This window comes from Podarcis bocagei (assembly GCF_964188305.1).
Source record: "Podarcis bocagei genome assembly, chromosome: 7".
NCBI lineage: Eukaryota > Metazoa > Chordata > Lepidosauria > Squamata > Lacertidae > Podarcis > Podarcis bocagei.
In genome coordinates, this window is record NC_138132.1 from 34923736 (window position 1) to 35169588 (window position 245853).

The following is a 245853-nucleotide window of genomic DNA, read 5'->3' on the forward strand; positions in this document are numbered from 1 at the left end:
AGGCATGAACTTTGAATTCTCCAGAACAGTCCTGGGGTTCACTAACACCACAGTCAAGGACACCTCCTTCAGCTGGGTCAGAGAAGCTGTTTGTTTAGCAGCAGGGTGGGTAGAACATCTGATAGCAACCCCAATCTATCTGGCCCAACAACAGGTGCAGGCCATCTAAGCCTGCTCCAATGGGGAGAAGTTCTCTGGTGAATGCAGTGATAGCTTATGAACCACAGTGACTCTCCTCCTGCCTAGACCCACTAAAACCAAATGGTTATATGAAGACTCAGACTGCTCAGTAGGTGCTGAAAACTGATGGAGTGAGGGGAGATACCCAGAAAACAGGGTGGGTGTCGGCATGTGAATTGGAATGCAGTGTATTGGAAAAGGGCCTGGCTTGCTGCCTGGAACCTTAAATAAAAGCACTTCAGTGTTTTGTTGCAGGTCCCACTTGTAGATTCTGTTCTCAATGTAGTTTTGGCTGTGGAAATGCGGGTAGTTAAGAGGCAAAACATGAATGGATTAAAGGAGTCTTGAGAATTAATTATTGGCTTCTGTACCTTCAAGACTGAAAGACTGGCTGACTGACCGAACCCAAAGGGTGCTCATCAATGGTTCCTCTTCATCCTGGAGAAGAGTGACTAGTGGGGTGCCACAGGGTTCTGTCTTGGGCCCGGTCTTATTCAACATCTTTATCAACGACTTGGATGATGGACTCAAGGGCATCCTGATCAAATTTGCAGATGACACCAAACTGGGAGGGGTGGCTAACACCCCAGAGGACAGGATCACACTTCAAAACGACCTTGACAGATTAGAAAACTGGGCCAAAACAAACAAGATGAATTTTAACAGGGAGAAATGTAAAGTATTGCACTTGGGCAAAAAAAATGAGAGGCACAAATACAAGATGGGTGACACCTGGATTGAGAGCAGTACATGTGAAAAGGATCTAGGAGTCTTGGTTGACCACAAACTTGACATGAGCCAACAGTGTGACGCGGCAGCTAAAAAAGCCAATGCAATTCTGGGCCTCATCAATAGGAGTATAGCATCTAGATCAAGGGAAGTAATAGTGCCACTGTATTCTGCTCTGGTCAGACCTCACCTGGAGTACTGTGTCCAGTTCTGGGCACCACAATTCAAGAAGGACACTGACAAACTGGAACGTGTCCAGAGGAGGGCAACCAAAATGGTCAAAGGCCTGGAAACGATGCCTTATGAGGAACGGCTAAGGGAGCTGGGCATGTTTAGCCTGGAGAAGAGGAGGTTAAGGGGTGATATGATAGCCATGTTCAAATATATAAAAGGATGTCACATAGAGGAGGGAGAAAGGTTGTTTTCTGCTGCTCCAGAGAAGCGGACACGGAGCAATGGATCCAAACTACAAGAAAGAAGATTCCACCTAAACATTAGGAAGAACTTCCTGACAGTAAGAGCTGTTCGACAGTGGAATTTGCTGCCAAGGAGTGTGGTGGAGTCTCCTACTTTGGAGGTCTTTAAGCAGAGGCTTGACAACCATATGTCAGGAGTGCTCTGATGGTGTTTCCTGCTTGGCAGGGGGTTGGACTCGATGGCCCTTGTGGTCTCTTCCAACTCTATGATTCTATGAAAGGTTTGTCATTAACACTGTGTCATTGAACTTGATGTTATCAGCTGTCCTCTTGCTCTCCTTGTGAAAGATGATTCTTGTAGGACAGCAGTTGTCTTCCTGATAATGATGGGGTGGAATGGCTAGAGGGGGCTTAATTCCCCAGTGGGGACTCAGTTTAGAAGAGCTGGGATAGTCAAAGCCTCTTTTCCCACCTGCTAGGAGATTATCAAACTGACAAAAAGGAAGTATAGATTCCCCAGCAGCTGCATACAAATTGTACAGCGCAGGGCCTCCCCCCAGAAGCAGCCCTGTCCTCCATGTAAGAACTATAGCTTTCTGGAATCACATCCACTAAAAAAAAATGAATGTTACATTTAGAATAACTTGTGCAAGTTAAGTACATTGCAAAAAAAACCCTAGACATGTTTTATTCTGGTTGCATGTTCTGCAGAATTTGATTGAGCTGGGGAAGTTGAAATTACCTGAATTTTGACAGTGCAGAATGAAGGGAAGAATGCTCTGTAGTCATGCATATTTCTGTATCTCCTGATGAAACATAATTGTTTTTGTTGAGGACTTGCATGAATTGAGGGTAATCCATTTGATAACAGGTGTGCTAGTTAATATATTTAAATCTGCCTCTCTGTTGGTACTGGGCATTTTTGTATACTAGAAATATAGAGCAGTCCTACAGACATACATGGATCTCCTTTTCTGTCTTTTGAATCTGCATATTGGCATGTAGATTTATGATGGTCACCTTTTCTAACTGTGCTACACTTGGGTAAAATGGTTTCTCCAGCTCCCAGAGGTTGTGAATCATGTGGACTATTCCAGATTTCTCATGCTGCAAGATCTGAGAAATAGTCATGCAACCTGAATTATTTGGGAATTAAAAGCCATAAGAGTAACAAGGGTGATATTTCTGACCCTTACAAAATATGCAGACTACAGTGTTAGACAACCTCCTTGTGTCATTTTTGTGTGCATGGTGGGTAGCTTCTGGGACAAGGAACTGTTTTTTACCTCTCCTCTGACTTCTTTTTTGTGCTCAGGTAGAAATTGTTTGCCAATTGGTCTTCTGTTTCCAAAGTACTAACTATAAGCCCATTAAGGGAGATGGGGAGAAAACTAACTTTATAATGACAGGCTTCTCATGGTTAGAGCTCTTAGAATGTTACACAAGCAAGTCAGTAAATGTCTTGTTCTCACCAAGGAAGAGAACAATATGTTAGATTGTAGATGTTAACTACAGTACATTGAATAAAGTACCTTAATTTTTGCTGAGCTATAGGTAGTAAATCTGAGAAAGCTAGGCTAATTGTGGCTGAGTAGATTTGTACAGAGACAGTTGTCTTTGTGGCTTTACTTCACATAGTCCAGTTTTGTCAATACAAGTCCCAAACAAAACACTGTCCTCCCATTTCCTTTTTTGCTTAGTTATGCTGTTATTGCCTATGGATGTGCAAGCTGCCCCAAACTGACGTGTGAGAGAGAAGGCTGCCAGACTGAATTTTGCTATCACTGCAAGCAGATATGGCACCCAAACCAAACTTGCGACATGGCCCGCCAACAAAGAGCACAAACTCTGCGGGTACGGACAAAGCACACCTCAGGCCTCAGTTATGGACAAGAATCTGGACCAGGTATGTACCAGTGAGCTACTTGCCAGTTACTGCAGTTGTGTGTGAAGATCTCGGAAAGAGATTGACTTGATTAAATGTGACTTTTACCTTTGCATGGTAGCTAAATTTCAGCAATGTAAAAGGCAAAGGTTTATACACATACACATACACTCCTCTATCTTTTTTTTTTTTTTAAATGCATTTTTATTGAAGTTATACACAAAAAACAGATATATATGAAAATACAGAGAAAAAATTACAAAGAAAAAAAAGAGAAAAAAAAACAAAAACCACACATCCGAAAAAAGAAAGACACACAATCTGAACTTCCCTCCATCCTTTTGATAAGTATCAAATATCTCCTTCCATTACGTATTTGATTTTCAATCTATAGTCTTAAATTCACTCGCTGGTCGTATTGTTCTAACCCCGTCAATTCACTTTAAGCATTTATTCCAATATATTTCCAAAATTTACTCCAATTTTTCAGAAATTTCTGTTCATCCTGATCTCTTATTTTACCTGTTAGTTTGTCAAGCTCAGCATAGTTTACCATTCTAATCTGCCAGTCCTTTATGTTGGGGATGGTTTCCACTTTCCAATATTGTGCCAACATAATTCTCGCTGCTGTGGTGGCGTAGAGGAATATCGTCCTATCTTCCTTTTTAATTTCTTTATCCATCATTCCCAACAGGAAGGCTTCAGGCCTCTTGGGAAAGGTATACTTAAATATTTTTTTAAGTTCATTATAAATTAATTCCCAAAAGCCTTTCACCTTTTTACATGTCCACCATAAATGATATAGGTCACCCTCCACCTCGCCACATTTCCAGCATCTCTTATCCTTTAATCTATACATTTTGGCCAATTTCACAGGGGTATGGTACCATCTATATAGCATCTTCCAGATATTTTCTCTCAATGCCATACATGCTGTGAACTTTATATTACAATTCCAAACTTCTATCCACCTTTCAAAATCAATGTTATAACCAAAGTCAATTGCCCATTTAATCATTGCCTCCTTCACCTCCTCATCTTTTGTGTACCACTCTAGTAATATATCATAAATTCTGGACAGGGTTTTATTTTTGCCTTCTATTACTTCTATACTAAATTTTGATTTTTTATCATCAAAACCCGCCTTCCTCTTATCCTCTTTTAACAAATCATTCACCTGGTGGTATTGCAGCCAACCAGTGAATAAATTTTTTATTTCTTCATAAGGTCTGAGTTTGGGCCCTTGGTCAGTTTTTCTTAACATTTCTTCATAGGTGGCGTTTATCTCCTCCATATTTATTTTCTTAATCGTTAAGGCCTCTATTGGTGAAATCCACCATGGGGTCTTTCTTTCGAGGAGGTTTTTGTTCCTTTCCCATGCTTGATATAATGGTCCCCTAAAAATATGATCTAAGAAACTCTTGTGAACTTTCACTTTCCCATACCAAAGGTACGAATGCCATCCGTACCAATTATTAAAGCCTTCCAGGTCCAGTAGCTCTCTATTCTCCAGTTTTATCCAATCTTTTACCCAATATATACAAGCCGCTTCATAGTATAAACTTAGGTCCGGGAGAGAAAAACCCCCTCTTTCTTTTTTGTCTATCAAAATTTTCATTTTTATCCGTGGCCTTTTCCCCTGCCAAATATACTTTGCCAAGGCTCTCTGCCACTCTTTACATTGTTTTAGGCCTTTAAGTATGGGGATGGTTTGGAATAAAAATAACATTCTAGGCAGAATGTTCATTTTAACAACAGCTATCCTCCCCAAAAAGGAGAGTTTCATCCTCCCCCAAATTTCCATGTCTTTCTTTATACTCCTCCAGGTGGCATCGTAATTATCCTTGTATAAATTTATGTTCTTAGCTGTAACCCAGATCCCAAGATATTTCACTTTCTTAGCTACCGCAATTTTGGTCTTTCTTTCTAGATCTATCACTTCTTCCTTTGTTAAATTTTTAACTAACATTTTGGTTTTGTTTTTATTTACCTTAAGTCCTGCCACGGCTCCAAATTCGTCAATTTTTTGTAAAGCTTCTTTTACGCTGTTTTTTGGGTCTTCTAAGGTTAGTACAATGTCATCTGCGAAGGCCTTGATTTTGTATTCCCTCTTTCCTACCCTGACTCCTGTGACTTCTGTTGCCCCCCTCAGTCTCTCGTTTAGTATTTCTAATACTGTTATAAACAATAGAGGGGACAGGGGGCAGCCTTGTCTAGTTCCTTTATATATACTAAAATATTCTGTTGTGGTGTTGTTTATTACCAATTTTGCCTTCTGTTCCTTATATATAGCTTCTATGCCTTTTCTAAATTTCTCTCCCATTCCCATCATTTCCAAACTTTTCTTCAAGAAATCCCACGAGATGTTATCAAACGCTTTCTCAGCATCTATGAATACCAAGGCCGCTTGTCTATCTATACTCATATCCAAATATTCAATAATGTCTATCAAGTTCCTTACATTGTCCCTTAGTTGTCTCCCTGGGAGGAAGCCCGTTTGATCTTTATGTATTCTGTTGTTCAAAACCTTTTTTAGTCTTTCTGCCATTATATCTGCAAATAGCTTGTAATCATTATTTAGTAGTGAAATTGGCCTATAGTTTTTCACTTCCAAAGTATCTGCCTCTTTTTTGGGAATCAAAGTAATATATGCTTCCTTCCAGGTATTCGGGATCCTTCCTTCCTTTAATATATTATTCATCACTTCGCCTAACACTGGGGATATTTGGTTACTTAGTGTTTTATAATATTTGGCTGAGAGCCCATCTGGGCCTGGCACTTTCCCGTTTTTCATCTTTTTAATCGCCTTCTTTATCTCTTCTTGGGTAATTTCCTGGTCTAATATCTCTTTTTCTTCTTTTGGGATTTGTTTTAAATGATGTTCTTGCAAAAACTGCTCTATTTCTTGTTTTGTTTCCTTTCCTCTTTTATATAAGTCCTTATAATATTTTTGAAATATCTTCCTTATTTCTTTTGGCTCTTCCACAATCCTTTCTCCTTCCCTTATCTTACTAATCGTATTTTGTTTTCTTCTTTCTCTTATTTGCCACGCCAAATATTTGCCTATCTTGTTTGCGGATTCAAATGTCCTCTGGTTCATCATTTTAATTTTCCATTCTACCTCTTGATCAATTATTGTAGAAAGTTTAGCTTGTAATATCTTTATATTCTGTTTTGCGATCTCCTCACTGGGGTTGATGGTTAATTTTTTTTCATTTTCCATAATCTGTGTTAGGATCTGTTCCTTCTTTAACTCTTTTTCTTTTCTTACTTGGCTGTTTTTCTGTATTAAAAAGCCCCTCATAACTGCCTTTCCTGCGTCCCACACCGTCTCTATAGCAGTTTCCCCGTTTAGATTCCATTTAAAGTAATCTTCTATTGTCTCTATTGCCTTATTTACAATCTTCTGATCATTAAATAGAAATTCATTCATTCTCCATCTAGTTGTTTTAATATCCTTGCCTTTCAGCTCACTGTAAACCGCATTATGATCGGATATAATTCTTGGGAGAATTTCTGATTTAATTAAATTCTGGGTTAATTCCTTCGAGATCCAAATGCTATCTATTCGCCCCCAGCTCTGATTTGGGTTTGAGAAAAAAGTGTATTGTTTTGTAGTGGGGTTTTTGAGTCTCCATGCATCAATTAATCCCAGATTATTTACCATATCAAAAAAAGATCGCGGTAATTTACCTTCCTTCTTTTCTTGTTTTTTTGTTAGCTTATCTAAATTTGGAGACACCACCCCATTAAAGTCACCCATTAAAATCATTTTTTGATCCATCCATTCCATCAATTTATCTCTTAATTCAGAATAGAAAGCAGATTTTTTATCGTTTGGAGCATATATTCCAACAACAATTATTTTTTCTCCCTGAAACACCATCTGAACAATGATTACTCTCCCTTGATCATCTTTATATAATAGTTGTGGCTCATATTTTTCCTTAATATATAGTACCACCCCTCTTTTCTTCACTCTATCTGATGTCACAAAGTCTGCTCCCAGTCTCTTATTACATAATAGTCTCTTATGCTTATTTATTATATGCGTCTCTTGGAGGCATATTAAGTCATAATTCTTTTTCAATAATACATGTGTAATCTGGTTCCTTTTGTTTTTATTGTTCAGTCCATTCACATTCCAGTTTAGTATGACGTTAAAAATACATACACTCCTCTATCTAGGCAAGCAGGAAGCATTAATAAAGTTCAAGGACACATTCTGGACAGGGAAAACTACTTGAGGAGAATAAGGGATGTGGCCTGAGAAGAATCTCAAGGTTGGATAGAGAGGCCTTGAGGGATGCTTTTAGCACCGAGGTCTAAGATTCCACACCTCTGTTTTAAAGTACCCACTTGCTTCAAATGAGATATAAAACTTTTACCTCAGACATAACATAACTATTGAACATAACTAGTTCAAATCAAATGTCATTCTTCAAATTGCATGCTGGCAACAGCTGTGTGTTTTGGTGGAGTTGGGAACATAGAAAGCTGCTTTCTGCTAGGTCAAACTGTTTCTCCATCTAGCCCAGTGTTGTTTAATCTGACTGGCAGTGGCTCTCCAAGGTCTCAGGCAGAGGTCTTTCCCCATCACTTGATATAACTAGAGATGCCGGGGACTGAATTTGGGACCTCCTGAATTTAAAGGACTTGCAGTAATAATGAGCTATGATCCTATGCAGCCTTGTTAAAAATATCAGGGATGAATTATTTGTCAGGCCCAGAATACTCTTACCCTTTTAGACTAAGAATGAGCTTCTCAGGCAATAACCTTACCAAGTGACTTTCAGACATTCATTCTCAGTCCGCCCCCCTGCCTATATGACAGGATTGTGGTAAGGATAAAATGGGGGTGGGAGGGAGGAGCATATTCTCCCTTGAACTCCATGAAGGAAAGGTGAGATTTAAATTTGGTAAATAAGTAAGTCAGGCCATGGTCCTAAGCACAGTCAATTGAATTAGAAACAATGAGGTATTTGAATCTTGACCTGCCACGTGATTTAAACACTTTTTTCATTCAAAGGAGGATGGGCTGGAAGAGTAAGACTGGTGGTTCTTTTATCTTCTTTCTTACAATGGAAGCTCTCAAAGATTTTCAATTCCTTCTTGGGATTTATTTAGGTGCACAAAATTTGACTGGATTCTCCTTTTCAATTCCATAGCAGATGACATCAAGCCATGCCCACGTTGCAGTGCCTACATCATCAAGATGAATGATGGCAGCTGTAATCACATGACTTGTGCGGTATGTGGCTGTGAATTCTGCTGGCTTTGTATGAAGGAAATCTCTGATTTGCATTACCTCAGGTAAGTTGGAGGGTAAAATGCCCTCAAACTGCTCTACCTTGCTAGAGCTATGCTGCTGTGGTCCAAAACCTTTACTACTCAAAAGATACTGTGCTGTGGGAGTATCAAAACAGATAAAATATTGATTTGTGTTCTCATACTTAGAAATGTAGAATAATGGACTTAAAATTGGTTGGAGATGGCCTTAGAACCCTTCTCAATTTCATGGGCAGCAGCACTTGCTTCTCTAAGAGCATTCTGTCATCTTTGCTCCTTGGCATTATGTTAAAACACACCTGAATGCTCCAGGCCAGCAAACTGCTAAAATATTTGGCTTTTATAGAGGTGGTTACACTTGCTGATGATCAATTAAGCAAGAGCATTTGATTAACAGCCCCTGTCTGCTATTTATCCTCTTAATTCCTATGGAAACAGTAAGGGTGCACTTAGTTTTTCACACACGATTTCTCCATCTTGGTTTTATATCTGTTAAACAAATCATGACATGGTGTAATATGTCATATATTGTTGTTTATCTGAGGTTGTTTTTACCTAATTTTAAGACCTGTTAAGGAACAAATGATTGCTATTACGTCCTGATATGTAAAACCACAGAATTCAAAGGAGGTGCACTTTCTTTTACCCTTGACTATACATGGATCAGCTGCAGGGGTGGGGGGCTGTGTACTGTGTACATACATGTGTGTGCGTATTATGTGTCTGTGAGAAAGTGTGCCCTGCCCGCCCCCCACTGCTGGCATGTGGCCCTTGGAGGGTTGGCAGCGAGGGAATGCATGCCTCAGAGCAGCATTCGAAACTCCCATTGTTCTAGGCACGTTTTGTGACAGGGAATTTCATCAGCGAGAGCAGTTCTGATCCTAAGATTTCAGATTAAAACTGCACAGTGGGAGGAAAGGAGGACTTTTTTCTGCCTCCCCATTTCCAGCCACTCTCTGAAGACTGGAAAAGAAACCCTCTTAAAGAATATTAGGGGGGTGGGCAGGGGAAGAATGGCTTTGTTTTTTGCAGTCTTCAGATGAGGACTAGACCATGTGAAAAATAAACATAAGACTTTAGCTGCAGTTCATTCATTTTCATTTTTGTATTCTTGTTATTAAAAAAGCGCACCTAGATATTCTGTTGTTGTGTGCATAACCTAGATTTAAGGTGCCATTTAGCTCCTAGCTTTCATATCTCAGTTTCTAACGCTGCCGCAGAGTCCAAACAGTTCCCCATCTGTGCTGTAGACACACCTTTAGCTACTTGGACAGGAAGAGGAGGGGAGAGGTTTGGTAGAATCTTTGTGGGCAGGTGTCTGCCTTCCCCCATTTTTGAATCTTGTTCCTCTGAAGACCAAATATAAAATCTCTTGCAGCCCTTCTGGTTGCACATTCTGGGGCAAGAAGCCATGGAGTCGTAAAAAGAAGATTCTCTGGCAGCTCGGAACATTGATTGGTGCCCCAGTGGGTATTTCCCTCATTGCTGGCATTGCCATTCCAGCCATGGTCATTGGAATCCCGGTTTATGTTGGGAGAAAGGTAAGAATAATAACTGTATATGCTGAATTAAATCCAACTACAAGGCTGATGGTTTTTTTGCAGGGGAGAGGGGAGGTGCAGAAGTGGTGGTGGTTCCCCTGATAGTTAAGAGGGACCATACAATATATTACACCATGCCTTTGAATATTAATCATTGGTAATGGCAGTGGAGGAGGGCTTTTGTACACATAGCTGTTTGTGGACTTCCCATTGGCATCTGGTTGGCTACTGAGAAACAAGATGCTGGACTAGAAGGGCCTATAGTCAGATCCAGGAGGCTACTCTTAGGTTGGAGGTGGAGAGATTTCAGTGATAATTGAAGTTTGCGTTGTGGGACCTGGGGTGGGTAATATTCCTTAGAACACGTGTGTGGTCAGCCCAACTGCATATTACCTGCGGCTTTGCATGCCTAGTAAGTTTCATTGAAGTTGCTGCTGATTTTGAGGCATTGATTCTTGTTGATGGTCCCTGCTCTGATTTCTGCCAGCCTGTCCAGTTATGGACAGAGTGAGACTTCCACCTCTAGAGAGCCCTTCAGCCTCTTTTCTTTTTTCTGGAGAATCAGTCTCTGCTATAAACTATTAAGAGCTGCAATAGGTAACATCTTCCTAGAATACCATTCTTCTTTGTGTTGCATTGCCTGTTTTATCCTTGATTCTTCTTATATCAGATTCATAGCAGGTATGAGGGGAAAAAAACCTCTAAGCACAAGAGGAACCTGGCCATCACTGGTGGAGTAACCTTATCTGTGATTGCATCGCCTGTCATTGCTGCTGTCAGTGTAGGTAAGTAGATGAGTTCTGTGTTAGAAAGCACAGCCTGACAGTGGCGTTAAGAATTTCCAAACCCCAACACGCCTTAGATGGGTTATAATTTAATTACATGGAACACATATATTTCAGTTCAGGATGCAATGCAGTGCCCTTGCAGAGCATCTGCAGAACTTGGGATGGCTGGTGGTGGTCAATGTTCATGCTTTGCAGAGTGGTGGTGAATTCCTTTCTGCTCAATAATCTTCTGGTATTGTGGAAGTGGTACAGCCAAGGACTTCCTTTGAGAGAGCTCAGGAAAACAAAACTATCTTTCTCCTTCCTGTCCCTCTATAGTTATGGAGTTTTCTATCATTTATATTAATGTTGCCATGCACCACCTCTGTTTTCTATAGCAGGGGCAGTCAACATGGTGCCCTCCAGCTCTTGTAGTACCACAGCATCTTTTACAATAAGCCATGCTGAATGAGGTTGAACATTGTCACTCCCTTCTTTGCTTGAAATAATAACTCAATAAAAAGTTGTGTGTCTTTCCTTGAAAATGAGCCTTGGTCAATACCTTCCCTAACATTACTTAAATAGGCAGCTGTGTCCAAGCAACAGGGCATGCTTTCAAAAAGAAGCAGCTCTGCTTCCTTTATCCATGCCCAGTAGATTTATATGGTTTCTTTTGCTAATACCCTTGATATGGTTTCCATTCATAGATCTAGAGGATGTTTGCTTTTACATTAATATCAACTGCAACTCTATAGATCTCTTGTTGTGATTCGCAATACCTGCTGCTGGTATTATGTGCTATCTCTACAGTGCTAAGAGTCTTTTCACTGTGCCCAGAACAACAAGTACAGATGCTTCCATTTCTAATCTGACATAGGTGAGAAGAATATCAGAACTCTTCACTATACTTCACAGTCCCTTGATCTCACAGTTTAGTAGATACATCCCAACCAAATAACCTCCAAGGAACTAAACTTGATATTTTTGAATGAACAAAACCCTTCCACTTGGAGGTCTTCTTATGCAAAATGGATATACTTTTGTATATTTACTACTTCTTAAAGTTTAGACCCTGTGTCATGTTTAATGTTTGATATTTTCCCTCTGGACCCATGTTCCTCCACCTCAGTCCTGCCATAGATCAGCATTTTCTCACTCTTTAACAATTATGTTTTTAGAATAATTTTATTTATCCCTGTTCTCTTGCTAAGCTTTGCCTTTCACGAGGACAAGGTGATTTGTCAACCAGACCTCACCTTTAATCGAAATCTATTTCCTGTTTTCACCTTAGTTGAGATATAAAGTCATTCATCTCCCCACCTCCCCCACAATGACAGGAAGTTCGCTTTGCACACACTGGGTGTCAGGTTCATAATTGTCTTCTATCTTCATAGAACCAAGGATTTTTGCTAGAATAAAATGTTTGTTGTGACTTAGTCAAAGGCAAACTGGTTTCAAAGCTCTCTTGTTTGGTTGTTTCAACTTTCATGCTTTGCTAGTTGGCTAAACAGCCTATAATCACAAATATCAATTGAGAAATGGCTACTTTCTCAGGATATCCTGGGTGTGTTTATTATACTACAAAGCTCCCACTATGCTCGCTTAATCCTTGATGTGAAAGTTTGTGCTGGTACTGCAGTTGAAAGAGACATTCTCCTGAGGTTTTCAATCACTCAGTTATGGAACAGCGCACAAACTGCAAGAAAGAAAGGCAAGCTACTTACATGTTACTGATGTTCTTCTAGTAGCCATCTGTGTAATCTATGCAAACTACTCTTCTCTCCAGTTGATAGTGTTCTTAGTCTCTGACTAAGCACTTTCATGGTGGTAAGAAGATAACTGAGCAAGATGTCACTCATCCTGTCCTTGAAGAATGTGCAGAGAGGACATGTACCTGTATTTGCAGGATTCTGGTTTCCTACTAACTTTTATTCTTTTTTCCAGGTATTGGAGTCCCTATTATGTTGGCATATGTCTATGGTGTTGTGCCAATTTCTTTGTGTCGTGGTGGTGGTTGTGGAGTTAGCACAGCCAATGGGAAAGGAGTCAAAATCGAGTTTGATGAAGATGATGGGCCAATTACAGGTAAAGAAGTAACTGTGTTTTTACATCTTGATGGGGAAAAACAACTAGGACTGTGCTTAACAGCTGTATCCAGCGGCAAGTGGAAGGGTTAGATAATTGATGGGGTGAACTTGTAAGGTCAGTTTGATTTTCTTTCTCTTTCTTGCTAACATTACAAACACATTACTTTGTACATATTCTTCACTTGCTGCTCCAAACTGATAGGGACAAAAATATTTAAAACTACCAAATTCATTCAGCTTCATTGTTTTGCTTCCAGGTATGCTAGTTTACATAGAACAACTGACTAATGTAGGAATGCTACTTTGTCAAGTCACCTTTTGTGTTATGTTCCTTCTTATATTTTTCATTGTCTCTAGTGGCGGATGCTTGGAGGGCTCTGAAGAATCCCAGCATTGGGGAAAGCAGCATTGAAGGCCTTACCAGTGTGCTGAGCACCAGTGGGAGCCCTACTGATGGGCTCAGCGTCATGCAGGGCAACTACAGTGAGACAGCCAGCTTTGCTGCGCTCTCGGGGGGCACCCTGAGCGGTGGAGTCCTCTTGGGTGGGAAAGGAAAGTACAGCAGGTAAGTAAAAGTTCATTTAGGCTACAGCACCTTTGTGTAATATCATGGATTTGAGACTCAGTCATAAGTAAACCTAGTTTGCTTGTATTGCACAACCCCATGCTAGGTGTTCCCATGCAAGAATGTCCCCTGTTCTTACTTTATGGTTCTATTAGATTGGAAATAAAAATGAATTGGGTTAAGTCTTTTCTGTTCTTTTGTCATGTATTGTCTTGCATACTTTAACATCCCATTGGCACAATGACAAGAAAGCTTGCCTCCTGAATCATAAGGTTATAAGGTCTGTTCCTCTGATCCAGTGTCTGAAATAGGCAGCTGTGTAATCAAAACTCTATCCAGCACCAAATGTACAGCCCAGAATTTGACTGTAGAATGTATGGGAACGTGCTACACAGGAACTGTTAGTCATGACCACAGACATGACCTAATCCTGTTCTAGAGAAAAACAGGCAAAGCAAAATTCAGCAAAATAAGTTGTTGCTTAAAACTGAGTCACTTTATGCTTAATTCTTGTGAATTAAATAACTCCTTTGTGCAGTCAAACATCAAGTGAGGTGGGAGAGCTACATTAGTATAAAGAGCCTAATAAATTCCTGTCCCTTGCCCAGGCTGGAAGTGCAGGCTGATGTCCAGAAAGAGATTTTCCCGAAGGACTCGGTCAGCCTTGGAGCCATCAGTGACAATGCCAGCACGCGAGCTATGGCAGGCTCCATCATTAGTTCTTACAACCCCCAAGACAGGTATGTTAATGCAGTTAGTTTGTGTTTGTAATGGGGTCAGCGGTCTCTGAAGAAAGCCCATCATTTTTGTTCTGATCTTGTTAAAAGATGTTGGCAGGAAGTCACCATAACTTGTTTTCTATGGAAAACCTCATTTAGTGAGAAGAGCCTTTTCTTGTATGGCAGATTTGGATGGAAAGTTGGATGAGTGTGGCGTGGTGTGGACCTTGTTGACTATCATTCTCTGCAGATCATTCAGAAGTATTTAGCTGCAGGGGCTGATTAATGTGTAGTGAAAAATTAACCGGAAGCTAAGACATAAGAATACACATACTGGATACTTCATTATTCTGCGACTAAAAGAGTAAATTTTCAGGTACAGTGGACCCTCAGGATATGTACTTAATTCATTCCGGGGGTCCGTATGTACCCCAAAAAGTCTGCAACATGAGGCGCCACTTCTGCACAACACGCGGCGCGATAGAGCGCTTCTGTGCATGCGCACACGGCGAAACCTGGAAGTATATACTTCCAGGTTTGCCATGTTCGCAACCCGAACGTTACGTTGCCCGAAGGTAATGTAACCCGAGGGTCCACTGTACCACTTTGTTTCAGCTAACATATTTCTATGGGCTCTCAGTGTACTCCAGCTGTTTCCTGCTCTTATAGGCTTGCAGCACCTAGTGGGAAGCAACAACTTTTGCATAAAGTTATGTGGAATGTTTTCAGGATTTTTTAGTTCTGTGTGTGACCTAGAATCAGGGAAGGCTGCTGAAACTCAGGATGACAGTTCAAATCACTTGCAGGAGTTAGCCATCTCATTACTTTGAATTGGTTGTACCGCTGTTTCAGGCTGCAAGAGTGAGGTTCAGAGGAGGACTAGATGAGCCTTTGGCTTGATCCAGCAGGGTTTATTCTTATGGTTGCACTTTGTCAGTGTTTAAAAAACATCTGTCTGTCTATGTGTCTAAGTGTATGTTTTTGTGCACACATATGGACCCACATTGGAGCAGTGACTTAATGATGCTAACATTTTGGGGTTTTTCTAGCCACAGGCTCAGGTAGCGCACACACATCAGGGATACATAGCAATACGTTGTGGGGCCTTGTTCATGTATTATACTGTTTATTTTGTAGTAGGTTTTTAAAAACTATATTAGAAATGTTAGCTTGCCAGAACTCCAGAATTGCAATAAATATTTCTGAAATAAAAGTTGTCTCCTAGAACTCACATGGGCTCCTCCTTCCACAGAGAGTGTAATAATATGGAGATCCAGGTGGACATAGAGACCAAGCCGAGCCATTACCAGCTTGTTAGTGGGAGCAGCACAGAGGATTCTCTCCATGTTCACACTCAGATGGCAGAGAATGAGGAGGAGGAAGCAGAAGAAGAGCAGGAGCAGATGTGCAACCACCAAAGCTGTGAGCAAAAAGACTGCATTGCTAGCAAAACCTGGGACATCACTCTAGCACAGCCTGAAAGCATCCGAAGTGACTTGGAGAGCTCAGACAGTCAGTCGGACGATGTGCCTGACATTACCTCTGATGAATGTGATTCCCCCTATCCCCAGACTGCTGCCTGCCTGCATCCCCCAAACGCCAGAGGTGCTGAGAGCCCAAGTGCCCATATTGGCCAGTGTGCCCAAGCAGAAGGGCACAGGCCAGAGGAGAGAGTCTCTACGTTGGAGTGCATTGAGGCCCGAGTATGAGGCCACTCTCTCCTAAGAAGAAGCACACGGATTGTTACTGCCTCTACTATGGTGAGGGCCACCCAGGAGTGGGGGTGATTATGTCATTGTTGGCTTTTGTTTCTGATTCCCCAGACTGCTGCCCTAACCTGACTCTGGGGAAATGGCATTTCTTACACAATAATAAACCCTTGATCTCTCTTTTTTTTAATTTATTGGTTCAAGCGCTTGGTGATGCTCTGTGAGTTGTGTAAGAGTGTACATAAAAGTGTGCGTGTACATCGTATGTCTGCCAAACATACGCCTAAAGAACGCCTTTAATAAAGATTCCTGTTGCCATTCATAGTGGATCCTGTCCTCCCTTTTCATAGGACTAGTAAGTTGTTCTGAATTTTCCTTGTTGCGCTCCTGCCTTGGTGAAGCTTGTTCCTTGCCCTAAAATATAAGTGATGTACCTCTAACTCAGTCTGATTAGTGCTGTTGTGTAGAAGCCTGGGTGTGGCACACATACTTCCAACAAGAGTAAGGTGAAAGTTTGGATTTGCTGCCCTCCAGAGGCTGCTTAGGTCCCTGCAGTTGCAAATTTGCTTTGCATCATGACAGAGCACTCAGTGATACTGTGGTGTTGAATGCTCTGAGACTATTGAAGTGATAAGTACACTTGACAACAATACACTTCATTTAGGAGGCATAGCCTGATGGAAATGAGTCCAGAGGAAAGCTTGATGCAGCTTGCAACTGGAGTGTGGCAAGTGACGAGGGATGAAGTGGAACAAATGTATGTCATGCAGCAATAGCCCCATTGGGTACCCCTACATTGTATAACAGGAATAAGTGTAAAAGGCAGCGAAAGATAGCAGAAGTATAAAGAGGCTCTTCAGGAAAATTTATTTATTTATTTATTTGACTCTTCCACATCCTGTTGGTCCTTGTATAAGCAGCTTTGCTTTTCTGTGCGCGCATGCGCATCCACCCACACACCCTTAACCCTTCATGCAGAGGTGTTTAGAGTGAATGCCTCTCATAGGGCAAAGTGGAGATCCAAATATGTAGGAATACTATGTGGTACAGTCCCCTCAAGCCTTTGTGGGTTTGTTTTGCATATTTGAAAGCTCCCCAGTGTCAAACATTTCCTGCATGTAGAAAATGGAAACTTTCTCCTGATAACACTAGCTTTTCATGTTTGGGAGGGAGGTTATATGTATTAAAAATGTGACAACTACTTTCATTCTGAAGTGGTATAGGTCCTGAGGATCCAGTACCATGTACTTGCTCTGACTTAACTGTTCAGCAGTTCACTGTTCAGTAACCAAAACAGAGTTTCCCATTCTCTTTGCCTGAGCAGTTTCTGGTATCTGGTATACAAAGTGTTGTGTACCAGGACAAGACACCTGCATCCGGCCTGAAGCCTGCATCCCCCTTGCACTACACTTCAAGGGCTAGTTGTGAATGCTGCCTCCACAATACAAAATTCATGACTGAAGCACTTTACAGCCAAATTTTCCTACACTTCTATTCTTGTAGCCTTATGCAAGATGCCCAACTGTTAAACTGCTGTTTGAATTTCTAAATATTTCAGCATTTTTCCTCCTTAATGAGCTCTGGAGCAGAGCAGTTAAAACAAGTGCAATCAAGGAGAGGAAATAGCTGTCATTACTGCTCCATTCTAAAATTAGAGAAGGAGCAGCAGCACAGAGCAGCACCAGTTTGGTAGTCCTGTGCAGAAATGGATGGGGTGCTATCTGAGTTGAACCTAATAATGAATGACTGTCACGATACTGGTGATGTGAATAATTGACTCTGTGTGTCCCTGGCATACCAGTGATGGTGGCATGTAGAAGATAATACAGAAGTTACAATGAAAGTTCTCAAAAAACCCACACACAGCTGGAATATTGATAGCAGCCCTATGCGTGGTGAGAGAATAAGGCACAGGATCTGTACTGCTAGACCAGTCCCTATCTATCTCCCACAGTGGTGACCAAATCTTTCTAGGAAGTTCACAAGCAGGGCATGACAGAGAATGATTCTACGTTAATGCATTTTTATCCTGCTCTTCACCCCCAAAAAGCTCCCAGATCACTTAACAAATGCTAGTTCCTCCCCCCAGGCTTGCAATCTCAATACATGACTCAAAAGGAAAACAGACTGGGCAGGAGGATGGAAAAAAGTAAACTCGGGTGCTATTTATTCCTTAACTGATCAGCTAAAATGAAAATATTTCAAGAGAAGAGGAGCCAAAAGTTGCTTGTCTTCCAGTAATGCTGGTTGAGAGGCTCCACAGTCCCATCTCACTTCTACAGCCTAGTGGAATGGTTGCTGTAGATAACAGCTGAAGGAGGAGCCTGACGGAGCTAATCTTCAAGCAGTGTGGACAGAGAGGCCCTGCAATCCTATCTCCCCCCCCCCCTTCCCTGCTGCTGAATGACTATATGTGCTGGTTAGTGAGTAGCCACTGAACATGGTATTAACATTATAACTATGGATGTGGGAAATTTGGAGACTCCCTGAGTGTAATGTCAAAATACCCTTGACCTTCAGCAGCTCCCACCAAAAAATCCTATTGAAGCATTCTGATTACCTTGTGTTTAAGAAGGAATCACCCTCTAGCTCAGACTGGTTATGATACCGGGATGTGCATGTGGTGATGGTGTGCTTTCATTTTCCTTGCAATGCAGCTTCAATTGCTGTCCTCTGAAACTAGGCCTCTGTGAGTACCTGAAATTTCTCTGCTTGTGATTTGGATTGCCTGGAGATCTGAGGGAGGCCTTGGGGAATGGATGACACTTGGAACTTGGCATTTTGGTCCTTCCCAGCTCTATTAGTCTGTTCTGTCTCTTTCTGTTGTGTGATATGAAAAATTGGCAACCTCTTGAGGTTTCTGTTACAGCTTAATAGCTGAAGGCACTTAGCTGGTGGGCGTTGATAGTATAGCTGATTATCCCAGAATCTGCAGTGCAAGCCAAACTCTCCTATTGGTGAATGAGATGGAAAAGCTAAAAGCCACGCAGCAAAGGAAGAAAGCAAGGGACATAGTTCAGTAGCAGAGCACCTGCTTGCATGCAGAAGATCCCAGGTTCAACCCATTGCATTTTCAGGTGGTGTAGGGAAATGTCCCTTGTTTGAAACCTGGAGAGCCGGTCACTGCTGACAACACTGAATTAGCTGGGCCTATATTCTGATTCCAGATAAGGCAGCTTCCTTTGTGTTCCTAAGTGGTTTGCTCTCTCTTCACTCACCTCAGTTTGAAATTGGGTAAAAGAGACATACAGACTGGGCGGACAAGTTCAGGTTCTAACAACAACAACAACAACAACAACAACAACAACAACAACAACAACAACAACAACAACAACAACAACAACAACATTTATTATTTATGCCCCGCCCACCTGGCTGGGTTTCCCCAGCCACTCTTGGCTGCTCCAAACAGAATATTAAAAACACAACAAAACATCAAACATTAAAATCTTCCCTACACAGAGCTGCCTTCAGATGTCTTCTAAAAGTCAGATAGTTGTTTATTTCCTTGACATCTGATGGGAAGGCGTTCCACAGGGCGAGTGTCACTACCAAGAAGGCCCTCTGCCTGGTATACTGGGCTGAGGCCGTTTAGGGCTTTAAAGGTCAGCACCAACACTTTGGATTGTGCTCGGAAACGTACTGGGAGCTGACAAAGAGAAGTCTTCAACCAAGCCTTTGGCTGATAAACATACTATATCCGTTTAAATGGGGATTTGGGGGGGGAGGTATTGGGTTGTTTTTGTTTTTATTATGTATTTTGTGTTTTTATCTTGTATTTTTATGCTGTGAAGTGCCCTGAGATCTCCAGATGGAGGGTGATATAAAATTAGATAGATAGCCAGTCAGCCAGCTTTAGGAAATTACCAGAGCACACTTGCTGTTGGTGGTATGGCTCACGTTGCCTTAGAAGAGCACCAGATGTTTGTGCGCCTGCGCGCCTGCTTGCTCCTTGCCCTTCCTGTATCTCTTGGTAAACATATTAACTTTTAACAGATATTATTTTCAAATGTTTTACAACAAACAAAGGGAAAGAGCAGTAAATACGCAGTTTCCTCTGAGCACAGTTGCATATATACAGTATGTGAAATTGGGGGGGGGGGGCAATCAGAACATGCAGAAAACGAAATGCGCAAGGTGCTACAATAACTCAATTGCATGAATCCTCTCAAAGAAATTCTGACTCTAAAGCACTTCTGGAAGTTGGAAAGTGGGCACTATGGTCTGGCTTTCCAGAGCGTGTGAGGAATGGGACCAAGTGGCTTCTGTGAGAGCAGTGCTGGCTGCATAGTCTACCATAAGAACTACAAATTGCTGTGTGTGTATTTTTGTCTGGCAAATGGTGGTGGCACTACAGCAAAGTGAATCCAAGAAGCCAACGGCCCTAAGAATAGACATGCAGAAAGATTGTTGTGCACCTGACTCGGCTGCCTTCGAATTTGTGACATCCGGAATTGCAAGTTTGGGCACCTTGAAATGCAGGGCTGATCAAAAGATATTCAAGTTACTGCTCTGGAATGACACTCCTGATTCTATTTTGGAATGCACATGAGCCACATTTTCTGTCTCAAATGTTTTGCAGCTGAGAGGAAGAGAAATAAATACCAAAACTCTTGCAGTGAAAAGCATGCAGAGGGGGCAGGGTGGGAAGTTTAGATCAGACAAGCCACTGGAGTCTGAGCATGTCAAGTCAAGCTGACATACCTGGGGAGCAAGTCAGGAAGGCTGGAGCAAGGAACTCCAGAGTGGGTGGGGTTTGGGAGGTGAATCACATTTCCTGCGGGAAGGAGAAGGTGGAGTTTGGCCCTTTGTTCTAGAGCCTGGAGAGCTGGTCAAACAGGAAGAGCTGATTTCAAATTGCAGTTGTAGGGCTGGAGGAGGAGGAGGAGGGTTGATGCTGAGAGGCAGGCGGCACCAGAAGAAGCGCGAAATAGGTGGATGGTCAAGAAGTGCCAAGGCAGCTGCAGCTGCAACAAGGCCAGCTCCCAGGTGCTCTGCAGAGACAACGAGAACAGAGGACTTTAACTCATGTATTTTGATGGCCTGATCCCAAACTGCAAAGATGTGTCGGCTGGGTGAGTTGGCTCCTCTCCAAAGTCAAAGGCAAGCGGGGCAGGGCAGACTCTTGGTACTTCCCTTCCTAGAAAGGTGTCAGTACCTTCAGGCTTCCTTGCAACAGTGCCAAGTGTCCCACGATGCAACCAAACACAGCTTAAGAGGTTTGGCTCAGCGTCTTCAATGGCAGCCAACCTGGTCACCCTCTGGCTAGTGGATTACAGCTCCTATTAGTGTCAGTCAGCAAGGCTGTGCTGGTCCTGGGACTGATGGGAGTTGCAGCCCAAAACATCTGGAGGGCACAAAGTTGGTGAAGGCTGTTCTGTGGCATCCAAAAGGATCCTGGGTTTCAGTAGTATATGAGGTCAAGGCACAGTGTTTGAGAAAGTGATTTGCCTAAGGCTGGCTAGTAGAATAAAAATGGAACTCCTATTTTCTTCTTAAGCTCTTGGTGGTTTTTGTTCTTTAAAAACAGCTTTAGTTAGAACCATCAACACACATGAGACTTTACAAATTTTCATAATTCCCCCCCTGCCCAAAAGGCAGGCACCTGTGCCTAAGGTTCTTAAGTGAAATGTTGACAAGTGAAGAAAACAGGGAGGAAGACTGTGCGCCCTGGGAAATCACCTGTCTACAAAGATGATTTCCAGAACAGATTCTTGAGAAGTACCTGCCCACACCGGTTACAACATTGACCTGCAAGAGCAAAAACGGGAGTCTAAACCACTAGCACGCTGAATGTCCTTTAAAATTTTACCTTCTCCTTCCTCCCCCCACCCAAAAACCCTACTTGCAGCCTGTAGACTTTGGGATGTTCTAGCAGGAAGATGACCTTGATTGCTGTTTGCTGTTTAACGAGTGGTTAATCTTTAAAGACACAGACTTGTTTTCCAAAGGAAATGCCACCTTGCTGGGACTTCCTTATGGAGCCTGAGTCAACATGCCTGAATGTTCTTCATAAACCCTTGATCCAATGGTGTGAAATTTTCCCTCTGAAAAGGTGTCTGTCTCCCCACTTCCTCTCTCTGTCTCTGTCTCTCTGCCTTGATCTGTGGAAGGTGGCTCTGCATCTTTCTGTTCTGCAACACAGTTGTGGTAAAGAGGATCTTGCCCCACGAACAGCCACTGAGGTTCCTTCACTTCCTTTCTAGAAGGGAAGTTGTGCCTTTTGTCAGGCTGTGGCAGGGGACTCCCAGCTGCCACCTGACAGCCCGACCCAGTGGTTTTTCAACCTTAGATTCCCAGATATTGTTCAGTGCCAACTCATATCATCCCATTGGCTTTGGGGGCTGGGGCTGATGGGAGTCCAACAGTGTCTTGGCACCCAAGATTGAACAACATTGGCCTAGCTCAGTGTTTCCCAACCTTTTTTGGGCAAAGGCACACTTGTTTGATGAAAAAAATCTCGAGGCACACCACCATTACAGCCCCGTGACGTCAGCGCGCAGCGTCACGCCGGGAGGGACGCACGAAAGTGTAAGTTTCAATTTTTTTCCCTCCCCCTTGCCGGGGAACCTCCAAGCTTTGGGGGTGGGAGGAGGCAGCAAAGCGAGGCAGGAAGGAGAGCGCGGCTTGGCTGGGTGAGCTTTGGCAGGGGCAGGGAATGAGAGCCGCGAAGCGGGCGCTGCGGACGGAGGCGCTGCCCGCCGAGCTCGCAGGCAGCCAGGCAGGCAGACGGCGAGAGCCCTGCGCTGGGTGGCCTCTCCTCGCCGCCGCCGCCCCGCCTCTCGCCGCCCGACTCGCCCGCCTCCCTCCAGGCAACATCTCGCGGCACACCAGGCAACATCTCGCGGCACACTAGTGTGCCGCGGAACAGTGGTTGGGAAACACTGGCCTAGCTTACAGTTACGCCTCTGAGAGACCTTCCCTGTGCCCTAGTCCAAAGAGCAATAAAGTATGCACACAGTGCAAATACTGTATAGGTGCAGATAAGCACCACAGGGGAATATTGAGAATGATTCCAAACTTGTTCCTGCATCTGAGTTAGGTTAACTTGCCTTCCTAACTATTGACTCTTGTAACTGTTAACCTATTGTGTTGCTCCTTCCCTCCCCATATCCAGCATTTTTCAGTAAATGAAATGTCTATCATTCTGTATATTGGGCACTACACCAGCAATCTGGCAAGATTAATGTTAATGGGCAAAGATGCAGTGGGGCTGGAAATAGAAAAGGTGTAATTTTTCGGTACAATTTATATATCTTTGCATGTGGTAGTACATTGTGTATCTTGATTTATAGTCTCATTTCTGTCCTGTCCTTCTCCAAACATATAATGAAAGTACAAAGTCACCATAAGAAAGCAAATAGTGTGATAAATCAGCAAAAAGTGGGTCCCCTAAAACCTGTTCTATGGCCTTACAGGAATTTTTAAAAAACTGTTTTGCCAGAAGCTTCCATCTGCCTGGCTGAGGCTTCTGGGAGTTAGCATGGTGTCACCATAGAGTCGGTCCAAGATGTAGCCATTCAATAGCCTCCTGCATCAGACCTTTGGTCCATGTAACCCAGGGCTAGGGAATCTGCAGCCCTACATAAGTTGTTGGACTACAACTCCCATCATCCCTGGCCATGCTGATAGGAGTTGGAGTCTAATATTATCTGCAGGACCCCAGGCTCTCCAACAGGAATAATAGATTTATAGAATTGGAAGGGATTTTGAGACTCATCTAGTTCAACCCCATGCAATGCAGGAATGTTTTGCCCAATATGGGGCTTGAACCCACAACCCTGAGATTAAGAGTTTAAGGCTTTACCGACTGAGCTATAAGAACATAACACAGGAATCTGTCTTGTACTGACTCAGGCTCTTGGTCCATCTTTCTCAGTACTGGCTGCATTGACTGGCAGCAGCTGTTGGGACTGTTGGTCAGAGCAAGCAAGATCCTCCTTCCCTGGAATACTTTAAAAGGAGATGGTTTACCCTCCAATTGTTTTCATCTTGATTTTCAGGAGATATTGTATATGTCTGTGGTAACTCCAGCTGAAACACAGCACAGGCATTGTAAATCAGGAGCCTACTAAATCTGCAATGTTTTAGCTCTTTATTTAAAGTATTTATTTATATTCCATCACTTAGGGCTTTGACCTCCCAAGGTGATGTTCAATCAAAGGAGATACAATTAAAATACTTTGCAGAGGGGTTAGAAACATAAGAATCAGAATCACTGGCATTAAAATGTTGTCAAACAAAGGCAGAAGGGAACAAAATGGCCCTCATAGCTTGTTTTGAATGTGAGTGTTGAAAGGGCCTTTCGTAGTTTCTGTAGGAAGGTGGGGCCACAAGCATGGGGCCACCACCAGGAAAGCCCTATAGCCCTTGCGTCTGCCACACTAGTAAAAGTATTTTTTACTCATTTTCCTACCACACTCAGCATGTGCCTTATCCCTACCCCCAAAACAACCCCTCTCTGCCAGTGCCTTTCTTCCCTTGATCTTTTATATGTGTTTCTTCCTCCGATAACAGCTTTCCCCTCTTACCTCTTTTCTTTCTATTTCCACTCTCTCTATTTCTATCTATTTCCTCCTCGCCACTATATTGCTGCCCAGCAACTGTGTTTCTCAGATGAGGCACCACTCAGAGTGCCATTTGCCCCAGAGTTGCATTTAGCCTGTACTAGAAACAGGCCTTTTAGTGTCTGAGTTCCAGCTCTCTGGAATAAACGACCAGCTGAAATCCGGCAGGCACCTGGAGTGTTGATGTTTAGGCACCTACTGAATATCTTGTTATTTAGGAAGGCTTTCCCCCAACCATTTATGGATTATCATTTTTATATTGGATAAAATTTTTTTGCTGGTTTTGGAAGTTGTTGAATTGATTTTATTGTTTCCAAAGCTTGTGTTTTATTCTGCTTTTGTCCTGGACCCCACTTTGTTTGGCTTTAAGCTGTGAAGTGCTCTGAAAATTTGTATGAGAATAGCATTTTCAATCTTAGGCTTTTCTCTCGCTTTCTAGTTTCCTTCAGCACCTCTGACCCTTTCCAAGGAAGGAGACCTTCCTTTCTTCTTCCCCTTTGAACTTCTCTGTCTCCCAGGGACCGCCTTTACACAGCAGGAGAGGCTGGCTTTGGTCCAGCTCAAAGGCTCTGGCAGGGCAAGTGAGGAGGTCCTGAACAGGCTGGGGTGCTGCAGTCCACCTGAAAGTGGCCCAAGGCCCACAGTTTGAGGAATCCTGAGCCCCGTGCATTGAACTTGTGGTGTGTGGCTTGCCTCGTCACCGTTAAGAAAAATCTGCTTGCCTGCACATCTAGTTCCCACCAAAGGCAGATCAGAATCTGGATTGCCCACCAGTCCATGGCACTGGGTTGGTGGGCTGTACCACTCTCGTACAAGAGCAGGAGCTCATCATGACACCTCCTGCAGTCACACACACACACACACACACACACACACACCAAGGAGTGCAGGCAGCAGCTGTGCTGATCCATGGATTTAGCTATTTTATGCTCTATAGCAAGTCTGCAATGCTGTGTGTGGTTTCCTGGGAGTAAACTCCCTTAAACACAGGGGTGCTAGCTTCTGACTGGTAGGCTCAACTTGTAAAACACCTTGAACTTTAGCAAAAGACCTTCAGCGGCTTAAATGGAGCATTTAGCATTTAACTGGAAATGCAAACAACTCATCCTGGGCATGAAGTTGTAACCCCGTCAAAGAAAAGGGAAGCAGTACCCAGCCTCTACTTGGTTAGTTTCCTCATTCTCTTGACTTCCACTATGCTAAGCTCTCACAAACCTCTTTGTTTTCTTGTGAAGGTTGGTGATGTTTCCATGTTTAATATATTGATTTGTTTTTAAAAAATTCATGGCCATTTTAAAACAATTTTGTAATTTTAAAACTTGATTGTAGGTTGCCTAGAGAACTACCCTGTTTTAGGTGACTAACAAATCAAATATTGACACTAGGGAAGTGCCGTTCCTGTGCTCCTCTAGATGCCTGCTGAAAACTCCCGTTTCAGAGGACATATCCAGACCACATGGTTTTGTCACATCTGTTCTTAAATTTTTAGATTTTTTTTAGTATTGTTTTAGTTGTTTTAAGCAGTTTGTGCTTAAAAGGCAAGAACATAAGAACAGCCTGCTGGATCAGGCCAATGGCCCATCTAGTCCAGCATCCTGTTCTCACAGGGGCCGACCAGATCCTCAATAGGAAGTCCACAAGCAGAACCTGAGAGCAACAGCAACACTCCTCTCCTGTGCTTTCCAGCAGCTGATATTCAGAGGCATAACGCTGCTGACTGTAGAGGCAGAGCACAGCCATGGAGACCCCTCTCCTCCATGAATTAACTAATCTTCTTTTAAAGCCATCCAAGTTTGTGGCCATCCCTGCCTCCTGTGGGAGCAAGTTCCATGGTTTAATTATGAGCTGCATGAAGTACAGCTGTCTTTTATCTGTCCTGAATCTTCCAACATTCAGCTTCAATTAAATGTTTTTATTTATTTTTAAAAGTATTTTTTTATTACTGAAGTGTTTGCCACCCTGAGCTCCTTTGGAAGGACAGGGTTTAATAAAATAAGTTGATAATAAATCTTGAAAGCCTCATTATCTGCTTGCCAGAGCAAGGAAAAACTGTCAATTGCTCTGGCCCTCTGGCAGATGACAACATTGCAGAGAAAGGAGAGGAAGAAAGCAATGGGCTTTAGCGACATCCAGTTTCACATATATTTCACCTTATTTGGAGGTCTAAGCTGGCAGTGACCGAGCAGGAACAAGCTCTTGGGATCACTTCAGGAAAACTTGGTGAAAATGTTGTAGCACATGGAAGCCTGGGGGTGGGGTGTGTGGAAGGGAAATTCCATTCTAGGGATTCTTAGGAAAGGATCAACATAAAACTGCCACGTTACATCAACTCACGTGATGTTTTTATACAAATCTGTGGCACAGCCACACTTGGTGTCTTCCATGTATATAGTTCTGTGACCTTTCAAAAGGGATACTGGAGAATTGGGGAAGGGGCAGAAAAGGACAACAAAGGCAGCTATCAAGCAGCTGAAATAAATTTCCCTCCCTATGTGGGAAGATTATGATGTTTGGGACCTGAACTTTCTAAACTAAAGTTTAGAGCAGGGGTCGGCAAACTAAGGCCTGGGGGCCGGATGCTTTCTCTAGGCGGGGAGGAAGCCCATTACGTGCCACCGCTGCCAACCCTTCAGCGAATGAGGCAGGCAGCAAACCAAGAAGGTGGCTGGGTTGTGTGAGTGTGTGTGGTGGAGGAGGAGGACTACTTGTCCCCCTCTCAGTGTGCATAGCAATTTGGTTTTTTAAAAGATAAATAGATGATAGATAGATAGATAGATGATAGATAGATAGATAGATAGATAGATAGATAGATAGATAGATAGATGATAGATAATCCAGCCCTCCACAAGCTCTGAGGGACAGTGGACCGGCCCCCTGCATAAAAAATTTGCTGACCCCTGGTTTGGAGAAAGGGTAAGTACTGGCGTGGGGAGGGAGACATGATGCCTGGCATGGAAAGGGGGAGGTTTTTAAAATTTCTAACTAGCTTGTTTTTATTGTGCTCCCAATGGGAGGAAGGGCAGGGCAATAAGGATGAAATAAATAATAATTTTCCTCTGGCTTTGTTTTACTTTGCAACATTCCATGCTCTGCGTCTAGGTGAGACAGTGGCTTGTGAGCCAGACTCAGTCCTGGAAGAAAGACCTCGCCTTCCTCTCTTTCAGGTCACCTTGACTCCAGCAGCGCCCAGAAGCTCTTGATGAAAACAGGACTCATCCTGATAGTCATTGGCCACCTAAACTTCATCACCAGCGCTCTGGTCCATGGGACGGTGCTGCGGCACATTGCCAACCCGCATGACACCATTTCCCTGCAGTACGCCATCTCCAACATTGTGACCGTGATCTCTGCCATCTTGGTACGCCTTTCCTTGCAGGGTCTTGGCTGGAGGAGGGAAGACTGACGTGCCTTCTCAGGGCCAGCTCTGCAAAGGCAGAGAGGGTGCCCTTGAAGTTCTAGGAAATGAACTAAATGTGCTCCAGTTTGGGGTATGGTTGGCAGAGAGCAATTAAAAGTTGTAGTAGTAGTATCTTGCAGTGTAGTCCGCCAATGGTGTAGCTGAATCAACCCCTTTTCTCACTTCCATACAAATAAATGGTTGCTGTTCACTCTTATGGTGGGGGAAATTATGTGCTTTTAAGGTAGGGAACCTGTGTTCTGTTTGAGGTTGGGGGCTTCTGGTCTACTGTGGGAATGGCTAGAGCCAAAATTGGGGGAGCACTCCTTTTTGCCCTCTTCTTTAGTCCCCCACGTGCAAATAGATGGTGCAAAGTTCTCAAATGTGCTTTATTCGCACATATGGCCCCTTGAATGCACCATTTGGATTTTGGGGATTTGGCTTCCCACACGTACAGCCCAGCTTGTAACCTTGTAAAACTCTTTGCGGTGTGTTATTTCCTGTCGTCTGTCACCCCTTTGCAGACAATATCCTGCGGAATAGCAGCAATTGTGCTCTCCAGATATGTATCCCGGAAATCACTGGTAAGAAACCCCTCTCTTGGAGCAGAGGCATCTCCCTTAAGAGGCGGGTCATGTTTCTGAGTGGAGGAGCCCTTCAAGGCTCTTAGTTACACCCAGCTGTTTATCCAAGCCTTGACCTTCAGGCAGGAGACCCTCTTTTTCATGAGACCCACCCCCAGCTAAGTACTCTCCTATCTTAAGTTACTGTCAGCTCAGCTGCCTGCCCCACCCAGGAGATGAGATGATGGCGTGGAAAGTTTGATAGCTTCAGAAGTTGTAAAATATCCTCACTGGCTGCAGCTCAAGAATCGGGGGAGTAAAGAGCCCCACCCAAGAACGATTGGTTTCCACATTGCTACCTTGCAATCTATTTGACTTCTTCTTGGGCTGCTCCAGGAGCGGGGGGACGGGGGATGGGACCCGCTTTCTGGGATGGTGGCTGTGCCAATTTCGGTGTGGGGATGCTTGGCTTGGGAAGGGGATGGGCATAGAAGCCAGGCTGCAGGTTTTGAGGTGTGCCACGTTTAATGCCTGGCATTTCAATTTGGCTTTGAGAGAGTGGTGATTAAGCTGTCCACAAATCTTTAGAAATATATAAATGAATGAAGGGATACCAGAGCCCAAACACAACAGTGAAAGAAACACTTTGCATGTTCCTGGGAGTTTGTGGGTGTCCAAGAAACCTGAGCTCTATGCTCAGCTCCCAGATGATGCACCCCGACCTTAGAGCGTCCTTTCCCATGGTCACTTTGGGTGGGATTTGGACCCCTTGCTCTCTGCTGCAGCAAGGCATGTGTGCCTGGCCTATTTGACCAGCAGACCCACCACTGTGTTCTCTCCATTGCAGAGATGGGCGGTTTTCTCCCTCAGCATCAGCAGTGCCCTCCTCTCGTTGTTCTGCTCAGTGGGGCTGGCCGTCGCCATCGTTTACACATTCATCAATAACGGGCGATCCCTCCTGGCTCGTTGCACCTTTGCCAACGTGGATATCATCCAGATTGCACACGAGTGCCCTTTTGACCCCACCCGGGTCTATGTAAGTCTACCAAGTGGGCTCCTGCCATGAAGGAGCTCTTGGAAGAAGCAATAGGAGAGGTGCTAAGATGGAGGGGGCGGGATTATAAAAGGCTTCTAGTGTAACGTTAGGGTTCTAGCATGGTTTAGTTCTTAACCTCTGGGGACCCTTTAATGCTGTTCCTTTTTCCTGCTGAGGATCCTCTGCAGTTTGCAGCAGTCTCTAGAGTCCATGCACACTCATTCAGCTAATGCAAGACCTTAGCTGGGTCATCTCTGGCGTTTCCTTGTGGGATTGTGATATACTCTGGCTCTGGATTGCATGGGTTGATTGCAAATGCTGCATTAGGTGATCCAGAGGTCCTGCCTTCATGGTTCTATGAGGCATTGGCTTTTGACTCCAAAAATGTGAAGCCTCCCCCCCATGCCCTCTTTCCTCCCTCCCCACAGAGCTCTGCTTTGGTCCTTTGGAGCATCTCCTTCCTCCTGGATGCCATAGAGATCATCTTCAGCATCCGATGCTTCCTGATCACCCTTGCGCTCCTGAATCTGAGGCTGTGTCACAGGCGGACACGCAAGAAGAAGGTACAAATCTCCTTGCACCACCCTCCTGATTCAGGTTCTTGTCTCCTTTGATCATGTACTTTGCAGAAGGGTTTGCTTTGTGATTCCCCCACTCAACCACCACTCCCAAATTCTGATAGCTCCTTGCACCTCCAGATGTTGCTGGATTGTTGGCTAAGGTGGGCTGATGACAGTCCAGTAGCATCTGGAGGGCCAGAGGTGCCCCACCTGTGTAATAAAACAAATAAATTAGAGGCAGGATCTAAGATCTGAGACTGAGGGAGGCAGGTGAAGATCATGTTGGGGACTGCTCTAGCCGGACTGTCCCCTTCCCCACCCAACTTTATATGTAATATCATTTGTTTTAACCCTTTTAACCTCACAGGGTGCCTTGGCAGAAAGGCAGTATAATAAATGCAATGAATAAGCAAATAAATGTGTCAGGGAACATCTGTGGCCCTCCAGGGTTTGCTGGGCCCCACCAATTCTAACCCTAACCCACTAGCCTCGTTGGCTGCTGGGAGTCTACCGGCCCCTCTGGTTATGTCAGTTGCCTGCTTCCATTCTTCACATTTGCCTTTGCCAGCTTGGAAGCCTTCCAGATGTTTCGGACTACAGTTCCCCATCAGCCCCAGTGATGGTGGCTGTGCTGCCTAAAGCTGATAAGCTGAGATTCAGAACATATAGAGGGCGCCGAGTTAACAGTGGCAGCTTCAGATGGTAGGCAAATGGTCTGCAGAGCCTTTACTCTGCAAACTGAAAGCAATTCCGCAGGGCAGCCGAGGCTCTTAATGCTGGCCTTCTCCTCTGATGCAGCTGGGACCCTGAAACTTCTGGATCCAATTACGCCTGTCAGAATCTTGTCAAATATTCAAATTCAAGCCCTCTGGGGCCTTTGAACCACCTCTGAATAATTTGGCCAGTGTCAAATAATTAGCAATTTGCAACTCATTGGGTAAATTTGCATCTTGTTAATTCTGGCCGTACCTAATTTGCAATATACCTGCCAATAACAGAACCTTTCTATCATTTGTGCATCAGTGTGTCTGTGTGCCAGCTCCATATACACCACCCGGACAGTGACACTGTGACCTGATTTGGCACATAAGAAGAGCCTGGCTGCTGGATCTGGCCAAAGAGGGCCCATCCTGCCTCTTCTGGGGAGCCCACAAAGCAGTGCCTGACTGCTGTGATTCCCAGCAACTGATTTAGCACAACTGCATCTTATGCACATTTAAATTGCATTATTTCAAGCACACATGGTTGAAGGTCAGCTGGCTGAAGTCCCACAAGTGAAATGCAGGAATGGCAGTGTTTTTAAGCTTTCCGTCTTGCTGCCAGGGGGCGGGGGCGGCACAAGACCCTCTTGGTGGGCCTTTTTGGGGACGCTCTTGCAGTGCTGTCCCAAGTTCCTGCAAGATCTTGCAGAAGTATCCCTATCATTCTGGAGCTGGTGTCCTGAGTGAGTCTTGCCCTGCAATCAAGGCAAAGGGCTTAAAAGCTCTTTTTGCATGGGGAAACAGTGGCAGAAAAGGAAGCACCTTCAACTGACCCCAGAAGAGCTGTTTGAATACGAGATAGTGGCAAATCACAGACATCTGTGGTGACCTAGCTGCCATATTTACTCTGATGAATGCCAATGGGATCTGTTCCAAACGCTCATTAAAGTTTTAATCAAAGGAATGTGGTCCAATCATCTAGATGTCTGTTATCTACAGACTGCACCCCCGACCCATGAACAACTGGTTAACTGTCAAGACAAGTGAGCTTCCTGATCTGATGAACTCCTCCTGCCCCCTTGCCCAGTTTGCCATGTGATGACTGTTCCCTCATGTGACAAGCTTGAGTATTTACCCCCTCGGTGAGCAATTGTTTTCTGTGAGATTTCCCTTGTGTGGTTAAAAAACAGCAACACGTTAATTCTGAGAAACAGAAATGACCTTGAAGTGGCTTTGCTGCATTTGGACTATTGTTAATTCCGGCCTTTTTGATTTATAGGTCTCCCTGCAGATTGTCATGCCTGAGACCAGAGAAAGCTGCGAGGGCCACAATCTCCTGAGGTTGGACCGCATGGAGACGGCGCGGCTCTAGAGGCCAGTTGTTGCCGCTGCCCAGATTGCGGCTGCTCTTGCAGTGTCATCTGGTGGCTTCCTCTGCTTCGTGGTCCAGCCTCGCTCCAGTCTGCATGGACGTGGCCCCTCGTGCTCCTCTCCGCAGTGGGCGGTGCCCAAAGCTTAGCAACTGGGATCCAGAAGCGGGAGAACAGTGGCCTCCCTCGAGGCCCAAACCTTTTACTGCTCTGATTAGCACTCTGGTGCTTTGTGCTGAGAAATCGACCCCAAGCGCTCCTCTCCTCCAGAAGGAAGGGAGCTGCCGGGCCCACGTGGCTCCCGTGAGCATCTGAAATGACTCTGCGGGCCATTGCACTGAGACAAAAAAAACCCTTTTATTTTTGAAGCTATTAAAAACAAACAAAGCCTGTGGTTCCCTTCCCCCTCCCGCTTCCTGCATGCACTCCTGTGATGGATGGATGAAGGACGGATGCTTCCACTTCTGCAATGGGGTGGAGCTGGGTTCTTCTCCAGAGCGGAGGGGTGGCAATACTCTCAGCCATTTCTGAGGTAGAAAGGGGGACTGGAGCTCTGTCGTGAGCAAACAACCCGCTTTGAAGGAGGGTGGTGGGTGGCATGGCATTGATCAACGAATGCTTCCTTGGACTAATTGGGGGGACAAATTTTGACTGGAGGGACTGAAATTCTTGGAAGCTATTTTGCATTAATTTAGAAGGCAGTGGAAACGGATCTATGGAAGACGGCCTTTTCCTTCTAAGAAGGCATTTGGTAGCATTTGTTTGTGAAATTGTAAATTAAACTGACACTGCCTTCAGTATGTTAGAAGGGCCATCTGCATTGAAGATTTGGGAAATTTAAATTTAATGCATTAATTTAACCATTGATGAGTTAAGAGGCAGCTAATTAATCGGCTAAACAAGTTGTACATCAGTCTCTGCCAACCTTGTGCCCTCTATGTTTTGGATTATAACTTCCATCAGCCTCAGCATCATATGGTTGCATGAAGCTGGAGCTGATGGGAGTTGTAGTCCAAAACATCTGGAGTGCACCAGGTTGGCAGAGGCCATGGCAAACGGTGCCAAACCTCACCACCTTCTGCCCCACTGGCCATTTCCTCTTGCCTCACAGCGCCTTCTGCTTCTTCTCCAGCCTTGGGGTCAATTGCAAAGGGCACTATCTCTCAGGGCTGCTCTGAATGCCAACCCCCAATTTTAGCTTCCTACTATTCATCCACACAGAACGGCATAAAACATTCCATCACATCTTGGATAGTAGAGCTGGACAGCAAGCTTGTGATGACGCCCTCCATTTCAGAAACAGTTGTGTGGGCTGTACCATTCACTGTATTTGACTGGGATGCCTTCACATTTCCTCACCCAGTTAATCCTGCTTGCCACGCATCCCAACCTACTGCTAAAGTTCTAAGCCCATGTCCACTGAGCCCCCTCCCTACCAATTGCAAATACTCACTGAAATAGCAGGGCAGGGAAGAATGGACTTCAGTGCACACGTGGCAGGTGGAGTCTAAAACTGTTGTCTGGGCATGCTCTATGCTTCTAGAGATGGGTGGGTTAACAAAAAGGCATTCCAGAGCCGGAAGACCATTGGGTTGAGTGGTCTGGGGGGAGCAGACTGATTCATTAGTGGGTAGGCTGGGATTCATCTGGGCAAACCATACCTGCTGCCTCTCCCCATGGTGTCTCCTGCAGCCACACCCTGAGAACCCCAGCCTTCATTTAACGTGGACTTTCAGCTCTTGGTAATTGTTACTCCCTGCTTGCCCTCCCCAAGAGCAGAAATAAAAGCCCAACTCCATAGAAGCAGAAATGTGGGTGGGTGTTCACTAGGCACATGTATGCAAAGGAACATATTTTGATTGCCTGGTTCCAGGTTTCCCATTTATTTATTTGCAAAGCACACACCCATGGGTTGTGTGGCCAAGCCCTATGTGGTTCTTGGCTGGGAAGGGAGGCAGCCAGATCTGGCCAGCCTGCACAGGTAGTAGCCCAGCTGCCTGCTTCTGATCTCTCACCCACAATGCAGCAGCAGGGACTGCCTCGCTGAAGCTCAGTGTGGGGCCTGGCGCCCCCACATGGTGAAACATGCAACATGGACAACGTGTCTGTTTATTGAAGCCTCAGTACTCTCTTATTAGTGCTAGCTGAATCTGAGCCATCCATGTGTATCAAATTGTATAGTTGGAAGGGAATCTTGAGGTCCATCTAGTCCAACCCCCTGCAACACAGGAATATGCAGCTGTCCCAAACAGGGATTGAACCTGCAACCTTGGCATTATCAGCACCAGACTCTTAACCAACTGAGCATATGGATACCCTGGGTCAAATCTCACACCCATTCGGTGGTCTTAGCTGAGTCATTGCTCTCTCACAGCCTTCAATCTGTAATACAGATTGTCCTACTTTACAAGGATGGTGGTGAAGGATTAACTGGTTGTGCTCAAGAGGAAATTGAGGACGTTTTTATCTGCCCAGGCCATTGGATGGGGGTAGGCACTGGAGTTGTATGACTGGGGTTTATTATTATTATTTTTGTACACTGGATATTGTTGTGTTTTTATGTTGATAACTGACTGCCTTGGACATCTTTCAGAGAGGGAGATGGGATATAAATAAAACTGATAAATAAACTGATAAATAAACTACAGACATGTGAAAGTGCTGAAGGGATGTGAATGCTTAACCTTGGCTGTTGAGGGGTTGGCTTCTGTAGCTGTTCCTCTATGGACAGCCTTGAGACCCGAGGAGTCCCTTGCAGATTTTCAGGGTCCGATGGAGGGGCTCTCCCCTACTGCACCAGGTGCTCTAAGGTGTGCCCCCTGAGACAACAAATGTGGGAAGGCTTAAGGAAGGGGGCTTGGGCTATTCCTTTCAGTGGCGCTTGAAACAGAGGTCAAGGATGACGCTCTGTCCTTCCTGAAACAAACACGCAAGGAAGGTGTGGGTTACGAATGAACCACCTAAATAAATTGTCCTACATGCTGTCAATGTGTGATTCCTTCTCAGGTTCTTTCTATGTTGATCTGCGGGCCCCTGAAGGCCATCGAGGCCCAGCACCTTTCAGTGAGACAGGATTGTTTGCGTTCAAGCACCCTTGAAAAGTGTGAGACTGCTCCATGTGAATCAGACAACAACCAGGGTTTGCATGTAGTGTAGGCGAAAAATACTAGCTCTATACTGGAAAGAGATGCTCCTAAATGATGCGAACGTGTATATTTGTGCTTATATTACATTGGCCTGTGCCAACCTGGTGCCTGCCGGATGTATTGGGTGACAACGCCCAACAGCTCCAGCCAACAGGTGCTGGCTGGGGCTGATGGGAATTGTAGTCCGATACATCTGGTGGGAACCAGGTGCGCAACGGCTGTTCTATACGTAATATATTCTCCTAGCCAGGGTCGAGAAGCCAACAGCTACACAGAGTACTGAGCAAATGACCACTGCTAGTCCTGCTCATTGTCCCATCGTATCTTTTAACATCTCCCCCCCCCCACCATCTCCTCCTTCCTTCTGAGATTTCATTCAGTTTCCCAAGAGTCTCCCTTGGCAGCCCCAAATCCTAGAGGGCTTGCTTTACAGAAAGAGACAGTGCAAGGTTCTCAGGAGGCTGAACTGGACCCCAGGCAGCATATTCTGCTCCTGTAATTAAAGACGTACAAACACACACACACACATGCAGTCACAGTTATAGTGCATCACAAGCAGCAGTCAGGTGTGGAAAACAGTTTGCAAAACCCAAATGCCAACACCTCAGGAAATGAGCTGGCCTGTGTGCTCCACCTTCTTGCTGCCACTGTCCTGACCATGCAGGAGCCCCCACCCCCACATCAGTGTCACATTCACACACAACTACAGTGTTCAGGGGAGGGGGAGAGAGGAAACCTGTGAGTCAGAAGACAGAAATACGTCGGCAGTGCCGTTTGCCTCCTTGGGGACATGTCCGTTACCCCAAGGGGAGAACTGGGAAGCTGGTCACCTCCTTGGGGGAGGGGAGAGACCGTGAGCCAAGTGAGGTGGTGGTGGTGGTGCCGCCTCCGCTTCCGAAAGCCGCCTTGTCCTGCCGCTGCTGCTGCTGCTGCTGCTGCTGCACAGGGAAGACAGGGCGGGGAGCGCTCAGAACTGGGAGGCGCTGCTGGGGTCACACTGCAGCAGCCTCACAATGGAAGGATCACTCTTTGCGCCCTTGATGAACTCTTCCAGGGACAGTTTGCCTGGGGAGGAAAGACAGGGGAGAGCAAAATGAACACGCCGTCCAGAAGGGAGCCTAGAACGTCACAGGCTCAGGACTGGTTGCGGCAGACCAGGGATCAGGGCCCATACCTGACACACACCTGTGCGTGGCATGGGACTCCCAGAAGCCCCACCTTTTATGGGATTCCCTGAGATCAAAGATTTGCCATGTCCAATTTGTCCAACCCAGTGCGTAGTTAACAACCTTTCTCTTCAGGCTACCTTTTCATCTTTCAGCATCACAAGGAGCACATGGAGGTTTCCTGTCACCTCTCCCCTTGTTTTACTGTTTATTACCCTACCTCTTCCCCATGGCAAGACTCCAAGGTCAGCCAGTGACCACACCTGAGCACCTGCTTAGCTTCCCTTAGGCTGCTGCATTATATGTATATGTAGGGTCCAGAGCTATCCATCTATCCATCCATCTCACAGCTGCACTCGCATCGGTTGATGGGAGTTGTTGTCCAAACCATCTAGACTGGTTGTTCCCAAGTGGCAACCACCTTGCAGTTGAGTTAGCAGGAAGAGATCTTCCTTCTCCAGGGCTTCAGACCAGGGGGAATTCCCCAATCCTACACAGAGATGCGTTTGGGGATTGAACCTAGGACCTTCTGCATGCAAAGCAGATGCTAAAACCTGTCCTTGCAGCAGGAAGGCGTCTTGGCTTTCCTTCCCTGCCTCCCACCACTTTTGACCTCCAGCTTTGCCAAATCACTGTGTGGGTCATCCTCCTGTCACTCTCCCCGCCCCCCCGCCCCAACTGATATATTTAATCAGCATGCCTGCCTTTCCATCTAAGAGCTCTGGATTTAAGGATGATGGTTGCCTCTTAATCTTTCTCTCCTTTCATTTACCATCATTATTGGTATCCATCTGTCGGAAGATTTTCTCCGTCCGCTTCTCAGGAGTTGACTCATCTTCAGGCATCTTCATCACAGACGAGACCATTTTGTAGATGGCCTGCGAAGAAGGAGCGGGGAACCAGTTGAGACACAAATTCCGAGCTGCAGCCCTGCGGGGACGGTCAGCTTAAGCAAGGAGTTCTCCCTCTTGAGCTCTATTTTGCCTTTCAGGCAGATCAATAAAGAGGAGAATGCCATGCAGAATGGAGAAAGAGGCTCCTATTAAAAGTGCATAGTCACAACCAGCCCCGAAGCCTCTGAAATTGTTGCCGGGGTGGGGGTGGGGAGAGATATTTCCAGGGGGAAAGACTGCTGAGCATTCCCAACACCTCTGAATTCATATTTTAAGACAGGGCAGGCCAACTTTGTTCTCTCCAACGCCCATCATCTCCGACCATTGGACTTGCTAGCTGGGGATGACAAGAGCTGTAGTCCAAAATTTCTGCAGGGCGTCACATTGGCTGCCCCTATGATAAGGTCTGCCAGAAACTACAAAAACATTCCCAACCTTCCCAATGCAACACTAACACACACAGGCAGGTCCATCTCGGATCTTCAGGTTGTGCAAAGATTCCTGCCACGGGTCAGAAGAAAGCGTGTGAAATGCAGCAGCCTCCTTGCGTGCCAGGCTAGCAGCACAGCGCAGATGGCAGGGGTTGATGGGGAGGGGCCCTCCAGAGCAGCCCGTGACCTCCCCAGCATTGTCTGGGCAAGCTGGGCAATGCTGGTAACTCAAGAGCTGCCAGCACCATCTGCTCAGCTCTGGGTTTTCTGGTTTTGCTCTGGAGCTTCCCACATCTAATGCATGTCTAATCCTCTCCCCACCCTAGTATCTCTTGCCCTAAGCCAGCTTTCCCCAACCTTGTGCCCGCCAGATGCTTAACAACTCCCATCAGCCCCAGCCAGACCAAGGGCAGGGCAGGCTTCTCTAAGGAGTGGTGGAGGCCCCCTGGGTAAAGTCAACGAGAAATGCCACTATGTTTGTGCAATCTCCAAGTGCTCGGAGGCCAAAAGGAAGAAAGGAGAGCAGACTTGATTAAATAAAACAGCAGCATTTACAAAATAATGTTCTTTTCTTTTCTTTTTTTACCCAGGCCTGCTGTTTCCCAGGAGGCTGTGTGCATTGCGTGGTTGGAGAAATTGGTAATTAATATTCTAAACATTGAGGACAGGTTTCAACGGGGAGCAAAACAAACTGTAAGGACAGATGGGGAAGTGTCTCTGTCTCTCTGTCAGTCTTCCCACCCCACCACTTCTGCATGGTTGCCCTGCATGGGGCAAGATCAGAGTCCAGGAGGGCAAACCCAGGCTAACAGCAGCAGCAGCAACAACCCTTAATGCAGACATGCAATACTCTCCTGCTACCAGGAGAGGGCAATATAAAGCTAGGCAGGAAATTCAGTAAGAACACAGGCATTGCACCAGCATCCTGCAGCAGCTGGAAACAGAAGTGTCCTGGAGCTTCCAAGGAGAACCTGGAGGCGACGTCCACTTTCCCCTGCTGTCTCCTATACTACCTCTGCAGACAGCTGTTAACAGAAAGGCTATCCTCTGTGAATTTGCCAAACCCTTAGTCAGTCTAAGCGACTGACCAAACACCACTATCTTGGGGCTGTGAGTTCCATAAGCTGGCTGTGTGTTGTGTGAAGTCAAGTGACTTGCTTTTGGAACTCAGTGACCCTGAATTCTAGTATGAAGTGGTGGGGAGGAAATGTTCCCATCCTGGCACCCTCTGGATGTTGTGTGGGATTTCCAGTTCCCATCATCCCCAGACAGCGAGGTCAACGCCCAGGGATGTTGGGAGCTGGAGTGCAGCAACACCTGGAGGGAGGCAGACTCCCCAGGCCAGCTGCCACTGAGATCAAGGTGACTGGTCTGTGTTGCATTTCCATAACCTCGTAAGATGCTTCCTGGGAAGCCCCTGCTGAGTTCTTTTGTCTAAGGAAGCAACCTCAGGAAAAGTAGGGCACAAGCCCTCCTCCTAGGACACCATGTTTCATTGCCCTGTGTGAGTACCTAGCCAATTCCACAAAAGCCCCTCCGGATAGACAGATCAGGGTCCAGGGCCAACCATGAAATGGCCATGATACTTCAAACCAAACCAAAATAAGTGTGGATTTCTGATCACTGATTATTTTGTGGCACTCATCATCATCATCATTGCAAGCCCTTGTCATTCCCATTTTACAGATAGTGAACATAGGATGACCCTTCCAGTGAATTCTCACATCTTGGATAAAGTTACAGATAGGTAGTCGTGTTGGTCTGCCATAGTCAAAATAAGAAAATTCCTTCCAGTAGCACCTTAAAGACCAACTAAGTTAGTTCTTGGTATGAGCTTTCGTGTGCATGCACACGAAATGTATCTGAAGAAGTGTGCATGCACACGAAAGCTCATACCAAGAACTAACTTAGTTGGTCTTTAAGGTGCTACTGGAAGGAATTTTTTTATTTTGATATTGGATAAAGGTTTGAAATCCAGGATTCCAACACCTGGCTGAACCAACTCCCTCACTGATGCCTCTGAGTTCATGGCTGCCATTTGCTACAAGGTCAGCCTCCCCAACCTGGTGCTCTTGAACTGCTCTGGACTGCAACTCCTACCAGCCCCGGACGGTGGGATCCTTCACAGATCTGGATTTTCAACCTGAAAGGGGATGTTGTTATTCTTTCTACTTCTCAAGAGGAATGGGTAGATGGGACCCTCGACTGATCTTGGAACACACCCAGCTTTAATTCACCTGCACAAAAAAGAAGCCACCCTCCCAGGTGCTCCAATTTCTCTCTGCCAAGGACACTTTAGAGCTCCAATTTATAAATATCCAAGACCCAGTTAAAAGATTCACGGCTGCCTCCAAGCAATCTGGACTAGTTCTTGCTTTCTGTGGGGAACCCACCTGTTCTCTCCCAAAAAGCAGGTGCTTTAACCCGGATGGGATCAAAAGCAACCATAATGCATGTCAGCGTGGAATAAAAAGGGATCCCCAAAGGCAAGTTCATTTACAAAGGGTTTCTGCTCCCTCCCCCACTCTGGCTGCGCAGAGGAATGTTCAGAGTCAATTGTGGTTTGAAAAGACACAGAACCAAAACAACAGCTGCAGCAGGCTGAAATCAAACCTGGTTCTCTTCTGGGTGTAAGACAGCATTCTTCAACGTGGTGCCCAGATGTTTTGAACCACAGCTCCCATCAGCCAGTGAGTTGCAGCCCAAAACATCTGGGAGGCATCAGTTTGTGAAGCACACTAGAGTTAGACCCACCGAACCTGCAGGCTCCACCGCCTGTTTTTACCAGGGCACAGCCCAGGAAGCTGCTGAAGACCAGGGCTGCTCTTTGGAGAGAGATCTAGGCTATGAACACATTCATGGCTTAAAATGGAGTGAGGTTGCTTTCCCCCAATGCATACAAGCCGCATTTGCACATTGCTGTACACACCAGAGAAGGGACAGGAGCATATTTGCTTGATGCACATGACCCAATTTGTTTCCTCAAACCTGCAATCCCACCTGAACTCCTTTCTGACAAAGCTGCTGTCTGCGCATGCACAACAACTGTCTGAACAATGCACACCTCACCATAAACCATGGTTTGTGTTTTCAAATCAGATGAAAGCTGGCTTGAGGAAAAACATATCGAACAGGGATATTTCTCAAAAGACTACAGGATTGTGGCTAACGTCACACATGCTCTGCTTCTAACCCCTTTGGTGGGAGTGCACTGGAGCCAGAGTAAACGGTTGTGTGTACATAGCCCTTGGTTTGCACTAATGTATCACATGTGTATACTAATGTCCCTGATGCTGTTTACTTTAAAAAAGGAAGAAGAAGAAGAAGAGAAAAGAAAAGGGAGGAGACAAAGTGGAGAATTGTGGGGGGTGAATGGCACTTTTCTGTTCCACTATTTCCCTGCTCCAACCTGCCTCGTCTGTCAGGGGTTCGGGGTGTCTGTGCTCCCAGAATGTAGATGTCCTAAACACACAAAAAGCCTCCACTGCAACAGCCTTGGTGAAGGTGTTGTGAAATTCAGCCTCTTTCCTACTGAAGACCTTTCCAGCTGAGTTCCAGTTAGGGTATTCCTGAGATGTCAGAGGTAGCTTCATAGGGTCCCAAGAGGCCTCCAGATTTTAACCACCAAGGGATGGAGAAATGTGATGCTTCAGCACTTCTGATCCCTCTCTGCTCCTTCTCTGCAAACGCATCCCGTTTACCGAATAACATCTAGTTCTTATCTAGATGATGAGGTAAAAGCCAAGATGAAGCCAAAAGGCACAGAGGGGAATGGGGCAAAAGCGGGACAGGATCCAAGCCTCACGCCTGTGCCCACTGGCAAGTCCTAGTTTCCTCAGTCTCAGCTCCATCTCCTGAAAAACGGGAAGAGGAATAATAGGAATAGTGATGATGAAGGTGATGCTCTGACATCTCTTGGGGAGGAGCTGTGAAGACCTGCAAGACAATTCCCGCAAAGCCCTCTGAAAAATTGCTACCAAAAGAGTGCTACCAAAAGAGTGCTACCAAAATTATTAGGGATGGACTTTTCTACAGCTGTGCCCTGGGGCTCCTTTGAGAGGTCTGTAGCTTTGCATCTTGCAATATGGACCTAATTTCCCATCCAAATCACTGATGGGGGTGGGGGCGGCTTCTTTTGACTTGCTGACACTGGTCGGGATTAAAGCCTCCATGTCTCATTTCATCTTGTTGTGGCACAGAAATGGAACAGCTGTTCCACCCCTCCTGCCCTCCTCCCGTCTAGTGGGCAGTGAAGGGTGGGGTGAGGAGTTGCCAGAGTGCCCTGGCACAGAGGGATCCATGAGGGGCGAGCCAGTCGCACCCTTCACCCCAGCTAATCTGCTCCCTTTGCCGATTAAATTTCCATGAAAAGCAGCTCTCCCATCTCCTCTGTCGGGCGTATCCTCCTTTAAATCTGCAGCAGTGCTTAGAGAGTGACAGAGAGAGGGGGAGAGAAAGAGAATAAGGCACAGAGAGAGTGTGTGGAACAGAAGAAGGGAAGCAGACAGACATGAAGGAAAGGCCTGTCTACAAAACCGGAGAAAACCCCTGGGCTTCACTGACAGGTCATCCACCCACCCACACCTCCAAGGAATTACTCTGGGCCACTGCAAATACTGTTGATAAACACAGCCTAAATACATATCTTAAAGCTTTGTGCGTTAATCAACTGAAGCATAGATTAAATCATCACTACTAACGGCACACACTCAAGATTAATTACCCCTTAAGACTGGATTTGCCCATTCCTTCAATTAGGACTGCTAGCTTTGATCAACTTAATCAGCACATTAACCAACTATGGCTTTGGTTGATTAAGCAGTGAGGGCCAGTTTTAATCAGGGGGAAATTCTGAAACTGTTGAGTTTTAGGGTCCAGTTATCCAGAACTATTTTGGTCCTCCTGCATTACATATCTTAGGGGTTGAAAAACGCAATGTCAACACTTCCCTTCAAGCAGTGAGTGGTAGGTGGGAAGAGAAAGGCGGCTTGAAATAAACCCAACCAAAATGGGAACTACATCAAATGCTGCAGTGAATTCTCAGCTCCTGTTCAAGCCTCCAGCCAACCCTAAAAACGAGCATTTCGTTGCTATATATTGGGGGAGATAATGTTTCTGGAGAGTGGGGAGAATGCATCTGTTTTCCTTTCTTCTCACTTGACACCTCCCAATGTAGTGCAGGGGAAAGTTTTTTTCTTTCCTCCACCTCATGACATGCATCTTCAAGCCCTTATTTCTGCCTCTAGTATACTATAAGCAATTAGGACTTCCATTGCCTATCTGAGACCCTGAGACAACAATTCCCAGACAAAATTCATCACTGAAAGAGCTCCCATGAGCCAGAGTTCCCAGCATGGAGGAGTCTCCCTGTCATTTCTCTGCATGATTTGCTGCTTTGGTCTCACCTCCTTCCCAGAAGCCTGATTTAAGACTGAGGATCTGCACCGGGTGGATCATTCACTCATTCCTGGTGTCGAGACACCAGAATTGCCTTTGACACCTCTGCATGGACCACCCATGGACAGCCTGCTCTGACTGGGTTTCTGCTCTGACTAGATGACCTCAGGGTCCCTTCCTATGATTCTAGGAACTCCCTGCAGCCCCAGACAGCAGGAAACTGTGGTCCAAAACAGCTGGAGGGAAGAGTGTTGTCAGATGCTCTGATACACCCAGGGATGGCTTTAAAGGTGGATGAGCTGGAGCACTTGCCCTCAGTGATAAGCTTGGTCTGCTTGGTGCTCATAAGCACTTTTCACTTTCCCCCAAAGTTCTGTGGGGTGTCTAAGTACAACATGAATCTGTTCGTGTTACAATTTCTTTCTCAACTTCCAATTTCACATCCCTTTTTAAAAATAAGATTTTTTTAAAGCTTTTTCAGAATAAACTAATCTAATCTAATCTAATCTATTCTAAATAAAAACAAAGAGAGAAAGAGAAAAGAAAACACTAGAGGGGGAAAAAATAGAATAGAATAGAAATAAAAACAACTTCCGGTTTTCCGCCTGTCAGTCACATAAAAGAAATTATTCAAAATATTCACTCTAGAATGACACCCAACTAATCCACTTTCTATTAGGCAACATTTCCTCAATCTTTCGACCTTCATGTCCTTTTTTATAGATTAAAAACCAGCAAAGCGTGACAATGCTCCTAGGACAACATTACCAAGCACCGTAAGTTCTACAAATACTGCAGTAAGCTGCATAAATAACAACTTCAAAAGCTGTCAGAGGTAAAGAGATCAATGTTGAAATCGGATAGGTTTTTCTTAAGCGATAACCTTCAAGACAGAAATACAAAAACCTCACCCAGAACTGAAGGAAGCAGGAAACAATGGAGGGAGCTCAGGGTATTTTTCATGGACATGGCTGGGAAAGTTTTTGGGGAGCTGGAGAGCCTGTGTGGAGAAGGAGAAGGAGGAGGAGGAGGAGGAGGAGGAGAAGGAGAAGGAGGGCCAAAGGTTACCTGCACAATCTCCAGCATCTCCTCCCGGCTGATGTAGCCGTTCCCATCCAGGTCGTACATGCTAAAAGCCCACATCAGCTTCTGCTCCAGTTTCCCCCGCGAAGTGACACTCAGGGCGATGATGAACTCTCGGAAGTCAATGGTGCCATCACCGTTGGTGTCGAAGGTGCGGAAGACGTGCTCAGCAAACTTGGAGGCATCACCGTAAGGGAAGAAGTTAGCATAGATCTTCTTGAACTCCTCCACATTGAGGATGCCGGTGGGACAGTCCTTGAGGAAGCCTTTGTACCACTCCTGGAGCTCCAGGTCAGAGAACTCCGTGTTTTCCCGGAGGTCTTGGAGCATCTCCGGGCGCAGCTTGCTGTTCTGCTTCCCCATGGTCGGACTGGAGGTTTAAAACTGAAATGCAGGAAGCAAGAGGGAGTTTGGAATGGAACGAATGCCCATGGTATGCCAACATTCATTTATACCCTGCCAGGGACACAGGTGGCACTGTGGGTTAAACCAGTGTTTCCCAACCACTGTTCCGCGGCACACTAGTTGGGAAACACTGGTTTAACCCACAGTGCCACCTATGAGATGTTGCCTGGTGTGCCGCGAGATGTTGCCTGGAGGGAGGCGGGCGAGTCGGGCGGCGAGAGGCGGGGCGGCGGCGGCGAGGAGAGGCCGCCCAGCGCGGGGCTCCCGCCGTCTGCCTGCCTGGCTGCCTGTGAGCTCGGCGGGCAGCGCCTCCGTCCGCAGCGCGGCGGGCAGCGCCTCCGTCCGCAGCGCCCGCCTCGCGGCTCTCATTCCCTGCCCCTGCCAAAGCTCACCCAGCCAAGCCGCGCTCTCCTTCCTGCCTCGCTTTGCTGCCTCCTCCCCCCCCCACCCCCAAAGCTTGGAGGTTCCCCGGCAAGGGGGAGGGAAAAAAATTGAAACTTACACTTTCGTGCGTCCCACCCTGCGTGACGCTGCGCGCTGACGTCACGGGGCTGTAATGGTGGTGTGCCTCGAGATTTTTTTCATCAAACAAGTGTGCCTTTGCCCAAAAAAGGTTGGGAAACACTGGGTTAAACCACAGAGCCTGGGACTTGCCGATCAGAAGGGCGGCGGTTAGAATCCCCGCGACGGGGTGAGCTCCCGTTCCTCAGTCCCTGCTCCTGTCAACCTAGCAGTTCAAAAGCACTTCAAAGTGCAAGTAGATAAATAGGTACCGCTCTGGCAGGAAGGTAAACGGCATTTCCTTGCATTGCTCTGGTTCACCAGAAGCGGCTTATTCATGCTGGCCACATGACCCGGAAGCTGTACGCCGGTTTCCTCAGCCAATAAAGCGAGATGAGTGCCGCAACCCCAGAGTCAGTCACGACTGGACCTAATGGTCAGGGGACCCTTTACCCTTTACCTTTTAGGGCTTGCTCAAAAAAGAGCCCTGCATGAGCAGACAGTTTGCACCTAGGGCTGGGCAAATGCATCAATTTTAGTTTCTTTCAGTTTTTCATTTCCACATCAACTTGTGACTTTTTTTTTATTCTTTAAAGTCAGTCCCATAAAAATTGACCAGCATTTTAGCGCAAATTTCTCGTAATATATACACATATTTGTATGCCATTTTGCCGAACCTACAAATTTTTTGCTAAGCAATTCTCCTTAACACAATGAATTTTATATGTGCAGCTTATGCACACTATATATATATATATTACATGGTTGGAGATCTGCAGTGCAAAATTCAGAGACAGACCTGTGAATTTTGAAGGAAAGCTGTCTCAGTTCACGTTTTAGAAAGAGCAAATTAGGTGCATTCTATTTTAATTGTGAACTGAATCAACTTTCTCTCCCATTTCTACATTTTGTCAATTCCTCAGGAAAGTACACAATAGTTTTAATTTTTATTTGGACTTCCATACACAAACTAACATCTGATTATTTTATTTTTTATTTTTTTAAATGAAAGCTCAGATATTCAGGAATCCACATTCTGTGCTCATTTATCAGATTTTCTGATAAATCCAGCTTACACAGAACACAAGCAACTCTGAAAGCTGAAAGAATTAATTGCCAAGAGGCGTATTATTAAGCATGGTATTAATAATGCATTGATATTGTTTTTGACTTTCTCTGCATTTGTTGAAGTCAATAACCTGCCCAGAGGACTTGAGGGGTGGGTGACCTAACAATGCTACAAAATAAATGAATAAATATTCTAGGTCATCAGAGCTTTCTTTTTCTTCTTCTTCTTATTTTTAAAAAGCAGCCCCACCTATGACAGATTACAGAACTACAACCTAGAGGTGACCAAAGCAGAGATAACTGGTGTGTCATGCTTCTCCATAGAGGGCCGAGGCAGCTGCACCAACCAAATTTGGGGAAAGGGGCTTTGCTGCCACTTAGACAACAGTCTTGGGTGCCCTGCTCGGCATATAAAAGGATGTCACATAGAGGAGGGAGAAAGGTTGTTTTCTGCTGCTCCAGAGAAGCGGACACGGAGCAATGGATCCAAACTACAAGAAAGAAGATTCCACCTAAACATTAGGAAGAACTTCCTGACAGTAAGAGCTGTTCGACAGTGGAATTTGCTGCCAAGGAGTGTGGTGGAGTCTCCTTCTTTGGAGGTCTTTAAGCAGAGGCTTGACAACCATATGTCAGGAGTGCTCTGATGGTGTTTCCTGCTTGGCAGGGGGTTGGACTCGATGGCCCTTGTGGTCTATTCCAACTCTATGATTCTATGCATAGTTCATAGCTTCTCTGAGTTATTCAAGCCCCTTCACCACGGCAAGGCAGTGATCACTGCAGATGGTGACAGCAGCCACAAAATTAAAAGACGCCTGCTTCTTGGGAGAAAAGCAATGACGAACCTAGACAGCATCTTAAAAATCAGAGACATCACCTTGCCAACAAAGGTCCGTATAGTTAAAGCTATGGTTTTCCCAGTAGGATGTGGACAGGCTGCTTGGACGCGTGAAACCAACCACCTGTCTCCTTGATCCTTGCCCATCCTGGCTAATAAAAGCAAGCCGGGAAGGGCTGGGCGATGGGCTCTGCGGGGTGGTGAATGCTTCCCTCTGTGAGGGAACATTCCCAGATCCGCTGAAAGAGGCGGTCATTAAACCGCTTCTTAAAAAACCATCTTTAGACCCGGCCAGTATGGCCAACTATCGCCCAGTCTCAAATCTTCCATTCTTGGGCAAGGTGATTGAGCGTGTGGTTGCTGAACAACTCCAGGCACGCCTGGAGGATGCGGACCATTTGGATCCCTTCCAATCAGGGTTCAGGCCTCATCATGGGACTGAAACTGCCTTGGTCGCACTGGTTGATGATCTCCGGCGAGCTAGGGACAAAGGTGAGAGTTGTTTCCTAGTTCTGCTGGATCTCTCAGCGGCCTTTGATACAATCGACCATAACATCCTTCTGGACCGTCTAGAGGGGTTGGGAGCTGGGGGCACTGTTATACAGTGGTTTCGCTCCTTCCTCCTAGGCCGTGTTCAGAAAGTGGTGGTGGGGGATGAGTGTTCAGACCCTTGGGCCCTCACTTGTGGGGTGCCTCAGGGTTCCGTCCTCTCCCCCATGCTTTTTAACATCTATATGAAGCCGCTGGGAGAGATCATCAGGGGGTTTGGACTGGGTGTCCATCAATATGCAGATGATACCCAGCTCTACCTTTCTTTCAAATCAGAACCAGTGAAGGCGGTGAAGGTCCTGTGTGAGTGCCTGGAGGCGGTTGGAGGATGGATGGCGGCTAATGGATTGAAGTTGAATCCTGACAAGACAGAAGTACTGTTTTTGGGGGACAGGGGGCGGGCTGGTGTGGAGGACTCCCTGGTCCTGAATAGGGTAACTGTGCCCCTGAAGGACCAGGTGCGCAGCCTGGGAGTCATTTTGGACTCACAGCTGTCCATGGAGGCGCAGATCAATTCTGTATCCAGGGCAGCTGTCTACCAACTCCACCTGGTACGCAGGCTGAGACCCTACCTGCCCGCGGACTGTCTGGCCAGAGTGGTGCATGCTCTAGTTATCTCCCGCTTGGACTACTGCAATGCGCTCTACGTGGGGCTACCTTTGAAGGTGACTCGGAAACTACAGCTAATCCAGAATGCGGCAGCTAGACTGGTGACTGGGGGCGGCCGCCGAGACCACATAACACCGGTCTTGAAAGACCTACATTGGCTCCCAGTACGTTTCCGAGCACAATTCAAAGTGCTGGTGTTGACCTTTAAAGCCCTAAACGGCTTCGGCCCAGTATACCTGAAGGAGCGTCTCCACCCCCATCGTTCTGCCCGGACACTGAGGTCCAGCGCCGAGGGCCTTCTGGCAGTTCCCTCATTACGAGAAGCGAAGCTACAGGGAACCAGGCAGAGGGCCTTTTCGGTGGTGGCGCCCGCCTTATGGAATGCCCTCCCATTGGATGTCAAGGGGATGGACAACTACCTGACATTCAGAAGACATCTTAAGGCGGCCCTATTCAGGGAAGCTTTTAATGTATGATATTTTAGTGTTTTTTGGTTTCTGTGGAAGCCGCCCAGAGTGGCTGGGGAAACCCAGCCAGATGGGCGGGGTACAAATAATAAATTATTATTATTATATTATATAGTGGTATATGGAAGTGAGAGCTGGACCATAAAGACAGCTGATCGCAGAAGAATTGATGCTTTTGAGTTATGGTGCTGGAGGAGACTCTTGAGAGTCCCATGGACTGCAAGAAGATCAAACCTATCCATTCTGAAGGAAATCAGCCCTGAGTGCTCACTGGAAGGACAGATCATGAAGCTGAGGCTCCAATACTTCGGACACCTCATGAGAAGAGAAGACTCCCTGGAAAAGATCCTGATGTTGGGAAAGATTAAGGGCACAAGGAGAAGGGGACGACAGAGGACGAGATGGTTGGATAGTGTTCTCGAAGCACGACAGGAGTGCCTGGCGTACTCTGGTCCATGGGGTCAGGAAGAGTCGGACACGACTAAATGACTAAACAACAACAGACACCAGTCAACTAAGTTCCAAGCTGTGGATGTAGCAATGCCAGGTGCTACTGTCAAGGGAGGCCTTGCCTATCAAGATACATGCCCCCTCCTAAGTTATAAGCAGCAGCAAAGGGGAGTGGCTCACCGTTTTGGGAATCTGCTCTGGGACAAATAGCATTGTGCCTGCTCCCTCCTCCATTCACAGACACACACTACAAGGCTACCTCTGTAACGTGAACAGGAACTGAAGTGATTTAAAAATGTCAGTATGGGGGGGAATCAGTTCTGGGTGGCACCAGCAGGGAAAGGAAGTTAAGATTTGACTAGTTTCCATTTTGTGTACTGTTGGGAAGCAACACGTGGCTCAGTAAAGTTTATGCCTTCTAATCCAGTCTTTGTGGCTCATTTGCAGTCTTCACAGCCTCACCTACCTCACGGGGTTGTAGTGAGGATGAAATTGGGAGTGGGGGGGACCATGTATTATGCCACCTTGAGCTTCTTGGAGGAAAGGTGGGGTATAAATTCAATACATACATAAATCATCGTCTTGCAAATACTAAAACCTCCTTCTGACCCCAATGTGTACACAAAGTACTTTACAGATGTCATCAACAAGGACTTGCAACAGCCACAAAATGGTTGCTAGATCACATTCTGCCTCGCTGGTTGCATTCCCACATGAAGGGATACCACATCTAACACCAGTGTTGCAGGAATGCTCCTGGGTCAAATTTAAGGTTATAAATTCCTAAACAACTTGGGACCAGGCTCTCTGCAGGACCACCTTGCTTCCTCCCTACTTGCCCATTCCCAGTAATCATCCAGGGAGACCCCCTTTGTGGTGCCACATGTGCCAGAGGTCTATTGCACAGTGGCTCAGACCAGGTACCTACCTGCCAGATGAAACTCATGGTCCATGGAAGTTTATCTGGTTTTACTCATCTTGTTTTTATTCTTGTATACAGTATCCCTGTGGTGTTTCACAGTTTATTGCTAAAGTTAATGGTTTCCTGCGCACACAAACACTGCTCCGGTTATGCCCTTCCCCACCAGCCAGTGGGAGCAACAAGTCACCATCCCACACTTTCCACCATTCTGTCTGAAAGGGGGGACTGCAGTTTGTTTTGCTCCTAACAAGCCATGACACAAACCCACAAGGCTTGTTCCCAGAGGTGGTTTGTTTGAGCTAATTTGCAGTTTGGATGCAACATTACGAGAGGGATCTGTGGTTTGCTGCTCATGCCAGGAGTGACACAGGAGCAACCTCTGTGTTCAGGGGAATCATAGAATTGTAGAGTTGGAATGTACCCCGAGGTCATCTAGTCCAACCCCCTGCAAATCAGGTATCTCAACTAAAGCATCCATGACAGATGGCCGTACAACCTCTGCTTTAAAAACTCCAATGAAGGAGAGTGCATAACCTTCTGTGGGAGTCTGTTCCACTGTCAAATGGCTCTTACTGTCGGAAAGTTCCTCCTAATGTTTAGTCAGAATCTCCTTTCTTGTAACTTGAATCCATTGGTTCGTGTCCTACCCTCTGGAGCAGGAGAAAACAGACCTGCTCCGTCTTCCATGTGACAGCCCTTTAGATATTTGGTAGCTATATAATGGCTATCATTGCTCCTCTCAGTCTCCTCTTTTCCAGGCTAAATATACCCAGCTCCATCCACCGTTCCTCATAAGGCTTGGTTTCCACAAACTGTGGTCCACCAAGGTTTTTGAACACAGCCATTGTGTGGAAAGGCCCATAGAGACCTCATGAAAGGTCCGCATATTACTAGCAGTAAGAGGGGGCAGGGGAGTGTGTGAAGGGGAAAGGGTTTTCCAACTGTGCCTCTAGAACAGCCTTCATCAAGATATCCCAGTCTTCATCAACCAGGTGCCCTCCAGATATCCCAGACTACAACTCCCATCAGCCCCAGCCTGTAGTCCGCAATATCTGGAAGGCACCAGGTTGACGAAGAGTGATCTAGTAATTGCTCACAAATTAATAGATTCTGGCTTGCTACATATCTGGACGCTATTCAAAGAGGGCACCATGAATCCCATTACCAAAGCAGCAATCCCGAATTAAAAGGCCTCCACATTCCTGATCCATGTCTCTGGACCTCCCATTTCAATGCTGTTCCTTCTCCCAGCCTCCCCCCTCACCTTGCCTTTAATTTTGTCTTTCCACCCCAAAAGCTTGCAGTCTCTGTCAATGAGCTGAATTTGAGCCACAGCTCAACCTTAGAATAAATGTGAAGAAGAAATAATGAAGACAACATCTCTGATCATGTGCAAAGTGCACAATGCATACAAAGCTTAATCTAAAAGATGCAACACACACACACACACACACACACGGCTTAGAGGTCAGCTTTGCAAGAAGCTTCCACACAGCACTGATCCCCTGGTGTCTTTCTTTGCAGAAATTAAACCTTGCTCTTTCATTACATTTGTACACTGCTTGGAACAAAAGAGGCTGCAACTCAGTACAAATAAGCAGCAACTGGCTCTCTGCAAAAACATAGCCTGTTCTCTCACCTACTGGCTTATCAGCCGAGGGTGATAAGAAAGAAAGAAAAAGCTATACAAGAGCACATTTTATTTCCACCCCTGCTCAAACCGGATCTCTGATTTGAAGCTATCAGATGAGCCTGCCTTTTGGGGAAGGGAAAAAGAAAGCTCTCAAGACTGGATTCATTTCCCCTCCATCTATTTCTTACAGCAGCCGCAGCTGCACAATTTTTCATACAAGCTCAGCTGCACAAGGAGAATGACAGCACAGATGCAATTAGGCTGGGTCTGTGTTCCGGCCCAGAAGGAAAAGGGCGCCATTTGGATGGTCAGGGACCAGCACATTGCCCAGCAGCTTCCTTCTAAAAGCGAAAATATATTTAGACCAGAGAGGAGGGGACACCTCCAGGACACAAAACAGTTTCCAAACTAAGAAGCACTCCAGAATGGAGAAAGCCCCATTTTGATAATGGATGGGATGTTACAACAGCTGCAGGGAGCCTGCAAACTCACCGTGGAGAATGGGGATGATTCATTTATTTGTTAGGGCAAGGCTGAAAACCCAGCTAAATTAACTTTCTCCAAAGAACTCCCCCTGCCCAATTTGTCCTCACAACTATCCTATGAGGGAGGTTATGCCAGAAGAGTGTTCGCCAACCCCACACGCTCCACCTGTGTTGGACTACAACTCCTGTTAGCCCCACTCAGCAAGGCTGCCATAGTTCAAAACAGCTGGAGGGCACCAGGTTGGTGAAGGATGCCCTTGAGCAACTGCTAGAGCTGCCTTCATCATTGGGCTGCCTATGGTTACTGGAAAACCCAGAGCCAGCAGCCAACTTGGCTTGCTCTGTATGCCTGCCCTTGTTCTCTCCCACCTTCAGATAATTTTTCCAGCCCAGAACTCCAAACAACCTAGGCCCCATTAGATGTCCCAAGATGGCCCTAGAATGTTGCCCTAGGGCATTGTGGGAAATATAAAAGGTGCTTGGACCCAGCTGCCTCGTGCTGCTACTGCCTACCAGAAGCAACTTCAAACTCCCCTCCATAGCAGAGGGGACACCCCAAGAGGGACTTAGCTCAGTGCCCCCTTAAACCTAGAACTGGCCTGCCTCACAGAAATATTTCTAGGCCTCTTCTACTGATGTTTGCTTTAAATTCTTTTGGCTTTAACTTCTTTTAACTCCGTTTGTTCTTGGAACTGTATTGTGGCATCTGAATATAGACTGCATTTTTAATCAAGGCATATATTGGCTTATATCTTGATCAGGTAAATGGGCTTAGACTTTCAAAAGTTTCATGCCAGGCACAAGACCAGCTGCTTAGAGAACCTTGACAGTGTTTTCCTCCTAGACAAGGAGACGCCATCAAATGTTCTCCTGATATATTAGCTGTCAAACATTTGTTTAGAAACCTTCAAATGAAGGAGATCTTTCAATGTTTATGTGAACCCAAGGTCTCTGACATCTGTTCAAGATAAAATTTTAAAATTATTAACCATCTGTTTTGGAGGGCAAGGAAGGCAAGAGGTGAGCTGGTAATTAAGATTCCTTGTTGAGACACATGTAAGATATATTACTACTTATTTGTCATTTATAGATGTAACAATATATAGCTCTTTGTGTTCCATATAAGGACAGGAGGATATGAGTGTATCTTAAAATTGGTTATAGCAATCAGCCAATAGGAAATTCAAGCAGGCTGATTGAACAGGAGGAGCAAAGGGGGGTGGATTAAGGAAATATAAGGGCTGGCCATAATGGCAGGAGGCAGGGGCCAGAGCTTGGTAACCATATACCACTGTGCCTCTCATTTATTTGTCTGACAAATAAATTATTATTTTAATTTCTCTGTTGCTGCGTTGAATATTTCATTCCAGCTAAGCGTTAACCACAAGCAGGGTGCTACATTTTATGGTGCCTGCGACTCGGATCAGTGGTCTGCTGGAACGCAGCTCCTTCGCCTCACTGGACGGGGTACAAGAGAGAGGACAACTGATTGCCTACCCAAGCGCGCACTGGAAAAATTTTTTCCAGGGGAACGCAGCAGTCTCGTCTGTCTGATACCCTGCCCACCGACGGCGACGGACCGGGGGGGACCAGAGAAATAAACAGGGAACCAGCTAAGGGTAAGTGCACTAAGGGGTTTTGGCCCTCCAATTAATTGGGAGGAAGAGAAGTCCTGATCAAACTTCTGCGTCTCAGTAAAGGGGAACTGAGTACGCTAGGTGGCTGGGTATATCAGATGGTGATCTGGTGGGGGGAAAGGGAAGAATGGGAGGTAGTGTGTGGTGAAGTATCTGGCGCATTGCATGTGTGAGAAAGTACAATGTGTAGCTGACCTAAGTGTGGAGTGAGTACTACTTCGTTTCCCAGTAAGGTGTGTGTGTGAGTGACTGAGTGGATACTTCACAGGGCCATACAATGGGAGTTGGGGGTTCAAAGGGGGGAAGTACACCTTTTGAATGTATGTTAAATAATTTTAAGAAAGCCTTCTCAGGGGCATATGGAGTCAAACTGACGCCAGAGCGCCTGAGAACGTTATGTGAATTAGAGTGGCCGAATCAAAATATTGAATGGCCATCTCAAGGAACCTTTGATATAAATTTAGTAAGCAAACTTTCGTCTAACATCGCCAAAGAGACTGGAGGGTGCCCAGAACAATTTTCACATATAGATTCCTGGCTGAGCACATTAAATAAAAATCCTCCATGGATAAGGGAATGCAAAGTCCAACGATGCAAATTATTGGCTGTAAAAGCCAAAGCTAGGAAAGGAATCTTGCCAAATAAATCCAAACACTCCACCAGTTGTAACCCCAAGGCAAGAAAGTGGAATGAATAATGGGGGTGGAGTCACAGAACTTGATTCCTTGATAGATTATGATAAATATCTTCAGGAGGCATTGAAGTTCTATAATGAAGCCCAAGCAGAAGTGGTTATTCCACCTGTGAGTCCCAGTAGAACTCCATCTACAGTCTCCTTTAGTGGAACAACTAATTGCCCACCCCAAACCCCTGTACATCCAAGTCCTAGAGAATTATTACAGAAGTTACAGGGAGACCTTGATCGGTCAGCAAGCAATACAGCCACCTCAGGCTATGATGGACTTGGTGACTTCAATAATAAATACTCATAGTCCTACTTGGACAGATTGCCGCCAGCTCCTGAATACTCTGTTCACCACTGAGGAAAGGAGAGACATAATTGAAAAGGCACAGATATATTTGCGTGAGCAGGCCAGAGTGGGAAATATTTACAACTTTCCCTTGGAAGATCCTAATTGGGATCCAAACAATGCAATTCACCTGGCCAGGCTTACCACCTATCGCCAGACGCTTGTGCAAGGTATCTGCAGGGCATGCCAGAAGCCCACTAATATGTCTAAAGTCTCAGGAGGGTAGACGTGTTACCCATAACACTGTTTCGTGTTCGGTGCACACCCACAAAAAGACTTAAGTTGTCACCTTTTGAGCTCCTGTATGGGAGGCCGCCCTCCTTTGTTCAGGATAGTCCAACTGACCTCAAACAAATAAGAGACCATGTGACACAGGGACAAGTGCAGTCTCTCTCCCGTGTTTTTGTCTCTCTCCCGTGTTTGTTTGTTTGTTTTTTATCTTAACAGGTGGGCCCTCGAGCGCACGCAGTGCAGCATTGCCGTGCCGATTCATCAGCTTCAGGCTGGCATAGCATATGGGTGAAAGAGTGGAAACGTGATCCACTTGCACCTAAGTGGCGTGGACCTTACACCGTCTTGCTCTCTACTCCAACAGCGGTGAAGGTAGCTGAGGTGACCCCCCTGGATTCATCACTCCCGTTTGAAGAAGTCCGAAGGCAGTTGGACGTGCAAAGGTGACCCCTCTAATCCTCTTAAACTGACTCTCTCCAAAAACCCCTGTATCTAGCCCTACGGGGAACGGGCTAGGTCACGGGCAACATTAGACGACCGGCCTGCTGCAGCCACACCCTGGAAGCTGGCTGACCTGCGCACGCCTGAAGCTTGAGGAGCGTCTGAACCAGAGACTGTGAGCGGGAAGATTCTCTTATACAATTGATTGACTGCCCCCTTGTGGAACAATTATCAGAGATATTACACATTGGGGATCCTTGGGATATATGTTTTGGTCTTGGTGGTTCCCCATTTCTGTCACTGGGGGAATTATATAGGGACTAATATTTATATGCTATCACAATACGGTAATCTTTTGTGGAAGGAATGCATATGCTAGACATCAACATGATTTTATTATTAATCCTGATCCCTTGGGAAGGGGAGGGTCCTTGAATCTGACCAAATTTGCTAAATATGGATTCCGCTATGACCACAATATGTGGGTAGGTTTAGCTGAAATGGTAGGCAATGTTGCAAATAGGACCAATTGCCTTGTTTGCTCTCTTGGGCCAGATGATTCAGAGGGAGGTATGCCCTTATTACCGATACCATTAAATGCTATTGGTATGGTAAGCGAAATGCCACACCAAACAGAAGTACAGAATTTCCCCGGATGGACAAGGGGAATTCTGTGTGCAGCTGATTCTACCATGATAGGCTCTTCTCATTGCCACTATACTTGGGATTATATTAAGAATAGTCATACCTGGGCAAACGGTACTACCTATCGAACTCGGAATACCTTGCCCTGTGCAACCCCTTTTATTCATGCATGGAAAGTGGTATGGAACATAACTGTGACAGAGAAAGGCAATCTAACATACTGCACTGTGAACTATATACCCCTTGTGATATTTCGCCTTATGCACTCCACATGCCAAAACCCTCAGACCCATGGTTGTGGTGGATATGTGGAGAATGGGCATACAAGAAACTCCCTTCCAAATGGAGTGGGACTTGTTTCCTGGGATGGGTATTACCACCAATGTGGATTTTGCCCACTAATTTGGCCAAGCGAACACGAAGAAACGCTGATATTTCTCATATAGCAGGAGGAAGTACCCAAAGTTGGAGCGGTACTGATGATTGGCCACCAGAGTGCATTATAGCCTATTATGATCCTGCCTCCTGGAATCCTGGTGAGCTCATACAAGGGGCACAGGATCCTATTTATAATCTAAACAGAATAATTCGATTGCAAGCAGTAGTGGAACTTGTAACCAATGTAACGGCCCAGAGTTTGAGACTTATTGCATAACAGCTGGATGAAAGTAGAGCCCCATTTTGCAGCTGAAAATGGGAATGGATTATGTACTTGCCAAGCAGAGAGGCCTATGTGGAGTCTTGAACTTGACAGGGAATGCCTGTTGCTTTAACATTTCAGATAATGGTGAGGCAATCCGTGTGTTGGCCACAAAGATGGAGAATATAGCACATGTCCCAGTACAAACATGGGAAGGATGGGATATGGGATGGTTACCTAATGTCACAGGACTCAAAGGGATATTATTGTCTTGCTTGTTTTTCTTGACAGTAGTAGTGATGGTTTTATGTATGATGCCATGTATCATTTCATGTTTTAGAAGTACAATTAGCAAGATGATTTCGAATGAAACTCTACCTCATATCATGGCCCTATACACAGCTTTAACTCAGGAATATGATGCAGATCAAGCTATCAAGGACGCTTGGTCCTTGAGCTTGAAAGGGGGGAATGTGGCATCTGAATATAGACTGCATTTTTAATCAAGGCATATATTGGCTTATATCTTGATCAGGTAAATGGGCTTAGACTTTCAAAAGTTTCATGCCAGGCACAAGACCAGCTGCTTAGAGAACCTTGACAGTGTTTTCCTCCTAGACAAGGAGACGCCATCAAATGTTCTCCTGATATATTAGCTGTCAAACATTTGTTTAGAAACCTTCAAATGAAGGAGATCTTTCAATGTTTATGTGAACCCAAGGTCTCTGACATCTGTTCAAGATAAAATTTTAAAATTATTAACCATCTGTTTTGGAGGGCAAGGAAGGCAAGAGGTGAGCTGGTAATTAAGATTCCTTGTTGAGACACATGTAAGATATATTACTACTTATTTGTCATTTATAGATGTAACAATATATAGCTCTTTGTGTTCCATATAAGGACAGGAGGATATGAGTGTATCTTAAAATTGGTTATAGCAATCAGCCAATAGGAAATTCAAGCAGGCTGATTGAACAGGAGGAGCAAAGGGGGGTGGATTAAGGAAATATAAGGGCTGGCCATAATGGCAGGAGGCAGGGGCCAGAGCTTGGTAACCATATACCACTGTGCCTCTCATTTATTTGTCTGACAAATAAATTATTATTTTAATTTCTCTGTTGCTGCGTTGAATATTTCATTCCAGCTAAGCGTTAACCACAAGCAGGGTGCTACAGTATGGTTCCATATTTTTATATTGCTGTAAACCGCTACGACATTATATATATATATATATATATATATATATATATATATATATATATATATGATAAGGCGGTATATAATTCTTTTTAATAGATAAATCAATTCCCTGAATACTTAAAAAACAAAAGTCAAGTCTCTAGCCCATTTACTTGCGGGAATATAAGGAAACAGCAGAGGCCATGTTCTAATCCGCACAGTTCTATGGTTAAGAAATCCATTTTCCAGTATTCTAGTCAACGAGCGCAAAGCACAGGGCACTCCTTCCAAATTCCTTATAAAATTTCATGTCAATGAATCAGGCTATCTGTCTATAGTTCCCAGCGATTCTGCACCACCACCATGAAATTTCTGGCCAAGGGCTGCTGCTCCTCATCCATGCTAAGAGTGACCCTTTTGTAAACACAGGACCCTACGCCTTTGACACTCCTTTGTATTCACATGGTGGGCAGGGGAGAAAAAGGGAGGATTTCGCACAGAGTCTTTATTTCTTCTCAGTCTGACAGTTTCAACCTTCTAGCATTCCTAAGAATACACCAGGAGCTCTGAAAGGCCTTAGAAACATTCAAATCCCATTGGAATGGATAAGATAGAATGTATGACTGAGCTTAGATGCAGGAGTTACATTTTCTCTCTCTTCATTTTTAAGCCGACCACCACTTTGGGCTTCTCCTTTTTCTTCCACTGGTTTCCATAGGCAGGAAAAAATTACAGCATGCCCCACCCTGGCTTCTGTGTGTGGGTGGACATTTCCTTGTGGTTTTTTCCCCCTCTTTTAATTTTCTTGTCATATGGCTGTGGCTGACTTGATGCATTTTTAAACTGCTCTTAATGGCAGTGATACTTCCCTTCAGATGGAAAGGTTTCACTTAAGGGGACCTTGAAGTGGAAAGCTGTGTTTGTTTGTGGGCAGGGTGAGAAACCAGAATCCCTTATCTAACCGGGAGTGGAATCCACTTGATTCTCAAGCAGAGGGGCAAGAACAGAAGAGGCACTCATAACAAGGCAGACAGTTGGCTTTGCTTGGAAGGGACCCTGTTCATACCTTATTTATTTTACTGCATTTATTTTCCTCCAAGGAGCTCCAGGTGGTGTATATGGTTCCCCGTCTCCCCATTTAATCCCCACAACAACTCTGTGAGGTAGGCTAAGAGGCAGTGACTGGCCCAAGGTCACCCAGCGAGCTTCCTGGCTGAGCAGGGATTTGAACCCTGGTCTCCCAGGTCCTAGTCCGAAACTCTAACCATTATGCCACACTGGCTCTACCCTGCTGCCTCTGTTCCTTCTTTGTCGGTCTCCCCAACTGTCATCACAAGTGAATGGAGTCGGAGGAAGAAGGGGCTGCCTTCGCTTCCTTCCATTGCCGAGCGACCAGTGTGGTGAACTGGCTGGTGTCAGACAAACACTGGGGAGGGTCCATGTTCAAATCCCCACCATGTGACTTAGCCTGACCAAGCCCCCAGGATTCTTGTGCAAGAACAAACATTTTGGGGCGGGAGGGATCTGTGCACCCTGCCCTCAGCACACTTGGAAAAAGGGAAGGATAACTAACTAACCGTTATAACTAAATACATGCAGTGGATATAGAGGCACATTCTTCCCCTCTGTTCTGTTGAAGAGAGCCCCTGCTGGATCAGATTAAAGGCCCATTCAGTGCAGCATCCTAGTGGCCACCTAGATGCCTCTGGGAAGCCTACCATAAGCAAGGCGTGAGCGCAACTGCAACATCCTCCCAGCAACCAGTCTTCAGAGGCACACTGTCTCTGATCCTGGATGTGGTACACAACCATCACAACTAGTAACCATAGGCAGCCTGATGCTCCATTACAGTCATACCTCATGTTACGTTTGCTTCATGTTATGTATTTTCAGGTTGCATCCCGCGGCAACCCAGAAGTACCGGAAAGGGTTACTTCCGGGTTTCGCTGCTCGTGCATGAGCAGCAGCAGAAGAAGAGTATGGATTTGATATCCCGCTTTATCACTACCCGAAGGAGTCTCAAAGCTGCTAACGTTCTCCTTTCCCTTCCTCCCCCACAACAAACACTCTGTGGGGTGAGTGAGGCTGAGAGACTTCAGAGAAGTGTGACTGGCCCAAGGTCACCCAGCAGCTGCATGTGGAGGAGCGGAGACGCGAACCTGGTTCCCCAGATTACAAATCTACCGCTCTTAACCACTACACCACACTGGCGCTTCAGGTTGCGGGCTTTTCATGTTGCGAACGGGCTTCCGAAATGGATCCTGTTCACAACCAGAGGTACCACTGTATTTTGAACAATCCCATTTAAACAGTCTAAGCTGACCAAATATTGTGGGAACAAACCTCACCATTTCCCCGTGTGTTGTGTCAAGAAGTATTTCCTTTTAACTGCTCAGATTTGCTTCCATTGGATGATAACCCAGAGTTCACCATCGTGAAAGAGGGAGAAAAGCTTGGAGCAGAAGGCTACCAACGGCTACTAGCCGCAAGGGCTAAGCTCTGCCTTGACAGCTGGAGGCACTAATGATTCTGAATACCAGTTGCTGGAAGCCACCAGGGAGGGGAGCCTCTTGTGCTCTTGTTCTGCTTGTGGGTATCCCAAAAGTATCCAGCTGCCCACTGTGAGAACAGGATGCTGGACTGATCCAGAAGACTCTTCTTAGGTTCCTATGTTCTTAACATGTTCCCAACCACTTTTTCCACGCTATGTATCACTTTACAAAGTCCCCCATTTCCATGTCCCCCATTTCCTACTCTCAAAAGCCCCCAAACCAGCAACGCTGAAAACTTTCATCAAAGGAGAATTGTCTCAGACGCCTTGATCATTTTGGTTGTCATTCCCTAGATCTACAATGGAGGGACCAAAACTGAGAACAGTATTTCAAGTATGGCCACAGCATAGATAAGGGCAACTTTCCCCTGAGAGTTTGCCTTTTTGTAGAAGCTACACACCAGATTGTCATGTTCATTGAGTTTTTCAGCAGGACCCCAAGATCCTGGATGTGTTGGCTGAGACTGAGGGAATTGTAGTCCAAAACATTTGAAGGGCTCCAGGTGAACGAAAGCTGCTCTAAAATCTCACCTGGCGTCCTTTCCCAGGCCTGAGAGCCTTGTAACCAGAGATGCCAGGAAATGACATTCTAAGCTGCTGTCTAGTGATTGGTCGGCTCACCCAAAGAGCTGCAATCAGTAACAGCATCTTCAGGAAGGATGGAGGTGTGGCTTCTCTTGCCATAGTGGCTGATCAACTTGAAGTCACACCCAAAGCTGACCACCCATTTCAGCACTGTGTGCAGAAGACCCATGCGTGTACACACAGGAAGTCCACGCATAGGGTTCAAGGGCAGCCCACCTTGTCAGATTTAAAAGTGGCACAACAGATCCTCAGGAGAAGATGCTTACTGCCCAAACCTGGGGCAGGGGGTGGGGGGATGACACCTCGCCAGATTCCAGTCTCCTGCACACAGCAGCAGGAAAGTAAAAAGGGAGAGCTTCACACAAGAGACTTATTAGCTTACTATCACAAGATGCCTCCTTAAAACACACCAACAGAAGAATAGCTGCAAATGTACAAGTCCACTGAGCCTGCCTGCCTGACAGGGATTCTTGAGGGTCTCAGGCACAGATGGGTCTTCCTGCTGGCTGAGATCCTGCCAGGGCCTGAATCAAGACCCTTCCATGTGCATTCTGCCACTGAGCAAAGGCAGCCCCTCCCAAAGGCGTGGCTCTCCTTGGACAAATGCATACATGGAATGGGTCCACAGAGCAGCAACTATGAGCCTTGACAGCTAAATGGAACTTCTGTGTTCAGAGGTGCTCTATTTCTGAATGTGAAATGCTGGGAGAGGCAAGAGTGGGTGGCTGCCGCCTTCACACTCTGTTAGTGTGCTCCTGGAGACATTCAACTGGCCACTGATGGAGATAGGAGCTTGGGCTAGATGGGCCTTGGTCTGATCCAGCAGGGTTTTTCTGTTGTTCTTACAAGACTCAACAACCTGAAATGCTTTTCCTTTCCCTGGCCTTGCACAGGGGTTGGCCTGCATTTTTCATTCCTGGTTGCTCGCACTCCAAAACAATGAGGTACTCTGTGCACTGGAGGGGTCATTTAAATGCAAACCAATATCCATAATAAAAAAAATTCCTTCCAGTAGCACCTTAAAGACCAACTAAGTTAGTTCTTGGTATGAGCTTTCGTGTGCATGCACACTTCTTCAGATACATTTCGTGTGCATGCACACGAAAGCTCATACCAAGAACTAACTTAGTTAGTCTTTAAGGTGCTACTGGAAGGATTTTTTTTATTTTGACTATGGCAGACCAACACGGCTACCTATCTGTAACAATATCCAGAAGTTTGTCTTTGGACGTGTGCATGCTTTGCCTGCAGGAGAAAGCTCACATCCTCTCTCCCATTCACATCCCAAGCTTAAATATATATATTCAAAGCAGAAATACAGACTTGGAAATGCTGAGCATATCCAGGAGCAGGGATGTGTGGGGCTTTGCTTGCATAAAACAGGGATCTGATTTATGAAGCCAAAGTCTTTCTGGAGACCATGATCAGTGAAGGACTCCTGGATCTTTCACAGGGGTGTGTGGGGCTAGGGGATTTTTTTTTTTTTTGCAGGGGCAGCCTTTCAGGATTAGGGTGTGGAAGACAGGATCTGCCAAGATCCCGCCTTCTCCTTGTAACCGTTGGAAGGAGCAGCGAAGCCTGCTCCTCCTTTATGCCTGGCCTCCCTCAGGGTTTTGCCAGGGGAGGAGGGTTTCTTTCATCACATGTGGAGGGGGCCATCCTTTAGACAAGGCTCCCCCACACCCGGAGCCCCACCCTGGAAGAACGCGGCTTGAGCAATGTTTGTGTTGGAAGCTTTAGCAGAAGTGGGTCAGCTCCCTTTTGAGCAGAAATTTATTTTCAGCAAAGCAAAAGAGAATATCATGGAGAGACAGAAGGGGAGAGAGAGATGGTTCATTCATATTTTACTAACCCCTTCCAGCAGACTATCCCTGGAATTATAGTCTCAATAATCTGGACTTTAAAAAGGATAATCAAGAAAGATTTTCGTGATTCTGAATGGATGGAGCAATGAATTCCTAACGTAGCAAGAATCCAAACTACTACTACTACTACTACTACTACTGCTACTATTACAACCACCACCACCATCACCACCACTACTGTTGTTGTTGTTTTCTGTCTGTAATGATGCCACTCTCAGCTCTTTACGGCTAATCTTAAGGAATTTTGACCTTTCTGCTCTAGAACCCAGTGCTGGATGGATGGCACCACCTAGTGGGCAGACAACTCAGAACACACCACCTCTGCTGCTTCATAAAGAATTGAATCCACTTTCATGGAAATGCCCGCCTAATGATGGACAACACTCGTTCCATTTTCTATGTGCTGACAACTCAGACATTATGTAAATTGCACTTATCAGGAGGCTACCAGGTTCCAGAAGCCATCACCGCTCTATTCTAAGACTTTCTGGGGATCATAATGAAACTGAGTTGCCATTATTTTAAATTACTCTTCCTCAATCTGACACCTTCTAGACGTTTAGGACTACAAATCCCATCATCCCCAGCCAGTTGATTGGTGCTAGATGAAGAAAACCTATCTTACCAGTAGGGCCTTTTCAGGTGTGGCCTCCTGACTCTGGAATGTTCTCCCCGGGGAAAGACACCTTTATTTCATAAACCTTTAGTTTATTCAGCTTAGGTTGATCAGTTTTTTACCTCTCTAAGTGCTGCAATTTTATCTGCTCCTCAGATGCCTTGTTCCATAGGCAAACCACCCCCAAGCTTTATTGTACAATTGTGATTTGTAATCTTCTCTCAGTAAGCTGTGCTGGAAACCTGTCAGTTGGGATTGGTATTGAACAGGAAGAAGAAGAGGAGTTTGGATTTGATATCCCACTTTATCACTACCCGAAGGAGTCTCAAAGCGGCTAACATTCTCTTCTCCCTTCCTCCCCCACAACAAACACTCTGTGAAGTGAGTGGGGCTGAGAGACTTCAAAGAAGTGTGACTGGCCCAAGGTCACCCAGCAGCTGCATGTGGAGGAGCGGGGAAGCAAACCCAGTTCCCCAGATTACGAGTCTATCACTCTTAACCACTACACCACACTGGCTCTCGGAGAGGAAGGAAGGTCTTCTTTCTACAACTTCCCTCGCACTTCCATATTTGAATGAGGCACAACAAATCCTGAGAATCTCAGCTTTCATTTTTGTTAAAAGTTTCTAGATCTCTTGGTCACACAGCGAAAGTTGCAATAGGCAGCGTTAATAAATACAAGTTGAATGACTGGTCATATTTCTGAGACCCCGGGAACCCAAACACATTACACTACATTTCTCCACCTTTATCCTTGATAACACCCCATTAAGGATTTTGGGTGATGTTCCATTTGGTAACTGTCAAGGATCTGCTTCCCTCAGCTCTATAGTACACACCACATTTAATGACAATCCAATACTCACCCAAAGAAGATGAGATGCAGGAAGGAGGTTGAGGCACTGAAAAAGAAATAATTCAATCAAGAGTTTAACAGCAATTGGCAGCAAACTGCCCACTCAGTCCAAGACTCCAGATCGTGAGCCATACATTCCCCATCATCTCAGATACTAAACACTTTCCACTGGTCATGTGAATATGCCCAGTACCGGCCCCAGAGAGGAGCCGGTAGGAAAAAGAAAAGATTCTAGACAATTCCTTTTGGGATACTCGTTCAGGTCTGTACGGGGTGTGTGCTTGGCTGCTCACTAGAGGAGATTCAATGAACTGGCAGTCCTTGATCATTTGGTCATCCTTACTGCGAGCAGTCATAGTCCCACAATCCCCACAACCCATTTGAGGACCCTGTAGAAGGGTTGCGAGGGGAAGTGGAGAAAAGAAATGAGCAAGAGAGGTGAGCAGAGGAAATGTGCAATGTGGTTCACCACCACTCCCATTCCCTTTGCTCAGAATGGACACACACACACCTCTCAAAAAACCCTAATACAGAAGGAAAGACTGGTTGGAGCGGAGCCATGGTCTAGCTAATCTAGTGTTTTGTTGCAAGATCAGACAAATGTCTATGCACCCAGATCAGAGCATGGAGGCTACAGCCCTCTCCTGCAGGATCTAGGGAAACACTCTTCCCCAAAGCCCAAAACTGTCCTGGGTCTGTTTCAATGCAACATTTGGCGTTCGCAGGAGGAGTTCCTGACGCAATCCCTTGAGCACATCCACAAAGGAAAATGTCATCCAAATTGCTTATTCACATCCTCTTAACTTTCCAATGGTTAAACCGACAAGCAGGATCCAGTAGGATTCCAGGAAAATTATGGGGGAAATTGCATAAATAACCCATCTCATCACCTCATTCATGTGTGTGTGTGTGTGTGTGTGTGTGTGTGTGTGTACATATGTGTATATATATATAGAGAGAGAGAAAGCTTTTTTTCTGGGGGGACACAGGGGTACGCATACCCCTAAACATTTTGTGAATCTTTGTACTTTTGTCCATTTACTGTATTTATTTTCCCCAACTTGAACTATAAAATGGTGATTTTCTTGACTCAAAATGAGAGTACCCCTAAACATTTTTTTTTAGAAAAAAGCACTGCGCATATACTGTACACACGCACGCGCACGCACACAGATGACTTCACTTCTGGAGACCCACTCCTCCCACCAACTGCATGGATATGCTTCAAATTCTTCCCTTCGCTACCAAATGTTACTTTGACACCAGCCCTTTGGGTCCACAATCCAGAGCTGTTCAACACATTACACAGAATGAGGTGACAGAATTTTGGTAAGCTATTGGTGTAGAAAGCAAGCTCATCAAGCAGAAAAGGTTAGCATACCCATCTCTTTGATGTGCTGCTTTTCTCCAGGCAGGGAGGTGTTTTAGTTTAGTTTTTTAGCATGGAGCATTTAAAAACACACTTTTTTTTTTTAAAAAAAGGGTCATCTCCCAAGCAGCCTGGTAGCACATTTCAGAATTCTAGCACTGGAATGAACCACTTCCCTCTGCTTGATGTGTAAATCAAGTTGCAATTATCAACATGGGCAGGTATTTTCAGTGGTTTCTGCTTTGCTCAAACCATCCAGAGCAGGTGGGCAGGGGGGCGGATCTCCTTCTTCAGTTTTTTAGGTAATTGAGCACCTGCGATTCTTTCAGCCTTCATCCAGTGCATTTAAAGTCATTACAGTCACCTTACTTTCTCCTTGATTTAATAAAAACTGCAATTGTGCATTGCTAGCATAAGCACCCTTAAGCTTAAGTACAAAAAAAAAACCCAGCTAGATCCCTGCACCAAACAATCACTGCCATCTACAATGAAAAATTCCACAAAAAGAGCATTTCCCAAGAGAGGGCTGCAGATTACCAAGAAGAGCAGTTAACAGTATCCATGCATAGGTGGAGAGGGGCCTTTCAATCCTTAAGCATCTCCATCTCTACATCCATCCAGAAAAATGTCCCCCACCCGCAGCCAGCTACTGCGAAAAACCAAAACATCTAGAAAAATGGAACACACACGACTACTTCTCCCTCATAAAACATATACCCATAGATATTGGGATGAGAGAGAGAGACTTCTGGGAGCCTTTAACTATTTCCCCATCCACCACCATTCTGCACAGAATCCTAAACACTTGTGAGGGGAGCTTTGATGTTGCTTCAGTTTGAGAGAGAATTTGCACCAGCAGCTTATAAAACACGAGCACATCAACAACTGCTTTGCTACATCAGATCAATATCTCATCCAGTACAGCATTCTGTTCTACCAGTAGCCAACCAGATGCCTCTTCTGGGAAGCCCACGAGCAGGGCCTCAGCACAATAGGAACTCTCTCTACTTGTGATTCCAGGGAACAGCCATTGGGACTAGTAGCCACCAACAGCATTATCCTCCTCCTTATCTGATTTCCTTTTAAAGCCATCTAAGTTGGTAGACATCATGACATCTTGTGGCAGTGAGTTCCGTAGTTCAACTATTTCCTGAACAAAGGAGTACTTCATTTTGCCTGTTTCCTCTCCACTCAGTTTCACCGAATGATCCTGAGTTCTAGAATTGCGATAAAGACGAAGAAATCCTCCTCCTTGCCCCCATTTTCTCCACATTATGCACCATCTTATATTCCTCTACAACAGCTCTCTCCAACCTGATAACCTCCAGATGCTCTGGACTACAACTGCTATCAGTCCTGGGCAGCAAATTCAGGAAGGTGGCTCTATCACACACACCCTCATTCACTTTTTTCCTAACTGAAAATCCCCAAACGTAACCTTTCCTTGCTGGGAAGTAGTTCTTGCCTTGATCGCGGTCCCTTTCCAGCTCTCCAATATCCCCTTTGAGATTTGGCAACCAACACTGCTCACAGTATTGTAACTGTGGCTGCACCATAGATTTGCAAAAGCTCATTATGATATTGTACTTCTATTTTTCGATCTCTTCCCTAATCACACGTAGCATGGAATTTGCCTTTTTCACAGTCAACACCTGGCTCTAGGGCATAAAAGTGATTGTTTGTTTCCCTACTCTTTGTTCCTGGCACCAGATCTTCACAGGTAGACTGCCTCTGGATGTGGGGGGGGGCGCATTTCAATCTGTGGCTAAGTCAGCAACATGGGTCTGGAGGCATGTGATACAGGAAGCTGCTGAAGCCAAACAGGTGTGGGTCTGTTTAGTGCCTGGAGGGACCCCTTGGAAATCTTGCACATGCCATTTTGAGGTCCATTGTGGAAGAAAGGTGGGATAGAAAGGCTTGGGGGAGTTTGTTTTAAAAGGCCATCAAAGTTAGAAGCCGTCAACACATCATCTTGTGCCAGTGAAAGCTATTAGTTAATCATACACTGTAAGCAATTGGTAAGGCTTAGGTTAGAAACTGAACACTGTAAGCAAGGGGGCTTAGGTTAGAAACTGAACTAACTCCTTCCAGTTTGGGGGATGCTCAAGACAATGCTACACTGCAATATATCAAGGTCGCACTCGGATTCAGGAAAGGAGAGTTGGTGCTCCTGGGGGCTGGACTAGATGACCCTAGGGGTCCCTTCCAAATCTACAATTCAATGAAGAAATAAAGGGAGATGAGAGATAAAGGTATGTGTAGCCCACTGGATGGGGAGGCTGGAAGAGCAACGTCTGGTGCTGGGTGCCTGCTGCGTAACACATCTGGATGGAGAAATCCATGCCCTCTCCCTTCCCAGGGGGCTGTGGGGCACTCCAAATGGGATGCCTTCACTCTGCCCCATTCCTGCTCCCCTGCCCCATATTTGCATGGGGAAATACTCAACGCGTGCCTCTAATCAACCTGGGGAGGGAACAATGAATTCCTCCCCGTTTTCCACATGCATTCTACCCAGCCCTTCTCCTCTTCAACACCCCCTCGCAAAAAAATAAAATAATGAAAAACCCACCTCCCATGAATTGCCACTGAGGAGCAACATATGAGTTCCACCGTGGGAGAGCCTAGCCCTTCTCCGCTCGGGGGAGTGGGGGGCCCCTCTTGCGCTTCCTACGGGATGGGGGACGCCCTTCTCCCAGTGCAGTTCCCCTCCTGTGCAGGAAGCAGCCCCCCGCCCCGCCCCCGGCCGCAGTTGCAAGCAACTGTTACGAAGACCGCTGATCCGTGTTGGGAAGAAAGGCGTGTCAGGACAGAGCTCCTTCTCCCTTTTCCCACGAAGAGCGTTACGATCCTAGATGGGGAGAATCTCCCCGCCAAAGGGCTTCCCTCGTTCGCTGCAAGGAGCCTGCATCGGAGGGAGGGGACCCGACGCGCCCGGCTCCTTTCGCCCCCACGTGCAACGCAACGCAATGCAATCCGCCGCCCGGTGCAATCTCTCCTAGACGGCCGCTCTCTGCCCCCCGGCGGGGGCGGAATGGCAACTTCCTTCCCGGGCTCGTTTGGCTGCAACTTCGCCCGCCTCCCCGAGCGACCTACCTGGGCGACGAAGCGGGCACTGGCGGCTCCCTGGCTGGCTGGCTCCGGCTGAGGCAGCTCCTAAGCGAGCGGCGGTAACAGCAGCAGCAGCAGCGCCAGGCTTCCTCCTCCTCCTCCTCCCAGCTGCTCCATCCAGAGCAGCCGCGGCGCTGGCGACGAGGAGGCGCTGCCGGCCCGCTGCCGGGGCTTAGCGGGGCGGGGGGGGGTCCTCGGGGCTCTAGCAAATGCAAACGTGGGAAAAGAGAAAGGGGAGGCCCCTCAGGCTCCACCCGTCGGGCTCCCCCCGGGCCCCACACCCGCAGAGCTCTGCCTGCCGAGCCACGCGCTGCTTGGCCCCCTCCTCTCGCCCACCCCCCGCCCGGCTTCAAATGCAGCCGGCCCCCGCGGCGCCCACCCCCGGAGCAACCCTCCTCTCTCCCCTTTCTCGGGGCCAGGATGGTACAGTCCGACTGGGCGCAAGAGGCGCCCAGCCTACAGGACTCTGCAGAGAATTACCACCACCCCACCCCCCCGCAGCGGAGAGGGGAGCTTTGATTCACATGGGGGGGTTGATTGACGTGGGGAGCGATTTGCGTGTTTCGATTTCCTCATTTGCAAAGGAGAGAAAATGGGGGGACGAAGAGGGAGAGATGGGGGGGGGAGCATCCATTGTAACATCCCTGGCAGCAAACGCACATCTGTTTTAGATCGGTTTCAGATCGCCACCCCAGGGACCCTTCCTTGGAAGTAGCTGGCCCCACCGAAGAGATATGCTGAAGTCTGGACAGAAAGTCCAAATGTCCCCACCCACGCCACGCCATGATGGGGCAAGTGCCTTTGGGAACCTCTGTGACTTCCTTGAAGAGCAGCGACCTGGCCAGAGGGCAACAGGGGAGGCTTGGAAGACGCAACTTCCCTGCCTTCTTGCAGACCATGAGGCAAGGGTAGTGTTAGGGCAGCCCTAGAGAAAATAGCCCTCTGTGTGTTGGAGAGCAGGAGCTTAAAAACGTGAGTGAGAAGCAGTCTCCTGTGCTCTGCAGCTTGTTGAAATCGGGGGTCTGCACTAGACCTGTTGGGGGGCTTCAAAGTGCCTGCACTGGCTATCACTTCTCTGCTTCAAATTTCCTGTGTTGGCTGTTGCTTCACTTTACCTGATGTAACTTCTTGCTCTGCAGATGTGGATAGAAAACCAAACAAAGGCACCATAAATATCCATCAAAGGAAGTGGTGGTGGGGGGCAGTGGGAGGTTGAAGGACATTGAATGGACTTGTGTTGGATCCTAGACTTTTGGGCCCTGCCAGCCACAGCTGCTACTGAGCAAAAAGGGGACACTCATTAGACACACCAAGCTTCTGTTTTGTATGCAAAAAGTCCCAGGTTCAACCCCCAGTGTCTCCATGTAGGTCTGGGAGAGACCTTGTCGGAAACCCTGGGAAACTGCTGCCAGTCAGTGTTGACAATACTGGACCAGTGGTCTCATCCTGAATAAGGCAGCTTCCTGTGTTCCTAAAGCTCCAATGACGCTTGTACAACCCTCTGCATTACCCCTTTTCCAGGACCACCTCCAGAGAGTAGCAGGTTTTGATAATCTATGGATTTGTTAGTTCTAAGGCTCACCAAAACTACTTGCATCTAGCAGCCTTTGAACACCCCCCCCAAATGAGGAGCATCTAATGGGGGGACACAAAAAAGAAGCTGTCTGAGATGAAGCTGAAGAGTATTGCACTTTTGATGATACGAGCTAATGGGTGCCTATGGCGAGTTCCCTGAGCTTCTTTCCCCCACCTCCAACTTTCAGGCTACCAACGTGCCACAAATGCTTCATAGTGGCAGGCAAGCAAAACATGGTGTGGACCAGTGGCATTTGCAGACTTTTGGCCAGGTTGCATCCACCTATTCTGCCCAGTCTCTCATCATGTAGCATTTGGGGGTCCCAGCAGGGGTCTGTTCACTTTGAGCCACTGTGTGTGCCAGGCACTTTCTGAATCAGGTAAATCCCCCCCCCCCCCGTTTCCCTAAACTCCTGCACCATCTCAATCAAAGGCCAGGCAGGGCTGTTTGGGAGTGACGAAAGGAGCAGATGGCCTGGACAGATGGGAGGAAGAGGCATCCTTGCTCTAAATTACACAAATAAACATTGATAGAGTGATTAAAATTACAGCCCCATTTCCAGTTCTGGGTGGAACCATAAAACCTTTAGGAAGATGTTGCTGGGTAGGGCTGGGGAGTCATCTCTCTAACAAGATTCCCAGAGAACGCTAAGCAACAAAGAAAAAACAACAGCACACTGTTTGTCGTACTCCACTGATCTCTCGCGGTGTGTTTTGCCACACGGGCATCCTGGCTAGGAGCAGTGGGGGACTAGGCTGCATTTGCATCTGATTAAGTGGACTCTAATCCATGAAAGCTTAATCCACAATAAATGTTAGTCTTTAAGGTGCTACGGACTCAAAGGGCAGCCCCTCTGGAATTTGCGTGACAGCAATGCCGCTGCTTAGCAAAGCAGAGAAAGCTTTAGGTTGGGTGCATCCTTTACCCCTTGCAGAGTTATGATTCCCAGCAACCCTTAGGGATCACAGGGACCAGAACTATTTGAGGGAGGAAATGTGTTTCTAATGTGCTTTAAAGATATAGTGTGTACATAGTCTTAAAGAGCTCAAAGCACATTTCCTGTTTTTTCAGCAATCCTTAGAACAACAACTCTTAAGGTGAGCCAAGGTAGGTTATTACCTCCATATTCCTAATGGAGGAACAGAGTCTGAGAGTTAGTAGCTTGGTGAATTAATGCTGGAAGAAGGACTTGAAGCAAGGACTTCCTAGTCCGGGCCAAACTAATATGCAGATTTTTTAAAAAAGGAAATTGCATCACATGGATGGGGGTGATGTTATTCAGTATTGGAATTGCAGCTGGCAGGAGCAGGACATTTTACTCCTTCCTTCCCCTGCTGTGATCATGAGAAAAGTATCTCCCCTGAAGTTGGTATTTGTATTTGGAATGTGGGGCAGAAATAAAATGTCTCAGGCCAGCCTTGAGCTCAAGCAGCAAGGGCAGAGTAAATCCCCATGTTAATATCAGGGACCCAGGATGCAACAGGCTCCAGAGCAGAGAACCACCTTGCTTCTGTCAAGCATCTAAGCCAGCCAGACCATGATCAAGGACTGCTGTGTTTTGAAACCCTGGCTTCTATTTAAATTCCTAGCTTGTGAACACAAGAGGTTCAGAAAGGTTTGATGACATCAACCTGCTTAATCAACCTAAATTGCTCTCATCAATAGGTGTCACCTGCTTCGGGAATTAACCCACAACAATACATACACTGCAGTTGCATAGATACACAATTGCTTCCAAGAGATGGGGTGTCTTGTTCATCCTAGTCTGTGCCCTAATAAACTGCTGCTAGTCCTGCTGGTGGATACTATTTTCTAACCACAGTGGTTGTCTTTTCCAACAAGCCAGACCAACCAGCAAATCCTCAGTGCAACCTCTGATCCCCTGCATTAAGGACCTGCAAATACAAATAGACACAATGGTGGCAAATGGGGAAAAAACCACACACAAAATAATGTGCATTCTAAGAAGGACGCATTTTTTTTTATTTTTATTTTTGCAAAAAGGTTCAAAACAGTTCTATTAAGGAACCGTTAGGGACAGAAAAAAGATTAACATTACCTTCAAGGTGAATCACCTGAACATGAACAAAATGGAGTAACATGATATTGAAGGTGCCTTATTGTTTTGATAGACTGCTTCTATGCAGATCAAAGACAAAGATTCCCTGGTTTGTGGGGGTCTGTGTGGCTCCCCTACTTACAAAGCAGGTGATCACCCTCCCCCCCGATAATCATCTTCATAGCTATTTTAATCCTCTGCTGCATGAGTGACAGCAAAATGATTGACGCAGAGCGATTTGAAAGCATCCCATTTCCGATTCGAAAAACCGTTCCCTAAAACCATGCTAATCCCTTGGGTTGGCATGGATTTCAGGAGGGAGATGGGGCCTGCTGCCAGCAGTTTAGAAAACAGGGCACATGGTGCAGACCACATAGCCCTGGAGAAGAAGAGAAAGGCATCACACTTCATTATCCCTGGAAAGCAATTATGTGAACCCATTTGGTTTTGGAAGGCAGTCTAGGCACTAAAACCCATGGAGACAGAACCTTGTCCAAGGAGGGCAATATAGCAGAAAAGGAGAAGGTGTGGCCAGATCCTCTGTGTGCTTAATCAGAAACAAATCCCATAGACTTCAATTGCACAGTGATAGGAAACCTGTGACACTTCAGGTGTGGTTGGAGTCCAGCATCCATCAGCCATAGCCAGCATGGTCAATAGCCAGCAATGATGGGAGCTATAGTCTTAGAATGTTGTGGCGGGGAGGACAAGTTCACCATACCTGCCCTAGTAAGTGTGCCCAGGATTGCAGCCTTAGAGAAGGTACAAAAATACCTTCAAGATGTTGGATGGAAGGCCATCAGCTTCAGTGGAGGCTTTCCCATTAGGGTGAATGTACCAAGCATGGTTTGCCCTTCGGCAGCCTCCCCCCGCCACCTTGTTACTTACAACCAGTCCATGGGGTGCAAGCAAATACCTTCCTCTTCCTTTGTCTCAGGGCTGCTTCTTGCAGAACTCAGCAGGGAGGAGGATGGGGACCAAGCCAAAATGAGTTGGCTCTGCCTTTCATTGGGTCTAAGCACCACCTACTGTTGGGATTCCTGCTTCCCACCCTTCCAGTCCCAATGGGCACCAGCCACCAGCTTCTTGCTTTGCTCATGAGCAACTGTCTGTTGTAAGTAGAAGGCTTGGGCAAGCTGGACTGGATGTTAATCTTGTCTAACAAACATTGTTAGATTAATGATCCAGAAAGCACATTTGTAGCATCTTCCTTACGAAGAAAAACCTTTTCATTTAGGAAAAGGATGATGAATATGGATGGGTGCACCATAGTGGCCAATTACATTCATGAAGGCAGTGGATTTTAGGAGCAGACTAAGATGAGATGCTGGAGACAGTGAATGCAGATCGGTGATCAGAATTCTGATGTCTAGTCTATTTTAGTCATTCAAACAAAAGCAGAAATGCCCGCTCTCGCTCTCTCTCTCAGCTCCAGAACTCATCCAAACAAATGGGTGGCCAGCAAGTTTAGGATGCTCAAAAGCAAGGGCCTCTTCATGCAGCACACCAATTAATACATGGGACTCCTTGTTACAGGATGTTGCAATGACCACTAACCTGTCATTTTAAAAAAGGGGTTAGTTTAATTAAAAGAGGTTAGAACCACATTTACTTTTCTCAATCTTGCCCAATTAGCTGCACTGGACAAAAACTCCTCTTCTGTACAGTGATAAAAAGCACAGGAGCACCTACTCTTTGCAACTGGAAGGAACACAGGAACACGGCAAGTTGCCTTGGATTTGTTGCATGCCACCCCAATCTCCAAGTGGTATGAGATTCCAGGGGTTCCAAACACTTTGTGGTTCCTTTTGGAAATGAGGCACAGCAGAGACTGTGGTGTCTTTATGATACAGTAGTACCTCGGGTAAAATACTTAATTCATTCCGGTGGTCCATTCTTAACCTGAAACTGTTCTTAACCTGAAGCACCACTTTAGCAAATGGGGCCTCCTGCTGCTGCCGCGCCGCCGGAGCACGATTTCTGTTCTCATCCTGAAGCAAAGTTCTTAACCCGAGGTACTATTTCTGGGTTAGCAGAGTCTGTAACCTGAAGCGTATGTAACCTGAAGCATATGTAACCCAAGTTACCACTGTATATGGTTTGTTTTTACACACATATGAGCCTACGATAGAGGAGCTCACAGCATTAACAGCTCAAACAAGTCTTGTTTCTCCCGTAAGTACAGCCTTTGATTCAAACAGAAATCAACTATTGCCTTGTTTCTATTGCTTCTCTGCTTGCTGCTTTGATTCTGGCCCACCTGACTGCAAATCAGCTCTAAACTCTGGCTTTGTCCTTCTAACTAACTGGAAGCTCCCACCCATTTGCCGTCTCACACAGAACCCCTTTCCTTTGTTTACCTGAATGACCCATCACCCAGGTGATTGCCTCAACACAGGAAGCTAGCCTGGCTTATATTTTAGCACTTGCTGGATCCAGGGGTTAGAAGGATCTCACATGCAGCCTACTTCCTCCTCCCCAAACTCATAACATATGGAGTCAGATCATTAGTCCATCCAGCATTGCCAATGCTGACTGGCAGCAGATCTCCAGGGATTCAGGTCAAAGTCCCTCCCAACCCTATGTGGAGATGCTGGGGACCAAACCAGGAACCTTCTGCTTGCAAGGCCGATGCCCTGCCACAGAGCTATGGGCCTTCCCCTCCTAGCTCCCCACACTAAGCCACAGTCTCAGTGACAGAGCATCTCCTTTCCACACAAAAGAAAGTCCCATGTCCAATCCCTGACTGCATCTCCAAGTGGAGCTGGGAAAGAAAGACCCCAGCCTGAAACCCTGGAGACCCTCTGCCACTCATTGTAGTCAATACTGAACTAGATGGACCAATGGCCTGACTCGGTATGGTTGCCAACTCATTAACGGGCCTTTCTAGCTATGCTTTGATCTGTGGGGTTCGTGGGTCCTTTTTGTGCTCGCCAGTTTGCAACCCTAAATCTGTCTTTTGATTTTTTTTCTCAGTTGAGGCTTACATTATCCAGAACGGAATAAGTGTGTCGTCTCATCTCTCCTTCCTCTGAGTTGACCAAGACCTATTCCCTAATGCCACAAGGCCACCAGCCCCCAACAGACTCCCCACCCTCCCCAGTCCCCATTTGTCCTTCTGTGCAGTTGCTGCCAGAATTCTGCCTGCTCTGCAGTTTTCTTCCTGTCTGCCTCTCAAGGGAACAAGAGTCTCCTCCTGGTTTCTTGTGCTCAAAGATTCCCAGGGGCAGACAAGAACCCTCCCAGGACCCTGCTGGCAGATGCTGTGGCAGCCTTCCCTCCCTCCCTCCCTCCCTCCCTCTCTCCCCCCCTTTCTGGAGGGAAATCTGCAGGTATTCCCTCAAGTTGCCATGGCAGCTGGAGAAGAATTTCTCCGACTCAAGAGTGCCGACCTTGCCACAGATTTTGCACGCGAGTCACAGATTTTGCACGGCAAGGAGAATTTCCAAGAGTGCCAACCTTGAGCAGTGTTTGCTGCTGGAAAACCCCTTCTTAGACAGAAGAGCCTAGCAAGTTCTCCATTTGCCTTATTTTTTGGTGGAAAGAGCACAGGGCAATTGGGAAACATTTGCTTTAGCAAAAATAAATACAGGAAGAACCTGAGTGAAAGTAAGCAGCTTTCGTAGCCCCAGCAAGCTGGAGAACTGCTATTCCTACATAGCCTGGCATCAGTAACCCAAACTCTAATGACCCTTCTCCAATCTGGACTGCTGCAATGCACTGGGTATGGGGCTGCCTGAAGGCTGTAGCAGGATGTTGCCTGGGCAGGGAAGAGAGATCAGATTGCAAAGATCTTGAGAACACTGCGCTGGCTGCTAGTTAACCAATGGGACCAATCCAAGGCATTACTACTGGTGTACAATATCCTGCACAACTGAGAATGCAAGAAGTGCCTCCCTTGCAATGATGATGGGGGTCTGGGGAAAATGTTGAAGGAGGTGATAAAAGTGACATTTAACAGGTTGTATGGAAGCCACCTTCAGATATCTTGAAGGGCAGATGGTGGAGCAAATGCTCCATCTGTATTGCTCTAGAGCAGCCTCCGCCACCCTGGTGCCCTCTGGACTACAACTCCCATCAGCCATTGCTCCAGAGGGTAGGACCTGGACAAGAAAACACATTTAGATTAAACATTAGGAAGAATGTCCCAACAGTATGTGCTGTTTGACCTTGGAACAGATTTGCGTGAGAAAGCAGTAGTTGTTAAAAGATTTTAAGCAGAGACTGGGATGTAACAATGGGCCCCCTGCCCTAAGCCATGGGTTGGAACAGATGAACTTTGGGGTCCCTTTCAGCTCTACAGTTCACAGTGATTTAATGGGCATTGATCGGCAATCACTGTTAAGTGAAGAAGCACACACACTGTTATTTCAAAGGATTGCTTGTATTGTGCACACCCATAATGATTGCTCGGGTGAAATTAGCTGCCACCCCCTCCCCACAGCAGCAGTGTCACCTCCAGTGGTGTGGGCAAAGCACAGAGGGATAAGTATAGAGGGAAGGGGTGAAACAACCCCAACAGTGTCTGAAGCCAACTGCAATTTTGCTTGTAGCTTCCAGAGGAAGAGCAATGATTGATTAGCACTAGCAGCAGTCCATCTGGAAGCAGCCTTAATTGATTAATCAGTGCAGCCAATTTTAATTGGTGGCATGGAGAATTCAGGGACCATGGCAGCTTATTCACAGGCTATTTTTGTGATTGAGTGTTCTTACGGCAATGCCCTAACTGTCACGGCCGTTTATGAAATTGTTATCTCACGCTTGCTTCCATATATTGACATTTATTTCATTCTTACCCTGCCTTTTCTCCAAGGAGTTCCAGGCTGTGTACACAGCTCTCCCCGTCATTTTATCTTCACAACAACCCTGCAAGGGTTAGGTGGGGGAGAATAACTAGTCTATTCACCGTACCGGCTTAACCGAGATTTTGCCAGTGTGCAGATGTATTCAGATCTGATAAATGATTACAAAAGTAGCACAGAACTGGCAAGCTTGCAGCGTAATGACCTGGCAGAGTGGGAGTTAGCAGCCTGCAAAGGCTATCCAAGCGGGTGAGGCACACAAAGTACCACTGAGATCTCAAGAGACAAATCTGGATCAATGCACCTTCCAAAAGAGAGCGAACTTGTTCCTTCAAAGTTGTGCAACCTCTCCAGAAAAGATGGTGACCCTGGACAGAAGCATGACCAACAGTACCTTAGTTTTGTCAGGAATGAGATTCAGTTGAGTGGCCCACATGCAGGCCATTACTGGTCCCAAGCGCCAGTTCAGCACATCTGCTGGCTCACCTAAATGAGATGCAAAGAAGAAGAAAAAGGGCTTAGTCCTGTGATGATACTCAGTTCCCAGACCATGGCTGACCTCACTCTGGTTTCATGTAGATGTTACTACCGTATTTTTTGCTCTATAAGACGCACCAGACCACAAGACGCACCTAGTTTTTGGATGAGGAAAACAAGAAAAAAAATATTCTGAATCTCAGAAGCCAGAACAGCAAGAGGGATCGCTGCGCAGTGAAAGCAGCAATCCCTCTTGTTGTTCTGGCTTCTGGGATAGCCGCGCAGCCTGCATTCGCTCCATAAGACGCACACACATTTCCCTTTACTTTTTAGGAGGGAAAAAGTGAGTCTTATAGAGCAAAAAATATGGTAAATATGGTGAGTAAGGATGGCTCCCAGGTGACCAGGTGTGGGCTTTTAGTAATCTGGAAGAATTGGATTGCATTTCTCCCCTTTGCGGTGAGAACAGGCTAGGTCTATTCCCCCAGTCCCCTAGGCTAGATCTGTGTCAGGAAGCAGGCTAGTGACTTTGATGGACTTATTTCCAGGCCTTGTTGTCCTCTAGCAATCACCTTAGTGGGACTCTCTCCAAAAGGAAGGGGGGAAAACCCTTCAGCGTCACAAAAACAGGGAGTGCAAAGCATATCCTTTTTTTTCTGCCAGGGGAAAAATTATGCCAAATATCCTGAGGGACTGTCTAGCTGGGCTGCTGGCTATATCCCCAGGGCCTGCTTGTAATCATCTCCAATATTTCCCTATCACCCACAACATACATCTCTAACTCCTATCCTGGTGCTGCACTCGACCCTACAAAATCGAAAGGGACAGTCAAGGTAAATCGGGCTGTGGAGCCAGGAATCCGGAGCATTTGTGGGGGAGGAGAAGGGGGAGGGGGGGGAGAGAGAGAGAAATGGGAAAGCAGGGGATTAATTGCAAATGCCAAGATAATGAGGATCTCTGCTCAAAAGCCCATTCGTATAATTTAAACCTCTAACGAGGTTTCCTGGAATACAAAGCCTTTTGTGATGTCTCTGCTCTCATCTGAAATGGAAGCTGTACTCTGGCTAAATCTAGACTTAAGGCGGTTTCGGTTGTGGGAGGCGGGGGATTCATTTAATAATGGACAATGCACACACACACACACACACACACACACACACACACACACACGAGCATGCACCCATCTCTACTTCTGTGGGCATGGTATCTGTGCTCCAAGCTCAGCAATGGTCAAGGTCAGAACGGGCTCAGAGATGGGAGAGGGGGGAGAGGAGAGGGCAATGTCAAAGCAGGGCAGCTGCTGAAGAAAAAGGGACCCTCCTCTTTTGTATGCGCACTGGAGAAGAAGGATGGTAACAAAGGCATTTACTGTGGGCCAGAAAGATGGTTTTAAGGTTTTTCTCTCAGGGGACCCAGAGCAACCTCCATCAAATAACATGGCTAAACTATAGGCAAGTAAGAACCACAACACAGTTTTTTCTCCACTCCTGAAGACTGTCTTCCCCAAGTGCTGGGAGTTGTAGTCCAAAACCTCTGGAGACCCCCTCACCTGGAGAAGACCACTGCAGAAAGATCATGCCTCTTCAGGCTTGAAAGCCTTGGAACTGGTCCATAAGCCTTGTGCCAATGCTGTTCTTCAGGTCCCTGGAGGGCACCAGTTTTCCTTCCTTCTCTCTCACAATCTTCCCTGCTTTGCTCTCCAGGACCTAGATAATACACCCACCCACCCAAGCCTGAGCATTTCATTGCTACATAGCAAGGGGGCATCTCTGAAGAGTGGGGAAAGTTTATAGTTCTGGGAAGGAATTCTTTCTTTTTTATGACCTCCCCTAGCCCATATCTCCACATACAAGCCAGTCTCCTCCCCATCCATCTTAGCACTGGCCTGCTCAGAGGCAGGACACCTGTTTTATATGCAAACGGTCTCAGGTTCAATCTCCAGCATCACCTAAAACCTCAGAGGGTTCCTGCTAGCCATCATCAACAATACTGAGCTAGATGGGCCCTCCTAAGGCAGCTAATAATATTGCCTGCCTTGCAGGGATGTTGCGAGGATGACTAAGATATGTGCCTGGTTGGCATGTCATGCTAAGCCAGACCATGGCTCTCCTAGACAAACCATGAGCAGCAAACGAAGAGCAAGCCATGGCTAAATAGCTCCGTATGGTGCAGCCGCATAACAACCAAGGTCAGAATCTTTTCCCTGGGAGCCTGCAGGCTCACACATTGGCACTAAGCAGCTATGGTTTGGCTTAGCATCACTCGAACCAGGTCGGCGTATGCAAAATACTGAGGAGAAATCAATACAAGACATGCCTTTCAGAAGAAAGGTTACATTTCTTTAAGCGAGAGCTATCTGATGGAAGCCGGGTTCAAAACTTGAGGTGGGAAGCTAGGTGGAAATCCAAGTCTTCATGATATGAAGACTCTAAAAACCCACTTTGAACATTCAGAAATCCTCTCGTGCCGTGCAAATCCAGGTCACAGAATCGCAATATCAAGAGTTCCTTATGGAGAAGGCATTACCATTAAACCTGTTTAATTCTGTTAGTGTAGGTAGTCTTCATTTTCACTAGCACCGATGCCTTCAGTGCGTTGCTATGAACATTTCTGATACATTCTGGCACTCCACCCTAAATACGCATTTGCGAGGCCAGCAGGCTGAAGCACCAGGCGTGACTTTGCACATGAGCTCTCTGAATGGGAAGGAAATGTGAATCTGAACATTGCATTTGAGGAATCTGTTCCACTGTTTTCTTCTGAACAGCACATTCCTTCTACGCTACCCCAGAGAACAGGCGGCGGCTGGGGGGGGGGAGGGAGGGAGCCCAGTCTAACCAAAACCAGAGAGAGAAACGACAAGAGAAAATTAATTCTCGGAGGAGATGACAGGAACCCTCCAACCATTCCAGCACCTTGTCCTCCGAGAGCGGATTCAGACAATCATGTTTTATTCATTCTCACTGGCAACGGAGGAGGTGTGTGGAGCTGCTACTCTGGTATCAGGATTCAGGACAGGCTGTCCTCAGGATTTCCACCAGGAGGTGGTGGGGGGATGAATAAACATTTGAGTCCCAATGAAAAATGGAGCGCTGACAATGAATGCAGCACCCGTGGGTTACACCAAGCAGAAGGCAGGCGTGGGAGGTGAGCTTGGAGGCATCTGGCTGCTAGCTGGTCTCTGTTCTGAAAAGGCAGGAGAGCTTTGGGTTATATGGAGCAGATCCTCAAGGCTTCTTTTAGATGCAGAGAAAGAGGCGATAGGCCCCCTTCCCAATTTCTAAGCCAGGCCCTGCTCCTGAGGCTGCCAGGGCACACTGATCTGCAGGTTTTCCCAGGGAGAGCTTTTCACAGGCACAGGATTGTATCTTGATACGTAATTGCGTATCAAGCTGCTGTCAAAGGCATAGGAACAGAGGCTTGCTGAAAAGTTGGCAACCCTCTCTGCCCTTTAGTTCCCTGTGTGGTGTTATTCACATATTAAAATGATGATTGCAGTTTCCAGTTCAATTCCTGTGGGGCCACAATAGCTGTCTTCATGGTTTAAGAAGAAGTCCTCAAAGGTAAATGAAAGTTCTGCCCTGTAGCGATGTAAATGCATGTCCAATTATTTGCGGCTTTAAGCAAAAGGATTAGCTATGTATTGCAGAGGAGAGGTCAGCTAGTGACTATCAGCTAAGTGGAGCATCCTTGTTTCAAGCCAGTCTACCTGTGACCACCAGATGCTGAGAAATCAAGGGATGGCTATCACCAACTTGCCTTGCCCCAGACCCTGAAGCTGTATGACCGCCCCCTGCAAAATCTGTTTGACCAGGAGGAACAATAATTAGCAAATAAGCAGGCGTACTGTGAGCCGCGGTGGCACGGCTGTGCTGCCTTCAAGCCTGTGAAAGGGGCTGTTTGTGCACATCCACAGCCTCCTACTCTTCCATGTCATGCCTCAACTTGGAAGCTCTCGGGAAGGAAGATGACATTTAAGCACAGCCACTGAATCCCAACTTCTCTGAAACTGAGCAAGAAACTCTTCTTCTCCTCTCCTGTCTTCTAGGCAAACCATGATGGAGTCATTTGGGGCTCCCCGCTTTTGTTCTCCTTCTGCAAGTCCTGCCCCCCCCACTGTCGAAACTGGGTTGATTAAAGTAGATGATTTACATTCATAAGTAAGTCTGATAGCTGTACAGTTTACCCTGAAACCCAGAGGGTAAAGGAAGAACCAATACCAATCTCTCACATATGGATATTTATTTACCCTCTACCTTTCTTCTATTCTACCCACCAAACATGCATTTAAAGCTCCTCTAATATACTCAGTATGCATCAGACTGGTCATAGCTGTCAACGTTTTCCTTTTTTAAAGGGAAATTCCCTTATTTCAAATAGGATTCCTCACAAGAAAAGGGAAAAGTTGACAGCTATCCTGGCTTGTTTCATTTCTGTTTCCTACTTTGGTTTTTGGAGTAAGGCAGAGTGAAGCAAGCAGGAGCGCTGGGCGAACGCCTGTCAATTTTGGTTCCTTTCACTTTCTCTGTATTTCAACACCAGCTTGTGATTATTATTTTTTTAAGTTCTCATGAAAATGAATGAACATTTTAGTGTGGGCTTCTCCCAATGTACACATTTTTACAAAGCCATTTCTCCTAACAAGATATTAGTTTGCTTGTTTTTATTGACTACATTTACATAGCACCACCCAAGGATCTCAAGGTGGTATAAATGGTTATCCTCCAACCCATTTCATCCTCACAACAACCCTGTGAGGTAGGTTAGGCTAAGAGATGGTGACTGGCCCCGGATCACCCAGTGAGCTTCATGGCTGATTGGGGATTCGAACCTTGGTCTCCCAGGTCCCAGTCCAACACTAACCATTATGCCACACATTGAAGATACACTTTTGTATGTTATCTTCACTATTATAGGAACTTTTCTTTTGCACCTCACTCCAGTAGATGCATTTCTGTACAGATGACTTGGCTGGAGAAGTGCGTGGCAAAACAAGGGTCACATATGACAAAGTGTGAATTATTTAGGTGCGGCTTTAAATGTGAACTGAAATGAATTCCATCACCATCTCTAGGCAGCAGTAACACTGGGAAGGAGAAAGAGGGATATGTCCAGTGAGCAGGTTCCTATATTCAACACATGCAGACTGCCATTCTGTAGCCACTCACTTCAGAGTAAGCCCCATTCAACTCAATGGACCACAATTCTGAGTAGACACACAGAGAACTCTGTTGCTAACCTGACAAATGGCCCTGGGTGCAGCTCCACTATAATAGAAAGACCCTGTATGGGAATGACTTAAAGACTTTTGTTCTGTGGGGTGGGATGGGGGGGTGAAAAACACACTAGGCCTTTAAAGCAGTGTTTCCCAACCTTTTTTGGGCAAAGGCACACTTGTTTCATGAAAAAAATCTCGAGGCACACCACCATTACAGCCCCGTGACGTCAGCGCGCAGCGTCACGCCGGGAGGGACATGAATTGCTAGCAAATTACATAATCACCTCCTTGAGGGCTGGCTCATCTTCTCCGAAGGCAAAACCCCATTAATTAACAGCACAGACTCACACCATAGCCAAGACGAGGGGGGAAAACCTCAGTCATGCACATGTGGGGGCTAAATGAGGACGAAGACCGGGCAGAGAGCAGGGTTCAAATCACCCCACCTGGCCAGGACAATCCCTGGGTGCTCCCTTGGGCCACTCGGCTGACCCACCTCGCAGGGCTGTTGTTGCGAGGATAACACGGGGAGAACCACGCGCGCCCCCGGGAGCTCCTTGGAGGAGAAAGCGGGCGATGAATGCAATGCACGAAATATATGAGAGGCAACCAGGTTTTGCAGGTGAGGGGCCTCCGCCAGCCTCCGCTTCCAACACCCGGCGCAACGACGCCGAAGTTTCCCCCCGGGCTCGGCTCGGGGAGCAGCGCTGCTCCCCCCCGGCTCCCCTTCGCCCTCCCGGCTCTCTCTGCCGCCCACTGGGGACCCCCCTCACCTGCCAAGTCCGGAGCGCCGGTGGAAGTTGCATGCATGCATGCAGGGCGCCGCGTTGCCATTGCATTGCACTGCACTCCATGCAACGCCTGCACGCATGCATTGCCTTGCACGCCCGCCAAGGGGTCTCCCCGCGGTCCGATGCGTCCCCTCCGGCGCGGATGCAGCATTGCAAAAATAACCCCCCCCCCGATGCAGCCCTACCTGGGGGGCAGCCTCCGCCTCCGCCGCTCCGCCTCCGCGGGGATCCCCGGGCTCCATCCTGCCGCCCGATCTCCGCGGGGGCGCAGGCAGGCTGCGCGGGGTCTGCGCGGAAGAGCCCCTGCCCGCCCGGCCGCCGCCGCTGCACTCATTCCATGGCCGGGAGAAGAGCACTTCAAACAAAATGCCCGGCCCGCCAGGCCACGCTGGGAAACGTAGTTCGCGCACCCCGCGCGGGCGCGGAGCCCAAGGGCGAGGGGACTATGGATCCCAGCAGCCCCCGCGCCGGGGACAGAGGGGGAGAGGCCGGGTGCAGGGATGGAGGGACGGGTGGGCGAGCGAGTGAGTGAGTGGCAGCCGCCAAGCCTTGGCCGAGAGCCAGGAAGGGCCTCCCCGGAGGAGGAGGAGGAGGGAGGCGCAGAGCGGGAGGGAGGGAGGGAACCCCAGGGGTCATCTAGTGACGGCGCCCCAATCGAAAATTTGACTTTAAAAAAAAAAATCTTTCGATTTTTTTTATTTTTCCCGCGGCACACCAGGCAACATCTCGCAGCACACTAGTGTGCCGCGGAACAGTGGTTGGGAAACACTGCTTTAAAGAACGTTCAAAACCAACTCTTTCCCTCAAAGAACTCTGGGTACTGTAGTTCACCTCCCACAGAATTACATTGCCCAGCAACCCTTAGCAAACTACAGTGCCCAGAAATCTTTGAGGGAAGAAATGTGCTTTGAACGTGCTTTATGGGTATACAAGCACATTTGGCTCCCATTCTTGGCCTCACCTTATCTGATTTGCTCACACCAATCCCCTTCAGCTGGAGATTTCAGAGGATGTCAAGCTCTGTATATTATCTCCCCCTCCCCCACCGGCCCCGGGGGAGTCACAGCCTGCTGTTCTGTGTAAGATGCAAAAACTCGAAGGGGTTTCCTGGTTTTGCAAGATGAACAGGAACAAGGTATCCATGGCAACAGGATCCACTTTGGAAGGATGAGCTTTCTTTTATATAGAGCTCTTTCAGATGGCCAACCTTGCAGGAAGACCACCGATTTCTACTGACCCTGTACCTGGGCACACAGAAATCAAATCGGTGAAGCTCCCCACTGCACGCACGCACGCCACCATGCCAGAGAATAACTTCACCTCCTAAATTTCTGCACTCAGAAGGCTCCTAAAGGCACAATCCCTTAAAGCAGGGATATCTCTGGACCTCCCCGGCCGACGAGCATCGTTTGAAAGGTTGGAAGGCTGCCACGCCCTTCTTTGCTGTGATCACGGAGCTCCCCCTTCTGGCTGCCTGGGCAATAGCCTGGGAGTTTGCGTTGCCTGGCTTATCAGTTTCAGAACGGTGGGAATGCGGGAACCGTCTCCGGATAAATTAATGAAATCTACACATAAACGAAGATAGTTTGGAAGAAGAAGAAGAAGAAGAAGAAGAAGAAGAAGAAGAAGAAGAAGAAGAAGAAGAAGAAGAAGAAGAAGAAGAAGAAGAAGAAGAAGAAGAAGAAATGTGATTTGCTTTCAAATTATGCAAGATCTTCCCTCTTCCTTTCTGTGGAGAGAGCAGAGATACAACTCCTAACCTAAACTGGTGGGGTTTTTTAATGCACAGTAAAAAGTAAAGGGACCCCTGACCATTAGGTCCAGTCGTGACCGACTCTGGGGTTGTGGCGCTCATCTCGCTTTATTGGCCGAGGGAGCCGGCGTACAGCTTCCGGGTCATGTGGCCAGCATGACTAAGCCGCTTCTGGCAAACCAGAGCAGCACACGGAAATGCTGTTTACCTTCCCGCCGGAGCGGTACCTATTTATCTACTTGCACTGCGGGCTTTCGAACTGCTAGGTTGGCAGGAGCAGGGACTGAGCAACGGGAGCTCACCCCGTCGCGGGGATTCAAACTGCTGACCTTCTGATCGGCAAGTCCTAGGCTCTGTGGTTTAACCCACAGCGCCACCCATGTCCCTTATGCACAGTATTAGGGGTTATGCACAGTACTAGGGCTAATAATAACCTTCTCAACTGGGGCATCCATCAAAAGGTTTTTAAGCATTGCCTCTGGGCCCTTGGTGTCATTTCATACCTTGAAGAGAGCCAGGTTGCTCCAGTGCCAGCTTCAAGGGAGGGCGTCTCAACATGGTTGTTTCTATTCAAAATTCTTTATTAGGCATAGCACACCACACATTAACAAACAAACATCATATACAGACTGTATAAAATACGGGTTCAGCGAACACAATTTATCCCAGACCTATTCTTAACTCCAGGACATAAATCGATGTACATAGATAATATAATACAACACAGCAACATCACCTACCATTACAAACCATTAAGTCTCTTTATCATGGCCCATTCTCTCTTCATGGACAGCATTTAAAAATTCAGCCGCTATTAAAGTAATTTGGTCATCGCTGTCCGCCAGCAGGTCCTGAGCAGTTGGTTGTGTAAAAATCTGTCTATTCAATTTTAGGGCCTCAAATAATAAGTGTGGTTGTTTCTAATGAGCCCAATATCTGCCCCCCAAAAACTTTTTGAAAAGTATTTTTTATTGAACTTGATTCTTGCAACCCAAGTAACAAAATGGAATTTCATGAACCAAACTCATAAAACACTGAACCGATAACTGTGCAGTATTTTTTTCTGCTGCTGTTCCCACCGGGGCAGCAATGCCACCCAGCTCTCTCCTCCCTGAAGACCTCACCCCCCCCCCCGGGCATGACATTTTAGCAGAGGGCAATGGCTAAATGGGAATGAAGCTTGGCTGGTCCTGCCTGCATCTGTGGGGGCTACTGCCCCCCTCTTGATTGATCGAAAATGCCAGGCTCCAGCTGCAGCTCTGTGAGACCTATAGATTTTATAGTTCTAATCTATATATTCAATAGATCCATTGGCTTTATTTCATAGAGTGGGGTAGAAATAATCTTAAATATAATACGTATTATAATTATTATCTATAAGCTAGGGCAGTGCATTTTAAGTCTATTAAGATGGTGGGCAGCCATTGGGGGCAGGAGCCAAGCGTTACCCATTCGAAAGTGGCTCTGCCACCATCTGGCAATGGCTGGAACAGCCATCTAGGGGCCTGGCAGGGAGGGCTGGGAGGGTAAGGCAACCAGATGAGGCCAGTGAAGGGCCCTTCTGACCCTCTGGGACCCTTTGCTATTGCCAGACCTGATGAATGCTGCTGCCAGGCCTGGTTGGCCCCTGTGAAATAAAAAAGGACGCCAAATTGTTTGCTACAGGAAAGACCTTAGGTGGGCTGTTGAGTAAACTGTACAGAAACATTCTGGACTGAGCTAGGAAAAATCCAGCACTTAACAGGAAAAAGAGTGAGAAAGAGCTGAAACTTGAGCCCAGCTTTGACAAAACTGTACCTAAGGTCAAGTTTTGTAACAAATGTTTTTACAAGGCCTTGTTTAGATGGCACCTCACTCCATTTAGGCTGGATAGTTATTTATTTATAGTATTTATGGCCTGCCTTCCCAGCTCACAATAAGATGCTCGAAGCAGTGAGGCACAATGTAATTGAAGAGCAATCATGTAATGAGGTAAAAACCACACACCAAACCAAGCCAAACCACACAGTGGATAACCAGCAGCACATTGTTCAGCAGTGAGCCAAATCCTAAGCCTCCTGGAACATAAACCTGCTATGGCCTGATGCCTTGCAGATGTTTTGGACTAACTCCCACCAGCCCCAGCCAACATGGCTATCTGGAGGACACCAGATGTGGGGTGGGGAAGGCTGGTCTGGCATCCAAAGTCCATGAAAGATGGGGAATGGTCCTTCAAGTACCCTGGTCTCTTACCCTAATGGCAATAAGCTCTAATGGCATTGATCAGTGCTTTTAATTGGACTTGGAAGAAGCTGGAGGCCAGTGGTGGAGGAGGAGGATGAACAATTGTAGTTGTAGCAGCTTCCACAAAGCTCCTGGCGGAATTAGATGCTACATTTTGGGCCAGCTGAAGAGTCTGAACTCAGCAGCTGATCTGAAAGAAATCAGGAAGCGATAAGGCCATTGACCCAAGAGAAAAACAGTGCCAGTCAGGTAGTAGAAATGAGAAAGCTGCAAATGCCAACATCCATATTAGGGAAAAAACTTTCTTAGGCCAACCGAAATGTCAGAAAATAGGGTGCAAACTTTTGAGATTCTCCAGAACTCTTTATCAAGGTTAATGGTAAATAAAGCAAGGGGTGAGGGGGTAGTAGGCTGCCAAAAAAGACATAAAGGAATATGGCAGGAAGAAAGGAAGGAAGGAGAAGAGGAAGAGGAAGAGGAAGAGGAAGAGGAAGAGGAAGAAGAAGAAGAAGAGGAAGAAGAAGAGGAAGAAGAAGAAGAAGAAGAAGAAGAAGAAGAAGAAGAGTTTGCACTTGATATCCCACCTTTCACTCCCCTTAAGGAGTCTCAAAGCGGCTAACATTCTCCTTTCCTTCCTCCCCCACAACAAACACTTGGTGAGGTGAGTGAGGCTGAGAGACTTCAGAGAAGTGTGACTGGCCCAAGGTCACCTAGCAGCTGCATGTGGAGGAAAGGGGAAGCAAACCCAGTTCACCAAATTATGAGACTACCGCTCTTAACCACTATACCATGCTGGCAGGAAGGAAGGAAGGGAGGGAGGGAGGGAGGGAGGGAGGGAGGGAGGGAGGGAGGGTTCTAGTGGCACCATCACTTCGTTCTTCTGTTTCTTGATACTGAATTAATCATTGGTGACCAGGTTGTCATTATTTTCGGATGGGATTCCATCACCGGCCACTGGCAAATCAGGCTGCACAATTATTGCTGATGAAGAGGTCCAGGACAACAAACCCAATTTCCCGAAAGACCAGACTTCTTGTAATAAGAAAAGTGATGGAGGAGTGAACTGGAAAGTGTGGAATAGCCCTTGCTTTGATCCCACATCATCTAATCCAGTGTTTCCCAACCTTTTTTGGGCAAAGGCACACTTGTTTGATGAAAAAAATCTCGAGGCACACCACCATTACAGCCCCGTGATGTCAGCGTGCAGCGTCACGCCGGGAGGGACGCATGAAAGTGTAAGTTTCAATTTTTCCCCTCCCCCTTGCCGGGGAACCTCCAAGCTTTGGGGGTGGGGGGGGAGGAGGCAGCAAAGCGAGGCAGGAAGGAGAGCGCGGCTTGGCTGGGTGAGCTTTGGCAGGGAATGAGAGCCGCGAGGCGGGCGCTGCGGACGGAGGCGTTGCCCGCCGAGCTCGCAGGCAGCCAGGCAGGCAGACGGCGAGAGCCCCGCGCTGGGCGGCCTCTCCTCGCCGCCGCTGCCCCACCTCTCGCCGCCCGACTCGCCCGCCTCCCTCCAGGCAACATCTCGCGGCACACCAGGCAACATCTCGCGGCACACTAGTGTGCCGCGGAACAGTGGTTGGGAAACACTGATCTAATCTACCTGCAAACAATGAGGATAGAGTAATCAGGCTGTCTGGGAGTGCCCCAAGTTACCTTGCCCCCGAGGGTGCAGTCTCATGAGGCAGCAGCAGGTGGCAGCAAATCCCCATGGTTCATGCCTTCCTTGCATAATGGTTGCAGGGGCTGGACTTTCCTCACTCACCTTCCGGCCAGGTAAACCAGCTGGCAGAGGGCTGCCATATTTCAGGCTTAACAAATACCTGATTATTACTATCCACCTGATTGCGGCTATCCACACCCTCACATACAGTCTGATCCCCAAATTAAATTCTGTTGCAATACAGAAATCTTACACAATACATCTTACGCTTATTTAAGACACGTGTTCATAGCTTTATGTGCATTGCCGGGGGGAGGGGGGGGGGAGAAACACACTCCAGAGAGAAATAAGAAAATAGCAAACACACATGAAACGTGGGTGAGAGAGCAGGAATTCCTGCAGCTTCATGAGAGTGTTTGGGTGTGGAAGAGGCAGTTGGAGAGGGGTTGTGAGTTTTTTTTGAAAGACAATGAAGGGGTTTGGAGTGTTGGAAGTGGTGGTTGGCTGAGCTTCAGACTGGAGAATGGCCCCAGAACACAAGGCATCCTCACCAGCTGCTGCTGAGAAACCAAAGAGGGTGCTTGCAGAGGGTGCTTGCCATGCTGGAAGAGAAATGGCTGTGCTGGACTGCTTGAGGGATGCATGTCTGTATATGCTGTGGCATGCAAATATGGCAGGAATGTGCCCAGCATCCGTGTCATCAAGGTGCATGAGAAGGAGATGCGTCGAACTGTGGCAGCATGTACACCATTGACTGCAACGGTGGCCAGCCAAGTGCAGGACAAGGCTTTGGTGAAGGCACTGACTGGAAGACATGAGCCAGTGGATGGCAGCATCTTGTGCCAAAAGGCTCTGAGCTTCTATGACCACTTCACATCTTTCACCACAGATGGCGACCAGCCTGCCAAGGAATTCAAAGCCAGCCCCAGTTGGCTTAATGGCTTTAAGATCTGTTTCAAACTTAAGAATGTCCGAATGACTGGGGAAGCTGCGTCTGCAAACAAGAGGCTACAAAAACATACCCTGCACAACTAAAGCGGCTGCTGGATGTCAAGGCATATTGTCCAGAGCACGTCTTCAATGCAGACAGGGCTGCATTCTGGATTCAATGCAGAGCTCTTCTGGATGAAAATGCCTGAGCAAACTTACCTTGCCAAAGCTGAAAAGCAAGCTTCTGGCTTCTAAATTGCAAAGGACTGAGTGACTATGCCATGGATGTAGCCAGGATTTTTGTTGGGGAGGCAGGCCTTTTGTTAGGGGGGCAGAACCTCAGTCAGCTATGTATTTTTATTTATTTAGGGGGCAGCTGCCCAACCCCTTGGCTGTGCCCATGGACTGTGCTGCTCTATGGCACTGCAGCTGGGCACTTAATAAAGCCAGGCTTGCTCAAAACTCCTGCGTCCTAAAAGGCAAGAACAAGAATCTCCTTCCTGTGTTTTGGCAATCTAACGAAAAGACCTGGGTGACTGCATCATCATTTCTGGAGCGGTTCCACAAATACTTCATTCCAGAGATGAAGTGTTAATTCAAGGAGAAACACCTGGAGTTTAAAGTCTTGCTGCTTGTGGACGATGCTCCTGGGCACCACAAGACACTCCACTTTGCACACAGTGAGGCTGAGGTTGTCTTTCCCGCCCACCTCCCCTCATCTAGCCTCTGGATCAAAGTGTGATTTGCTGCTTCCGGGCTGCTTACACGAAGCTCACCTTCTTCTGGGTGATCGATATGATGGATCGGGACCTCACTGCATGCTAAAAGTTCTTCAACATTGCCTGTTGCATCACTTACATCAATGGATGCTGTCAGGGCTGCCTCAGGTCTCAGCTCACAAAAGACCAACGCCAAGTTCTTCTTATATACAAGGACGTTTATTGCAGTTCATTATTGGTTCCACAACCGAGGCGTGCAGCCCCGCGTCTCTTAGCCTTAGACGTTAGAAGTCCCCTCTGAATCGGTCCCTCCCCTACACCAGTTTAATAAGCTAACGCTGCTCCACCTTTTTCTCTCTTTCCTTTTCCGCAGGGTCTTTCTGCCTGCCGGGGTTCCTCCCCTCCTGGATTCTCCTGAAGCGGAATCTCCAGACTGCTCCTCCCCCCTCCTGCGGGCTTTGGGTCCTGGCTCCTCCTCCGGGCTCCCTGTTCTTCCGCGCGCCTCCTCATTTGAACTTGGCGCGCGCGCCCAACCTCTGACCTTCCTTTTGACAGTTATGCTACTCCCCTCACTGCCCTCCTCCTCTTCCGGGAGAACGGCTTGCTCTGATCCCTCCCCTTTCTCTTTCTCTGTCGCCGGAGCTGCTCCCTCTGACACACTGGAACCTCCCCCCCCTTCGCTGCGCTCTGGTGGAGAGGCTGGCCCTGATTCCCAGCTGCCGCTTTGGGGTCCCCTGCTGGCCCCCCGCTCCTGGCACTTTTCCCCTGGGGCTCCCCTTGCCCTTACCACAGGCGCCCCCTTCTGGGAATCCTCTGATTCGCTGGAGAGACTCATGGAATCCCTTGCGTCATTGCTATCCTCTTCCTCGCTGTCCTGGGATTCCTCTCCATCGCTCTCCATTTCCTGCCTTCCCTGTGCCTCTGTCCCTGTACCCCTGACAGATGCAACCATGCCCGAAACAATAAATGCATGTGGAAGGAATGTGTGCGCCATTTCAAGGGTATTTCAAGTATTTACAGTGAGGTGGAGGGCACTGTGCAGGTGGTCAGGGGAGTGGGTTGTGATGGCTTTGTTGACCTCATCCAGGAAGAACTAATTGAGGCCCGACACGTGTTGAATGTGGAAGAGCTGGAGGAACAAGTCAGATTGATTTCGGAATGTGAGGATGCGGTTGGAGAACAGGAGCCAGCAAACTGAACCCTGCAGAAACTTTCTCAAATCTTCCAAGTCATAAAGCATGTAAATGATCTGTTTGCAGAGTTTGACCCCTCCATGAAATGCAGCCTCAGGATCATCCATGGATTACAGACCCTCTGAGACCCTACAAGGAAATGTTGGACGAGCTCAAGAGACAGCAGCAGCTCTGTCTCTCTCCTCTCTGTCTTTGTCTCTTTTCTTTTCTCCTTTCCGCCCTTGTTCTATTTTATATTAAGTAGCTGTTTTATTTCAGTGTATTATAAAAAAGATACTTTGTAATGGGTATGTATTTCTGTATACCTTTGAATATGTATCAATAAATAGCTATATTTTATGCCGAGAGAGAGAGAGAGAGAGAGAGAACAGCATCAGCTGCCAATCACCATGTTCCTCACAAAGAAACCACCACCAGATGTGGCCACACAACCCATCTCTGGATCTGAACCACAGCCAAGCACTTCTTCTGACTGCTGGTCAGCCCCCCCACCCCAGTCCCGGTCCTCATATCATCTGAAGCATCATCCAGCAAGGGGGAGGAGAAAGACTAAGAGCAACGTTTGTCCCTCACCAGCACGTGCAGTGATTTTTAAAAAATAGTTTTTCAATGTCTTTCTAGGGGTTGTTCTGGCTTTATGTGATTTTGCTTATATACGTGATTTCCAGGAACATAAGATGCAAGTAACCTGTATTTCCTTTGATTATTGTAGCAAATTCAAGGGGGAAAGATGCATAAAATATAATCGGTTCTAGAAATGCAAGTAGCCTTTCCAGCAATTAAGAAATCAAATAGTACACATTGGCTTTTAAAAATAAGATGCTTGTGATACATTACCAGTTTTGGACTCATTGGAGACTTTTCCATTATTTTGGGGATCCCACAGTGCTAAAAGTACCATAAGAAAGTGACATTGCTATTTGGTTGGTCCCAGGAGTCAAGTATCTGAGGGTTCCATCTGAAATGGCTAGACCTCTATTCATCCCGATGGAGACACATCTAGCCAGCACAGGAGGAAGAGCAGGACAACTGCAGTGCAAGAACAGTGGGCACACTTTGAATGTACTGTTTCCTGTACAGTTCAGGCTGCCTCACCTCAAAAAGGATATTGCAGAGTTGGAAAAGATTTGGTTTGTCCGCTGCTTTCTTCTCCCACTTGCAGTTATCCTTTAAACTGCAAACCGTGCAGGAACTCTACATTTATTTCAGTTATGCCCACAAAAGCCCTCAGTTGCAGCAGTTGTCAGTGGTGAGGCTCCAGGAGGTGTTTGGCAGATGCAGGAGGGAGGCAGAGGAGGAGAAGGCCTGCTTGGCCTGCGTCCAGGGAGCCTTCATTTTTGGAGGTTGCCCAAGAGTGAGTTTGACATGAATTCTCATCAATGTTCTCAGTGCATCAGACGTGGAGCAAGGAGGATGCACCTCCCTTCTCTCTGCCTGGTACAAATCCCAAAATGATAGTCTGTTTATGCAGCAGGCTGTAGAGTCCATTTAAAAAGCCAAGCCAAGCCATTTCTCTTGATTTCCAGCCTCTGCATTTTCTCATTCTCCACTTCAGGAATACCAAATCAAAGTTAGGTCGTGCCAGTGTGATGCATGGTCAGGAATCACTACATGTTGGGAGCCCATAGCCCAAACACTCTCTGTCTGCTCCAGGCACCAGCAAAAGGTTATGACAGCTGGTTTTCAAACAGCCCAGCATCTGTGGATCTCCAGTCTTTACAGCATTCAGTTCCAAAATTCAGAAGGGGAAAAGGTAGACAGGGCATGTCTACTCTCAAGAAGAAATGGCTCCATGTCAGGACCTGGAAAAATACACCTGTTTGCTATCCTAGAAGTTCCCTTCCCTCTACCTACAGGACGTCTCTCTTGTGAATTGTGCATACTTTGGTTAAAAAATGTGGCCTGGTTCTGATATTTGGTTGTTTCTTGATTCCCTTTATCCAGGCCCCATCAGTGTAGACATAACCTCAACAATAATGGTTTATTGTTTATTAACCTGCCCCTCATGTGCCTCTGCACATGGATTTATTTTCTGTGGATTCCACGTCAATGTTTGATGCAGCCCTAATTCTCTTCTGCTCCAGCCCAGCCCTGTTGCCTTAGTGGATTCATTTAACCATTTCCCTCCACTTTCCTTTGTGTATGCCCCTTGGCTCACTTGCTTGAGTAACCTGCCAGCTATTTGTGGCACAAGCACATTATGCATGTGGTACATTGTTAATTCCTGTTGAGTTTCTGCCCTCTTTCTTTTCTTTTTTACATCTGCTTCCTTTGTTCATTGTTAGCAGAACACAAAAGTTCTAAAAATTCCACCCCGCACACAAAAGCCCTGACTGACAATCACTGAAACTCCAATGACACATCTCGCAATTAATATCGGATTTATAATTCATCAGGAAGAAAAGCAGTGGGCAGGCCATGGGGAACATCCCCGTCAGAGGTATTGGAAATGTGTTTCATTCAGCAACGTAAATTGGCTTTGAAGCTTAATTGTCAGTTCTGCTTGGGGCGCGGGGGGTGGGGTGGGGTGACTTTGGTTTTTGCTCTTTCTGCTTGCATCCTGACCAGGATGTTGTTTGCTGCTGCAGGCACTTGAGATTAGTTACCCCTTAAAGAGTGGCTTTTCCCACTCCTTCATCAGAGCCACAAGCTTTAATCAGTTTAATCAGCAGATGAACCAACTACAGTTTAGCTGATTAATCACGAGAGACCAATTTTAATTAGGGAGCGCCAATTTTAATCACCAGGGCTGTGAGTTTAAGCGCCTCCTTGATTATTTTTTGGGGGGTTCTATTTCAGTTCTTGTGTGTTTACTCTGCAGGGAAAAGGAAAAGGAAGTGTTAGTGTTGCCCTTTCCTGCTAACTAGAAGGAGTCGCTTTTGTTTCTCAAGCTGTAAATCAGTCACAGGTGAGGCCAGAGGCAAAAGTAGGCAGATCAACAAATGTGATTCTGACCTTTGTACGGTAGGCTGGTTTCTATACACACTTAGCTTGCTCTGACCTCCTTCCAGACAAGCAAGTATGATTCAAATTCAAGACCACATTCCAGCCAGGCAAAAACACTCAAGAAGGGTGCAGAGCAGGGGCAGGGGTAGGCGTGGCCTGTGGAGAGGGGTGTGGCTTGGGAGAGGAGTTCCAAGGACCTGAAGGACTGCATTTGGCCCCAGGCCAAAGGTGTCTCATCCCTGATCTTGGATATGTTCCAGCAGAAATGAATGTCATAAACGCCATCTCCAACTCCTCGAAAGATTCCATCAACGGTGTCTCTGAAAAATTTTACACTTCACTTGGAAAGACAGGCGAACTAATATCCGTGTACTGGCAGAAGCAAAGATCACCAGTGTTGAAGCAATGATTCTTCAACATCAACTTTGTTGGACTGGTCATGTTGTGCGGATGCCTGATGATCGTCTTCCAAAGCAACTACTCTATTCCGAACTTAAAAATGGAAAGCTTAATGCTGGTGGTCAACAAAAGAGGTTTAAAGACTGTCTCAAGGCAAATCTTGTCTCAAGGCAAAAACTGTGTTTATGGAAGACAATCTTACTCGGCTACGAGTGATCGCCAAAGAAGAAGAAGATGTTCCAGCAGAAATAAATGTCCCCTGCAAAAAGGCATGAAGCAGTCCAACTGAGGGACAGCAATATCCTTAGTTGTGCCAATGAAGCACCTTACTGATGTGCAGGGGTGTGCAGCGGCTGTGGCAGTCCAGGTCTCACATGGCTTGGTATCCTAACACAGACTGAGCCCAGCCTGATCCTGCTGAGGCTGCTTTAAGTGAGCCCCAAGACAGGGTGCTGCAGTGTTTCCAGGTTATTGGTTTTGTTACTTCTAAATCTTCTGCCTTGGCTCCAAGGAGCTCGAGATGGAATACATTATCCCTACAATTTATCCTCACAACCGCCCTGTGAAGTAGATTAGGTTGAGAAGCTATGGCTTCATGGCTGAGTAGGGATTTGAACTTGGGTCTTCCCAGTTCCAGTCCAACATTCTGACCACTATGCAATGCTGCTTTGCTCCAGCCTTGCCTGAGCGCCCCCCCCCCAAGTGTTGTTCCAAACACCCCTGTTGGCGCTCTTCTTCCTACTAGTCTCCGCTTATGCCCACAAGTGGTTCTGTCTCCTGATGGACTCTCCTGTGGGTTTTAGCTTTCTGGCCTAATCCTGCCTGGCCTTGCACTTCAGCTTGATTGCTCAGCAGCTCGCAGCCGATCTCTGACACCTGGAGAGCCTTTGAAACAGGCTGCTGCGCTTGTGACAGGCACAAACCTCTTTTAATCTCTGACTCACGTGTGGGATTAACAGAGTCAAAGGCTTTGCTTTTATTTCTCCCCAAGCCTTCCACAGAACCTCCTATCAGTGCCAAGAACTGGCCTTTCCCACCCAGTGACATATTGCTTGACAGCTCATGTATGAGAGTGGAAAATTGCTTCTGTTCCCATCAACTAGTTACCATAAATCAGGCCACTGCCAGTTTAATTAACCTAAATGCACATTAATTTCCATGCCCCATCTAATATGCACATAGCTCTGCATTTAGAATGCAGCCTTCTTGCACAAGGCGCATTAATCCTTCCCGATAAAGCATTGGTGTGCCTCAGGAGACTTGTGGTCAGCGAATGCGACCTCCACACACTTTCACAGCAGGTTGGAAATCAGAAGATCTCATGTGGGGCAGGGAGTTTTGGTCCAAATCAGTCTTGCAGACTTGAGTCAAAGTCCTCCTTCTGTCTTCATCTAAAGGTTACCCCAGTTGAAAAACACTTGTATCCTACCTGTTTAATCAGATTGAGTTATGAAGTGACTGCCTAGCTACAACTGTATTGAACACAATTTAATAGTAAGAACAAGCAAATATTCATGTATCTCATGTGTGCATTAGTTTTTAGTCATGCATTATACATTGCCCTTGAACCTTTTGATGAAGGACAGTTAACCAATATTTTAAATAAAAATACAAACAATGATGGCCGAGGCAGGGGTGGCAGAAGTATATGTTCTCATCCCAAAAAATGGGAAGAGCAGCGATGTGTTCAGCCTCATAAAACTGACCAGGGTTGGAGCCAGGGAGAAAGCATTCCCGTGATGAGGCACCACCGTTGAGAAGGCTCTGCTCTTTGTTGCTTCAGAAACTGAGGGACTTCAGACTTCCAAGTCTGAAATGAGAAACTAGGGCCCTTCCTCAAAGGGTCTCAAAAGGTCTCCACTCCCATCGTTCAGCCCAGACACTGAGGTCCAGCGCCGAGGTCCTTCTGGCAGTTCCCTCACTGTGAGAAGTGACGCTACAGGGAACCAGGCAGAGGGCCTTCTCAGTAGTGGTGCCCACCTTGTGGAATGCCCTCCCATCAGATGTCAAGGAAATAAACAACTATTTGACTTTTAGAAGACATCTGAAGTTTTTAATGTTTGATGTTTTATCGTGTTTTTAATATTTGGTTGGGAGCCACCCAGAGTGGCTGGGGAAACCCAGCCAGGTGGGTGGGGTATAAATAAATTATTATCATTATTATTATTATGGATGCTGGGAAAGTGAACATGGTAAACAACATTGTCACCATTTTTAAAATGATAAGTGCTGATTGGAAGTGTAAACTTGTAAAAGAATATCCCTTTAAAACACATTGCAGAAGCAAAACTCCAAGTGAGGTTCACAAAAGAGAGATGAGAAGATGAGAATGTAAGAACACAAGAAAATAAGAAAAGCCTGATGGATCAGGCCGATGGCTCATCTTCCCACAAGCAGAATTCAAGCACCAGAACACGTTCTCTTCCTGTGGTTTCCGGCAACTGGTATTCAGAAGCATTGCTGCCTCCAAGAGTTGAGGCAGAGCTGAGCCATTGTGGCTAGTAGCTGTTGATAGCCCTCTCCTCCCTGAATTTGTCTAATCCCCTTTTAAAACCATCCAAGATGGTGGCCATCACTGCCTCTTGTAGGAGTGAGTTTCAGGGTTTAACCATGTGTTATATGAAGTCCTTTCTTTTATCAATCCTGATTCTTCCAACATTCAGCTTCATTGGATGTGCACAAATTCTAGCGTTGCGAGAGGAGGAAAACTTTCTATACCCCCTTTTTTTTGCCATGCATAATTTTATAAAGTCTATCATGTTGCCTCTTACTCACATTTTCTCTTAACTTGTTGTTGTTGTTGTTTAGTCGTTTAGTCATGTCCGACTCTTCATGACCCCATGGACCAGAGCACGCCAGGCACTTCTGTCTTCCACTGCCTCCCGCAGTTTGGTCAGACTCATGTTTGTAGCTTCGAGAACACTGTCCAATCATTCTCTTAACTATAAGGGCCCAAAAGCTGCAACATTTTTTCACATGTTGTTTTCTTATGATCATTTTGGCACCTCCTTTGTTGTGCCCTGCAAGTGGGGAGAGGGTTTTGTCTGCTTTCATTGTGGGCTCACCCATCCACCACCTCCTCCTTCCCAGGGGGGGCCCGGACTGCCTTTCACCAATACAGTGGTACCTCGGGTTACAGACACTTCAGGTTACAGACTCCGCTAACCCGGAAGTAGTACCTCGGCTTGAGCACTTTACCTCAGGATGAGAATGGAAATCACCAGCAGAGCAGTGCAGCAGCAGCAGGAGGCCCCATTAGCTAAAGAGGTACCTCAGGTTAAGAACAGTTTCAGGTTAAGAAAGGACCTCCGGAACAAATTAAGTTCTTAACCCAAGGTACCACTGAACAAGGATCTCATGGTCTCCACATTATATATTGAGCCCCCCCCCCCATGGCCCCAGCATATTTGACCATGGAATCCTAACCCAGAGGCAACTTGCTTTCTCCTCCACTTGGGCACCACTGCTGCAGCTGACCAGTTCACTCATTCAGCAGCTGTCAGGTGACATCAAGGGCCAATTTCATCTAACTGTATAAAGCTAGGCAAAAGATGTGACTCTGGCTTGATTCTTGAGTCAGAGCAAATTGTCTCTAGAGTGGAAGCCAGCAAGTGGTCAACCAGCTTCTACGCATTCCTTCTGCCTGCCTTAGGAACATAATAAGAGCCTGGCTGCTGGGTCCGATCAAAGGCCCATGCAGATGGTATATGAGAATAGCACCCTGTTCTCATATACCATCTTTGACGCTGGAGGCAGAACATAGCCATCATTGCCTTATGCTCCATCAATTTGTCTAATCCTTTTAAAAAGCCATCCAAGTTGGTGTCTATCACTACCACTTGTGGGATAATCAGTTGATAGAACAAGTTAAAGTCTTTAAATACCTTGGCCTTGTTTTCCAGTCAACAGGATTATGGGGAGCACACCAGAAATATGCAAAGCAAAAGAGTCCTAAAGTGCCAAAATTCTGACACGCTTTTTCCCTACAAAAGGTGGCGATCACATACCATCAGCCCTTGAAGTGTTTAAAGCTAAACCCCTAGCACAGTTATTATATGGGGCTCAGATTTGGACAGGCCCTCACCTTGGATCTACAGAAGCTGTTCAATCTAAGTTTCTAAGGCAATTTTTTTCCTGTTCCATCCTGTGTTCCAAATGCTTCATTGCACTTAGAGGCTAACCTCCTCTCTCTTGAATTACAGGTTTGGCGTAGGACATTTAATTATTGGCCCTGCCTAAATTTAAACCCCACTGGTCTACTACCACTAGTATCATAAGATTGTCATGAGAGTGCTTGGACTAAAATTGTCAACCAAAAGCATTACTTTTGGTGGTGTAGTGGTTAAGAGCGGTAGTCTCGTAATCTGGGGAACCGGGTTTGAGTCTCCGCTCCTCCACATGCAGCTGCTGGGTGACCTTGGGCCAGTCACACTTCTTTGAAGTCTCTCAGCCCCACTCACCTCACAGAGTGTTTGTTGTGGGGGAGGAAGGGAAAGGAGAATGTTAGCCGCTTTGAGACTCCTTAAAGGGAGTGAAAGGCGGGATATCAAATCCAAACTCTTCTTCTTCTTCTTCTTTTCTGGTTTATCAGCAGTTATTAACACTGGGCTTCAGTAAAGCAAATAGTTTAATTAGACAGCGCCTATATGATATCGAGAGACAGAATAATCTGGCCACAAGAAGCAAATTTTGTCCATGGTATGATTATTTTTCACCTAGTCATTTTGACACTTTGGCACCCTATTTACAAAATTTAACAATTCCAAAATATAGACATGCTTTCACTTTCACAAGATTGAATATACTGACTTCGGCTGTACTTGAGGGTCAATTTCAAAAAATTTCACTGGAAAAATGGTTATGTCCCTGTGGAGATGGCAGTATCGAGTCAGTGGCTCATATGCTTCTGGCTTGCACTCTTTATAAAGATTTGAGGAGTGAGGTTATCACCCCTCTATTATTGTCCATGCCGGGTCGCTCAACCAGTTTCCTGCTTGGCAGGGGGTTGGACTCGATGGCCCTTGTGGTCTCTTCCAACTCTATGATTCTATGATTCTATGATTGCTACTGTCTCCTTTCTTCTAGCAGATCAAGATCATCAGATGACAGCAAAAACTGCAAGGCTTTTAGTGGGGGCAATGAGAATAAGATCTATTATTTGCTTATTGATGTAATCCCCAAAATGTATTTTCTACTGTATAGTTAAGTTTTTACCTCTATCTTCAGTACATTTTATTTTATTGCTATGGCTAGTGGCTGATGCAAATAAAGATTCTTCTGATTCTGCACTGTAAGAAGGAGTCCTTTCCTTTGCCTGCCTAGAATCTTGGGGCATTCAGCTTCATTGGATGGCCCTGAAAACTACTCTTATGGTGTGGGGGAATTCTCCCTATCCAACTTCTCCACACCGTGCCTTCCATCACCTCAGCCAGCCTTGGACACAGCTCTGCCTCCAGGCCAGTATCCCTGTCAGGCTGGGGAAGGAATATCCCCAGATCAGATTGTGATATGACCAAAGAGTGTGCTTTTGCCTGTTGGGTATTGCTCACCTGTCTAGTCACCTGAAGGCAGGATAAAATGGACACAGTAAGGGAGAAATGTCCCTGCCACCCTGAGCTCTTGGAGAAAAGGTGGGATATAAATGTAAAAGTGGTTGACTGACTGAATAAAGGACCTGTGGGATAACTGACATATAAGAGCATAAGGCAAGCCCTGCTGGATCAGTGAGAGGGGACTCACCCTGCCCAGCACCCTGTCCCAGCAGTGGCCAACTAGGTGCTTCTGAAAGCCTGCAAACAGGACCTGAGTGCAATTGCAGTCCTCTCAACAGGTAGAGGTTGTGCATGGCCGTCAGGACTAGTAGCCATTGAGAGTCTCATCCTTCCTGGATTGATCTCATTGCTTTTATCTTGTAGCCACCCCCCCCCCAGCCATTCTTTTTACAGTGACATAGCCTCCCCTCTACCTATTGTCAGGTGAACTATCCTTTGCAGTTTTGGAAGCAAAAGCATTTTTGTGTTCCAGGGTGTCTGTACCATCCTCCACACTGAACTCACATTATGCTGGGGAATTTGACTGATAACTTGGCAGGACTGTAAGACTCTCCAGGTCTGGGTCTTTTTTCAGAAGTTTCCTGCCAATGTGATGGCCTTGAATGGCCCTAATTAACCTGTGCTATTAGACCATTTAAGGCCATGGGTGTCTCCCCTAGGGAGCTTTTCATGCCTTATCCCTCCACAAACCCCCTCATGTCTTCCTGTTGGGTGCTTCCCTCTCATCCTCCTTTCTTCCTAATAAGCTTCAAGTTTGGAGAAGCCTCAAGGAAAAGGGGACCCCCACCAAGCCACCCCAGTCTGTGGCCCACTTTCTGCTGTTCTGTTGTTATATAATACAGTCTCTCCTGATGTTTTATGGATTCTGGCTAGGATGCCCCACATTCACCCCCAACCCCTTTGCAGGTCCAGTTCTTCCCCAAGGGTGCTAGAGGACATCCTTCCAACTGGGAAAGGGAATTGGGAGTTGACACTTTCCCCCCAGCCATCAATCTCCTTCCTTCCTTCCTTCCTTCCTTCCTTCCTTCCTTCCTTCCTTCCTTCCTTCCTTCCTTCCTTCCTCACCTCCCTGCCTCTGTCTCCCTCCAGTCAAGCGAGACACACGCAGCGGAACCTCTTCCAGCGGGGAAGGTTTAAATAAATGATCTTTCTCTCCCTCCCTCTTTTTTAAAAATTGGTGTGTGTAGACGTGGTGACCTGCGAGATCCGTTTCCCCTTCAAACAGTGTCGCTCTCCCATTAAGGTTAATGAGGGAGGGGAGAAGGAGGAGGAGGAAGAGGAGGAGGAGGAGGGACTGAAGACCCCCCCGCTTCTCGCCTGGTAGGATCTCGGAGCACAAATCGCCCAGCCCGGGGAGGGCGGCGTGCTTTGGCCCGGGGACGCTGGCAGGCGAGTCCGGATTCGCCCGTGGCTGTCGTTAGGAGCGTCGGGGGCGCCTCCATCCTTTCTCTCGCTGCCTCCCCTGGATGGAGCTGCCTGGCTGATGGTGGAGGAGGCGGCCCACTGGCGGCACGTTTGCACTTTGCAGGGACCCAGCGGCTCCTTCAGCCACCGCCGCCGCCACCAGCAGCACCATCACGAGCGGGAACAGGAGCTGCTCGGCCGCGTCTCTCTGGCTTCTCCTCCGCGGAGCCGAGCTGCCTCACGCCGCCTCCCAGAAACTTTCTCCGGGCCCAGGAAGAGAGACCAGCCCGGCCTCGGGAGCCCCAAGTCGGCGCTGCCCTTCTGCTGCCGCCGGGAGAAGCCAGCCATGGACCGGGAAGCGGCGGCAGCGGCGGCGGCGGCGCGGAGCTGTCCGTGGTGCTGAAATGTCCGCGCCGGGTCCGGGAGCCTGGCGGGGCTCCTCGGCGTCCCTCTGATCGGAGGCGGCCGCCAAGGGGAGCCGAAGGGGCACCCTCTTTCTCTCTCGCTCGCTCTCTGCCTGCCTGCCTCTCTCCCCATGTTGGATCGGGACCTCTGGGGCTGAAACAGCCATTCCCATGTGGATGCAGGATGGACCCGCTCTGGAGGATGGATCAACTGCTTCTCTACATCAATGTAGCCCTCCTGGTTTATTTCAGCTGTGCCGGCTTCTGTCTGGCGGATGCAGGTAAGCGGGGAAGCAGTTCCTTGGTGGGGTATTAAGAATGGGTACTGGTAGTAGGCACTCTTCCCTCCACACACCCCTCCGCCGTTCTCTGGGTTTGTGTGCTCCATTCCTTAAGGAAAAGAAATTCTCCTCAACTTCCCAGACCTGTTGTATTCTCATGCAACGTTTGAACATCCCTTCATAAATGGCTTCACCATCCAATGACAGAAGAGTTGAGGAGGATCAACAAAGGAAAGGGGGGATGTGTGCTTAACATGTGGAACTCATTGTTACATGATTAAGGAAAGGTGAAGAAAGCACCACTGAGAGTTCTGTTAAGATATTTCCTTTAAAAAGAGGGATCAGCGCAGGGCAGGGCAGTGTAGTTTTTACTAGCTGTTAGTCATGCTCAGAGTCTCAAGGAGCCCCTACTTGTTGCAGTGAGATGGAATCATAGACTTGACCTCCAGCCTCCTATTCCTTTTGTCCAACTGTGCTTGAGAAAAAGGAGCCAGTAGGTAGCCGAAGTGACTTCCCTTTCTTATAATTCAAATGATTTGTGATGATCATATGGAACCAGCTCATGCGGCACCAGACATGTGGCTTGTTACTCTTAGAATTTGATTCCTGAAGTACATGGGCCTTGTTCTGTCCCATGTTTGGTTCTACAGAGCCTTAGTTTGCGAGTCTTCTTATTTGTGGGGGCAGGGGGAGAGACCTATGCAGGACTAGGGAGGGCCCTGAAATGTGTGGAGTGACAAGATGGAGAATTCCACATAATAGCTGCTTCTATTCAAAATTGCCCTCCTGTAAAGCATTCTTGATAGGTTAGTGTCCAGATACCATAGTAGACAAGGTAATAGCGTATCAGCCAAATCTGGCCACCAAAAACAATCAGCTGGATCCTCAACCCACAGATAGAAGAGCTATGCGTATGGAATATTGGCTGTGAAGACTGAACTTGTGAGAGAACCCATCAGGCTTCTCAGAGTTGCTCTTCCCTAAGGCTAAGTTACTTTCTAGGAGAGAGGAGCAGACCATTAAACAAGCACAGTTTAATAGGTCTTGTGAAAAGAACAGGTATTTGACTTGTAATTTCATAGCTTGCCTCTGGCTTTAAGAAATTCTCCAATGGGAGAACATCAGGGCCTCAGAAAGGTGCTCAGCAGCAGCCTCACTAACAGATGCATAGACTGGGAAATGTTGTTGGAAAGACCTGAGCTGTCCTGTGGATGCTGATAGCTCATGTGATGATGCGTTGTAGACCACAAGGTCAAGTTTTCTGCTAACTCCATTATTTCTGGAGGACTACAAATTGTGACACCTCAGAAAAGGGAGCTTGTCAAATAACAGACCAAGAAAATTTCCAGCTTTGAAAATTTGGGGCTCTTGTTACTTTGTTTAGTGGATGTATTTCTGTTACTCTTCTCCAGGTAAAAAACCTCTCCGTGGATAACATTTTTGCAAAAGGAAACAAAAACACAGTACTGTAACAACAATACTTAGCAACAGCAACTAGGAACCAGATTAAAATGGTTTAAAGTGCTATATTTTTTTAATGGTCTTTCTCCAAATGTCATCGAGTTCAGTGCTTGGCAAGTCTTCCAGGAGACAGTACATCCCAGACCCAGGGACCCAAAGGTGACAAGAAGGCCCTCTCAGGCTGACCATGTACCTTGCCCCTGTAGGTGTAGAAACCTGAAGGAGATCCTTTGAAGAAGATCTCAGTGTAAGTTTGTAAGGGATAGGGTGGCCTTTGAGGTAACCTGACCCCAAGTTCCATAGGACCATATGGGTTAAAATCAGCACCTTGTACTGAGCCTAGAAATGGCTTGCCTTATTATAGGCAGTTTTGTGTGTGTAGGCACACACACACTGACATTTGTATCCCACCTTTCTTCCATAATGAATCCAAGGAAGAGACGTTTCCCAGGCAGTCGTGCATTCAAGCGCTGACCAGCCCTAGACCTGCTTAGCTTCAGCAAGGTGGGAGCCTCCTGTGCCTTTATACGTGACCCCGGGACCAGAGGAATGGTCAGGTAGTGTGAAGGTTTGAGAAGACACTGTAGAGCAGGGATGGTCACTTGGTAGCCCACAATGCAGATCTGGTCCCTGTGCCACGGTGGCCCTACTAAATTTTTGCCAAGGTTTGCTCCCAGCTTTGTTGATAAGGAAAATGAAACCTTGGAAAAGTTGTAAACAACAGCGATATTCCACAAGTTAATGCTCCGTCTCTCATTTTGGCTGTGTACGTTCTGCTAAGGCAGGTGCTGTATTACTGCAGAGCCTCTCCTGCTCTCTGCTGCCAGAGTTGTTATGGAATCTGACCTCAATGAATGGATCTGTTTGTGGGGTAAAACACCATCCCAATCTCTGGTGTCAGAGCCCAGCAAGGCAAGCAGCTTGCATTGTCCATGGCAGGCAGAGGTCAAGTCCAAAAGTGGCACCTGAGACTCTGAAGAACCAGGGGCAGGTGAGCAAAGCTGATGGTTGACTTCCAGAGCAGCTGTGGCACTTGAAAAAGAATTCAGGGGGTGGCAGTATGGAAGGGGGAAAGTATATTTCTAGGTGGGTGAGATACCATATGTTAATGACAGGATTTCAGAAATGCAGTATAAGCTCCTTATTGGGGGAGTGCCTGCCCCCTGTCGCCACCCCCATATTGCCTATGCTCCATAGTAGGCAGGCCAATCTCAGAGGCACAGAGGCAGGTGATGCAGCACCAGACAGGCACATAGCCTTTGGTTTCCGCAAGGCCCCAGAGCCTTTGTGGCTTCTTTAGTTACCAGGCCTGTCAGAGCCTACTGGAGCTACTGACAGTCACTGACATCACTTTCTCATTTTTCCTCCTTTTTCTATGCATTGGGCACACAGAAGCAAAGTAAAGCCCTGGCTGAGGCTTCAGACACCCACCAGCTGCATTTCTCCAGGATGCCATCTGGGCCATTCTGTCTCAGGGCCCAGATGCATTCTGGGGGAAAGAAGACGGTGAGTGGCTGCAGCCTTGGCCAGCAGTGAGCCTTCTGCAATCAAAGAAACATAGAGGGCCCACTGCTTCATTTACTTTACTTGGCAGCAGCCCCTGCCTATGAATGTTCTTGCAACAGAGCCCCTGTTGGTGTCTTGGGCCACCTGATTGCTTGGGGCTGATCAGCTGCAGTCTTCCTTCCTGCCACTATACAGGTAGTGCTCAGCCATTCCCTCTTCTTGCAAGCTGTCCTGGTGGTGCAGATAAGAGAGATCTGCTGTCAGAGTCCCTTGCACTGGGACGTTAAAACTGAACTGCTGTCAGGATACAGAAGTTCCCTGTCTTGGCACAGAGTACATCAGGAGTCTGTCTCTGCCCAGGAGCACCCTTGTTACCTGGTACTTTAGGCAGGGCTGCAAGCTGGCCCATAGTGTGTGCTCTTCCTTTTATCCTGCAATGATCCTGAAGTTTGGAAGGTATTGTCATGGCTGTGCGATCTTTGGTGGATGAAAGCATCTAACTCAGGGGATCATGGATATCTGGACCAATTGGATTCTGGGAGCTGATACAGCAGTGAACAGGCACAGGAATAATAGAATCACAGAACTGTAGAGTTGGAAGGGGCTGTGAGGGTCATCTAGTTCCCTGCAATGCAATAATCTTTTTGCCCAAGGTGTGGCCTGAACCTGCAGCCTTGAGATTAAGAGTCTCATGCTCTACATAGAAAGCTGCCTGCCCTACTGAGCTAAACTCATTGGCCCATCTAGCTCAGTGTAGTCTACACTGACTGGCAGTGGCTCTCCAGAGTTTCTGGCAGAGGATTAAACCTTGGACCTTCTTCACACAATGGAGGTGCTCTGCCAGCAAGCCATGGACTCCCCCCCCCCCCCCGGCATGGCCACACAGCAAACCTGAGAGCAGTGTGACTTGTTAAGGGCTCCCAAGCATACAACACAGTATTTCCATAAGGATCACTGGCAAAGTGTTCTTAGCACCCTCCTGATTTGGGGGATGGGGATGGGGAAGGAATTCATGACATTCAAGTCATTTTCAAAACTGCTGAAATTGGAAGTGCATTAAATAGGGTGCGGGTCTGTTTGCATCCCATGCCCATCACACCACAATGGAATCCAAAATTTTAACAGAAGAGTTTTGGGTCCTGAAATGTAAACAAATCACATTCTCTAGCAAGTTTCTAGTCACCATAGATTCACTGAAAATAAATGGGATACATTTTGCAATAAGAATAGTGAAGTTGTGTCATATAATTTTGCATAATATAGTATGCAAATGAACCATACTTCTATAACCACAAGTTAGAATTAGGGGATGTTGGCACAAATTGGGATGAGTTGGATGTCTCTGCTAACTGATTTTATCTGTCTGTGAGGATGTAACACATGGAGAGCTTCATGCAACTAGAACTTGCTTGAAGAAGTTGCCTCAGATACAGTCTCCATTCTGCATGTGACTGTTTCAGTTCCACAGTGAGGCCTATGAATGCAATTCCCCAAATATTCTGTCTCAAGTTTAGTTCCTAAACAGACAGGTCACATGATCATTACACATTTTTTTCCTGTGCTACCCTTCTCCCCAATTCTAGACAGGTGGCATCTGGTTCTTTAATCCATATTAGGAAAAGCACTCTGCACATGCTTCCTCTTCTCTTATGTTGCTTTCCACATTCTAAGTTCCGAAGCTAAGCAGGGTCTCAAGCAGAATAAGTCCGGTTCTGATAAATGCTGCCCAGTGACCAGCAATTTCCTACCCAAAAGTCCAACCCAAAGGACTTTTCCTGTTCATGCAAAAATGCATTTTGCTCATGTTCTAACTGCAAAGAAATGGCAACCTCAAAGCAATGCAGATGGCAAGCAAGTCTCATGCTGCTGGATGCCGTTCCTAGTTTAATGGGGTGACATGCTCTCTCCAGGCAGAGCACATCCCCCCCCACTCCCGGCAATGCCCATCTGCTTTGCTTCTTTCTGCCCATGCTGAAGTAGACGTAACAGACACACGGTTGTCCTTGACTGCTTCTGTTGTGAAGGAGCAAGGGACTCCGGAAGTCACTTTGTCTGGGAGGCACCGCTGGAGATTTATGAAGGTGTCCTTAAAATGGTGACTGTGGGCAAGATGTGGCACACACACCCCTCCCAAAAGTCCTTTGCAATTCTAATAGCCACCCATTTCTCCTTTTTCATACCAACACCATGGCCTCCTCCTCCTCCTCCTCTCACCTTATCCTTAGTTCACCTCAGATTCAAGCAGCTGAGATTGAATAAAGGAATGGGAAGAAATAAAGGACTCGGTTTTTAGCTGATTTCCTCTTCTCCTCTGTGCCCTCCTGGACACACATACAAACCCTCCACAAACATTTTACTGTGTACATTATGAACTCATCCAAATGGCATTCTCTCCCCCGCCCGCCCCCTGCTTCCCAATTAACATGAGACACAAGCCAGCAGGAACTTATCCCACATCAGCACCATTCATAGTGTGCAAAATCCATCCCTTCAGGATGGCTGCCTAACCATAGGGCCACTTCCATGTGCCATTCAAAAATCCTCCTACCTAAGATGGATAGGAATGTGGCTCTGTGCAGGCACCCTTCTTCCAGCATGTCACCCTCATTCACCATTTTTTAATAAAGCAGATAGAAACAAACCTTTCATAATGAAAGTTACCTCTGCCCATGTACCTCTCCCTCAGCACTGGGCAGCTACAGGGTAACCCTGCTCTCTTAGAATTCAGGAGCAAGATTTCAGTCCAAAGCACATGCCAAGGACTGAACCCCAGCACCTTTCTGTTTCTTGAAATTAAGCACTGGCCCCAACTTCCGATGACACTTGCACCCCACTATGCTGAGGGCAACCCGTTAGCCATCTGTTGTAGCCTGCCAGCCAGCCAGGTGCTTGACAATCCCCTTCTTTCTGCAGTTCCAGGACAGACAGCAAAACAGGAAGCTTATGGAGCTCCCAGTGGGCATTTAGCTGGGTGGGTGACACTGTGCAGCTCTACGATGGCATGCAAAGCCCAACGGCAGGACTGAGAGTGTGTTCTATGAGTCTGTGGGGAGAGGGAAAGAACAAGGTGCAAAATTTGATATTGTGTTCAGAAACCAGCAAGCAGGTTCTTAGTCCTTACTGTTGTGAAGATGAGCCAGAAGTGACACAGGCAAAGTCTGTTTAAATCCCAGGAGTTGGGAGAAACTGAGCTCAATGGACAGGGGTGTGGCTTTGGTGCTGTACGTGTAGATCCATGTCCCTTTCTTTCATTTCCATAATTTATACAGAACCCAGCTTTACTTTACAAATGTGTGTTAGCTTGGGACAGAAATCCCAGTGTTTGGGGGATGCCCATGTTTCCTCCTTCATAGAGGGCAGTCCTCTAATTTGAAAGTGCCCTCTGCATTTTGGGTGTGTGTGTGTGTGTGTGTGTGTGTGTGTGCGCGCGCGCAGTTTGGTCCCAATCCATTTTATATATAAAGAAGCATAAGGGCAGGGGCCTTGAAGGAGAGATAGCAGGAGAGGCCGTGAAGCTGTCTGCCAACAGTACTGAAAGCAAACTGAACTGGACACAGACTTTCCCACTTGCATTTCTATCTAAATTGCAGATTATTATTTTCTTAATGTGCATCTATTAACATATGCCCATTTTATGCAAATCTGTGTCCTCCTTCTGACAATTTATCTCCACTTCCTTGGTGATGTGTAAGTGGCCACCTTAAAGTGTTTTATTTCAAATCTTCCTTCCCAGCAGTTAATCAAGCCCAGGGATCATTGCCCAGGTTTCAGACATTGGTTGCTGACAGCAACAGTTACAGCCAACACAGTGCAAACCTGTTGTTGGCTTGAGTGATTTGTGCAAACACGGAAGGATGCAAACGGTCTTCATACGGATGGTCTACGATTTAGTTTCCCTGTGGTGACTTTAGCAATCTGGGTGCACAACGTGATCGCCTTCTTCCTCACTCCCCGAGGTGTTCATAAGCCATCTTTTGGCAAATGGCACACAGCTAATTTGCACCACTTTATTGGCCCTATCCATAAGCTAAGATCAAAGAACAGAAGAGCAGGATTCATTTAACAAGGGGTGTGCAGATGCCAGAAGGGAATGAAAAAGTTAATTTGGCAGCTGGCTCTGTAGGGAAAAGACTCATGCTGCCAGAGAACTTGCAGGTTTTGAGTGGAGCAGAAGCCTCCTTGGAAAAGTCCTTCTCCCCACCTCCCCTAATTTCTATTGTCTGCTCAAGGCAATGGCCAAGATAATATTTAAGTCATTTTTACAGCTTGGAAATGTGATTTAGTTCTGTAATAACACCAGGCCTGAGGCCTCTGTGGTGAGCCCTGGCTTGGTCCCTTAAGCTGCTGTGGAAGTGCTGCCCATTACTCAGATGCTGATGAAAGAGGGAACTGAACTGTGCACAATCTTTAAAGGCTCTAGAGTGGTGGTGTAGCAAATGGGCCCTAGGGCAGGTAAAGTGAAATGGACTTATCCTTACAGCACAAAACTTGTGCTTCCACCAGAGGTGATCAGCAGCAAGGCTTTCAGGCCGTTTTATTTTCACATGGGCCCACATCAGAGGCATTTTTGCTTGCGGTGCTATCCAGAATTGTTATGGTCACAAAGATGTCACATTTGAAGGGCAGTGAAGGGAGGGGTGTCCTGCATTTGGGCTGTGAGTCTTTATTAAAGCTGAGTTTTAATGGAAACCTTTGGTCCCATTTTACCAAATCTCCAGTCTAAATCTCCAGATCGATTTGATTGTCATAGCTGAGGTTTGAAGACTTGCCCAAGGAAAGTTCAGCTGGCTAGAGACACTGAGATGGGGAGCCATGGAGGGGCTGAATTTGCGGGAGGTAGTTAGTACCTAGTTCAGATCTTACCTCAGCCATAGACTCACCAGGTAGCCACTCTCAGTTAGCCTCCTTTCCCCAATACCTCACCCTAGATTATAAGAGTTGAGACTAAGGCGATTCCCTCCCTCCAGTGTCCCAGAGGTGAAGACAGGGACATTGTTTTTGAGGGCTTGTAACATCCTCACACCCGTTATCACTCCCTGTCCCTTCATTTCAGTCTATTGTCCCACCCTGCCTGAAGTCGTCAACTATTGTCCCTCTGCCTAAAAAATCCACAATCAGTAGTTTGAATGACTATAGACCAGTTGCACTGACTCCAATCATCATGAAGTGTTTTGAGAAACTGGTGCGCCGTCACATTATTTCCTGTCTTCCATCAACTTTTGACAACTACCAGTTTGCATACAGAGCAAATAGATCCACAGAAGACGCCATCAATACCACTCTCCATGCTGCTCTGTCCCATCTGGAGCAGCCGGGGAGTTATGTGAGGCTGCTGTTTGTGGATTTTAGCTCTGCTTTTAACACTATCCTCCCCCATAGACTGGTGTCCAAGCTAGAGGCGATTGGACTCTCCAACTCCACCTGTCTCTGGGTTTTGGATTTTTTGTCAGAACGTTCTCAGAGGGTTAGAGTAGGGTCACACGTGTCCACAGCCCTTAGCCTTAACACCGGCTCACCACAGGGTTGTGTGTTGAGTCCCCTGCTCTACACTCTCTATACGTATGACTGTACAGCCATCTATTCCAGCAACAAAATCATCAAGTTTGCTGATGACACTACGGTGGTAGGGCTCATTTCAGGAGGGGATGAGTCCGCCTATCGGGACGAGGTGGAGCGGCTCTGTGTTTGGTGTGGAGAGAACAATCTGGCTCTTAATACGGCTAAGACCAAGGAATTGGTGGTGGATTACAGGAAAAAAAAGGCGGACATTCAGCCCTTGTATATCAACGGGGAACGGGTGGAGAGGGTGGCGGAATTCAGGTTTTTGGGAGTAGCTATCGATCAGGGCATGACTTGGAGCGCACATACCACTGCTCTGGTGAAGAAGGCCCAGCAGAGAATTTATTACCTCAGACTTTTAAAGAAGAACAATCTGAGTGAGAGACTGCTGGTGTGCTTCTACCGAGGCTCCATAGAGAGCATTCTTACATACTGTATTTGTGCTTGGTTCTCCAGTTGTACAGCTAGGGAGAGGAAGGTGCTCCAGAAGGTCATAACCACAGCCCAAAGGATTATTGGTCATCCTCTCCCATCTTTGGAAGAACTGTACGGTTCCCGTTGTCTTAGGAAAGCAAATAACATCCTGCAGGATTCATCTCACCCGGGACACGGTCTGTTTGCACTACTGCCTTCTGGCAGGAGATATAGAAACATCAAGTCAAAGACAAATAGACTGAAAAACAGTTTCTATCCAAGAGCTGTGGCCTTTTTGAATGCTGTAACTCGATAGTGTGACCTGGGAGTTTGATGGGTGTGGTGTGGGTGTGGCTGGAATGTGGTTTGTTTGGTTGTTGTTGTTGTCTTGCTTTTGATGTTTTAAGGGATGGCATCCAATTTCGTTGCACTTTGTACAATGTTGCACTTGTGTAATGACAATAAAGAATCTATTCTATTCTATTCTATTCTATTTCACAAGATGGGCCCTGGATCTTTTTCTATGCACCCCAAATTTTTCTGGTGGACTATTGATTGGGGAGGAGAATTGAACTGAGGAAACATTTGGGTTACCCAGTCAGATTGAATTTGGGGAAATAAATGAATTTTAGATGCTTTAATCTAGAGATGATTTGAAGGGTAGCAGATATGGATAATTGAAGGGGAATTGAATTGATTTGAAATGGGATCTGTTGGGACCTTAACTGGGATAAATGAAATGAAGAAGAGCTGGTTTTTAGTGATTTGGGGCAAATTAACTGAGGGATTTATCTGGAAAGTTAGTTGCCTTATCTCAGTATCATTCCAGGGTAACTACACATGTACACTTCCTTTGCAGTAAGTCCCTCTGAACTGAGCAGGCTAGCTCCACCCTCAAAGGCAAAATAAAGACAACTGAATGAGGACATTAGTGTGGGAATATTCAGGGTGGCAGGAGAGGATATATTGCTTATTAATATCCTTCCTAACTTGAGCTAGCAAGTTCCTTTACTTAGCGGAGTGCATTCCCCTTTACACAGCAGAAAACTAGTTGCAAACTCGTGTGAGTTTCTTAAGACAATACGCAATTCAGTCTGGCCTTTAGCCATGGCCCCTTGGATGTTGCAAGACTATAGCTCCCAACAGTGCCAGCCAGCATGGCCAATGGCCAGGGATATTGGGAGTTGTAGTCTGAAAACATCTGGAGGTTGGTTTTGCTTGTGGAAGACAGAAGAAAAAGAAAAGAAGGCAATTTCTGCCTTTCCCAACCTGGTGCCCTCCAGATGTTTTGGACTACAACTCCCATCAGCTCCAGCCAGCTGTGGTAGTTGAGGCTGATGGAGGTCGGGGGTCTAAAACATCTGGAGGACTCCACATTGCCAAAAACTGTTGTTTTATTCAGTTACTCACTCTGAGATGAACCTGCTTAAGACTGGAGCAAATAGAAACAGGACAAGATTCATTAGTAGTGATTTCTCTTGTTCAGGAACAGGGACGATTGATTTTTAGTTCCTGGGCCAGAAAGTAGACATTCTAGTAAGAGAATCTATTTTATAAGTGCCATTTCAGACAAATTAGCAATTTTTTGCCAAATACTTTGTTAGAACCTATTCCCCTGAGGGTGATGGACTGATTCCTTTAATTAGAGCCGAACATGCAAGCTGATGCAAAGCTTGTTAATGTGGGTGGAAAGGGGGCCTCTGAGCCAGCAGGCAACAGCCTCCAAACCAAAACAGAAGGACGTCAACAGTGAGTGGTGGGTGCAGAGTCCAAGAGTGGCACCCTGCTGGAAAAATGGCCCTTTGCAAAGCGACATGGGTAAACTGACAGATTGCTGCCCCGAGGACCTTGCAATCTGGAAATGTGACAGTGGAGGAGGCAATGAAGGAAGGAAAGCAAAGGCTGGGGGAAGCAACAGCAATAGGGAGCTAGTGGAGTTACATGCAGAGGAAGGAGCTTTGTGCATACTGGAGAGGAGACGTCCTGGAAGAAGTTTAAAAGGAGGCGTTTAAACGGAATCTGTTCTGGGAAGAGCAGGCAGGATCACTGAAGGGAGCAGGGCATGGCTGGGTGCCTTAGAGGGGGAGAGGGGGAAGGCGGCAACACTGTGCCACAAATTGCCCTAAGCCAGGCAGTGGGGAAGGCAGACACTCTCATCAAGGTGCCTACCTATTTCTTCCTGCTCTCTCTCTCTCTCTCTCTCTCTCTCTCTGTGTGTGTGTGTGTAAACTGATATAGCATAAGGCAGTGTTTCCCAACCACTGTTCCGCGGCACACTAGTGTGCCGCGAGATGTTGCCTGGTGTGCCGCGAGGAAAATTAAAAAATTCGAAAGATTATTTTTTTTTAAAGTCAAATTTTCAATTGGGGTGCCGTCACTAGATGACCCCTGGGGTTCCCTCCCTCCCTCCCGCTCTGCGCCTCCCTCCTCCTCCTCCTCTGGGGAGGCCCTTCCTGGCTCTCGGCCAAGGCTTGGCGGCTGCCACTCACTCACTCGCTCGCCCACCCGTCCCTCCATCCCTGCACCCGGCCTCTCCCCCTCCGTCCCTAGCGCGGGGGCTGCTGGGATCTGTAGTCCCCTCGCCCTTGGGCTCCGCGCCCGCGCGGGGTGCGCGAACTACGTTTCCCAGTGTGGCCTGGCGGGCTGGGCGTTTTGTTTGAAGCGCTCTTCTCCCGGCCATGGAATGAGCGCAGTGGCGGTGGCCGGGCGGGCAGGGGCTCTTCCGCGCAGACCCCGCGCAGCCTGCCTGCGCCCCCGCGGAGATCGGGTGGCAGGATGGAGCCTGGGGATCCCCGCGGAGGCGGAGCGGAGGCTGCCCCCCAGGTAGGGCTGCGTCGGGGGGGGGTTATTTTTGCAATGCTGCATCCGCGCCGGAGGGGACGCATCAGACCGTGGGGAGACCCCTTGGCGGGCGTGCAAGGCAATGCATGCGTGCAGGCGTTGCATGGAGTGCAGTGCAATGCAATGGCAACGCGGCGCCCTGCATGCATGCATGCAACTTCCACCGGCGCTCTGGACTTGGCAGGTGAGGGGGGTCCCCAGTGGGCGGCAGAGAGAGCCGGGAGGGCGAAGGGGAGCCGGGGGGGAGCAGCGCTGCTCCCCGAGCCGAGCCCGGGGGGGAAACTTTGGCGTCGTTGCGCCGGGTGTTGGAAGCGGAGGCTGGCGGGGGCCCCTCACCTGCAAAACCTGGTCGCCTCTCATATATTTCGTGCATTGCATTCATCGCCCGCTTTCTCCTCCAAGGAGCTCCCGGGGGCGCGTGTGGTTCTCCCCGTGTTATCCTCGCAACAACAGCCCTGCGAGGTGGGTCAGGCGAGTGGCCCAAGGGAGCACCCAGGGATTGTCCTGGCCAGGTGGGGTGATTTGAACCCTGCTCTCTGCCCGGTCTTCGTCCTCATTTAGCCCCCACATGTGCATGACTGTGCATGACTGAGGTTTTCCCCCCTCGTCTTGGCTATGGTGTGAGTCTGTCCTGTTAATTAATGGGGTTCTGCCTTCGGAGAAGATGAGCCAGCCCTCAAGGAGGTGATTATGTAATTTGCTAGCAATTCATGTCCCTCCTGGCGTGACGCTGCGCGCTGACGTCACGGGGCTGTAATGGTGGTGTGCCTCGAGATTTTTTTCATGAAACAAGTGTGCCTTTGCCCAAAAAAGGTTGGGAAACACTGGCATAAGGTGCTATCAGTCTCCAGCATGCACACTCGCTCTCCCCCTCTCTCAGAAATAGGGATGCATGAAAGCTGGTTTCTATCGGGTTCTAATTTTTCCACCCTTTCACTTCAAGTCTCCGCATTTCCATATCAGTTTGCATAATTTTTTTAAAAATAATAATAACCCTCATGAAAATTAACCAGCATTTTTTAGTGCCCATTTCCCCTGATATACACATTTTCCTATGCAATTTTGCATAAAATGCACAATTTTGCAAAGCAATTTCCTCTGAGATAATCCATTTTTGAATCTTATTTTCTCTTACATTTTGAATGCACACTCTGTGCTGCTATATGCATTTTTGTCCACTTTGCTCAGCTGGAGAACGGCACCACAAAATTTGGAGAAGTGCCAATTTCGAAGGGTGGCTGCATTTCGGTTTGCATATTGTTTGGGAAAGTGTGGATTAGGGTAGGTTTGCCTTTAAATGTGAACTGCATCAAATTCCTCCACCAAACCTAGGGCTCAGAAGTAAAATACAAGGCTGCTTCTACAATGCCCTACCTCCCCCCCCCAAAAAAAAAACAACAAAAAAAACTGTGGAGCCTTGAAAATCTCTGTGCTTGGTGCTTTCCTCTTTTAGAAATCAACTTCTTGGGAAAGGGTTGGAGTGCATTCTGAACCCCCCACCACCTAGGCTGCTGGCTCCAGCTACACCCACCCATGGCTTGCTGGAGGCCTAAGATTATGGTGCCTCTGGCCCCATTTGCTGCTCAGTGGTTTTCAGAGCAGTTTCCTCTGTCCTTTCGAGAACAAAAGGCCAGGCTGCCAGGGGGGCTTTGTCCTCTCAAAGTGGCAGGGGGACAAGGTGGTTCAGCATCCATCCCCATCCATCATTCCTTCCCACGGCCTCTGCGTGACTCCAGGTCCAAATAAATGGCAGAGGTGGGCCCAGGATTTTTGTGTGTACCTTTGTCACTAAGGCACTCTGGAGAGTGCTTTCAGCCCTTGCTAAAAACCCCATAAAGTTGGCGCGCTATTATTCTCCATGTGGGAGCCCCACAGAGAAGAGTGCAAAAAAGAATTCTCTGAATAGCAAAGTGCACGAGGAAGGCGGGAAACCCTTTTATATCCACACCTCCACTTCCAAGAAGGAAACAAAGACCCCCACAGCCCCAAGAGGAGGAAAGAGAATGAGAGCGAGAGAGGGGTGGTCAGGTTCCAGCTCTTGAGCGAGTGAATAGAAATCAGAAAACGTAGCAACAGAACTGCAGGTCATGTTCTTACGCCTCTCATTTCTGCAGAAAAGGTCACGGCACAGGGAACAGAAAGCTGCCACGATGGCATCTTGACATTTAGAGCTTCCTGGCAGGTTCCACTAAGCGATGCCTGGAAGTAGACAAAGGCAGCCCAGCCCAGCCCAGCCCACTCAGCCATCGCTTCAAACAGCTGGAGGGACATCCAGGCCAGGGGCCCAGCCTAGAGGTGGTGGCACTTTGGCACAGAAGCTTGGTCTTTGCAGCCAAGCTGGTGAAGGATCATCCCCACCTCGGTGTGGAATTGCCACCTGTTTCTTTGATAGCTCCGGAATTGGGAATCTTGCCATGTCTACGGAACATCTGTAAGCAGGCTCGTCGTTCAGATTGGGAGGTGGTAACTAGCAGGGCGCCTCTGATTGAGGTTCCTTTGGCTAATCTGCATTAAGCCATTGAAAAGTCCTCCCTGAATTTCCCCAGTTGGTAAGTGTTTGAGCTGATGCAGGATCCCCGGGTTTTCCTGCTTGGCAGGGGGTTGGACTCGATGGCCCTTGTGGTCTCTTCCAGCTCTATGATTCTATGATTCTAAATCTCATCTTAAACTTCAATGCCCTTATCTAAGGCCCTGTTTCCTCAAGTTCCCCCAGATCTGGACACTCTTCACCCTCACAGGTCTCTTGCAAGGATGACTACATATGGGAAGCACTTTGAACCCACAGCAAATGGTGTGTGTGTGTGTGTGCAAAATAAAAGTAAGCTTTTAGGGGGCTTCCTATGGCTGCCTAGAACCATGAATGAATGCATAGTATGCCTGTTCATTTGCAGAAAAAAATGGAAAACAAAAGGCAGGAATCTGGAGACTGCAGGCTTTGAAACCTCCAAATCTCTTGGGGGGGGGAGGGCTTTTGACTTCTCTCTTGGACTGCGTGGGTGCTAGTGTGTGTTTGCATGAGTGTTGTGTGTCTGTATGAATAGAGTGTGTGGGAAGGTGAAGTGCAAATGGGCACAGCGCAAGTTCCACAATGAGTGCACCACCATCCGTGGCTCTCGCTTGCTGCTAAAAAGCTTTTGGCATCCCTTGACCCTTCTGGAAAGGCTCTGCAGTCTTTAAGCTTTTTACAATGTCGGGGGTGCACCCTGCAGAACGGGAACAAAGTGGCCTACAAACTCCTCACTGCCTGGCCTTGATACAAATTCCGCTGTGCTCCCTTGCTGCTTTTACCGTAAGTGCAGCTTAGGAAGCCCCAGAGCTCAAAGGCTCTCAACTGCAGCCAGGAAGGTTGCTGCTTTTTGGCCCTTCAGAGTGGCCAGCGGGGATGGGAGCTGAGCTCCAGGGCTGGTTGCCCTCGGGAGAGCTCAGCTGCAACAGCAGGATGCAGCTGCAGTCATGCCGAGACTGCAAGACTGTGCCCACTTGACCTTGGAGGAGTAAGCCCCGCTGAACTCATTGGGACTTACTCAGAGTAGGCATGTGCGGGATTTTGCTGTGAATCCCTTTTGTCTGCTTTTTGCATGCCAAAGGAGCAGCTGCTAAACTGGCACCCATCCATCTAGTTGGCTGTTCAGAGAAGACTTAAGTTCTAATCCACGATTATTTATTTTTAAAAGTAATGCTTTAAAAGTAAAGCTTAAGGCAGTGATGAGACAGCTGTAGCAGAAATGGACATGCGCATCCTATAACTAGATATGTGCTTTCTTTTTCCTTTTCCTTTTTCGAAGAACCTTGTATTCCTCCCGAATCCCAAAGAGTAGCTATGATCAAAAACAGTGACAGGCTCTAGGTAAGCGAATGGGCCACTGGCTAGTTTCTTGCTGGCCTCCTCACACCTGCTGGGAATCTTGCAGACCCTGTTAAGTAACAGGCTCCAAATTTACTGGCTTGCTTTTCACTTGGGATTGGGCTTTCCAATGGCAACTAAATATCTTGCTCCAGTATAATTTTGGAATTAGAGCAATGCAATTAGTGAGAGAGGGGGGAAGAAGATACCTTCTTACTTGCTTCCCTTTGCCCACCCCCTCATGTGAGATTTCTCAAGTGAGTTTTCCTGTCTCCAGGTGAATTGACTTGTCTCTCTACATCTCAGGACCCACCCATATCTCATCCTTATGCATATTGTGAATCCCTTGTGCCTCCTTGCCTGTGTGACGTTCTTATCCAGCTACTGCTGTCGCACACTTGCTCCTCCCTAAATCCAGAGATCCCCTTTGCTTTGAAAATTCATATAGGAGAGCTGCATCAATTGCATATAGGGACTCTCTGGATATATGGAGGGGAAAGCTTGGGACAGTAACAGTTAGAGGGGAGCACCATGTAGATGAAATCCACAGTAAGATGAGGTATGGAAAGCCCATAGTCTTACCTATTTCTTAGGACCATTGTGAGGCTAAATGTACACAAAACAGCCTTTGCCTGCATTCCCTCCTTTCCCTAGGGCATATTCTAATGTGTAAACTAGTGTGTTTTTCCTAGCGCCTATCCGGTTAGGGGCTTATCTGTGCTGCATATGTAGATCCATGCACACACATGGCAGAGTCTTCATCACCATTATTCTTGCATAATTCTTCTTCTTCATTCAAAGCATGCTGCCTACATTCTCCCAATCTTTTAAGGTGTTGTTTTAAGACTGGGAGGGGTTTGTGCAAGAGAAGGCTAATGGATCCAGAGGTCTTGCTGGAGTGTCTCTTAACAGTCCTGGGCAAAGTTGCCAGATGCATCATTTATTAGGGAGACTACAAGTGATGTGTTTCCATGGGAGTTAATTGTTCAGTGATTGCTTCTTGATACAGATCCACTGCTACTGGCCTCTGAATACTAAGGTTCCATTTAGCTGTAAGGGCTACTAGCTATCCAGACATGTTGCCTCCACAAATTTCCCTTCTGCATTTCTCCAAACCACCCCAGTATGAGCAACCATCAGCTCTCCTTCAGGTGGGAGTGAGTGCCTAATAATAATACTGCCCTTCAGCAGAGGAACACCGGGGGGTTTATAATATAAAAATACAAAAATGCTTAACATAGTAACAAATAACAACAACAGCCCCCCCCCCGCAGTTTAAAAAGCCATAGATTGTTGTTGTTATTTATTATGTTTCTTCTGACAGTCAATTCCATTAGCTAATCATGTGTGGTGTGAAGAAGTCCTTCCAGCTTCCTTCTCTCCTGCTAAGCATCTTCTCCATTCATGTGATGTGAATCTCCCTCTCCTTGCAGACAGCCCCTCCGCTCCAGTCAATGTCACAGTCAAGCTCCTGAAAGCCAACTCAGCTGTTGTGACCTGGGACGTCCTGGAAGAAGAGGTGGTCATAGGATTTGCCATCTCCCAGCAGGTAGGTGGCAAAATCCCTTCCCTTAAAACTGGACTTTTTGCAAGATCAGAATGGAGGTTCAATAAACAGCCAGTGTTGTCTAACCTACCAGCAACTTTGTGTAGTTGAATCAGTAAAGAGGTTGTCTGGAAGCAACCTCAGATTCAGAATTGTTTCTTTGCATCTAGTCATCGGATCTTAAAACAAGAATTTAACAATGGGATGTACATATAAAAGTAGTACTAGTTGACAAAAAATAAAATAAATAATATTCTGACTATCCCTGGCAAATCACAGCATTCCCTTTCAGTTCCTATTTTTAACAGATGTAAAAATAGAAGATATACACAAACCTGAATAAATTTATATGAAACCTGAACAAACTGTTACAGTAATTAAGAAACTGATGCAACTCACTGCCTAAAGAGTTTTCTTGTCAATCAAACTTCAGAAAGAAGCAATAACTCTCTCTTCCCTCCTTCCATTCAGACATTCCCCTGTCATCAGGATTTAAAGGTCTTCTGACACCTTGTCCTGTGAGCAAAAACGAGTTATTTCAAAGCAGCAAGCATATGATTGGGACCAGTGACATAGGAAGGGGGGTGCGGTGGGGCGGTCTGCTCTGGGTGCCACAACTGAGGGGGGTGACAAATTGGAGAAAATAAGTATTTTTAAAATAAGCTTATTGTAGCACCTCTCTGAGAGGTTGCCAGGGCTCCCCGAGTCCCAGATGCCACCCTCCTTGCCTTGGGACCTTCACCCCGCCCCCAACCCAGCTGGCCAATCGACTCCGGCTGGGGGCAGGGCGAAGGCAAGGAAAGGGCTGGTGCCGCCAAGGCCGACTTCCTTAGCCCTCCGCCAGCAGTGGTCAGGGTTTTTTGGGTCGCTGTGGCGGCCTCTGCAGGCCGCTGCTTCCTGTTTCAACCACCCTGATAAGAGGAGAGGAGAGTGGTCGAAAGGAGTCACTAAACTGTGTCGCAATGAGCTCTTGCAAAAACATAGGAACCAAAAGCAGCTGGGAGGCAGATCCTTGAACCAGTGGCCTTAGCCTCTGCCAACAGCGGTTGGGCTCTGGGGCACGCGGGCACTGCGGACGACCTCCTGGGCTGCTAAGACAAAGCTGTTTATGCTCCCAATGTTCAGTAAACGAACCAGAAAAAACACTTGCGACTCTTAGTATCTTATTTTTCCTTCTTTTAATAATTTGAATGGGGGGGGTGGTGGCAAAGAATTTTCCACACCGGGTACCACCTGACCTTGCTACGCCTCTGATTGGGACAGGCTTTGGTTTAAACCATGGGACCTGCTGCTGCCATTTCTCATTTGGCCCTTTGGAATATGTGGGTGTTTTGCTTTCTCCCCCTGCAGAAGAAGGATGTCAGGATGCTGCGCTTCATCCAGGAGGTGAACACCACCACCCGCTCGTGCTCCCTCTGGGACCTGGAGGAGGACACCGAGTACATTGTGCATGTCCAGTCCATCAGCATCCAGGGCCAGAGTCCAGCCAGCGAACCAGTCCACTTCAAGACCCCCAGGGAAGCGGAGAAACTGGCTTCCAAAAACAAAGGCAAGTCAGGAGGAAGCTGTGGGCCCTGGGAGGTGGGAGACAAGCAGCACTGTTTGCAGGAGGGCAGCGAAGTAGAGCTGCAAGTGGCAAAGGGACCCCACTGAGCCACTGCTGTCAGCTGGGCTGGAGTACCAGAAAAAGGTGATAGCCAGCAGGAGATAATTCTCATTTTGTGCACCCTGCCTCTTCCAGGGGGAGGGTGTCCACTGCTGTGGCCCCTTCCTCCAGGGCCCTCTAGCTGGTCAGATGAACATCCTTCTTTCAGCATAGCTGGGAAGTGGAAGCAAGCAGCTGGAAGGCCTAAACTGGGGCTGTGCAACATTTGCTGCTGCTGCCAACCCCTCTGCCCAAGAGGGAATGCATCAGCCCTGCCTTGCGACCTGCCAGGTCCATGATACAGCCCTTGGGTTACTGGGCCTTTTCAAGCACCTGCCCAGCTGGAACAAAAGGCGAATCTATTGCGTGTGTATTGGGGGGTGGGTTCTGCATTGTGTGGATTTGTGCAAAAGGGCTAGGGAGGTATACACCCACATCAGGTACCACAGCAGCCTTTCCAGGTTTGCAAAAATCAGTTTGGTGGCTGGGAAAACAGTAAGGAGGATCAGAATAGTGGGGGGGGGCAGGGGGGGCGGGATGACGGCGATTGACCTAGCACCCAGCAAGGCAGAAGGGGGTAGAAGTTGCTCATCACTCAAGTGTGAGAAAACCTTGAACATTCTGAAATCCTCTGGGTTGTACCAAAATAAGGTTTACTCAGTGCAGACCCAGTAAAATGAAAGGATATGAATGACGTAGGGCCAGTTAGGACAGGATGACCACTCACAGCGCTCAAAAAGAGGGCACAGATCTGCTTTTGTTTGTTTATACACATGTAGAAATAATAACTATGAATTAAATAGAAGCACAGCATATCTTCTCATAGCCGGGGAGACCTTGACCAGGTCCCTTGTGAGGGAGGGGCTGAGGGTGCCATGGTTTGTTTCTCCAAGCTGAGAGGTGTCTATCTAAAAAGCCTCTGCAATGCCACAGGATGCTGCCGCCTGGGGCTGATGGAAGGTGTGGTCCAAAATGCCTGGACACCACCAGGTTGGCAAAGGCTGCTATCAGAGGCTCTGAGGTACATTGGGGGAAGCCACATGGTCCTCACACCTAGGGGTACCTTGCATACTTGAAAGCCGTGCTTCACAAGTCAACTCTTTGCCCAATTCTTTGCTTAGGGTAACAAAAATCTGTGAGGGTAGGTTTGGAATGGAGCTAAGGTCTGCCTGCCATATCTCTTTCTCTCTCTCTTCCACCCATCCTGTGCAGATGAGGTGACAATGAAGGAGATGGGAGAGAAAAACCAGCAGCTACGAGCCGGGGAGATCCTCATCATTGTCGTGGTCTTGTTCATGTGGGCAGGTCAGTAAGAGTCCCCTAAATGCATGCAAAATAAATGCATGTATTGGGGGTTTTGGACAGAGAATTTTGTGCACACAAAAAGACCATGAAGACATATGAGCAGGTGGTCATAACTGGGCAGTTGTTTTCACAAGATCCCCGCCTGTGTGAGTTGGATGCTTTAAAAAGTACAAGAGGAGAGGCTGCTGCCCCAATTATGTTTCCAAACTGAACACAGATCAACCATCAGAGGAAAGAGGGCAGAGGGAGGGATGAATGAGGAAGAATATGCTGTTATTTGGGTTACATGTGCTTGGGTTTGACTATAATCAAGTATGGAGATTATTAGAATTTTACCAACTTTAGCCCAGCTTGCACACATGTATGGTTGTTATCTTTCTAGATTTTGTTGTTTTCCAATGTGCTCTTATCCAGCTTGTTTCCTGGGGTGGATCTAAACACAGGGGGGGAAACGCTATAAAAAAAGTCAGAAGTTAGATTGTTAAAACAAAAGAAAAAAAATCTCTTTGGAAAATTGTGTTTTAAAATTTCCTGCTCTCTGTCGCCATCTGGTGCACATTCAAATAGCTATTTCTTTAGCTGAGAAACAGCTGAGTCCCTGGGGGTGGGACTTGTTAGGAACTGAAATAACTTCAAATAGCCACTTGCCTCCCTGGATAGTCCCCAGTGCCACAAGACTCTTTTGCCTTTATTTGTCCCATCAGAGGCTTGAAAATTGCCAGCCAGTCAAGATTTCTCACTGTGCCTTCTCTGAAATGCTGAAGAAGTCTAAAAAGACAAATCAAGTGTAAATCACCCTGTGTCTGCCTTGCAATCCGCTCCTGTTTCTCTGTGTTATTAGTATTTTTTACTAGAGTGCCTATTTAACTACCCCCTGTTAAAATGACAGAATTGTTAAAACAATAAATGGCCTGAAGCATTATTAGAGCATAAACCAGCGGAATGGCAGTAAGCCCCAATCCTCTTAAAATCTACTACCAGGAATCGAGGGGCAGGGCAGGCGTGGAGAGACAAAAAGAAAACTTTCCTGTAAGCAAAACTGCTCCCTCTGTTATAGAATCACAGAACTGTAGTTGTTAATGTATGACCAGTTTATGAGGAAGCAAGGATCCACACCGTACATTCAAAGCACATCTAGCACACATGTAAAACACAGAACATCCTGCAAAGAACCCTGGGAATTTGATAAGGAGGAAATCGCGGGTCTGCAAGGAGGAACCACGCTACCCAGGTTTGAGGAAAGTGACGTGCTTTAAATGTGTGTTGAATGTAATTTGTGTTGAATCTAAGGTCTTCTTTTGGAATTAAGATTAACCTGCAATACTGGGCATACTGGGCTTTTCTTTTTAGACTTCTTAAGAGATGTCATAAGAAAAGACTGCATATGGAAGAGTTAGAGGGGCAACTCCCCACCATCCCATCATGGTTCCTGCTCTGTCAAAATAAATAAAAGTGTGCTAGTTTATAGTCTCCATAAATATTCAAGCCCCTTCTGCTATAATTCTGCAAGTTTGCCAGCGGGTTGTTGCCAGTGTGAGTCATTTGTAAGAATGGACGTGCCTTGAACTCATATCCTCACATTTTTACCCCCTATAAACCCAGATGTGTGGTGTAGGTGAGGAAGCCTGTACTTTCTGCACATGCCCAGAGACTCCTGTTCTTTATTGTCTCTCTTCTTCCATCCGTATCGACTGCTCTGTATATTTAGGTGTATTTGCACATATTGACGAATAATTCCCAGAGCCAATGCAGAGCAGTGTCTAAGGCCGTTTCCCATACAGTCACTGTTTACGGGTGGGATTCAGTCACATCAGGCTGCACAATTAAAACTGATCTGGAGCTCTTGTGAAACAAAACCTCCCCTCCACCTGGAAAGATTGGACGGGATAAGGAACATGATAGGGAAAGGCACTGGAAAGAGGAGGATAACAAGGTGGATTATCATTCAATAGCCGCCGCCTAATCTCTCTGCACACAAGCCAGGCTGAATGCTCATTAAGCAGCCTGCATGGAACCGACTTAAGGGGGTGAGCGATAAGCTCCCAGTTTAAATACTGCCTTGGCCATGAACGAATTTGGTAGCCTCAGGCATCTCTCTCTCTCAACATCAGCCCACCTTCCATCTGCAGAATGGGCATAAATATAAGCAGTGCTTTTTTCCAGGGGATACTCAAAGGTGCGCAGTACTGGCACTTTTCCCCATTGTTGCTAAAAAGCGTGACACATACTGTAACAACTTCATGGTGAGTACCAGCACCTATTTTTCTAGGGAAAAAGCACTGAATGTCAGGCTGTTTTACCTCCTCAGCCAAAAATAAATAAATGTTCCCTGAGCAAAACAGCTTACAAAGATCAATAATAAAAAGTCCTGTTATTATTATTATTAATAACATTTCTATCCCACCTTTCCTTCCAAGAAGCTCAAGGTGATGGTGTCCATGGTTCTCCCCCTCCTCATTTAATTCCCACAACAACTTTATGAGGTAGGTTAGGCCAAGAGGTGGTGACTAGTCCAAGATCCCTAGTGAGCTTCATGGCCGAGTGGGGATTTGAACCATGGCCAATCTCCAAGCGGCAAGAGACTCCAGGGGTGCCTGCACTTACCCAGGGTGCAATGAAGGTCATTGGAGACTGCAGTGTCTTTAGGATATATGGTTTTATTTACATATACAGTGGTACCTTGGGTTAAGTACTTAATTCGTTCTGGAGGTCTGTTCTTAACCTGAAACTGTTCTTATCCTGAAGCACCACTTTAGCTAATGGCATTGCCAGAGCACGATTTCTATTCTCATCCTGAAGCAAAGTTCTTAACCCAAGGTACTATTTCTGGGTTAGCAGAGTCTGTAACCTGAAGCATATGTAACCTGAAGCGTATGTAACCTGAGGTACCACTGTATATACAACCTGAGTATAGCAGTGTTTCTCAACCTTTTTTGGGCAAAGGCACACTTGTTTCATGAAAAAAATCTCGAGGCACACCACCATGCCAGATGGGGAAAGGTCACTTTTTACTTATGTAAAAAAAATAAAAAAATAGTAACAGCATAGAAGGTAATGGTTAGGCTAGCATCCCTCTTCCAAATATGCTAGGTTTTTATTTGCAGGGACTGTTCTACATGGGAAAGCATTCAGCACTGTCATTCTCCCATCTGCCATCTGAACTGGTACTATTCTGGGTCAACTTACTCTGCTGCATGTGTAGAAGGGACTTGGTTAAGTAGATCAAGTATGTGGTATCCAGTGGGGAGGTTGAAAAGCTGGATTAATAATGAGCCTGCATTGAGGATTTGTCTTACCTTTTTTATGGCTTCATAGCAGGGTGTTGCTTATCACAGTGTTGTTTTAAAAGGAGACACATTGCCCTGGGATCTTGCCACTGCTATACAGCTAGGAACCTGATATTATTGGTAAGGGCCTCTGTTTGCTTAGGCATTTTAATGCTTTTTTAAAAAATGAGTAAACATTCGTGTTTCAGCAGCAGCTGGTGAGACAGGAGACGAGAAATTTAAACAGAGTGGGTTCTAGGCAGTGCCCCCCCCTTCACCTGGAAAAGGCAGGAAGAACTCTTTTGGGCTGCCTCCAAATTCTAATTTTCTTGAGTGCCACCTATAGGAGAACCATGAGTGGGTTAGGATGGCGGGCCAGACCTCGCCACCCTTTGGTGCCAGCCGTGATCTGGACAACTCAAGCCGTTGCCTCTGACTGAACCCGTTATGATTCTGCTCACAACCCCCCATCCCTTGGCGGGCCAGCGGGGTGGGGGGTGGGAAGGGGAGATAATATAGTGAAAGGGAAGCAATAGGGGCTGGAAACTGTGGTAGCAGCATTTCCGGCTGAAGCGCAAGATAGAAAATGTTATCAATTGCTTCTTCTTGTACAACTGCAGCCAGATCCTACCCGTATTTACTCTGGAGTAAGCCCTAGTTTGTTCACGGGGTTTTGCTCCCGCGTAAGTGTGCACGAGGGATGGCAGCCTTAAATATCGGGGAGACGCAGGAGTCGCCTGCGCTGCTGTAATTCCCCCTCCTTTTGGGGAGGGAGGCGCTGGGCTACTGTGTTTACTTGGAAGTCCCACGGAAGTTAATGCATTATTAGGCTACTACTGGCTTAAGCCGGTGCCCGCCTTCATCCCTAGGCGAGAGGCACAGAGTTCTGTTCCGCCCGGGCGCTGCCTCTTTAAACGAGCGCGTGGTTGAAGAAGGCGCTTGCCCAGCTCCCCTCTGCGCCTCGGAGGGCGGGTTTGAGCACGCGTAATGCGCCGCCCTCCCGCCCTGCGCCGTCGTCTCGCGCTCCTCCCTTTTGCGCGCGCTGCCCCGCCGTCGCCCCATTGGCCGGGTCCTGTCAGCTGATCCTGTGTTATTTCCTGTGTGTGTGTGTGTGAGGGGAGAATGGAGAGAGAAACCTCGGCACCACCACCGCGGAGCCGCCCCCGGCTCGACGCGGATCCTCGCCGCCGCTGCCCCGCCTCTCGCCGCCCGACTTGCCCGCCTCCCTCCCACGGCACACCAGGCAACGTCTCGCGGCACACTAGTGTGCCGCGGAACACCGGTTGGGAAACACTGGAGTATAGGATGGAGGGGCCCAAAGCACTGTATTTTAATATTTTGTTGGAAGCCATCCAGAGTGTCTGGGGAAGCCCAGCCAGATGGGTGGGGTATAAATAAATAAAATAATAATAATAATAATAATAATAATAATAATAATAATAATAATAATAAAATTAACACTTTCACACATCTTGCCTCTCCTTTAGGTCTCCAGGGAAGCCCCAAGCCACAGCTGTGGGTTCAGCACAGAGCAAGACAAGCCTCTCTGTCCAGCTTCCAGCCCAGCCAAACTCACCCCCACACAGCACCGCTTGGCCTATTGTTCTCCATCCTAGGATGACCCTGGCATCCAGCCAGGAAAGGTGGGGAAAGGCCCACCCCAAGATGATGGCCTGGGCTGCTCAGCCAAGTGCCCATCATCTGTATCTCAACAATGAGCTCTGTTGCCATGGAGACAAGTGGGGGGCTTTTCCCTCCCTCAATGGGCTGGATGTCACATCACCTTAGGATGAGAGGGGTAGGGTTGCATATAACCTCGGTAAGATAGTCCAATGGGATTCTTTTCATCATCTCCCCAGTATTGCAGAGGTTGAGGCCAAGAGAGAGGAAGGGGTGTTTGGACCCACAGTGCTCTCACTCCCAGTTGTAGTACAGCAACCCAGCTCCCTGCTAGCTTCACCTGTCCCTGGCATTTTGAAAGCAAGCTCTGAGGTGGCTCCTCTTCATGCCGCTTCTGCATTGCCTTCTCCTGCCAGCTGGGACTTGCCAAGCACGAGCTAATGCAAAAGGCAGCTCAGGCTTGTTTGCTTTCTGTGCTCAGCCCCCTAGCTCCATCGACAGCTGCTTTTGCCCCTTCTGCAGTATGAAACATTTATGAAAAGCAGAAACACTCTGCCAGGGAGCTTTGCAATTGCTTTCGCTGGAAGCACGGGGGAAGGAGGGCCGTTTCAGGTGAAGCAAGCAGGCCAGCAAATCAATGAGACAGCAAACAGGATAATTTACGTCCTTCTCTGGGGACGAATTTTGCCTCTCCCTTCCTACTCTCCAGCTTCCTGGCCAAAGGACTTTCTGGTTTCTTGTAGACAAGGGGTGCACAGAGGGGTACAAAACAAAGCTGTTGAACAGACAGCCCTACAGAAGTAGCTTTGCAAGCTGACATATTCTGCAATAACTTATTAATTGCTTTATGTTGAGAGCTTAGGCAGAAGGAACAAATCTAAGGCTCCCCCTTCCATTCCTATCAGCCTTCCACTTATTTGGTATTATAGGGGTTTCCGAATGAGATGGTCTGGCTTCCAGGCTGGCTCGCCATCACTTCAATCCAGAGCTGACAGGCACCTTCATGGGAGGGAACATGCTTATTGGAATGGAATACTTCCCTAGATAGCTCAGCTGGTAGAACACGAGACTCTTAATCTCAGGGTTGTGGGTTTGAGCCCCATGTTGGGCAAAAAGACTCCTCCATTGCAGGGGGTTGGACCAGATGACCCTCGTGGTCCCTTCCAACGTTAGGATTCTCTGATTCTCTGAACACAATACTCCACTTTTGCAGGGATGTTTTGAGCTGATCCTACACAATCTTGGTGCAACCTGGTCTTGGACTACAGCTCCCATCAGTCCTAGCATCATGTGACGCCTGTTGGGACCGATGGGAATTGTAGGCCAAAACCTCTGACCTGATGCAGCAGGGTGAGGAAGGCTGCTCTCTCCCCTGAACTGAGTTGCAGGGCTGATGATTTGGCCATGTTAATCTCTCCAAAAAAGCCTTCCTCAAAGAGGAGAACCAGCACCAAGGCCTCGGTTACAAGCACAAGGCAGCATTTCCTCTTGAATCTAGTCTTTACCAAGAGCGTAGAAATGTGTCCTCTTTTCGGAGCGTGTTACGGGAGCAGAGATGGGTCATTTGCACTGCCGCCCTTTCCTGCTACAGCCGTCACATCGTGTTTGCAATGCGCAAGCAGAAAGCCTGCCAATTCAAGCACACTAAAGCACGGAGGCTGTTGTGGGAAATGCTGCCATCCCCTCCGTTTGTCACCGGTGCCCAGCCTGGATTCTGAGATGAAGGAATTTTCCACTGCCCTCCTCTTCCCTTGTGTATGTGCCCTGCCAAACAAACACCTGCTTTTTGCTTGCTAGCAGACAGGGCTGCCTTCCAGCCCCTTCACACAAGTGACGCTCCAAAACTACTTTGCTTAAAACAGAATTGTATAACCTTTGAGGTCAGCCAGCCCACCCTTTGACTTGCCACCTGAAATAATTCCTCTGGAGGTTATACGTATAACAGGTAGGCAGTGGACTACAACTCCATCATCCCCAGAAAGCACGGCCTATAATCAGGGGTGGCTAGGAGGGCAAACATATTGGCTACTACTAGTCTATCCCGATGGGCAACTCACTGGTGCAAGCTGAGCAACTATAGGTAAAGGTAAAGGGACCCCTGACCATTAGGTCCAGTCGTGGCCGACTCTGGGGTTGTGGCACTCATCTCGCTTTATTGGCCGAGGGAAAGTACAGCTTCCAGGTCATGTGGCCAGCATGACTAAGCCGCTTCTGGTGAACCAGAGTGCCCGGAAATGCCGTTTACCTTCCCGCCGGAGCGGTACCTATTTATCTACTTGCACTGTGACGTGCTTTCGAACTGCTAGGTTGGCAGGAGCAAGGACCGAGCAATGGGAGCTCATGCCGTTGCGGGGATTCGAACTGCCGACCTTCTGATTGGCAAGTCCTAGGCTCTGTGGTTTAACCCACAGGTGCCACCCGCGTCCCTGAGCAACTATAGATATTAGCTATTTGGAGAGCCTTTGCTGTATTATCCTTGTGGCCATGAAGCCTCTTGGTGCTATTGGTTGAGCTGCTGTGAGGCCATGGAACGTTCATATTTGCTGTGTTTTGGTTGATTTTAATCTGCCAATAATTAACTTTATCAGAAATGTTGACAGAACCCTAAAGACTCCACAAAACAGCCTGAGATAGAGGGAGTGAATAATTTCCCTCATATTCATTCCCTCTAATGCGGCTGATATTTTATAACACTTCCGTCACCATCATGCCTGTCCCAGTTATTTTGTTTTCAGTTGACGGCGAGGAATAATGTTTGTTTCTTCAGTTGTGATATAAAAATATGTACAAATGCCAATAATAGACCTTGACAGAATAACACCAAAGAGACAGCCAGAGAAGGTCTAAAGCAGCCTTCGCCAACCTTGTGCCCTCCCAATGTTTTGGACTACAGTCCCCTTCAGCCCTAGCATCATATGGCTGTGCTGCTGTGGCTGTTGGGAGTTGTAGTTCAAAACATCTGGTGGGCACCAGGTTGGGGGAGATAGGTCTACATTTTTAATGAGGAGACAACTAAGGAATGACATGGAACATTCTGCGCAAATCCAGACTTCATGTTTGGGGTGAGATGGGAGCTGGCAGGCGCTACCTTTTTATTTCCAGCTGCACTCCCTTGCAGACCTTGGCCTGGTTAAGGGAGCTGAGTCAGCCACAGCTCCTTGGGCAGGGCCCCAGGCGGTTCACGGTTTGCCGCAGGAACAAATGGTGTTCAGGCGATACTCCTGGTTGCCCTTCTGGAAGGCAGAGGGACCTGTGATGCTTTTTCTCCTCCTCAGGGGTGATCGCCCTGTTCTGCAGGCAGTACGACATCATCAAAGACAACGAACCAAATAACAACAAGGAGAAAACCAAGAGCACCTCAGAAAACAGCACCCCCGAACACCAGAGCGGGGGCCTCCTGCGTAGCAAGGTGAGAAGGGCCAGGAATTGGGGGGGGGGGGAGAGGCAAGGCAACCAACCTCTCTAAAAGTAGCCTTTGCTTTGACTGGAGCTGAAAGTCCATGTTCTGCCTCTGAACACACAGCCACCCCAGTGATGCCCACGGGCACCATGGCAGACTCAAAAATACCCTGGTGGCTGCCAAGGTCCCATGCCCCTCCTGGATTTTTTATTTTAAATTGAGTTTAAAGTTTTACTTTTAAATTGAGATGTATGCACCTTGGTGTGTGTGTGTCTGCTTCCTGCTTTTTTGTCTCTGTTTAATTTGCTTGGGGCGATAGTCGCGCCATCTGAGATCTCAATATCTTGTGAGATTTCAGTGAGATCTCTCAAGATCTTTCTGGAAATCAACACTGATGTTGGCAGAGGTGGCGGAGCGAGCAGTGTGCCCACAGGGGAGCTGCTTCAGGGGTTTCTGCCACCCAAGGTGGCTCCTTCACCCTGCCTCATGGGTGGGCCAGACCTAAGTCACAGCACAACCTTACCCATAACAACCAGGTGATAATCAACAGCCCATCCCCCCACCAAAACACCCGTTGGATCCTTCTCCATCTCTCTAAAGTAAAAACCATATTTAGAGTATGGCTTGCAGTATGTCAAGTGCATGATGTGTTGAGACAACCCACAGTTGTTGCAGCAGCCATCAAGTCCTGAGTTAGTCCAGACATGACAGTATTGACATGGATATTGAAGACCCCCAAAGCTAGTGTCCTGGGGATTCTCCACACCACACCAGAGACCACTTCTGGCCGCTCAGCCAGGAAGGCAGCTGGGCGGACACCAACAAGAACACTGTCCTGTCCCTGCAGCCCAATACAATATACAAACCCTCATATCCAGCTCCTAGGTGGACTGGCCAATATGTGCCAAGTCAGTTATCTCAGTTCAGTGCTTCTGTAGGCACTGGCCAGAACCCTGGAGGGGTTAACATTTCCCTGAGCAATCAGTTCAAAGGCTTCTGGCACCGTTTCCATTTTATTTCTGGAAAGAACAGAGCTAGAGAGACACTCAGGTTTTCAAAAACAGAAAGCGAGACTCAAGGAAGGAGCTTGGAATATCCACCAGGTAGGGTGGGGGATGCTGTCAAAGGCCAATGCCAACTAAGGGTTTGCCTCTAATGGACCAAACTTCATAAAATCTTCTTCACCTCTACTAATCGTGATGATGCTTCCAGCTTCCCTGTGCCGTAGCCATTTGCCCTTGCCAGCCATGACCCTGCATCAACTTTCGACAAACCTCCTTCATGTTCTGCTAACTCTGCTGTTGAAGGAATTATTCATGCCACAGCGACAGTCTCTTCAGTAGCAGAAAAAGTCACTTAAGGACACATAAGGGCCCCCCACCATGTTGGAAAACCTCAGTGTGTTAATCAAAGGGACAATGACAATTGCACAACTCCAGGTGTTTCCAAAGAAGAAGAAGAAGAAGAAGAAGAAGAAGAAGAAGAAGAAGAAGAAGAAGAAGAAGAAGAAGAGGAGTTTGGATTTGATATCCCACCTTTCACTCCCCTTCAGGAGTCTCAAAGCGGCTAACATTCTCCTTTCCCTTCCTCCCCCACAACAAACACTCTGTGAGGTGAGTGGGGCTGAGAGACTTCACAGAAGTGTGACTGGCCCAAGGTCACCCAGCAGCTGCATGTGGAGGAGTGGAGACACGAACCCGGTTTCCCAGATTACATGACTACCGCTCTTAACCACACTGGCTCTCAAAGGAAGTCAGAAAGGGAGATACTTTCTCAGGGCAGCTCCAAGGGGGTCACATGAATTCCCCATTGACGCAACTGGTGAGCTTCACCCAGTCTTTCTGGTCTGGTGCTAAAATGCTGAATCGAGAGTTTTTTTATTGATGGCATTTTGCTTTGGCTTGACTGTATGTTGTAAAGCTGCCCTGGGAAAGAAAAATCTTCAGAACAGGAGAGTATAAATCTATTAACAAATAACACTTATAAGTCTTTGGAAGAGTCTCTCTCTCTCTCACCCCCCAAGAGAGAAATAGGAGAAATACTCCTTCAAAGATGGTGCCTGCTGAGATGCATGCAACATCCCAAAACAATAGAAACACCTTTTCTTCAGAATTAGAGTTATTAACTATAGTGGCCTTCCCCAGTTAATTTTGGACCACAAGTTCCATCAGAATTGCTGGAGGGCACCAGGTTGGCAAACACTGATTTATACAGATTTAGTGTGAAAGGTGGATTGATTGCTTATTCCTTGTATTTCAGATAGAAGTGAAATACAGACCATCTGTTTAATCCTTGCTTCACCTCCAGCCCTCAGACTACAGATTTTCCATTTCTCCCAGGGTGTATTGACTTCACATTCCTGGGTACCTTATATTTCTCTCTTTTTCTCTCTCTCTCCTCTAGTTTCCAAAAAACAAGCCCTCAGTGAATATCATTGAAGCATGACAGCCTGATGGATGGACTCCGTTTCTCCTTCTCTGTCTCTTTCCCTCCCTCCCTCCAAGATTTGGCAACTGGGGAAGTGAAAGGTTTTCAGAGCTGTTTGGAAAGAGTTCTGTTCAGCTGCTGCAGACTGTAGCACAAGCCTTTCCTTCCATACCCTGGAGGAAAAAACCCAACAAGCCCATCTCCATGTGGGAAAGAAAAGAAACTCGGTAATGTACTGAGCTACAGCATACTTTGAACTAGGCTGTGTCCCACACACCAACAAATGGGCATTTGCTGGTGGGGCTAGGAGGAGCGTCATCTTTCACCTTGACTGTCTGTCTCTGTCTTGTCCTGAAACATTCGTCTCTTGGGAAATGCTCTGGCTCATTCCTGGTTTGCTTTCTTCTTACCACAGCTCAGTTTTTCAGTAGGAAATGCTATCCTGGATTCCAGACACGACTGCCTCCATCTCTTCGTGACAACACTGGAGAACGCTCTGTCCCCTCTGACCACAGACCAAACCAATGACTTTGGCTAGGAATCCCACGCAGACGTCTTGCCATTTGTGCTTTAAGTAGAAACAACTGTTTGCAGGCATTCAATTTTGTGTCTTTAATACAGTCTCTGGCAATCTGGTGCCTACCAGCTATTTTGGACTACAAGTCCCTTCAGTCCCAGCTAGCCAACAAAGTGAGCTGTCATCCCAAACAGCTGGTGGGCATTAGGTTAGCGAAGGCTGCTTTAAACAAAGAGATAAAGAAACCAGAAGCACACATTTTTCCACCTGGACTCTCAGGACTCCGCTAGCTGCTTATTATAAGTTACTTAGAGCAGTTGTGAGTTTCTTATTTCCTCCCAAGTTTTGGTGTATATTTAATGTTGTTTCTCCAACTGGATAACCAACAGAGAATGCAAAAAAACCACACACAAAAACCTAACCCCAAATCTTCCAGTTCTGTAGAACCGCAAAGAGATCTGACGATGACTATAGACAAGAATGGTGGAAACATCTGGTGTTTTTCTCCCAGGGTGAACCTCATCTAGGCTGCAAACTTGTTTTGGTTTTATTCCACTTTATTGTTATGGTTTTTCCAAAGAATCCTGGGAATACTAGTTTGGTGAGGAGCTGGAGATTATACAAATTCTGAAGAACCTTGCTGAGCCAGGCCTGAGGTGTGGTCTTGGGAGTGGGAAACCTGTGGCCCTCTAGATGCTACTGACTACAACTCCCACCATCCCTGACGGATGGCCAGGCTGGCTGCAGGGGCTGATGGGATCTGCCATCAGCCAACAGGTCCCAAGTCCCTGGGCTACCTAGTTGGGAATTCACTCAGCCCGGAGCCGATTAAGAAGCCCACAAGCAGGGCACAACTGTGGTGGTGACCCACCTCTCTTACTGGCCCCTTGTAGCTAGTCCTGCCTGTGGACATGGGGGATTGATTTTATGCCTGTAAAGCTAATCACCACTGAGAGCTTGGCCCCTCCATGGATTCCCCCAGTCCTTAACTAAGGTGATGAAAGCTGGTGACCACCATTAGCAGATGCCTGGAGTGAATTATTCTCTGTGTGAAGAAGCCCTGCTTTCTTTCCCCTCTGCTAAAATCACTGTCACTTTTATTGGATGACCCTCTAGTTTTAGTGCAGGGAATTATCTGTTGCTGATGCCAAGGCCCATTATCACCAAAATTGATAGATGCCAACTACGATTCCCAGGGGTTCCCTGGAAAGCAGGAAATGGCTGTGAAACCAGTTGTAATCTGCTCTTCGGATCTGCGCTTATCAAACCATTTCTTCTTAGCCGGGGTCTGATGTAATACGCCCACAGTGTGCCAAAGCAGCTACACTTCGATCCTTGAAAACAAACAAACACACCAATTTAATTCGCATTGTGCCAAGATTGCTTGATGCAAAGTCTAGCACCTTTGTATAGGGGAGCCTTGCACCAACATAGGATGGCTGCTCTGCAAGTCATCCCAGCAACTTTGTCAGTGCAGGGGTGGATTTGGAGCTCTCAAATTTCAGTGGCACCCTGTGCAATGCTAAAATTTGGCACCCCCCCACCTCTTGCACTCATTTCTATGGTACTGTTGTGGCATCCCTTGAAGTGCAGTGTCCAGGGCGACTGCACTGCTTTTCAGTGCATGAGAGGTCACAGAGGCCAAAGGCTCTCAGACAGGAGCTGAAATTGGTTGGAGAGGGGAAAACTCCATGTAGAAACTCACTCCAACTGTCCAGCAAAAGCTCAAAGTGGTTCGTCCTCCTTTATGGATGCTGTTGGGTTTAGGGGGTGGGCTGTGGTTGTTTTTAAGGGGGCTGTAAATTATGAATTTTGTCATTACTTAGCATCACTGCCTTATTGTGTCTTATCAACGAGACTTACTTTTTTTAATCCCTTAAAAATGTCTTTTACAAAATCAAAATGTCAGAATCATCAATTTGGTTCACTTACTTGAACCTGACCTTTCCTTTCTCAGAGCAGTATTTTGGCCTCACAACAACCCTGTGAGGTAGGTTAAGCTGTGACACACCTAAGGCCGCCAAGTATCCTTCATTGCTGAGCAAGGATTTGAATGTGATATGCACCAGGAATATGTGCATGATCAATGCATGTAGCAGGGGGAGCTAGACTAAAAAACCAGGCACAGTTCTTGTGTGTAGGAAGCCATACGAGTTCACCAACTGGAAATTCAAAAAACTTGCCTCATTTTGAGTTGGAGCTCTGACCCCAAACCCATCTTATGTGCTGTAGGGTAGTCATCTCACCCACAGTATAACAAGGGCAAGGCATATCCTAGATTCTCTTTTCCATTGTTTCTTTCTTGCCCCAAGGGTTAATCAAAATGCCAGATTCCTGCCTTGGTCTTTCCTGACAGAAAGGTGGGAGAAGTGGTGGACAATTTTCTGCAATTAATAAGTTTTTCATGGTTGAAAATGGACAGATCTGTGCATATGGCAATGCTGTGGAAGGTGATAAGGGAGGAGCAGGAGGAAGATTCCCCTGTTGTGCTTCAGTATTAGGCCCTCTGCATGTTGCTCCAGGAAGCCTTGCATCCACGCTGGGAGAAGAGATGGGCTTCTGATTGCTCAATCAAAATGCCAAGTTGGCTTGGTCTGAAGTTTAATTCCTCCTCTGCTGAGCTCAATAACTGGGAGTTCAGGGGAGTTCGGTTCCACGGTTGGCCTGGTTCACACATAACACTAAGCCACAATTTATTAAACTATACATTATTAACCATGGTTTTTGCTTGACCATCCTAATCTTGCCAAGCAACTTAATGATGGTCAACTACCAGCAAACCATGGATGTTGGCTTACAAGCCTTGAATAGTTTTAACCATGGCTTTGGTGTTATGTGCACACCCAGGACCCATCCTTAATCATGGTTTGCTTTGCCCCATCATTCAGACATGTGGCAAGTTACAAAGGCGTGAGGCAAGAGCGGGTGGAAAACATACTAAACTTTGAAGAAACAAATTGTGGTTTGAAGGATCATCTGTGGGTTAAATCACAGTTAACTGTTTCTTAAACAAACAATGGATTAGTGTTTTATGTGCAAACTAGCCGGGAGGGAGGGAAAAGGGCTTGTATGCATAGTGATTACCAGACAGAGCTGTGACCACAGGTTGGGATGCCACTGTCTTCCCTGGCCCTGCTCCTGTGCATGTAACAATAATCCTGCCCCCACTCCACATGCCCAAATTAATAAGGGATGTATTATTTCTTGGCACATTGATAAAGCCATGGAATCCGTTCCACTTGCTAAATGTCTGCATGTCAGGCTCAAGGCACAGGAGACAAGGAAGAAGAAAGGGAGAAAAAGGAGTCATTTAGACTCCGATCTCTGCTTCAGATTTTACTTCAGTCACAAACTCCGTGTCTGGCTTGAACAAGACACTAGCAGCTAGCTCACTATCCTTCCCCTCAACCTCTAATTGGTTGCATAGGGATAATACTGGCCTTTTAGAGGAGTATAAATTGGGAATCCCCATGTTGAGACTGTGTGCATCACTTAATGCCCGTTTGTCAGGGGAAAGAGAGAGAGGCTGTTCTCCTCATACCCTGCTTTGGGGCTTCTCAGGGGCTTTTTGCTGGCTCACAGTGAGAGACAGGCTGCTGTCCTGGATAGACCCACCCTGGAACCATCCAGCAAGGCTCTTCAAGCCCACCTTGCAGGGTTGCTGTAAGGACTGTGGAGATAACAAGTCTGACAAGTGCTTTGGTCTCTCTAAAGCATGGTATCAATGCTAGGTAGTGTTCCTAGAGATGATGTCTCCATGATGACATCAATGACGCCTCCTTTTTTTGCATTGCTGTGTTTTTCCTGCTTCCAGGCCCTCCTCAGTACCCCTCATCTCTGCCTTCACTGAGCTCAGGAAGGGCCTGCTCATCTGCAGGTGGAGAAGTCTAGTTGCTTCAGTTTCTGTCATGGTGTTAATGTGCCTCTTCAAAATTGTGTCCCTTCTCATCGGTGACTAAGTCAGCGCCTGCTCTAAAGCTTCCAACATCCACGCAAAACCACTTGCAACCAGCCCCTCCCATCAACTTCCACACAAGGTGCCGGCAGATGGCATCCCGCACCACCCTGGTGCTTTCCAGAGGTTTTGGACTACAATTTCCATCATGCTGGCTGTAGAGTGCTGAGGACGCTGGGGACGCAGCTGGGCTGACAGGGGCTAATGGGAGTTGTTGTCCAGAACCACCTAATTAACAGCTACTCACAATGTGTTGCAAAACAGAGGAAAGGCCTCACTCCCCTCAGTTCTTGCCAAAACAATGGCCGAGAGCAGATTGTCTGCCTTGTTAGACACAGAAAGGTTGTTACCTGTGATAACAGTTTTGAGCAATAAACCATGTTTTTAAATGTACAGTGACAGGAACATCTCCTTTGAGTGTAAAGAGATCGACATTTCGAAAGGTCGCCGATCCTCAGTCTGGCCTTGTGAAAAACATGATATATTGGGGTTTGGGGTTTTTTGCATGGGGAGATGGGAGCTTTCTTAGCCAGATTTCGAAGTGTTCATTTTCTGAAATGGCAGATTCGTGGGATGAGACTTTCCCAAAATAAGCACACAGTAACACCTTGTACAGGAGTTCTTCGGATCGTACAGTTTGAGTTAGCAAGTAGCAAGGGAGGCTTCCTGCACTAAAACAAAAACAACTCCCTGCACATAGAAATGTAGCTTTTCAGGGCTAGCCTAGAACTTCGCTCTCTGATATGTTCACTTCCCACAGGGGCACAATTTTTGAGATGGGGAAGCATTTCAAACATACCCATAATCTGAACTCCATCCCGAGAGTTATCTCCCCATGTAAGACATTCCCCACAGGTTTGATATTGCTCTAGTTATTAGGATACTACAGTTTGCTCCCATGATACTCAGCTGTTTCTCAGGCCCCACCCGCAGAGGGAGTGAAAGTAGTTTGGGACTGTGGTTTGATTTAGCGCTCCATCTTTGGCTGCTAAAGGAGAGCCTCCTTCCAGCTGGACTCCTGAGCAAGCAGTGGACATTCAACCTAATTTGGCTACTGCTCTGTGCTCTGTTTGTGGTACCGAGTTTCCACCAGTGTGTGTGCCCCTTGTGTTCCAAGGGCTGCACAGCGACTTCCCTGATCACATCCTTTCATGGCCAGTGCCAGGTGTTGGTTGGGTCAGGCAGAGGCCAGTGGAGGGCCCGCCAACAGCCATCTTAATTTCCTGCTTGTCTGCCAAAAAGGCTGCGAGCAGGGCTACAAAGCAAGAGCTCGCCTCTCACTTCCTCTACACCCCAGAGGGGAGCTAGAGAAAGGGGCACGGGGTTGTGACTTCACTCAGAGGCCCCAGAAGCTAGGAGCAGCACAAAAGAGACAAGACGCTGTCTCTGATCTTCCCAGTACCATGGCTTCCCCCCAACTCTTTTAGGACACACTGTGGAAGGGGGAGGGCAGGATCTCCCATGGCTCATTGGGAACAGGTGAAAGCAGGAGGGGGAGAAAATAAAGAGCGGCAAGGGGGATGCTGAGGGAAACCTGTGGTCCTCCAGGTGTCATTGGGCTACATCACCCATCAACCCCAGACAGCATGGCCAATGGTTAAGAAAGATGGCATCTGGTCCTGCAACATCTGGTGGTCAAAGGTTAGCCAGAGCAGCTAGGGCAGTGATGGCCAAACTTGGCCCTCCAGCTGTTTTGGGACTACACCTCCCAACATCCCTAGCTAACACTGGTCAGGGATTATGGGAATTGTTGTCCCAAAACAGCTGGAGGGCCATGTTTGGCCATCACTGAGCTAGGGGGTCCACTGATGGATCTTACTTCCAGACCTCCTAGAGTATGCCCTCCATATTACAGTATTTCCATCCCCCTGGACAGCATAGTATGACTTGGGAAGTCTCATTCTGGCACATCATCCACCACATGCCTTTGGAACTTCTTGTCAGGACTTCTGCACAGGTCTGACACACCTTAAAGCAGTACAGCTTCCCCTCCCACCCCCTCCCACAACTAGAACCTAAAGTGGGAAAATGGATGTCGAGACTCACCTACCCTTTCCACGTTCAGCATCCAAATTGGCATCCTGCGAGTGGTAAAGTGTTGGGGTGTGCATATGAGTATGTGCGTGATATCATTATCCCCTGTAATTGCAGCCTTTTAAAATGTGCGGCAATAAATGCCATTAGCGAGAGAAGAAACAAACACAGGCTGAAAGCAATTCCACGCTTCAGAGAGATGACTGTCAAGCGATCAAAAAGCACCCTCAGACTCTCTGCAGAGAGATCTTTAAAGCAGAGACGTAATCAGAACATGCTGTAGGATACAACAGAGCTGGCTGTATGTGGGGAGATTTCAGGAAGACAGAGATAAAACGCATTAAAATGAGATCCAAGGTGGTACTGCATTATTTGAGAAGAGTATGGACTGAACCACAGGAATGGTTTGTAAGGGATCATGGTGGAGGACGTGCACCATACGTAGAATGTCCCAGGTTCATTCTCCAAGTAGAGTCTAAAGACTCCTGCCTGAAACCCTTGGGATCTGCTGTCGATTGTTGTTCGAATAAGGGTCTCACTTGGTATAAGGTATCCTATGTACCAGATTGACTACAACATAATGCTCTATGGAAAATGGTAATCTCTCTCACCTGCCCCGCATTTGTTTCCAACAATTGCCAAGCTCCAGTTCAGAATGGACATCCAATTAAATGTCTTGGCAGGTGGGAAATCCAGATTTCAGCTGTGAGTGATTTTCTGTCCCATTTCCAGCTGTAGTGCAAATTACATCATTAGAATTCGCCGCCTACTTCCAGCTTTAGGAGCGCATGTGAATGCAATGAAGGAGTGAACTTGCACAATACGGGGACTTCATTTGCAAGCTGGTGCCTCATTTACTGTTTTTAACCATCGGTTTGCAATAACTCAAAGATGCAAAGCTCAATTTCCTGCCCAGAGAGCTATGCTGACATGAAAGATAGACACCTCTTGTCAACCTGTGTAGGGCCCAGTGGTGGCCAAAATGCACTTAGGACGTACACAGGGGCATTCAGTATTGCAGGTGTTCTGTGGTTCTACTCTGGCGCTCATCTGTGGGGACCCAAATGCTTAATTATTGTTATTATTTTATTATTTATATGACGCCCATTTGACTAGGTTGCCCCAACCACTCTGGGCAACTCCCAACAAAATATACTTAAGAGTACCCACACACCAAGACCGGGCCCTGATGCACTCTCAATTGATTCAGGCTTTATGCAATCGATTCCAAAAGGACTCAAGAAGATGCTTTGCCATAAAGCACAGTAATAGCTTCACAGACTGTTTGCAGGGACTGTTTCTAGCAATTAGACTGTGACAGTTGCCCTAGAAATATCCCAAGATGTTTGAAAACACACAGAGACCTCCTTAGAAGCTTTTTGTCAGAGGATGACAGAAGTTCAGCACCTCTGCCTTTGTTCCTTAAAAGGACAATTGACTTCCAGGTCTCCTCCTCCACAAGGCACTACTTGCAAAACTGTCACAGCAGTGGCAGTTTTGGGCAGAGCAACAAACTACTCTCTTTCACACTCCCTCATTGCAATTTTTTCCTGCTCCTTCATCCTGTACTTTAAAAAGTCACATTACCTTTTGATATTGGAGGTAGAAAAGTCAAAACACCTTCTCTGTCTCCCCCCTTCCTCATTATGAAGGGGCATTCCTTGCAAAGCTATAGTGGCTATTAGCTACCATATTAGCTATTAGCTGTCCAGCACTTTTAAAAAACAAGCTTCAGAGTTGCTCAATGATACAAAAGGCCAGCACACCACACACACCTACAAAGTGTCCCATGAGTTGAACCTGAAACAAAATCTTGCAGGAGGTGCTTGTCTTCAGCGTTCAAGCCAGTCTGGAACAGTGATCTTGTTCAGGCCGAAGTGCATGGGAGGGCATGAGTCTTGGGGGTTGACAACTTTAGAAGCAGGGAAGGCAAAAGGGACATTTCCCCCCTTAAACCTCCCATTCCCTGGTGAAGATTTACCCTTCACTCGAAACCTGTACTTGCTGGAGAGAGGCGAGTCTCATCCAAAGCTCCCTGAAGCTCCGAAAAGGATGAAAACATGCATTTCTCCTACTCCAAAGCTTCCTGTATGACAGAAAAGATCCCATCTCTTCCTCTTGCTCCTTAGCAAGCAGAGAGGGGTAGAGGGAGAGGTGGGATCTTGCCTCGAAGACCGGAGTAGCAAGAACACATGCGGTTTCTTTTTTTAGCTAAAATTATTGCACAAGGGAGAGTCTGCCCGAGCGTGTGGTAGCATTCTCTTACTGGGGGCAGCAGGCAGTCACACTGGTGTGGTAGTGAGCAGATAACTGATACCTGCCTCCAAATGCACAGAAATCACTACCTTATTTTTGGGAGGCTCTGTTTTGCTTCCAAATTGATATGTGATAAACCACACAAGTCCCCTCTTTAAGGGAATGATGCAGCACTGAAGGACGTTGATTTGTTCTGAGCCCATCTGTAAGACCCATTTCACAGACAGGAAGAATAATACCTCTCATTCACCCCTAAAGGTCCTCTGCATCTCTCACTCCTTGAGGTCTTGGCAACTGAATATGTAAGCTGCCACGATTACAAAACTCTTGTGTGTAATGTGAAATGAATACTTTGCCTGTAACCCTTCATGTCTTAATTCACCTCCAGACTTCTAAAAACGGTACAGAAACATATAACTGAGCCGCACATGCAAACCAGTCAATCACCCACTGGGAGGCAGGGAGGAAGGAGAACACACTGCAAGGTATTTCAAAGGCACAAGCATTTATAAAAATTGGCACAGCATACAGTATCAAACTGCTTGGTGAAACATCAAAATGCCAAAAATATATAAAACATTTGGCAGAGGACAAGTTCAAGGTCAAGTTGAACAAAAAATGCTAACAAAAACAAATTATAAACTGGCCTTAACTTAAAAACTGAAATTAATAATAATAATAATAATAACAATGAAGCTGACAATCAACTTTGAAGCGCAGATAAAAGACAACTTAATTTCAATGGTGAGACACTTCTAGCTTGGGATAGGGCTGCGCCTGAAGCGATCAGGGACACTCTCAAAACGACGGAGGTTGCGATTGTTCCTATCGACCCACTGGTCAAGGGAACATCTGTGGGCTGTACTCTTAGCTCGCTGCGCATAGTTCCTGCAGGTTAGGGGTAGAACAACAGTAAGTATAAATCAATGTAAAGCAAGTGCAAATGCAAAGGAGGCACCCCATCCCACCCACCCTGAATCCCATCTGTCCTTTGCAAGATTTTCTTCTACTACACCTTGCTGAATCAGTCCGTATGTAGACCAGCACTGTTTCCAACAGAGGTAAGCCAGGGCATCTGGGAAGCCCCCAACCAGGATAGGAAAGCAATAGTCCTCCCCTGTTTCATACACTAACTGCTGTGGTTGCAAATTACCACTCTGCATTTCTCTCCCCTTTCAATGCTGTTTGACCCCAATGTTTGCTATTCCCACCCCCCAAACAGGTAAGTGTGACTTAATGAATCTGAAGAGGACTCTAGTGCACAAAAGCTTATAACAAATGCGTCAGTCTTTAAAGTGCCACAAGACTCTTCGTTCAGCAGCTTTTTTATCTTATTGAAAACAGTTTTAAGCAAGTTATTCTGTTTCTTAAGGAGGTAAACCTGCCACTGGGGTCCTGCTGCCCTTGGTTTCATGAAGGGTGACACAGTACCTTACGGTCAGGTCTGTTGGGTGTGCAAATCCGGGTTCCCCGTAGCGGTTTTCAGCAGTCACGGTCAACATCAGCTGCTGCAACTCATTGACTTCATCTGAAATTTGGCAGAGCAAGGCAATGCAACCCAGTGTGTTTGCATCAGGTACCACAGGGGTAGGTAATGCAATGCCCTCTAGATGTTGTTAGAATTCTGTTCCTGTTAGCTCTAGCCACTATGGCCAATGGCTAGGGATAATGGAAGCTGCTGTAGAGGGTACCACATAGGCCACCCCTGTGGTTCAATAAAGTTAAAAGATGCATCTTTGGCACTAGACACATTCTAGGCCAGCTTTCCCCAACTGGGTACCCTCTGGCTCTCAACTCCTGACAGCTAAACCATGTAGGGCTGAGGCTGCTGGGTGCTGGTATTTCAAAACACCTGGAGGGCACCAGACTGGGGAACGCTATGCTAGGCAGTGTATTACACAGAGGAAGTCAAATATGTAAGGATCCTATGGTGATGGTCTAAACATGCATGTTGAGTTTTGGGGAAGAAATGGCTACTGTGGAAGCACAAATTACATTTCCTGTGAAATGCTGAAACACACTGTTCTTTAGAATGGATCTTCCAAATAAGGATGAGTCATGCCAACTCAGGATAAGGGAGGCCTCAGAAGTGTTCTGGACAGCAGGTTGTAGATGCACTGTTTGAAATGCCCCATTATGCTGCTAATGACCTGTAAAAGCTAATTTCCTGAGCGGAGAATTTCAGTCAGGGAAAGGCAGGAAGTAAGAAATCTTTCCACAAACCTATACCCTGCTCCTCCCTGGCTCACTGGAGCAAACAATATCTTCAACACCAGTGATGATTTAGTTGCCTGAAGGCTGTGCAGAAGCGGAGGGTGTCTAGTGCTACTTGCAAAGAGTTGCTAGCAACGGGAGTTTGCCTCCCCATCACAAGCTGGGATATTGAAATAGCTTCCCATGTTTACATTCACCAGCATTTAAAAAGCCTCATAACCGATTCAATGCAGCCATGCATGAAGTAAGCCCTAACCTTTAATGCACCCATGTTTTAAAAACCAAGTCAAGGCTCAACTGGAAGACTGGTGAGGTCACTGCCACCCACTACTGTCCCCAGGAGCCAGTGGACGCTGCATGCCCAAGGTAACAACAACAGGTTAACAGGCCCAGTCAGCCACAGTCAAGTCATTCTCTGGCTGCATTCTGGCTGTGTTCTACTTCCTCCACTGTATTCTGGCACCACCTGCTGGCAAGAAGCAGGAATGACTTTGGCCTTGCATTGTGTTCTCATACATGTGGACACATACCATGGGAGAAGTGCAACATCCATGGTCATAACCCAACCTGCACATACAAGAGGTAATCCTTTGTCCTTGCTCATTTTCCCAGGCTCTCTGCCAGGAGAGCCACACAGCAGCCTAAGTTCTGACTTGTAAGAGGGGCCTCTTTTAGGAGTTAAATCCATCACTCAGCTGTTTTCTGCCTGTCCTTACCAGGCAGTGGCACAGGAAAGGGTCCCCCCCCACCAGTTCCCCCTCCCATTTAGCATTTACTGGTGCACTGTGCCACAGGGAAACTGCTCTCAAGCCATCTCCAGGCTCATAGCAAAACTCAGAGCTACTTAAAGAGTCCCCTTTTTGAACAGCAGCCAAGAGCCTTGATTCCTGCTCTGGCCTAGGATTGCCTAGGATTGCCTCTCCTTCCCATGCCAGACCACCAATTCTATGCCTAAAGCTACCCAAGATAATACATGTTTGTGCTAATAAACAAACAACTTTTGCACATTACACAAAGCATTCATGAGCAATTTTGGTGTGGCGTGCCAGAACTCTGAATGTACACATTGCATATTAATTTGAAAGGCACAGTGAAAAAAGAAAAATAGGATCCTAATGAGAGTTTTCCTTCTGCCCACATGATTTGTCCTCAATCCATACACTGGAAGCAGCCCAGCACCTTGTTAGTATTGCATGTGCAGAGAGACAGACAGACAGACAGACTGAATGAGTTTGGGCAAGAAGCAACATAACTGGTCTTCCTGAAAAGGTCTCTTCATTTGCCCCCGAAGAAACGAATAAATAAACCACCATTGGAAGATAGGGGGCAGAGGGGGCTGCCTTCCTCTTTACAACTCCAGGGAGAGTGTCTTGAAGAATCTAAAGGCCATCTAGAACAACCTGTGTCCTTCCCTTGACCTCCATCCTGCCCACCACTAATTTACAATGCAGTGCACACTGTGGCAGAAAGAACTGGCATCCAGTATCACAAAAGTGCTGCTGAGCAAAATGGCCATATGATATTTTGGCAAGAAAGGCAAGTTGCCTGCCCCAGGAGAATCAGGACACTGTAGCTAGAATTGGGGGGGGGGGGGCGGACTTGTGGGATGTGGGTTCAAACCCTTGATCAGCCACAAAGACTTCTCAGACTTTCAGCTCGTTCTTAAGTGAAACTACCTCACAGAGTTTTTTGCAGTAATAAGGTGAGTTAATCCCCTGAAAGCCAGGATAAAGGAAGGACAGATATAAATGCAATAAATAAATATGAGGGAAGGTCAGGTGAAAAACTCCTGTCTCACCCCAATTAGGTTGAGGGGCAGGTACAAAAGCAAAAATTAATTGCACAAAAGTCCATGCCACCAGGTCTCCAGCTCCAGCAGAGAGAAAAGGGGGGGGGCACTTTCTGAATCAACCCTTACCCAATGGCAACACTTTATGCCAGCAGAAAAAAGGAACCACAGAAAAATTTTGATTCCACCTCCAGCTTACCTATGAGTTCAGCATGCTGAGCATGGGCAAGGACAGCATTGATGTATTTTTTCTTGCTGGACTCAAGTTTTGCCTCTTCAATGTATATCCGACATCGGGGCCTTACAGGACTGGAGGATGGGGGAGAAAATGACAAAACTGCTAAGAATTGCAAAGCCATCTGCTAGACAAATATGATGTGTTACTGAGAGAATTTAAGCACACTAAGACTAGAGGGCATGATTTTAGAGGTTGTTCCTTACACCTTGCAATAACTGAAGGGTACTTTCAATCCATAATTTAGCATAAACTTTTAGCTATTGATTTTATTCATCTGGCTTTTCATAAACTTGTTTTTAACATTAAATTTTGTTTACTATTTTAATGCATATCTTTTGGAGTCCATTTACAGGTTTAATTTACAGTTCAGCAGAACATACCTTTTAAATTGAACAAATGAAAAATTGTTCCAAGCTTGGGAGGGTATACTTTTTGAAAAATTAAATCTCCCACAATGGTTTTCACAAAAATTAAAACAACCCATGTAAAGGTTGGTGAAAATCTGTTAAACAACAAAATTATGTGGGGAAGAGGAGGCAATGCTTAGCTCATCTTCAAGGGAAAAAAAATTATATCATAAATAAACTATTAAATAAGGCAGAATCAGTTTATACACAAGGCAGCATTACATGGATGCCATAATCTAAATAAGACACATTTCCACAACTCTCTCCATTTGCAAGATGTAAGGCATCATAAGACTGTAGGCATCATGTACCACCACCACATATATGCAAGATCTCTTGAGAATATTAAATTCCTGGTTTTGAGGAAAGGTTTCTAGCCCTCATTACTGTCAAAGATCTCAGCAAGTGAGCAACACCTTCCATGGCTGAGAATTCCATGTTTTGACAGGAAAACTGGAAACAGAGCATTGCAGCAGAAGGAAGAAGGGAGAAAGGTGGAAATAGAAGAATATAAACAGAGCAATCTATGTGGTGAATAAGAAACAAGTTTGTCAAGCGGTTTCAGAACCACACTGGTTCTCCTGAAAACCTGGGACATATAAACAACACAAGAACCCCTTTCAGCAGTTAATTGTGTGCTTCCTACTATCTAGTGCAGGTATCCCCAAACTCAGCCCTCCAGATGTTTTGGGACTTCAACTCCCATTATCCCGAGCTAACAAGACCAGTGGTCAGGGATGATGGGAACTGTAGTCCCAAAACATCTGGAGGGCCGGGTTTGGGGATGCCTGATCTAGGGCAAGGCAAAGGGATACATTATTATTAATTATTATTATTATTATTATTAAATAAATGATACATGAAAAGCCCCGTCAGGCTTTAGCATTCTTGTGCACATACAAACATCAAATACAACCCCCTCCCACCTAGGGTGCAGAGCCACACAACAGATGCAGAGGAGAAAGGAGAGCATAGCACACCAAGGCTCAAGAAAGCAAGCCTAGCTGTAGGCACCAGGAGAAGCGGTGCTGACCAATTTGGCTCTTTGATGCTGGGACCTTCCATATTTGCCTTTCTTTGATCACCGATGGATGTGGAACAGGATGGTGCAGCTTCTTCATACAAGCCAGCAGAATCCAAATTTCCTTCAGCCTCTTGTGGTGGGCTGTTTGCACTCTCTTTTCCTAGGTCATTTTGATTCAGGGAAGCCTGTTCCTTGCAGGGCCCTTCAGCTCTCTCAGGTTTTGCCATGAGCTGTCTCACTCTTTCCAAGTTATCGTCTACCACTGCCTGAGCAGCTTCTTTATCCAATACCCCAGGCACATTGTTATCTTTTTGCAGACTCAAGGCAGCTGTTGCAACTGGCACAGCTTCTGGAAGAACAGAACTGTTTGAATCCAAACCAAATCCAGCTTGGTTTTGAGACCCTGTGCTCAAGTCACTCCCACTTTCTGGACTTTCAGAGTCATTTCTGCAAGCACTTGAGCAGACTAAAGGGTCAGCTGGAGACAGTGGCTCTGTTTTTCTAGACTCTAGATCTAGAGTACCAGAAGGCTTAGAAGATCCTAATGCACACAAAATTCTAACATGTTCTGCATCTGGTTCAAATGCTATGGAATTTGCGGTCTCCGGGCAGCGTGGTTGACTATCTGACAAAAGTTCATCTTCAGCTTCAGAAGTGAGTCCAGTGGAAAAGTCTGAGAGTTCCCCATCTGAAGGATCCAGTAAGCTGTCATCTAGTATGTCATCTGTGTTGCTATTATCAGGCTGTCCATTGGTGGCCACAGAACACACTGCAGAAACTGCTATTCCATTGCTTGATGAGGAAGGATCTGCAAGTGCACCAAAAGGCAAGCAGGAGAGTTTGTGTCTCTTTGTGTCTGGTTGCTCCTCCTCTTGAAACTCTTCGAAGGACCGCTTGCTCCTGGAAACTAAATCGTTTAAGAAAGTGACTTTTAGATTTAAACGGGTGCGGAAAGTGCTACTTGCCATGATGCTGCTTGCACTGATTCTTTCTTTCTTTAATTTTTAAAAGTAACCCTTTGCTACCATGTTCAAACTAGAAGAAGCCAAGCAAGGGAAATCTATACTCAAGGCTTCCCTTCAGCCAAAGTGGTTCTCAGTTGCCTGCAAGAAAGAAAAGGACAAAATAGAAGCTAGTTGAAGAGATCTCATGCTCTCCTTCCCCTGCAACTGCATCTGTGCTAGAAGAAATCTACTCCACTGCAATTGCTCTTCTCTTCTGAAGACTACACTACCTAACAAATGTCTCACTCAGATTCATTACAGCTGTTCTAATAAAACATTATTTAACTCACATACAAATCAGAAAAGCTGACTAAAAAATGAAACAAAGAAATTTTCATAGAGATAGTTAAATGGTATGCTTTTTTCTTACACATTCTCCAAAGTTTACATTTTATAAATGTAAATTTAAGAACCAACATGGTCCAGCGCTAAAGAGTTGGAGATGCTAGATCAGAGATGAGTTCAAAAAGAACTCTATTTTACAATCACCTGTAAAGAGGAATACTAGTTATCTACCTTTATATGGTTCTTTGAACCCTTTGCAAAATTAAGGTTTCAGCTTTAAGCACATTTATTTGAAAGTAAGTGTTATTGCTCTCTATGAGGATTGCTTCCAAGTGAGGCAAAAAAACATTGTAAGCAACTGATAGTCACTTTGCTCTTCCCCACTCCTGCATTATTGAGATCTAAGATACAGCTCACATCCAAACACGATTATATCTGAATTCTGGCTTGTGATTTGTTTGGAACTACTAAACCAATGTTCAGACACAACCCTAGTAGCTCTCAGTAGCACTGCAGGTGCAAGGAGGAGCAATGTTGCCTCATTTGTCTCCCTGTGCACTTGCAGACTGCATTTTCACTTTTGTTTTTATACCTGATGTTAGCAGCCCTGAGCCCGGTCTTGGCCGGGGAGGGTGGGGTCTAAATAAAATTTATTATTAATTTATTATTATTAAACTGCAAACAAGGCCACTGTCCAATAACAATCAAGTATTTTTTAAAGCATTAAATTGGAACAAGAAGAAAATTCAGTCACTTTCAGATTTGATACTTTTACAGTTTACAAACACATCAGGATAACTTTTAACTGTGTTACAAAGGAACAGAGGAACCTGCCTTAAATGACCAATTCAGCCAGTTTGTCCCTCGAGTTCAGTATTGTTTACTCTGGCTGGCAGAGACTCTCTAGGGAAGTCTACTTTGAGATTTAAAGTTTCCACAGTATGTACCAGGAAATTTGCACCTCACCAGCTTATGAACAAATGAGCTACTGTTACACTAATCTTTCATGTTACTTTGTATCTGTGGGCAAAACAAGATAGCAACTCCACAGTAAAATGAAGATGTGCTCTAGAATTCATTAAAGCCTGTTTGGGCAACACAGCTCTGCTGAATTCTGTTTAGGTGAGGGGAAATGACCATAGTTCAGTGACAGGGCACCACCCCTTTTCTCAGCCTGGCACACGGACCCCTTAAGGAGAGATGGAGCAAGCTTGTCTTCTGCTGCTCCAGAGGGCAGGACCCGAACCAACTGATTCTAACTGCAAGAAAGGAGATTCTGACTAAACGCTAAGAGCTTGTGGGTGGTGACAGCTGCTTGACATTGGAATGGACTGCCTGGGAAGCTGGTGGGTTTGACTTCAATGGAGGTTTTTAAGCAGAGGTTGGGTGGCCATCCTTGCTGAGGGTTGGACTAGATGACCCTTGGGACCCCTGCCAACTCTACAGTTCTATGACCCTTTGTGGAGGGGGGGCAGCACCTGGAAAGACGGGCTAGGGGATAATTGGGGCGGCCGCCTTAGGCACACCAGAAGCGAAGCACGTCCTGAGCTACAAAAACAAACCCAATTCCTGCCTCGTTTTTTGCAGTTTCTGCAAAGCGAGGGAGTCTCCCCCGCCTCCATTCCTCGGTGCCTCCTCCTCCCCCTGCTCCCCACTACGGGTCTCCCCTGCACTTGGCCAGGCCGCCTCGCCCTCCTTCCTTTCCCAGAGCAGTGGCTCAGAGCGCCTCCTTGCACTGCAAGTACACTCCGTGGGGAGGGGAGGGAGCGGAAGCCCAGACCAGCCCCCAACCCGCTTAGTCCGACCCCTCAAAAGAGCTCTGAGTTCTACAACGTCACCCCCCAGCGGGGCCCCCTTTATTCCCGGTGAGAGGGGGGCGGCGGCGGCGGCGGAGGGAAAGAGCTGCTTCCCACACTTACCCGCCGCCATCTTGACTTCCCGCAATGAGCCGGATGCGGCGCCTAAGCTCCCTGCCGTCGCTTCTCCGCCTCCTCTACTTTGCACAAGGCTTCAGGGTCGCCGGCCGATTCATCCATCGGCCGCTCTATCAAGCCCACTCGGAGGAGGAATGAGTCGAGAGAGCCAGAGACGCAGCCGCAGTGGAAGCTCCGCCCCTCCCTTCCAGTCTCGGGGCGGGGCAGAGGCCACCAGGCTGGCAAGCAGAGCGCCGAGAGCAAGGAAGCTGATGCAACGCGGAGGCAGACCCCGGCTGGCGTGTGTCAGAGAGAGAGAGGAAAGGTGAGGGAGCGGAGGGAGGGAGGCATTGGGAGCCCCCCGGCGCCCAAGGAGGGGTAGGTGGGGGAAGGGGAGATAACGAGGGATGGCGTGGAAGGCCCCGAGTTAGTATGTGGGACTCGCTGCCACCATATGGGCTGATTGCTTTGAAGGGGATTTGAAGGCGGGCGACGACCCAGGGCCTGATTTTGCTGCTGCTTTTTCCAACTCCCTCCTCAGTTCTTTTTCCTTTCTTGCCGTTTCTTCCAGATTGCAACCCAGGGGTTAGGGCCTGCTATCTGCCCTGGGAGACTCCCCCCCCCCCTAGAGGAGAGCGGGATAAAAGCACTGCTTTACATAATAGCAGTGATACTAATAAATCAGACAAATATCTATAGGCTTAATTGACGCTTTCAAAGAACTCTTAATAGATTCCCGAAATAGACTTACCCTTGCAGTAGCCATTCTGGTTTTGCTGGGTAATTTTATATTCAACAGTGCTTTCCACCAGTGAGGCCAGAACGGAAATTTAACTAACTGGCCTGTCATTTCCAGGATCCCCCGCCTTGTTTGTTTTTGGTTGTTGTTTTTTAAGCATACTTGATTCAGGTGGGGATCAGCAGCCTCTGCTTTACACAGGCGATATGTAGGAATTCCTAGGGATTCTCTTTTACCAAGACCACCCCATTAAATAAAGGGGGGGACATGCACAAGGAGGCTTCTGGTTCAGCTGTTATGTGGTGTTTCTGACCCCCTTCTCTTGCCTTGTGGGGACATGAAATTGTATCAGACTCTGCTGGCTTGTTCTCTTCCCCTAACCTTCTGCCATTGGGAGAGGAGAAATTTGGCTTGTGTTGGGAATGCCTGGTGAGGAAGCAGGAGACCTCCTTGATGCTTACACCTGTTTTTCTTTGATTGCCTAACATGCATTTCTTTTTCCAATTTCAGCTCATAAGGGTGGGTGAGCAACTGCTGGCACAATGGGGCATGAACTGACAGCACAGGAGAAGTATCACTTGATCACCCGAAATTTGCAGGTACTTCTGTAGGAATGGTTGAAAATGAGGCTTTAAAAAAAATATTCCACATATGGGTGCAAAAGTAGTTTGAATAAACATCAAAGGTTTGCCCCACTCTGTTCTCCTAAATAAGTTTTTTATTACACCCCCCCCCCAATTATTTTATTTTGTTATAAATACACAAGGATTGGGAACATTTGCTTCCTAAAATAAGCCTTCTTCCACCCCAAATTATTCACACTGGGAGCCTCTCCCCTATGAGATGCCCTAGCCTCGTATCTGGATGGAATTTCTCTGGGCAGAGAATTAGAAATTTCAAAACTTGAGTGCAGTTTGTGTGAAAACAAAGCTTTGGGCTAGGCACAACACTAAGATTTCTAGGGGACAGTCTTCTGGTGCTTGGTGCCTCCCCATTGACACGCTAGGCATATACAAATACAAAGCTACATCTGAGTTACTACAAATTAGGAATTCTGACAGCTGTGTGGGTTGGAGGACTTTTTGCTGTGGATAAAGGGGTCTGAATCCCATAACATCATCCAGCCATCTTTGAGTAGATCTTGATTTGCCACAGTACCTTATTCCTAATCCAGATTTTTTTACATTGTACCTTGTTGACTCAGATGTCTGGTAACTAAGGCTGAGCAATATCTGGTTTTCAACATCATCATATATCACGATTTCTGAAATAAGGATGGAGCTATTTAGAGGCATTGGTTGACTTCATGGCTTCTCCCACATTGTGATTTTTTGCATAGCACACACATCATGATTCATGATATATTGTCAGATCAAAAATTATGAAACCGATACCACAATATGGACTTCAATCCAGTTTGGGACAATATATTGATATATCACCCAGCCCTACTGGTAAGCTGAAAATTATGGATGATTCATAGGTCCCATGTACAAATAAGGTTTTCCATCAAATCACTGACGTGCTTGTCTGTGGTAGAAGAACTGGGTTATTAATATCTTAATCCAGTCTTTGGAACATGTATGGTAATGAGGATTAGAAACCAGATGTCTTAACTGTTTCCTGTGGTTGTGGAGCTGGGTTGCTGTTTGACCTTAGTTTATTGCTTTTTCACTTGGGTTTGCCACTTGTGATGGTATCTCATGAGGTTGTAATGTGTTAGCAATAGGGCTTTCCCTACAATTTGCACTGGTACATGTCTGCTCAACCTGAGCATTAAAAGAAAGAGAGGAATGCAGAGCAGGTAATGGGAAAAGCCTGTCATTTTGTTAGGTTCATCTGTAGAAGCAAGCTGTTGAGTCACACAAGACTCACTTTGTGACTACTAATTGAAAGGACAAACATTACCCAACCATACCTGCAAACTTTCCTCTACTATAATGGATGACTCCCATATTTGAGTCACTCATTGCCCAAAGCAATGCACCTGCCTCTCCTGAAAGCAACTGATTGAATGACTGCGATACGCCCAGTGCAGGGTTGGGGGCAGGATTATCTGTCCCCAGTAGAGGCTTATTGGAAGAGGCAATGTCAGAGAATAAGCCATGCCTGCTCTATTAGTGGATCCTTTGGGCTCTCAAGAGAATTTAATTATTTATGTTTCATGTTCTGCACTTTGAGAATTGCTGATCTAGGGCTTTACCTGCCCCCTATTGTTCAATGTGATTTTATATTTTTCTACTGTGGGTGTTATATTGATGTTTTGAGTTATTCTTGTTTTAATATATATCATTTATTATATTTTGTAAACCACCCTAGAATCTGATAATAAAAGATGGAATATGAATGTTTTAAATAAAAATATATCCCCTTGCATCGCAGGGTTTTGGTTTCCCTAGCATTCCCTTCTCGCTTGCTTCTTGCTTTTCCAGCTGATATGCTGAACACATCTCTCTTTTGCTTGCAGGAAGTTCTCGGAGAGGATAAGCTGAAGGCCATCTTGAAAGAACGGGAGGTGAAGATATACTGGGGGACAGCAACGACGGGCAAGCCTCATATAGCCTATTTTGTACCCATGACAAAAATAGCGGACTTCCTCAAGGCTGGATGTGAGGTGAGACTGGGCTCTGCCTTACATTTGGTCTGTTGGCTGCTTTCAAGTAGCAATGGGGCAGTCATCCTAGTGAGGAGGATCTGCTGCCTTTCAAAGACCTCTGGAAGGCAATTTTCCCCTGAACGCCATTCATGCCTTCTCCAACCTGGCACCCAGTCAGAAAGGCTGAATTATGTTGGGGGTGATGGGAGTTGTAGTCCAAAGTATCTGGACAGCTCTGGATTGGCTGATGTAGGTCTGCAGGCATTGGGTCTGAGCTCCTGTTGGTTCTCAAAGTGCATATAGAGGAAGGGTTAGGGTTAAGGCCAAGGCACTCCTGCTTGATATGCCCCTTCTCTCTTAGGTGACAATTCTGTTTGCTGACCTCCATGCATACCTCGACAATATGAAGGCACCATGGGAGCTTCTGGAACTGCGCACCCAATATTATGAGAACGTGATCAAGGCAATGCTGGAGAGCATAGGTGTGCCTCTGGAAAAGCTCAAGTTCATCCGGGGGACTGACTATCAGCTCAGCAAGTAAGTTTGTCTTGAGGCAGTGTGGAGCTGTAGAACAACAAATGGGAACTTCCTTGGTCAGAGGGATTAGCACCTGTAAGAACTCCCCGGGTGGTTTTAAAGTTTTCATTGAGAAAAGTTCCTAAACCTGCTAAGATTGGGAGATTTGCCAGAGTCCCATGGGTGGCATAGGAGAAACTGAGGGTGCTGCACATTCTCTTTTAAAATGCCACATGTCTGCTGATTCTCTGAGCTCATCAAGAGAGGCCCCGCTGCATATCCCACCACTATGTGGGGCTTATTTGGTGCCTTCTCTGTTGTGCTGTCTAGGATTAGGAATGCCTGCTCCAGGAAATCCTCCATCTTGATATTTAGCTCTAGACTGAATATTTTATGTGTCTGGCAGTCCTTTGGCCAGTTTAATGTTGGGATTTGGATGTAAAGCTAAGCTTAGTATTACGTTCATCAGCATTGGGCTTGTGTGGTCCCCACTCCTCTGGCACAGCCACAAGGTGAAGATGGAAAGCTTTCGCTTCAGTTTTCAACTAACTGCCATAGTTAAGGCTAACCATAGTCTGACTGGGTTCAGGCATGCCGTATTTTTTGCTCCATAAGGTGCACCAGACCATAAGGCGCACCTAGTTTTTAGAGGGGGAAATCAAGAAAAAAAATCTTATTCCCCCCCAGCCCTAAAGAGCAGCGGACAGGATTCTCCCAGAGCTTCTGGGGCTGCCGGGGGAAGCCCGGGTTCCCCCACCCCCAGCCCCAAAGAGCAAAGAGGCCCAGCCTGGAGAGGTTGCGCACTGTTAAAGAGGAAGCCAAGACAGTGAGCGGGATGGATCCTGCTCGCTGTCTCAGCTTCCTCTTTAGCGGCGCGCAACCTCCAGGCTGTCTTCGCTTGCTGTCTTGCCTTCCCCCATAGCCGCGCGCAGCCGCTCCCGGCCGGAGGGGCTGCACGCGGCTATGGCAACACCCCCGCAAAAGCCCACAGGAACCGCGCACCCTTTAAGGAGCGCGCAGCTCCTGCGGGCTTTTCTACAAGGAGGGAGAAGGGACTGACTGGCCGCATCCCTTCTCCCTCCTTGTAGAAAAGCCCGCAAGAGCTTGTGTGCGGTTCTTGGGGGCTTTTCCTGCCTCCCCCCTCCCCCCCCCCGCATTCGCTCCATAAGACGCACTCACATTTCCCCTTTTTAGGAGGGGAAAAGTGCGTCTTATGGAGCGAAAAGTACGGTAAACTGTTCAGGTTAGTTAAAACAAAATGAGATTGTGGAAGCTTCCAGAGGGCCTCTGCATACTGAGTGAATGGGCAGCATAATGTCATATGCAGTTCATTGCAAACTAGAGTAAAGTGATACACATTGGGGCAAAGAAATATCCATTTCATGGGGGCCTGAACTGGCTGTGACTGGCCAGGAACTAAGACCTTGAGGCCTAGTAGATAGCTCAGTGAAGATGCCAACCCAGTGTGCAGCAGCTGTAAAAAAGGCAAATTTCATGCTAGGGATCATTATGAAGGGAACTGAAAACAAAACTGCCAATAGCATAATGCAATTATACAAATCTACGGTGTGGCCACATTTGGAATATTGTGTGCCATTCTCATTGTCTCACCTCATAAAGAATATTGTGGGGGTTGAAAAGTTTCAGAAAATAAGCAAGGTGACTCCCCTGTGAAGAAAAGTTGTGCCAGTAAAAGGAGACGGCATAGAGACATATAAAATTATGCATAAACGAGAGAGATGCATAGAGATCCCCGCCCCATCTCCATTGCCGCCTCATCTGCACAGGGAGGGTAGAGGAGAGACGGAGACCAGATTCTCTCCCGCAAGAGGCAGTCAGAGCTACCAACTTGATTAGTTTTGGGAGAGGACTGGACACATTCACGGAAGAGAAGACTGTCAGTGACTACTAACCCTGATGACTGTGTTCTGCCCCCACTATCAGAGGCAGCATGCCCCTGAATGCCAGTTGCTGGGAAACATACACAGTGTTGCTGTTCTCAGGTCCCTCTTCTGGGCTCCCCACTGGGGCCTCTGTCTGACCACTGTGAGAACAGGAAGCTGGACTAAATGGGCCCCCTTCGTCCCGATCCAGCAGCCAATCTCATATTATGTCCTTAACATTACATCTGATCCACCTGCAAGTGGTAAGGCTCCTAAGCTGCTTGTAGTTCTGGAAAGGGAAGGACATTCCACCACACTAGCTTCCTGCCTTTTCTATTTAGAGAATACACGCTAGATGTTTACCGCCTGTCCTCTGCCGTCACCCAACATGATGCCAAGAAAGCTGGGGCAGAAGTGGTCAAGCAGGTGGAGCATCCGTTGCTCAGTGGCCTCCTCTATCCAGGACTGCAGGTACCTGTTTAACGTCATCTTGGAGGAGGCGGGGGGAAGAGATGTGGGCTTCTTTTGCCCTAGGCTACCATAGCTCAAGGGATGCGGGTAGCACTGTGGTCTAAACCACGGAGCCTAGGGCTTGCCAATCAGAAGGTCGCCAGTTTGAATCCCTGCGACGGGGTGAGCTCCTGTGGCTCGGTCCCTGCTCCTGCCAACGTAGCAGTTTGAAAGCATGTCAAAGTGCAAGTAGATAAATAGGTACCGCTCCAGCGGGAAGGTAAGTCATGCTGGCCACATGGCCCGGAAGCTGTACGCCGGCTCCCTCGGTCAATAAAGTGAGATGAGCGCCACAACCCCAGAGTCGTCCACAACTGGACCTAATGGTCAGGGGTCCCTTTACCTACCATAGCTCAGAATGAATATCCTCACATGCCCAAGGCCATACAGTGGTACCTTGGTTTACGAACTTAATCCATTCCAGAAGTTCGTTCTTAAACCAATGCATGCTTTCCCATAGCAGCAGGGGACTCAATTTAAAAATGGACCACACTCAACAGGAAGTGAAACATGTTCTGCTTCCAAGGCAAAGTTCACAAACCAAAACACCTATTTCTGGGTTTGCAGCATTCTTAATCCAAGTTGTTCATAAGCTAAGCTGTTCTTAAACCAAGATACCACTCTATGTGTGTTTCCATAAGTTGTGCTATTCTTCCACTCATGAAAAGGGATGGGGAGGAAGAAAGTGAAAGATCTGAGGCAAGGAAGAAGGGCCACCCCTATGCTATCCATATAATCAGTTATCAGTAATCAGTATATTCGATATATATTCATATATGCTTACACATAATCAAGGCTTACAGTATTTTATAATCCATTTTGAATCAAAGGGAAGCTGTGCCTTAGCTAACTGCAAACTGCTTGGAACAGCAAAGTTAGGAACCGACCTTTCCCCTACAAACATCCGTGTGCCCTGGACAAGGGGAAGACGTGAATCAGAGATTCTGGTACAAAATCCCCTCAGATACAGGCTAAATTAATCCACAAAACAGGAAGAGCAAAACCACAAAATCTCCAAACTCCCTGTCCTGTCATATATAGGGGAGAGGTTAGATAGAGCGTCACTGCAAGCATCGGAAAGCAGAACTTGACCCCTGTGCTTGACCAGTGCTTAACCAGGAGCTGGTAGCGTGACAAGAGCTTGCTGATTGGCTGATTCTCGCTGACAATATTGTGAATCCCTCATGGTTGTCTCATGATCTATGATTTGCTGTGATTTGCTCAGGTATAAAGACCTCTGGATTTCTGTCAATCGGGGTCCCAGTTCCTTTTGGAAGAGATTCCAAACTGGGTCCTTATTGCCTGGCAATAAACCTCACCTTCTTATTCTCCATTACTGAGTCTGCCTGATCCTTATTTTGCACCTAGCGAGTACCCACTTACTTTCACTTGCTTCAGATCCAGTAAGTATGGATGGTTCTATTTGTGGAGACACCATGCCTCATGAAGGCTGGGGTACACCTGTTTGGTGGAAGGTATTTTTATGAACATAGTTCTGAAGTCCTTGATATGTGAAGGATCAATTTGCCAAGATCAATATGCTTCAGGAACAGACTAGTAGAGGACCTAAGAGGATGCCAGGTGCTTGCTTCAGTCAGCCTGAAGCCTGTGGAATAAAATCCTAATCTGGGAAATGGGTTGTGCTTGGACCAGAGGTGGAATTCTTGTTTTTTTCAGTTTGTCTCTGGCTCCCACAGCCACAAGAGATGCTAGTGCCCAGGGGTATCCCTGGGGCAGGAAAGAAGCAACCAGACTCCCCAAATCAGTGGGGTCTGCAGGGAGTTATTTATGCTTTTGTGTCCCCTCAGGCACTGGATGAAGAGTACCTCAAAGTTGATGCGCAGTTTGGAGGAGTGGATCAGAGGAAAATCTTCACTTTTGCAGAGAAGGTGAGAAGAATGAGACACTTACCTGGCTGCCTCTTCGGAGCACTGTGCAATTGGTGTTGAAGGCCCCTGGATGGTTCAGCTAGCTAAACCTGTGTTCCCTTTGATCACATGCTGCGCCCCCAGGGTAAGCTAGGCATGGATATTTTGGGTCTTGAGATGGAAAATGCAAAAGGCACTTCCTTTCTCTCCTTGTTTCCCCCTGGCTGGTTAACATGGGGGCAGAACCTACTAGGATATGGAAAATGTGCTGTGTAAGAACACAGTGTAAACTGCAGTCCACAGAGAAGTTATTGGGTTCCAGGGAGGCAGATAGTACACTTGAACATCCCACTTCCCTCCATCTTCAGCCTTTGTTTTAAATCCCTGTATGTTTGTTTCTCTCTAGTACCTCCCCTCCTTGGGCTATGCCAAGCGCATCCACCTGATGAACCCCATGGTGCCAGGACTGACAGGCAGCAAGATGAGTTCTTCAGAAGAGGTGGGTTCTTCAGCTTGACTCTTGCGCCTGGCAGCCAAATCCTGCAAGGAGGAGTTCTTAAAATGTGCAGGGATGCCTTGCCGACAGTCCTCATTGGCAGGGTTCTTTTTTCTAGTCTTTGAAATACTTCAGCATTACGGAAAGGAAAAAGGAAATCGGATAAAACATCCAAAAGCTATATTCTACCTTTGGTAGTAAAAGATTCAATTTGAAAATTAGGTAACTGGTGACCAGTTCATCATAAAGAGTTCCTAAAGCACCACCTAAGTTATTTCCTACTTGGCAGTTTTGAGCATCACACTCTGGTTGGGAGCCCGGGGGTTAAGAGGGGTGGGGAGGGAGCAGCAGGCATCTGTGTTGAGGATGCCCTGCTTGAGAAGAAACTAGGAACAGGATGGTGATACAACGACTGCTGCAATCCATGCAAGATAATATCACCAAGGCAGCTATCTGTAAACAATAAACATCCATAAAAATGACAAAAGTAGTTTCTTATCTTAAACAATAGCAGACACAGTAAATAAAGCGTTCACTTGTAATATATCAGTGGTTCAGTGCTCATTTCCTCGCTTTCCAAAATAGATTTTATCTTGAACAATTACAAAAGGAGTAATAAAGAGTCCACTTGTAATATACCAGTGGTTCAGTGCTCAGGTGTCGTTCCGGTAATCCAACGTTTTGTCGCTAAAGAGCATAGTCATCAAGCTGTCAAAATCAATTATAACAGAATTGCACTGAATTATCTAGTGTCGATTGAGAAAAAACTAGAACACAATATTCCAAGGTGATGTTCACGCTTCATGGTTTTCGCAAATCTGTTTTTGCCGTCTTGGTGCCTTCTGCTCTTAGATGCTTGGGACTACAATTCCCATCAGCCCCAGCCAGCACAAAGATGATGTCTGAAGCATCTGGAGGGCACCAGATTGGCGAAGTCTGTTGCGTTTATGTAAAAATGGAAAGTCTGCTGGTCAGTTAATCCAGTTAAATCCTTTAACTCAAAAGGATTTGCTCTAGCAGATAGGTGGGCTAAAAGTTGCAGCTGTGATCCCAGGCTCTTTCCATCTCAGGATGATTCCTCCGTCTGTGAAAATCTGACTAGTCCCAGTACACTTCTGTGGCCTGCTGTGCCTGGGAGCTAATTCATGGAGCATCCCCTCCCTTCCCTCATCCAGGAGTCCAAGATTGATCTCTTGGATCGAAAGGAGGATGTGAAGAAGAAGCTCAAGAAGGCCTTTTGCGAGCCGGGGAATGTGGAAAACAATGGGGTCTTGTCCTTCATCAAGCATGTGCTCTTCCCACTCAGATCAGGTAAGTGTCTCCAAGCAGCAAAAAGGGGGCGGAGCTAGGAGATTTTATTATGGGGAATAGCAGGCAACCTGATTGGCTGAAAGGCCAATCTAGAGGTGAAGAGCTGGGTCACATCCCTTCATCTTCCACCTGTGTCCCCTCCCTACTTAGCTGAAGCCCCAAGTGTGTAGCAGAGCCTGAATATTAGGGGGTGAAACTTAATTTTTTCCCCACATTTCTTCAATGAGGGGTGTTAAAACTACAGTGGTGCCTCGCAAGACAAAAAGAATCCGTTCTGTGATTCTCTTCGTCTAGCGGTTTTTTCGTGAAGCAAGCCCATTGACGGATTAGCGCTATTAGCGGCTTATCTGCTGATCAGATCAGCTGATAAGCGGCTTAGCGGCTTAGAAAAAGGGGGGAAAGGGGGAAAAACCAGCAGGAACTCGCAAGACATTGTCGTCTTGCAAAGCAAGCCCATAGGAGATTTGTTTTGCAAAGCACCTCCGAAACAGAAAACCCTTTCGTCTAGCGGGTTTTCCGTCTTGCGAGGCATTCATCTTGCGGGGCACCACTGTATGTTCTTGGTATGAGGAATCTGAATCTATTCTTTTTAGCTTGGTACGTCTATGTTTGATGATGAAGCACATAAACTGTTTTTGGAAAACCAAAGAATTTTAATTTTACCTTCTGAAAACATCAGGTAGTGCTTAATAATAACAACAGTGAGTAGATTGGCCATCATTTTTAATGATTTCTATGCAATTTTACACACATTTATCTACCAAGCAAAACTAAATTCTATTCATTTAACCAAAATATCTTTTAAATTCCCAAGTCATGTTACAACATTTTAGCACCCTTCCTTTTTGGAATTTGGAAGTTGAAAAATTCAGCATGCCCTGCTGCTTATGTCTGGCAGTTTCTCTTCTCTCCTGGCTGTAATGGAAAGGCTCCCTTTTAATCACTAAAAGGGCTCTTTAGTGGCACCACAGAGGGTCTGTGTGGTGCTTGAATGCAGGCCAGTTCCTTTCCTGTGGAGGGAGGCCGTAGCATCACAGAGCTGGAGGGGACCGTGGATGCCAGCTAGTCCACCCCCTGCTCCATACCAGAATGTCCAAGCTAGACAGACAGCCGGCCCACCTCTGCCTGAAGACCTCCTGGCCAGGGATATCCCACCCATCCCTCTCACTCATTGGCTCCATTGTCAAAATGCTCTTTATCCTAGCATGCTACCCAAACCCTCCCCTCCTGCAACATGAGCTCTGGCTCCTGGGCAGCAGCAAAGAACAAGCCCTTGTCTCTGCTCTGTATGTGTGAGAGAAATACACCGTAGGTGTTTGAAAGGGCTGTCGCATCCCCACTCACTCTCCTCCAGGCTAAACATGCCCAGGGTTTCTTTGCCCTTTCCTTGTAGGGCTTGTCTTCCCTGCCCCCCTAACAGCCCATACCAATTGGTTCTCCTGAACATGCATCATCCAGAACTGGAACGTACATGAGGGTGACCAGTATAGCCTGATGGTTGGGGCCTCAAACCCTTTCTAGACCCGCTTATACTTGGGAGTAAGTCACCCAACAGAGGATCCATCTACTTCGCCATCAGTTCCTTTGAAATACCTTTTGTGGGCATGTGCTCAGGGAAGAACAGGGATTTACCTAGCTGCTGCTAGAGGGGAGGGCAGCGAAGGGAACATGATGCCCTCGGTCTTGGTCCTCCTTCGCCATCATCAGTGTGTCCCCTGCAACCTGAAGGGCTTTGAAGCTTTTTAAAAAACTGACATTTTGAGGACCTTGGATACTAAGCCCCCACACCTGCAGTGTTCTTGTGACTCCTCAAATGCACACCACTCTGTTAAAGTGGATCTTCAAATCTTTCTTTTCCCCCGCCGCAGAGTTTGTGATTCTTCGAGATGAGAAGTGGGGAGGGAATAAAACTTACACCCACTATGGAGACCTCGAGAAAGACTTTGCTGAGCAGGTGACACACTGGGATGCGGGTGGGGTGGGGTGGGGGGCTCCTGGGGTCCTTGCTGTTGGTTTGTATGTGGAAAGCACCTCCTCGTGGAGCGGCTCTGCTATACTTGCATGAAGGGCTTGGGCTATCCTGCCAGGCAGATTCCGAGACCTGGCAGCAGTTGTGTGTTGGTGGTGGGAGACCCCAACCTTTTGTTCTGCATGCCCCCCCAGGGGGTTGCATCAGAGGCCAGCAAGAGGAAGCCGAGTCACAGGAAGGGGCTCTAGACTGACAAAGAATTGTGTTGCACATCCCCTAAAGCAACAACTCTGCAGTCGTAGTGAATGCAAACCAGACATTCTCACAGAATTTGCATAGATCGGATGTACAGAAACACTGCTGTTCTGCATAAACCAGACTCTCTGCCCCTTTTAATTTCTGTCTTACCAGCTGAGCAATATGTGGAATGTTTTTCCCATGAAGCCCCATTGGCTTTCATTTTACACCACTCTCATCCATTCCACTGGGACCTGCCCAACAGATTGTGCTTTGGGATTTGCACCCACTGTTGGGAACGGTGCTGGGGACTGGTGGGAATCCTCTAGGGAGAGCAGGACTAACTGGGTTTCCATCTTCCTCCGTGGGTGCAGGTTGTCCACCCTGGGGACTTGAAGAACTCCGTGGAGGTGGCCTTGAACAAGCTCCTTGAGCCCATCAGAGAAAAGTTCAGCAGCTCACAAATGAAGAAACTGGCCAGCTCTGCATATCCTGATCCAACCAAAGCAAGTAAGGGCTGAAAGGCATCTGCCGTTGGTCCATCTAGTTCAGTACTGTTGCCCCTGGCAGAGGCTCTCCAGGGTTTTAAGGAGGGGGCATTCCCAGCCCTTCCTGGAGGAGATGCTGCTTGAACAGGATTGAACCTGGGACCTTCTGCATGCAAAGCAGGGGCTCCACCTCTGAGGCTCCAGAGATTCCCACAGATGTTCCAGCACTCTCTGAGACCAAGAGCCCTGCAAGTTCTTTTCGGCAGGTTGATGCAGATGCCGCTCTGCCCCCACTAGGCCCTGCCTGGGTCTGGAAGATCTGACTTGCCTCCTTCGCTGTCTGCAAAGCAAGTGGGCCTGCTAAGTGCCTCTCCTGTGGCGTGGCTCCTTCCTGGGTTCACTTCGATTGGCCAGACCCCCTTGTCTGTCTTGGTCCTTTTTGGCATATGCAAACACTGGACGTGAGTCTGACTTCTCTCTGAAATAGACTCCTGCTCAGTTACTTGGGTCGTTTGCACCACTCGGTTTCCCATGCCTTCCCATTGCTTTAATTCTCCTCTCCTCATGCAAGAGGATACCAGCATCATTTTTAAAAAATCAATTTTCATTGCAAGTTTCTTACATAAAATACAATAAAAGCCAAGCTAATCTAAAGAGAAGAGATTTTTAAAAAAGAATAAGGAAGAAAATAAAGAGGAAAAAGTAAATAAAAAGCCCTCTGTCACAACAGGATCCTACCCCATATTCTATCCACAAAAGAGTGAACCCTCCTAGCTCTGACCTGGGATCATCCCCCTCTTCTCCCAGCCTCACACACCAGGAGATCCTCTCTACCCTGCTTCTCTCACAGGGCCCTTCATTTCCCATCTATCAGTCTCCCGTCCAGCACTGTTTTTGAAGCCTAGTCTCTCCAGGCTGCTGCCAGTCTTTGCAACTGCAGCTTCCCTAAAAACCTCCCTTCCCTTCCCTGTCTGCAGAGCCTTCAGCAAAAGGCCCCACGAAGAACTCCGACCCGGAGGAAGTGGTGCCATCTCGGGTGGACCTTCGTGTTGGCAGAGTGCTCAGCGTAGAAAAGGTAAGCCTGCCAGGGGGCTTCCTAGAGGCAATTGGTTGGCCTCTGGGAGAGCAAGATGCAGGACTAAGCGGGCTCTTCTTGACAGAAGGGTGCTGGCATCAGGACTCTTGAGAGCGCGTGTAGAGGTCTCCATCACGCTCCCTGGGTTTCTGTACTGGGCTTGGGGTGCGTGGGAGATTGCGGGGTGCCTGCAACCCTGGAGGGGGCCATTCAGCTTTTCACAGAAGGGCTGTGACGCCGCCCTTCTCCCTTTGCAGCATCCTGATGCCAACACGCTGTACGTGGAGAAGATTGATGTGGGGGAGCCTGAGCCGCGGACGGTGGTCAGTGGGCTGGTGGAGCACGTGCCCAAAGAGGAGCTGCAGGACAGGCTGGTGGTCTTGGTGTGCAACCTGAAGCCTCAGAAGATGCGGGGACTGGAGTCCCAGGCCATGCTGCTCTGCGCTTGCAGGTGTGTGCAGTGGAAGGTGGGGCAGGCAGACTTTGGCTCATGCAGAGGGGCTGCAAATGGATCCACTTATTAGGGGCATAAGCAGGCATTTGTTATCCCTTGGCTATGTTTTCCTGTTAGGCGAAGCGAGAGGCCGACTGAAGCCTGCTTGCCGCTAACATGATTATCCTCTTCTTCCAGTGCTGGGGAGCCCTGCCAAATAGAGCCCCTGGACCCCCCGGCCGGCTCCTGCCCCGGTGAGCGGGTGTTTGTGGAGGGCTACGAAGAAGGCCAGCCTGATGAGGAGCTGAAACCCAAGAAAAAGGTCTTTGAGAAGCTGCAGGTGAGCAAGGAAGAGGCTCCTCCGAGTGGCAGATACCTCCATATTGGGCAGCTGAGCAACTATGTGCCCTCCAGGTGTTTTGGGGACTACTACTCCTGTTGGCTCCAACCGGCATGAGGCACACTGGCTTAAAGCAAAGCCAGACATTCCTTAGTCCAGGAATTGCTCTGCAATCCTAAATCACCGCCCTTGCAGGAGGGCAGAGTTTCTGCTGCACGGCAGGTAGAAAAGGCTTCAGAGCTGTGTGCCGTGCCTGCAGAGGGTTGTCTCGTACTATTAGGGAGCAGCACAGATTCTGCAAAAAGGGCAAGTCGACCCTGATCTTCTTAAATATGGAGAATGGATCCTTCCAACTGGTGCAAATTTTTTTTCATAAAACAAAACGCTGGTGCCCCATTAGGCATTTTTAAACTGGAGAGAGAATCTAATACATTTTTTTAAATGTAAGAATAAAAGCAGTCCCAAGCAGTTAATGAAGGAGTGGGCGGTGTGTTGGTTAGCTTGATAATATATGGCTGTAGTATGTGAATATTTTAGGATGAAAATAACATTTGCTCAAAAGGATCAAGGAGGTTGTCACCTCCTCCTCCTCCTCTAAGCTAGTAAGGTCTGGCTTCCCTTGTCCACCATGTTTAACTAAGGTAGACAAGCCTGTGCGCACCTGGTGCCCTCCAGTTGTTTTAAACTGCAAGTTCCCTCAGCTGCCTGGAACTCTTGTAGTCTGGAACATCTGAAGAGCACCAGGCCAGCCAAAGCTGATGTCAACATAGGAGGCTGTTCCTGCTATTCGTCCTATTGTATCAAACATTTGGTACATCCTACTCACTATTGCCTATACTGGCTGACAGCAGTTCTGCAGGATTCCTGATTAGAAGTCTTTTCTGGACCTGCCAGGGATTGAACCTGGGACCTTCTGCACTGTCAAGTATTCTGCCACAAAGCTGTGGCCCCTCAGCATGACAGGACTGGAGAAATCACCCTGCCTGTTCTTTCTCTTCTCAGGCGGACTTCCAGATTTCTGAGGCTTCTGTGGCCCAGTGGAAGGGGAAGAACTTAATGACCAAACTGGGGAACCTCACCTGCAAAACTCTGAAAAGCGGCAGCATCCGCTAGCTGCCTCTGCCTCGCACTTTCAGCTTATGCGTGCCAGTTATTGCCCAACAAACATCCTCCATACTTACATTGTACTCCCAGCCATGAGATTCCAACCCAGCTGGACCTGACCCATGAAAAAATTGACATGGCTTCCATCTTTTGACATGGACAGAATGGGGAAGGGCACCTAGAAGCAGGTGTCCAGTGCAATGAGGCCCTCTCTCCAGGCACGTCTTATTTATAATGAGGAGAAAAGAGCCAATGGCCTCGTCCTTCTGACAGTGATGGAAACCTCTCCAGATGTTGTAGGAGAAAAAGGAAATGCTGCTGGCACAGATCTGCCCTCTTATGATGGGTTGGTCCACATGCCTTCCAGGATGTTTGTCATACTCTGCTTAAAACAGGAGGTCTATGATGTTGAGCTCGGACTCAGGCTGGCAAAATTTGGACAGGATCTCTTACCAGATTGGCAACGGTTAGGTCCATCTGGCATAAACACTGAATTCCAAATCATCTGTCATTTCCCCAAATAAAATGGTCACACCATGTGGTTCCTGGTGCTTTTCTGTGGTAGCAGGTGCATTCAGCCCAAGATGACTTGCTTTCTAACATGCTTGGTAACAGATCAAATAGTTCATTTTTCACAGGGAAATGGCACAAGGTGATAAATACCCCATGTAGTTGTAGTTAAACTGGTTGTTTAACTAGCAGAGGGATGGGCATGTTTTATAGCTAAGAGTCATGTAGTACTTTAAGTCGGACTCCCCCATCCTGGTGCCTCTAGACGTTTTGGACAATTTTGATTGGGCTGATGGGTTTTGTAGGTTAGAATATCTGCAGGTTACCAGGATGGCAAAGGCAGATAGCATGTGTGAGAGAGAGATGTGAGGAGCTGGAGTAGCTGCCATAAAAAGCAAACCAGGAACACTTTTTTCCTGGTAGAAGTGTCCAAACTCAAGGCCATCTGTCTCTACCTTTTACCATGAATCTATGTGCACCAGGAGAACATTTTGTGCATGTAGGTTATAGAAGCTTATGTAGGGATATCGCGGAGTGGGGAGTGGGGTCCGGAGGGAGCTCACTTCCCCACCAGCAGGCAGCCACAATCTGCCTGCATGCGTGACCTTGGGGTGCAGGGAACCCCCCCCCCAGACAAGCCACAGCTGTCTGGTACATCGTTCCACCCATGTCTGACCTTTTGCGGTCTCAGAGTCAGCGGTGTCCTGTCTGTAAGTTTTTCCCTGAGACCTTTTGTCTCCTACGTCATACACTGTGCAAGGGGAAAATGACGCTGTGGAACAGGTGCCAAAATAGCTCTGTACCACCCCACGGTTTCGGGACGTAAGACGTGTAAAGGTCATAGCCCAAAAATGTATTTGCCTAGCTTGCATGTTTGTCTCAATAAAAAGAGGCTCCATAGGAATGGTGGTAGCTCGCTCGCTCCAGCCCACCTGTGCGCAGCTCACATTATGATCAACACCTGTCTTGGGCCTTCACTTCAGCTTATTCCATAAGGAATATTTACTGTGGTAGCACTCGGAGACGTTGCTTTTATTGTGAGTGAGCCTGTACATGCTTAATGAGAGGGATTTGAGCAAACCTCCGTTTGCTGTAACCGGCACACTTGCATTTTTTATGCTTACGGAGGTTTGTTCTGGACTACAACCACCATTAGCTCCAGCCGGCATGATGTGCATTCATGCACTCAGCTGCAAACTCTGTTCACTTGGGGGGGGGGGGATAACATTGCTTGGACTGGAATAGGCTGCAAAGCCGCCTTCCCATCCCCACCAGATGGAAGACAGAGAAACTTCTGCTTGATCAGGCAGGATGGTCGGCAAGTGGGTTGATCACTTGCGGATGGTTGCACACACTTACTGCATCCCCTCTGCCTCATGGCCTCTGGCAGGACGTGCTGGTTAGACTAAGGTTACCAGACATTCCCTTTTCCTGGGGACAGTCCCTGGATTTACAAATCAGTCGCCTGACAAAATCCATCTATTTAGTAGGAAGTTGAAAAGTGTCCCCGGATTCATGGGGGGGGGGAGGGAATCTGGTAAACTTAGGTTAGACCTCACTTGCCCTGGCTGCTCTTGGGATTCCTCCATTGCACCCCAGCACCTTCCGCACAGACACACTCCAGACTCTTCCCTTTTTCTTGTTGGTAATAAAATATCTCATCCTCCCACAGCAAATATATTCACACCACAGCGAAAAGGTAAGAGAGACAGCAAGCAAGCAAGCAAGCTTTAATTTATCTTTACAAAGACAGTCTTTAAAAATGTATTTCACCATCTTTCCCCCTCTCATCCCTTTCTCAAAGGTATCTCCCTCCCCCACTCCTGTTTTACAATCATGAGGGGGAAAATCAAAAGCAAATGACCCAAGATTTTCTTCTTCTTCAAAAGTCTATATAAATCAGTTGTCTAATGCTCCTAAAGAATAGAAAACAAAGGCATTGAGGGTGGGGGACAAATTCAGGTGCTTGGTGTCATTTCTAAATGCTGTGCCCAGCCCCACTGGGGCACCCCCACCCCCACCAAACTCCTCTTCTGATTTGTCTGTTCTCCTGCCTTCAAAGTGCTGTGTTGGCTCTTGGCAGAACAATCTGGGAGGAGGCTGCAGCCTTGGGGTAAGAGTAACTTGAGGTTCAGAGGGAAATTACCATATTCCCCCCCCCCACCCCGCTTGAGGGGTGAGAAGGAAAGCCTCTTAAGCTAGGCGTGAGCTCCTGACAGCTGATGTAGCCTGGAGAAGGTGTTCGGGGGGGGGGGTCTCCAGCAGAGGAAAAGAGTGCTTCCTGGGAGAGGCTCACTGCTGGGGTTTGTAACATCAGGCACACACGGTTGTAAGTACAGCACCAGGAAAAGGAGGCAGGTTGGTGGGGGCAGGAGCGGGGGGGGGGTCGGTATGGTGGCAACACACAGCTTAGTCTCCCACCTTGCCACCTAATAATGGCCCTAGGCTGGGGGGGGGAGGCAAAATGAATGAACAGCCACAAGTTTGGGGTACCTAAAAAACATCACCTGCCATCACATTTCGGAGCAGGGCTTTTCAAACGCAGGCAACTACTTCAGACCATGTTGCCTGGTCAGCTCAGTGCTCTATTCCAGCCCTTTCCTAACTTACATTCTGGGTGTTTTGGATCACAATTCCCAGCAGCAGAAGCAGCTGCTCTGGCAGGGGCTGGTGGGAGTTGCCATTCCTGAACATCTGGAAGGCAGCAACTTGGCAAAGATGGCTCGGTCTACCCTGGCCGGCAGCAACCATCCAACGCCCTTTTGCCATCAAAGATTATGCACACTCAGAGCACGTAGTCACCCTACAAACCCTTTGAATGAATTATTGTGTTCCTCAGAGGTTTAGTAGTGCCCCTGGGATGCCCAGCCCTTCTTGGTAGCTTCATGTAGCAACTGGGAGTAGAGGGGTTCTACCCTGCCCCTGGCACCGCTTGCAGAGTTTGCACCTTTCCGTGGCCAACATCAGGGCAACACGCCACCGACGATGAGAGGTGGGCAACCATATCCACTTCAACACACTATTTGCCTGTAGCAGCAGGTGTGCCCTGGGTGAAGCTGGACTCTGCAAGCCAGCGGGCTTCTCACAAGGGATGCACACACACCCCTGACCCAGGCTGGCTTTCAAAGCTGCCTTAATACTTACCTGATGACCTCCTGCCATCCCTTCCCCTCCAGGAAGTTTCAAATTCACCAAAGAAAATGATACTGCCAAAGCCAGAATCACACCACATCCACCATGCTGAATGGGAAGGAGGAGGAGAGCTTTGCTTGCCGAATGGAAGAGCCTTTGCCCACCCTACCCCACCCCGAATCACCCATTCAATCCCCTTGCTCCAAGGTAGGATGCTCTAGGCCTGGAATGTTTTGCTGCAAAATGCCCCGGACCTTTAGCGTTTTGGCAGTGAAGAGCTAAGCTCCAAGGGGCTCTGGCTGCCCCTCCCGCCAAGTCTCCCCCCACCCCAGCTGTTTGCTAAAGGCACCAACCAGCTAGACCAGCACACACCTCTTGCACATGCCCTGCTAGGCAGTTTAGGTCTTGTGAGCCTCTCAAAAGGTTTCTCGTACCTGGACCCTCAAGGAGACAACCCACCCTTGTTCTAGGCACAAAGAAGGTAACGTAAGTGGCATCTGAAAAAGGAGAAAGAGTAGAACAATTATGTGTCCCTATTTGTGCTATGGTGGAATTATACTAGGTCCCCTCCTAGCTGTCTCCCACGGGAAGGGTGCAGCTCACCCTCCACCCAGAATCAGCTGTTGCCTGATAGGGACCAGTTTGCACCAAGGAACCCTACCTGGGCTAGCCAGGTACATCACCACATGGGCCCACCACTAGAACAGCAAGGCTAACTTGCAGGGTCCCTTCAGTGCAAGCTCTTCGCAGGAGCACACAGGAGAGAAGCAGAAAGGATCTGGGCCCCAGCAGCATTTGGGAAGCCTAAGCAGCTCTCCATAAGCAGCCGTCCTTGCAGTCTCCAGCCTCGATTTGAGAAAGTGCTTGTTTTGTACAATTCCAGGGGTGCAAAAGCAGGCGATGCTCCCAACCCCACCACAAAGAGAAAAGAAGGGAGGGGGCTCTTCTGGGGGACGGACACACACACTCACACACTCACACACACACACACAGCCCAGGTTGGTTTGACTCTGCCAGCTTCTCCTTGGGGTGGGGCAGGGGGAGCAGGAAGCGCAAACCGTCCTCATTGTCCATTGTTCTTAAAAGCCATTTTCCTTATGCACCAAAAAAAAACAACCACCCCACAATGGGAAAAGTAAAACCCCAGCTGAGAAAAGCTGCCCCATTGAGGGAGGAGGCGGCAGCAAGGAAAGGTGTTGTGCTACTTTTGTCTCTGAATGTAAAATAAAGCCGTATTACTGAAGAAAAAGTGAAACCAACACAATTTTTGCATAAATATCAAGGCCATCAGAGGCTAAGGCTGTTTTGTCTTCCTTTTCGTCGCATCCAGGACCTCCTCTGGCCTGCTCAGGTCCCTGAGATTTTTTTTTCCTTTCTGTGTATGTTACTTATTTTCAATTCCTGTATTTCAGGGGCAACCACGCTGCAGGGTCTCCCTTCAGGCCATCTCCTCCTGTAAATCTGCAAGGAGAAAAGCAGAGGCAATGGGTTTCAGAGCTGGAATCCAGCGCCTTGCGACGGGACTGCACCTCCCCTCCCAAGCCTACAACTCTCCCTCAACCTCAGTTAATCAGCTGTGGAGAAAGGAAGCAAGAGAGCTATGTAGAATCCACACCAGAGACAAAAACTTAAAAGCTCTCTGCCTTGTTTGGGGGTGGGGGTAAATGCTACCAGGTGTGTCGTTTTACATATATGCACCACCCCCAGAACATAACCCATGTGCAAGATGAAATTGTACTATATTTTAAGAAGGATTACACTGTAACAAACAGCAGTAATGCTGCACTTACATCACTGGGCAACTGTAAAACAAAATACATAATTAGATTTTTAAAAAATTCTCCAGCATAGCATTCTTTTTCCTGTTACTAGGAGCCCCCAAGCAGGGCATGATGGCAACCCACCCCCTCCTGTTCTTGCCCAGGGAGAATCTGGAGACATAGTCAACATGACTGGCAGAAAAAGGGCAAGAAATCAGGGCCTGCATTGGTCAAACGGTGTGAGTATAAAGCACCGTGGTCAGTCAATAACAGTTGCCCAACAACCCCCAGGACAGACCTTCCAATATCAAGCGTGTTGCCATAGCTGAATTGGGACCACTCAATCCCCACCCTGCTCAGCCCCTTACCTTGTGCTGGGGGGCTCTGTAGTGGTGTTGCAGGCCCTGCCGGGGGGCTGTCACTGCTATCCCCAAGGAGAGCGGCCTGGTGACCAGACCCCTCACTCTTAGTCCTGTCCCCAGCCACTGGCAGGGTGGAGCTCAACTCCTCAGCTCCTGCTGGCTTGGGGCTCCGCGGAGACGGCAGCTGGCCTGGCCCTAGCGAGGGCTTCCTGGCTATGGGCGGAGGGATTTTCCGGGCCTGGGGTTTTCCTGAGCCCTGCTGGGGGAGCCCCAGGGCTGCCGTGGACCGCTGACCAGAGACATTCATCAGTTCCGCAACCAGGTTCTTTTTCAGGTTGGCCTGGGCCTCTGGGGAGGCCGAGGTGTCGATGACCAGCTTCTTGGGGCTCTTGGCGAAGATGAAGCTGGCCGTCGAAGCCGGGGACTTGTGGTGGGGGGACACTTGGTCCTCTTTCGCCTCGCCGGCAGGAGCAGCTGCTGCGGTGGGGAAAGCCGGCAGCGTCAGCCGGTGGCCAGCCTTCCTCTCAGCCCCTCTGAGGCCTGGCGCGTCTCTGGAAGACAGCGTGGAGGCCTTCAGGCGCACGGCATCGTGCAGGGGGTTTGAAGATGGACCGCTGCTGTCCTTCGGGGCCCTCAAGGAGAGCGACTTGCGGACAGGCTTCTGTGGGGCAGGCTGCCCCAGCTTCCCGCTGCCCCCAGTGCTCGGCCCGTTCTGCTCCGCCACGGGGTTGGCTGCCGCTGGGCTCGCAGCAGGGGCGTGGGTGTCCATGTGGACCGAGCGCAGGCGGACCATCTGCAGCAGGGAAGGGGTCACAATGGGGAGGCTGGCGTCCTCCTTTGGCGTGGAGTTGCTCTTGCTGCGAGACGCCGGCTCTTTCTTGAGGTCGGGGTGGGCGCTGGCGGCAGGCTTCTTAAGGCTGGGCTGGGCTTGGAGGCTGGAGGTTGCTGCTGCCGGGCCAGTGGGCTTCCAGTGGAGGGAAGTTTCTCCTGCCGCGGGGAACTTAGGAGGTGGCAGCGGCTCTGCTTGAGGAGCTGGCAGTGGTGCGGCGTCCGGCGCCCCCTGCTGCTGGATCTTGGAGGACACTCTTGTGGAGAAGGAGGGCGAAGAGGCCAGCACTTGGCCCTCCTCCGCAAGGGCTGCTCTTTGGTTGGCCGGCTGCTCCTTCTCCGCAGCAGCTGCCACAGTGACTTGAAAGGAGGGTGTCCCCACAGCCTGCAGCTGGGGCTCTGGCAGGGGCGGCACAAAGTAGGCCTCGTCCGGGGGAGGAAAGTCGGCCATGGAGAGGTCATGGGCGTCGGGCACGGGTGGGGGCGGAGGGGGCCACAGAGGATCCGCAGGAGCGTCCGGCACGGTCTCAGAAGGTGTAGGGGCAGCTGGGGCCTCCGGAATGGCACTGGCCTTCTTTGCTGGGGGTGGTGGCGGGTGGTAGGCTGGAGGGGGCGATGGAGGAGGCGACCCGTGACTAGCTTTCGTGAGGACAGCGGGCTGCTGGTGAGGTTGGCCCGCGGGGGCTGGGGCAATGGCAGGTTTGGGTTCCACCAGTTGGCCCTGGGTGGGTGGAGGGGAGAAGGGAGCTGGCACCTTGGGGTGAGGAGGGATAAGGAACCTGTCCATTTTATTCAGAGCGGGGGCAGCGTTGGCAGAGGCTCCTGCTGAAGGCGGGGCCGTCCCCTCCACAGCGGCTGGATCCGAGGCAGAGGAGGACAAGGATGTCAGGGAGGAGGAGACGGAGGGCCCCGGGGATTGCAGGGAGCAGACCCGCTCCGGCTTCTTTGGTTGGGGCCTCTTCTTCCCGGAGGGTGAGGCGTGGGCCACGAGGCCCTTGGTGTGGAGGGTGGGCGTGCCACTCTGACTCGAGTACCCGCTGGAGGGCGACATCGTGCGGCCAAAGTGGTCGGGGGAGCTGTGCTTTGAGGGGACTTCCGACGTCTCATCCACTTGCCCCTCCTCTCGGATAGTCGGGCTCCGGTGAGAGACGCTGGGAGAGCAGGCCAGGCTGTCAGAACGGAGGCTGCTGGTCTCGCTCTGCGAGGAGGGGGAGAACACTTCGTCGTCCCCGGTTAGGCTGGGGCTCCCTAGCCGCCCCGCAGCCCACGCCTCGCTGCCTTCCCGTGGGGGCCTGCGCTCTGGCATGGGGGGCAGGCCCATCGCTCTGGGTGCCCCCTCAGCCTCCAGCTGCTGAGCCTTCTTGTGCAGGGAGTACGTCCTGCGCGGGGGTGCGGGGGCTCTCTTCATCTTCCTGAGGGAGACGCTGCGGGTGGAGGAACGGTCGCTCCGCACGCTCATGCTGTCTGAGCCCTCCGCCGCGCTGCCGGTGCTGTAGGCAGGGGAGGCCCGCCCGCTGCTTCCGGGGGGCCGCACCCCAAGGAGGTGGGAGGCAGGGGCGGCCTTGCCGCCGTGGCAGTTTGAGCTGGTGCCGCTCATGGAGCTGAAGGTACTGAGCTGGTCCAAGTCGGGCCTAGCCGCCCCCCGTACCTGCCCTTCGGGCCTGGCCTCGCCTTTCCTGCTGTCGGTGCCCCCGTGTGAGGAGATGGTGGAGGTGTTCGAAACGATGGTTTCTGTGGACTGGGAATGGCTCCAGTTGTCACTGGAGGAGGAGTGCTCGCGGCTGCGGGGGCCAGAAGGGAAGCGTCCCACCGAGCGCACAGAAGCTGGGCTGGCAGTTGAGAGGCTGCAGCGGCTCAGCGTGCGCACCTTGTTACGCGAGAGGGCGATGACGTCCACCATGGGAGGCATGACAGCGTTGGGGATGATCTTCGACAGGTAGGTGCCCTGCGGAGAGATGGACATGACGGGGCCCAGCAGCTCGGGGGAGCCTGGCTGGGTGGTCATCCAGGGCACAGCCAGAGACTTGGGCCTGGCCAAGGGGGACAGCTTCGCCGCCGTCTTGCGCCCCAGGAGTGAGTCGTCGTAGTAGACGCAGTTGATGTGGCGCTGGAGGGTGGTGTCGGCCTCCAGGGCCTCCAGGGCCTGCAGGGAGACGCGGGCACCACCCTTGGGGATGGCGGTGGGCCGTAGTTTCCCATCAACGGTGGGGATATGGATGGCATTGCCGTGGACCTCACCACCATTCGAGAGGGCCGGAGAGGTCGCATCAGGTCGGACAGCAATGCTGCCCGGGCGTTTCTTCGCCTCATATCCGTTGCTCAGGCCTGAAGCAGATAATACAAAGGAAATAAGGAATGAGGGGCCAGTGGGGAAAAACTATATAGCACAAGCAGAAGAAATGAACTTCAGTGCTCTCAAGTCCCATAAATGCTTCTCAGTCACCTTATTGGGTAACTGATAAGATGGAGAAGGAAGTCCCAGCGGTTGGACACCAAAACTGCATGCTGAAGCTCCTGGGTCCCACCAGCCAGGAGAAGAGAATGGGAGGAAAAGGGAGGGTCTGTCCTGGTGCTGGAAGGGTCCCAGAACCAAGTGAGCCATCAGCTCAGTGGATGACCAGGAACATGACAACTCCCTCTCAACTTCCAGTCTCCACCTTGCAAAATATAGCATGGTGGCATCTTATGCGCAGTTAACGTGTGTCATTTAAACCTTGCACAGTTGAAGGCAGGCCGGTTCAAAATGCACATGTTAAATGCATGCAATGCAGAGAGCTTAAAAGCTCTATTGTGCCTCATTTTCACAGTGCAGGAAGGGCTTTTAAGCTCTTAGCCTTGCTTGGAAGTCAAGGCCTGCTCAGCGCACAGGCTCTGGAAGGGATGCTGACACGGGAGCAGTTCCAAGTGTTTTGAGCATACACATTTTCGGAACCCTTGGAAGCAAACCCCCGCAGTTACTAACTCACATAGTTGTGCTGCTGAGGTTTAATATTTTAACTCATTTTGCATGTTAAGAGTACAAAGCATATGCTTTGCATATATTTAACCAGACATCTGTGTTTCTCATTAGACTTCTGCCCCAAAACAGCATCTAGCTTCCTAAGCCTCTCCCTGCTCCCACATCTCATCCCACCTCAAGTGTGCACAAATCACTTTTCCAAACCCAGCCAAGCCTAACAATCCACAAGTTTGGCCAAAGCAGTTTCCCAGCTTACACCGCCAGACTCAAGTGTGCACTTAAGTCCATGCATGCTTATCCAGTTTCCATCAGTCACCCTGATTGCGGTTTTTCCACTTTTCAAATTCAGATTTTGCAGAGAAAAAGCAGATCCCGCCCCCCTTTGCAGCCAAACTGTTTTTACATTTTAAGTTGCCAAGCTGACTGGGCTTACCCAGCTCTTTCTGCACATGTTGGGGGAGACCCAGAACAGTAGTTCTCCGCTCTTTCTTCCTCTTCTCGCCCTTTGCTGAGGATTTGGGGAACGAATCATGTGGCCGAAAGGTGGAGCCTAAAATGGAGGGTGAGAATGAATTAAAGGAAGGAGTAGAGACCTTATATCCAACCTTGCATGCTCTGTCAAATGGCTCACGTCTGCCAATGTGGAGGGCCTTAATGTGCAAAGTTTCTCATCTCTGCTTATTCCCAACACAGGCATATTTCACAGCTCAACTTTGCATTTGACCCTTCCTTCAAGCAGACCCTCTGAATTTTTGCGAGGGGTTGTGGTGGTCTCTGGAAAAAACAGCTGCAGTTTCCCTCCTTGCACCAAGCCCAGCTCCTGAACCCAAGGCTTCTGGCAGTAGTACCTTTCCTCTGGATCATCTCTGAGCGCACCGAGAGGGCATCCTCGGAGGTGCTTTCCGTGGCACATGATGGGGTCTGACTCCGGATCGAGAGGTCGTCACCCTCTGTGGATGAGCGGGAAGACTGCATGCCGAGAGGGGAGGAAATGAAGGCAAGAGGGTAAATTTCCCACCAAGTCCTGTTCACCCATAGAAGGTAAGCTTACCAGATGTTCCTGTTTCCCAGGGACAGTCCCCGGATTTATAATCAATCCCCATACAAAATCCATTGAAGTTGGAAAGTGTCCCCAGATTCATTGAAAAAAATCTGGTAACCTTAATAGAAGGTCCCCCCTTGGAGCCCAGAGATGGGTCTCACAGGCATGGACATCCAACCTACCCAGGATCCTTCCAAAGGCAAGGAGGCGGCAGCCCCTAGGAGTCTGCCTGCTGTGCCCCCCTCTTGCCTCCGTAAAAAAACAGAAGCATTAATTGCTCAGTCAGTAAAGCATGAGACTCTTCTAATCTCAGTGCTGTGGATTCAAGCCCCACATTGGGCAAAAGATTCCTGCATTGCATGGAGATGGCCCTTGATGGTCCCTTACAACTCTACAGTTCTCTGATTCTATGAAATGAGCGAGGGAGCAAGTTGCAGACAGGACCATCCTTCCTGTCCGCCAGGTGGCGCAGCTTGACAGAAGCCAAGCCATTGGGCCGGCCTTGGCATTGCTTTCAAGGGCACAAACTCCTTTCTGATTAAAGGACCATGAAATCAGTGTAAAAGGGCACATCAGAAGTTGCCTTGGTTTTGCACATTTGTAAAAACAGTCGGTGAAGCTCCAACCGCAGGCATGCTCTCCGACAATGACAAGGCCTGGGTGCTTGTTTCCCACTTAGCCAGTATTCCTCAGCTATATGATCAGGACATCGTAAGCCCTGCCATTCCATGTAAACAAAGGATGTGGCACGGGGTGCAGCAGGAAGCTAAGAGTCTCAAGTGCTCTTTTTAAATTTTCTAGGCCCTGTGGCTGTGTGGAAATGCTTGACGGTGCTCTGGAAAGCCTGCTGAAATCTCAAAAGCCAGAGGAATGGGGGCTTTACATACTTCATGCAGATTGCAGAATTCGGTTTCTTGGTTTGTTTTACTGTCAGGTTACAGAATTTCAATTTAGCACCAGCTGTCCACTTGAACACTCAAGTGGCCAGAACATGTTTGCTGCTTCAAATTCCTTTGCACAACCAAATATATTTTTGAGAAGAAAAGGGGATATTCCAATATGGTTTGCCAATCAGCCGGAACATTGTTTCTTTTTTTAAAAAAAAAAAGATACAAGATTTAAAGCTTTTTTTGATTAATAATCACAGATTTGGTACTGCTTTGTGCAACACAGAGAGAGGTGTTTCTCACCTATTCTGCATAACCTAGAACACGAGGAACAAAGAGGTCAGAAGAGTCTTCTCTGCTGAAGTCTGGCTTCCTCTTTCTAACCTGTCTAGTTTTATTCCCTGAACTCCAAAAGGGCTACATGAGCAAGAAGCAAAGACCCCTTCAGGAAGGGTCATCTGCGAGGAAAGCAGAGCTGAAGGCAGGATTTGCTGGAATCAGCAGCCAGGAGGAGGGAAGTGCAGCTGCAGGGAAGTGCTGGGGACAAAGTCCACCAGGTTGCAGCCAAGATAAACAGAAGAGAAGAGGCCAGCTTTCACCCCACCCGAGTTCGGTGCTGGTGGAGGCTCCGCATTTGCTGGCTCCTTCCACAAGAAGACCTTCCCGAGCGATCCCAGGTCCCACTGCAGGGTCCATCAGCTGCCAGACTCCCTCATCCACCTCTGGGCAATTTCAAGAAGGCACAAGATCAGCTCTTGATCTCATATTGTGCAAAATCAGGATCATTTTATAAAGAGGATGCCGCGGCTGGAGGAACACAGCACAAATGCTTTTCTGTTTGCAGCGGAGGGAAGAGGGGTATGGGAAAACAACCCCAAGGCTTCCCGGGTATCTTATCCTCAGGGTGGCAGGTGTGGTGGTGAAGACGCTGCAAGTTAGCACAACACAGGCCAATGGAAAATATGCAACGGCACCTGGGGGTTGTGGAGGAAAGAGGGCAACGCAAGCTGCTGCCTGACATGCAACCGGCTTACCTGGATGCTGCTGGTGTCGCTGTGGTCCCAGACCCTCTTGCTCTGCTTGTGTTTCTCTGAAAGGCAACAGCAGAAAAAACATCGTCTGCCAGCCCGGGGAGGGCTGGAGGCCACTAAGCGCTGATCCAGAGTGCCGGGAGCGGAGAGCAGAGAAGAGAACGCAGGAAGGAATAGTCTCCCACCTGCTTGCCTCTCCTGCTGTCCTGGGAGGGAAGGGGCTTCTCAAGAACCCTCCTGGAGATCCTGCTCATGACCCAGCCCAGCCTCAGAGGAAGAGAGCAGGCAGCCGCTCTCCCTGGCAGGCAGGCCACTGGCCTCACAGGCACTGGACTCTGCTCTGAGACGGCAACCTGCCCATCCGGCACTGCGCAGCTGCAACCGCCTTTCCATGCTTGGCAGGTGCTGTTTGATCTCCAGCGTGGGCAGAACCACAATCAGGGGCAGAGGGAGGAACCCCACCCAGTAGTATAAGGAGGCAGATGGGACTCCTCACAGCCACAGTTCTAAACATGATGTACCATGCCTGGAGCAGAGGGACCTCTTCCCATTGGCTCAGGTGTGCTCGTGGAGGGTGCAGTTCTTTAGCAGTTACGGAAATCAGAAATGTACTTTGCATGTACACAGAGGTGGTTGCTTTTTTGGTGGCAAATTCCAGGCCTAAGCCCAGACCCTATAAATCAGCTCAGGGCACAAAGCTTGATTCAGATTCAGCTGGGACAGGATGCTGATCTGTTTTGAGAAGCCCACACAAAGCTATTCTGCACCACTCAAACTTTCAAGTTACACATTAGGCCAAATGGTTGCTAGTTTGTATTTAATTAAAAAGGGGGGGAGGTATCTGTGTTAAGAGATTTCTTATATTTTCCCCTTGTATTCCACCCCACAAAACAAACAAACACAAACACACACACACACACACACACACACACACACACACACACACTGCCTGTGGTAGAGTTCTGTGCATGGTCAATATTGAGGGATGATGGGATTTGTAGTCTAGCAACACCTAGTGGCCACTACATCGGTGACCCTGCCCTACAGTTTGCATGCTGCATTTTGAGCCAGGCACAATTTTAACTGTCTCTGCAGTTTTTCTCCTATCAGGCCAACACAGCTACTTGTTTCTGACCGAACTAAGCTGTGGTTTCGCAAGAGCCCAGTCCCAGGCTGTTCTGAACAGGAGTACCATTTACCGTGAGGGAGGGGTGATGCTATAGTTTAGCATCCCAAGTGACAACAGAGAGCAAAGAAACAACTGCTCCCCACCCAGAGGACCCTGGGCCAGGGAGGTTTTGCGTCAAGAGTATTATGAAAGGAAAACAGAGCAAATGGCTCAATCAGTAGAGCATGAGACTCTTAATCTCATGGCTCCGAGCCTCACGTTGGGCCAATGATTTCTGCACTGCAAAAGGTTGAATGAGACGACCCTTGTGGTCCCTTCCAACTCTATGATTCTATGAGGGCTCAGAGACAAAATGGCCTAAGTGTCCATCCTAACACATCCGTCCCCATTCACTCCCTCCTGCCAACTCCGCAACCCAGTACCTTGGTTCTGCAATGACTTGAGCCCAGCCTGGGCCTGGATATGTAGCTCCTCAAGGTGTGGAGGTCGGTTGCTGGGGAAGAAAACATTGTCAGGCCGCTCGTCCCTTGCCTTGTACTGGACACTCAGACGCTTCTCATTTTCAGCCTTGGCAGCCCCTGGAAAGAGAAAGGGGAGAATCCTGGAATCCCTGATGTAATAAGAACAACGGGTGGATTTCTGTTCCACCAAGATCTGCCACCACAGCACAATTCAAAAAGGAGGTGTAAACTCATCAGGCTGGGCTACTTGCCCACATAGTCCTGCATGGCTCGCTCTAAGTGGCAATGGTTCTCCATGGCATCAGGCAGAGTCTTGCCCATCAACTGCGAGCTGAGTCTCTTAGCCAGCGGTGCCAGGAAGTCAAACCTTCTGGGACCTTCTGCATGCAAGGCAGGTGTGCTACCATTGAGATCTGGCTCCACCAACTGAAACCTTCCCAGGCTAGAAACTAAATCCAGGCACCCTAGGTGCCAAATCCTGAGCACCAGGAAGAAAGGCTTTCAACCGATTACAAACACACACACACCGCACACTTCATCACTGCTGGTGGAGCACCCTGTCCATAAGGCAGGGGCAAGTCTTAGACTCAGTTGCCCCGCAGTAAAATGTGGATAGCCACGATCCCGCAAAGGCAAGGAATGGTGCCGCTAACCCAGAGACATAGGAATGTGGACATCTAATCTTTTTATCAATACATAATCATTGTCACAATGATTACACTGTCACAACACCACAGTTATGTCATAACACCACAGTTATAAACAGCTAATTACTATCAGCTGTCACAACTTCTACAATTATGGTTGAGACCATTGTCATCACTACCAAGACAGTATTAGCCACTGTTCATCTAACTCTTTTGTAGCTATGCATAATTAGTGACATGTATTTTAACCAAGCACATGCAAGCCAGGGGCTGGGGAGTTTTGCAAAAACATCAGGAGTGGTACTTGTGCTGATTGTGCCCCCCCCCCCGCCTCGTCCCAGCCATTGCATGGAACTCTTGCGAGGGTCAAGGGTTCAAGAGCAGCCAGTGACCAGTCAAGCAGACACCAGCTTTGCAGAGCTTTGCTGTGCATTACTCAGAAGCAAGTCCAACAGAGTTCAGAGAGACTTACTCCCAAGTAAATGTGCACTCAGGATTGCAGCCATTGGCCTCTTGCTCTTGTCATACATGATTTCAGTGATCTATTGTGGATGTTTACGTTCCAATGATGAGCCACTTTGCCTAGTGGAGGAACAGGATAAACTGGAGGGATATTTTAAACAATACAGTCATACCTCGGGTTGAAGTTGCTTCAGGTTGAGCATTTTCAGGTTGCGCTCTGCAGCGACTCGGAAGTAACGGAACACGTTACTTCTGGGTTTCGCCGCTCGTGCATGTGCAGACGCTCAAAATGACATCACGCGCATGCGCAGAAGCGGCGAGTTGCAACCTGCGCAGACGCGGGTTGCGTTCACTTCAGGATGTGAACAGGGCTCCAGAACAGTTCCCATTCGCATCTAGAGGTACCACTGTAGCTCAATACTTTGCTGGGAGGAATAACTAGTGACGCCTGCATCTCTGCTGCAGGAGAGCCACCCCCTGCCCAGTGTAACCATGACAGCCCCTGGGATCTCTTTACAACCCTTCTCCACTGACAGAGGTGATCTGACACCAGCATTCACTGCCCTTGCTCTCAGCAGTGGGAGGCTGCAGGCTCTGCATGTCCAAAGCCTGAGCCTTTAAAGCCAGTGCTCTGAATAAGCGAAAGCACCCCAGGGCAGGATCACATGACTGATACCAGAAATATCTGTGCACCTTGCACACACACACACACACACACACACACACAGCACCAGCGAGGCAGTCCAGCTTAAAGGGGCAGTGCTCAGCACATTTTGCCACACACCAAAACAACAGCAGCTACCTTCCAGAAGAAGGGGGGGTGAGTTCAGAGGGACGGGAGGACAGAGAAGCAGATATCGGGTGTATTCCTGAACAAGCCTATTGAAAGAGGAACAGTTTGCTCCTGTGTGCCAGTCGCCATAGGAACACAGGATGCTGCCTTATTTGGAGTCAGCCCATTGGTCCATCAAACACAGGACCATCTACACTGATTCGCAGCAGCTCTTGGGAATTTCAGGGAGGGGTTCTTCCCCAGCCCTACCTGAAGATGCCAGGGATTGAAGCTGGGACCTGCATGGAAAATGTTTCCCCGGGGTTTGAGTAGGGGATTAAGCTGCTGGTGGTTCTCTCTGTTTTTTATTTCCTGGCCTGCCTCCTGAGAAAGGAACTGCACGCAAGCATAAAAACGGCCCCCTGCCCTTTCTACCAAGGCAAAGGTTACTTTCCCAAACCACCCAGATTGTTTCTTTAGTCCAATCAAGGCAAAAATCATGACTTTTAAGTCTGGACAACCACTGACTAGTCAGAACCCCACAACCTGGGATTCTTTTAGAAATAAAGCAACTATATTATTATTGGCCAGCTAAAAAGCAGGATGCCACAAAGGGAACAACTTTGTCTTTTTAGACTACAGTATGATGCCAAGAATATCAGCTGCTGATCTTTTACCAAAATAAAAGCAAGTATCTAGTTTTGATGGATGAGTATTCCCATGACTCTTTTATTGAACACACAACTCTGTTCCTGTATAGAGCACTTATTTACAGCCTAGGACACACTGGCCAAAAGTTGTGTGTGGAAGAGCCAAAAGCAGGCGATGGAATAGCTCGTTAAAAAGGCATATTTAGGAAGAGGTATGGTAGGGAGAACTGACAGCAGGCACCATCATTTAGACAGGAGAGGCCGACTAGAAAGGAAGCTCTTTCCTTTCACAGGATGGTTGGTGAGAACAACACACTCCTTACTGGCAGTTTTGGGATTAAATAGAATATCCTACACCAGGACAGAATCAAGCCGTGCAAAAAGTCCTGCCTTTCCATTTACTATTAGAAAGACAGACAGTATGTTCCACTCTGGTCTTAACCTTTTGTATGAAAATGGTTTGAAAGACAGAAACACCATTACCCTGCCTGAGTCTTCAGAGTGGGGTGGGCGACGGAATCTAGCTGCCAAGGGAAACTGTGCCAAGAGGAAAGCCCTTGTGCAAAACTCTTCACTGTCTCCAAACAATTATAGGAGGCTTTTGCATGCCTCTACCCTGGCAAGTCAAAACACACCCCGGGAACTCCCCAGGCATTTCTGCCCACCCACTCAGCTCTTAAGAGGTATTTAGATAGTTATATATAACCCAACTTGCTGGCTGATACTCTGGGAACGCCTAACTAGAGCCCAGCCATCACCTGGCTGATAGGAACTGTCATCCGAATATCTGGTGGGCACCAGAATGGCAACGGCCACACTGCTTGCACAGGGGAGGTGTTGCAAAACATGGAGATATATGGAAAAGCGCGCAGCACCTCCAACAACATCCCCCAACTCAGTCTGCCACTCTAGTCTCTGTGCATCTAGGCCCATCACAAAGGGTGGTGGGTTTTAAACCAACACAATTTCCCTCTGGCTAATAGCAGCTCCAAGGGAGGCAGATTTAGACTGGGGGCCTCTGATTAGACCCCTCCTCCACAGTCCTGCTTCAAATCAGGGCCCCTCACAATTGCTTGTACAAAAATATTATTTTCAGTGTGCCAAACATGGAACTCCAACACAGCATACAGCTTGGCATTTAAACAGAGGGCAACCAGGTAAGGGGCTTGTCCCAAGGGGAGATGAACCAGATTATGAGGTTGCCCTTTGGTGGAAGCGACTATTCCTCTCTTCCAATACCTGTTTGTACACTCACTACACCTTTTTTCACACTTAGGGCTGCCTGAAAAAGGTGCAGTTGGGAGTATCCTAGAAGAGCTATGTGTGGTGTTAGAGCACCTTGAAACCACCATACAAATTGGACCACCTGTCTAAGTAACCCAGTCCTGTTTATTCCTGGTCCAGGTAGAGTGAAGCAGTGTTGCTATGTACTTAAAGAGACTGGAAGCACTTGCATAGGACATGCATGTGCTCATTGATATGTATAGATCTCCATATGTTGTAGAATGAAAACCAAAGAATTTCCTATGCAAATCACTCCAAATAAATTCATTTGCACCTCATCCCAAGCCATCCAAATCAGGTCCAATTCAATTAATTTACCCAGTTAATTTCCCCACCAGATCTTGCTACAAATCTACTCAACAGTCCCTATCTATCGCTCCCTAGATAAATTTATTTGACTTTTTGAGGAACAACTATCCCACTGAGTAACCCAGATCATGCATACGCATTCAATTTCTCCCCAAGTTCATTACCCACAAAAACCACTTGGGCCATTCAGAAAAAGATTTGTGGCCCATCTCCCCACCCCTGCCGTAGCCCACACCCGGCAATATCCCAGAAGGGAAGTCCTTCCCAGCTCGCACCCCCAATATCCTTTCATATTTGGGATGCTGAAGACTGAACCTCTAAACATGGCAGCAATTATGTGCCTCTCAAGCACTAAGCATCAATCAGAAACAAACACAAAGCTAGCAATTAGGCTACTTAACATTCCTCTGTGTCTTGATGATGAGAGGTTCAACCTTAACGCAGAAAGTTCATTCCAAGCCCACAGGAAAGAGACTGCTTCATTGCTGGAGAGCCTGAAGTCATCAGGAGAGACAACAAGCAGAAAAGTGCCTGCCGGATATGAGCTACCAGGATCTGCCCCTTGGCTAAGGACTCAGTGGACTGGGCTATGGAATGGGAGCAGGGAACTCCACACACCAACCCCTAAAAGACTACCAACATCACAAGATTTCAACAGGAGCTAAGAAAAGCTTTGAGCACCTGTGGCCCTTCGGGAGTTGCTCCCACCATCCCTGCCCACTGGTCATGTCAGAGGATGGAGTCCAACAACATCTGGAGGGCCACAGCTTCATCATCGCCGACACACAGAAAACCCAGACAAAATAAAGAATGGGAGAATCTTCCTGCCTACACAAGGCCCCCAGCCCCATGCCGAGATGAGAGAGAAGTGAACCGTTTTTCTCCAAGGTCACCTTGATCCCTGCAGGCCTGGAGATGCTGACTCTGCACTGGATTTGGTTCTGCCACTCACCCTCCCCCCCCCCAAGCTCCATCTTTGTTCTCTGTGTTAAGAGCAAGATCAATACTGATGGAGCCTCTTTACTAAAGTATTGCTCATACATCCATTCTCTTCCCTGGGCAAATGCAAAGCAAAGCAAATAAAGCAGGTTCTCCGCACCAACCTCTCTCTGGAAAGCAAAAGGAACCTGTCTAGGGTGCCTGACCCATGGAGAACCACACAGCTGGGGAACAGAATGGGGAGGGGCTCTGCGGTCAAAAGGATACCAGAGACAGGATGCCAAACAGCAACCAGGAACTGCACAGGACTTGATCTCATCATCTAAACTGAGACTTAGCAGTAGTGTAGTGTTCTATGAGAGCAGATATGGGCAGCAGGTGAATCAGGATCTGCCCATCAAAGCACATAAAAGCATGCAAAGGTCTAATATGTGCCTAAACCTCCTTATTCAGTGAAGCCCGAAGAAGCTGGGGTTGTTCCAAGGCTGTTCAGATTGCTGTGGGATGCTTCACCAAAAATGGTTTCAGTTTCAAGAGAGGCATGGGTGTAGCGGGGGGGGGGGGCAGGGAGGGGCAGCTGCCCCCCCAAATCAATAAAAATACACAGTGGGGGTTCTGCCCCCCTCCACACAAGCAAAAGGCCTGTCCCCCCAACAAAAACCCTGGCTATGCCCATGAAGAGAGGTACTCCTAACTTCTAAGTAATGCTCTTAGTTCGCAAAAGTCCCTCCAATCTTTTGTTAAATGTTGCCTCACCTTACAATGAGAAGAACTTCTGAACCCAGGTCAACTGGATGCCTGCAACTTTCTCCCACAAGTAGAATACTTGGTGCTTTTAAAATGTTTAATCTTCTCCAACCTGGTGCCCCTCCAGCTGTTTTGAACTATAACTCATGCTGGCTGGGGCTAATGGGAGTTGTAGTCTCAAAAACCCGCGAAACAGTAATTGGGGTGGGGAAGATGAACATAAATTATCTCTGTGTCTCTTCAGACAGCCACATATTTAATGTACGGCCAGCATTATGATAAAGAAAAGCCACGTGGAACTGGGAGACCACACTAGGTTACACCTGCACTAACCACTGGGCTAGGCTGCTTCTCAAAGTGCACCTTAAGATGCTTCAGGAACGCTGCGTTGACCTTGCAATTTCTACCCCTCGGCCAGCGAGAGGGAAAAAAGAGCAAAGGGAGGGGAGTTCCCGCCGCCGCCGCCACACGCGCAACTGTTCAGTTCCTGCCGAATCAGATTTAACTCATCCTCCTCTCTTGCTTCCAGCATCCAAAGAGGAGAAAAACAAAATCTGAGCGGAGAAAGGTGGGGGGAGAGGCAGGAGGCTGCAGAATCGCTGCAGAGATGGGCAAACAAGCCCTGCTTCCTAAAAGCTTAGATGCTGCTGGCTTCAACAAGGCGAGGAAGGCAGCTGAGGGGGGGGGGGACCCCTACCCTGTTGGAAAAGAACACAGGAGAGACACACTGGGTGGGGTGGGGGATGCTGTTTCCAGTCACCCCCCTTCCTCCATCACCACGCAGATTCCCCACCGCTGGCTGGGGCAGACGCAGGCAGCGGATCCCAAAGACGCCGTGCAGAGGGGCCTCGGGTGGCACATACCTCCCCCCGGCCCCCTCCCCGAAGCTCCATAGACACAAGCCCCCTTTGCAAAGCCAACCCCGGGCCGAACATCCCGACGGTGACAAAGGGCAAGCTCCGCCGCCCAGAGTTTCCGGTCTTTCAGCTGCACCCCCAAGTCAGCCGCCTCCCCGAGTTTACCCCCCACCCCAAAGTCCCGATTCCAAAGAAGCGCGTGGGGCTTACTTCCGAGTAGACCCGTAAGGATTGCACTGCAGGGCTGCGATCCTAAGCGCGCGCGCGCGCACGCAGCGGATGGTGGTGAGACTTACTCTCGAGTAAATCTACACACCCTTGCGCGGGGGTGAGGGCCGGGGGCTTAATGGGAAATCCCCGGGCAAGCCCGATCCTGCGCTCGGCTGCAGACCCCGAAGAAGTTCACGAAGACTGAGGAGGGTGGGGGTCTCGGGCTCGCTCGCTTCCCTCCCCGGTGCCCAGCCCGCCGGCGGGACGCCACCCTGCCCCGGCCGCGCCCCGGCTCACCCTTCTTCTTGAAGAGCTTCAGCAGCGACGGGAGGTTCCTCCCGAGGAAGACCACCATCCCGACCCCCGGCCCGGCCCGCTCCGGGCGGCTGCTGCAGCTGCTCCGGCAGCGTCCTCTTCCTCTTCAGCCAACCCTCGACGGTGAGGCAAGGCGCCTCTTCGTCCCTTTCTCCTTCAGCATCCCTCGTCGGCCGCCTCCCTCGCCGGGGCGGGACCAGCGCAGCCGCTGCCGCCGCTTCGCCCCGGGAGGGTTTGGGCGCCGAAGGAGAGAGAGCGCCGCTCCTGCTGCTGCTGCCGCCGCCGCCGCCAGCGCCGTCGGGGTCCTCAGAAGGCGGCGCGGGCAACAATGGAGGGGACGGGCGGGGGGGGACTTCTCCGCTTCTCAGCCCCTCCCCCCGCAATATCTGGGCGGCAGGAAGGGATGCGGACCCTCCAGGCTCAGGGCCGGGTCTTGCAGGCCCAATTCCCTCCTCCCAGGGTACCCCATTCAAAACTGCTTTAGCTTGAGGCTGCGCAAGCACTCGGGAAACCGCTCACCTGTAAAGGCCTGCCTTTTGGAGCATGATAACAAAAAGGCTTTAAGAACAGGTTTGGAAATGTAAAAACAATAACAACTAGTAAGTAGCGAACACGTGAACTGTACACAACTTGGGCAGCTTCGCAGGAGCACCCATTCCTCACCTGTTGACTGGAGGTGGGGGGCAAAAGGGCCACAGTAAAGAATGGGGGCATTGTCTCAGGCAGCCCCCTCACAGTGGCCTCACTCCAGGATCCTCAGAAGCATTCAGAAAGTGAGGAAGCAGCTGCAAATGTGCACACATGAATCCCGTCTGGGAGCCTTAGGAAGACCTGCTTAGAAAGTTAGGCTTTCTGCCTTGCATGCAGAAGGTCCCAGAGTCAATTGCTGGCGTCTCTGGGAGAGATGCCTGCTGGAACCCCTGGAGAGACGCTTGCTGCCAGTCAGTGTGGACCACTGCTCTTCAACAGATGGGTGGGACATGGCCTGATTCAAGGTGGGTTGCAACAGGAGCACTATGCAAACATATGGTAAAATATTTTTAAAAAACAGGTTCCCAAATGCACATTTGGTTTAAAACCAGATCTGAAAAGGTTGAAGTCCCCTGACTGCACAACACAGAGCAGGATGGACCAGTGAGCCTGACTCAGTACAGTGGTACCGCAGGTTACATACGCTTCAGGTTACATATGCTTCAGGTTACAGACTCCGCTAACCCAGAAATAGTACCTCGGGTTAAGACCTTTGCTTCAGATTGAGAACAGAAATCGTGCTCCGGCGCAACAGCAGCAGCAGCAGCAGCAGGAGGCCCCGTTAGCTAAAGTGGTGCTTCAGGTTAAGAACAGTTTCAGGTTAAGAACAGACCTCCAGAACAAATTAAGTACGTAACCAGAGGTACCACTGTATAAGGCAGCTTCCCATGATCCTCTTGCTACAAGTTGGAACTGTTGCGACTCTCTCTCCCCTCCCTTTCCTCTTTGCCATGTGTGAACATTGCGTTGTGCCTGGACTCCATTGTACTAACACTTGTCCCCCACACCCATAGCAAGGAGCAGCTTCCCCACACAGGAGAGGCCCTCATCCCCATGTGCAACTGAGGGCGTGCAGAGTAAATTTCCCCCACAGACAGATTTCAGGCACTAGGGAAGAGCCAGAAGTTCCAAATGCAGAAATGTGTGCCATCAATGCAGTCTCCTTTCTCTGCAGCAGTTTTCTCCAGCTGGGAGACAGCGGAAGAAGAATGGAGAAAATTCAAAAGATATCTTAAGGACTATTATAAACTTAATGAATGTTAGAGTGTTTTGGTTCTTAGGAACAAAGGGATACAGTGACATAAGGTTAGAATATAGAGATGACTAAGATGATTAAGGTTGGAAAGTAACAATTGGGAGTTGCTACAAAATTATGGACACTGGGATGCAGAAAGGGGGGGTATGGGGAAGTCTTAGAAAAGAGGTTTATGAAAATATGTTATGAAATTATACGTGTATGTTTGTTTTCTTAAGTGTTTGTTTGTTTTTTAAAAAATTTCGTAAAACCAATAAAAATTTTATAAAAAAAAAAAAAAAAAAAAGTTTTCTCCAGCTGGGGATGCTTTATCTTGTAGGGTTTCCTGCACACGGCCTGTGCAGACTCTGTTTCTTAAACTCCGCTCAGCCTCAGCTCTTCCTCTTACTTTCATTGCAGAGCAAATTAAGTCTTTTCATTGCCAGCTGTCAGGGTCCTCTTTTCACCCTTCTGGAGAACCTCACCCCCCCACCCCACAGCTGAATATTCATCAGGCCACTTAGAAAGAGAGGAGACCCCGGCAGGTCAGGCCCACGCCATCTGGCAGGCGGCAAGGCACTCAGACAAGGGGCGCTCCAAGCATGCAGGGCTGGGAGAGAGAAGAGGTGCTGCTGGCTCATTCTCCAGCAGCAACAGCCATTGTCATCTGGCACTTGGGTGACCAAATGGGGAGCTAAGACAGGTATGGGGGGAAAGGATGGAGAGGGACCCTACTCAAGCCAACAAAGTGATCCATTAGAAATGCCTGCCCCTGTGCCATGCTTTGGACTACATCTCCCATCAGCCCCTGCTGAGGCTGATGGGAGTTATAGTCCAAAACATATGGAGAGCACTGAGTTGGGGGTGGGAGGCAGGGGCAGTAAGGTGTATGACCTGGGGGGCAGCTAGGGGCGAGGACTTATCAGTGCTCCCCCCCCCAACTGAACCGAACCCAACCCTGAGGAGCCATCTAGGTGAAATTACAGACATTCCTCGCCTCGGCCTTGCCTTCTCTCTGTCTACTTGCGACTGTAACTTCCTTCAGGCAGGAGCTTTTTACTTAGGTTTGTATTGCTCCAAAAAAACCGTAACCTGATGGCATCACAAAACAACCACCTCGGACACCAGCCAAGCTAATCATCTATTTAAGGTGGCTGTGTCCAGCCCAGGGCTTCGGAGACAGATACAGAGACTCCTGCATTCTTTCTGGGCCTTCCCCTTCTCCCTCATCATTACCCATGAATCTCTGGGTCTCCATCTTGAGATTTCTCCTTACAGTGTAGCTCAAGGAAATGCAACCAGGACTAGGACTCTGCTAGGCAAAGGCCACCTTCCACTTCAAGGGTGGGGAACCTCAGGCTTGTGAGTGAAGAAGAAGAAGAAGAAGAGTTTGGATTTGATATCCCGCCTTTCACTCCCCTTCAGGAGTCTCAAAGCGGCTAACATTCTCCTTTCCCTTCCTCCCCCACAACAAACACTCTGTGAGGTGAGTGGGGCTGAGAGACTTCACAGAAGTGTGACTGGCCCAAGGTCACCCAGCAGCTGCATGTGGAGGAGCCGAGACACGAACCCGGTTTCCCAGATTACGTGACTACCGCTCTTAACCACTACACCACACTGGCTCTCGTGGTGAATGATTTGGCCCTCTGGGCCTCTTTGTCCAGCTGTTGGGACTCCCCTCAAGGCTGCACCCTTCCCCAGTCCTGCTCCGTGCCCTCAAGTGTTTTTGCCTAGTCAGGATGTCTCCTTGCCTTTTCTTTGCTGCAGGGGATGGGTTGTATGGGCAGAGCCACTCAATGCACATGGCTCCCCACCCCCAACTTTAGCTTCCCCGCTCACAGAGTGGCAATTCCCAGCACCCCAAACAAACTACAGTTCCCTGAATTCTTTTGGGGAAAGTCATGCACTTTAAATGTGTGTTGGACATGCTGTAAATGTATGGTGTGGCTCTGTAATGCAGCCTTACTGTACAAAGTTAATAGCCACATCCAATGCAACCCAGTCAAATGGGTGGGGTATAAATGTTGTTGTTGTTGCTGCTGTTGTCACCTGCCCCTAGACGGCTCCTGGAAGGTTCCCCATGAGAGAAGGCAGCCTGTGGGCTAAAAGAGATCCCCTACCCCTGCTCTACAGTACTTCTTTATCAGCCTATGTGAAATTATTAAAGGGCAAAAAATAAATAAATAGAAAATAAAAACCCTATAGCAACCCAGGTCCAGGCAGTCTCTGTTTACCTGCCTCAATCAAGCACATATGCCATATACAAATTCCCTTAATATACCTAAGTATAAAAAAGCAATTTCATTCACTCATTTTATTGTTTCATCCTCCAAAATCTTAGATTTGCCAGAGTTCCCTTCAAGGGCAGATGCCGTCTTTGTAACGGTTTGGAGATTCAAACAGTCTCTCATCCACTGTAGATTTTTATCAAGAGGTTAGAGAACTCATAACTTATCCTCTTACCAGGCGGCGGCTCCCTTTGTTACAGACCCTACTGAGCATCTTCCTTAAGGGGACTTAATAAATCTATCCCAGAACAGCGAGCAATAAGTCAGAATGCTGTCCTACCTCTCAGACTTGCTAGCTTGCCAGTGTTAATAATTAGTAATGGGCTCCATGGAGGCTGTGATTTTGTAGTCGCACTTTGTTTATGGGTCAACAGAGCATAACAAAAACACTCTGTTTTGATTGACTGACTGACTGACTGACTGACTGATTGATTACTCCTGTTGTACTGTGCTTCAAAAGTGTAACTGCACATGCTCAGAGCATTTCTTTTCTTTTTTAAAAAATCAGGCTTGTTAAGTTGCTTTTTTGTTTGTTTGTTGCTCTAACATGTCAGGAACGTAGAAGCAGTTGCAAAGCAGGGAATGGCAGTGGGGAGGATCTGAAATGTGGTGCTTCACAATGGAAGTAATGCACATGGCTACCTAGAGTCCAGGGCATAAGATGATCAAGCCACACCACCATTGAGGCAGAAATAAACATTCATATGCCATTAGCAAAAGGGGTGGGAGAAAGAAAGAAAGAAAGAAAGAAAGAAAGAGAGAGAGAGAGAGAGAGAGAGAGAGAGAGAGAGAGAGAGAGAGAAGTTCTTCCTGGTGCTCTGGACAATGCAGCTCTTAAGCTGACTCTGAAGAAGTAGGGCAGCTTTTGCCAACTTGGTGCTTGCCCTCCAGATGTTTTGGACAATTTCCAGCCAGAATGCCTGGGGTGATGGTCTATTTCAGTACAAAACACCTGTAGGGCAAAGGATGCAGAAAACCATAATAGTCTTTAACGTGCCACGTGCCCCTTTGACTCTTAGCCTTGTGTAATTAGGAGCTTCTTGGCTTCTGAAGCATCATCACCCGCCCCACCCTGCACCAAACTTCAGTTCCCAAGATTCTTTGGGGGAAGCTGCAGCGGTTGAACTGAATTAAAACAGAAGCATCCGAAGTGCAGGTAACTGTTGCACACCTGCCTTGCTCTTCTCCCAAGGAGCAAAATGGTTTCACTGCGACCCGCTCCCCTCACTCACCCCAAGCTCCTTGTCTCTTGTGATTCTCTCCCAGAGTGATTGGGCACTAGAATATCAAAAGAGGCTAAACAGGGAGAGAAGCCCTCAAAGGCTTTCCAGAAATAGCTGCTGATTTCCTGCTGAATTTGACTTTCATTTGCAGCCTCTTGTTCTGCCAGCAACATGCCCAGACAGAGCCAGTGGCTCATCTCAAATCAGACTTGCTCATCGGTCCTGAACCTCTGGCATAAATGAGGCACCTTTAGATTGTGGTACTGTGTGATGCTGGGGCAGCACCGAAAAGACTGTGAACCAGGATGTCCCTGGTTCAAATGATGAGTCATTGAACTCCTTAAGGGTGTCTACACAGGCCTTCTGGTCTAAAAGTGAATTGGCTTCCCGCTCTGTTCTCCAGTGTAAGGTATACAGGGCAGCCTTTGCAAGCCTGGTGCCCTCCAGAGGTTTGGGACTACAATTCCCATCAGCCCCAGCTGCAGCACTTGGGCTGATTTAACCCTTTCACAACAAAGATGCCAAGGAGGACAATCCACAGCCCTTGGCCTAAGTTCAGAAGCCCTCTGCAAACACAGTCCTTCCCCCTGCAGTCCTCTGGATGCGGAGGAGAGAAAAGAGGGTGGCCTCCCCATCAGCATGTAGCCTCCCCCTTGGCAGATTATCCCCTTGAGAAAGTAGCTCTTGAGAGTCAAAGGGTTGCCCAACCCAGCCTACAGTGACACCACTTTGCTACAGCATGTAATGCCTTAAGAGAGAATATTATGAAAATGATATACAGGTGGTACATAACCCCAGTCAAGCTTGCAAAAATCTATCATTTGCCCAATAATAAATGTTGGAAATGTAAAGAAACTGAAGGTACATTCTTTCACCTTTGGTGGACGTGCCCAAGGATTAAGGCTTTCTGGGAAATGATATATAATGAACTGAAAAAGGTATTTAAATATACCTTCTTGAAGAAACCAGAGGCCTTTCTCCTGGGCATAGTCGGCCAATCGGTGTTAAAGAAGGACAGAATTTTCTTTATGTATGCTACAACAGCAGCAAGAATACTCATTGCAAAGTATTGGAAGACACAAGATCTACCCACTTTGGAAGAATGGCAGATGAAAGTGATGGACTACATGGAATTGGCGGAAATGACTGGTAGAATCCGAGACCAGGGAGAAGAGTCGGTGGAAGAAGATTGGAAGAAATTTAAAGATTATTTACAGAAATATTGCAAAATTAATGAATGTTAGAATGATGTTTGATTGAAGTTAAGTGGTTTCTAGCTGTAATGATATAAAAGAATATGGAAAATTGGATTTCTAAATAGGTAAAAATTTAATGTTACAATATATTAAGATTAAAGATCAGGATAATAAGGAGGGAAAGAAATTGCTGAATTAATTAACTGAATTGGAACACAAAAAAGGGAGGTATGAGGAGGTCAGGGAAACAAGGATATGAATGTAAGATATGGAAAGATTGATTTTTTTATTTTTATTTTTTTCCTTTTTTCTGTAAGTGTACTTACTTTTTTATTCTGTATTTTTCTTGTATTTTTATTTTTGTCTTTTACTTTTGTATTTTTTGTTTTTATGTAATTCCTTTTTCTGAAACTTTAATAAATATTTTATAAAAAAAAATAATACAGTGACACCACTTTGCATCCACAGGCAATCATAATCAACAAGGCCTTTCAGGCCACACCACTGAAGTTACAGCCCCAGCAGTACTAGACACCCTTGCAAGGCTGTTACTGAGAGAATGGATGTGGAGCACTTTGTATCCTGCGTTCTGGGGGAGAGGGAGCAATACAGAAAAGCAAGTGCATTTTGGACTATTGATGATATGGCACATCCACACTAGGGGTTGCACTATAAAACATCCTCACTGTGAACTTTCAGGCATCTCTTGGGAGGCCTTTTTATGCTAACAGGCCTATTTAATCGTTTTAAAAAGATGAGCCAGTCATTTCTGGATGTCCATGAGTTCTAGTGTTATTGGACAGGGAGGAAAACTTTCCTCTACTCACTTTCTCCGTGTCACCTCTTACTCACCTCTTCTCTAAAGAGAAACTAAATTAAACTAAAAAAAAATCCCAAACATGCAATGTTGTGGTTGTCATGTAACAAGACATGCAAATGTGATCCAGCCAGCTGTATGACATTGCCAATTGGTGTCCCGAAGTCAACATTGTCCTACAGAACAAGCTCACACACATGCAACCACCATTCCAGTGGAAAATCCCACTGCGTTCATTAAAATTCACTATCAGGGTAGGGACATGTGTGACCCACCCATATAATTCAGAGTTCCTGATCACTTTCTTTCTTGCACCAAAAATATCGCTCTTGTTGGCCCTCCCACCTCATTTTCTTTGCTCTTACTTCAGTTATAGTTTATTATTTCCTGTCCATTCTGTACCCTGTGTGTGAACAACACTATGAAGCCCTTGTCCAGAGGGTTTTGCACAGGCCATGAAGTGGCAAGATCATCCCTCATATACATGCTGCTCCTCTGCAAATGAAAGCGGACCCCTGATTGTTCAAGGGAAGGTCTTTACTTCCAATAAGCACTGGCATAAATAATTTTTTTGTACATGCTTCTTTCTTACATTCCCATTTGCTGAAGTGTGTGTCACTGAAATGAAGAATAATGTGCATGTTGCCGCCTGAACTCTGTAACCCCAGCTCCGTCACTCTCCCCAAACACATTCCAATTTTCATACATCACAAAACTCAGGCCCGGCTTGGAGCAGCAGCAGGAGATTCCCGGGGCCAAATTCGTCATGTGCGAGGAAAGCAGCAAGAATGAGGAGGAAACGGCCAGCAGGAGACAACTGAGCATAGATGAGATCATAGCTATGGACTTCCGCGCATGCCAAAAAGTGCTCTAGAAAATGATTTATGAATAATGGCATCAAGAGGTCCAGGGTTGGTTTTGAGGCATGGATGTCCCTGCATTGCAAAGAAAGGGGAATGGTTCTCTGAGGTTCCCACATGACACCCAAAATGCTACAATTGCCACAAACATCCTGAAGACGCAAAGTTCAGATGACCTCTGTAGACGGCTTCAGCGCCCACGGAAGCCAAGCAGGTTGCACCATGGAATATAATAATTATATCCACTTTGATCTCGGTTTCTCCTCCTGCTTTGTGCCCAGCCTCTTTCCTTATACCACAACACTAATTTTCCCCGCCTTTCTTTCTCCCAGAAGTAATCCAATGAGCTGTCCGTCCAGGTACCTGCACAGCCTTCATATCTGTTGGCATTCACTTTGCATACTTATTTTAATCACTTTCTGTTTCATAATATATACAAACTTCCTGTTTGTACTACAACACCCCCCCCCCCCCCCGTTGACTACAATGAATGGCTTCTTTCAAGCCTAATTTCAGCCAGAGAGGGGGAGGCTGTGGGCACCACCAGGAAACATACTCACGGGCATTGCACTGGCACTTCGCAACTGCAAAGAGGGCCAGAGAATGGGGTGGTTTTCTTGTTGTGCCACAATGCACAACAAGGGCAGCACATCTCCCCGCCCTGGAGAGTTCAGGCAGAATGTGCTTTTGGGCCTTGGCTAAAGGAGAGCTGGGCACTATAGCATTAGCACCTGCATGGCAGCCTGCCACATCATCACCCCCTGCTCCTCCCTGGGTCAGCCTGTCTGCCTCCCTGCCTTCCCCTCCATTCTTAGAAAAGCGACCAAACAGGTTTATGTCTAAACGCAGACTTCCCAGGCTGAACAGGAAGAGCCGGAGAGACAGCAAAAGGCAGGAGGTTGCCTGCCTGCCTGCCCGCCTGCCTTCATGATGTGAGGCCACTTGAGAAGGCAGGCTAGGCCGCAGAAGGGTGGCACCCAAGGAGAAGGAACCCCAGGAGCAACACAGCATGTGGAACTCTTCCTGCTGCAGGAACTGAGCCTGTTCATGCAGCAGCCCAGGGCCAGATGATATTTCCTGGGCAGATGGGAAGCAGAGGTCACCATCTGAGAGGGAAAAGATGTCCCAGTCCCTTCTCGGTCTTCCCATGCCACACAAGCTCAATTTCAGGCAGGACAAGTGATCTCCTTTCCCTACCAGGGAGTCACAGAATCATAGAAATTAAATAAACAACAATACTGGCGGGGGTATGCTTTTTGGCTATTATTATGGTATGCATTTTTGTGTTTCTCTATTGTAAACCGCCCTGTAATCCTCAGATGAAGAGCGGTATAGAAATTTAATAATGGAACTGTTGAGTTGGAAGAGACCCAAAGGGTTATTGAGTGCAATCCTCTCCAGTGTAGGATTCACAGCTAAATCACACTCTGCTGTGGGATTTCCGTGGGCAGTGTATCGTGTTCACAGCAAAACTCAAAGAAATGCTCTTGTGCAGCCTTCCTCAACCGGAGGCTTTCCAGGTGTTTTGGACTACAATTCCCATCAGTCCCTGCATGGTACTGCTGGACGGATGGGAACTGGAGGTCACCAGTTTGGTTGCTCTTGGATATATTCAGGATTAAACTGCAACAAAAAAATAATATATTTTGAATATATAATGAATATATTCATTCATATATATATATACACACACACACACACACCGTATTTTTCACTCTATAAGACGCACCAGACCACAAGACGCACCTAGTTTTTGGAGGAGGAAAACAAGAAAAAAAATATTCTGAATCTCAGAAGCCAGAACAGCAAGAGGGATCACTGTGCAGTGAAAGCAGCAATCCCTCTTGCTGTTCTGGCTTCTGTGATAGCTGCTCAGCCTACATTCGCTCCATAAGACGCACAAACATTTTCCCTTACTTTTTAGGAGGGAAAAAGTGAGTCTTATAGAGCAAAAAATACGGTATATAGATGTATGTATATATGGCAAATTCCAGATAGATAGATAGATAGATAGCTGATAGATAGATAGATAGATAGATAGATAGATAGATAGACAGACAGACAGACAGACAGACAGACAGACAGACAGACATAGACCGATAGATATCACATTCAGACCACACATCACTCAGGGAGCTACGGGAAGGGGCTGCATCACAACTGCCTCTCCTAAACTAGATATGCAAGAGTCCCAAGGAACAAAAAGCCTAGAACACAACTGATGCTTTGGTAATAGCTCTGTTTGAGTGTTATTGGAGCGGAGCAGAATCTATAAGGTACAGGCGCCCTAGGATCCCTTACAACGTCACAAATAGGGCAATGGGGTACAATTCTGCCACATGGAGGTACCCTGTGTTGAGTCAGCCCACTACGGCATTTAGCTCAGTACTCAGCCTTTGCCAACCTGGTGCCCCTGGCAACTGGCATGCACAATTTATGCCTTGGATGACACAGCTGTGCTGGCAGGTGTTGATGGGAGTTGTAGTCCAAAATATATGGAGGGCACTGTGTTGGAGAAGGGCTGGCTCTACCTCAGCTATCAGCCCCTTAATGGAAACCTCCCCCTTCCCCACAGAGGTAGGTGCAGACGGCAGCTTTTGGGGAATGCCAAAGATGCACTGTTTTCACCCTGTCCTTTGACACGTGAGATGTATGTTTTCAGGGCCCACCCTCTTCCAGTGGCTGCAATTTGTTTTAATTGTTTTTAATTCTGACTTTTAAATGGCTATGACCTGCCCTAGGACCTGCTGGTGAAGGGCAAGTAAAAAAAATTAACAACAACAGCAACAAACAATAACAGGAACTGCCTTCCCCAGCCTTGCTACCCTTTTGACCGGAGATGCCACTGGCTTGACCTTGGGACATTTTACCTGCCAAGCAGGTGCTGTTCTGCTGCCCATCAGCTGGGACTCTTCCTCTCAAACTGCACACCTCTCTCCTCATTCTGGAAACTGGCTTAGATAATAATAATAATAATAATAATTTATTATTTATACCCCGCCCATCTGGCTGGGCCTCCCCAGCCACTCTGGGCGGCTTCCATAAAAACCAAAAATACAATAAAATATCACACGTTAAAAACTTCCCTGAACAGGGCTGCCTTAAGATGTCTCCTGAATGTCAGATAGTTGTTTATCACTTTGACATCTGCTGGAAGGGCGTTCCACAGGGCGGGCGCCACTACCGAGAAGGCCCTCTGCCTGGTTCCCTGTAGCTTTGCTTCTCGCAATGAGGGAACCGCCAGAAGGCCCTCGGCGCTGGACCTCAGCGTCCGGGCAGAATGATGGGGGTGGAGACGCTCCTTCAGGTATACTGGACCGAGGCCGTTTAGGGCTTTAAAGGTCAGCACCAACACTTTGAATTGTGCTCGGAAACGTACTGGGAGCCAATGCAGGTCTTTCAAGACCGGTGTTATATGGTCTCGGCGGCCGCTCCCAGTCACCAGTCTAGCTGCCGCATTCTGGATTAGTTGTAGTTTCCGAGTCACCTTCAAAGGTAGCCCCACGTAGAGTGCATTGCAGTAGTCCAAGCGGGAGATAACCAGATGAAAAAAAGAAGTTCCTTCTGCACACACACCCCCCTCTAAATCAAAGAGGATTAACAGCTGAGGAGGGAGAGAGGTGATATGATAGCTACCTTCAAATATCTGAAGGGCTGTCACATGGAAGACTGAGCAAGCTTGCTTTCTGCTGCTCCAGAAGGGATGACCCAAGCCAATGGATTCCAATGACAAGAATGGAGATTCCAACTAAATCCTAGGAATAGCTTTCTGGTGGTAAGAGTGGAACGGACTCCCTAGGAAGGTGGTGGACGCTCCTTCAGTGGAGGTTTTTAAGCGGAGTTTGGATGGCCATCTGTCAGGGATTCTTTGGCAGTGATTCCTGCACTGCAGGGAGTTGGGACTAGACACTTCTACAGTCCTATGAATTTGCCTGGGTAGGACTACACATGTTTGAATGGCACAATAGTGATGGCTCTCCCACAAAAATGCCCAGTGGTGCATCTCTGTGCCTGTGAAGGGGCATGGTGGAAGTCACCTTCAAAGGTCCTGGAGGAAGCAGTCCAAAGGGGCTGGTGGCTTTCAGGTGGGGTCAGTCAATCTACTCCCCAGTCCTACACTAGCCCCTCAAAGCACTTCCAGACAGGGACTTCCAGACAGGGAAACCCCGCCCCCTCTGTGCTTCAAGTCGCATAAGCATACAGGATGCTGCCTTGCCACAAGTTAGACCCACTGGTCCTCAGGATTCAACACTCTCTATACCGACTGGCAGAAGGTCTCTAAGTTCCAGGCAAGGGACATTCTGAGCCCTACTTGGAGATGCCATCAGATCAGGGATTGAACCTGGGACCTTTTGGATACACTGAGCAGCAGCCCTTCCTGTAAACCAGATGTCTCCCCCCCACACACACACACACCTTGTTCCCAATGGGTGGCATCTGGCCACAGGCTGCATTCCACCAGGATGACTCAGTGGCATGCCTGGTGTGCCCATCCCCCATAAGGGCGTGATCCTGCTCTCCTATCTCCATAGCCTCCAAGGCCTTCCTAGCAGGGGTTCCAGCTAATGTGGTAGCAGAAGTCAAATGGGGCAGGAGGGAACTACTTCCCAGCTCAGCATGGGCAACAGAAGTTCCTAAAGGAAACCAGGCAGTTTCCAAGGCAATGCACTGCAGTGCAATATTTGGGGCACCAAACCAGGGTGGTACTGAAAGAGGAACTGAGCATTCAAGGGCTAAGACTTCAGCCCAACCTGAGATCTCATTTTAGTTACCTGAAAATACACACATACACCCCCTGATTAACTCTCCAAATTAATTCTGGGCTTAACTTGTGCCAGGGCTCAGTCTATGAATAATTTTTTTTAAAGGGTGCCACAAGGCCTGTGCAGAGTGCCTTTCTGTCGTTACTAAATAACTGAACCAGGTCCCTCAATCTTAGGGATTAGGGGTCAAAGCGATGCCCAGTGATGGCAGAACCAAAATATTCAGTGGGTGTTTGCTTGAATTCCACCCCCACCCCTCGGTTCAGAGTTTGCTTCTGCCCCCTTCTGGCCACCTAGAGGAGATGCAGCAGCCAAAGGCATAGCGGAAGAAGTCTTGGACCATCGCTCAGATCAAAGGCTGCTTAATGCATCCCAGCACTTAATTGCTAAGGTCCTGGTATGAGGAAGAAGAAACATTGCAAGCTTCCTGGAGCAAAGGAAAAACCAGCTGGGCAAATGAACAACCCTACAGTCTGCAGTCAGTGCCAGGGCTCAGCCAACAAAACAAAGAAGGGAACACCGCTAAACATGTGCAGAGTGCACCAGCCTGTCCAGTGACATTTCCTGGTGAAATCTATTGTTCTGAACATGACACAATTTCACAGAGGTACTTCTGTAAACATAGTTGATCGGGGGCAAGGGAATCAAATCTAACTTATTTAATGCATTTTTATGTAATATTTCCTCTAAAATGGCTCTAACCCTCCCCCACCCACATTTTTTATTCCCATAATAGTCCTACACATATAAGCCCTACACATGAGGAACCAAGGCACAGTCATGGGCATTGAGCGCATACACACACACACACCTCTACTTGCTCTCCCTCATTTCAAGGATGCCCTGGTGGAATGTGTCCCACAATGACAACACCTTCCCCAATTAATTCACTGTTTTGAGGCAACAACTTCTCCTGCCCGCTTTTCGGCCAAGACTCTCCCATTTCTGAGAGACTGGAAGTACAGGGAGCCAACTGCACCATTCCCCCCCTTTTTTTGCTACACACGGAGAATTGGGGGGCCCCCAGGCAGCCTTAGACCATCCTGCAGGGGCAGACACACCCCGGCCCCCACCAATCAATCCCAGCTGAGCGCCTGAAAAACCGCTGAAGCAACACAATGCACATTCTTTTGCTCTGCGGCCTCCGATGATCGGTTGCTATGGCGCTAGGACTGAGAACAGACCAAAACGCGCTCCACGTTTTCCAGACAATCGCCTGCCCCACCGCCACCACTCCCTGCTATCGCCCTCTCTCTGTTCACACATGTGGCCGACTCTTCTGCCACAATATGCCTTATCAGCAGAGGCCCCGTCTCCTCCTTTGTCAGGGGATGAATGTGGCATTGAAAGGAAGGGCCTCCGTCTGGCCTTGCCCACATCTCGCTGGATTGCTATGGGGACTGACAACACACAGGCCTACCTGAGATAAAAGACTGCTCTCTTCTGAGGCACTGGCAATATTTAAACTTCTCTTTCTTACCCTAACCCCAGGAAAGGTTTAAGTATAGTGCTGTGGCCCCATGCCCTCATGTTCTATCTTGACAGCAAACCCCTGCTGTAAGCAAATGGAAGCCTTGAACTTATTCAGCTGTGAGGAGATTTGCTTGGGTTTGTTTTTGTTTTTTTAAGGGGGGGGGTGCTGTTTGCCACCCTCGGCTCCTTTAGGGAAACAGAAACAACAACAATTATCATCATCAACATTATCATTATTGTCTGGGATCATGCCACTCATCCCTTTCTATACAGGGTGTGAAATGCTTTAGTACAGCCTTGTTGGCTGGCTGGGGCTGATGGGAGTTGTTGTCCAACAACATCTGGAGGGTACCAGGTTGGCAAAGTCTGCTTTAGGAACACAGGAAGCTGTTGCCTTAATACCATTGGTCCACTTAGCTCAGAATTGTCTATGCCAGATGTTCTTGAACTCAAATTCCCATCAGACTCAACCAGCATGCTCAATAGGCCAGGATGATGGGAGCTGGAGTCCAGCAGCATCTCATGAGCAACAAGTTCAACATGAAAAGTGATGGCCACACCAACTTGGATGGGTTTAAAAGAGGATTGGGCCGATTAATGGCGGGCAAGGCTATCAACAGCTAATGCTCTCCTTTCACAGCTGGGGGCCATAATGCTTCTGAATCCCAGTCTCTGGAAGCCACAACACAATAAGCAGGAAAGTTTTCCAATCGCTGCATTTGTTTGCAGAATTCCTGCTTGTTGCCATGCTGCTTAATGCACGGGTTAACCCCAAATTAAGTCCCTCTCTTTTAAAAAATGACATTTTAAAATTACCAGTATTTCCCTTCCCTTTCTTCTGCCCAGCATCTGCATGCACAAGCTTCCTAGGTCACCTCTAAATTGTGTGGATTCCCTGAATGTCCTGGAGAGTGTTTTGAACTTGGGCCCACTGTGTATACCTTGTATGCCACTTTAGCAACCAACCTCAGCTTCGGCCATGCACTACAAGACATTTACAGTCAACCCTGAGAAATCAGAAGGAAAGCGCTGGAACAAGCAACAAGTTGAGCCCAATGCAAACCTCAAACCATCTGCTGCGGAGTAGTCTCGCCCACTTCACAGAGTATCGCGAAGGTCAAGGTCAAAGGACTCCACATACTAGACATGACACCATTCAGGCAATTAGCAATTTGTGGATGGTGTTGGCTTGTCTGCACTAAACTGCAGATTAGGATGCTGCTGGAAGCAGGGGAAGGGGGCCTTTAACACTTTGCCAGATCCACCCTCGTGCATTCCCAATCCCAATGCCGTATCTGCTATCCAGTTTTTAAAATATAAAAAAGCACTTGCACAATTGTTCATTGCTCAAATGGTGTCATGACTAGTTTGGCCCTCTTCCTGTTCCTTTATGTAATCATAGTTCCAAAACGGGGAAATTTCGCAGACTGCACATGTGGAATGGGAAGGGCAGGCGGTTTAACAGAGCACAGAACAGGGATTTCTGCAGGCACCTGTTTGTCTCAAGTCCCTGCAAGACAGAAAGGCCACATCTGCCCAGATTCCTTTTTCAACTGAAAGTACAAAAGTTCAGCTCTCCTCCTTAGCATCGGATCACCCAAAGAGCAGCGTCAAGGGTACTCCTGCAATGCCAACTTTGGGGGATGACTCAGCCACCACTCCATCCATCCATGCCCAGGGCTTTCTCCCTCTCTTCAGCAAGGTCTGTTACAGTGCCAAGAGCCAAAACGTTGGCATTGCAATAGGTGTTCTTCCACCACTATTACTGCTACACGTGTCACACAGTGTTTTTCCAATGACATCTTGCAAAATACCTTGCCTGGAAAGTCTGACGCATCAGCAGGCAAATAAGCAGGGCTGTCTTGGCCAAGGTCACTTCACAGAAGGGTTTCAGAAATCAGCCCAGGAAGCCTGCAAAATCCATGTCTGACTCTCAGCAACCTTTCTTCTGCCAAGACATCAGGCCAAGTCAGGTGCCATCCCATATCCCAAATCAAACTCATAAAGGTGCTTCTCATACTTGGCTACAGGTGGCAACTCTGAGTTAGGGCCGCCAACTATTTTTATTGGTCCTGCTCCCCCTGGGCCTTTCACTGAAGCCTCGCATGCAGAAATCAATCAAATAAGTTGCAGAGGAAGTTTCACTTGCTAGGTTTTTGCGTATCAGGTGGCTTTTAGAGGCACATGACCAGGTGACCACACGGCTTTGAATTCAGCCAGGAAAGCAGGACTTAATCTGAGTCAATCATGCTCAAGCCAACCAACCCTGGTGCCAAGGCTCAGCATGGGAAGCGGAAGATTTTATTATTTTAAAAACCCAGAGTTTCTGCCTTTCCATCACCAACAAGCAACTCACAAACTTAAGAGTCTCATATTTTAGAGATGAATTACAATTTATTCATACTAAAAGGGTGGGTGAAGAACAAGGCAAGGTCCTTATCCTAGCACAGATTTAATGAACATTAAAAAGTTTCATTTCTCACTTCTTCAGTACAGTTTATCTTAGCAGGCAGATTGATCAGGAACCCAAGGGCGCCTGGAGGGGAAAAAACATCATCCCTGTACAATAACATCAGCATCACCAGGGAAGATCCTCTAACATTTGCCTGTTTTGTTTATGGGGAAATGCATTTGCAACAACCTGTCCTCTAAAAAAACAGTAAGCTTTGTAGTTAAACAGAGAAGGGGAGAGGGGCCTTTAGTGCAGGGGAATAAACTAACAGCACCGTATGGTAAAAAATTAAGGAACTGAACTTTCCTGTTGACAGGGATTATCACCCCATTTGTGTCAAGGTTTTCATTTGGGGGGGGGGGACATCAGCTAAACAAAAATTCCTGTTTTGTGGGGGTGGAGGTAAGAGGCCTTGGCTTCCCTGAATCAGCAGCAACACCAAAAACAAAAACTCAGGAGTCCTGACCTCCCCATCACATGCTATAACCACAAGCGCATCAACAGACTGAAAAATAAAGTGAACTTTTGAGTCCCTAATCCAGCGGCTGTTAATTAGGCAAACAACATTTATACTACCAGCCTGCTAGGGGGAAAAAGTACAAAGTGTATTCACAGCCACAGTCTCTCCTTATGCTCCCAAAACCAGCGCTCAGCACACTCAAGGACACCTGAGCACCAATTAGCTGCTTCTTAATATCCTTGAAACAAGCAGGGGACTTTTTATCCCGTCTTTCTACACACAGGAGTACCCAAGGCGGCATTAAAAAAATGTATCAAGATATTAACATAATATTATTGTAATCCATCAATGTATCTGACACTTTGCAAGGTGGCATAAGCAAATAAGAGGGGTGTCAGCTGCTCTGCATGTTTAGCCTATACTTTGACAATGGGGAGGGAGACTAAGAGGTGGGCAAGGAGACAAGCAACGAATACAGCATCCGTCCTCAACCTGGGGACCCTCTAGTTGTTTTGGACCACAACTCCCTTTAGCCCCAGCCAGGAGGGCATTCAGATTGGGGGAGGCTGAAACACAGAGAAACAGCTGGATGAAAATATAGAATCATAGAATCATAGAGTTGGAAGAGACCACAAGGGCCATCGAGTCCAACCCCCTGCCAAGCAGGAAAATATAAATGTCTGCTGGCAGAGGCGGTTTTAGGGTTCGGCCACACGGGGCGCCACACTGCAAGAGGCACCACATTAATGCTGTAGAACGGAGCGTGAGAGGTGGGGGGGCGGGGGGGGAATTTTTACGTCGCACAGGGCACTGCTGAAATTTGAGAGTCCAGTGTCCACCACTGCTGCTGGATCAGGCCAATAGCCCATCTAGCCCAGTGGCCAACCAGCTACCCATGGGAAGAACGCAAGCAGGCCCTGAGCACAGCAGCACTGTCCCCTCCTGCAGTTTCCAGCAACTGGTATTCAGAAGTTTACTCCCTCTGACAGCAGTGGCAGAGCACAGCTATCATGGCGAGGAGCGACAGATAGTTTTCTCCTCCATGAATCTGTCCATTCCACTTTTAAAGCCATCCAAGTTGGTGGCCGTCACCTCCTCCCGCAGGAGAGAACTCTACAGTTAACTATGTGCTACATGAAGAAATACTTTCTTAATATCTGCCCCGAATCTTCACATTCAGCTTCATTGAATGTCCACGAGTTCTAGTGCTATGAGAGGGGGAGGGAAACTTTCCTCTATCCGCTTTCTCCTTGCCACGCATCATTTTATGAACTTATATCATGTCACCTCTTATTTGCCCTTTCCTCTGAACTAAAAAATCCCAAATGTTGCAACCTTTCCTCATAGAGGAGTTGCTCCGTTTCCTTGAATGTTTTGGTTGCCCTTTTCTGAATCGACTCTACAATGTCCTTTTGGAGGTCAGGTGACCAGAACTGAAACAGTACTCCAAGTGCTGTCAAACCTGGATTTGTACAATGGCCTTCGGATACCGGCTGGTAATATTGGGTGTGAATGAGAAGGTGGATATTGGGGTTACAAGCTGACCTGGGTGGGGTGGGGGAGCCCTGCTCCTTTGCCTTTAATATCAGAATAATCTGCAGAAACCTATAGACTGAGCTCTTCACAACATGGAGATAAGCTTTCTATTCTGCTGATACCTGTAAGCTGGAAAAAACAGTTGGCAACCTTTGTTTTGAGGATGGCATTCACACACCAAGTAGTAAAAGGGTGGAAGGCTCTAAAAGATTTTAAGCAAGAGGAAGAGCTTGCGTTTCCCTGGCCTTCTGATTTTTTCCTAATGGATGGGGAGGATATTCTAATCCTGGCCAGTGACTCTACAGAAGAACAGTCCTTAGTTAGGCCCACATTAGTTAGGCTGATTCCAGGGGAGTGATCTTCTCTGTGGGGTGATTATATTAGCAAAGCACCAGCCCTAGAAACACACAAAGCAGCCTCAGGGCTGGTTGCAACACCAGAGATGGCCCAAGGACAGGCCCCAGGTTTCTCAGAACATGGCAGGGAAGCAGCTCTTTTGAAACAGCAAAGGAGCTCCAACAACAAGGAGAAACCACAGCAACAACCCAAAGTTTGCCATTCAATGCACAATCAAACCAAAAGCCACAGCCCAACCTGGCTCTCTGTTCAGTGTTCCTATATGACACGTGTGTTTGCAAATGCACGGTTGTTACATTCATCATTTTTTAAAATTATTGCTGGATCTTTTCTGGTGCTTTTGTAGCTGCCTTACAAATCTGCCAACGGACAAGTGTTATGCAGATCTTGTGATAAATAAAATAAAAACTGAGCCCTGGTTTAATTTCAGATTCGGTTCCTTCAGTACTGTAGAACACCTTCGCAAATTGCTTTTTCAATGAAACCGGGAGACCGTCTCCCTAGCATTTTGACGTGAGCATCTTGCAATGGTGAAGTGTATTTCCCAGCTGCAATTTCCTAGCTAGGTCCGCAAGCAAGAGGCGCCAGGAACTCTGGGACAACAGGGTAAAGAGCCAGGTGTAGGAGAGCATCTCTGGACCTCAGATTTCAGAACTGCCGGAGCAATGAGAGCTCCGATTCAACCCTAGAATCTGACTTCATAGCTAGGCCACAGCTCAGTGTTTTGGACTACAACTCCCAGCAGCCACAGGAAGCTGCTCTGGAGCATGTGATGACAGGAATGCCTCTGAGCACATGCCAGGTTAGGTTCCCCTCATACCTGAGAAAAGCCAGAGTCCGCCCCCATCGTATCTGCCACTTTGAGGAGGGATGAACCTGGAAGTTAAGGGCCCACGGAGGAGTTTTGTACTCTGGAGATTTGGGCAGGGGCGGGGGTAAGTCAGGAGGATATTTGCCCCTTTCATTCCCTTCCCCAAAGTGGCTGCCCCACGGCAACTCCCCAGCCACACCCTCCCTGCCAGGCCTCCCACAGGCTCCCCACCTGACAAGCCCGTACCTGTCTTCAGCCCTGCGGAGCGGCCAAAGTTCCAGAGAGACCAGCCCTTGGCGTTTGGGGGGCTCCACTTGTGGTACGAGTTGCCCATGGTGCCCGTAGGTGCAACAGGCACCTTTCCCCGTCTCTTCCTCCTCACCCTGCCCCACCCACCCCCTTGTTTCTGGGAGGAGGAGGAGGAGGAGGAGGAACAGGGTGCTTACATGACTGAGCCAGGCAAGCCTTCTTTCTCCTTGGCTGGGTTTCCGTGGCGCAGAGAGAGAGAGAGAGAAAGAGGGAGAGGCGCACAGGGCTCAGATCTGCCTTCCCATCCCTGTGTCTCTGGGCCACTGCCTGCTTTCAGCACCCACTCGCTCCCTCCCTTGCTTGGTCACGGAGCCAATCGCAGCAGGCAAAGGGGAGGGGCACATGGGGGGGTGGCCTCTTGTCTTCTTCCTGCCCTGACAGCTTTGCTGCCTCCTAGCTCCATCTCTCGATCTCACTCCTCCACTGTCACCAGAAGGGTTTTATTTCCAAAAAGTGAGGGGTGACCCAGCTAAAAGTTTGCCTGAATATTGCACCCCTCTGACTTGGAGCAGGAAAGAGATTTTCCACATGCTCCAAAGCCCTGTTCCTGATTTACATGTTCTGGGGGCATGCCCAGGCACAGGTGGAAGCCTTGGCTGACAGAGTCCACAAGGCGGCAGCATTTTAGGGGAGGACAAAAAAGTGACTCAGAATCTAGCTATCCTTCACCATATCTGTGGAAGACCTTTACAGTCAAAAGCATTATAATTTTACTTGCCTGAAGCTTATCTATCCATCCATCTATCTATCTATCTATCTCAATTTATTCCTTCACCCATGCACATTCATTTGTTCTCTTTCCCCAACAGTCTGTCCCACTTTAATTTTCTGTCACCTTTTGATTTCCTTAGCAATTTCCCCACGCAACTGCCAAACTGCTAAGGCACAAAGCAGAAGCAGTTGGGAAACAAAACAGACTTTGGACAAACAAGCTATGGTTTGGTTGATTGTCGCTGGGATAACTCATGGTTTCTTCAACCACGATTAAATGTAATGTGCAAACCCGGCCATTATTTATCACCAATGACAAACAGTTTTGTGAAGCTTACAAGCTGGCACATTCTGGCCCATGCAAGTGCCAGTGCCATGCATAAGAGGGCCTTAGGTAGGCTGTTCTCTGCCGCTACCTTCCCCTCAAAATGAAAATGGTGGCAGCTGCTTCATTCAGCCCATCTCTGGTGGGCACCAGGTTAAATATCCCCCCGTTTGCAGCTGCCTTCACTTACGTTTACCAGTGAAGGTGTAGCAACATCCACCAGAGAACCCCCTGAGCATAAGAGTGGAACTGGTACGGTTGCAGGTGCCTCATAATCCTCATTCTGCAGTTGTAATATATCAATCTTTTAGTGGGGCAGCACCTACACTTTGGAACTCCCTGCCTATTGATATGAGGCAGGCAAGCACCTTCACTTCTTTTCAGTGCCTACTAAAAACTTTTCTTTTCAGGCAAGCTTGCCCAGATATCTAGAATGCTGACTTGTGTTTTAATCAGTTTTTAGCTTATTGTTTAATTATCTTTTGAACGTTTTAAACAGCTGCTTTAACCGTTTTTATTGACAATTTTAATGTTTTATTCTTTTGTGAACCGCTCTAAGGTTTTTTCCTCACAATCTAGCAGTACATACATTTTATGGCATGACTTAACATTTGCTCATAGTTTGGAGCAAGGCTGAAGATCCTGGTGTGATTAGGGTTTCCCAAATATATCCCATTGTCTTCTGTGGCTCTAGGCCAGGGGTTTCCAGATGTTGATGGACTCAAACTCCTGTCAGCCCTGACCATTGACCATACTGCCTGTCAGAGGTGTACCTAGGCATTGGTGAAACCAAACTCTGCTGGGACACAGGCCTGGGATGAGCTTGGGTGCAAAAAATCACCTATCAGACTATGGAGTGCATGGTGTAAATGTGTGTGCTGACGTGACACTCCTGTCGCAGCAAGTTGAAATGTGGGAGAAACTTCCCATTCATCTCACAGCATAAAGACATGCACTTTTATTTTTATTTTTTGCCGTTCACCCTCGCACTCACTCTGGATGCTTTGAGTATTTGCGTTAAGTAAAATGTAGTCATTTCTAATGTGGCTATTGCAGTAAAGTGTTTTGGGGGGGGGGGGTTGGCTGGGGGGGGTGCCAATACAGCTCCTTGCCAAGAGATCCCAATCTACTGACTACAGCTGATTGCTGAACATCTGGAGGGCACCACATTGTCTATCCCTGATCGAGGCAGATTGGCAGGTGGAAAATACTCAAATTACATATCACATCACAAGTGCTTTTAAAGAAATGTCAGCATCCAGGAAGGGCCTTTGGCAAGTCTTTCAGTGAATGCAGGAAGCTGTCTTGTACTACTGAGCCAGGCCTAGCATCAGGCCAGCAGTGGGACTGTAAGGTCTCAGAAAAATAGGGGGGGACGGGCTGTATTTCTTTCCCAGCAGCCCTATTCAAAAAATTATTTTAAAATGCCATAGATTCTAATCTTTGGGCTTTCGGCATGCCAAAAAGGGGTGCAATCTTCTGACTATCTCAAGAGATTCCCTACCCCAAACCCCAACTTGCTCCTTAATCTTGACTAGAAGTGAGGTCCCCTGTTCTGCTACAAATACAAGGAAATCTCACAAATTATATTATTATGCATACAATACTATACACAAGTTATAAAGCAGAAAGTAACCAGGACATATACAGATGCATACAACAATGCATATTACTTGATAAAACTCATATGTAATAATATACTGGTAACATTCTTCTGCACAAAATATTGTACAGCATATATGTTTTATATACAGTTATATGTATAATCTATGTTTTAAAAAATGAGTCATTTTCTATGCAATTAGTCAGGCTTACAAAAAAAAAGAAAGGACACCAGACATTGCACAGGCAGATGGCATATAAGCAGGCCCTGAATATGAGAGGCAATCCATTGCAAGCGAAGCCCAATTGGATCGGACCCAGCAAAATCCATGTGTGAATCTATTTCAAATGGATTTCTCCTTCACCCAAATGCAAATTCTGCTCTACCATCACTGACCTATGGCCCCACCCAATGGTCATAGGACACCTCTGCAGCTGTTATTCTTTGCCCCACGGCCCACCCTGTCCTTTAAGATGCCATGAAAGGGAGTGGGTGGTGCTGTGGTCTAAACCAATGAGCCTCTTGGGCTTGCCGATCAGAAGATTGGTGGTTCAAATCTGTGTGATGGGGTGAGCTCTCTTTGCTCTGTCCCAGCAGTTCAAAAGCATACCAATACAAGTAGATAAATAGGTACCACTGCAGTGGGAAGGGGCCGGTAAATGGCGTTTCCGTGTGCTGCTCTGGCACTCGTCACTGTGTCCCATTGCACCAGAAGCAGTTTAGTCATGCTGGCTACATGACCCAGAAAGCTGTCTGCGGACAAACGCTGGCTCCCTCGGCCTGAAGCGAAATGAGCTCCACACCCCATAGTCAAATTTGACTGGACTTAACGGTCCAGGGGTCCTTTACCTTTGCCTAAGATGCCATGGCAGCATCTGTCCTGCCCCTTGCCAATAATTCAAAATTCAAAGAAAACAGAATGTATGAAAAGCAGATGTATGCAAACTGGCAGCCTTGTACCGCCCTAAAAATGGGCACCAAATCTGGAATTTATTTCAGCAGGACACCCCCTCCCTGCCAAGGGCTGAAATCTGTAAAAGGGAATGGAAGGAAAGCTTAATGAGTAAAGCTGATTAAATGAAACTCCTGAGTATGTTATGGGTCATTGGGGGTTAGCGGGTGAAACCAAGTTTTGGGAGAGTCTAAGCAGTTTACAGAAAGGCACTTGAGTTTCTGGGTCCCTCAAGAAGGAAACAAAAACCCTTCTGGGTGAAAACAAAAGCCTAACACCAAAAAGCCTAAGTTAAGATCTGAAATCATTAACAGAAATAAGCTAAACGTTCGCCAGCTATTTCCTGCTGAGACCTGATTTCAGTCCCTGCGGCTTGTGCCTTCCTCCTGCTGAAACCAAGATCCAAATCGATGGAAAGAAATGTTTCCCAGGTAAGAGTGCCTAAGATGGCAGCCCTCACTGAATTGCCCCTGACTTCCTCACCTGAAGCTGGAGAAATACAGAAACTCAAAGGCACCTACACCGGTTTGACAAGTCAAATCCGTTCTAATTCATATTTGTTCAGCTCTTCACCTTCATTTCTCACCCTCTCTTGTGCCAGAGACCATGTCAATGATCATATTGTCTTAAGAAAGAGCACGTTCCTCATACACAGAAATCTGACTCCAAAACAATTTGGTGAGTTTAAAAAATCAGATCTCAGATTATGCTGTTTGCAAAAGCATTTCTTGCACTTCCCCCTCCCCTCCAGGTGGAAGAGGCACACCTCTCTTTGTTCAGTCTGAGAAGCTCACCCTGGTTTCCAGCTCAAACCAGACACTGGATTCCTGTTGCCCACATTTTCAGAAATGTCACTCTTGGCCTTCTGCGCCCTGCAGATTAACAAAATTATTTCACAAACACTTGGAAACTATTCAAGCAATTAAGGTTGAGGCCAGCAACAGTGTGCTTAGTAACAGCTGAAAGAACCAGGGAGCCATTCTAGCACAGCATGCAATTGAACCCTACAAAATAAATGGCATCTTGTCACACATCACCTTGTCACCAACATCTCACATCTCTGCATTCTTCCTATGCGTCCTGGTTGCTTAGTAGACTGATGCAGCTAGAGAGAGACAGTGCCAGGTAGGAGTGCAGTCTCCATTACAGGCCCATCTCAGCCTCATTGGGAGGTTTCATTGGGAAAGCCACTGCTATCTTAGGAATTTAGCAAGCTGTCTTATGCCTAGCAAAGCCAATGGTCCCTCTGAACCCAGAATTGTTCTCTACCTCTGAGCCAGGATCCCTTTAGCACTGTTACCTGAGGACCAAATTAGATGGGACTTAATTGGGCAATTAACAATTAAACAGTGCAATTAACATGCACTATTGAGGTGTTTTTTTTACAGAAAAGTAAACAGCAGCCAAGCAATGGAGGGTGGGAGAAGAAATTGCAGCATCCGGCCCTTGCAAATTAGGGAGAGTTAAACCCTTTCTCCTTGAAACAGTCTCAGTGAAAATGCTCCCTTTCCACATTTTCTGACTTAATGCTAAAAGATACAACACTTTCCCGCAGCCTTTGACAGCTAAAATATTCTGTTTTGTGGGATTCACCTATTTCTGCTGAATGTATACTCTTCTGTTCATCTGGAATGGTTTTCCTTGTTTTTTATCATTGTAATGGTTTTATAGTAACTATTTTTTGAACTGCAAGTTATATTGTTGTGACCAACCCTGCAGCTTCATTTCAGGTAAGAAATCTGATAGATGATAGATATAGATGATAGACAGATAGATAGATAGATATAGATGATAGATAGATAGATAGATAGATAGATAGATAGATAGATAGATAGATAGATAGATAGATGATAGATAGATAGATGATAGATAGATAGATAGATAGATAGATAGATAGATGATAGATAGATGATAGATGATAGATAGATAGATAGATAGATAGATAGATAGATAGATAGATAGATAGATGATAGATATAGATGCTGATTTATTGTATCCTGCTCTCACCTGCTGTTTCATGTTCACATGAAGCCACAGCTGGCCCAAGACATTTTGCCGCACTTTTGCCTAACGACCAGGCCGGCTCTGCTTCAGGCTGCCTTGGAATGAAGTGGAGCACTGATCCATCTGGCGTTCCCTGCTCCGCTTAGGGAAGACTCTCTAGGCTGCCTAGCAGGACTCTTCCCCTTTCCCAGGGGACTCTGCCACTGAGCTGTGCCCTCTACCACTTTGTGCCCAGCTCTGATGGATTTTCCCCAGCCCTGCTGCTAGGCATCATTTGGTCTGGGAATGGCCTGGAAACCAGGCCAAGTATGCTGTGCTGCTCCCCCGCCCCACTGATATTACACAGTTAAGACAAGGGGTCCACAACTGATGCAGGAGGTGCCATTGTGCCTACCTAGAAGAACTGAAAAAAGAGCCCTAGCAGATTAAGGGGGCAGGTATCTAGTTCAGCTTCCTGCTCTTTCAGTGGTCAACCAGCTGCCCTAATGGGAAGCTGAAAAGCAGGACTTGAGAGCAAGGGCACTCTCCCAACTTGTGCATCACAGCAACTGGCATTCAGAAGCATGCTGCCTCCAACAGAACTATCATCAGCGCTCGAAATCTACCATCTACCATTTTGCACCTGGCTATTGGCCACTTGCAACCAAGTGAAGATGTTTGGTTGCCAGGATGGTGCCTGACATCTCCACCATCTGGAGGTGCATGCCTGGGGATCCTTGGGTCTTGACTGTTTTCAGATACTGACAACACATCCTGTAGAATTTTATTTGTTATATTTGATCAGAAAGAATTTCAGGAGCCAAAAAGTCATATTGAAAAACACGACTTTTGAGATGTCTGGCCCAAAAATGACAACTAGGCATTCCGTTTTGGCGACTGCAACCCTGGTTTAATGAGCCATTTGGCGTCTAGCTAATATATCTGAGTTTCTAACACTGGGTAGCTTGGCCAGTGTTCCTCAGAAGAGGAACTGTATGGAAGCAGAATGGCCCTTTTCTCTACAGTACTGAACTGGACTCGCTTGCTTGAGTCATCTGGATCTAGTTGCTTTGCAGATGCCTTGGTATGCCATTTGTGGCCTGGATTATGGGAGTCAGATCTCGGGGCGGAGGGGGTGGCGTTGATGCCCATAGGCATCCTGCCTTTGGACCAAGCTTACAGGTCTCTTTCATCCCTTGTGATTCAACAAAGTAACCTCAAACTCTCTTTAAATTTCACACCCACTCAAATTCCCAGGCATTCCTAGTACAGGAAAAGAGACATGAGCTTCAAACTAGCACTGCTCTGTGATGAAAATGAAGTGCACACAAGACCACGTATTTCAACGCTTGCAAGTTTTGCAGCAATGCAATGTCAGATCCTATGTGTGTAAATGCACAGCTGGGGTTGGAGGAGAAGGAGAATAATCCCATTTGTTGGAAAAGGCATTTTTCAAAGTAGGCTGAATTTTAACTTCCGGGTTGTGTAACCTGTCATTCATGAAAGGGTTAAGCGGACTGTACCCTTCCTTTTTGAGGAGCCAAGAGATGGCAAGGGTACTATTTATTAACAGAAGAGAGGAACTCAGCCAGGTAGCTGTAGGGGGAAATGCAGTTTAAAAGCAGCAGTTGGGATGAATGTTTGTATAAACAGGGAGGGTCCCCGACTGTTTCAGACTTTTAAAAATAAAAGTTACCAGGAGCCTGCCTAAAGGAGGGAAGGGAAGATACTTCAACAGCACAATGTTATGCATTCTCTCATCCTGTGCACACGACATGAGACACACACTTAAACCTCAGGGATCCCACAAAAGAACCCCGGGAAATGAAGTTTGTGAAGTGTGTTGGGAATTGCAACTCTGAGCAGAAACTACAGTTCTCTGGATTCTGTTATGGAAGCTTTCTGCTTACTTGTTTCCAGGTAAGGATGCCCAGGCCAAGAAAGGAATGGGAAAAAAGCAGGGAGCAGCTTTCCTTCCCACCAACTGACTTGTGGAACTCCTTGCCACAAAATAACAGCCAAGCCAAGAGCTCCGCTTGCTTTTAAAACAAAAAGAACCCGAACACAGATATAAGCACCAACAGCCTCAGTCTGGGCTCCCTATTATAACCCAGGGTTGAGCTGTGGAAGGAAGAGGCATCTGTGCGCACACATGTTTTCTGTTTATTAAAACAGACCAACTCTGCCTTGCAATTGCAGCCCGTGAGGACAAATAAATATGCAGTTGCAAGCTGCTAAAACGACAGTGAAGACTTTGGGAAATATTAACAATGGCGCTTCTCTTTGGTCACAGAAGCCCACTTCCAACTAACAGGCACAAAGAGGAACTCCTTCCTTGCAGACAAGTTTGTTTCATTATGACAACTCTGCACTGCACAAATGCAGTCTGCTTTTTCTTTTCTGACAGCTGGCACCTGTGTGAATTCCCTAGCTGGTCTCCAGAGCACAGAGAAATCAGATATAGTTTGAGGCAGTCACATAGAAATCTTTTTTTTAAATTGCCCCTGTCCTTGCCAACCCAGCACCCTCCAAATGTTGTTGGACTACAACTCTCATCAGCCCCAGGTCAGCACAACAGCTTGCAGTCCAACAACATCTGGAGGGCGCCAGGTTGGCAGAGGCTGCTTTCACACTCTGTGCAACATGACGGCGAGGAAATTTTAAAAGGAGTTTTCCAGCTCTGGCCTTCCCACAATCTCAGCTCGCAGCGGGTAGAGAGGTCAAGAAAAGATTCTGTAATCAGCCTGGTCTTTAATCAATGGCATCTATATAAATATACAAATTACAAAATTACAGCGAAGGTGCCTTTTAAACCATCCATTGACAAATTGCACCAATTAATTTGTTAAAGCTTGCAGGCACAGTCAGAGTGGATGGATGTGTGGCTAACACAGGATGCTGGAGCAATCATTAAGGAGGAGGGGGCAACTCAAGAGCCCTCATATGGTGGTAGGGAGAAGACTTAATGCAGCCTTTCAGATGCTTTTGGACTACAACTCCCATCAGTCCCAGCCAGCCATTAGGAAAGGCTGTTTTAACATATGAAGCAAGGGAGATGTCTGTGTGAGGCTCTGGGGGTTCTACTGCAGTAGATAAAGGTAAAGGGACCCCTGACCATTAGGTCCAGTCGTGACCGACTCTGGGGTTGTGGCACTCATCTCGCTTTATTGGCCGAGGGAGCCGGCGTACAGCTTCCGGGTCATGTGGCCAGCATGACTAAGCCGCTTCTGGCGAACCAGAGCAGCGCATGGAAACGTCGTTTACCTTCCTGCCGGAGCGGTACCTATTTATCTACTTGCACTTTGACATGTTTTCAAACTGCTAGGTGGGCAGGAGCAGGGACCGAGCAACGGGAGCTCACCCCGTCACGGGGATTCGAACGGCGGACCTTCTGATTGGCAAGTCCTACAGCGCCCACAGTGCCACCCGTGTCCCTACTGCAGTAGATAGATGGGAACAAACTGGTCCCAGGAAATCACCTGGCCCAGCACTTGAGAGTTTTCTTCTTAAGAAAAAAGAAAGAACACAAGCACCAGACCAAATTTCACCAAGCACTTCATGCGTGAACACGCCCTGCGAGTCTTCAGAATGGGCAGCTTAGCCAAGAAATCCTGTTTCATGCCTAGCTTGTGGGCAGACGGCCTTGCTGGGATATTTTTGTGGCTCTGTGCCACATACCTGTACTTACCCCCCTGCCTGCTGTATTCATTAGTCCAGAATAGGAGGCATTGCACAGCCAAGGAGAGTGGGCTGCCCTTCAACTGGACTCCAAGCCCCAACAAGCCAGGAAACTCACTGGGTGACTTCAGCCCCTCTCCCCCTGCCTAAGCCTACTCCACAGAGTAGTTGTGAGGAGGATACAATAAGGTAAGCTCAAGTATGTTGGAAAGTGATAGAGGATTCTTTCGCCAGATTCGGCTAGTATCCCAACTATGACCATTCCTTGACCACATGCACTGCTAATATCAAAGCTGGATTACTGCAAGGCACTCTATGTGGGGCTGCCCTTAAGGTGGGTCCAGAGGCTGCAGCTGCTGCAGCTGCTGCAGATTGCTTAACACAGCACCCTAAGCCCCAACATGTAATGCCTTTGCTAAACAAATTGCACTGGCTCCCAATATGCCACTGGGCCAAGTTTAATTATTTGCTTTTGGTATACAAAACCTCTATTGCCACAGTACATATACTAAGCCCTTGGAAAACGCCTTAACTGCCCTGAATCTCAGCCAGGGAACTGGTGCTTCCCCAACCTGGTGCTCTCCAGGTGGACTGGACTATAACTCCCATCAGCCCCAGCCAAGGCTGGGGGAGGCTGTTCAGTGCAGGGGGTCCTGTCCTGGTGGCCTGATTGAGCCCGTGCACCAACAATACAGCTCCAGGCGCCGCCTTCCCCTCCCTGTACAAAGCTGAGCATAACACCAGTACATGTGGGTGGAGGGAGGGAGGTGTGACATCTAAATCGCTTTCAAACTGCTTTGGATTTCAGCATAGAGGCCCTTTACATATTTGTGGAGCCAAGGCCCTTTGCGATGATCCCTCTTGGGTGCCTAGAGCAGTGTTTCCCAACCTTGGGCCTCCAGCTGTTTTTGAACTACAATTCCCATCATCCCTGACCACTGGTCTTGCTAGCTAGGGATGATGGGAGTTGTAGTCCAAAAACAGCTGGAGGCCCAAGGTTGGGAAACACTGGCCTAGAGCAACAGGTGTCTGGTCTTGGCTGACCCACAGTGGTGGGGTCTGGTTCACAAAGGGGGAAAACAAACAGAGTTGAGCATAGATTTTTCAACACCTGGAAGGCCCAGCTCCATCAGGGAAAATCCACACCCCAGCCTGTAAAAAGGGAGCAAGAGGGGAATGCCTTGCAGAGTATCCTGCAAACTAGATGCAATATACAGAAAGAAGGAACAGAAGCAATTAGAAGGGGCAAAGCAGCTGCCCTTTCCTTAGCAGTGCTGGTGACAAGCTGAATGGTGTGCAAGGATCCGAGTTCAGTTCAAGGTTGAGCAGCAAACCAAGGTTGCTGTCAGCAAGCTCAGCCAGACCGTCACTCTGCAAGCAGGCAAAGTTGTTGCCTGGGGAAGCAGCCCATGGCAACATCAGTGGCAGGGAAGCAGCAAGTGATCCAAGACTTGTGCAGGATCCCTTGCAATGCTGCAGAGCGTGCCAGGCATGCAACCTTTGGATTGCACAAGTGGTGATGAGCAATCCTGGCACAGAGAAAGACCTGGGTTCAATCCCAGTTAAAAAGGATCCAAGGTCCAGGACGGGGAAAGAGCCAGCACTTCTGAGGGCAGTGGTCTGACTCAGGGCTTATCCACACTTCCTCTTGTCCCGCTGCTTCCCTCTGGGAAAAACAACTCTTTAGTGCTCAATTGGATCAAACAGCCATTGGGTTTCTGCAGATTGTTGTTGTTGTGAGCTTAAGGGCAGGCTTTCCTTGGGAAAGGAGCAGAGCAAGGGGAACACCACTCAGACCCATACTTTCTAGGCATAGGACAAGAGGAAGTGTTGATAATACGCTCTCATTAAATGTTTATCTGGGAAGGGATGCTACTTTTGCATGGAGTCAATCCTAGGTCCATTCCATCCATAGGCTTTTTGGAGATTGAAAACATATACACACAATTCTTCCCCTAAAATATGCATTTTGTACTATTTTTCCCCACCCACCTACCCATATGAAATAGGCATTCTTGTGCACTTTTGAACCGGAACTACAAAATCCAGAGAAGGGTGTAATCCAATGGACAGCTGTGTTCAAGACTAGCATATTAGGTTGGTTTGCTTCAAAATGTGGGCCAAACTGATTTCTCTTCCATTCCCTACATTTCAGGCACATCTCTTAGTGTGGATACATACCTAGTGCCTGTCTAGCCAGACAGAAGACTGAGAACAGAAGAGATATCAAATCAAGGAGCGGGAACATAAATGTATGCACCAGCATCATTTCAAGAGCAGAAAAGTCAGCATGGAGCTGAAATTCTCTCTCTGCCAACCTTTCCCAACCTGGTTCCCTCCAGATGTTTCGGACTCTCAGCAGCCTCATCCAGCATAGTTGTAGTCTGAAAGATCTGGAGGGCACCAGGTTGGGGAAGGCTGGTCTACACCCTCAGCTGGAAACTTAATGGTCCTCTTGCCATCTGGGCCATCAGCCGCCTCCTGCTGGCAGTGCCCAGCCTGACCCCCATCCACATGCAGCAGATCCAGTCCCCACCTGAGCAGATGCAGCTTCAGCCACACTGCCCAATAGTGGAATGCGCTGCAGCACCCCAAATTACATGAAAGAAACTAGTAAAAACCTAATAATAACCATCTCAATTTTTATAGGTCTTTCACTCTACTGTCAGAAGGTGCTATAAACCAGTCCCCAAGTTCCTGCCCAGCTGGAATTGCACCAGAAGGCCTTGCCACCCACCACAACACAGAACGTGACCAACCCAAGGCCACGTGGCCGACAGTCACCATCGCCCTCGGAAGCTCATCTCCTAACTAGGCCATGGCAGCTTCTGAGCCCTGCCTGGTAGGAGGTGAGTGGCTTCAGCAGCCGGAGCTGAAAGGGTTGAACAGGGTGTGGCTCTTCCGCGTTATGCTTCTTGAAACCAGAGAGTATGTTGTGATGACAGACTTTGGTGATTTCATCCAGCAGCAGTAGCTCATGGGAATCGTAACAAGCCATCTTGCGTGGCTGAAAGAGGGCAAGGAAAGAACCCCGATGGCTGTTTCCCTCTCGCCTACGTAATCCTAAATATTTCCACCGGCAGATCCTTCTGCCCACATATTTCAAGCACTTTTGGCTGCTCGGGAGGCACTCAATTTGAACCTTGTTTCCAAGCAGCTGTCCCTCTTTGTTTTTCATCTAACAGATTTGTAGACCACTTTTCAGGAATTCACCCCTCCCCACACAAACAAAATGGCTTGTGAAGAAATATAAGCCAAAATAAAATCAAAAATACAATACTAAAATCAACTAAATCCAACATTTGTTTCAGGGCACCACTAAAAATAACTTTGGCCTTTTCTTTTTTCTTTTTTTGCATTTCCTTGCCAAGAGGTCCAACAGTTCTAGAGACTATTTGTGGTCGTATTGACCTTAAAAACCCCTCTAAGCCTGGGGTCTGCAGGATCCCCTCCTTTCACATGTGTCACTGAGCCGGTAAATAACAACTTCAGGATCCCAGCTTTGAGTTCCATCGCTTCAGGAGGCCAGGTCAGTCTCAGGAACCCTTTCTTCCAGTGGCCTCAGGGCTTTGGAATAGTCTCCCAGAGGCAGGATGTATAGAAAGGTACATATTTTGAGAAACTAGTGTGGCTATTTGCCCCCACCTAGAACAGCCATGATTCTGAATTTGTGGCCTGTGCAACACACAGCCCTGCTCCCCATTGCAAAGCTATGCTCCAGTCACTTACTCTATCCAAACCAACAGTCTGACCACTGGAGCAGCATCCCTCTGTCCCACCAAAGAGGTATGCTTACATCTTCAAATATGCAAGAAGAGCCTGGATGAGGCCGTAGCCCAGGCATAGGCAAACTCAGCCCTCCAGATGTTTTGGGACTACAACTCCCATCATCCCTAGCTAACAGGTCATGGATGATGGGAGTTGTAGTCTCAAAACATCTGGAGGGCCGAGTTTGCCTATGCCTGCCATAGCCCTATCCAGCCCAGCATCCTTTTTCCACAGTGGCCAACCAGATGCTTCTGCTTTTATGAAGGAATTGATCAATAGGTAATCCCTGAATCTGCAGGATATTCTGGCTTCACTTCTAAGCATTAGGCAGGTGACGTATTGCCTTTCTTTTTTACCAACAGTCTGCAATTAAATAAACCAAAGTGTCAATAGCACTCTCCTCTCCCCCAGAATCTGAGAAACAAAACTTGCCCTGCACAAAAGCTGCTCCAACTTGTGATTGCCTGCTAGAGATACCCATGCAAAGCAGAGTGCACATCAAATTATAAATTGCAATATAAGGGTTATAGTAAGCCTAATCCTTACATTGCAGGGGGGAGGGAGGTAGGCAGGGGGCTGGATGCCTTAAGTCATAGAATCATAGCTGGAAAGGTTCTATGAACCCTGAGGGTCAAAGAATCATAGACTCATAGAATTGTAGAATTGGAAGGGATCCTGAGGATCTAGTCCAACCCCTTGCAATGCAGGAATCCTGCCCACAGCTATCCCTGGGTGGACTCGAACCACCAACCTACAGACCCACAAGCAGAGACATAAGCTGTTTTCCCTAGTATTAGACCAATCTGATCTCCTCCTGATGTTTTGGATTACAGCTCACATAAGCTGTGGCTGATAAAAATGAAGCATCTGGAGGGCACCAGGTTGGGGAAGGCTGGATTAGACTGAGGATCAGAGTGAAATTCATGGGTCCCTCTTAAGGGTAGGACTCGGGGGGGGCAATGTTTTCTGCACTGACTGGACAGTGAGCCCCTTCAGCATGCTTCCCTGTAACTCTAAGCCCTCCAGTGCCCATGTACAAATATTGAAGAGGGCATCAGCAGTAAAGAAATGAGAGGTCTGTACATCTGCATTTGCTATCATGCAATAGCACTGAATCTTAAGGGCTGTGACTTCTCTGGCCTTTTCTTGGGGGGAACTCTAGCAAAAGTGCTGAGAATTGATATTTGGAAATTGTGCCTGTAAGAGGGTAGAGAAACAGAACTCAGAAGAAGAGGCAGAGGCAGTAATTGTGTGGATGGGTGGTGAACTGCCATAGAAAGCAAAACTGCAGCCAACTCACTTTGAGGTTTCTAAGCTGATCCAGAGAAGAGTATGCCTGTCTTGAGAAGGTCAAACGTACATCGGGGCAAGTCTGCACGTCATGGTAAGCCCTGGTGTATGGCTTATTGGGCTCAAGCAGGCGGATGCTGTCCACTGCCCAATCCCTCCTTCCAATCAAAAGCAAGAGTAACAGGCAGGAAGTCTTGGTGTGGCGTTACTTCCCAACAGAGTGAGACTGTGGTTTGCATCTCCCTAAAGCAGCTTTCTTGGGACCCCAAATGTTGCTGGACTTCAACTCCCATAAAATTATCTTATTTATTGTTTATTTAACAAAATTTATATACTGACTGATCATAATAAAACCTCTGAGGGGTCCTAGTCTGACACTCTAACCACTACACTACACTACCACGCAGCTCAATCCCAAAACACCAAAAGCCAAGGTACGTTCTGAAGGCAGCAACACCTTGCTGAAGTTTATCAGGTATAGGACTGGTCAGTGCCTGGATGGGAGACTGCCTGGGAACCTCATGTACATATCAACATAACTTCTGCGTTGGGAGAAAGGCAGGATATGCATTTTAAGAAAAATAAATACTTGCAGTATTGCTATATTCAAATGAGGCCACTCATTCCCACCATGCTCACTGCCCACGAGAAGGTCTGGCTTTCAAGAGGGTCTGTCAGAATGGCCTCCTCAAGAGAGCTCTTGGAGCTGATGGAGACCTGTCAGAGGAAACTGCTGCTCACCTATGTTACTGTCCTGGAAGGTTTTTACTCTTTGATTTATGAGGATCTGATGTGTGCTGTTTTTATATATTGTAGTGAGTCACCTCAAGCACAAGAGAGACAGGAGCCATAAAAAGATAAATTTAAGGCACTTAAAGTGACTATCTGCCTTTTCTAGGAGATGTTCACAAAAGTATCTCATTTCAGACTTTTCCTCACACACAAATGTCAGATTCCCAAATTCTTGCAAATACAATCCCAGCAAATACAACCAGAAGACAAGGGAAGAAACTGATCCTGGTCCTCTCAAGGTAACTCATTGTGTATTTTGAAAACAGTCTCCTCTCAAGAGACTTATATTCTTCAAACTGAAGCAGCAACTGGGGTCCTAGGTGCTGAGCCAAAACAGCAAAGGGTGCCCATCACTTGTAAGCTTCCTGGGGCAGAGAGGAAGGAGGGCATCTGGCTGCCCACTACTGGGAACATAAAGCTGCACTAGCTGGACTTTTGGCCTGACCTAGCAAGCCATCACTTCTGCACTGCAGCCTTTCCCCATATTCTCCAGACCTCTGGTCATGGTAGATGCTCTTCTTTGGATTCTTTCCAGCTTCTCTCATGCCGTTCTTGAGAGTTCAACAACCAGTATTCAGCTCAGTTCTGCATTCAGAGTTGAACATGGTACCCTGGTGCCAAGTGGGGGGGGCAGGAGAGGACTTCCATGTCTCACTCATGTTCCACACCAAGATGGTGCCTGTTTGCTTCGGAAAGGTGCTATAGTGCTGATTCGTGATCACCTTGTCCCTTGGGCTTTTTGTCTGCCCTACCAGGGCTGAAAAGCACAAGTGCACCTGGACAAGGGGACAAAGGAGCAAGCAGCTCAAGGGCCAAGGCAGGTTGGACTCCTGCATTTTAGGGGGTTGGACTAGATGCCCCTTGGGGGACTCTTCCAAGTTCCAACTCTACATTTCTATGATTCTGTGAAAAGACTTGCGTCTGGAGCAGCTCTCCAGGGGCTGGAAGCCAACAGACACATGGTAGGGGATGGGCAGCGCTGGAAGGGAATGGGCAGATAATAGCGCAAGTTCACACTGAGAGTACATCAGAGGTCTCTTAGCATGAGCAGGCTGCCACTACAAGAAAAGCAGTGTGATTGGGGCTGAGTAAAGCAAAGGACCACCCAGACAAGGCCAGAGTTCCTCTGAACCAAGCCGGTACCAAGAGAAGCTTCTGGGTCGATGGGTCTAAAAAGTAGCTGCCCATCGCTCTTTGGCCAAGAGGCTTCCTGAGCTCTTTAGAATGCCAAATGCCACATCTGCCAGAGTGCCAGGACAAAAACAACGTCCAGCTACTTATGATGTCATGGACACAGGGCAATCAGCATGCAGAGTTTGTCAATGTCACAATTAGGCATGCCTCCCTGGGTCAGCACCACAGGTACACACCCATTTCCCAAAAGGTTTTCTTCTGATTCTAAAGGGTGGCGATAGCAGCAGCCCAGAGGACACCCCCCCTCCCCATCCTCAGAACAGTGGTTTAACCTGGCCAGAGTAGGAGGAGTCTCTTTCACTTGCTTAAATGCTCCATTGGGACATTGCTCTAGGTTTATCAGTGTTTATGCCACTTGTGGCATCTGTGACACAGATTGGCTACCCAGGGATCTGGTTCACTCCAACTCAGCACAGGCATGTTCACAAAGACCAACCATGCCAACACATCATGTGGAGTTTTTCTGCACCTCTTCACCACATCAAAGTAAATTGGGGAGGGGGCGCTTCCAACAACAGTACAGCAGCCTCCTTCCTTTGTTTCCCACTAACCTGGGTGTACATCACAGTGTGCACAGGGGAGAAACCGTTTGGATGTATGGAGAGAGGAAAGAGCTTCACTGATAGTGGAAACCTTAGAAAACATCAACAAACATGCACAGGGGAGAAACTATGTTGAGATTCCTGCATTGCAGGGAGTTGGACTAGATGACCCTTCCAACTCTACAATTCTATTATTCTAAAAAAAACCCTTTAAAAAACCCATAGTGGAGACAGGCTGAGGGTGGGGCCAGAGCCGCAGTTCAGCTTGTGCAAAACAGCCGTGCAGACTGGGGAAGCATCTGGAGCTGCTCCAGATTTCTCTCAGGATCTCTGACCTCATGAGTCAGAGGGAGAAGGAACATGCCCACTGAACCAGCAACAGCCTTGGGTAGAAATGGAATTTGCAATGGGGGGTAGGAAGGAGAGGCCCACATCTCACGCTGCTAGAAAGAACGAGCTGGCTGTAATTGCCCAGGCCCCAGAAGAACCAAATGCAGCTCTCTCCCTGCAAAGACACACACAGGTTACCCAAAACTAGGACCTGCTGCACTCCGTGCTGACAGAAAGACACTTTTGCTGCTGAAGAGGAAAGTCAAAATGATGACCCACAGCTCCAAACAGGCACTCTTTAAAATAAAAAGATGGAAATGGGGACAGGAAAATCCCCCTGGGTGGTAGCACAAGGGGCTACGTCTCAGATTGTTTTGTGCCATGCTGCAGATTCCATGCCCCTTTCTGCCTTCTTCTGAACTTAAAAACACACACGTTTTCTCTCAGTTGTGGTGTTGAGTGCCATGCAGGTGAGAGCCCAGCCACTGGCCATCTTAACTTGCCCATGGGCACTCTGCACATTTATGCAACTTTGTGCCCTGAGCCTGTGCCCCAGTCCTCGAAGCGCCACCCACACCTGTTTCAAGCAAGGCAAGGAGGGAATGGGTTAAGTTGGCATGAGGAAGTAAGTCAAGGAATGGCGGAAGGCTGGTCGGAATGGCATTATAAAGGCTTGCCTGGGGATTTGTTGGCAGCCCACTCAGCCATGGGCTAAAACTGGGGCCTGGTTTCAGTAAGGTGGGGCAGAGTCATGGATCATGTGAAGGATTGATAAAGCAGGACAAACGTTTCAGGAAGGGAAAGCAACTTTAGGCAACTTGGGCTTCACCTTGGAATCGATTTTCAGTTACATGGAGCGGACTAGGAATGGGCGACATATTCACTGTAACACTGTTCACGTGCACAACTAAAGCAGTTGAACCCAGCTCTATTCTCTAAGTACAACCTTTGGCAAAAATTCAGAGCTTCGTCTAGGCCAGGAAATCACAGGGGCCGAGTCCAAGTTAGCACGCGATTTCCGTCCCACGGCGTATCCCTTGAGCATGCGGAAATATTCATAAAACAGAGTCTAGCTAACCATGTGCAGAGCGCCTTCCCGTCGCCAAGGTGGAAGCACGACCAGCCCCAGGCCAGGGCTTGGCTCGGGCTGGCACTCGCCCCAGCTCCACCCTAGCAAGTGTGAAGCAAGAGCACAGGAAGACCCGTTAAGCATGTGCAGAGCGCTCTTCAGACTCCTCCCGCCCCGCAGCTGGGATCCGGCTTGCGACCCGCGCTGCCGACGCGCCTTACCTTTGCCCTTGTGGCGCTCGTCGTGCTTCTTGCCCTCCGCAGGGGGCGCGCCAGGAGGCCCCTTCGGCTTCTTCTTCCGCCTGCCCCGCAGCCAGCTGAAGGCCCTGCGCAGGCTAGACGAGCCGGACTTGGGCTTCTTCTTCTTGGGGGGTGAGGCGGCGGGGGAACCGCCTCCCTTCTCCGCGGGGATCCAGGTGTCCTCGGCGAGCGCCGCCGCCGCAGGTGCGCTCTTCCCGGACATCTCCCTGGCGGACGGCCAAACGTGAAGAGGACGCGGGGGGCGCACGACGGCACCGCCGCGGCCGCCGCTTGCTTTCCGGGGGTCACTGGCGGCGGGGAGCCGGTGCCGCCGCCGGGCTGGCCATGGGAGGCCCCCGCTTCGCTACACAGGACGCCCTGCCTCTTTCTCGCCTCCGGAGGGGGGCCCAGCGGCTGCGCCCCGCGCTCCCGCGCCAAAGTTTCCCCGACGCGCCGCTTCTCCCGCTCTCGGGCCCCGGGGAGCCTCTCCCGGCTCCGCCGCGCCCCGATGCCCGCCCCTCGTGCGCGCGTCCCCCGCTCGGCAAGGCGCAAAGGCAGCCGCCGCCGGGGAAAGTTTCTCCCGGACGGGAGGGCGTGTGGGGTGGCCGGGCGGGGCCTGCCGAGCGCGCCGGGGTGTGGAGAGGCTCCCCCCCTCCTCCGACACTCCGCCTCCGCGCCGCGCTCGTTGCAGCTCGCCGCCGCCGCTCCCGTCTCCAGCTCGGGGGGACACGCGCCTTGGCGAGGATGGGGGCCCTCCCTTGTCTAGGTGAGTAAGAGAGGGAGACCCGAGAGGTTTGGACCTGGCAAAGGGTGTGGGGTATGCGGGGGGCTGGCCGGGCTTCTGCCTGAAAGGAGATCCCACGCTTCCATTCAGTCCCGGGACCTATTTTCCATACCAGAGTCTTAGCCTCTGCCTATGAGGAGTTTCCATGCCATTCAGCCCCGGAGTCTATTTTCCATACCAGAGTCCGGCTCTTAGATTCTGTAGGATTCAAGACGAAAGTGCAATTGAGCATGTGCAGAGGTAAGCCCTGAGTTTTCACCGCAGGTCTAAAATGTCCCTAAAGATCTCTGTCGTCTTAGACTACAAGTTCTACTTTTTTGGCCTGTACTGTAATTAGCATACTGGGCACTCTCCATGGAAACTCTCTCTAATCCTGCACGCACACACCTCTGATGCGGCCAATTTGCTGCAAATTCCATGCTAGATGTCTGTAGCACCATCACAAAATAAAGGGGGGATTTCACAAAGTAATATTTCTGGTGATCACCTATGTCCCTGGGGACCCTTAAGGCACCCCAAGAGGAAATGATCCAAACTCTGCCTGCTCTGTTGCTGTGCCATTTGACTCCCATGTGCTCTAATTCCTCCATCAAAATGGTTGGATCCAGAAACATCTTATCTAGGGACACATAATGGGCCCACCTTGTTCTAGTGAAAACCACTTGTCCTCCTCATGCTTCCAACTACCATGCCAATTCCTTCTGGGTATGAAAGGAAAGCCCAGATAGCCAGTGACTGGCAGAAGACTGCAGCCACTAGAGCCAATGTCTGTTCACCAGAAGAGAATGATGTGTGCCTGCCAGGGCCAGGTGTGCAGAAATGGCATCCTAGCCCATGAGGGGTCAACCTGTGGCACGAGAGCGTGAAGGGACACCAGCCTGGCTGGGACATAGTCTTTCCAGTCCTGCACTGCTGGTGCCTGTTTCTCATTTGGTCAAGATGCAGGGGATTCCTGTGTGCTGTGGGGAGCACTCTGTCTCCATCCCATGGGCAAGACTGGTAGAAAGACTGGCCACTGTGGAGCAGAGCTGGTCTCTTAATCATAGGCAGCTGCACATACCTTCAGTTGCAAAAGCTAAAGGGGTCATAAGTTACAATGTTATGGCTCCAGCCAAGGTGTCCTTAGGCTTGTGATCCTGACTCAAGCAGGGGGGTGGGCTAGATGGTCTACCATACCCCCAAAAAACCTTGATGATTCTGTTATCTTTAACAAAGAATTCCTACCACCCTCAGCAAGCAACCTCTAGGTTCTTTGAAGAAAACCATGGACTTTGGACCACTCCTTTATTTGTCTACAGTAGACATGCCGTCCGTTTCCCACTCCTGTTCTTTGTCTAATCATTCAGGATAAAAAAATAAAATAGAACAGCACCATTAAGTCAACTGGGTTATCTGTGTTTTTCGTGAACCCATCTATGGGGCTCATCACTCCTATCCTATCCTAAATCCACCTTTCCAGGTCAGACTTGCAGCTGCTCTTATCATGCTAACCACCCTGTGTGCTACACTTGCCTGATTCCAAGCAGGGCCATTGGTCTGCCTAGGTCAGTATTGTCATTTTATTGACACTGGCTGGCAGAGGCTTTCATTCCAGAGTCTCAGGCATTGCTCCTTCCCAGCCCTATTTGGAGATACAAGGGAATGAATCTGGGAGCTTCTACATGCAGAGCTTGTGCTCTGCCACTGAGCAATGGCTGTTCCTGAAGGCAGGGCCAGCCCAAGGCATTTTGGCACCTGAGGCAAACCACAAAAAAGCACCTCCCTCCCAGCCAAGGAAGAAGGGATGAGCAAAGCTCTGCATCAGGTACACCGGGGGGGGGGGATAAACATTTGCATCGGGGTCTGCTGCCCCCATGTACCCTGCCACCTGAGGCTGTGGCCTCACCTTGCGTCTTGGGTGAGCCGGCCCTGCCTGAAGGAAAACAGCAAGGACAGAGTAACAAGCATAATTGTGTAGAGTCAAAATATTGCAGAGTTGTGCAGAATACAATGAAAAATAACAGACAAAAGTGATCTTGTTTTGTTTATTTATAAATAACTTTTATGCCATTTTCATTGCTCTAGGGGTTCATGTGCTTTTGTCGGCTGCTTTTTCATATCTTTGGGGGCTTTCTCCTTTGTTTCATAATGCAACAATGAAGACCTGGTTCAGTAGGCCAGGCTATGGTATAGTGAGAACAGGCAGACTCCCTGAAAGGAACTTGCAGTCACTTTGCTCTTCCCCAGCCTTTTTTTCTGCTGCTGTGCCAAGGTGTGGCTTAGCATGTTGTCCAAACCAGGACTTGTGGGTTAAGCTCTCTCCTCACTAACCATGAGCTGTAGCCAAGTACAAACCTTAACTACCAGTCCCAGTTCAGATGACTCACCGACTAAGCAGCAAAAAGTAGCAGGAAGGACTCTGGGCACCTGCATGTTCGTGCAATCTTGCCAAGTCATAGTTTGGCTTGCCATGTTGCATGAGCCAGCTTGGTCCTTCTATAGGGGGGAAGTCTGCCCTCTGGTTTTGGTGTCTTAACGCAACCTATAGAAGTAGGAACCTCTTCCAGTGCAAGCAAATCTAAAATTGTGGACTGTGGCATAAGCTGGAATTTCTGCAAGACAGATTCATAGTTTCTCAAGTGTATCAACACATTTGCTAACAAACAGGCAAATTGCAAGCTGGCTGAGGACAGCTGCCAAGAAGGGCTAGGAATGAGAGCTGTGTGTATATGACTCAGCTTCTCTGAGCGTGTGGTTTGCTTCTTTGATGCATCCTAAAGATGCTGTGATGCATCCAATTATTACTGTTTTAAACTGTTTTTAATGTTGTATTTCATATTGCTGCAACCTGTCCTGGGACCTATTGGTAAAGGGTAAGTAGCAATAATAATTACTAACAATAATAACTGGTGCACAGCAGTTCTTTTGTTTTTTCACCCTACATTATTTTTCTGTTTCTGGAACTATTGCAATAAATCTCTGTAGCAGGAAGTGGAGAAGAAACCAAAGGCTACTGCTTACATATGCACACACCACCAGGCAACAAATGAGGTTCCCCAATAATGCTCCGTATTAAAAGAGTGCACCATGTATGTATGTATGTTTGGATGCATGCACAACATTCCGCACACTTTTGAACTCCACAAGACGTGTATATGAACACGTGTACTTACCATATAAGCACTATGTGAGGCACAGTCTAGATCTTTTTTTAAGCAAAAGCCTTTTATAGAGAAATCGCTGTTTCTGTACATGCATAAAGCTCCTTTGTCCATTCCTTAATTGAGCAGGATGTTTGGGCTCCTCTTGAAAACAAAGCCATGTTTCTGAAGACTGACACAGCAGCCTGCCTAAATTACTGCAAACCCTTCGGTAAGTTCAAGGAATGGCCATAAAGTATTGTATTTTAAAGGAGGCACGTTGGAAGAGGGACTTCAAGCATCATCCCATGGCCATCTGCAGAGAGATGCTATTTGCAGCAACTGTCCCTCCTCCAACCTCACCTGTACAGAGTGTTGTGATAACAAACCAAACAGAGCATGCAAACCTTTTAAGCCTGTTTCACAAACTTCTGGAAAGGCACACTTCTGCCATTTGTCTCCAGTGCTCAATGTGGGGCACTGTTGGGCATAACTGAGACAGGCTTCAATTTCCCATTTAATTGTTTGCCTCCCACTTTGGGCACCATCGGCCTTGGCTTCCCTGGCCCAAATCTCGCCCATCACCAACCACCTGTTCACTACAGTCACATATGAACATTTGAAGCTGCCTTATACCACCATTGGTCCTAGCCAGCATTGCCTTCTCTGGCTAGCAGTGATTCTTCAGGTCTTTCCCAAGACCTAAGTGCAGAAGGACCAGGGCCCAGCTTTGGGCCAAAACAGCTCCACATCAGCATAGTACACCAGGGCTGAAAGGTCTGCACTGAGCTCCTAGCCACACTTAGCCTTTGTTCCATACTTTCTAGATACAGGCCTGTGCTTTAAAGCTCCATGTCTCTCTCTTACACACACACACTCTCTCTCTCTCTCTCTCATTAGCCATAATGCTTTCCCCATGAAAACCCATTCTTTACTGCTGAATCAGAACAAACAGCAATTCGGGTTTTTCACAGATGGCCATTTGCTCCAATTCAGCCTTGAAAAGTGGGTTTTCATGGGGAAAGCTCTGGAAGAAACAAACTAAAAGAGTGCTTGGACATGGAGCTTTAAAGTGTGGACCTGTGCTTAAAAATCCAGCAGAACAGGAAGTCTGGATGAGACCAGATTGTCAGTACATTACCAAACTTGTTAAGGCTGTGGGGGTTGTCTTAAGGAGCACCTGCACTTCAGAACTGACCACAACACCTTCCCAGAAGTACACATACAGAACCATAATTAGGCAGCAAACAGAAAAATAAGAAAAATAAGCTGTACTTTGAGCTCACTTCTTTGGGGTGGGGGAGCAGGATGGGAGGGTCTCGACACTCCCACAGATACAATGAGTGTCCTTTGGTGAGGAGCGGATACACAGCTCACCTAGTTGCCTCCCTGTCCTTGGGAATCTCTCCTTCCCTGGAATTTTATCTTCTTCTCTTCCTCCCACCAACCTATGGAATGCTTGTTTTATAGATCAAAGAGCCTGTTCAAAATACCTAAATTGAAGTACAGTATGATTCACAGTAAAAGAGTGACTACTGTTAAACCAAGCAGCAGCTTTTTTTGAGGCTTCTGCCAAAGTGATCAATGGCCTCTTGTAGGCCCTTCCAAAACACTGGGGAGAATTTTCCTGGGTGATAAGATTTGGATGTCCAGCATGCAGGCAGCTTTGTATGCAGAAGGGCAATGCTCACAAACTTTCCCCCACCCCATCATGGAAACTGAGAGCAGAGTGGAAAGAGGCTCCGTGTCACTTTCCAGTGCCCAAAGTTATAGTCTTTTCCTCCTCCTTCTCTCCAACCCCCACCCCTTGCAAGTCACCAATCCAGCTACTCCAAAGATCAAAACTGGGAAAGGCTATTATTCACTGACTCTCAATTTCCACATGAGGATGAGGAGGACAGAGCCAAGTTTCATTTCAGATTTGCACTTTGAGCCAGTTTTAGTCCATTTTTAAGCCTCAGGCTCCAAGGCTTTTTGCTCTTAAGATGGCACAGCAGGAACAAGACAGGGAACTAGTTTTCTTCAGGAGCTCAGAAGGTGCTGTTCAGCTCATTTTCAGCTTCTCTGATAAACACTTTGCCAATACTGTTTTTCTCAGGTAGAAACTCACACTGGAATTTGGGTGAGAGGGAAGTGCTGGTGAGGATCTCAGTGTTCACTTCCATGAGAAAATTGTGTCACTCCTCTCGATCCTTTTTGCTTGCACTCTTAGCGTACAGATGCCTCCCTTGGTCCCCTCACAAAATACCTCTGTGAGGTAGACCACTGTTTTGACATGTTACAGATGAAGCAGAGAGAGAAAGAGAGACTGAGACTGAGACTTGCTCACAGTCCAGGCAGTAAATAAGCTATGGCAGCCTTCACAAACCAGCTCTTTTTGACTACAACTCCCATCAGCCTCAGCCAGCACAGCCTGGGACCTCCTATATCTGCTGCTTCAGATAGGTCTGCTTTGTGATTCTGGAACTTTCCAGAGAGGTGAAACACACAGAGCTTATCTTCATTACTCATTAACACTCACTTTGTGATTTAGCTTGAGGGCAAGGCCTTTGCTGGAATTTTCTCTAGCCTGGACAGTCACACCTCTGCTAACCTGCACTTGACATCGCTGCTTTCCTTCTCTCTGGTCACAGCAAACAACACCTTTCAGCTGTAATTTATGAGCTCCTGTTAGAGGGAGAGCCTTGAGGAGCTGGAAAAAAAACCCTCCCCAAGGTTTCTGTTAATTTTTACCTCAACGGTGAGTGTGTCAAAGGCACTGCTCAATTTGTCTCTTGCCTGGACACGTCCTGGCTCCCTCCCGGCTGGAGCAACTGCCTCAACATGGCGGCGGAATTGGTGGTGGTGCTTCTGTGCTTTTGTGAGCCATGCTGTGACTTATGGCCACTAATAAATAATAGCATTTGATATTGTGTAAACCACCTTGTTTGCTCCAAGTTCAGTGGGCACAAAGCAAAATGGCAGCCCTGAGCATGGTGACTAGCAGTAAATCTCAGGACTAGCAGGACTTATTTCTTCACCAATAGCTCCACCAATCCCAAGCCTCTATAATCACGAGGAAACTCCATTTGACTCTGTTGGAATTGCTTCTGGTTCTGTGTCTGCTTCTGCACCAAAATAACGAAGAACAGTTTCCACAAGGAGTCCTGAGCATTGCAGTTCTATGTTGGGACAAAGTTAAGAGAATCCTAAAAGTGTTTCACATCATATCAGCTCTTGCAGGCCTGATTTTTGTAGCAGGTTTTGTGGTGTGTGCATATGTTCTAATGTACAAATTTTTTAATTGTGATATGACAGATTAGTTTGCCCACAGCTTCACTCATAATAAGTAAGAAATTGATTTTAAAGTTGTAAGAAACAGAAGGAAGCACTTCAGTGTCATGCCATCTCTTTGGGGAATTGTGCATATGTAACAGCACTTATTTCCGTGTAATGCTGTTCTTGAGCTCTTGCATTCTCGTTGTTATGAAGTCTTTGCTGCTTAGTGATGCTCAGCGGAAAGTCAGACCGCTCATTTCTCAAGCTAAGGGGTTTACAGCCTCCCTGCCCCCCAGTTGTTGCCTGAAGAATAGGGTGGCCCCTGAGAACACCAAAGGAAGCTGTTTCCGTGTGAATGCACCAGTACCAACCGCAGCCCTTCAAGGTCATCTTTTTGGCATCTGTCTGTCTCTGTTGACAATGGAGGAGTGTGCCTTCGGTTTGAGGCCAAACCATTGGAGAGTTACAGCACCTGCTGTGGCTGTAGAGACCAATACGGGACATGTCTTGTTGCCGCTGTGGCAGATAAAGGCGTCCGGTTGTGTTGCTACAGGTGCACCATGGTGTTTCTTCTCTCTCTGCTCCTCCCAGTGGTCATTCCTCCTCTGGTCATTTCTCATTTAAATATTCCATTTTTTTTCTGATGCCAACACTGTAGCCAATGCAACCCTTACATTATCTATCAGGGGATGCGGGTGGCACTGTGGGCTTCCCGATTGGAAGGTCAGCAATTCGAATCCGCTCAATGGTAGTGAGCTCCCATTGCTCTGTCCTTGCTTCTGCCAGTCTAGCAGTTTGAAAGCATGCCAGTTCAAGTAGATAAATAGGTACCGCTATGGTGGGAAGGTAAAGAGCTTTTCTGTGTTCTCTGGTTTCCATCATTGTGTTCCGTTGCGCCAGAAGCAGTTTAGTCATGCTGACCACATGACCCGGAAGGCTGTCTGTGGACAAACACCGGCTCCCTCGGCCTGAAGCGAAATGAGTGCCGCACTCCCATAGTTGCCTTTGACTGGACTTCACCATTCAGGGATTGTTTACTTTTTACCTTTTTACCTTACATGATCTATCAATTAAACACAGCACATATGTTCAGTTGTACTTGCAATGTCTAAAATCTGCATTCTCCATTTTGAGAGTTGATGAACTGCAAAGGCCTTTTGCTCAACACATTAGTCTAATGCCTAAACTCTAAATGGTTGAAATGGGTTTGCATGCTCTTGCACAGCTCTGTGTAACTTCAATGAGGCTTACAGAGAACTTGCTGCTGGGTTATATTGCCCATAAGAATTTGTCCCCCTCATGCCTTTGTCAAAGGAGAACTGAGCTCTTTGCTTTATTGACTCATGTGACTAAGAAACCCCATATCAGTGTTACAAATCCTATTACTTCCTCTCCCTACTTCCAGCAATTACTCTGGGGTGGGAATGTGTCCATGGACAGCCTCCCCTCTCTAATCAGCCTGCTCCATTCAGCGAGGAGCGATACACAAATCCAGGCCTGCTAGTGTCCCAGTTTATCACTGTGTAAGTGATTTTGTATTATCCTAGCTACTGAATACCCCAACCGGCAGTCTGAATCACCAGCTCAGACAGATTTGAAAGGAGGTGACTTGCATCTTTGTGCTTCAAAAAGGCATCACAAGAAATTTGCCTCCCTCCCCGCCCCCCCAAAAAGGTGACTGCCACTCCTGCTGAGGTGATGCTGAGCAATTCCAGCATCCACCAAACTCACAGAAATAGATCAGTCTGCTTTTTTCCCCTTAGAGACGTTTGAGGCCGATCCCTTTCAACAAGAGATTTTGAAATACAGTAGATGGATTGCTGTAGATTCCACAGTATAAATCAACCTTCCCATAACTGGTGCCCTCCAGATGTTTTAGGCTATGGCTGCCATCAACCTCAGCCAGCACATCTGTCAGATTGTGCGGCTGATGGGAGCACAGCTGTGCTGGCAAGAGTTGCATTCCGAAACATCTTGAGGGCACCAGGTTGGGGAAGGCTGCCTTAAACTGAGCATAGCATGTGGTGTATGCTCATTCAAGGATACACCTGTAGGTTCTGCACCAGAACAATTGTTCCGCAAGCTTCAAGCCACACACTTCTGTTTGTCTCGTGATTTCTAGGCATGGGTCTGAGAGGTTTTTCCTTCGTCCTGCCACCTTCCCCAGAAAATCCCACTGTTTACTACTGAATGGGGGGAGGGGTGTTACTGTTTTGTTGCTTCTGTTTTGAGTATTAATTTGTGCTTTTATTTTGTTAACCACCTTGAGATCTTTTGATGGATAAAATCTTAACAACAACAATAACAACAGTTGCATTTTCTCTGGATTGACATTTGTTCAGTGGTAAGCAGTGGGCTTTCCCACGGAAGGCAATGAAAAGAAACAAAAGCCTCTCAAACCCATTCCCAGAAATCAAAGGGCAAAGGGAAGTAAACCTGAGGATGAGCCTTAAGGCAGCAAACTTGTTTACACTTTCCTGGGAGTAAGCTCCACTGAACCCACTTTGATTGATTCCTAAGAAAGCGACAGCATCGTAAGGCTGCAGTTTAATGCACACTTTCTTCACTGAATTTAGTGGCCCTTAATCTCTCATAAGCAAGTGTGGGGGGGGTGCAAAAGCGAGAGCTAAGCTTTTATCATGCTTCTTGCTCCCCTCTCCCTGCATAACACCAATGTTCAAATGAATAAATGAAAATGAAATATATGGACAGTGCTGGTGTTACTTTTTTATTGTCTGTAAATAACTCACTTTTGCAAATAGGAGGTTTCCGAAGGCATTCCCCCATCCCAGCATGCAAAGCACAGTGATATCTCACTGGTCGCCCTGGAATTCAAAGGGCCTGGAATTGATAAGGCGGCTGCTCTGTTTGCATGTGAAACAGCGCTGAACTTTCTTAAGAGTTTATAGCTATCTTGAAACTGGGTGGAGATGCAGATTGCAGGGAAAAGTAGTGGATTGCATTGCCCAGCTCAATCTCTAAACTGACCTTCAATGTGCTAAAAGGCTTAGGTGCCCTTAGGGTTGACACTACCTTTACTGCTCCTGCTGCCTGGCAGATAGAAAGGTGGGGGGTGGATCTTTTCCCGGAATGGAGATAAAGGTGACAGCCTGGAAAATCTTCATTGCTTAATTTCGGCATATCAGACTCCTATTAATGGCACAAGAGAATGGCCACTAGAAAAGCGGGGGGGGGGGGGGGTGTGCCAACCTTACTTCCAGGCAAACATTTCACTTTGGTATCTCATTCTCCATTTTACAGTGATCATCAAAACATTTATGCATGCGCAATATAGGAAAAGTGAAAGCCTGAAATGGGGTGACCTTGGATATGAATTTATGTGACACGAGTTCACTGGGAAGCCAGCACCATGACACTCTTAACACTGGGATTCAGAAAAACCAAGACCCCTCAGTGAAGAAATATGCAGGAAAATACTGGAAATGCGAGAAAAAGATTGAAGTTGGTGTCATGTCTAGCCTAGACCTGATGCTGGACACTTGAGTTCGTGGAAAACGAACCAGACACTCTGCAGGTCAAGGGCCTTGGGGAGCAGGCAGGGTCTCCTGCAATCAATGCTGAAGATTCCTTGGAATTGTTGTTGGAGAAGGAGGTGGAGCCACCACTCAATCCTCAAGAACAGTGTCAACATAAGGGCCAGGCAAAAGAGAAACAGCATAGCATGCATCGAGGGACCAGAGTCCTTGCTCGGCTCATGATTATGCAATCCCTGAAATGCCTTTACTACCAACAGTAGTAGTATACTCTGGTCTAGGAAGCCAGAGTCTCCTCCTTGACCCTTCCAATTTCTGGAAACAATGTAGGTCTGGCTGCTCTCACTCCTGAGTCTCATACACTGCTGTGTTGTGTCTTATGTGAACTCCTCTGCTATTGACCTTGCACCACTGCCTGACTTTGTCTCTGGATGGTGCTTTGAACCTGGACTGATTCTCTGTGCTTGATCTTGCTTTGGATGGTCTGGGCTGCACCTTATCCCACTGCTCTTCTTGGTGAGCATTTACTGCTAAGAAGTTTATACCTCCTGGGACCAAGACCCTGGCCGCTGAGGGGATCCCTTGGGGCATGTTCGTTTTTAGATATATCTCACTTTATGGAAATGAAGAGAGGGTATGGAGTCCCTAAACAGAGTCCCAAACCCATTTACAAGACAATAGCATAAAAGTACAGTAGATTCTATTATATATTGTGTGGGTTTTTTTGTATTTTACAGTCTAGTAAAGCACTTTGTACAGAAGGTTCATTAAAATAATGCAGGGGCTGATATACTGAAAGTGTTAATCCAAAATAATCACCTAATACCCTAAAGTTGCCACCAACAAGAACCAACACCAGACTAGCCACCAAAAGTCAGTCCATTCATGCTGCCCTAATGCCTGCAGGAATAATAAGGTCTTCACTGGGTGGGGAATAGATAGCCACGTTGGCACCAGACAGTCTTCCCTGTGGAGGGCATTCCATAAGGGGGTGAGGTGGGGCTACCATGGGAGAGACCTCCCATTGTTGCCCTCCGAGCATCTCTCAGATGGGACACAGAGCAGGACCCTATATCTTGATCTTGGGGTCCAGGAGGAAGCCAAGAACACTCTAGGCTGCTAGGCCAACACCTGGCTTTGACACCTGGGTGCCCAGGTGTTACAAGCAGCATTTTATTGTGTCTCTCTCACTGGCAGCAGAGAAACATGAAAAATTATTTTAATAAGGCTTGCTATCCCTACTGGGGTTTCGCACAGTCACAGTGGCTGAATATGTTTTCCAGAAATGTAGCAATGAGCAGGGGTGGAGGAGATAAATAGATTTAATAGGGCACTTTTAATGGGGCAAAAGTGAAACTGGTTACTGAAGTAATTGCAAAAGCGCTATTCTTTAACCCAAAAAGCAAAAATAAGTATAAAAATGTTACCAACATGTTAGCACAAACACATGGAGTAAAGACTTAAGAGTAAGTTTGTAATATTGCTTATTGAGAGCTTCAGTATGCTGATGACAACAAAGTATGAGCACGCTCAGAGGATGACCTCCAAACCATCCTAAATATCTTTGCAGAAGCTTACAAAAAGCCTGGCCTATCACTCAACATCCAAAAAACCAAAGTGCTGAACCAACAAGTACAAAATAACCCCTCTGCAGCGCCACAAATCCAACTCAATGGTGTAATGTTGGAAAATGTCTATCACTTCTCCTACCTAGGCAGTTATCTTTCCACAAGGGCCAACAATGATGCTGAAATCCTGCATCGCCTGAGCTCTGCAAGTGCGGCTTTCTCCCGATTGAAGTGCAGAGTGTTTGAGGACCGGGACATTCACAGGGAAAGCAAAATGCTTGTTTACAAAGCTATTGTACTACCAACCTTACTATATGCTTGTGAAACATGGACCACTTATAAACTCCATCTCCAACTCCTCGAAAGATTCCATCAATGGTGTCTCCAAAAAATTTTACACATCACTTGGGAAGACAGGTGAACTAATACCAATGTACTGGATGAAGCAAAGTTCACCAGTGTCAAAGCAATGATTCTTGAACATCAACTTCGTTGGACTGGTCATGTTGTGCAGATGCCTGATGATCGTCTTCCAAAGCAACTACTCTATTCCGAACTTAAAAATGGAAAGCGTAATGCTGGTGGTCAACAAAAGAGGTTTAAAGACTGTGTCAAGGCAAATCTTTAAAAATGTAGTATAAACACTGGCAACTGGGAAACACTGGCCTGTGAGCGCTCCACTTGGAGAACAGCCTTTACCAAAGGTGACATGGGCTTTGAAGACACTCGAACTCAGGACGCAAGGGAGAAATGTGCTAAGAGGAAGACACGCTTGGCAAACCCACACCATGATCAACTCCTGCCCACAAACGTATGTCCCCACTGTGGAAGGACTTGTGGATCCAGAATTGGCCTCCACAGACACTTACGGACTCATTGTTAAAACCGTGTTTATGGAAGACAATCTTACTTGGCTACGAGTGATCGCCAAAGAAGAAGAATTGGGACGTTTGTGCAGTAGCAGGAGAGAGCAACTCAGAACAAGGCATTCTCAGTGGTTGTACACAGTTCAATAAATGGTTATGGCCTAAGACACAAGAGAAACAGATTTAAGATCAAAAGCAGCCCTTTTCAGACAACCCCAACCAACTGAACAGGGCATGGCGCCAGCTAGCTTTGTCTCCAGCGTCACCCAACGCTTGCACATTTGTTGAACATGGGAAAGGGGGCTCCATAGTTTGTGCAGCTGTGTGTACATGGGGGTTACCAAGCATTAGGAACCCTGTGCAATTAAGGTTGCTGACTAGGTGGAAGTCCAAACATCTGGTTGTGGGTCCAAATATGCTTACTGTCAGAGCACCTCTTCTGCAAATGAATTCTGCAAATGTTCTGAAACCCAAGGTTCTGTTCAGGAAGGTAATCTGTAACTAGCTAAATTGGATTGATGTTACTGGTCTCGTTTGCAAAGTCTGGGTGTGCAATTGTTGCCTTCCCTTCTTCCCCAATAAATTTATATTTTGGCATTTGGCTTCAGTGGTTTTAAAAGACTATTCTCTGGAATTTCTCACTAAAAGCTTTCCCCATGTGCTAAGATTGCATGACTAAGCTACATTTTTGTGTTCTAAAAATAGTCCACGAGATTATTTGGGGTGGGGAGGTGAGTAAGTAAATCCAGAGTCTCCTTGTTTTTAACTTTCCCCCCTAGAGCTGGACTCCTGGGAAATGGGGCTAAGAAACGCCGAGCAGCTGGACAGACTTTGAGGGCTGGCTAGTAAGGAAAAGCCCCCTGCCCTTCCCAGTCTGTCTGTGTGTAGTGCTGAGACCAGGTGGTAATCATTGGCAAGACTGTATCTGAAACAAAAAGTTGCAGTGTTTCCTCTTTATCCCCTAACAGGTGCCACACTCTCCTCCAGGGTACGAAGAACTGAAAGGGGACTCAAGCAGGCCAATTCCCTCCCTCACCTCCAGTTTTCTGCTTTTCACTTCCAAATGATGCTCAGCGTTATGTCGCTTCAATCAGCACAGGTTACTCATTCCTCAATAGACTTTTTTGAGATGGGGAGGGAGTCCTCCTTCTAGGACTTGGGGGGGTGTACATCTGCATACCTCAGAGTTCACACATCTCATGGCAAAATAGTGACTGAAGTGGAGCAGAAAGGAGTGTGGGCCAAAGCCTGAAAAAGAGTAACAGAGAAGAAGCACCTTTTGGGTAAGTGGCCAATCCTGCTCACTGCTCAGAGCCTCTACCTTATCCTGACCAGGGATCTGATACATGTGTGTCTTCTCCAGTTACATGCAGCACACACACACCCCCACCCCCGCAGATTCTTTGTTGATCCATCTTCATCCCACGCCATCTTTGAACTTGGCTGTTTCCAATGGAAGAAGAAACCTCTTTAATGTGCCTTTGTCCTTCAGATCCAGAGCAGACCGACACCCCCCCCCCCTCCTGCATGCTCTGTGTGCGCCACAGTCTCTCATAGTGACTCCATTGTCTGGAGAAATCTTTTCCTCCAGGACATGGGAAGCAGTGGGTGGGTGGCACCCTCTGGCCTCTGCTTTTTCATCTTTCTCCGCTGACACAGGGAGGATTCCTCCACCCACCCTCCAGCCCCGTTTCTCTTTCCTCTTCCTGCCTTCCCCAACATCTCCAATTCCACATCCCTTCCCATAAAAGCTGTTGATGCAGGATGCATCCCTTCCCTGTCCCACATACTGGACCCCCAGGACAGCAAAGAAAACCTCTGAGAGATCAGTACTGACCGAGGGACTCATCCTAGCCAGCAGAACCAAGGTTGCACTGGATGTTTGGCATAATTTGCAACAGCTGCTGGAAAGGAACTCGGTGGTTAAATTGTGTGTGTGTGTGTGTGTGTGTGTGTGTGTGTGTGTGTGTGTGTAGAATTCCTTCCCCAGAGCAGATGGGAGGGAGAGCTCCTATAGCCTTTGCCGTCAAGACTCTGTTGTTACATACATGTAACACTGTGTGCGTGTGTGTTTTCCTGTTCCACACAAATGCAGAAAAACCTTGCAGAATATAGAGCCAGGCACATAATGCAGCTTTCCATAAACCTCAGCTCTCCTGCTGCTCAGTAACTCTAACCATTGCAAAGCAGGTTTCTAGTTCCTTTGGATTTGAGGCCTATGAGCCAACTTCTAGGGGCTGAGGTCCCTTCACACGCAAACACACCCATCATAAAATATTTGAGGAAGCTGAGCCCCCCCCCCACTCATTCATGGGTTTTGCCATTTAAATGTTGTGTATGTGCCTCATATTGTGATCAATTATGTGGGCTAGGGCTTACCTGTCCCTCTGTATTTTATTCAATTGGGCACCCCTGAGTGAGAAAAGATTCTGAAATCACAGAAGCTGAGGGTGGGGTTTCAGTGCCCTTCCCTCTCTCCGTGCATCTTAGCAAAGAAGCAGTATAAAGAAGGCAACAGAAGCACAAATATGCAAATATGTTTGATTTGCAAAGTTTGTACAGCTTGGCTCAGAATGTGGCTTCTTTCAGGAAAGAGTACCCACCAGTGCCTTGCCTATTGCTAGAATAGCTCTACATGCCAGGAAGACCAGGAGATCTTGCCATACATACTGTTATAAGTTTGTGGGGTGCCTGGACTCCCCTTCTACTTACTGAGTGCCATACACTGGATTTGGCATGTTAAAATACAAGCCAGTAGCCTGTCTGGTAATGGCCCACAGAAGATGATACTTTAGGGAGACAAAAGGAGTGGCTCTGCGTCCCTCCCCTCAACTCAGAATTAGTCAGGAAGCCAAAAGCCTTTCAAGTGGAGTTTTAGAGTTGGAAGGAGAGCAATTGTTTTTAGGATTGCAGCTGGAGGAAAAATAGCTGCAGTCTGTTAAATGCAGCAAGTTGAGCAGAGGGGCAGGGGGCTAAAGCTGATTTCTGCCGGCATCCAAGACGGTGGTCACGGAAGAAGCAAGAACCTCTTGGAGTGTTAACGCTGTGAGTCCCTCCATTTTAAGCTCAGGTTGTATATATGTGAAAATAAACTATATATCATAAAGACACCACTGTCTCTGCTGTGCCTCCTTTCCTAAAGGAAACAAGGAACCCAGAACCCTGGAATCTCACACTCGGGTGGTGTGTAGCACAGAATAGCTCTCTGTGCCAGGAGGACCAGGGGATCTTGCCATAGACATTAATTCACCAGCTTCTCTTAGAATGTACCATTTCAGGCTATTTTATGGGGAGGGCACAATGAATGTTTAAAGGTTCAACCATGAATAACTCTGCACATAGGAGAATGCCATATTAGAGTCAGGCTGAACATTTCTCACTGCCATGCCAACTGTTAGATGAGGAGGCCAACTGTGCAAGCCGGTCAGGAAGGAACTGAAGCATGGGGGCCCACTAAGACCAGAGGAGTCCTTGACTCTGGGCTTCTCTGAACAAAGAACAGAAACTATGGATGAGCCACTTCTTACAGAATAAATGGTGGCACTTCACACCGCAAGAGAAGAGCTTCATGATCAATGAGGGGTGGCACCCGCCCAGCACCCCCTGGGGGGGAAATATGCTTCCCCAAAGTCTAGTCTGTGGCATTGCCTTAAGCAGCCCTTTGTCTCTCTTGAAGCAGTCAGACTCCGGATCTGTGTTATTTTAAATCTGCATTTTAATCCCCCAGTGCTGCAAATAACCTGAAATCAAAGGCAACTGAAGAAGAAAATAATACCCATCTCATATAAACACACACAAGCTTGCAGATGGATGACTCTGGAAGTAATGAGGCTGGGAAAGACATAATGTCAGACTCCTCCCCTCCAACATTCAGCCACGGTATCTAAAGGCTTGCAACTTCCTGCAGAATCCAGGACTCAATTCTTTGGATTCATGGTAAAAGCCTCAGTCATGACACAGCAAGCATAGGGAGCGCTGTCATTCCAGCTTTGTAGGAACCCTGATGTGAGCTCTCTTCTGAGTGGTTTCCAAGAGGGTTACTGTGCTCATCAGTTGCCAAAAAAACAACAACCCAGCAACCCTGAACTGATGACATAGACCTTCATGGTGGTTGACATATGTTCAAATCTCTCTTTGGTTATATGTACATGTGTTGCAAAGCCAGGAGGAAATACATCCAAATGGGAGGCGTAGGGTGTAATTTTTAATGTTCCCCCACATTAAAAGACAGGTACACGAAACATCTGGCAAAGTAGGAAATAAGCCTAGTGGATAGATGGGGAGCTGGAAACTCATTTTTACTGTGCTAGTTTTCTTCCTCAGGTGTGGGAGCATTTAAATTGGCACTCCATCTAGCTGTCCATCTAGATCTATATTGTCTACACTGACTGGCAGTGACTCCCTGGGATTTTAGGCAAGAGACATTCCCAGTCCTACTTGGAGATGCCAGAGATTGAGCGCAAGACTTTCTGAATGTAAAGCCGATGCTCTTCCCTGAACTACGGCTCTTCAGCTTCAGGCCACACTTCAATGCTGTTCACCTCAGCCCTCTACCACCTTACTCTGAAGTACGTTCCATTGTGTTCAGTGGGGCTTACTGCCAACTGAGTGTACATTAAATCACAGCTCCTGTCTGGTTAGAGACAGAGCCTACAACCTCATATTTACCCACTTATTTGTGTGGCCCATTATATATATATATATTTCCCAGTGTGCTTGTAAACTGTGACTATATTTATCCAGCTCTAGCAAAGGAGGAGGGGGTGGGGGTGGGATGGGGCAGCAGGTGCCCCTGGGAGGGGAGAGTAGCTTATTCTTAACAGGCTCTGGGAAGCTGAGTTTAGTTTCTTGTCCTTGCCAGAACTTTGTTGTTGCTAGTCAGACTGAACACGTATATTTACATGTATGCTTAGAACCAGCAGATCCCATTTATAGATTTGTAGTTCTCTGGAGTATTTCAGCGTTAGCAGGAAGGAATCGTGCCTGTAAATCTAAGCACACACTGTAGCACATTGGCTAGAGAATTCTGGGCCACTGTCCATACACAATCACCCTTACTTGTCCCTTATCCTTGTTCCACTTTCTAAAAATTCTCTGGGGGAATTTTTTTTCCCCCAGAAAAGAACATAACCTTGCCAGTGAAAAGGCATTTCAGGGCTTGGACCAATCCAAATGGACTTAGCACGCATCTGCTCGTCCCATGCCTAAAAAGCACGGCTCTGAGTGGCTTTCTGCTTGTTCCATGCTTTCTAGGCACGTGTCCAAGCAGTTTTGTTTGCCCCACAACTTCCCCCTGGAAAACCCGCTCTTTAGTGCTGAATCTGAGCAAACGTAAATCTACAGGAAACCCAGCTGACATTTGGTCCAATTCAGCAGTAAAGATTG

General features: G+C 47.5%; 7 protein-coding genes and 2 long non-coding RNA genes across 16 annotated transcripts in view; 5 read left to right on the forward strand and 4 right to left on the reverse strand.

The window, feature by feature from the left end:
* The window catches only part of RNF19B (ring finger protein 19B), a 28241-nt gene extending 12032 nt beyond the window's left edge, over nt 1-16209 (forward strand). The window contains exons 2-9 of one of the 2 annotated variants that reach the window (XM_081203904.1): nt 3026-3231; nt 8382-8523; nt 9878-10040; nt 10711-10825; nt 12752-12892; nt 13252-13459; nt 14068-14199; nt 15431-16209. In XM_081203904.1, the coding sequence (XP_081060030.1) occupies nt 3026-3231; nt 8382-8523; nt 9878-10040; nt 10711-10825; nt 12752-12892; nt 13252-13459; nt 14068-14199; nt 15431-15887 (1564 nt within the window). In that variant the 3' untranslated portion in view covers nt 15888-16209. Of the gene's footprint in view, nt 1-3025; nt 3232-8378; nt 8524-9877; nt 10041-10710; nt 10826-12751; nt 12893-13251; nt 13460-14067; nt 14200-15430 lie in introns of both variants that reach the window. The other variant, XM_081203903.1, reaches the window with a different exon arrangement.
* A 4489-nt stretch (nt 16210-20698) lies between these two features.
* TMEM54 (transmembrane protein 54) lies at nt 20699-32475 on the forward strand. Of its 2 annotated transcripts, none has more exons than XM_081203937.1 (6): nt 20699-20962; nt 27619-27812; nt 28376-28435; nt 29262-29450; nt 29879-30047; nt 31991-32475. In XM_081203937.1, the coding sequence occupies exons 1-6, from the start codon at nt 20950-20952 to the stop codon at nt 32014-32016; spliced, it is 651 nt and encodes a 216-aa protein (XP_081060063.1). In that variant the 5' UTR covers nt 20699-20949; the 3' UTR covers nt 32017-32475. The 2 variants fall into 2 exon arrangements, with proteins under 2 accessions (XP_081060063.1, XP_081060062.1); XM_081203936.1 differs by having other exon boundaries at nt 20702-20962; nt 29879-30013.
* HPCA (hippocalcin) lies at nt 32420-69186 on the reverse strand. Its single transcript, XM_081203938.1, has 5 exons — nt 68864-69186; nt 64412-64447; nt 44183-44581; nt 37166-37271; nt 32420-36292 (listed from the first exon to the last, which is right to left on the reverse strand). The coding sequence occupies exons 3-5, from the start codon at nt 44558-44560 to the stop codon at nt 36195-36197; spliced, it is 582 nt and encodes a 193-aa protein (XP_081060064.1). The 5' UTR covers nt 44561-44581; nt 64412-64447; nt 68864-69186; the 3' UTR covers nt 32420-36194.
* A 33289-nt stretch (nt 69187-102475) lies between these two features.
* FNDC5 (fibronectin type III domain containing 5) lies at nt 102476-138964 on the forward strand. Its single transcript, XM_081203935.1, has 6 exons — nt 102476-103265; nt 120324-120439; nt 121787-121985; nt 123294-123386; nt 131548-131681; nt 134076-138964. The coding sequence occupies exons 1-6, from the start codon at nt 103169-103171 to the stop codon at nt 134115-134117; spliced, it is 681 nt and encodes a 226-aa protein (XP_081060061.1). The 5' UTR covers nt 102476-103168; the 3' UTR covers nt 134118-138964.
* Nucleotides 120081-125681, reverse strand: LOC308592461. Of its 2 annotated transcripts, XR_014010514.1 has the most exons (3): nt 124974-125681; nt 120836-120952; nt 120081-120397 (listed from the first exon to the last, which is right to left on the reverse strand). It is a non-coding gene; the product is annotated as an uncharacterized lncRNA (long non-coding RNA). The 2 variants fall into 2 exon arrangements; XR_014010515.1 differs by lacking the exon at nt 124974-125681 and having other exon boundaries at nt 120836-121170.
* A 4383-nt stretch (nt 138965-143347) lies between the features above and the next one.
* S100PBP (S100P binding protein) lies at nt 143348-151882 on the reverse strand. Of its 2 annotated transcripts, none has more exons than XM_081203924.1 (5): nt 151742-151882; nt 148543-149636; nt 147064-147173; nt 144293-144389; nt 143348-143749 (listed from the first exon to the last, which is right to left on the reverse strand). In XM_081203924.1, the coding sequence occupies exons 2-5, from the start codon at nt 149499-149501 to the stop codon at nt 143617-143619; spliced, it is 1299 nt and encodes a 432-aa protein (XP_081060050.1). In that variant the 5' UTR covers nt 149502-149636; nt 151742-151882; the 3' UTR covers nt 143348-143616. The 2 variants fall into 2 exon arrangements, with proteins under 2 accessions (XP_081060050.1, XP_081060051.1); XM_081203925.1 differs by lacking the exon at nt 151742-151882 and adding an exon at nt 150577-151600.
* A 138-nt stretch (nt 151883-152020) lies between these two features.
* Nucleotides 152021-167841, forward strand: YARS1 (tyrosyl-tRNA synthetase 1). Its single transcript, XM_081203911.1, has 14 exons — nt 152021-152060; nt 152985-153073; nt 154942-155088; nt 155432-155607; nt 157811-157940; nt 159788-159868; nt 160254-160346; nt 161519-161654; nt 163523-163608; nt 164235-164370; nt 165326-165423; nt 165681-165874; nt 166055-166196; nt 167199-167841. The coding sequence occupies exons 2-14, from the start codon at nt 153017-153019 to the stop codon at nt 167307-167309; spliced, it is 1587 nt and encodes a 528-aa protein (XP_081060037.1). The 5' UTR covers nt 152021-152060; nt 152985-153016; the 3' UTR covers nt 167310-167841.
* A 1669-nt stretch (nt 167842-169510) lies between these two features.
* NHSL3 (NHS like 3) lies at nt 169511-227748 on the reverse strand. Of its 3 annotated transcripts, none has more exons than XM_081203900.1 (7): nt 227362-227748; nt 181363-181518; nt 179815-179870; nt 177700-177820; nt 177285-177401; nt 173071-176217; nt 169511-172403 (listed from the first exon to the last, which is right to left on the reverse strand). In XM_081203900.1, exons 1-7 carry the CDS (start codon nt 227600-227602, stop codon nt 172381-172383), a joined length of 3861 nt encoding a protein of 1286 aa, XP_081060026.1. In that variant the 5' UTR covers nt 227603-227748; the 3' UTR covers nt 169511-172380. The 3 variants fall into 3 exon arrangements, with proteins under 3 accessions (XP_081060026.1, XP_081060027.1, XP_081060028.1); XM_081203901.1 differs by lacking the exon at nt 227362-227748 and adding an exon at nt 208841-208997; XM_081203902.1 differs by lacking the exon at nt 227362-227748 and adding an exon at nt 188576-188863.
* Nucleotides 227749-228001: 253 nt separating this feature from the next.
* LOC308592462 lies at nt 228002-243578 on the forward strand. 2 transcript variants are annotated; one of them, XR_014010516.1, is made up of 3 exons: nt 228002-228145; nt 241437-243073; nt 243356-243578. It is a non-coding gene; the product is annotated as an uncharacterized lncRNA (long non-coding RNA). The 2 variants fall into 2 exon arrangements; XR_014010517.1 differs by lacking the exon at nt 228002-228145 and having other exon boundaries at nt 231304-243073.
* The last annotated feature ends 2275 nt before the right edge of the window (nt 243579-245853 follow it).

Bases quoted from the DNA above. Each gene is read 5' to 3' on its own strand.
- TMEM54 (XM_081203936.1), top strand. The intron at 28,436-29,261 runs GTAAGAAACCCC...TCTCCATTGCAG, and splicing joins ATGTATCCCGGAAATCACTG to AGATGGGCGGTTTTCTCCCT. The intron at 30,014-31,990 runs GTACAAATCTCC...TTTGATTTATAG, and splicing joins GGCGGACACGCAAGAAGAAG to GTCTCCCTGCAGATTGTCAT.
- HPCA (XM_081203938.1), bottom strand. From the start codon at position 44,560: ATGGGGAAGCAGAACAGCAAGCTGCGCCCGGAGATGCTCCAAGACCTC. The intron at 37,272-44,182 runs GTAACCTTTGGC...CCTTCTTCGCAG, and splicing joins AGATGCTGGAGATTGTGCAG to GCCATCTACAAAATGGTCTC. The intron at 36,293-37,165 runs GTAAATGAAAGG...TTTCCTCCCCAG, and splicing joins GATGGATACCAATAATGATG to GCAAACTGTCCCTGGAAGAG.
- FNDC5 (XM_081203935.1), top strand. From the start codon at position 103,169: ATGGACCCGCTCTGGAGGATGGATCAACTGCTTCTCTACATCAATGTA. The intron at 120,440-121,786 runs GTAGGTGGCAAA...CTCCCCCTGCAG, and splicing joins GATTTGCCATCTCCCAGCAG to AAGAAGGATGTCAGGATGCT. The intron at 123,387-131,547 runs GTCAGTAAGAGT...TCTCCTCCTCAG, and splicing joins GGTCTTGTTCATGTGGGCAG to GGGTGATCGCCCTGTTCTGC.
- S100PBP (XM_081203924.1), bottom strand. From the start codon at position 149,501: ATGGCAAGTAGCACTTTCCGCACCCGTTTAAATCTAAAAGTCACTTTC. The intron at 147,174-148,542 runs GTCAGCACCGCT...CCCATCCTCCAG, and splicing joins AGCATCAAAGAGCCAAATTG to TCCTGTAAGGCCCCGATGTC. The intron at 143,750-144,292 runs GTACTGTGTCAC...CCTAACCTGCAG, and splicing joins CCAACAGACCTGACCGTAAG to GAACTATGCGCAGCGAGCTA.
- YARS1 (XM_081203911.1), top strand. From the start codon at position 153,017: ATGGGGCATGAACTGACAGCACAGGAGAAGTATCACTTGATCACCCGA. The intron at 153,074-154,941 runs GTACTTCTGTAG...TTTTGCTTGCAG, and splicing joins TGATCACCCGAAATTTGCAG to GAAGTTCTCGGAGAGGATAA. The intron at 160,347-161,518 runs GTGGGTTCTTCA...TCCCTCATCCAG, and splicing joins AGATGAGTTCTTCAGAAGAG to GAGTCCAAGATTGATCTCTT.
- NHSL3 (XM_081203900.1), bottom strand. From the start codon at position 227,602: ATGTCCGGGAAGAGCGCACCTGCGGCGGCGGCGCTCGCCGAGGACACC. The intron at 177,402-177,699 runs GTACTACTGCCA...CCTCCATTTTAG, and splicing joins AGAGATGATCCAGAGGAAAG to GCTCCACCTTTCGGCCACAT. The intron at 176,218-177,284 runs GTAAGCCCAGTC...TATCTGCTTCAG, and splicing joins ACATGTGCAGAAAGAGCTGG to GCCTGAGCAACGGATATGAG.